Source organism: Brachycentrus maculatus, unplaced genomic scaffold, assembly GCF_059751285.1.
Source record: "Brachycentrus maculatus isolate JH-2025_06_01 unplaced genomic scaffold, ASM5975128v1 h1tg000180l, whole genome shotgun sequence".
NCBI lineage: Eukaryota > Metazoa > Arthropoda > Insecta > Trichoptera > Brachycentridae > Brachycentrus > Brachycentrus maculatus.
Genome location: NW_028280931.1, coordinates 820,708 through 1,109,065, shown reverse-complemented (window position 1 = coordinate 1,109,065; position 288,358 = coordinate 820,708). Strand labels below are relative to the sequence as shown.

General features: G+C 30.3%; 4 protein-coding genes and 1 non-coding gene across 21 annotated transcripts in view; 3 read left to right on the top strand and 2 right to left on the bottom strand.

The window, feature by feature from the left end:
* Window positions 1-14,423, bottom strand: part of tay (tay bridge kinase) — a 340,896-nt gene extending 326,473 nt beyond the window's left edge. For all 13 annotated transcript variants that reach the window (XM_088262457.1, XM_088262460.1, XM_088262462.1 and 10 more), the window contains exon 1: window positions 13,757-14,423. In XM_088262457.1, the coding sequence (XP_088118583.1) occupies window positions 13,757-13,996 (240 nt within the window). In that variant the 5' untranslated portion in view covers window positions 13,997-14,423. The remainder of the gene's footprint in view (window positions 1-13,756) is intronic.
* A 4,089-nt stretch (window positions 14,424-18,512) lies between these two features.
* Window positions 18,513-18,583, top strand: TRNAG-GCC (transfer RNA glycine (anticodon GCC)). The gene has a single exon. It is a non-coding gene; the product is annotated as a tRNA-Gly (tRNA).
* Window positions 18,584-19,093: 510 nt separating this feature from the next.
* LOC148307976 (vitamin K epoxide reductase complex subunit 1-like protein 1) lies at window positions 19,094-22,817 on the top strand. The gene is made up of 4 exons (XM_088262478.1): window positions 19,094-19,146; window positions 19,392-19,607; window positions 21,054-21,163; window positions 22,451-22,817. The coding sequence occupies exons 2-4, from the start codon at window positions 19,402-19,404 to the stop codon at window positions 22,666-22,668; spliced, it is 534 nt and encodes a 177-aa protein (XP_088118604.1). The 5' UTR covers window positions 19,094-19,146; window positions 19,392-19,401; the 3' UTR covers window positions 22,669-22,817.
* Window positions 22,818-46,221: 23,404 nt separating this feature from the next.
* On the top strand, window positions 46,222-279,173 carry chas (chascon). 5 transcript variants are annotated; one of them, XR_015837748.1, is made up of 12 exons: window positions 135,653-135,886; window positions 158,262-158,676; window positions 159,025-159,061; window positions 164,918-165,087; window positions 166,187-166,429; window positions 233,353-233,508; window positions 235,857-235,958; window positions 254,628-254,775; window positions 255,565-255,678; window positions 259,912-261,238; window positions 264,833-264,895; window positions 277,225-277,283. XR_015837748.1 is itself a non-coding variant. In XM_088262432.1 (12 exons), exons 2-11 carry the CDS (start codon window positions 158,566-158,568, stop codon window positions 269,746-269,748), a joined length of 2,412 nt encoding a protein of 803 aa, XP_088118558.1. In that variant the 5' UTR covers window positions 135,653-135,886; window positions 158,262-158,565; the 3' UTR covers window positions 269,749-269,794; window positions 277,225-277,312. The 5 variants fall into 5 exon arrangements, 4 of the variants coding, with proteins under 4 accessions (XP_088118557.1, XP_088118558.1, XP_088118556.1 ...); XM_088262432.1 differs by lacking the exon at window positions 264,833-264,895 and adding an exon at window positions 269,745-269,794 and having other exon boundaries at window positions 277,225-277,312; XM_088262431.1 differs by lacking the exons at window positions 135,653-135,886; window positions 158,262-158,676; window positions 264,833-264,895 and adding exons at window positions 46,222-46,641; window positions 121,910-122,054 and having other exon boundaries at window positions 277,225-279,173.
* Window positions 279,174-283,745: 4,572 nt separating this feature from the next.
* lwr (ubiquitin conjugating enzyme lesswright) overlaps window positions 283,746-288,358 on the bottom strand; it is a 12,301-nt gene continuing 7,688 nt past the window's right edge. The window contains exon 4 of the mRNA XM_088262473.1: window positions 283,746-285,598. Coding sequence (XP_088118599.1) covers window positions 285,532-285,598 — 67 coding nt within the window. The 3' untranslated portion in view covers window positions 283,746-285,531. The remainder of the gene's footprint in view (window positions 285,599-288,358) is intronic.

Here is a 288,358-nt window from a genome sequence, read left to right as displayed (position 1 = left end):
GTATTTACCCGCTGCATTATTATTGAGGTCAAGGTGTTAAATTGATATCGTTTATTAAATATATCTACGTATTATAAAGAAATGGATATCAGGTTTTCGACGGACATATTTTCTTATGATCTCGATTTATATAATATATTGTAGTGAAACGATTAAACTACGAAGCCTTAAGGCAGATCAGAGTGCATTAAAAGTCATTTAATGATATGATTATTTTTTACAAACGACAGTAATGGCTACAACATTTACAGAATGAGTTTCATAATTTTTTTTTTTACATTCTTAAATCGTGTAGATTGAAACGTTATCGAGTGAACAAACATTTCAATTATTATTTCACAAAGTTGAGAATGAAGAACAGAATATTAATAACGGACACCGAATTGAGCGAAGAAACAATAAAGCCATTAAAAGTCACAACGAAAACTTGTAGGAAAGCGATAAATCAAATAATAGGATGAGTATAATTCTTAAGCAAGCAACTCAACCCGTCGGCAAGAGAAAAAGGAAACCATTATTGGAAATTAAAGTAGACAAGATCACGAATAAGTATTTGTAAGATTTCATAGCGCAAAACTAAATTACAAATATTTCAATAATAATATTTTCTTGCTATCAAAAAGTATGAATTATCTAAATTGAAGCAGTTGATAATTCATTTACCTACATTAAATTGCGATTATTAATTATGGTTTTAGCTTAAACGTATTACTATATTCGAGTTTAAAGATTTGAATTATCTGTTGATGAGAGAACTCCTCTTCCGAAACTAATTGGTTGATTAAATCATTATCATTATCATATCATTATTATCAAAAGTAATTACGAAACGAAACAAATAGAATGCCGACACATTATTGAGATGGTTCATTTACTTTTAACAGATTCTTTCCCCTATATCATGTCCTTGCGGCACAAAATCAACTGTTTTTTTAACCAATTTATCTAAGTATACAATTAAACAGATTCAAACAAGGAAACATTTTCAAAGCAGAGTTCCAAGTGACAAATGATGAATAATAAACAATAATTTAATACAAATTTAGGATCGATTTTTCTAACAATTGTTAATAATTCCAACTTTTCCTGTTGCCGTCAGCGATATATCATTGAATTAAAAAAATGCAACTTGTATGACTTTTTTTCCGGACTTGATACAAATGCCCTTACTACGTAGTGTGGATAAATAAAATTTTACTTTTGGACTTTTATTAAAAAAGGTTTTTGCATTCAAAAACCAATTTGGGCTTTAACTTAAGTAAAAGCACGTACGATTGCTATGTAATCGCAATTCTTAGGTGAAATATATTATACTAGAATGGTTATTTAGAGAATGCACAATATAATCTGAGAAGGCATTCAAATTACATACATTATCACATTTCACAGTGGGAATCGCGCAATTATTTGTCATACTTGTTAATGTTACAACATCCAAGAAGAGCTGTACGCGCGTGTGAAAAGAAGGTCGGTAATAATAATATACACTTAATAACAAAGCCAAGGATCTCTAAATAAATTATGCTCGTTGTGCATACGAGAAAATGATATAATACAAAGTATAATCTTATACGTCATCTTATTATACAGAAAATAATACAACTGTGGAACTTCATTGACTTCTAATAAGAGGTAAATAACCTTTGCGTGGTTGTTAGGTGAATTAAATTTGCAACCTTTTAGTATCAAAGAGTAGAGTAATTATTTTTTAACGTATTATTATATTTTTAACGGGCCTTTTTACAAAATGTAAAATCCGTCGACAACAAAACCTAAATCATCTCGTAGTATGCTAGTAAAAAGTGCCGGATTTACTTATGTGTTTTAAGTTCTCTGGCTTATCAAATAAAAACTCCACGTAAGTATTTGTAACATATTTATCATCAAATAAAACAATGGTTTTAAGTGTTAAGCATTTCAGGTAAAACAAAAAATAATGAATATATAAAATATTATATAAAGTAAAAACAATATGAAATAATTATATCTCAGAAAAAAGTAACAGCCCGCTCTGGGACTCGAACCCGGGACCTTCGGACGTCGCGTCCGGTGCTCTACCGGTAGACCTTATAATTTTATACTATTGGAATCATTTCCTCAATTAATAATTTGTTCCCTTTATTAGCCTCATTTCCTTGCACAAGAAATATGAGATACTAATTTTAAGTAAGGTAAGGTAAGAGAAATCAATTGTATTTATTACACAGACGGATTCAATTTTCGGAGACACAAAAATTTGTCTTGTAGTAATTTCAGTATGCTAATTAAGAATCTAAAATATTCATTTTCAGAAATTCGCTAATTTAAAGTTTATGATCGATCGACAAGAGGTTTCAGTTCGTTAGAAAAAAAATATATTACTAACAGAGAATTAAAAAGTAAACGGTCACAACACCCAAACATCAACATTGTTTATTTGCACTTCAAACTAAATCAAAATAAAATATAAACATCTAAAATAATTTTATCTGACTTGGAAGATATGATAAGATTGTATTAATAATAAATTAATAAATGTATTGATTCAAATCTAATGCCGATTAGGTACGTATACGTTTAGTCTATAGCACCGATGATCTTAGTTTTGGTATTTTAACAAGTCCCCATCTCCGTTTAAACCTTCAAAGCGAATATCAAATTTATAATAATTATCGCGATACCTCTCGAGGTGGAAAATTACACGATGCCCGCTCGTTAATAAAACGTTTCGTGTCGAGGAGAATCACGTAGAATTCTACCGCAAAACCTCGCCAACTTGCCATCTCAGTCTGTAGTGACACGCCATAAACCACCCCGCGCCATCTCTTCTTTATAATATAAATACGACGAGCTTTAATAGGGCGCTATAAAACCACCCCTACTCCAGCGCGCGCGGCAATGAGAAATTGGCACGCGTGCCTGGGAGCATAATCAAACCAGTTCCTATAAAAGTCGAGAGAAAGGGTACGTAACCGCAGGGCAAAGAATGAATTGTACCGAGCTATGTAAACTGGAAAACCCAGTTGTAAATTTATGTTTATTATGGAGGTAAATAGAGTAAACTTTTTTTTATTAAAATTATGTTTAAAAGTGAATAACAAAAAAAAATCCAGAGAGCGGTTGAAAGCGGACAATTTAATTCACGGATTCACCGCTTGCCATACAAATTTTCATTGCGATAAATTATTCAAACACTTTAGCACGATTCGGAAAGGTTACGGACAACTGCCGTAGACTGCGGGGGATACCATGAAATTTACATTGGGCTGGACGGCGGGACAACTTTTCTTGCTGCCTTTTGTGTGTGCTTAGTTATAAGCACGGAAATTATACCACAGTGAAACCGACGTTACAGCGAGCGGTCCAATTACCTTTTTGCCTTATTTCCACGAAACGGCTCGGCTTACTTAAACCTTAAATGAAAGGATTTACTACCGCGATAAGACGGTTCAACTCATATTTCTGGTAAGCCCTTTGTTTCGTTAAACCCTCGCTAAATTTGCCGAACATATTTTGGTTCGTATTCAAGATTGTGAAATTGCTACCATAGCTGAGAGAGGGCAAACATTGAAAGGTTGCGTGACATCATCAATAAATAGTACAAGAGTTCAAACTAACTATTAAAGTTACATTAACTAATAAATTAATTACCACATATCAAATACCTAGTGGGCAATTATAATTCGAGTTAACGTAAATGACAACAAACTATGGGAAACAACATAACTCGAGAGATATTTTTGTCCTTAATGCAGAGTTCTATTTTTAAGAAATACGAAAAAAGGTATAATGGGATTTCACTTCCGAAATTAGCAGTGTAAATTTAAAAACCAAAAATAACATAACAAAGTTAACAAAATAATGAAAAAAAATATTTTTACTTAACAAAAAAAATTGTTACAAAATGCCCCAAAACGGCCGGCATATGTTTTTAAACTCTGCTTGCATTTTATTTTACAAAAACGTAAAGATTAATTAATTATATACCTACGATGAAATAATTTGACAGAATATTAACTAATTTTATTAAAAAATACGATACAAAGCTTGAAATACATAAAAAAGGTAAATAAAAAAATGCATATGTATATCATATTTTGTATGTAATACACAAATGCGAAAATTTCTATATTCAACGTCCACGGAGCAATCTTTACTACAAGCAAGGAAGTGTACAGGAAGTATGAGATTATCTTAACGCGGTTTAAATAAAACATGCAAGTAGCCCCTGAGAGACATATTAGCCCCAACCTTCCCTTATCCTGTGAAGGCTAATCTCCTTCCCCACTTTAATAATTAATCACACAGGTAAGTCGAGTGCGCAAAGGCGGCAAATTACGCAATCTCCATCGGGGTAAATCACTTGCTGTAAAATAAACGTAAATGGGTAGATATGGCCAAATCGGACGTATCATTAAAAGGCTAGCACGTTTGCTAACTCGGAATGTCGATATTATATGGCGTTAAATTCTAATTCAAAAATGCGCCATTATTTAATAATACTGGAAGATCCGGGTTCGATTCCAAGTGGCGGGTTAAATAAATATAATTGATTTTTCATTCTAATATTTATTCAATATTACCCTGGACTGGTGCCTGAAGCAGAAGGGTGATCACCTTTCCTTCGTGTGTTAACGATCAAGATAACACTGCGTTTATATGACGCAGTGCCCTATGCACCATCGGGAGCGGATGTGGGGGTTTGAAGATTAAATAAGAATATAACGCCATTATTAAAATGCACTGGTAGGCAGGTGGTATAGGCAGTTACTGGATAAAATACTGTTTTTTAATAATCATTTTTTAACTGACTAAACTTGAACGAAATTGACCCTGAGCATGGTAATTAATTGTAATAACACGGAAACATAAAAACGTATTTAATATTCACTATAATACCTACTTTACAAAAATAATAATGTTATCGAAATAATTAAATGGGCAGTATTATTGGTGAAAACAACACAATGAAACAGAATATGTATAATGTAATAAAATGCTTCGCCAGATTAGTTCCCACGCTATAAAAAAACATACACAAAAGAACGACAATAGCGGACCGATTGATTCGTTCCCCTAACCTAAAGAATCGCTCGGATTGGAGTACGTAGGTACTAGGAAATCAATTCCTTAAGAAATTGAACAAAATCAATCTATCAAAATCCCCAAAGGATAAAGGAACCGCTTTTTATTGTAAACCTCACCCCAATCGATGATATTTTTATTTTCGCATTAAAGAGCACATTTAAGAAAAATATAATAATCACTTAATAAATTGTAATTATAATAGCGTGTATTTAAAGCCCAATATTTTACCAAACAACTGGGCAGAAAACGTATACATAATATAGGTACAATGGAATACTTATTCGGTTAATTGCATTTTCGCATGACAGATGTTCTCTACGAGTCAAGTGGTTCATAACAATATTTGTATGGAAATGAATAAAATAAAGCACGAGGAGAGAATATTACAAGAGCGTTAAATAAACCATACGGTGGGATGTTATTATGCAGTCAAACCGATTGTTATAAATAAAAAAACAGATTAGTCAAGTGGCTCTCAAGAACTTGCAAATGTATATACTTATAGTTTATTTTTTTCATATTATGTGACGGTAACATAACCAATAAAAAACCGAGTATTACTATTATTTGTATTTTTTACTGCGACATAAGATTTTTATACCGAGTGCATTTTTTAAATTTAACTTTAGTTTAGTAGCCCTACTTGTATTTTTGTAATTTATGATTAATTTTATACCTACAACCGATTATCATGTTCACCTTCTTTTACTGATTTAGCAGATAAAATATTATTTCTTTTCTAGTTTTACCTTTTTTTAAAGTTCAACAATAGTTATTATTCATGTTTACCAATTTACTTTTTATTCCTTTTCTTAAATAAAACTATTCTTCTTCTAACCATTTATCCGTACCCAACAGGGCATAGGGCACTGCGTAGCATTGACGCAGTGTTATCTTGATCGTTACTTAGATAAAGGCAAGGTGATCGTTCCTGCGCTTTGGGGACCAGTCCAGGGTAATATTGAATAAATATTGGAGTATGAAATCACTAATATTTATTTTGATACTCCCTCCCTGGGAATCAAACCCGGGACCTCCAGCACGGTAGCTAAACACACTAACCATTACACCACGGAGGCGGATTAAAATTAAACAGCACGGACTATTTTGGAAACAATAAACAAATAAAATTTAAAAAAGCAGTACTTGCCTAGTGCTGCACATGAAATGTCAGGAGACGACAGTATGTTGGATTTAATATAAATGATCACACAATAGACGTTCACAATAGATATCGACAAGTCTGGCGGAGTCACTAGGAGGCTGCAGTCAATTAAACGCGAAGTTGGACGCACAGAGGCGAGGAAACTTTTCCGGCTAGTCGGAAGCCGGACACGGCGATACGGAATACGGACAAACGGGACAAACAAGCGGTAATCCCTCTCCGTCAGAGCGCTTGTGCACTACACGGATTTTTACTGTCCAGCAGTCCAGTTAGCATGTAAAAACGGAAGATTGGCTTGTGCACTTGTTCTTCTTTCTCCGGATCGGTGCGCTCAATCGGTGGGCGATCGCGGTGCGCGTGAACTTGATCACGCTAAACTGTCGTAGTCGCTTTTATTTTAATAAGCCGGACTGCCGGACAGTAAAATTCCGTGTAGTGCACAAGCGCCCAAACGGGACAAATAAGCAGTAATCCCTCTCCGTCTGAGCTCACACGGCTCACGTGTCTGCGCTGCGTTCCCGGTACAGGATATGATAGCAAGACAGGATATTATAAGTACTGGATACTTCCTCGTCGGACGTCTGCCTCGGTGGTCACATAATATTTGCGCATTCGCTCGACAGCTGTCCGTTAATAACGAAAGTTTCGTCGATAACATACATTTTAAATATCCACAAGTTCATATGTAAAATTTATGTTCCCTACCGGCACTTATTTATTTAAACATACCATAATTCTTACAATGCTTAAAGTATGAATAAAAACATCAAAAACGTTATATTACCCATGAAATTAATGTTGAGCATGTTCAAGGAAGATAAATGCACACAACCCTTGAATTTTAAGGGGTGGGTACAAATTCGGTTACATGAGCTTGTACTAGTATAAGATGCAACCTTACTGCCGTAACCATTGCTGCTGCTCTCATTTTCCTCATCTTGATCAATAGGACCAACATTTTCTCTTCCATTTATTTTTACAAATGACGATAATGATAATGATAATGTTAATGTTGATAAGAGAGAGAAGACGTTTCTGGAGAAATCATGTGGGAAAAGCAAGTTCGGACAGCAGCAACAGTAACAACAGTAAAAGGTAACAGACCCCCAGGAAGACCACCTAAACGATGGAAAGACAGCTGGTCTTCAACCTCTCAGGAGCGGACCGGAGAATAACAGGACATAGTCCTAAATAAAGAAAAATATAATGTTATTCACCGTGAGCGTATTTACCACTTCTTCATCATTATCTTATCAAATATATTCCACACCTAGACCCATGAATCTGAAGCGCTTGACTGATCACCTTGCCTTTATATAATTAGCGATCAAGATCAGTTGCGATGCCCTGTGCACCATTGGGTACAGATAGGGGTCAGAACATTACATAGTACACAAAATAGTTAACAATCTAAGTTTATTTAATTACATGTGAATAGAATCTCCCAAAAGAGAATTAGAAGAGAGTAATCTTGCCTAAGCCTGCCGATAACACGAATAACATTTGACCATAATCCGATTGACCCGACACCGGAATGACCAGAGTGAGAAACGTGTGTTGTACAGCCACGGGCTGTGTGATGTATGACAGTGTCCAGCACTCACATGTAGGTCAGTGCACATTAACTAAACACAAAACTTATATCTAGGCAGCCGATACGAGAGTCGTTGCGCAAAAGTAAGCTGGAAGTATTTAAGTGATAAATTATGCTACAAATTTGAAAGCCGACAGGCACAAACAAATGTATGGCAACTAGACTTGTACATTTTGAAGGCATATTGAGAGACGCTAATGAACCAGAACTGTAAGTCACGTGTTAACCAAAACTGGTCTACTTTCAACAGGAACGTAGTAACACCAATAAGTAATAACGTACGGATAAACTGAAATATAAATAATTCACTATTCCTTATCGTTAGATTAGTTCATTCGTTATTTCGGAACAATAAAATATTGCATGTATAAAAACAACCTGTTTATACAAATATTTAAAACGACCACGCATCTTAAATCAGTTACTTTAGAGTTACGCCATGTTTTATATGAAGGCGGGTACTATGAAGACCTTATCTTTAGACCTGATGCAGTCCCAAACATGACGAAACGGGAGAAAAAGTACACCAACAAACAGAAGAAAGCGCCCTTGAGGTAATATTTTACGAAAATGGCGCTATATAAATTATTCAAATTTATTATCATTTAAGAAATAAAGATTCAGTCAGTAACACTATTGAAATTTACAAATAATTATCAAAAAATGGTATTCTCTTATAATTTGTGCAAGGAAATACATCTTGCAAAAATTATAAGAGAACAGACTTCTCGTTATTAAGGACAAATTTTAACAGCAATTCTGAAAAAAACTGTACATTTATGGGTACTTCTGGTAAGTTAAATAACTAATGGGGTCGAAATAAATAATTTTCACCGCTATGATGACATTTAAAGACTATATTTTTTCAACGAAATAAAGACGTTAATATTCTTATGATAATAAATATTTCAATTGAATATTATTTTCAGCTATTATGCGGCTTGCGTTTGAACATAGCTTGAGAATAGGGTCGAACCACCACACTAACCGCAGGACAGGAACCGTTTTCATTATTAAAAAATACAGGCCAACCTATTCGTATCTCCATTTGATTTTTAATATATCTACCGATTTACAACATTGTTTTAATGTAAGACGGAACAAGGTATAATTGAAAAGATTAAGAAGAGTTCTTTAAGGTGGCGTGGACATGCGGAGCGAATGGATAACGAGAGAATGACTAAGAAAATATGTGTGGCAAATGTGAGCGGGAGAACAGGACGAGGACGGCCGAAAAAGACTTGGCACGATCGTAATCGGAGGGCATGTATGACTAAATTTATGGATGTGAAGGAAGCGAGGATTGTGTGGCGTTCCATCCTCTCTGCCTACCCCTTCGGAGAAATGACGTGATGGTAGTAGTAGTACTAGTAGTATATAATAAAATCACAAGTAAGTATGTATTTCTTTCTAAATGAATTTTATGTGACCAGCAACCGGGTTTCGTCATAACCGACATCATCAGACTGGTCCAGACCACATACGGTGTTTGAAAATGATGCGGAATGCATCGAAACACGTGTCACAGTACATTTTAAGAAATAGTGGTATTTACTACGTAAAACGTTAATTAAGAATGGTCCAGACCAGTCCGATGATGTCGGTTACGACGAAACCCGGTTGCTGGTCAAATAAAATTTATGTAGAAGTAGTAGTGTTCTTTGTGTAACCTTATTCAATGTATACTATATATTACGGCCAGGATCCGGAATGCCACAAAGGCTTCGGGCGATAAGCGAAGAGACTTCAGAATGAAGTCGCGATTCCTGTTCGGGAGATCTAGGTGGTAGGTGTTACAAAGGGAAGTTTTGCCATATGTTCAGCCGAAGCCTCTCCGGCAGACAGCGACTAAACACACACTGGGAGACGTACACACATACACACACACACATCCGCATCCACGCAAGACGGGGTACAGAGTACAGCGCTCGAGCACAAAGTACAAGAGAGAGTTCGCTCACTAAACTCAAAAAGTTGGGCACGACTCGGTCTCACTTCTGCGATTACTTTAACTTGGCCAGACAGCGGTCTCTATTTAAACGAAATATGTTAATAGTTCAAGTTGTGAAAACAAAGCGTTAAGATTGTTTACTTTAATGGCATAGGTAGATAAACACCCTGTCGGCTCCTTACAAATAACCAAAGTCGGGTGAATAATACGCGAGATGTACTTTCTCGGCGACTTTGAGGGCAAGGTGCGCGACGATGCTATTACAAATCGTCGAAACACGTTTCATTAATTACTTGGGACGATAAGATAAACAAAGATTTGTGTTTAAACATATATGTATATGATCCGCATTTAAAAGTTACATTTAAGGTAACAATATATTTTACTGACCACATTTTGAATCAACGTAGATCGAATAATTTATTTAAAATTTTCTGAATTTCGGTTAGTTATTTTCATCGTTTTTTTTTTCTTTCTGTATATCCTCTTATATTTTTTTTATTATTATAACAATGTATTTTGTTAGTAAGAGCCAAACTCACCGCAACCGAGTAGAGGTTTACAAAGAAAAAGATAAATCTGTAAGAGTGTGGAAAGTTTTTAGAAGAACGAAAATATTATGAGGCTATTTTTATTCAAATTTTATTGATAACTTGAGGTGTATAGTATAATTCAATCCGTTTCAAACACAAAAAATCTCCCTTTTGTAGAAAAAAAAATTAAAACTTATCTCTCTTTTTAATAGAAGAATAGTATAAATAGTTTAATTTTTAGAGAAAATTTGAGTAAATTGAGTAGGCGTATATTAAAAATACTGGCATAAGAATGAACCAAGTGTCAACATTTGGGAGCTAAATATTATATTTCAAGGGATTCTTACACATTAGCTTACACAAGCTGTGCGAGTATGGTTATGCAATCTCAAGTGCTCCAGCCAGACAGAATTATCCTTTGTACCCTTCTTTTCCTCTTCCATCACTTTTCTCTTGTAACAGTTATATTCTTCACCCGGAGATCCTTCACGTATGTCTATAATTCGACAATTTGTCTATCCGACAACTCGAATCAAAATATAATAAAAAGCTTATTATAAGATAGATTATTACTTTGAAATGTTTAATATTCCTTTTTCATTTCTTTCGCATATTTGCAATTTTTAAAAGAACGATCCATGCTTAAATAAATTGATTTTAGTGAATATCTTATACCATTGTTGCGCAAAGTGTGTGTCGCGGCACACTGGTGTAACGTGGTGATTAGTTGGTGTGCCGCGGAAAAAAATCTAGTTTTGTGAAAATAACACGCTTGTTCCAAATTTTGATTGGCTGTGCTCAGTAAAGTAGGCTTACATTTCGCATTAAATATAATATGTTAAATATGTTACCATAATATTGTAAATATGCTCCTCTGAAAATTCTAAATATGGTAGGTGTACCTTGAATAGAAAAAGATTGCGGAACAGTGTCTTATACCAGGTCAAATAGAACTGTTACACCTGAAATTAATGTTTACGCTTTAAAAAAATATATATTTAATAAGGTCATTATAAGGTGAGTTTTTGTTAGTAATTATTATTAGTAATTACACACATCTCTACGCTAAGGCCTGTCAACAGAAAACAGAGTTATAAGTGAAGTAGCGTAATTTCCTCGTTAAAAAATATATAACTGAAGAGAATCAAACCCAATAAACAAATGCAGCTGTGTATCCTGATTACGACAGCTGATTACGACTTACTTGCCTTTTAGAATTGTTTGAAATCGTATGGATAAAAATCCACAGCATATATTAATGAACAGTACATGCATATGATAAATAAAATAAAAACTTTGTATAATTGATTAAACGAGTCTTAAATCTCATCAGATGTAATGTTTTAATAACAAACTGAAGCAAAACAACTTAGTAGATATTATGTTTCGTGATGTATAAATAATACAAATATTCATGATCGTAACTCAGTAAAGTATACAATATTTATGTTTCCTAATTTGCACGTAGTTAGCATATATTGAAGAATTATTTAAATCATAAATTCGTTTACATATTCAATTATAATAACTGCCAAGATATGAGCCGTGATTAAAAATATATATCATTAAAATAATGATAAAAAATGTTAATTTATATCGAACCATTTTAATAGAATAGTAGGATTTAAGATAACATTAAATTGTAAATTTACATATTAAAATTTTGTGTTGTTAATACGTTTTATACGAGTAACCGAAACCACGTAAATAATAATAATAAAAATGTCACGTGCAGGTATGTTGAAAGGATCAATCAGCAGAATATTTCATATTGAGCATTATAAATAAATTTAAGAAAGGTGTGTTGAGATAGATGCTTTGAAAGAAATGAGTGAGAAAAAAATGGCAAAACAAATCTATGAGGCGAATGTAGTTGGAAAAATGAGCATAGGAAAACCGAGGAAAACTTGGCATCATCATGTATGTCAATTACTTGAAATCGGCACGGCCAGGAGTCGAAATAATTGGCGGGTATGTATGTGGAGATGCATGAATGTGGAAGAGGTGAAGAATGTTTTCAAAGTCAGAGAGGTATGGCGTTCTATTCTCTCTGCCTACCCTTGCGGAAAAGCGGCGTGATTAATTTATATTTCATATTAATTTGAATATAATGATGAAGTGAAGTTAATTTATATTTCGTATTAATTTGAATATAGATTATCTTTTTCGTTTAATTCTTATTTGGATTTTAATCCCACTAAAAAGTGTTGAATGAAACACGTCATATTGGTTATGTTATTATACCGGGAGTCATTGGCACTTATTGCCAACGTTTCGGACCCCTTTCCAACATCTGTCATCAGGAGGATTAGATCAATAAAATCACATTAAATTCATTTTAGTGTTCCGATATCGAGACGAAGATAAATTCTTAAATTAACACGTTTTATAAACTAGTGAAAAAAGTTTTAATTTTATTCAAAGTGTCGTAAATTTAAACCTGTAATAAAAATATATTGGCCCTAACATTGAATGAATTAAGAACAATAATAATTTATAAAATTTATATTTTATTATATTTTAGTAACCATGCCACTAAAAATTTATTTTTTTCACATAATTTGGAAATTGTTCGATAAAGCAGTGAAATCGTTAATTTATTTGACAGATTTTAACACGTTCATTCATGACTGCATCATGAATATAAAGAATATCAATGAATCTTTATAATTGGTTTATGTATTGCTCAAGATAAAAATCAATTGAAAAGCAGATTCCTGTCTACAAAACCGTTATCAAATTCAATGAAGCCAAATACATTTGACAACTTGATAACGTGTAATAATCTAAGATACGAAGATATAATTCAACGATTATTGTCTAAATAAATTACACGAACACGCACGGTAGTGACAAGTCAAAACATTATCCGGTGTGGAACCTCCTGTCAAAATATAACGGACTATTATCATCGAAATTGATATAGCCAAGGTGACAGGCGCTCCTTCCCGACGGAGAGTCTGGTTACTAGGTACTGCTACTATCGTGGATATATTATACGCATAGATATACACCAATCTGCACTTCATTACAACGTTCGATAAATATCCCATTTTTATGGATTTTTGAGTTATCATTTCAAAAAATATATCGAGCCTGTGAAAGAACCTCAAGATCATTACAACACCGAATACAGGCGGAACAATTTTATAAAAAGGTCTCAGATATCGAAGAACTAAATTAGGGAGAACAAAGGATATCACGTAAAAATTACATATTTTACGCAAAATTAACCGGTAGATTTTGGTAATTATTTCATTCAACAACACGTAGAATTGCGCAAGCAGAATAGCCGACGGGAATGTAAATAAGAATGCTCGAAATGTTTACATAAACAAGAAACAAAGAATTGTATGAATGGTGGTTGACAGATGGGGCACTGGCGCTTCGGTGACGGGACGGAGGAGCGCACGTTGGGGGCCGCACGAGAAGGGGTACCGACTTACCTCGAGGTCTTCATATGTGCGGAAGGACATTATGGCGAATCCGTCGATGATATCCTCTTCGCCCATGGGCTCCTTTGACTTTTTTCTTCTGACGGGTGGTCTGGGGGGCTTCTCTCGGGCTGGGGACTCGTCTTCCGCGCTGTCCCCATCCTTCGCCTTGCTTTCTCGCTGTGCTTGCATGCGCTGGGCCCTCTCCCGTCTCCTGTTCCTTTGATTGCGCTGCTTCACTTCGTTTTCCATCGTTCACACATTATCTATCGCACTTATCCACTCTTTCGTCACTACACACGGGTCCGCACTGCACTTTTGAAGTCACGCATTATTGTTAAATCGAGTTACCACCGCGATATTTGACAAAATACGTAAACTTGCACCTGGAGAAAGACACTGATTGTTTCCAATGGCGGAACATACACGGTTGCCGCATTGCAAGTAAAATGGCCGCGTATCTCTCTGTCGGCTGTTTTGTAGCCTTCACACTTATATATTCACGACATTTCACCGAAGCACTTATCACTACACATTTTATTGAAACTCACATCTCGCGATTTTGTCTTTAAAAACATTTAAAGCATTATTCCTGGCATTCACGACCAGTCAATACAATGAAAGATGTCGCGTAACGCGCGCGCCGCGTAGCGGTCGCGATGCCGAACTAATGCAGTACTGCCAGTCTGCTAAAATATTTTTCCATGCGACGGGCGTAGCCGAGAGTCAAAATCAACCTTTTTGCATAAAGATTATAATTTGTTTTTTGAATAAAATTTAAAATTGTTATTATAAAACAGCATTGGATTGTCAATCGTTAAAAATATTACGTTTTATTTGTTTTAAGCGGATTTTTCGTAAGCCAACATAAAATGTGGAATCTATGTTTTTTCGTACATGTAACATTTTTCGTCTGATTTTGTTTATATGACGGACATGCCTTGTTGATGTTCGCTTACTTCGTCTGTCAGGAGGTACTTTTGAAATAATTATAGGTAGAAACTTTGTGCGGAAAAAATGTTATGCGTTAATTAAATTCTAAGCGTATTTATTTTTATATGGCTTAGAAATTGACTTAATTTTAATTAGTATTTGCATATTCTAACTTTTAAATTATATTTTTGTTACATTTATTATTAGATTAAAATTATTATAATTATTATTATTTATTATTAATCGAAAAATAACTTGACTTTTACAAATTAATAATAAAAAAGTTTTTGTCATAGAAGGTATATTGTTTGTAAAAATACGTAGGTTACTAGTGCCAGATATGTTTTTTTTTCTCGTGATGATATTTTTAATTTCATTCACTCACATAAATGTAGATGTAGGTACATAAATATGTATATGCATATATATGCATATATATGTATATATATATATATATGTATATATATATATATATATATATATATATATATATATATATATATATATATATATATATATATATATATATATATATATATATATATATATATATATATACATTTTTTCAGGTTTCAAAAAGGTAGACCTCTAGGTTAACACAAGATAGTCATTGAAACCTTCAATCCTTCATCCTTATGTGCGTATGTATAATATATTGCGTTTGTATGAAATAATTAACTTAAATTAATTCTAAATAATCAATAAAAAAATATTGGTACTATTACTACTACTACTACTACTACCACCACCACGCCGTTTCTCCGCAGGGTTAGGCAGAGAGAATGGAACGCCACACTCCTTTATCCCAACACACTTCTCCCGTCCTTTCACATCCATACAGCTAGCCATACATGCCCTCCGGTTACGCAGACTTTTGACACCACCAGGTTTTAGGTCCTTATTGATCTGATCGTGCCAAGTCTTTTTCGGCCGTCCTCGTTCTGTTCTCCCGCTCACATTCGCCACATATACTTTTTTAGTCATTCTCTCGTTATCCATTCGCTCCATATGTCTATACTACCTTAAAGAATCGTGGTTTTATTCTTCGCTTGTACCTAATCCTGCCTATATGATGTCACGTATCTTGCACCGAGTAACGAGGACCCAAACTGAGAAATTTATTGAGAAAATAAAATGGATTCCCTCAAACTTGTTTTTTTTTTACCATTTTGACTATATATAAATAAACGTAGTTAAACAAAGACTGGTAATTATTTTTTTTTCGATACAAAAGGAATAATTTTTAATTATATTTTTTGATTTAACAAAAATATTATTTGTAACTAAAACCGTTAATAATTTCGCAGATTGCACACAGTGATTACAAATCTGGGGGGGAGCAACGTATTTCTCCCGCTTGTGAAAGGCGAATTTAGGGGAAGTTCCCCTCCCCTAGATCTCCTGTTATAGTGCCTACTCGGCCAGTGCTGTTGTTGTCCTGAACAAATGTGTTTAGCATAACAATCACCTTTTTACTAATAATTCCAAGTCTAGTGTTTATAGGTATATTCTGCACACCACATGCCCGGTTTTCAATAACTACATAAGATGTATGACAAATTAATATGTACCAAGGCAGTACATATCGCTCACTCCTTTCAAGAACGTCATAAATAAAAAAATCTTAAATTTTCAGTTGTGCATGTTTGAGGAATGCCCAGAAAATGTACTATATACCAGCAAAAGAAGAATATTTTAAACTTAATATTTACCCGCTACAGGGCAGAAAGTGTTATTTTTGCATTTTGAAGAAAAGGTATTGTTTAATTATTTTTTTTAAATATACTAAATATTTTTCAAATGGAGAAAAAACCTTCAGGTTTTACCTAAAAAGATCTGTTGCACAGTAAAAAGTTCAATAAGTGGCTTGATATTTATTTTTAATTCATTGTATTATATTTTTAAACATCAAAAACGTTCTCCTGAAAAATCATGTTTTTTTTTATTTATAAAGTTCTTGAAAGGAGTGAGCGATATATGTACAGACTTAAATTCACATAAAATTGGTTTGGTCGTTTATTTGTCTAAGGGTTTTGACAATTTATAGCAACTAGTTTCTAGTTTCTATTTTCTTATTTATAATTTTAGCAACTAGAATCCACTAGAATGCGAATGGTTAGATGGTCAGCGGGAGTGTCCCTTACAGACATAATAAAGAGTTCACACATCCGCGGAAGCCCCGGCGTAACAGATATAAATAGGAAGGTAGAGGAAAGATAATTGGGATGGTATGGGCATATAGGACGCAGAGAACCCGAGCATGTCGTAAACCAGGCAATAGCAATGGATCTTCTTCAAAAGATACCTAGAGAAAGACCAAAAAATTCATGGATTCTGCAAAGAGGTGAACGGTTCGAAGACAATGGCCTAAGGAAACGTTGTCCATGACAGAAGGACCTACAACCTGAGGATGAGGAGAACAGACCCCAGCAGTCTACAAAGACGATAAGTTGGGATGTAGCCAGGAAGAACGTTTTGACAATTTCGAAATTCAAAATTTCAAATGTTTTACCTTCCCGTCCTTTCTAGAACAGGTAAGGAGATAAAAATAAATAAAAAGATTTTTTTGTAAACATATACTCTATAAAACAAAAAAAATCCAATTCACATTTTTCAACAAAAAAAAATCGGACCTCGAAAGACGTGTGACCTCTCTGATGGTCGGCCGTTGATTGAATTTTGTATTTGCGAGTAAGACCCTAATTCGTAGGTCTCACGTAGGTCTTGGCAGTGAGGTGTAATACAGAGGGAGGTCACAATAGACCTAATATGGTCGCAGTGACATAAGGGATGCAAGATCCCTTGACCTAAAAAAAAAGCCTTGTTGGCGCTGAAGTAGAAATAGTTACTATTTCTTCAAATCTACTAACTGTGACACGTGTTTCGATGCATTTGATATACTTACGGTGTTTGAAAATTATGTGGAATGAATCGAACACGTCGTCGTGTCACAGTAGATTTTAAGAAATATTGGTATTTACTAACTAAAACTTAAATAAAAACGCAAAATGTTACCTGGGTTTAGAGAAAATTAAGTTGCGACTTTGACTGGGCCTTAAAGATTTGTCAAAATAAAATGAATTATCAATTCGAAAATAGGGGTATACGAGTATATTCACAACGACTTTCGTCAAAGTCAAACGTGATTTGAAAGTATTATACAAAAAAACGAATAAGTAAGTAGATTTTCTTCCCTATATCCTACCTTAGGCATGGATTCCATTCGGAAGTTTTGACTTATTATGTTATGTAGTTTACATTAAATATACATCAGGACTTTTATTTTCAATGACTGACATGTTTTAATTGGTTTTCGTTTGGTCTTGTAAAATATTCAAATCATTGCATTTTTTCGTGAATTAAGTTTTTTTACCGAACAAAAAAGTATTGCAATAGTTATCTTCACAAGTGTTAACTTTTACATGTAGGTAATTAATGTCTTGGACTTATATAATATTTCTAACGTCTTTGGCCTTTTTGGCGCGTTTTCATAGTTGTCTTCAAAATTTTACCTTGTACCAAAAAAAGACGGTTGCACCGTCCTCATCCCATGTATCTCAACCTCAAAAAGCTAAAATCTTAAATTGAATTCAAACATTATTACTTTTTACAACCTAGGAATGAGATTTCACATAATTATTATCATTTTAATATTTTGATATTACTTTCAACATAATGAATTGAGTTACCTACTTATAAAGAATAAGGATACATTATATTTAGTAAGCTAGAAAATTTGTATATGCAATAATTTTTTTCTTCATTTCATTAATTTGTACAATATCAAGAAAAGTTTAATGTAGTGATATATTGTTATTTTGCCGATAACAAGTAGGCATCGGTGGTTCAGTGGTAGAATGCTCGCCTGCCACGCGGGCGGCCCGGGTTCGATTCCCGGCCGATGCAATCCTTTTTGTTTTTTTTTAAGCAAAACATTATTTTTATTTTTAAATAATCTAATGAAAAAAAAGAAAAATAATTTAAACACAAACAGCACATGTCTCTCATCTTTAATATCCGATAGGTATGTAAAGATGAGAGGAATGAATTTGGGGACAGGCGCTTGGGATGTTTTATTCTCTGCCTATATAAGCGGGAAAATTGATAGTGGTAGTGCTAGTAGAATTTATTAAAAAATAAATTATAAAAACGTTTATTTTATTTAACTTTACTAAATTTATCACGTACTTTCATCTTAGTTTCTTATTAATTATATTGTTCCCCTGCCTTCTTTGATACTCGAGATCTACTATATTATAATATACAGCTTGAGAAAATAGATTTATGTAAATGATGAAGGAAATTAATGTTAATCTAAGTCCAACGTCCGATCAGATTAGTTCCAGGAGTGAACAATAGGTGTGCCTACTGCGCAAGATCAGAACGAGTCTTCGTTTTTCGATTTTAATATTTTTCATTGTGCCGCGTCGCGTTATCAGGTCGGCCGCTGTGCTACGTTTCGCATTTCGGTAAATGTCAATGTGTTTTTTTTTACACTTTGTAATACAATTATTATGTGAAGGGATGTTAAAACGACAAATACCTACTATTTAAGCCTAAAATGCAATCTAGTTAGCTGTGTTCAAGTGCATTTTTACTCGTCTTATAACAGAAAAACAAAACATATGTTATTGTATTCAACATGCCCGATAGATTCTTGGTCTTTCTTAATATGTAATATATATTTTTAATTGTGTTTTTTTTTCAATTATAGATTATCAACCATGCCGAAGAATAACGCTGAAAAAAGCGCCGATTTTCAATCTACTGTTTGTTTTTACAACAGAGCTTTACTAATCACCTGTTTTACCGGCGTAGTTGTGTCAGCTTACGCCTATCATGTAGAGATGTCAGCCGAGTTGGATTCTAATTATCAGGCTATGTGCGACATCTCTGAACACATGAAGTGCACTAAAGTTTTTTTGTCTGAGTAAGTACTTATCTATTTAAAAAAAAAAACTTTATTGATCCTTCCTGAGTCCCTTTATTCAACATTGATTGAATTTTTTGCCCTAATCTGCTGGTTCACAGCTCGCCGCATTAACCCTTTGGCTGAGTTTACATGAATATTTTATTTGGAAAAAGGGTAGGTGTTTTTGTTGGCAATTTCTGATAATTAAATAATTCATTATTGCAAAGCAGTTAAATTAATTTGCATTTTTTTTTAATGTTCAAAAAGATAATTTTTAACCACTCTAAAACTGATCTCAGATACACAAAGATTTTCCGTCTAGTATTTGGGTGTCATTATCAAATATTTTCTTGAAAATGGTTTTATTATTATTAATTAAGTCCACTAAAGCTCAACACATAGACCCGCTCCCTGAAAATAATTCAACTACCTCATAAAATAATACGGTTAACTCAGCTTCAGCTATTTTCTTGCCCAGAGTGTCCGTATCAGGTACGGGCAAATCACCAAGGTCCATTTTTTGCTCTTATGTGGTACAGGGAAAGGGTTAAACCTTATACCTGAGAGGCTTAATCTACCCAGTGGTAGCTTGATCATTAATTGGTTAAAGCAATGTGCCATACTTCAGTGTAATAATACACAGAAAAATCCCTTGAAAAATCACAAAGTTGTTTTAACCACCCTGCGAATCTAACCCTTAACTTTCAGCACGGTAGTGAATGACACAATGATTTTAAGGATCTTTAAATTTCGTATCTCAATATGCAGTAACAGCTAGCAGTAAATATAAGTGTTGTTTAAAATATTTGTTCCTTTTTTCCAAGAACCCTTTCTATCTACTAGCTTTACATGAAAATATTATATGTTTTCTTCTTCTTTTTACTGTTCGTATTCTTCATGACCGAGGATCGTGACTTTCCAGAAACCTCAGCTTTCTTATCTTCCTCCATTCTTTCCTGTCCTCAGCTAAGGATAGAGGTGAAAAGCGAGCCTCCAGTCAGATCCATTATCTGGTAGTATCTTGGTATCCCCCCTGTGGTCTTCGTCTGTTAATTTCTAAAAATAACTAGACATTATTGTTAAGATTTAAGATTCTGTTATGATCCTCTCTAGATTGCCATCTTATGTGAGGTGAATGAAATTTACAAAATATTAAAGAATTTGCCGAGAATAAATGGTGTGTGTATAAATGATATCCAACTCTTCCAAAATGGTAGAATGGACACATTCTTTGCCATCCATGGAATTGGAAACAAGCCTTATTGTACATTGCAGATTAGCCAGTTAGTATTTCTTCTTCTGCTTGGTGTAGACCTTGTGGCCTGTTTTCGAGAGGCATTAGCCTCCTGCGATGTCGATTCTTAGCTGTCGATCCATCTCTTTGGTGTTCTGCCCGGGAGTCGTCTACTTCGGGGTTAGTTAGTATTTAAGTATGTATAAAAACACATGTAATTTTGATTTCAGATATGGCAAAGGATTTGGAGTCTTAGGAAAAATGTTTGGTGAAGAGTCCCCGGTACATGTACCAAATGGATTGCTTGGAGTCCTTTTCTATTCTTTCATGGGATTATTGTGTAAGTTATTTTTTTGAATGTTAATAAATTATGTTAGCCGACAAACTAGGGTAAGTCCTCATTCCAAGATAGGTTTTTATATTATTTCCGATATCCAATTACTTCTGTTTTTCTCTTATTAAAAATATGAATCCAATTAAGGCAATGTTGGGTCTAACCAAGGACCTCATAATGAAACTGCGCAACCCTACCACAAGACAATAACCCAACTCTTTGCTTAGCATTTTGAGATTTCCTTTGCTTGGTACATCTAGTAAACAGTTACGACTGAAGCTTATTACCCTTGGAAACAATTGCAGTATCCATATTCATGAAAGAAAAACACATGTTAATACATTATTTAATGATTAGGCATATTTTTTGAAAATAACATGATGATTTAAATATTAAGATACACTTGCATTAGACCACTTTTTGAGTTCATTATTGTTACTAGGTTCGTAACTGTGACTAGTTTCGAGAACTAAAGATGTTTTCACTCTTTGTATTTTCACCTGTTGAGAAGTTCTTGAAATTAGTCATGTTTACAATAATAAATCCAAGAAACTGTTTTAGAAAAATGTGTTGATATAATTATATATAATTATATTTGTAATTAATTGTACATCACTCTGAACTAAACACATTTCGGACCGCCTGCGGACCCCTGGCAACAAGATTTGATAATTATGTACATATAGTTAAGGCCTTAACAAAGAGATTCGTAAATAATATTCATATATATAAATAACATTGGATAGTTCGTTCCTTTCTGCCTTTGAAATGCGGTCGGCGCAGATGGTAAAAATATCCCTCCCGGCATCAGTCGATCTAACGGGTAGAAATAATTTTCCCATCTATCCTAATAGGCCTTTTTCAGTGTGCTAAAACAGCTTATTTAGGATGGATCAATTTAAATGTTTGACATTACATTAGCATGTATTCATATATATAAAACTTGGTGCTCGTTTTTGGTCATCGTAAATTGCACTTCAGCTGTCGCGCTTGTCATCGGCTTGTAAGTCATGCTTGTACACATTTTTAATCCACATTTAGTGTTTTTATCTTTCGACTGGTTATATTAAGGGATTGAACTGTATCAACAGTTTATTTTATTTTATTATTATTTAGTTTTAAACTGCAGAACATTTATTTTATTATAATGCTATTTATTACTATCATGGTACATTTCCAGTCAATATTAGTTACTTCTTGATTGGGAAGTTACTATTAAATGTGTCTTATATTTTTTGTTTTATTTTTTTTAAATTTTCTTTTACACAACTGACTAAAATGATTTTTTTGCAGGTTTGTCTAATGGCATATTCATTGCGATGGTGCAGTTTGGACACTCCGTTGCATCTATTTTGGGATCCATATATCTTGCGTTCATTTTGTACTTCGTTTTGTATGATTTCTGCATTGTTTGTGTTACCACATACATTCTCAATTTTATAATTGGATATTTTTCATATAAAAAAGTGAATTTGATCAAAAATAGCCCGGACAAATTAAAGAACTGTTAATTTTACTGTCTTGCATCGGTGCCAGTATATTTCAAATTATTATAAATATTTTTGGGCCTTACTATATTTATTTATTTATTTAAACTTCATGTACAGAAAATCAATAAGTACATTGGTAGGCTTATTGCTAAAATTATAATATTCCTCATTATTTAATTATTCTTAGTTTTTCTTGTGTTTCTTTCCAATTCCTTTTTAATGTATTTCGCTTTCTTTCATGCAATCATCCATAAATAATGGGAAGCAAAGATATTCATATACTTTTTGTAAAACACTTCATTAAACAAGATGATTTACACCATTTCTGAAAGTTTCTTTATATGTATCGTAAATAAACAATGTTATGGGCGATTGTCCTCTACCCGGAATTTCACCGTCCGGCAGTCCGGTTTTGAAAAATGTAAGCTACTACGACAGTTTAGCGTGATTGAATTTACGCGCAACGTGTTCACGCACCGATTAAGAGCACCGATCCGAAAAAAAGATGGACAAAAGCATAAGCCAATCGTCGTTTTAAAACGCTAACTGACGTGCCGGACGGTAAAATTCCGTGTAATTCCGGGTAGTGGACAAGAGCCTTTTGTCTCCTACCTATTGCTGCCATATTCCTTTTCCTACCTACTACCATATTACTTTTGCATTTGCTAATAAATTTTCCGCACAATTATTGTTATTTTTTTTTATTTGTTGTCATTTTAAAGGTTTTTGTTTCATCAAAATAATTTTTCAAATGTTTCTTTCAACACATAAGTAAACATACAAAATATAATAAACAAAATTTAATATTTTATGTATATGTATTTTTTATCTAGGGCTTTCTTATTATCATGTTAATTATGTTTTTTTAATCAGCTCATTGGATTATTGTATAAATATTTGAAAAAAAATATTAATTAAATAGATCTCATTAAATGTAGCATTTAGTATTATGAAAACGTATTTTTTCATGTATTTGTATATACATATTATATAATTGTATACTAAATTTATTTTATTAAATATAAACATGCAAACATTATATATTGTTTTATTACTGTAAGACATTTAATTCATTTTATTAATAAATTGATAATAAAAAGTATTGCAATAATTAAATTTTATTGTTAAGTTTCAATATTTTCAATTTAATTTTAGGTATTAGTTTTATGAATATCTTTTAAATTTTGTATTTTTTTTTTCCGTCACAAGAAATATGTAATTTAAGGTTTTAGAACTTGTTCCTACAAATAAATTAAGAATGTTGAGTAATTTGGGACTGCTTTTTCCATTTGGCAATAATTTGTATTAATTATTGAGTAATTTAATGCAAATACATAAAAGGATAAATACATAATGATTTGTACTATAATATAATTCTAGTATGGTTAGACATCTATTGATTTTATTAAAAAGTACTTTGAACGATACATTACATCGACAGATGGCAGTACACATCTACACAAATTAAAACCCATAAAGGGGGAAAAAAAGATAAAATAATATTTGGCTACTGAAAAATCAACTGATTTTTTTTGTTGCTAAATCTCCCTCGTAAAAAAAGGAACCTGAGAATACAATCAGGAGCTTATAGTGAAGGATTAGTCAATAAGTGGGAAAGGAAATGGAGGAGTACCATAGGCGTGGAAAAGGAAAAAATAAGCATTGGCAAGGGCACTCTTGATTTCATACCTGTACTCGTAATAACATTCGTAAGTTGTACATTGGTAATATGTACGAGTGTCTTGATAATTTGTATAATATCAATATCAAATTAAAAACAAATGGATATGGACTTACCTCACCTTAAGGAAACCTTTTACACTCATAGCATCATTTTTCTTGCACGTTTTCAATTTTTATTTTAATAATACCTTACTATAATTCAAATAATTTTTTCTCTGTTATACCAAAAAAAAAAAACAAAAATACTTGTATTTTATTTATGTTCAAATTGTGCATGTTTGTATTTCGTTTGAACACAGGCTATGTCTAATGAGCCAAAATACACATATCGCTCACTCCTTTCAAGAACGGCATAAACTTATAAATATACATAAAATAAACATCAAGACTCTTATTGAACTTTTTACTATGCAACAGATCTTTTTAGGTAAAACCTGAATGTTTTTTCTCCATTTGAAAAATATTTAATACTTATATTTTAAAAAAATTATTAAACAATACATTTTCTTCAAAATGCAAAAACACTTTCTGCCCTGTAACGGGTAAATATGAAGTTAAAAATATGCCGATTTTGCTGGGATATAGTAAATTTTCTGGGCATTCCGCATCATGCATGCATAACTGAAAATTGACGATTTTTAGTTTATGCCGTTCTTGAAAGGAGTGTCACAAATATATATTTCATCATAAATAATACTCAAATTTTAAAAAGGTTTACAATCACAAAAAAAGTAGAGATATTTGAAAAGTGAATACGTGACATGTTGAATTTTATAGAAAGAATGAACAACCGAAAATTTACGATTTTTGATATATGACGTTGTTGAAAGGAGTAAACGTTTTGTCATGAAAGGTTAGTGCGTTATTTTCCTCCTTACTACTAGCTACTATACAAGGTACAAGATATAAGTGAGATCCCATTAAGCTGAGGCTATGATTTCGGGGCTTTGTATGGTGAGGAACAAAACGTACGCATCATTAAAGTGTGGGAAGGAATGTCACACAGGTCCATAATGGCGAGAGCGCGGATCCACTGCCTCCGCACGAATAGCAACCGACAACGGCGACGCAAAATACTGACGTCATTATATTTATGGTGCGATTTTCAAAAATGTTTTTAAAGTGATTTTTATTATTTTATTTTTCAATATTACCCTGGACTGATCACATTTAATTCATGTGTTATTGATCAAAATAATACTGCGTTTATATAATGCAGTGCCCTATGCACCATCGGATGCTGATAAGGGTTTACTACTACTACTAAGTTTTGTACTGACCGTTCATGGTGGAACTGCATTTTATATAATAAAATAATAACTATATATTTTATTTGGCCTGCGATCGGGTTTCGTCGTTACCGACATCACCAGTCACCAGTCTGATGATGTCGGTAACGACAACACCCGGTCAGTGGTCAAATGAAACAAATGTGGAAAAAACTATATACTTAGTTGTTATTTTATTATAGTAGTTAAATTTTATTTTAGTAGAAAGAATTTTTGTGCTTACGTAATTACAATATATATTTATATAATTCGTCAAAATGATAAAATATGGTATTGAAATGAATATTTAAATTATATTTGAATACATATTTTTTTTGGTAAAAAACTTGACATGAAGTGAGTTCTGGGACGTTTTAGTTAAAAAAAAGCCCTGATGATATGTATATAAAGTACGTGTATATTTCTGTTTGCAATAAAATAAATAAATTCTTAAATGAGTATGGGCAAATATATAAATTTATTACTTAATATTGGCTTTATTTGAAAAATATTTTCATATTTTGGTTTGTTCGCCCCGCGATCCGAATTGCCTCGTTCTTCTACATCTTTGTTAGTACATATATTTGATTGGAAGTTGGTAATAACAGAAAGTTACCCCGCAATCTGAAAAGTTGTATTTCCAAAAACGAATCGATCAGCTTTCGCGATCTTGGTTGGGATACTATTATGTAATCCATTCCACTCCAGTTAACTCATTTCACTCGCAGATTGATATTTTTTAAAATATTATAAATAAAACATTAATAGTAATAATAACAAAAATATACATAATAACAATACATAAAGCATCTCCTAAAAGGTGAAAATTAAATCGGAAGACTTCTCATAATACGAAAGCGGTTCTTAAATTACTCCATTTTTACAGCTTCCAAGAAGGTAAAATATATGTATGTCAAATAACCATTTTTTTTATTTAACAAACAACAACTTACTACTATTTTTTTTCCATTTTTATTTCAATTACCAGTGACCGGGTTTCGTTGTTACCGACATCATCAAACTGGTAGATGTCTGATGTCTGTTGTTGTTTTATTGCATAATTTATGTTCCACCAAAAAATGTCAATACTAAATTTAAATTTAATAAAATCAGATTCTTTACTCTTTACGCATATCTTATTTAATTTTAAAACGATTTTATACATTCATTATTTTGATTTCCAAATTAAATTAATTCATTATGGTATTGACGTCATCGTGTATATAAGTATTCAACAAGAATTGTATAAGTAGTTAGTATTTTTGTCTTATTTTATTGTATTTTCATGTACATATTTTAACAACTGATAATCTAATTCTGAGAGCACTTCTATTTTCAGTGCTTTTAATTAAAATTTCAACCCCAAGGATTTACGTCATAAACTTCGTATTAATAGTTCCCCTTGACTTTCAAGGGAGTAAATACATTTAAAGTCTTTGGAGTTAGGTTCGCTAGTCGTCTGAAGGAAGTCACTCGGAAAATGAGAACTGATTGCTGTAGATATAGATTCCAACGGATGCGGATGCGTTTGACCTTTGTGTTATATTTAGGCTGTGTCAAGATGATACACGATTCGGGCCCCGCAAGGCTGTGAAAATTAATATTCATTGTGCAAATCTACGTTATACGTGTATATTTTTTTAAAAGATATTTTGTAATATAAACAAAAAAACCAACATTTACTAATGTGTGACCAAAAAAACTGAATACAAAATCGAATACTTTTTAAATGTTATATTTTTCTACAAAATCGTTTATCACAATAAAAAAATGTTCATTTGTTTAAAAATTTTAACCTCTCAAAGTAATTCGCCGATTGCTTTGAAATTTAATATTTAAAAAAAAATTAAAATGTTCGTTTGTTCAGAATCTTTAATCTCCTAAAAGTATTCATTTGGTCCTATGACATTTTCATATTAACGTTTAATTTAAATACGCGTCTTTTTATATTAACAGTTATTTTTATTATGTAATTTTACCATACATCCTTTTGTACATATATCCTGTTTTGTTTCCATACTTTTCGTTTTTATTTAGTTTTTTAAAAACACTTTATACCGTAATGGCAGCGCCATATGTTGAATGTAAGAGCAACACACGCTGGACTAAACATTGCTCGTGGCGGGTAGTAAGGAACTTCACTAATTGGAATATCCAACTTTAAGCTTTTTAGCATCAATATAGCTAAGAAATAAATTTGTTTTTGTGGCATTATTTTATGTATTATAAATAATTTATTATAATTGTGTTCACATACATTAAGTAAACTTATTAATAATAAAGCACATTGATAGATCAACAGAGATGAATAAGTTATTGACGCGGGAATATTGGTTGACTAACTGTTAAGATATCAATAAAAAAGTATATTATACGAATTGATTTTTAAATCAAACACATATTTTTTGAGTATACTAAGTTGTATTTTATTAAAAACACATACGAATTAATATTGTGACAATTGTGTCGCATAGTTATGTCCTTATGTAACTATAAAATTCTTGGTACTTAAATGATAGTTTTAACATGAGCAGCAATAATTTATAAAAGACAAGAATAGTCAATGGGGGATGTAGGTTCATAATGTAGTTAATTCAAAAATTCGTATTCGGGTTTGGATGTAGGTTGATTTAAAAATTAATTCGTAAATTAAAATGGAGTACTACAAATTAAACGCCAAATCAAGAAATAAAAAAGTATAACTTCAGTGTATCCAGTATTTTTGTACGAAAATTTGAACACACTTTTGAGTATGTTAAATTTTCGATATTAATTTGATTCATATACGTGTTGTGCGTGTCACACGTAAGTGTCGTAATATTATGACATATCAAGTAACCTATCAAATAATTTATGTTCTAGGAAACTGGCAAAGGCAAACGAGAATATAAACATAAATTGATATAAAATGAAAGAATGAATTATTATTTTAGCATTGTTTATTCAGATAGATACATACGAGTATATAAAACAGGAAATGATTTATTTACAAATTATATTTATTGTATAGTATTTACAGCAAGCAGCACGTACGAGGAATCAATTAAGACCGATGTTATTATTTATTAAGACAGGCATTTTTTGTGTTCGATAATATCCGCACGCTAAGCCATGTTTTAATTGATAATTTTGACTGTCATTTTAATTGATAAGTTTGAAATACAAACGCCTTTTAACACCTCCTATAGAATTTGTAAATATATATAAGTAAATGTATTTAGTATATTAAAAGCATTGATAACTTTGTGGTATGGTAATAAAACACCAACCTCTCCTTACCATCCATTGTTTACTTTGTGTAATAACAATTTTTTTAAATACTTATTTGTGACTACCGGTTTCGGAAAATTATTCCATCATAAGGTCATTTAAATTGAAATAAAATTATTACATTAATGTAATATTATTTGAATTTTAATGACCTGATGATGAAATCATTTTCCGAAACCGGTAGTCACAAATAAGTGTTTTGAAAAAGTGGTACTACACAATGCATACAATGGATGATAAGGAGTGTTTTATATAGAAATGTATTCATCTACACCAAATTCTTTGCTTCAAATAACTATAAATATATTTTTATATGATTTGTTATAAATCGAAAGCTCACAGGCAAACAAATCGACGCTAGACTCCAAAATTGGCGTCACGTTGTGGTGTTCAGTGTTTGTAAAAACAAATATATGAGATCGATTTTCATATTGTGTATTTTTCGTACCTTCCTTCCTTATGTTGTATTTCTTAATGAGTGTAAATCAATTGTTCACGGTTCATGCGAGATTAATCAGTATATCAACAATATACCTATGTATAAAATATATAAAATAAACATATTTGTAACATTTGATTAGTAAAATACTGTTCTTTGGTAGCATTTATTAATCTCGTTTAAAACTGTTAATGGTTTTAAATTAGTTAACTTATGCTCATAAATCAATTCATAAAAAAAACTAACGTTAGGTATCGAATAACTGAAAATGTAATTTATTTTCACATTTTACGCAATTATTTACTAGAATGAACAAAGACAAAACTAACAGGATGAAGTTTGTTGAATATCCACCTTGACTCAATATTTATGTATCTACAAAGTGTATACTTGAACTCAGACAAGATAAAAATATACTTCCATAAACGGTAATAATAATATACTCGTATTCGTAAAAAGTTTACGAGTACCCAGATTTTGTAACAGTATTGAATATGGGCATAAGCTTTTGTACTCGAATGATTGTATTACCTTTTATTTTTTCATTTCGATATTTACCATCTAAAATCTAGGGGAATTAACAATAACTGCTTCATAAAGAAGAATAACCCTAAAAAATAAATTCATGCACCCTACTTATAAAAGAAAATGTTGGAATTAAACCCATTCAGGAAACCATAGCCAGTGCAGTTCTTGAAGTAATGGTGTTGCTTCAAGATGGTTGAAGCTGCTTGTCACGTACCGGAACGTGTAGAATAATGATTCGTACCCATTTATTGCTTCTAGTCATTTGACGAGTACATTTATACATTACACGTATCTAGAATTATGTGAGTAGGAAAATGATACATTAATGTATAAATGTATGTTTGCACTATATATATATATATATATATATATATATATATATATATATATATATATATATATATATATATATATATATATATATATAGATCTATATATATATATATATATATATATATATATATATATATATATATATATATATATATATATATATATATATATATATATATATATATATATATCTAGATTTTTCAGGAGAACGTTTTTAAAGTTCAAAAATATAATACAATGTATTAAAAATAAATATCAAGCCACTTATTGAAACTTTTACTGTGCAACAGATCTTTTAAGGTAAAACCTGAAGGTTTTTCTCCATTTGAAAAATATTTAGTATTTTTAAAAAAATAATTAAACGATACCTTTTCTTCAAATGCAAAAATAACACTTTCTGCTCTGTAGCGGGTAAATATTAAGTAAAAATATGCCTTTTCCTGGGATATAGTAGGTACATTTTCTGGGCATTCCGCAAACATCCACAACTAAAAATTGACGATTTTTGATTTATGACGTTCTTGAAAGTAGTGAGCGACATGTATACCGCTCTTCTTCTTTGTCCCCATTTCCATCAATGTTAGTGCCTATCATATGATAATAAATAGACTGGATATCGAAAAGGTAAAATGAAATGCAACCGATTTTTCTAAAATATGTTGGAAACTAGAAAATAGAATAAGAAGTATCTACCAAATTCTAGTAACGAGTAATTGTTGAACAGCAATGTCATCTGAATCTTTAATTACGCGAAGAAAAGGTGTTTAGTTTTGCGCTTTAGATTAAAAATAATTATACATTATATTATTTTTTTGACATCTCAACATAGATGAAGAACAATATGAAAGTCTGGGCATTTACGGGGCTAACGACCGTTACACACTCAAAATGTTGATTATATATTGAATAACAAGTGTCTCTAAATACATTATGGACAAATTTCAAATTTGTTTAATTTCACAAGCTTGTTGTTCTACTATTCTATAGCGACTGTCAAGAAGTACGCTATACTTTATGAGATGTGTCTAGTATTGTGTATATTGCTGTTACGTTTAACGGATGGCGTTGCCACTACGGTCAAAAAATATTTTTACCTATCACAGAAATACACAAACATTCGCGTATTTGAATGCAATATTGTGTCAACATTTCAAAGTAATCCGTATATAACCTAAGGAGATTTAGCATTTTGAACAAACGAACAATTACATTTTTAAATAATTGATTCGGCAGTCTCTTTGGGGTAAAATCTCTCCATTTTAAATTAAAATCTTACTTAGCAAGTGCCATTATTTCTTAAAATATATTTTCACATGTGTTTCGATGCATTCCGCATCATTTTCTTTTGCGGTGTTAGAAAATGATGCGAAATGCATCAAAACACGTGTTACAATAGATTTGAATAAATAGTGGTATGTAGTAAGTAAAACTAAATATTAAAAAAAAATTATATATATATATATATATATATATATATATATATATATATATATATATATATATATATATATATATATATATATATATATATATATTATTTTTCTCTTTCCAAGATAAGAAGTTAATGCGCTTCGTAAATAATAACTAAAAAAATAAAAGTCGTGATATACCAGGATAACATGTTCATGATAAGATGTTCATGAATTGAGGCGTGATTGGATTTATCCTGAGCACAAATACCATGATTTATTTTATGATAGTACATTATCCATAAGTGCGGAGTGTTAAAGGTAGGTATACAAAAGAATTTATGATGGTTCATCCGGTAATTAGCCGCAATAAATACATACCTATGTATGTGATGCATCGGAAACAAATCAACTTCATTTTATAATAAAGAAATCGAAAAAAACTGTTTGCTTGGGAGAAATTATATGTAGAACATTGCCTACTTGCTGCATGCTACTTGCAGGTAACGTGACCTAGACTCGTATCAAATATTTATTTTGATTTGATTTCTATCACACAAACATTGAATGCACAAAATACCATAATTGACACATTAAGTTATATATATATATATATATATATATATATATATATATATATATATATATATATATATATATATATATATATATATATATATATATATATATATATATATATATATATATATATATATATATATAGATATATAGATACGTATATATATGTACATATATACATATATATATATATATATATATATATATATATATATATATATATATATATATATATATATATATATATATATATATATATATATATATATATATACGTATTCGATTCCTGCAAATTGAAAAATAAATTCAAGAAAGACTTATTTTCAAATGGTCTAGGTATTCGTGATGTATTTTTCACAATTCCTTTCCCTATCCTTAATATCCTACCTCCAGATAAGCCTCTTAAAGTAGAGCTTTTGCAGATAATTGCTTTTAAAAAATATGGAAATATTGATGTTCAATAATAGGTAGAATGGTAGAACGTTACACAAGTGTATAAAGTGATCATTCAAACCAACTTTTGATAGGCCGTAAGTCCTGTGAATACTCACAGTTCCATTTTCTTCATCATCCATGTTGAGATATTAATATAAATAGCTCCTAAATGGACAAACCCAGATTCGTAAACAAAGGTTTGAACACACTCAAAATATTTTGAAACGATAAATATATCGATCAATTCTTTTTTGACGCCAACAGAATTTTTATATCACCCGTGATGGATATTTTGAAGTGGTCAAATTAAATGTAAATAGTATGTTTTTTTTTGACAGCTTGAATCATAGATCATCACCAGTTCCAGGTATCTTCCAGTATACTCGGTTATATTACAGGCCAGTTCAGTGGCATGACGCATCACCTGTAGGCTATTGGGTAGCCCAGTGGTTCCCAATTAGTGTTTGCTGACACCACTTCATGAAAGACCTCCAACTCGCTTACCTCTTTTTTGCAGTAATGATAAAAATATATGAAATCTGTTTTATTTAACATTTATTATCACCAAAATATGTATTACTGATTAACTTATTTTGGTCAGAGATTGCCGGGTGTACTTGTTGAAACTTCTTGTATCCCTGGGGGTAAGCGTACCACTAATTGGGAAACACCGGGTGAGCCGCTACCTTCGTATCTCACTGTACGATGAGTCGGGTGTTAGCGGAAGTGAGAAATTCATCATCCTGCTCATATTCGAGATAACTCTATTCATTAAATCCTTATTCATGTTCATATTTGAGTACTGTTTGACAGAAATTAAGTTTGTTAAACAACTAACATAACCTTAATAAACGAATACGCATTAACAAATGGGGATTATCAGTTATTTTTGCGGGTGCGATATTTCTATTTGAATGAAATATTAAACGAGAGGCAAGGCAAAACGAGTGTATGGTAATTTAAAAATTATCTTGAGAAAGACATCTCGTATATTCTTAATTTCAAAAAGACAATTGTAAAGATTTATATTATTTTCCCATATTTATTGTAACATCATCAGAATCGTAAAAATACCTTGTGAATATTCAAAACGGTATTCCAGGTTTATGAAAATACCCTTCACCTTATTTATGTGGAAAAAATCGCTTGGAAACAACAGTGATTAAGATAGTTTGAAAATTTACTCTAAACCAGTGATTCCCAAAGTGGTCTATATCGACCCCCAGGGGTCTATGACAACTTGCAAGGGGTCTATGTTTTAATTTGAATTAAAAATATAAATGTATAAAACCTAACATGTGTGGTTCAAAGTGAGTAACACTACATACACCGGCTGTCAAAAATACATTTGAAGTTAATGAATTTGATAAAAATCAATATCAGGTAAGGCAAGGGGTCTACGAGATAAAAGAGTTTGGGAACCTCTGCTCTAAACAATAGGGATATTCAAATCTTAGTACAATATATACAAATACAGGATTCAACTCCCAATGGATTGTCATTAAGTTCGTCGTCAAAAGTTTCGAAAATCGAAGTAAATATGATTTTCAATCATGAATAGGATAGTGACTTTTATTCGTTAAAAAAACGGTCACTTAAACGAACCAATTCGTAAGTCCTGTAAATGTCCAGACCTCATTTTACCCCTTTCGATAAAATGACAAAAAAAAGGTTAAGGTAATCGTTAAATGTGACTCTTTATTATAATAGTTCTTTCGATACCCAGTAGAGTAATAATAGTGAAATGGCAAGCACGTAATGTATCGTAGGTGTGATACATGAGAAGAAAATTGAGTGATGAAACAAGTATTCGATAAGAAAACGTGGCATTATGTAGTCGTCTTAGTTCAAACATGCAGATTTTTCCATTCCTCCACACTTCACACCGCAATGACGTAAGGCCACAGCGCCGCGATGGGCGCGCAACACTTGTGTTACATATATTGAACTGAAAAATGTTCGTTTATTGTTGATTGTATACTGTGTACTCTAATGGCGAACTAATTAGATTGTAATGTATGTATCGGGAGTGTGCGAGTTGTTGTGAGAGACTTGAGACAACACGCGTGGGACACATCGTCGTAAAACAAAGATTTCATCAGCCCACACTACTGCCAAAAGGAATCTAGACCTCAACTTAAAGTTAATACATAAAAGGAAATGAAACCAAAGGATTCATACCAGCAAAAACTTGTACTTGAAATTGAAATGGTTCGTTGATTACGTCATCATAAAATAATATACGATAGAAGACAAAACAAGTGTACAAAAACACAGATTTCCAAAAAAATAAATATACTTAAACAATATTTGAATGTTTCACTGTTTATTTTCTCTGAACTCCTTACCTAATGTTTATCAGTTTTAATGTGTAGCAGTCTTCAATAGATGGCTTATTTTTACTTTTCTATATGTGGTTTTAAGGACTACAGAAAAGAAAATATTATTGCATTTTTGCACCAAACCATTGTTTTTTTTTACCATTTGAGCTCTACAATTTCCACAACAAATGGTACACAGGGCACTGCATCGTACATAAGCAAAGTTATCTTAACTAACTAACCAACCATCACGCAACTTCCCCGCAGGGGTAGGCAGAGATAATAGAACGCCACACCACTCGGTCCTTGCAAACATTCTTCGCCTCTTCCACGTTCATGCATCTCCTCATACATACCCGCCGATTGTTTCAGCTCCTAACCTGACTACTTTCAAGTTTTGGCATACTTGATCGTGTCAAGTTTTTCTCTTCAACGTTATCTTGATCGTTAAATATTACATTTTAAGTAAAGGTTATCAATCTCGCGCTTCAAGTACTTTCGGGGGTAATATTAAATGAATACTACAGTGAAAAATAACATATACATCAATGATCAATGGGATCAAACATCCCCCTGTCAATTAAATCCGGGTCTTTTAGCACGGTAGCCAAATGCACTGATCACTAATCTGCGGAGGCGGATAATACATACCAATGTATTAAAAATGATATTACAGTATAGTACATATGCAAATGAAAAGAGTGTTTTGATTTATAAGAAATAAATCCTTTTAATTGTTTTGTCGTCATTTCCATTCCATTAGTCTACTCGCCTCGATTCCTTGCAGCTAGTAGCCAGTGGTAGAGCAGTGTGACCAATTACCGGGAGAAGATAATATATCTATCAGGAATAGCAGCTTTATTGCGGCGGCTTCGCTGCCGACTGATACGATTCTTTGATAAATGACAACCGAGATGTACACCTGCATTCTGGTGGAAGAGATATTACCGAAGAAGTTTACGCGGACTCCGATCTGCTTGGAGATAAGACAGATATTTCATCATCGTAGATAAGGCGTGCATTGACAAAATGAAAAGAAAACAATTTATATTATACAAAGTATACAAGCTATGTAACACGGGTATGTTAAACGTGGGCTGAGGAAATAATAATTACCTTTTTTCATTTATTTTATAAATTTTCCATGTATGTATATTATTTTAAATTTATTTTGTTCATTTATATTATAGATATTTTTTTTGTTCATTTGCTAGATGCTTTTTTTTAACAATCGTAAAATAAGTTACGCTGTTCTTCCCAATAAAGCGAACTTTGTGCTTGGAGAAGGACTTACACTCATTGTTTATTGTTTATGCTTATGAGTGATACAATAGTTTTTTTTTAGTTTTTTTTTATTATTATTATTTTATTATTTTGTGGGTGTTTTTTTTTCCGAGTCACATGTATACAAGGCAGTCAATTAAAAAAAATTAAATAACTTATTTTTTTATCTGTAGGAAGGTTTCATTAATTGATTCGGCAGTCACTTTGTGGTAAAATCTATCCATTTTTAATAAATGTTTTACTAAGTAAATACCACTATTTCTTAAAATGATTGTAGGAAGGTTGTTGAAGTATTTGGTTCCCAAAATTTGTAAAGTTTAATGTAAAGTCATTTTGGTATCTCGAAGATGAACACTGCTTTAGATTCAAGTATTTTTCACCCTTTGATAGTTGAGGAATTGCCGTTTTTTTAATGGTTTCGATTAAATTTTATATAATGTGTAATTACAATTGATTCATACTGTTTTAAATCCATCGTATAAACCAGTGACTGGGTTTAGTCGTTACCTACATTATCTAACCGGTGGGAGGCTAGACAAAAATGAGAAGGGGTTGAAAACCATGATTTTTTAAATATAATTTTTCTCACAAAATATGGTGAAAAAAGAATAAGTACGAGTGTTTCCTTAAAAAATACAGTATGGTACTGTTTGCTTAATAATTCAACGGATAATAAAGTGCCTAAATACTCATACACAAAGGCTGCCTTTATTTCATGAAAATAATAATTTTTATTTATTTTTCAAAACATATTACATACATAAGTCATATATATATATATATATATAAATATGTATATATATAAATATATATATATATATATATATATATATATATATATATATATATATATATATATATATATATATATATATATATATATATATATATATATATATATATATATATATATATATATATATATATATATATATATATATATATATATATATTTATATAATATATATATATATATATATATATATATAATATATATATATATATATATATATATATATATATATATATATATATATATATATATATATATATATATATATATATATATATATATATATATATATATATATATATATATATATATATATATATATATATATATATATATATATATATATATATATATATATATATATATATATATATATTATATTCCCGATAAGCATTTTCTATTTCTCATTTCGGGACATGGGATTAAGGTTAACCAGACTGTAATACAAATAATAAAGTAACAAAAAAGATGCTTAAAAAATAACCAAAACTAATACATGGCAAAATATAAAAACAATAAACAGGTATAATAAATATGCATTAAAAGCATATTTAATAATAAAAATGATAAAACCCTTATCCCCATCCCAATGGTGCATAGGGCACTGCTTCATATAAACGCAGTGTTACCTTGATCGTTTACACATGAAGGAAAGGTGATCAGCCCTCCGCTTCAGGTACCAGTCAAGGGTAATATTGAATAAATATTACAGTGAAAAAATCACTGATATTTATTTGACCCCCCTGGGAATCGAACCGGGACTTCCAGAACGGTAGCCGAGCGTGCTGACCATTACAGTACGGAGGCGGACAAAAGCATATTTAAAAGAAATAAATGAGAAAAACATAATGTAAGAAGCATATTTTAAATAAACTAATGAGAAAATATAAAAAAAAATGAGAAAATATAACAAATGAGAAAATATATAAAAACATAGTTAATGAATACAAAAAGTACAGTAATTTATCTGATAAGACAGACCTCATAACAATGCTTTATGAAGGCATAAAGCTGTCTTCACAGAAAATTAACTAGCTGATTTTGAAAAAGAAATGCGTATGACCGGTTGTTTTCCGCGCTGCACAATACCTTTTTCATTGAACCACACCAGGATAACTGGATAACTCGCAAGGTGTGATCGAGTTCTCCGGATTGCCTGGTTATCGAGTACCGAGTTTTCGGGATTCTACTGTATTGGTACGAAGACACCTTCAAGGAGATATTAGTCGTCAGATAAGGTGTGCGTTGAGTGGATGGTAGTTGAACGAATAGAGATGTGTACATACACCTACCGACCGGTGCGGTGTCATATAAACTGTAATCAAGTAGGGATTTGCTTTTATGATAAATAAATTCCGCTCCCGCTCAATTGTCGGCGTGAAGAGTAAATTTATGGTAGATACCTTTATATATGCTTAATTATTAGCCTGTCGATTCCGGAACTAATTTGTATCCAATTGAAGCAATGGAATACAGTCATTAGGGCGGTGGGCGTCCAGATTTAGGACCAATAAATTAAAATTACAAGTGTCTACTAGTATTAAGTATTCATATGGAGGAATGGGTACAAAGGAGCCAAACGCTTACATATTCAAATAAATTTATATAAAATATCTAACGTGCCTTTTTTAAAACAGAATATAAGTTATTGTTACAACTCGTATTATTGGTTGTAATAAAAAAATAGACGGTGGTAAAATATTATTTAATAAATTTATATTGTAAAGTTTTATAGATCTGTTTATACTTACGATGGCTGAGAGTAACGTGGATCATTAAATAAAGCACAAAAATACTATGGTGGATCTATCACATGATATAATCTTTGATTTATCAATCAATACCGTGCAATAATTGCATAATGACCCTCATCACACAGTCCATTGCGTTACTCTAGTAAAATTCTGTTTCGTAATAACGATTTAAAATCCCGATAGCGTAATTTTAATTAAGAATATGATGAGAATTATAAACAATATTTTGAACTAATTTCATCTTAAAATATCTATTGTATTATCGATTCACATAGATCATATGGTGGTCCTTACCGCAGAAATATGTCCAGAGGATAAAGGATTTAAGTGTTTTTATGCTTTATGTGTTGCGCGCTTTTGATCTTGGACCTTTTTATCAATTCAAAATTGCAAATTAAAATTCATACGGTCAAAATTTGAACATTTATACTGAATATACATCTGCAATGCATTTGATTACAACATTTTGAGTGGGTCCTAATCTCTATTATCTCCAATTATAGGAGTTATTTACATATATGAAGAATATGGAAGTCTGGGCATTTTCATCTCACCAATAGATGTCTCTAGTGAAGTTCTAGTGATTCAAGAACAATGTTTCGAAATTGGTTCATATATATATATATATATATATATATATATATATATATATATATATATATATATATATATATATATATATATATATATATATATATATATATATATATATATATATATATATATATATATATATATATATATATATATATATATATATATATATATATATATATATATATATATATATATATATATATATATATATATATATATATATATATATATATATATATATATATATATATATATATAGACTTCCATATTCTTCTTCATATTTGATGAGATGTCAAAAATAATATGCATTTATTTGTTAATCATTAATTTAATTAATTAATTTTCCATCACGCCGCTTACTCGCAAGGGTAGGCAGAGATAATAGACCGCCACAACACTCTGTCTTTGCAAACATTCTGACTCTAATACATATCCGTCGATTATTCTGACTCCTGATCTGTCCACTTTCAAGAATTTCAAGTATTTGATCATGCCAATGTTACTAGATTACTTAGGTACGCTAAGATGGCAGGTGTCCTCGTCAATATCTATATTCAATCACTTGATTGATAATGGCGACGAAGGAGTAAATAAAATGGCAGCTCGTCCATTGTTCTTGAATTAATTAATCGATTGGAATGTTGAACACTTCATTAATATTACAGTGCGTTGGTGTCTTCCAGTCAGATCACCTCCATTTGTCCTATCAAGTGTATGCATCTCCGTCGTCTGTAATTTCAGACTTTTATCATATCTATCGTAGTGAGTAGTGATGAAGATTCTAATATGCATTCTTAGTAATATGACTTATTCGAATCATTTTTCTTTTTCGTTGCTTAACTACAAATAGCCGTGGGGATAAAGATGAATGAAGTACCCACGTGAACCTTTTCCCAACAATTTACATAGTTATTACATATGATTGTACTTCATAGATTTTTCATGACATAATTAATGTATGATGATAGCAGATCGTGAAAGCGGGCCAAAAAGTTTGACATGTATGGTTAAATTAAAAATAACAACATGACGCCATCATTAGAGTTACAGATAAATATTTTTTAATGAAATCAACAAAAGAAATAAAACGTATTGTAAAGAATACAATGTATTTAAGATGCTTAAAGTTATTTTTATTTAATGTTACTCTCATTGGAAATATAGTATGTATATTTTTGTGATTTATTATATCGGAAAATTCACTTAAAAATGTAAAAATTAATCGTCATCAGATTTTTTTCTATTACGTAACAGGATACATTTATCTGTACGAATAATATATATATATATATATATATATATATATATATATATATATATATATATATATATATATATATATATATATATATATATATATATATATATATATATATATATATATATATATATATATATATATATATACATAAATATATATATATATATATATATATATATATATATATATATATATATATATATATATATATATATATATATATATATATTTATATATAAATAAACTTATATAAATATTATTCTTTTGTTTTAACAAATCTACATAATTCGTTGTATTTTTATCGGAAATAGTATGGGCATTTATTCTGAAAAAAGGTTTATCCTGCCGAAAACTCAGTCTCAGAGTGGGTTCGAACCCAGAGTCCACCCCACTTCAACTTCATCAAGGAATCACAACTCAACCATAGAACTGATTGAATTTAGATTATTCATAATATAAAACAGATTACGATTTATAATTCTACGGAATTTATTTATATTCTAGGAATAGCTGTTTCACCTTCAGTTGAGATTATCAAAACGTATGTAAAATGGACGTGTATAAATTCAAATTATCAGTATAAATAAAATAGTATTAAGTTGATATTAGTAATTAATGTGACACGTTTCGTGACGTGTTTCGGTGCACTATACGAAGACTATTATAAAACACATTTTCTTACACGGGTTTATTTTTCTGAGATGACCTCAGATGTTGCCACTAAATTCACTATTTACTAAATTATAGAAAAGAACGTGACCAGAAATTAGAATTTTCTATGCATCGTTTAAAAAGCGTGCATCGTGGGTTAGGAATCCTGGATATACTTTTATCACCTATCCGATTTGTCAATTGGCAGTTATTATTATTATATAGCGACGATACACATTACTTTGTGATAAACCAATCAATCTATAAAAGGAAATACCTCTTTCGTCCATTAAATTGTCATTTTTAAATAGTTTGAATATTGAAGTCAAGGAGACACCGCATGAATAAATGTCCCAAAAGATTGTGTCACAGCGGCCGCGGCCTTTGGAGGTCCAATTTACCAACAATAACCATCTTTAGTTCCGAATATCGAGTAGGCTTCACTCCCACTATGACAGTTAAAACACAATAAAATTTGCCTTTTGCATCCGAGGAAAAATACATATTCTTTCCTAATATTTATTCAATGAAATGAAAGAAATAAATTGAGCAAGGTATAATATTATGTAAATATTATATGACGAGAATGCCGACTGATGTGGATGACTTAAGGAAAAAATAGTTAACAAAATAATATAGTTTCAATTTCTAGTTAACATCTCAAATCGTGAAAAACAAGACAATTTTCGCAGTAATTAACGTGATATACAGCCATTATTTGTTTATTCAAATCGTTATTAAATCTTAATTAAGAAATAAAATACTTATGTGTATAGGTATTGGTCTTAAAATTGCGTTTTTTAATGATTGAAATTGACAGTTGACATTTTTTATATTATCAATATATTGACTTTTTTATTTTTAATGTCATGTGGTAGTTCTTTACGGTGGTATGGACATATGGAGAGAATGGATAACGAGAGAATGACTAAGAAAATATATGTGGCGAATGTGAGAGGAAAAACAGAACGAGGACGACCGAAAAAGACTTGGCACGATCAGATCAATCAGAACCTAAAATCGGTGTCAAAAGTCTGCGTAATCGGAGGGCATGTATGAATAGATGTATGGATGTGAAGGACGCGAGAAGTGTATGTCAGGAAAGAAGAGTGTGGCGTTCCATACTTTCTGGCTATCCCTGCGGGGAAACGGTGTGATGGTAGTAGTAGTAGTAGTATATCATGTGATTTATAGAACTGTTGTTGAAGTACTCTAGATAGGAGAAGATTAATTATTTGATGTTATTTTTCACTATCTATTGGTCATTGTTTGGGAAAGATCCGCTTCCACTATCATCTTTATTTTACGTTATTGGGCTTAAGCACTGTCTACCCAAAAATTTGACCAATAATGATATTTGATATTCAACGTATTTATATATGTATAATACCTAGCTATAAACTATAAATACTAAGTAATTGTTTTTAATATCAAAGAATATTTGATCCTTAAAATCATAATTTATCCTTTATTTAAAAAATCATGAATTTATTAAATTCTATATTGCAAGTGTAGACATCGATACCAATTGAGTATTTTTTTCGCTATAATTTATTTATGACCGTCCATTTTGGTAAATTTGTGTCGGTCTTTAAACTATTAGATTTATCTTTTATTGAATGAATAATTGAAAATGCCATAAAGCACTTTTATTTTCGATTAGTGGCCGTACTGCTCGTAGCTACGCGCCAAGGCTATTATCAAAATTATTACACATCAATGGTCATAATCAATATATAATTGAATTTGGTTTACTAGAAGTTATTATTGTTAGACAAAGAGGAATTATCAAAAAAGGATTAAGGATAAATAGATTTAAAAAATGTTTTTCACACCCGAAGGTCCCGTTTCGAGTCAACGAACAGAAAGTTACTTATTTCTGAGATACAATTATTTCGTATAGCTGTGATCATTTCCTCAATTGATAATTTGTTCAACGTAAAATTTTAAGCGTTATATACATTTCTTTATTCGTAGATAAATTTGTAAAAAATACTACCTACTCGTCTAGGATATGGAGACCACAAACTATCTCCAGGCTCTTCTGTTATTTGCTCGATCCCTTGTATCCTCTCAAGTCAGGTCTGAGTCCCAAAATTCGGTCGAAAAATACCGATGGATAGTCATCAGTGGATTTTTTAAAAATAAAAAAATTAATTTGTAATAATACTGACAGAAAAAATTTCCCTAAATTTTAAGTAAATTACACAAAGTGAAAGATAAATCATAAGAATAGTGTTAATTCGCCATGATTTTAATGTATTTTTTTTTACAAATTATAATTCACTAGCAATATTAAAATGAGTTTGACAATGAAAATAATTAATATTTTAATTTTGAAAACACATAAATTAAAAAAATCTTAACATTCAATACTATATATTCTTAGATCTGTTAGATATTTCAAGGTTAATAAAATATAATAATAATAATAATAAAACCATTATCCGCACCCCAATGGTGCATAGGGCACTGCGTCATATAAACGCAGTGTTATCTTGATGGTTTACACATGAAGGAAAGGTGATCAGCCCTCCGCTTCAGGTACCAGTCCAGGGTAATATTGAATAAATATGACAGTGAAAAAATCACTTATATTTATTTTACCCCCTTGGGAATCGAACCCGGGACCTCCAGAACGGTAGCCGAGCGTGCTGACCATTACACTACGGAGGCGGACATAAAGGTTTTATTTTGAGTTATCTTAAATAAATTAGTAAATTTATCGTTCTACTATGTTCGAGTCATGGTCAACAAAATGTTAAATATCGTAGTCATACAGGAGAAAGTGACCAAGTGCATTGTTTTTCAAAAACGTGATCCTTGACTATTTGATATCTTACTAGCTAAATATTGCCCTGAAAAAATCTTTTGAGGATTTTAAACTTGGAAGTATAATATATTGATTAGTTAAAAATGACTAACTGCATTGGTGTTTATTTTCTTGCCAAGCAAAAGTGACCTAAATGGCCCTCCTGAGCATTTTACGTTTTGGTAGTTGGTCACTTTCTCCTGTACGACTACGATATGTATTAAAATATTGCGACGTGAACCATATCATTATAAATAATTTACTTGTTTGTTTACTATTCGAGAGTCAAGTGGTATAATTACAAATTAATTTGTACATAAAGAAAAAGCATATGGTAAAATCTACATACGTTAGTGGAAAAATTATCATACTAAGATGATGAATACAAAAACGCATCACGATCTTGCAACAATCAAACAATGTGATATTTCAAACAATAACCATATTTTTCATTATCAGTAGTGTTTTCATAACCTAGTTATATAAGTTGAACATGCATATCGGTGGACTTATTGATATTAAGCAATATCTTTTAACCCACCAAAAAAAACGGCTAAACGTAGTCAAAGTATATATTATTTTGTATATGAAAAGTATTGATTACTTTATGGTATGGTAATAAAACACTCTCCTTACCATCCATTGTTTTATTTGTGTAATAACACTTTTTTTAAACACTTATTTGTAGTCACAAATAAGTGTTTAAAAATAGTGGTATTACACAATGTAAACAATGGATGGTAAGTGGAGTGTTTTTATTTTATTTTTAAGTATATGTATTTTTAACAATTATTTTAAACAAGTGGAGAGATAGTGTCTTTATATGTACTTGTAAAAAAACCCTGTGTTTATTTAAGAATTACTGAAAACATTAACTCTTTTGTATTAAAAGTGAGTTTGGTGGATGTGCAGATCTTTATAAAAGAAACTAAAAACGCATTTCTTTGATAAATTATTTCCACAATCTTCTTTTCCCCAATTCAATCATAGTAAAGTCCCCCTGAAGTAGTAATTTACGAAAATGGCGCTGTATAAATTATCAAAAATTATTATTATAATGGAAGATGAGAAAAAATTAGGTATTTACAGAATAAATATAACTACCATATTGTATATCGATTATTCGTTCAACAGATAAGACCAATGAAGGCACGGGGTTTAGGATCATATAAGAAGGTGAGGAGAATTATATATTTTTTTTCATATTTTAAATGCTGTTTTACCTTTACTGTCGTTTAGCCACTTAAGCTCAGTAACTAACTAACTAACAAACCATCACACCGCTTCCCCGCAGAAGTAGACAGAGAGAATCGAACGCCACACCACTCTGTCTTTGCAAACATTATTCGCCTCTTCTACATTCATGCATCTCCTTATACATACCCGGCGATTATTGCGACTCCTGACCCGGCCATTTTTAAGTATTTGAGATACCTGATTGTGCCTAGTTTTCATCGATCTGGCCTAGTAAGCGTATGTTAAAAGGTATTTAGGAGAGACAGCCAATGATCTCGAAAAACAAATAAAATATAGCGATGATATTGAATTAATATTAATGGTACCTACTGCATTTTAGTCGTTGCACTGCAATATGCAGGTATGTGCAAGTAATTAGACTAATTTATAGGTAAATAAATGACGCGGAATACATCAAAACACGTGTCACAATAGATTTTAGGAATATACGTATTTAATAAATAAAACTTATTTACTTAGTTGATACCTATAAATTATTATTATTCTAAGTAAAATTATGAATGTAAAATGGTAAATGTTAAGAAATATGGTATTTACTATGTAAAATTTTAAAATAATTTATAGGTACGATTTACATATCTTGCAGCCATTTGTTATTTGGAGCAGTCGTTTCTCGATGGAAGATACTTTTAATAATGAAAATTCAAAATATACATTTCTAGTTTTACGAGTCGAAAGCCTCGCGGGCGTAGGCACACATACAAGGCCGCCGTAATAGACTCGCTAATTTCCACAGCAGAAACGCTCGTTTATCAAAAGTCGCGGATAATCTCGCCTATGCAGGATCGAGTTTTGGCCACAGGTACCCACGCTTCTAGATCGAATATCGAACGGATCGACTTTGTTTTGAATCCAATCCGAAAACCGGGTGGGCGGGAATCGGTCCAGGCCGTGCGCAGTGCGCCGTTTCCTTGGCGGGCGGCGCGGCGCGCAGGTAGCGGCGTTCCTTTACCGATTTTGGCCGCATCTGTCAGGCGCGTTCTCGTTCTTCGCTAGTGATAATCGAACCTCCGATCCGGCGCGCGCTTCTGCGCACTTCGATCTGTAGCTCTATCGCGCACGTCAGTTTCCAACAGTTTTCCTCGTAATTCGCAACAATAACAAAAGGAAGTCGAACACGCTTGTGTGTCTTTGACGTAAATAAACAAGACGAGTGCACAAATAATAAATAAAAAAACTTAAAAAACGTTACATCAAGTGAATAGTTTTTAAATTGTTTCAAGTGCTTTGTGAAAATTTTGTTTGTTTTTTTTTCAGTTTTGTGCATAGTTTTGTGAAATAATAAAGTTGCTGTCTTCTTCTTTTATCAAACTGTTCATGGTAAGTAGATAACAATAAATTATGTCTTGTACCTGTATACATGTACCTATAAATAAAAATAGATCGATATATACATATATATATATATATATATATATATATATATATATATATACACACACATATATATATATATATATATATATATATATATATAATATATATATATATATATATATATATATATATATATATATATATATATATAATATATATATATATATATATATATATATATATATATATATATATATATATATATATATATATATACATATTGAGGTATTTTACGTAAATTGCACTTCATATATTATCCAAAATGTTATTATTATCATTATTATTATCTACCTACGTAATAACTCGACATATATTGAAAAACGTATTTACGTATGTAAGATAGATTGATACACAAGTAAAGTAGGTATTTTATTATAATATTATGTAAATATCCTTGTGAATGGATTTATTTAATTCAACACCTAATTAATATTTATAATATGTAACAATTATTAAAATGAAGCAATCGCACCCAGGTATATATATTATATTATTAATAAACCATGTAGTTTTTTAATGATAAATTCTTCATATTTTGCCTGTAATTCACAATTTGTTACCAATACGTATTGTAATATAAGTACGATTATTTTTAAATACTTAAAACGCCATTCAAATAAATATTTGTTCAATGTAATTTGTCTCCATAGTGTAGTGGTTGGGACGTGATATTTTTATGATTATGTTCTGAGTTTAATAAGGCAGGTTTACGATGTGCAAGTAAAACGATAACAGGGTATACAACTTTGCAGTCATGAACTTTTCAGTATTATTAAAATATAATTAATTTATGAACGTATAATATACAGGGTGTATTGCAGATGAGTAGGCAGAATAATACAAAGCTCTGTGTGATTAATCACAGGACTAAGATTTTATTTTAGAAAATCTGGATTTAATAATTATGTAGGTACCTACACACAAACACACAAACACACACACACACACACACACACACACACAAACACACACACACACACACATATATATATATATATATATATATATATATATATATATATATATATATATATATATAAAATACTTAAATATGTTGATATGCAAGAATTTCTTCTATCATTGCTATTTTTAGTGAATCCTTATATTCTGTTGATAGAGTTATACCTTATAACAATACATATATATGTATACGTACATAATGACATATAGGTCTATTCTATAAATGTTATCAACCATTATTTTTAACACATCAAAAAACGCAACCATGAAATATCTTTCAAGTTGATGCAAACTAAAACAATTTTAGTTGCGCTTAACCTTTCCAAACAGACTGAGCTCTTGTTTTTGGAGCGGGACTTTTTTCTTCTATGTCAATGGTATTTCTGAATACTGGTAATAGAATGAATACTTGTTAACTTAATTCTATAGATTTGAGTTAAATCATGGAAAATAAGTTTATTTAGTATGTGCAAACATCCCATATTTATTTACATGCATAATTATTTTGATTGTGTCATGAAGTCGAAGTAGTGATGACACCATACTTACCGTTTATTTCATAAATCTTCACGAATACGTAAGTATTACAGAAACCGGTTGGCCGTATCGATGGCCAACGCATCTACCTATAAACTTTATCATATTATTATTGGTTTATAATCTTCATAATCGTGAAACTCATACCGATATATGTACGGACATATCGCTCACTCCTTTCAAGAACGTCATAAATCAAAAAACTTGATTTTTCAGGAGAACGTTTTCAAAGTTTAAAAATAAATAACAATGTATTAAAAATAAATATCAAGCCACTATTAAACTTTTTACTGTGCAACAGATCTTTTTAGGTAAAACCTGAAGGTTTTTTCTCCATTTGAAAAATATTAAGTTTTTAAAAAAAAATTAATTAAACAATACCTTTTCTTCAAAATGCAAAAACAACACTTTCTGCCCTGTAGCGGGTAAATATTAAGTTAAAAATATACCGCTTTTGCTGGGATATAGTACATTTTCTGGGCATTCCGAAAATAGGCACAACTGAAAATTGTCGATTTTTGATTTATGACGTTCTTGAGAGGAGTGAGCGATACATTATGTACGCATAATATTTTGCGGACTACACGATCTAAAGGATTATTTCAAATCAAGTTTCATAAAAAGGATCATTTCCCATCCAATTTGTTACGTAAATGTGATAAAATGAAGTGATTTATAAAAAAAAATAAAATAAGGGAATAATTTATGAATAAAAATGCTAGATTGTACTGGTGTAGATACTTACTTGGTGTAGTGACTTAATGATAATTGTTAAGGATTATATTAAAATTTTCTGAACTCCTATTTAAAGTAAAAATACAATGATTGTACTGAGATAGCTTTTGATCAAATAGAGGAAAAACCTTAAAAAGGTAAAAAATATGGAAAATAAAAACCGTTCAGCACTAGCGAAAATGTCATATCTATTATAATCAGCAACAATGCATACTTACATATTTAAAAAATTAATGCAATATGGATGTTCAACAATGGTCAGAAAGGTGAACAGTGAACAATTGTATAAAGTAATCACTTGAGTCAGCCCAGTGCCAGGTCGTAAGCCTTGGAATGCACAGACTTTCATATTTTTACGTATGAAAACTAATCATTCATCTCAAGTTGAGACACTTATTAATAAATATATATAAAATAAAAACCACCTAATATTACGTACTACACTGTATCCTTCATTTGTATAAGCGTACATATTCTTGTAATTTTATATTAAGTGTTGTGTTTTTAACTAAAAAGTAAATGAGTACTTTGTTAAATTTATTTGATGACGTTTGAAACTTGGCGCGTAGTATGAATAAAAAATCTGTATGCAGGTCTGACGTTGCGTGTCTATAGATATGTGAAGATCGAGTCCGAAATATATTAACGACTTCAGACGGACGAGCTCAGGAGAACAGAACAGGTAGAGGCAGGCATTAGTGACCTTGACCAAATGGCCCCTACCACAAATGACCCCTCAGAGGACACCTGAGATCTCAATTTTCATTACAATTTTATACGGCTTGTACGGTATGCAAAAAATAATGTAAGCAACATTTTACGACTGTTGGTCACATTAATGTCAACATTTTATCGTCCCATTAATGTGTTGTATAATGTAAAGATAGAAAAGTTAGGAGTACATTTTATGAGAATTCTTGTGAATTTATCCGTGGATTCCATCGTCTTCCGACAGTGAGAAATATAAAATATGTATTAAATGATTCTGTACTTTTACGTAAATTTACAGAAAAAAAATTAAATGCTATATTACACAACGAAACTTTACATTTTAGATATACACACTCACACACATACATATTTTTGTTTAAACCCTTACCCCACCCCAATGGTGCATAGGGCACTGTTTCATATAAACGCAGTGTTATCTCGATCGTTTACACATGAAGGAAAGGTGATAAGCCCTCCACTTCAGGTACCAGTCCAGTGTAATATTAAATAAATACAATAGTGAAAAAATCACTTATATTTATTAAACCCCCCTGGGAATCGAACCCGGGACCTCCAGAAGGTAGCCGAGCATGCTAACCAATACGGAGGCGGACAACACATACATATACATACCTTCATATATATATACATATATATATATATATACATATATATATATATATATATATATATATATATATATATATATATATATATATATATATATATATATATATATATATATATATATATATATATATATATATATATATATATATATATATATATATATATATATATATATATATATATATATATATATATATATATATATATATATATATATATATATATATATATACTCGTATGTATAAGTTGTTTTGTACTGACATTTCTGGGTGGAATTTCATTGTATATAATAAAACAACAACTACAATATACTATATACTCGTCATTTTATTATACCGTCACACTTTTGGCTAACGTGATTTTTTTGCATTCATTGAGGCAACTTGAATACTTTATTATCGGCCAAAATTTAGGGACAGGTCTCCAGATTTATGACATGGTCTACTATGACGATAATTTGAATACTGGGTGAAGCGAAGTGGTGTCTGTTTATCGGTAGCCATACATTTGAACCGGTAGCCATACATCTTGGTAGGCAGATAGATTGAGGGACATACAAACATTCATTTTTTCTTCAAGTATTGCTTTAATAAATAATTTTATAATAAGTAAACATGTTCGGACTTTTTATGTTTACTGTATAGCAGTAAATTATTTCAAAATATGTTTAATCCATACGATGATGGACTATGAAATATTTAATACTTGGCTTTGCTTATGATTTTAAATATTTATGAAATATTCATGTATAGCTACGTTATATATGAGTATTTATCATCGATTCTCAAATTTGAATAATTAATTATTTATTTTTAAAAATATTTTGCTTAAATTGTGCACAATTTAAGTTTTATAACAGTCAGTAAGATTATTTAAATGAATTTGAAGTAGGTAAAACAAGAGCTTCAATTTTCACACGGGAATCCAAATTTCGGCTGTAAACAAAATCTTTTAATTATAAACGCCTAATAACAGTTATTTCAGAAACAAAAGAAATCATAAAACTAAGTTTCTAAACAACTCAAATATATCTTCCCATTCTTATACACAATTTTACGCAAACTTTATTTCCAGCTCTCGTCCAATGAAAGTGTTGATTATGAACAATTAGGTTTAAAGGCAATCATTGTTTCGTATGTATGTTTATCTAGAATATTGAAAAATTTCTTTCGTCTATAAATCAGCGGCTCCCAAACATTAACCCATCTCTCCTTTGTATCTAAAACTTTTTTTAATTGATGTGTGCTCTGTAGTATAGCCAATGGTTATGTTTCTGCTTTTTTTAAAAAAAAAATATTAATAATATTAGTATATAACCACTCACCGAGATTTTTATGTCTACCGGTTTCGAGACGTACCCGTCTCTTCGTCAGAACAATCACTACCACAGCATGCAAACTAATACCACCCTTCACCACCATAGCACCATTTACACATTCAAAACTACACAAAATGTCTAACACATGCGATTCTTGGTCGACCCGAAGACCAACATGCACTATAGGTTTCAGCACAGACATGCGTTACGAGCCAAGGTTAAAACATGCACTATGGTTATGTTTAGTTTATACTTTCTTTTGAGTTCTATACCAATGATAACTTTTATCGTCAAGAATCAGGCAGAAATTATTAAAAAGTTAGATATATCTTTGTTTAGTGATGGTAAAAGCTCAGGTTAACTTTGATGGATTTGCAGCAAACTTGCGAACAAGTTCTCGAAACGAAACTCGTTTATATCTAGAGAACTTACCGGAGTGTAATTCTAAAACAAACCGAGAGATTTAATTGAACCGATAAGTACAAGACACTAAATAAAGTTGCTATGTAGGTAATTGTGCAGACTGGTGGCCAAATATGGCCACGGTTTCATTTCAAGTTTTAAATTATTTCACATACCCGGGATCCATGACATACAACCACTATTCTACCGTCTCAAAGTGATTGAAATGAATCTCTGTTGAGAAAATATCACCAATAAACTATTTTGAAGTATAATCTGAAAAGAGAAAAGTGAGTCATTTTTTACGACGTAAGTTAAGCTGGGGATTTCAGAATTCCTACTTACTAATAAACGTAGTATCTAAGTCATCAATATTACATAATGACGTATTAAGTAACTGAAATTAAGAAGCAAAATAAACATTGGAAAATATTTAGAATTCAATTTAAACGATTATCAATCATTTCCGCGTGTTTGAATAATTTTTTGAATAAAATAATATAAATGCTTCATCTTCATAAACAAATAGTAAGTAAATTCTCAATAAACCCCTTATTTAAACGGTTGCGTTGTAAAATAAGTCATCAGCTAGACTATAATAATATTATAACGGATAATCCATGGATTGGAAGTGTCTGTAGGTTGAATAATTTTGAGGTGATATTAGGTGATAATATTGTCAATAATATTGCAAACAATAAAATTCTAAAATTATCACATGGAAATATTTGATGAGATATCAATTGTATTTCTTTTTAAACTGCGAATTTGATCTGCAAAATTTATATCAAGGATTAATAATAGATGTAGGAAATAGGGCAAAGCGTATAATTAAAAATAATTGTAAAATACTCGTCTAATTGTAGTGCGCTGGGCCATTGACTCTATTCGACAAGTATTAAAGGTTTAATTTTAAAAATAACCACTGTTATGCCAGTTGCCTATAAACTATAATTGATATAAAATCGCATTGATATCGCATGTATTTTAAATTTTTATAAAGCAAAATCTCATTTATTTCCTTTGATATTGGCCAAGAATCGAAAGAGGGTAAATGACTAGCAATCATTGTGACCAAGAACTCAACAAACTGTCATATTTTGAATGAACAGAAGCATAGAGAAAGTGAAGAACTCAAAGAGTATTACAAATTTCTACTTATCGTTGTTCAAAATTTCAATATTTCAATTATTTTAAAATTCAACTTTCGGCCTTTAGCTAATGGGTCTTATTTATTTGCAAAAATGACGATATATGGATGATACAAGAGGGATAAGAATTCGTTTAATATCTCTTGTCGTATAGACTTTTCTTTAAAATGGTCAACTTTTAGCAGTCTTCAGAATACACCCATATGTCTGTTATTTTAATATCCAGAATGTTCAAACAGGAATTCAACGCATGGATAAGACGCATAAATCGGAGTCTAAATTAATATCATTCATTTAATATTTGTTCCTCTGTAGCATGGTTATTTGTGTATCAAATATATCGGTAGCTGTGAAGTAAAAACACAACCACTTCACTCTACTTTGAAATATTTCAGATAATTACAGATAACAGGGCAATAAAGTTATATTAATATCTCGATTAAATACCTAACATGGCTAACTGGCACAAAACAGTGACCGCACTTAGTATCTAATGGCAAGTCATTTATACATAAAAAATGTAGAAACTTAAAAAAATAGGACGATATTCAGGAGTCAATAAAAAGGATAAATATTCCGATATTTATAAAAGCTGGTAAAAAAATTTAAATTTTTTTTCCGACCTCTTATATATTTTTTTCCTTTCCGGTAATGGGAATTCACTATTTCTGTAGTTTGAATATACTGGAATTTCAAAATAAATTTACTGGATTTTCCTCATGCATAAACTGGTACCTAATTGCTTTTATTTCAATACATGTCTAATAGAAGGTCAACATTTTCAAAAGAACTTAAAAACTTAGTCACTTGAATATTTACGTACCTAGAAAATTCTTTAAAAATTATGATATAAAAATGAGGTTTAGTTGCTTTTCCACAAAATTTCGAATTCAAAGAAATTTTCTAAATTCACACCGGATCAAGTACCTGGATGTTGTAAGTAGAGGTATTTTTGTGAACGATTCTCGATTTGTTTGCATCCTAACGATAAGTGTTGTAAAGGGAACTGAAATATATTAATGATTTTTTTTTAAATATGTCCAAACCTTTGTTCACAAATCTGGGCTTCGAAAAACTTGGCGCCATGTAAAATGGCGCAGTATGAAATGTTCAAAATATAATAGATTACATGGTTTAAAAAAATTATTCAAAAGTATCTCTTGGAAATTTTATGCCTTTGAAATTGTTAGGATTATTTTGATGTTACGGGCCTGGTTTCATACGAATATATACAAAATAAGTGACACATGGTTCTGCAATACATTTCAATAATTGTAGGGAGGTAGGTACATATTTGTGCCAAAAATGATTGGCGAGTGGGCGGTTTTATGACTAAGCTTTTTATTCATCGGATGTAATGAAATAATTCTAACAACAGAAAAAAGTAGGCACTGTTTTGTTGTTATTAATCTATGATAAATTCTGCGGTTCATTGTACCATATCCATGATCCATGATTTGGAAATGAGCACCATATTTTATAAAAAAAAAGAAAAATAATGTGTGTGTATATTATAGGTGTCTTAACTAAGATTAAAATCTATCGTTTTTAAAGATCGATGCTTCATCTCAGGTTGAAACACCTACAATAAATGTTGATATATCATCCGTAGGGTGAAAAATACAGTCAATGATAAAAAAACAGAGATTAAGAAAAAAAAGGTTGTTTTTAACAATGGCTTTTTCTAGTTAGGTCATTTTAAACTGGTTAAGAGGTAGATAAAAATGAAAATGTTTGATAACGACTTGTCATTTAAAACATTTTTGATAAATTCCAGTATTATAACTGTGATCATAATTTTTAGATTTAAGCTTAGACCTCTATTTATCTCGATAACCATTCGAAATCTTTTACAGTTATGAAACTGTCAACAAAACTAATCGGATCACTGTACAGATATGATAAATATAAATGTAATTTTTAATTTACAACATTTTGAGTGTGTCCAAATACTTGTTCACAAAATCTGGATTATCTCCAATTACAGGAGTTATTTTCATATAATTTTTTGACATCTCATCAAAGATGAAGAAGAATATGGAAGTCTGGGCATTTACGGGGCTGACGACCGTCATAGGCTGGTTTAAGTGATCACTTTACACACGTGTAACATTCACCAGGGTTCTAGTGATTCAAGAACAAGGTTTCTAAATTGGTTCATATACATAGAGCTTCCAAGAATTTGAGTAGTGTGGTTGTCAATAATGGGTAGAATTGGTGAATGTTACACGTGTGTAAAGTGATCACTTAAACCAGCCTATGACGGTCGTCAGCCCCGTAAATGCCCAGACTTCCATATTCTTCTTCATCTTTGATGAGATGTCAAAAAATTATATGTAACTTTTAATACTGTTTCCCACACTGCTTAGGTATATGTATAATTCCGTAAAATATTTTTATTTTAATTAATAATTTACAAACTCTAGATTTAACCCCCGAGGGTCTTAACATATATATAGATATATTTTGTATATTACAAGCATTGTAAACTTTGTAGTATGGCAATATGTATAGTATATCCAGATAAATTAAATCTCACAATTGAGGCAAACCATATTTTTAGAAGAAGGTAATATTATTAATTGAAGAAGGTAATATTAACAATATTAAATTCTGGCTTAAGCGCTTTCCGAAAAAAAAAATCTCACTGGTTCTGGACCAATGAGAATGATATCACAAAGTTCTCTAAAGATGGCAGTTCGAATTGAGATATAAAAGCCATTGTTAAAATTCTCCACATATACAACTTCTGAGAATTTAGACCAAATGGATTTTCAGTAATGGGCAGAATGGTAAATGTAACATAGTGATTAGGTCCACATTCCCTTCGTCTAAAAAGATGTTTTGTCTCTGTTAGACATCTTATGTCTTTATCAATTATTTTTCGAAACACGTAATATCTACTCTTATTTATTTTATGAATGTTTGATTCTCACCATGTTTGTCTGTGTCAATCAAATTAATTAAACCCTAGTTGCTTACATTTCGTTAGAAATGAATAAAACACTGCGTATTAGAAACATAAAGTTTTATTTGAAACATTATTATATTGAATTGTTAATGTCTTGGATTTGTTGATTGAAATATTTTACCAATACGCAAAAATCAATAACAGGTGATAGTCGACCAAAACGTTGATTAAAATTATTCTTGTGAGTTTTTGCTGGTAAGTATATTGAATTTATTAGTTTGTAGCTCGTTGGAAGGAAAATATAAAATTTTCATGTGTGTATTATATACATGAACATACATACATTTACGAATATCGTGTCGAGTCACTTTTGAAAGAAATATCTCTTCATTTCAAAGTCATAAACACTACGTAATATTTGTCGTTATAATGAGAATAGGTAGACCTTGACAGACATGTCTAGTTTCGTGAGTTTTACCTTGTTCAACAAATTAATACCTTTGACCATCTCGATTCGTCTTTGATCCATTACGTATTCGCGTGAACCTTGCAAAACATGTGTTAATTACTAGCAAAAAAGTGAAAACGTAACTTTTTTCTTCCGTTTTCGTTTTCACTAGAACGTATATTCTGACAAATACGTATAATTTTATTATTTATAAAATATCAATTTACATATTGTGATTTAAAAAAATCCTCGATGGAATCTTCAATTAAAACAGGATCATCTGCGTACTCTAGGTCACAGAGTTTCCGGAATGGGGAGATGGTTATACCTCGGTCAGATGGTAATGACTTTCGAAGAATGAAATCCATAATGATGATGAAGAGAAATGGCGCAAGGACGCAGCCTTGTCTGACTCCGGTAGAGCCCCCAAACCAATCCGTGACATCGTCAACTCTCATAGGGCACTCGCTATCGCGGGACTTTATAAGCGAGTATATATATATATATATATATATATATATATATATATATATATATATATATATATATATATATATATATATATATATATATATATATATATATATATATATATATATATATATATATATATATATATATATATATATATATATATATATGTATACATATATATATATATATATATATATATATATATATATATATATATATATATATATATATATATATATATATATATATATATATATATATATATATATATATATATATATATATATATATATATATATATATATGTATACATATATATATATATATATATATATATATATATATATATATATATATATATATATATATATATATATATATATATATATATATATATATATATATATATATATATATATATATATATATATATATATATGTGTGTGTGTGTGTGTGTGTGTGTGTGTGTGTGTGTGTGTGTGTGTGTGTTTTTAAATAATTATTTTTTACAACATTATGAGTGTGTCCAAATACTTGTTCTTAAACTAGCCTATGGCGGTCGTCAGCCCCGTAAATGCCCAGTCTTCCATATTCTTCTTCATATTTGATGAGATGTCAAAAAATAATTTTTGTTTCTTAATTTTTATTTTTTCTTCTTCATAACATTAGTGTTGTCACACAAATATTGTCTTTTGCTCGATTTAAGTAATAAATGCTTTTTCCTTTACGACTGCTGAATTCTCATTTGTCGGTGTATTAACAATATAACGTAGTTAATTTTATTATAATGGAATAATAATAAGATGACTTACATGAATAAGAATGATGACGAGCACCCTCTAAACTCTTAAAGAGACTTTAAGACACCACACCTCTAAAAGAGTTTATAAAAAAACAACTTTTTTTTTCTTCTTTTTTTTTTTTTTTTTTTTTGGTACGACTTTTTTAACTTAGCTACCTTTACTCAACTTGGAATCGCTTGACTTTATCTTACTTATCGTACCTTCACATAACTAATTCTAAGAAGATACCAAGTCTAAAAGAGACTGTAAGAGAGGATACCTTTGAAAGAGTTCATTGAAACTTTTCTATGTTTTTTTGAAATATTCTATTTGGTACGACTTTTATTACCTAAACTACCTTAACCTAACTTCGACTTGCTTAACTTAATCGAACTTTACGTTACTTCACATGACTGATTCTAAGTAAGTACTAACTCTTAAAGAGACTGTAAGAGAGGATACCTATGAAAGAGTTCATTAAAAATTAGCCTCTTTCTTTTGTGTTCTTTTTATTTTTTTATGGTACGACTTTTTAACCTAAAATACCTTAACTCAACTTAGACTTACAAAACTTTACCTAACATGGCGTTCACATTACTAATTCTAAGTAGGCACCTGAGTCCACAAATATATCCTCACATGACTTAATCAAACATAATAGAGTACTGAGTTTTAAAAATTAACCTTACCTATCCTAACCTAACCCATCCTTAACTTACTAACCTGACCTATGTTTGATTTAAGTAGGTACTATGTGTTTTTAATAGCCTTTCGATTATTAAAATCATCTATTATGTTCTGAGGAAAAGTATTGAATAGAAATTTATAATATATAAATTTTAAAATCTGTTAAGTGTGTTAAAAAAATAAATCAGAACTGTTCAGGTATGTATATATTTTTTGTTCGGTGCAACGTCTATTAAGTGTGTAAAAAAATCAATCTGAACAAAACATTTTTTTCGAAAATCCCCTGATAATTACTTAAATCGTGGCTTATGCATCACCACTTATTATTTATTTAAATAAAAATCAGTAATATTTCTAATTAAATTATAAGTAATTTTACGTAAGTACCTAAGTATCTAATATTTTTTTAAATTCATTATCAAGTCTGTTAATCATGTTAAAAAATCAATCAGAATTAAGTCTGTTTAAATAAAATAGCAAAATTTTAAGTAAGTACCCAGGTAGGTATATATATTTTTAATTCGATGCAACGTTTACTATGTGTATAAAAAAGTATATAAAAAAAATCATTGTCAAGTCTGTTAATTATGTTAAAAATAAATCAGAATTAAGTCTGTTCAAAAGTAAGTACCTAAATAAAAATAAAAATCAATTCGCTATCTAAATCTATATAAGTTCAATTAAATATGCAAATCGGTACTTGTACTGCCATCTATCGGAAATGTTCTGAACTTGCATTTTTGAAAATTGTTTATGTGTATGTATATTTATCAATCACTAAAATATATTGGTTCTCATAAGTTCATCCATTGGGTTGTCTACCGTTTAAATAATATTGGAATTAGTTTTACTCTTATCCGAGAAAGTACCTACTGCAGGTACTCTGTGTTAAGCAGAATATCGAAATCGCGAAGAAAATGTTTAAATATTTAATTTTTATTAACTATTGAGTAAAATTTTAAAATGAGTATTAAGATGGTTTAACACGTGCAACGCATGAGTGAGGAAAGAACTGTAAAACCAATTTATGATGTGAATGTAGTTGGAAAAAGAAGCAGAGCAAGGCGGAAAAAAACTTGGTACGATCGGGTATTCTATTCAATTCTCTCTGTTTACCCCTGCGGAGAAGCGTCATGATGTTAAGTCAGCAAAACATCTAAATCAACCTAGTTATATGAACGGTTTCGGTAAAAATCTACCAGGAGTACATCAAAGGCGAGGAGGTACTTGATTTTTCTAATTTATATATAATCCAGTACTACGTCTAAACTCGCACATGAAAAATATAACGCAAATGAAAATTGAATTAAATTTGCAAATTGGTGCGCCTGCTGACATCTATCGAAAAAAAATGGAATTATTAATACTTTTCTTACTTGAGTAGGTACTCGGGAATTGTTCCAATTATTATTTGATAGGTACTTCATCCGGGTAAGTAGGCACCTACTGGCAGGTACTTGACAAAAAATCGATATCGCGGCGAAAATCTATTGAATATTAAATTTGGTAGCATGCGGAAAGAATGGTAAAAAAAAATATTAGGCGAATGTAGTAGGAAAAAGAAGCAGATGAAGACCGAGGAGAACCTGGCACAATCAAGTATGTCAAATACTTGAAAGTGGCTGGGTTAGAATTGGAAATAAAAGGCGGGTTTGTATATAAATAGATTTATAAATGAGGAAGAGGCGAAATTGATTGCCAAAAATATAGCGGTTTGGCGTTCTATTCTCTCTGCCCACCCCTGCGGAGAAGCGTCATAATGTTAAGTCAGCCACAACATCCAAATCAATCTACTTTATTGAATGGTATCGATATAATTCTACCAGGATTGCAGAAGATACAGAAGGTATTTGGAACTAAAAGATGAATTAAAACTCTAATTTATATAAAATTCATAATGAAAAATTCAGCAGAAGTAAATTTTCAACAAATATGCAAAACGGTACTGATACTGCCATCTATCGGAAAGTGTTCGAAATTTTCCCATACTAACTAATACTGGAAAACTTTCGGCAAATGAATGTGGAAAAGGCGAAGATTGTTTGCAAAACAGAGTGTTGTGGCGTTCTATCCTCTCTGCCCACCCCTACGGAGAAGCGTCATGATAAGTCGGCTAAAACGTTCAGAACAACCTTTTTTATGTATAATTTAAGTACGACGTACCAGGAGCAAATGAAGACGAAAGAGGTCTTATATGGAAAACTTGATATACTAAATTCGGTACACGTGTACTTGAAAATTAAAAAAATTGGCGAATTATTATTAGTAGCACCATCAAACGGCAAATGCTTGAATCATCCAAAAGTAGGTACTTACGGTAGGTACTCGTAGATAAAATAATATGAAAAGTCAGTTGAGATGGTTCAACACATAAGAAAGAAGGGTAGAACAAAAATAATAGGCGAATGTATATAGTTGGAAAAAGAAGCACAGCAAGGCCGAGGAGAACTTGGCATGATCAGGTATGTCAAATACTCGAAGGCGGCTGGGTTGGAATTGGAAATAATCGGTGGGTTTGTATAGATTTAGAGATGTATGAATGTGGAAGAGGCGAAAAATGTTTGTAAAAATAGAGATCATCTCTCTGCCTACCCCTACGGAAAAGTGTCATAGTGATAAGCCGGCTAAAACGTTCAGAACAACCTCGTTTGAAGCATGAAGTTCATATAAAATACCAGGAGTTTATGACTTTGCAGAGATATTTGGTACTAAAAAACGAATAGATGTACAAAAATGTATCGATTATTATATTTAATAACTGACCCCGTTTATTTCCAAAGGTAGGTCCCCTCTAAAGGAAAATGTTGAAATATAATTTTCAAAACGTTCCATGAAAACCAAAACAATCGATTCCATTCTCTTGCTTAAAGCGGGAACTATACCCGATACAGACATCTCTCTCTTACTTATGCATTGGACATGTTGCCTTCTCGCACTCGCTGAAGCCCCGCTTGGATTGTCTCGCTTCAAGCGGTACCTCATACCCGTATTGCCGTCTCTCTCTGGCTAACGGGTCGCCCCTACCGAAGTAAGGCATACTGCTCCCACAGGGCCCTGAATTTTTCTCTCGAATTCTCCCATACAAAATGTATGGAGAAATGAAAATTGCAAATTTGTGCACTAAAATTGCTCAGAACTGGATAATTTTACATGAATCGACGGCTGTCATGAATCTGAACACGTTATTGGTGAAATCTCGTGGCGGGCAGAGAAAAAAACCGGTCAATTTTGTCTATCAAAAACGGACAATTTTTAGTATGGAGATTTTTCATCTTGCAAATTGTACCCGAAAAAACTATTTTCGACATAAAATTTCACCGCCTAAAGTTGAGCATCCTTGTAAAGATGAAGTTTGTGTAAAAACATTGAGGCGAAAGGCTTTATTCGCTTTATAATATTAAAAAATGTTTACTATGAAAAACCGTATTCGGCGACTTTAAACGCGCGCGGTTAATTAAAAACGGAATAAAACCTGGTCAAAATTTAATAGAATATGCAAAAATCTATTGAAAATCGTTTGTTCACCTCACTTTTTCGATTTTCGTCGCGATATTTTAGCATTTAGCTAATGTTCGAGTCGCTGGCGAAAAATTAAAATTAAAGTCAGTTTGACGTTTGAAATGGCCGCCGCGATCACGTGATCGTGAACAACGGCACATGTATGGAGATGAAATTAAAAATGAAAAAGATGAATGAAAAAGTAAATTAAACGGAAAAATAAGTATAGAATGTGAAAGAGGAGAGAATTCTGCGCGATAAAGACTTCTCGCTACGCTCGAAGGAAAGAGAATGTTGGAGAAATCTTGAATTGAAAATTTTTGGCGCCAAAATGTTTTTTTCGCGCAAAAAACGTTAGCTAAATAATAAGGATGGATGTATGGAGAAATGAAAATTGCAAATTTGTGCACTAAAATTGCGCAGAACTGGATAATTTTGCATGAATCGACGGCGGCTATAAATTTGAACACGTTTATGGTGAAATCTCGTGGCGGGCAGTGAAAAAAACCGGTCAATTTTGTCTATGAAAAACGGACAATTTTTAGTATGGAGATTTTTCATCTCGCAAATTGTACCCGAAAAAACTATTTTTGACCTAAAATTTCACCGCCTAAAGTTGAGCATCCTCGTAAAGATGAAGTTTATGTAAAAACATGTAGGCGAAAGGCGTTTTTAGCTTCGAAATGTTAAAAAATGATTACTATGAAAAACCGTATTCGGCGACTTTGAACGCGCGCTGTAAATTGAAAACTGAATGAAACCTTGTCAAAATTAAATAGAATATGCAAAAATCAATTTAGAATCGTTTGTACACCTCACTTTTTCGATTTTCGTCGCGATATTTTAGCATTTAGCTAAAATTCGAATCCATATAGAAAAATTAAAACGGCCGTCAGTTTGACATTTAAAATGGCCGCCCCGATCACGTGGTCGTGAACAACCACGCAAGTATGGAGATGAAATTAAAAATGAAAAAGATGAATGAAAAAGTAAATTAAACGGAAAAATAAGTATAGAATGTGAAAGAGGAGAGGATTCCGCGCGATACAGACTTCTCGCTTCGCTCGAAGGAAAGAGAATGTTGGAGAATTTTCAAGTTGAAATTTTTTTTGGCGCGAATTTTTTTTTTCGCGCAAAAAACGTTAGCTAAATAATAAGGATAGATGGATGAATCGATTAAGTTGATTACCCGAGTGTTGTGTAAATAGTTTTCCACCTACGCCCATGGACAAAATAATTGAATGATAAAAATCTTTTTATCTTGATGTATTATTACGAGTCAGGAAGTGATTGTGGTTATTTGAGACCATACTTTCGTCGATATGAGCCCAATTTGAGGAGACTACCATGTGATTAGTGATTAGCAACCTTCATCTGGCGCCCATCGTCCCACGGTGGCAATCCATCCTCATGATATCCATTAATTTAATCTACCCATTGCTCTTTCCACGTATAGATAGATTACCAAGGTCTCACATCCCACCATCAGGGCGAATATTTTTTGATCTTACGATGATCTCTATAATATAATTTTCAGGCATAATGTTATTTGTTCATACGATATTAAAAAAATAGTTTAAAAAAATTGTAGAGTATGATTTGAATTTATTTTATTTATTTTATTATTATATATAGTTACAAAAGTATTTTTTAATAATTTTAATTAATTTTCTAAACATTTCTACTTACAATCTTAAAATTAAAAACGCTGTTCTCTCCAATACAGAGAACGAGCTCTTGAATATTTGATTTTCCATTTGATATTAAAATAACTTTGTTTCAATTATAAATTGTATAGTAATATCTAAAACGACTTTTTTTAAATTCGTAATATACGAGTATATAAATGCGTCCGAATTTCAACTCTCAAATTCTAGGTTTTTTTTGCCAGGGCACCCAAAATTGAGTGATATATGAAATTCTGGGTTAGCTCAACCATTGAGCTACTCATGTGACGCTTTTATTGATATATCAAAAAATGGAGAAGAATATAGAAATATTGGCATCTAAGGGCTTCTGACATATCGTTGTCTGGTTACTTTCTTTATACACTTATAATATTCACCATTTTAAACATGATACACAATGTCATATTTATTTGTATCATTGCTTAAATATTTTTTTTTGGGTTTGAGATAATCCCAAATGATAGTAAACTTGTTAAAATGCTCTGTATTAATACAGTTATAGTATGAATTGTGATTGAATTAAATAATTTGTACACCAAAAGCAAAAACAAAAAAAGGTTTTGCTTTCCGAATGAGCGCATATAAAAGTAGGTAATAATATAAATGATTCTTTTCTTAATTTTTTGTGGATCAATTTGATATATCGCTCACTCCTTTCAAGAACGTCATAAATCAAAAATCGTCAATTTTCATTTGTGCATGTTTTCGGAATGCCTAGAAAATGTACTATATCCCAGCAAAAGAGGCATATTTGTAACTTAATATTTATCTGCTACAGGGCAGAAAGTGTTGTTTTTGCATTTTGAAGAAAAGTATTGTTTGATTATTTTTTTTAAATATACTAAATATTTTTCAAATGCAAGAAAAACAATTAGGTTTTACCTAAAAAGATCTGTTGCACAGTAAAAAGTTCAATAAGTGGCTTGTTATTTATTTTGAATACATTGTATTATATTTTTGAACTTTAAAAACGTTCTCCTGAATAATCAAGTTTTTTAATTTATGACGTTCTTGAAAGGAGTGAGCGATATGTACTATATAACTCTATTTAACATATTATTGTATAACGTACAATGCAAGACAAATAAGATGTCACTAAAATAAATTTTAATAGAATCATAAATGGTGTTTCGACTTCTACCTAATACATAATGCTATTTTTGAAAGCTTTTGTGGGAAATATACGCAACATTTTTCCGGTCAAATATTTTGTAACTTCCTCTATTTACAGGATGAATAAAAAAGTGGTTTGGAATCGATGTTACACATTCAACGAAAATCTGAATATGGGTATTGATCACGATAGTTATTATTTGGATAGGTGGACTTATATAATTATGTGGTTGTGATTACAAAATGTGTAATTTGTCCTACTGTGTATACCGGGCATTTTTTTCTATGAATCAATAATAAAATACTTTTATATTACATATGTTTATTATTAACTACCAAATAATATACATATGTATTATATTAAGTAAGTATATACAAAATGTTCTTGAATCTGTTTGTCTCATATAAATAATAAGTTTGAAGGGTTAGGTATATTTAAGATGGGCAATATACAATAACAAAGAACAAGGAACACCAGGATAAGAGAAATATGCGAGATCCAAGGCGTCGTTAGGTGGGGAAGAAAACGAAGAAGACAATTCTTTGCGCATGTTAGGAGAATGGAACCATCCAGACTCCCTCACATTGCACTGCACGGCCAATTCCAAGATAGACGAATCCCAGGCAGACCACCAAAGAGATGTATTGACAGCTGGGAATCAACATTACAGGAGACTTATCCTTCTTACTAAACAGGCCAAAAGGCCTAGACCAAGAAGATGAAGAAAAAATAAATTTGGAAGCGAAGAGCTTGTATGACTTTTCTCACATTCTTTGTATGACAATTAGGCCATAAGGCTTACACCAAGCAAAAGAAGAAGAAGAAGAAGAAGAAGAAGAAGAAGAAGAAGCAGAAGAAGAAGCAGAAGAAGAAGCAGAAGAAGAAGAAGAAAAAGAATACGACAAAAATATCCAAAGATGTTTACATAAATATAAAATTAAGATGATTATTTCGTTGATTTCATACGGCGAACCAATTATTCCCAGAATATTGATGATTTCCTGTGGTAAGCTACAAAAAGCTTAATCGATCCAACACACGTTTAATGTTTCTTCATAAACTATGAAATCAGAAAAAAGTAAATGTTTAACTTCCTCTCTCGTCTGTTCGGACATGTATTATTTCGTTAACTCGCTAAAACAAGATATTTAAGCTGTCGTAAGGTGCTTGACCCGACAATCAATCAAAGCATAGAAAAAAGGTAATTTGGATGTTAAATCGAGACATAACCGAGTGCCTTGAGGTAGGAACACCGTGTTTAGTGTCATCTGTCCTGCCGTACTAAGCACACAGGGTCAATGCGGGGAAATTAATCATTTATTTAAATTCATTAATAATTAAACATTATTTCATAAGTATAATAAAATAATGATTTAAATAATTAACTGTACTTTTGGGAGCGTAATGTCCGCCTTTTGTCCGCCTCCGTAGTGTAATGGTCAGCACGCTCGGCTACCGTTCTGGAGGTCCCGGGTTCGATTCCCAAGGGGGGTAAAATAAATATAAGTGATTTTTTCACTGTAATATTTATTCAATATTACCATGGACTGGTACCTGAAGCGGAGGGCTGATCACCTTTCCTTCATGTGTACACGATTAAGATAACACTACGTTAATATGACACAGTGCCCTATGCACCATTGGGGTGCGGATAAGGGCTTTATTATTTTATTATTATTTTGGGAGTGTAGTTATCCCAACGTCATTTATTTTTAATCACAGTTACAACGTTTACACTATACATTATTGAAATTATTAAATACTTTACTTTTTACTAAAAGAAATACGTATGATCAGTTCTTATTAAAATAAAATATTTTTTTTTACATATAATCATAGAAAGGATGAAGAAGAATTGTGAATGAAAATTTGAGCACACTCAAAAACAGGATTATGATTTTTAAACTTATATTACTTTGGCATTTACACTATCTTCAGTCATCTTAACAAAATATTAGTCATTTTAGTAAAATACTATACTCACTAGGATTATAGTATATTGGTTTCAAAGTGAATCCTTTTCTTCTTCAGGACAAGTATTACACCAGTACCACACTAATATGCACTAATTTACGAGTTTTTGATGCATATTTTTGTAGGCATAAGTGCGTCAATACTGATATGGTAATGGTGGATAGTATTTGCATGCTGGTGTAGTCCTGACGAAGAGACGGGTACATGCTGAAACCAGTTAACTTAAATCTCAGTGAGGTGTTATTTATAAACTTATTTCATTTTAAAAACTAATCTTTTGCCGTAGTACCCGAGATTATTATTCTAAAATATCTGTTACTTCCTTCGTGTTGAGTGTTTTCAGTTGAATGTTATCAGAATACTGTGAATACAACGAGTCAACGTGCGTGCCATGTATCTTTTCAAACATTCGACAAATTTCAACACTTCAAATAGAACACATGGCTGGACGTATTTTAAGATCGAGTGAGTAATATTCCAATAAGATGAACAAATACTAGGTAATGATTAATTTATTCAGCTGTACTGATTACTCCACTTGCGGCCTTCGGCACCTGTCTACTACATACTATAATAACACGTTACTCCGGTAACGTGAACTATGCGGATAGATATCTACCTACCACGTAATGTACGTTTCAGGGTCGGCCTATTATTTTACGTTGACATCTGTTACACTTTAGGTCCAGAACACTAGAAACAGGTTGTGTTATGGGTATGAATTATGAAACTCAGCGCGACGACTCCTCACACATTTGTAAAATGATTAAGATAAAACTGTTTCCAACACTTGATTAACCATTTTTTTAACCGGTGTCATTTTGAAGCTTGAACTTCGTAATGTTTTTAAGTATGTGAACAAGTTTTTTTGTCTGTTGCGTAATGGACCTTGTCTACAAAACGATTTTTTGCTGATGTAACTATGTTAGTTTAAAGATAAACTCCTCGGATGTTCATGTTTGACTACGATGTTGTTTTATTGTTATTTTAAAATGTCGTGATAATATCGGGATATGTTTGATTTGTACATGCCTTAAAATATATTCGTCTTTGCCACATTTTGTTATCTATCTTTTAAAACGTCGTGCGGATCTCAAATTTGCTAGGAATCATTAATTATAATAAAAAAATATGCATCTTAATTAGTTTTTCCCTATTTCGCAAAAATACACAAGATAAATCGTAGGCAAAATAGACGTATATGAGTTTTTATAAAAGTATTTTATAAAAAAAGTCTCGTTCGAGTTGACACACAGTGACTGCCTAATCAATAAATGAAAATATATAAAACATTTGCCTACAATTTTATTGGATAAAAACTTTCCAAAATACTTTTATGATATGAATATGAATATAAGAAAGAGGAGGTCATTTATATATCTTTTATTTTATTTATTGTTTCGGCATTAACTTTGTGGTAAGACATGTTACAATAATTAAAGAAAACACTTCGTTTTTTACCACTTGAGTTTAATTATAGACTACATGTTTCAGAAGCTAAACTTCCATCATTCAGGTCTGTATAATAACTAAAATATAAAATATAAAATTGTTCTATAAATAAGGATAGGGGGAAAGTAAGGGGAAGGGGTTAGTCAAGGAACGGAGTTTGAAAACAAAGGAAAAATTGAAAGCAATGGCGAAGAATTTTGAAACAATATATTATTTAATAAATTATTATTAGAATTCAGGTTTTTTTGTATTTCTAAATTTTCAAGATAATTCATAATTTGGCCTTTATATGGAACAAGGTGTAATAATTTTAATTTATGGGAGTGAAATGAGTGATTAGTATCTATTATATGATTTGCAAATTCCGAAAAATAATTACTAACAAGACCGCTTTGATGTTCTTTAATTCTAATCTTTAAATTTCTCGCAGTTTGGCCAATATATTTTCTATCACAATCTCCACACGAAATTTCATAAACACCACTTTTTTGTAATAAATCAATTTTAGATTTTGAGTTATCGAGGATTTTATGTAAATTATTATTTGTATAATATGCAGGTTGGATATGGGAGGGTAAGATTTTCGAAATATTTTTAGTTATTGAACCCGTATATAAAATTTTTCGCCAAGATTTATTTTTTATTGAATCATTATTAGGTGCTGAATATATGTATTTTTTGGTAAAATTATTTTTAATTTTATTTTTTAACATTTTATCTATTAGCGCGCTATTATACCCGTTGTTTTTTGCTATTAGTTTAATTGTGTTTAATTCACGATTATAATTTGAGTTACTGAGGGGGATATTAATTAGTCTATTTAATAATGAATGGAAACTGGCCATTTTATGTGAAATGGGATGAATGGAATCAGCTGGAATGACTGTGTCAGTGTGTGTTGGTTTACGATATATATTAAAATCTAATTTATTATTTATAACTTTAATCGATAAATCAAGAAAATTTAGGGTATTATCGTCATTTTTTTCCATGGTAAATTTAATATTATTATGTAAAGTGTTGATGTGGGTAAGGAATGAATCTAATTGTCTATCAGTACCAATAAAAATACAAAAAATGTCATCAACGTACCTAAACCATCTAAAAATACATGTTTTTACAATAGGATGATTAGAATTTAATAATTCTGTCTCAAAATCATTAAGGAACATATCAGCTAATACTGGCGAAAGAGGAGAACCCATTGGGAGTCCGTCTCGTTGTTCATAAATTAAGCTATTAAATTCAAAATAATTTTGAGATGTACAAATATCATAAATTCTAGTCATTTCTTTTACATACAAATCATCTAAATCTGAATCACATAATAGTTTCATAAAAACACTTTTGGCATCATCTATTGGGACGTTTGTGAATAAATTTACAATATCAAATGAAATAATTTTAGCATTAGAAGGAATATTTAAATATTTAGTTTTCTCAATAAATTCCAAAGTATTCTTTATGCTATATGTTGGTGAAAAATTTTTATGACATATAATTAAATGATTTAGTAATTTACAAAGTTTATAATTTGGCGCACTCACGTATGATACAACTGGTCTAATTGGAACATTTATTTTGTGTAATTTAGGTAACCCGTATAATCTTGGAATTTGGGGATTTTTATTAATAATAAAATCTTTAATATTATCAACAATGATAGTAGGGCAACGTTTAAGTACTTCTTTTAATTTCGTTTGATATTTAATCGTTGGGTCTTTTTTCAAAATTTCAAATTTTTCACTATCCAAAAACTCTTTACATTTGTTTATGTAATCAGTTTGATTTAAAATGACAATGCTATTTCCTTTATCTGATCTAGTAAAAATAAGTTCTTTATCATTTAAAGTCTGTTTTATATTGTTAACCAAAACACTTTCATTGTTCACATTCTTCTTTACTTTCGGTATGTTCTTAAATAAATCAGCACATCGATGTTTTAGAGATGGAGATTCTTTCCAAAGAGCAGCCTCTGTATCCACTGCTAATTGAATTAAGGGTTTTTCACTTGCATTTTGAATATTGTATTTCAAACCTTTTCTCAAAAGGTTCATTTCGTTATCAGGAAAATTATGTTGCGAAAGATTTACTACACGATCACTAAATTTATGGTTCGATGAATTTACACAGTCAAATTTAGTTTGGGTGGATTGATTTTCAATAAGTAATTTCAGTTTTTTATCTAATTTAATCTTCTTTTGAAATGCTGCAATACTTGCGAAATATCGTACCTTATCATCAAAGATATCCCATTCAATAGGGTGTAATATATGGGTTAATTCACAATGCAGATATTTTAAAAGAATTTTTATATTATTTCGTACAATAAAACAGGATTTCAGTTCTTATAATAGATACTAATCACTCATTTCACTCCCATAAATTAAAATTATTACACCTTGTTCCATATAAAGGCCAAATTATGAATTATCTTGAAAATTTAGAAATACAAAAAAACCTGAATTCTAATAATAATTTATTAAATAATATATTGTTTCAAAATTCTTCGCCATTGCTTTCAATTTTTCCTTTGTTTTCAAACTCCGTTCCTTGACTAACCCCTTCCCCTTACTTTCCCCCTATCCTTATTTATAGAACAATTTTATATTTTATATTTTAGTTATTATACAGACCTGAATGATGGAAGTTTAGCTTCTGAAACATGTAGTCTATAATTAAACTCAAGTGGTAAAAAACGAAGTGTTTTCTTTAATTATTATATATCTTTTAATTAACACCAAGGTTTTTAAGCCTATTCACTTTGGGATAAACCAATCAGTAAAAAAAATTAATTATTAAAAAAAACTTTGTCCATGATTACACACAACTGTAGAAAGATAATGCTAACAAAGATGTTAGGATTTTACTATCCTCTGTAAAAATATAATTTTATGACATGTGTCATTTTTTTTCAAAGGTCTTCATTTGAAATAGCCAGCGTCTCGGTAGCAATTTAACTAGCACTGTAGAACAGACTAAAGCAAAAATATTTAGTCTTAAATATTTCATGTACTGCATTGCCAATGTGATGTTAGTCTCCAGTTGATGAGTTAGTTGCTAAATCTACATAATAGTTTGTTATACCTACTACGTATTATACGAAGATCTCGTTCTCAACGAATATTTGAATTGATTAATTAATTATACCTGTCAGCTTAATTTTTTTCATCTCGATGAAGTCATTTCGCTTCAGAAGTTTTAATCCATTACATGAAAAACTAATAGGTTTTAATGTGAAAAATAGTTTATCGTCATCTTGAATAGAGGTCTTTAATTGGTTGGAATACCAATATGAAGATACCAACATATTTATTTTATATATTATACATGTAAGTATACCTACGTTTAAATAATCTCATACAAACAAATACGTATATTCTTTATTGCACAAATAAGTAAAAGTAAATAATATTTTTTGCGTATGAAAAACATTATATAAGTGTTAATAATATGAAAAACATTAAATGTTATTTTTAAATGAAATATATAAAAGATTTATTATTATTCTCAGAATAAAGTAAAAATATTTTTTTTTGCTTTAAAAAAAAATTGTGTTCTTATTAAAGTAAATGTATTATTCTTCACTAGTTCTTTTTAAATGTGTGTATTATTGAGCATAGTTTATAATTAACTTGGACGTTAGATAATTAAAAAAAAGTGTGATGTGGTTAAAAAAAACGATGTTTCTTCTACTTGAAAAGTGATGGAAAAAAGTTTTTGGGCATTAAAGGAAGATCTTTTGAATGATTACAAAAATATAGCCATCTTTATAACGGGCGTATATAATGCTGATTTATTTTCACAGTTGGAGAAATAAAATGAAAAAGTATAGGAAATTTGAAAAGACATTTTTCCTTTTATGACGGGGCAGCAATTTACAAGCTTCGAATTAAAATAATGTGAGAAACACCATAAATTTATACCATACAATCTAGAATTTGTATCTAGTAACTACCATCTATTTAATATTAAAAAAAAACAACTGATAAGTCATGTGGTGTTTATTTTTCAATATCATAATAACTTCATATTGTTGCTATTATTTCCTTCAATGATAATTACTTTGGGTCCGATTTTATCATACCCATGCACATTTCAATTTTTCAAACGGAGACTTATCCTATTCAAATCACCGTTGAATATATGATTTAGTACCTGTATGTGATAAAATCTTTTTAAAAGTGAAATCGATTAACGAAGTGTCGTTCATAATATTATATTATACGCTAGCAGGACTTTCCAATAAAGTAATTTATTGATGTTATATAACTTGCTAAAGGAATCCAAAGTGGCCAACCAAACCTGATGACGATGACTTATTTTCAGGTGGTGATTACATCAAGTCGTTAGGCAACTGCTATGAAAATCACATAAATAATATCGGCAAATAAAAATGCAACGCGTGTCATAACTTTCTCCAAAGATTATGTGCATGAACCGATCGATGAGGACGGTTGTGGATCGGTAAGGTCCCAATTACCGTGCTAAAACAGGTTAAAATCGAAACGAATTTTAAATTAACAAAAATTTGTAAATTATTTGTAAAACTTCAAATATTTGGCAATCAAACATTTCAATAGACTCCCTAAAGAAAAAAAAAATGATATAAAACTACTTAAGAAAAAAATTAAAGCTCTATACAGTTAAATCTTGAAAAAATATTAAAAAAAAAAACAGTTATATCTTTTATTATATAACATTAAACCACGAGTGTAAGTCCCTCTCCAAGCACAAGAGCGCAGTCTCTTTTATGGAGAGATACAGCGAATCGAAATATAAAAGTTCTCCATATGTATAAATGATTCAAATGTATTATGTTATAAATAAAAATGTAAATATATTAAATGACTAAAAAAAATTCAACGCACACGTATATCGTATAAATACCGTGTAAAGTGAGTAAGTTATATAATGTATTTTTGACATACGTTAAATTGAATGATTAAAAATGCCTCGAGTTTGATTTATTTATTGGGCAGTCACTTTGTGGAAATATCTATCCATTTTTAATTTAAGTTTTACTTAAAAATACTACTATTTCATGAAATCTATTGTGACATCATTTTCAAACACCATAAGTGACTTAAAAATATTGTTATCTAGACTTCTAGCTTCCCACACGGTGTTTGAAAATGGTGCGGAATGCATCGAAACACGTAAAAATATATTCAAAGATATTAAAAAAAACTGCAAGTTTGGTAATATCGTTATTCAATTTTAATTACATCTAATCTTGCTCTTACATGCTAGTTTAAGGTTAAAAATATTTTTTATAGTACTGTGTAAATCTGATCGTTAAAGGCGAGTTTTTGCACTCCAGATTCATTGGTATAAGAGTGAAATTGTGTTTATAAAAGAATACAGTTGCCGAGTGTTTAGGTGAAGGATATTACTGCTATATTGGAAAGGAATTGGAGGAAAGGGAGAATCGTAGCATCAACCAGTGCATTCTCGCTCAACCTTGTGCATGATTCTCTTGAATTCATGTATTTAGTAAAAAATTATGTCCTTAAGAGTCTCGGTACATATTACTTAATCCTAGAATATATGACGGACATCTGATCTATGGCGAGCACCGAGTTAATAATGTAATGACTAGTAGAATGTATTTAAATTTTTTACCTATATTTTATGTTCGTATTTAATATATAGTTCTCAAATAACATTTTGTACTGATTTTGGAAAAATATTTTTAGTGAACACTTTCGGTAAAATGTGAGTATTTTTACCGTCGTACATTTTACGATAGTCCCGTAATAAGGTACATTAAAACAAGTCCCGTGGTCCAGGGATTAAGATATATCTTTAGGCGAAGTTTGCATTGCTTGTTCGCTGTACATCTAAAATAAGGCATTTCATAGAAGGCTCTCGAACTTGACGCTGATCATGTTGACAACTGCTGGCCAAATTATTTGATATTTTTCAATTTTCTATGACTGTTAGAATCTTCATGGAATTTTGCTGGACATGTGTGATGATCACTTTTATCGTGTACTTACGTTATGTAAATATTATAATATCCAGCTGTGTGAATATCATTATTATTTTTATAGACAGTTTTGTATTTTTTTTCGAAGATATACATTTGAATAATGTAAAAAGTATTATACATGTTACGAAAATTAAACAAAAAATCTTCGTAAAGTGGGTGTTATTATATATATATATGATATTTAAATACACATACTCAATGTTTTGTGTATAACGCTTCTTATATGTTATAAATTATTTATTAAGAATTAAAAGTTAAAATAACCCTTTCTCATGTTTTTGACATTGATCGTTTATTTATTTGTTGATCCCATAGATAATAACTCAAAATTCATGAATGAAACTCAAACGTAATAACTCAATGAAGGCGGAAAAACTACGGTTATACTAATACATTTATTGTTTTAAAGATTTTATATTGTAGAAATCTCATAAGATACAAAGAACTTTGTGAGAAGGGAATAAGAAAGTCTAGGCATTTAAAGTTCTCGCGATCTGTCATCGTTTGGTTTAAATGATTATTTTATACAATATATAATATTCACGATTTAACCACTCATATTTTTTGTACCTTTCGAGATACCTTTCGAAAGAGAGAAGTCGGGAGTCAAAATCGATATTGACGAACAAAGTTATGGACTTTATTTTTACATATTGAAATACTCATCTCGATCATAGGAACAAATACGCTTTATAACGATTTTGTATTGATGTGAGATAACATGTGGACAGTTCAAAGTAACATCTCGAAATCCTCTTTATTGTGTAATCGTCAGCTTCCTACTTCTTCAAGATGTGATGCCATAACAAAAATATAACTCTCGAGTCTTCACATTGAACAAATATTTACTCTAGCTGTCCATTTCATTATGAACCTCGTTTGTATGTTGGTATAGTATAGCAGCGTAGCTATCGTATAATATTAGACCCAATATACGATAAATCGCAATATTATTTTCTCTAAACTCAGATGACATTTGACGTAATAGATTTTTTTTCATAAAACATCGATTTTGTAGAACAAAAAAGTTCTTGAAAAGAAAATAGTTATTGAAAGGTAAGGAGATATATTTTTTTCAATACACATATGTTTTCTGAAAATTCGAATTCCAATGTATATTCTAAAAAAAAGAACGCCTGAGACCTTGGCCTTAATTTATGGTCAAACCTGAATTCAGAACTAAATTAACTGTATCTTAGCATAATTATTAAAATTTGTTTTAGTATATTTTACTTTATTTATTTTCTCGTGTATGTATTAAAACAGATAAAAGTTTGAAAAAAAAAACTCCGTCAAGACACATAAGGTGGCTTGATGGGTTTCCGCATTTTTGATGTCGTTGATATATATATATATATATATATATATATATATATATATATATATATATATATATATATATATATATATATATATATATATATATATATATATATATATATATATATATATATATATATATATATATATATATATATACATATATAAATATGTATATGTATATATATATATATATATATATATATATATATATATATATATATATTTTTTTTTTTTTTTTTTTTAACAAATAAATGAAATTTAGAAGTAAAAAAATCTGCAGAGCAGTATTGAGTAAATTTTGTTTGTGTTATATATGTGTGTGTGCGTGTGCACGTGTTTGGGTATATATGGTGTACACACAAATACACACATATATTTTATATGAATTTAAAAAAAGATTACACTTTTAAGAATACAAAAATATCTGAATATCTGAATACAAAAATACTTGAGTGTTCTTTGTAATATAAATACAAAGCATACGTGATTATAAAATTTTGGAAAATAATGTATGTACTTTACATTATAAGATTAATTTTTGCCTGTCCATGTTTATAGAATGAAAGATTGAAAGAAAAGTATTTAAAAAATCGTTTTTTTCTCTTATTAAATAACCACAAGGTTGTTTGAATATTTTTGAGCTAGCAGATCTGTAACATTAACTCGGTTTTGGCCTTAGCCATGATTTATTTAACAAAAGTCAAGGCGTGGGAGTCGTCTTGTAAATGAAAAAAATATTATCAATGTTTTCCATTCACAGCTATGTAACCTTCCATGATAACACTTATTGATTTTAGTCTAAACAGTGATTTATGAAGTATGCCTCCACGTTTGTTTTAAAACCTTTTACATTACGTAACATATGAATGTAAATGATTCTTGAACGTGAATGATTGTTGGAAGCAATATAACTAGCATTTAGAAATCATTTAAGATATTTTTATGAATGGCGAGATATCTTCTAGATACCAACACAATATCAAGCTTCTGTGTTTCCGTCATAATACGAATATTACAACATTTTGAGTGTGTCCAAATACTTGTTCGCACATCTGGATTATCTCCAATTAAAGGAGTTATTTTTCAATTATTTTTTGACATCTCATCAAAAATGAAGAGAATATGGATGTCTGAGCATTTACGGGGCTGATGACCGTTAAAGGCTGGTTTAAGTGATCACTTTACACACGTGTAACATTTACCAATTCTACCAATTATTGACAACCACGCTACTCAAATTCTTGGAAGTTCTACATATATGAACCAATTTCGAAACATTGTTCTTGAATCACTAGAACTTCACTAGAGACATCTATTGGTGAGATGAGAATGAATCCGTAAATGCACAGACTTTCATATTCTTCTTCATCATTGATGAGATGTCAAAAATAATATACGAATATTATATTAAAATTTAGTAATAATAGTTCACAAATTCTCGCTTTCACTCACCTCAGGAGTAATTTATATCAAGATTCTTATTGATATGTCAACATAGATGATGAAGAATGTAGAAGACTGCGTATTAACAGGGTTTGATGGGTAGACTAGTGAATATTACACATATATACACATATATACAGTAATCATTCAAAATAGCATTTGACAAGCCTTGTGAATGCCCAGACTTCCATATCGTTCTTAATCTATGTTGAAATATGAATAAAAAATATTAATTATATTAAAAAGTCATATTATTAATAGCTTATATCGAGTTTAACAATTGGTCATCGACCTGTGGTCCAAAATGTTCGCAATTTTGATACACTTCCTTTAGAAACATCGTAAAAAAATCGATTTAAAAATTCTATACAGTAAACTGGGTCATCAGTTTGTATTTTCACTTGTTGATGAGAACATCTTAGTTCTAGAAACTAGTCGTGTTTAAATTAATAAACTCAAAAGGTGGTCTTATACGAGAGTTTTATTTTTATATTGACGCTCATTTTGAACTACTATTCTTTGAGCACCTGAATACAAGGCAACTGACTATGAAATAATGGACAAAAAGTGGAATAACCAGTCACCCCCAAAACTTGAAATGCTCTTCAGCGACATGTTTGGCGATGCAGACGTAATAATATTATAGAAATATTGTGTATGTTGTATTATACATATATATATAAAAACGAGGATACTTGCCGGATTCGGAGAACAACTTTTCACATTGCTGTAAGATACTCTGTCTGAAACTCTTATCGGAGTGAGCGACCCATGAAGTCGATTAATGTAAACTCTACTTTAATTTTCGAATGAAGATGTAAGGACACGTAAAATTGGTAATTAATTGAGAGTTGGGTAACAAGTTTTTTTTTACTGTCTTCTCATCTGTTGCGCAAACTGAGGTGATAAATCATTATTAGTTGTATGTCCATTCTTCATACGTGTTTTTAAATTTTGAATTCATTTATATAACTTTTTTCATCAAACTCTTATCCCCATCTGTTGGTACTGCATAGTATAGTGTTATTTTTCGTTACATAATTAAGAAAAGGTTAGTGGCCCTACGTTTCAAACACCTGTCGAGGGTAATATTAACTAAATATTTTAGTCAAAAATCACTCACTATTTATTTATATATTAATCTTCTGGGATTCGAACCCGGAACCTCAATTGCGGTAGAAACATGTTTGAACCCCTACACTATGGAGATAGACAACAATATTATTATTTTTAATTATTACTATACTACATATATTATTAAATAAATTACTGTAGATGTTTTAATCAGAATACAAAAACTGGTTATTTTCATTGATAAATTTGATCAAATATCGATTACGTAAAAAATGTCGCTTACGAACACATACATCTGTTGTGATATATGCAAAAATATATACATATTATGAATTCTTCTTCCTGCCTCCATCCCAACTTATTATCTTTGTAGACTGTTGGAGTCAGCACTCCACATCCTAAGGTTATAGATCCTTCTGTCATAGGTAACGTCACCTAGGCCATGACTTCAAATCATGTTTTCTCTCTGCAGCATCCATTATTTTTTTGGCCTTGATATATTATGAATGGCAGGAAAAAAATATAAATTTGAAACATCCAAACGACTTCAAATATTTCCTTCTCTGGACCCTCGGAATTCACAAGAGAATAAAGCTACATTATATTCTCTTTAAATGATAAAACTGTTTATAATTCGTCGCGGCTTGTATTGTAGAGGTTGTCTGAAAGTCTTCACGTATTTTCGGCATTGTTTCCTTTTTGGTCATTGTCATTGTATGACACATTGCATAGTTTCATTTTGGAAATATTATAGAAATGGCCGTGAATTTGAATAATCCGTGTCTCGTGAATGTGGAGAAACTCCTAATGATCTTTAATATAACATTTCGTTAGTCTTGACATGAAAATATAAATGTACCTATTCATAGTTGTGTTACATACTCGTGAAACGACGAACTGAGCACTTTTGAGAACTGAGAACTGAGCAGTGTTGTAATTTCAGTAATAATTTGTTACTGTATGTTGAATGACCATGTAAAATTCGCGTGTAATTGCTTGGTCAGCTGTTTTGTAAATGAATTCCACAGGTAAATACAAGGTACATCACACAACCTGTCCCACCCCTCGTTCCTTGAAAATGTTACCACTAACATCTCATTGTCATATGGGTTGAGTTTAATGTCGTTGGAAATAAAGCTACAGTTTTTTTAATACATTAAGTTTATTTGAAAAAAATAAACATAATTTGAAGATTTTGTTCCTTTTGCTGGCGGTGAACAAAACTGGTAGATTAAAAATAAACTAACGCTTGACTAACGTCCTTATTAATTAAGGATAATATTGTTTCTTTTCACATGGGGCTAGATTTTTACATTACAAGTAACAAACATAATCCTCTGAAACGTCCAGTGCAAATTTAACCTTAACTTAACTTAAATTTAACTGACACGTGCAAAATTTTTATTAAAGCAAGTCATTGATTTTATGTATATTTTTTTGTTTCCAGATATTTCTAGGTAAAATTGCATTAGCATAAGAGTAATCGTTTTATTAGGTATATCGTCGTCGTACAGGAGGAAGTGACCAACTTACAAAACGTAAAATGTTCTGGAGGGCCATTTAAGTCACTTTTGCTTAGCAAGAAAATAAACATCAATGCGGTTAGTCATTTTCAACAAGTCAATATATTATACTTCCAAGTTAAAAATCCTTTGGGATTTTTTCAGGGCAATATTAAGCTAGTAAGATATCAAATAGTCAATGATCACGTTTTTGTAAACAAATGCACTTGGTCACTTTCTCCTGTATGACTGCGATATATAGGAATAAAACAACAACAAAATTTGTTTTTCTTTGGTGGTCTGCCCGGTAGTCGACTACCTTGGGGTTGAAAAGGACAGGCCACAAGGCCTACACCAAGCAGAAGAAGAAGAAAATAGTTTTTTCTTTCCATTTTTAATTATTTTGTTTTGTTTGAAAAACGATTGGGTTTCGTCGTATCCGGTACTTCACTAGTCAGAGGATGTCGATAACGAAGAAACACAGTTGCTCATCAAATAAAAGTAAATAAACCTATCGTTGTTATTTTATTACTTAATATAAAGTACTTATGTACAATATTTATATTATATTTCCATGTACGAGCACCTATTTTTATGCGTTTTGAAATAACTTAATTTTACAGTTATGAAATCTTACTTAACCAATATCATTAAATTTTAATGACCGGTATCCACCACGTAATCGAAATATTCCAATATTTAAATGACACGAATTAAATATTCAATAGCCGACAATTAAGCGACGTTTTTGGTGTAAATTCATTAGCGTTTAATATGACGCCAATAAGCGAATCGGTGGCAAGGTTAGGGATTGAAAATATTGACTTCTGAATATCATAATACTGTTTAAATAAGCTTGTATTGGTGTATGTTAGTTTAAATAGAAATAAATCCCAACTAACTGTGGGTATTGAATCGTGATCAAAACTATTCGCGCATTATGCATTTGCTCATTGATGTGAGAATTATAGGGATCGAAAACCAGTGATTATTTGGGACTTTAAAATTTTCTGTAGCTTGGATTATTTATAGTAATTTAGAAATCAATATCTTACTCTGTTACCTAAAAATATTTAAATAATAAATATTTACAAAAAATTATTCAGTACTAATGTTTCAGAATCACTGAATCAGGTTCATATTTCTCTTCGATATTTTATGATGAATATTATTAGTAAGGGATGTTGTGTGAGTTTAGCCTGATCTATTTAAGCATTTTTATTTATAATACAGTCGATTTCAACGTACTGTTAAATAAATATTAATTATTTATTTGATTTGTTCATTTCATTTCATCCTTAAGAAAATCTAAAATGTTATATACATACATTAATTAAAAGTATTCGTTTCTTTTTCAATTTATTAATTTTATTAATAAGGTTTATCTCAGCCTTGCATTTTGTCCTTATTTTACTATTCGAATATCTATCGAACATCGTTTTGCTGCACATGCGTCACGTTTCGACTGCATTTTTAAAATAGTGTAAGTTCTTTAAAAAGGCAATAAATGGTTGTCGATTTCTGCGCATAAGGAACCCAATATATAGTGCCAAGGTCACGCGACAGATGGCGCTTGTAACCTACAAAGCCCTCACGCCTTCTGAACTTATAAGGGCAGTCAAGGAGGGCCACGCCGCCGGTACCCAGTATCCAGTGCCTACTATAGCACAATAATACTCTACAATTCTCACCATCTGACCAACTGCCACTCAACATTCGTGTTGCTATGCCTGATGAAAGAGGTACAGCGGACCTCAACTTTCGCACATGATCGGTTCCTGAAAATTTGTGCAAAAGTTAAATGTTCAAAAGCAGAAATATAAAATATTTTTTTATATTTACGATATTTTCTTAATAAACTTGTCAAGAGTTGTATTTTTCTATTTTTTTTATTTTCTTAGAGAGTTATGTAACGCCCTACGCACTTGAGATATCAGTTCTCCATTGGGATCACATTCAATTCAGTACATACATAACACTTTTCACAGTACGTACCTGGTTCATATGCATTTCATAGTGTGAAAGGAAAACAACTGTATGGAAACAAATCATTTTTGCATTATTGGCAAAATAAAGTTTTTTTTTAATGTGCAAAATATCAAATTGTGCGAAAGTCGAATGTGCGAAAGATGAGGTCCGCCTGTACTTAATTTTATATAACTCGATGTCTTCCCGACTGTGTCACGCTCCGACACCTCAAGTACTACGTTTGTATGTGAAAATTGCTCTAATCCTATTGTGTTAGCTTCGTAATTTGATAATAAACAACAGAATCAACATTCCGATTTAAATTAGACGACGACAGTACGTAACCACAAAACTTATGATTTTCCTTTGTATAAATCGCATCCTTGCCTGGTATAAATTTTTCCATATCTCGTTTCTAAATACACCTGTAATATGATAATAATTTGGTCCTTAACATCTTCCTGGTATACCTGATTCAATTGCAGATTGTTTTCTATATAGAATGCTATATAATGTATCGTATATAAATAGTACATCTTTTTTAAATCTCGTACTTTAAATTTTGAATATTGAAGATAATTTTACAGGAAAAATGACAATGTGTTGAGTTGTTTTTAAAAAAATAAATTTTCTTGTTGTGTTATCAGAGAACATTTATAAAATATTAAATCATTTATAAAAACACTCTCAATCACATATTGACCGTCAAGAATACGTGATTAAAAATATATATTGTATATTCAAGATATAATTACAATATTGGTTTTCCATTGATTTCACGTAAATTCAAAAAGAAGTGAAAGAGTATAACTGTCATACTCGTAATTCTAGAATCATATTGTAATACGCAGAATTACTTACTAATTAAAATATAAGTATGCGTCTTATTTTAGAGGAACTGTCCACTCAGGAAATTTCTCAGAAAAATGTGAACAGCAATGGGATTTTTTTGTATCATTAAATATTAACTGTACTGTTATGCAATAAATATATATTTTTTGATATGTGTGTGACTATAGCTTGATCCAAATAACGAGGTACTGAGAATGAACACAATTCTATGTAGTCTCATATAAAAACACAGCTAAAAAAGGTGGACTCGTTATAAACAATACCTACATTCATTAGCCACTCTTGCGTTCTGCGAATTAAAATAACGATAATTATTTAAGCATTCGAACGCCTACCATTTGACGTCAGAGCAGCTCTTGAGCCTGAGAATGTCAATGTTTTTGACATTTTTACATACATTTTAGCAATGCCTTTTTTCTTCCCACTCGTTCTGCAAATCACTTCAAATGTGTAAAAAAATCTCATACATGTATACATAAGTAAATTTAGTATAAGAATCAAACAACCACAAAATAGGTTTTGCCAATGCCAATTTAACTTTTAATTTTTTATATATCTGACACGTGTTATATTTTATTGAAAAAAGTCTAACTAAAAAAAAGTCTACCTAAAAAATCTACCTAAAAAAGTAGAACTGCATTTAATAAATGAATAAGTGTGAAACATAATTATTTATTAATTATGTATAAGAATAAAACAACAACAAAATAGGTTTTTTTTGTACATATTTTTAAATTTTATTTTGATCGATAAGTGATTGAGTTTTATCATAATCGACACACAATATTACCATAATATTTCCATGTACGAGTACTTATTTTAATGGGTTTTTATATAACTTTATTTTAAAATCATGAAATCTTTCTTTACCATTATCATAAAATGTTTAAACCTGGTATTCACCCCGTATCTGAGATTTTCCAATATTTAAATGACACTAATTAAATATTGAATAGCCCAAAGTTAATCGACATTTTTGGTGTATATTCATCAGTATGTAATATGACGCCAATAGTTAGTGATTGAAAATATTGACTTGAGAATATAATCATACTGTTTAAATAGTCATGTATGTATAAGTTACAAAAATATATTCACGTTCAAATAAAATCTGATATAGAAATAAAGATTTTACATGAGATCGCCGTTAATATTATTCGTTGGAGCGCAAATATTATTGACCATTGTTAAGTCAAATTAGGTTAAAACTATTCGTGGATTGTACTCACAACAAAACAATTAAAACTATAACAATGTTCCTATATATTTTGTGTTTCTTTTACGATTGTTCACAATTTGCCTAACGGACCATAATACTTAATTGATTAATGATGTTTTTACCGGCGAAGTTTGAAGTTTCAACTTTCTCGAGTGAGGCGTTAAGCGACTTAATAACCTTTTTAGGATACTTTTTGCAACATCTTGTAATGTAACGAGGTAATTTAAAGTAACGTATGTATTTTAACATTTCCCTTTTACTCAGGATATGTTTAAATGTATCGAATGAGTCAAATGTATCGAATTGTTTGTTGAATAACCCATTTATTTAAAAAAGATCTGTTTAAAATTTTGATTTATAATATTTTACTCACATCAATGCTGGTTTCACTGGGTATAAAATAATGTATCTCGTTAGTGGCCAGCATTAATACACTGTATTAATACATTGAAAGCGGTCAGGCCAGGAGGCGAAATATCAGTGGGTATGCATGAGGATATGCATGAATGTGGAAGATGTGAAGATTGTTTGCAAAGACGGATTGGTGTGGCATTCTATTCTCTCTATCTACTCTAACTGTTTGTTAGTTATTATAGTTAGTTATACTACTTTGAATGAAGTTAATATATCAATTATGGACATTTGGTTTATCTACTTTTCATAAAAAATATATTGAATATTGGTCTTCTTGTCTCAATCCCAACTTATCTGTAGACTGTAGAGGTCAGCTCTTTTTGTTCTCAGGTTGAAACTCCTTCTATGTCGGCAATATTACCCAGTCCATGCCTTCAAATCATGTTTTCTTTCTGCAGCATCCAAAAGTTCTTTAGTCTTCCTCTGGATGTTATTCGATGAAGATCCACGGCTACTGCCTGGTTCACAATAAGATAAAGTTCTCTGCCTCCTATGTATCCATACCATCTCAATTACCTTTCTTAGTAATAAATATGTAAGCATAAATTCATATGTTATTTAATTAGGTTGTGAAAACTATGATAAGTATACTGTAATTTCATTACTTGTGTGATTTCATTACTATAAAGTAGTAATTACAAAGTTGCCTTCTACAAAGAAGGCATTAGAACTCCATAACGTGCCAGAATGCGAACAGTTCCTTGTTTGGGTATAAGTAAATAGTAGGTGCTGTAGGAAAACTTTCCATTTCAAAGAATCCATGCGTCAGTCAAATGGGCACTATTGAAATATAATAAAATATATACAATGTTGATGAATGATTTGTGGGATTTTTTGCCGACAATCGTTCATTCATACGAAACAATAAGATTCCGCAAGTCTAACGTCATTTCTGCACATAAGGTGTATGGTGTATGACATACCATATTAGAAAACCATGCATTGAATAATAATTTTGAATACGCACATTGAATAAGAAGCGTCTGCACAATGATGCTGGGCTGTGAATACATATTATATTCAAATTTAATTTATTGAGAAAAAAATCGTATCTGTCTACTATGATACCTATCTGTGTATCTACCATATTGTACTAGATAATTATTTATTTTATACTGACGTGGTGAGTGTGTCCAGTTACCATGTCTAGGTTTTGGGTTCTATTCCAGGTAGGGTGTATATAATAGAGCCTTAGATGGCTCTGACCCTCGAGTTTACATAAAAAAGCATGTATTAAAAAATATTGTTTTCTCAGAAGAGAAAGAAAAGCATAAGAATGATCACATTTCGAAATTTCAATAGAAAATGCATGGATGATAATAGATTTCTATTTTTTTAAATACTAAGCCTCCACTCGTTACGAGTGATTTTAAATAATAATAGGTTTGGATAAAAGGTTAAGATATTTAAAAAAACATATGTGAATAAACATTGATAAAATTTTCTAAGAATATACTGCGAGTTTTGTGTTTGTATTGGTTATAGTTTAATGTACCATACATACAAGGTACGAAATTTATTTATGATAGTGTATGCAATAACCGTTAAACATCATTATATTAGAAGCCACCGTGTTATTTCGTCGCAAATAAAATGTTAGTACGCGCTGATCCTTGTACGGGTAAGGAGATCTCGCGTAGGACGACTCGGACAAAGGAGAAAACGGCTCGTGTAGGCGAGTCCGCAACAGCCAGCCCGCTCGTGGAATGGGAACGGTGACCAACGACGTAGTTTGCAGTTTGCCAACGACGCACTGCCCATTGTAGGATTCTCTCATCACTTCAACGTAACTATACCGCATTGACGGCTGGCCCGCTCGAGTCTCTTTGGTTAACGACTTGCTGCTAGAATAGAAAGCTCGATCTTGTGTTTTACATTGTGCTCAGTAGCGTTAGACAACGGACACATCAAGCTTTATGTTAAATAAATTATTTTGGACGTGATTTCTAGTCATGGAGTGTTTCTTATGGTACCCCCCACAAGAAAAACAGATTTTTCATTTAACTGTGCGTACCTCTAATAAGGGTCATGTAAAATACACTTACGCACACACATACACACACACAAACTATATATATATATATATATATATATATATATATATATATATATATATATATATATATATATATATATATATATGTAAATAAATATATATATATATATATATATATATATATATATATATATATATATATATATATATATATATATATATATATATATATATATATATATATATATATATATATATATATATATATATTTATTTTATTTTATTTTATTGGAAGAAAGAACAACAGTTACGATATATGATACATACAGAATACAAAAAATAAAATCATGAGTACCAATTATAGTTCTTCACAACTATACATAAGAGAGGCCTATATAAAGGAAGAGACATGAGACAAGGATGGGATAAAGAGAAAAGGAGATGGCAGTGATAGGAAAAGAAGAAAAGGAAAGGACAGGGAATAGAATTACTTTTTTAGGTTTATAAGATTTCGAACAGTTTAGCTTTAAATTTTGAAAGATTGGGGTAGAACATATCAAGGTGTGTACAACATTCATTAAATTTCCCACAACTTCGATAAATAAAGGAATTTTTCGAATAGTTCTTTGTTGGTGCTGGATTATAAAAGGTATGACTATGCCTATTGATTCTAATTGGACAGTGAAAAGGTATCTCCGCAAGAAGATAGGGGCTCTCAGTCATATTATTTATAACTTTATACAAAAAACATAAATCTGATATATTCCTACGTTTACTAAGTGAAGATAATTTATGGAAGGCTAAAGATTCTTCGTAAGAGTTGAATCTTAAATGAAGCTTACCATCCAACATTTTTAGAAATTTATTTTGAATACGATCAAGTTGAGCTATATATATAGCGTACTGAGGGTTCCAAACGACTGAGGCGAATTCTAGGTGACTACGAACATAAGCGTTATATAAAGTTACAAGAGATGATGTATTTTTAAATGGTTTAGTGGTTCGAAAAATAAAACCTAAGTTTCTGTAGGCCTTATTAACGCAGGCTTCAATATGTGAAGAAAACAAAAGTTTCTCGTCCATTATGACGCCAAGGTCTCTTAATTCAGTTTTCCTGGTCAGCCGACTATTGTTAATTTCATAATCAAACATAATTTTATTTTTTTTTCTTGTGAACGTAATGCTAAAACATTTATTGACATTTAGAAAAAGCTGATTAAGATTACAATAAGACACTAGATTATCGAGATCGTTTTGCAACATGGAACAATCGTCTATAGACTTGACTCGTATAAATAACTTGGTATCGTCAGCAAACATGAGAAAATTTTGATTGATATATTTGTTAATATCGTTTATGTATATTAAAAATAATAATGGGCCCAGGTGGGATCCTTGGGGAACCCCAGAAGGAATCATAATGTAATTAGAAGTAAATCCTAGAACCGCTACCGCTTGGCTTCTATTTTCAACATAAGAAATATATATATATATATATATATATATATATATATATATATATATATATATATATATATATATATATATATATATATATATATATATATATATATATATATATATATATATATATATATATATATATATATATATATATATATATATATATATATATATATATATATATATATATAAATATATGTATGTTATAATAATAAATATATCGTCCTAAAAAAGGTTGATGATTTTTTTTTAAATGAGGTAATACGTTTTTAGATTATTTTTCTTATCTAAGTTAAAGATAAATTAATTAAATTTTTTAGTACTAAATTTATGGGTACAAAAAACAGATTTCAATCGCTTCTTGTTTTAATAAACGGCATGAACTTTTTATTATTTTAATTTAATTTTTATTGAAAAATATTTGTGATCTCAATATTTAGCACATATCAATTTATTTTCAATATCTGTCCTTTCATCTGGCATTTATTCAAACTTGAATTAAAATGCATACCCGCACACGTGTCATGCCATTTTTGCATCATGGTATATTTTGTATAAGAAACATGTTGAAAATACATATCTTAATATGCAATAAGTGTCCAATTAATGTATAAAATTCCATCATTTCATGGAAGAAAAATTCTTGGACACGACTTCATATATTTGAATGACAAAACGTCTATACGAAGTTATACACTAAGAGCGTCTTAAATTGCCCGACGATTAATAAGGATTTAAGGAGAATTCTTGGAAGCCGTATAATGAATAACGAGACACAATATTTAATAATGTCCAGATAACAATCGGATGAAAGTGTTTAATACGATTACATATCTTAAATCCGAGATTAATGTTGTCGGGAAACTGGTATTACTATCAGTTCGTGACAAGATGATATACGAAGTATTCCGAATTTATTATAACGTGAAGCATATACAAAACCAGTTTTGAAACTTTTTGAAGAAATTAATTATGTTTTTAGTCATTTGGATTTGTTGGTTTAAACTATAAATAATTTATATAGATTAAATAAATTTGAAATTGCTTTCATGATTTGATTATTATCTTCAATCAGTAATTAATGCTGTAAATCAAGAATTTATCGAAATAAATTTAATAAGGTGTGATAAAAATAAACATGCCACATTATACTGACATGCCACATTTTTTACTGTCAAAGCACGTTTAAATCCAACAATCCAACTATATCTAACAACCAACGAATAAAAAAATTAAAAAAAAACTTTCAAACATTAACTGATTCACTACAATTATGAAACGTGGAATTCTGTTTTTACATAACGATCCTGACCTTTCTCTTAACATTTTTTATCACGAAGTATTGAATAAACACAATTGAGAATAGTAGCCAACTAATACCAATACCAAAAAGTAAACACAAGAAAAATTACAGCATTTTGAGTGTGTCCAAATACTTATTCATAAATCACAAATGATTTGTGAACAAGTATTTGGATACGCTCATAATGTTGTAAATAAATTAACTGATCAAATTATAAGCTAAAATAATAAAAATGAAAATGATATTCTGACGTTTCTCATGTATGTGATTATAATCCAGGATTCGGACCTCACATACTAATATAAAAGTTTCGTTCAATAAAAAGCTTATTTCATCTCACCAATAGATGTCTCTAGTGAAGTTCTAGTGATTTAAGAACAAGGTTTTATAATTGGTTCATATATATAGAACTTACAGGAATTTGAGTTATGTGGTTGTCAATAATGGGTATGTAAAGTGATCACTTAAAGTAGCGTATAACGGTCGTCAACCCCGTAAATGTTTCTTCTTCTTCATCGTTGATGAAATGTTAAAAAATAATTCAAAAAAATTAATCCATGGATAAAACGTGGACTAATAATTTCTATTCAACAAAGAAATAAACTTTATAAAATGTATACTTTCACACAGGCCATGCCTTTGTGGGATCTTCTTTTGTACTATATTATATATTTTTTGTACTTGTGTTTATTTTTATAATATTGTTTAATACCAAATAATATATATATATTTTTTTAATATTTATAAGTCTTTAAACATTTTTATTATTGTTGTTTGTTTTCTTTGCAAATGGGTGTAATTTTTTTTTCATGACAAAGCTACGACATGATTTTTATTTTACATGAGTGCCATATATAATTTCTTTAAAAACATTTTTATTTTATTTTTATAATGGTGTTAAATTTTACATGCTAAATATTTGATCAGAAAAGCTCAGGAAATATAATTATTTACTTAATAATTATAAATTTTGAGTATTTGTTCAATCACAGTTCTAAAATCTATACAACACAGTGAAAATTTGTTTTTGAAATCTGAATGTCCTCGAATGTAAAGATGTTGGTTTACTTCAATAATTAAATCTGTCAACTAATGACAAAGTCAATATGTTCAACAAAACAAGTTCATTTAAGGAAACACAGCTTGAATGAGGATGCGGCTTTGGCACTTAAATAAACAGCCAATGTTTCCTTCAAACACATTTTTTAATCTCACAAATTAAGTAGGTATCGATTTTTGAAATCTTAAGCAAGAAAAACGTGATTCTTTATTCTGACTAAGCAAACCATTGTGTCGTGTGTATTAATAATGATAAATAAATAATAATAATGAAAAATATTCATTTCCACAATGCAATAAAAAATTGTAAATATGTGTGTTGAGGTGATGTTTATTTTACAAAACTTTAGTATTAATTACAATAATAAGCGTAAAAATGTTTTGTGTGTAAGTTTTACCAATGAGATTGAAAATATCTCTACAAGGCAAAAAATTAGTTCGTGTAAATTTAATAAGATTCGTGTAAATTTAATAAGATGATAAATAAAGCTTTTCTAAATAAATAATAACAGCTAAGATTTATTGAATATTTTTTTTTAGATGGAAAAACTTAGTTTAATCCCTTATTTTAATGTTCTTTTAAAATATATTTTGTACCAAAAATTAGATAGATTTTTGATTGCTTAAATTTTTTCATTAGATAGATTTCATAATAATATTCGTTGAAAAACACGATTTATGAATAATAATTTATTGAAATTAAATACGACATCAGGGCTTGCAAATGTCTGTATTTTATGGTGCTCACTGTATTGACTGACATATCATGGTGCTCACTACATGAGACTGATGTGTCTGACGCAGATTATGACTAGGACTGACAGTATATCGCGCTGCTCCCCTACTACATTTTACCTCATATGCCCTCAAACGATTTTAGTTACTTACAATCGAGTCTAAATTCTTAAAATATATTTTTCCATAAATGTCATAAAATGTCGCTGAAATATACCTGCGGGGAAAATATTACTGTTTGAACCTATATATTTTATGTGTTAATCTTGATTTTTTGAAAAAACATAATTTTAAATTGCTAATTCAAAACTGCTCTCAATTATATGTGATACGAGTAAAAAAAAAGGGTGATTTGTTTATGATTTATTCATGGATATAATTGAAGTGAACTTTTCATTTTTTCTAAACCATATTTTATCATTCTCTGCGATCAGACAATGGTCGTTGATAACAGACTTTTACCTATTAATGTGTTAAATTACTCAGCGGTTTGTGCATATTTTAACCTAAAAAAGTTGTATTTGTGATATTATCAAGTTTAATGCAATCGATAACTTATTAAGTACATGCAGATTATTATTGGTGCACTATCCATTAATTAAACCGAAACTAATCTAACCGTTACGTGAACCGCATAGTTTAGCCACAGGTCATAGAAATAAATGTTACTATAGACCTGTATTATTACTTTGTGTGTGTGCAATACAATACATTACAAACCATATTTATTAACTATATATGGTTGATAGCATTTTAGTTTTATTGGCATTTATTTACACCATGGATAAAAGATTGCGAAATGATACTTGCATGTCAGCAGATGGTTCTATTATTTTAAAAACAATGAAAATTAATTTTACTTGTAGAAAAATAACACTTCAAAATCAACAAACGATGCTGTCTCAGTTTACATTGTATTATCTTATTACTAACTGTACCCGGGCATGCTTTGCTGTCGCTCAGGCTGGTTAAATGAAAAATAAAAAAGACATATCACACACACGCTTCTAACATGTTTGATTACACAATGTTTGTGTGTATACAATATTTTGGAAGCTGTCAAGAAACACACTGTCCGTCATGAGCAATGTTTAGATTAGCGATGTATTCAAGATACTAACCGGATTATCTTACATACTAGGAAACCACTGAAAACATGATTTTTTATTTGATGCAGCTTAAAAATTGACCAGATTCACAACATTTTGAGTGTGTCCAAATACTTGTTTTCAAATCTGGGTTTTCTTCATTTAGGAGTTCGTTTAAAATATTTTTAAAAAATATTTGTTAATACCGAGACTTCCATATTCTTCTTCATCTATGTTGAGATGTGAAAAAAGTTTATAATTTATTATTTCAAATCTTATTTTACTTATCAATTAATAACACCTGTGGCTTTATTTACAAGATTGCCGAGTACTCTATTTACGTATATATTATACCTGAACACCGAACACTCCCACTCGGACTACGATATGTACAAGGCAATAGTAAATATGTATGTTTGTTCGTATAATCGGCACATACATTTCTGGTTTGTACACGTTCTGTGTCATTCCCTCCCATATGTGTTTTGCTGATGTCAGAAACATCACACGTCGTATTTAATGTTGGTTCAAACCTACGTAACGTTTCATCGCCGTACTAATTTTAATAATAATTGATTGAAGAATGACTTTAATGATTCTGGAGTAGGTATCGATGTAAATTTAATAACTTAAAAGATTTCTAGGTGCAATCCTAAAATGGACCGTTATGGAGTGAAGAGTCTCAGTAGTATAATATGTAGTTATATTAAATACTAGCTAAACCCAACCACAAGTTAATGTGGCTCAGTCTAGTTAAATGGACAAGAAAGAAAAAACATGTACTTTCTAATATACGATTTATTGATTATACATTAACTTTGTAGAATTACAAAAGATTATTTTAAAATATTAAACTCTTGTAATCAACAGTTTTTGTAATCAACTGTTGATGAAAGCATCTGTGGTTTTCGAAACTAGTCGTGTGTAATGAAATAAAACTCAATAAGTGGTATTATACAAGTGTTTAATTTTTAAAATACTACTATGTTTTATTTTAAAATGCCATCGAAAGCTTTTAAAATTATTTGAAATTATTCATAGTTATATTACTATTAACAATTTGGTATAAAGATGAACTCTGTTTAGGTTAAAACGTCGAGTGGAAAATTACGTGAGTTAACCCAATGGTTTAATCCTCTGAAAATATGGATGTTTCTAACATACAATGAAAAAAAAACATATGTAAGAAATCGCAAACCAGAAAACAAAATATTAAATATTAAATGATGTACGTTTTTCTTGAATATTCTATATGTTGTTTTTTTCCTATCAACTTTCCATACACTCATCGTAAAAAAATCTTTTATGGGCCCGTAATCGTATCTGACTAAAAGAAAATCCGTGTTTTATGCTATTATCGCCGAACAATGCAACTTCTTTCCCGCGTTACATTATCCCAGTAACACCAAGTATGTAACATTGTCTCGTATTTTCAAGTGAACACTTTCTTGTTACATGTGGGACTATTAGAATCCGCTCGGTTGGCAGTATGTAAACATGCCAGTTCTTTATAAAAGCCGCCAAATAGATATCGCTAACGACAGAGCGCCAATAGCCATGCGGCGACCCGGGCAACTATGTTATACTAGAGAAATCTCGATCTAAGATTGAGAGAAACGATTAAATGCAAACGAGAATAATAAACTAACTAATTAAAATCACGCGTCGTTGCCATAAATAATATTAAAATATTCAAGGGATAGTCATAGGAATGCGTCTTTCTTTACATACATACAACGATAAAGATTCTTAATCTTTTTCTTTTAACCCTTATCTGCACCCAATGCTGGCACCCATAGGGCACTGCGATATATGTACTGAATTGTTTTATGTAATATTCATGTTACCTTGATATTAAATACATGTAGGCAAGGTGATTAGTCCCGCGTTTAAGGTAAAATATAATAAATGTTAGAGTGAACGGTTGTTTTGTCCGCCTCCGTAGTGTAATGGTCAGCACGCTCGGCTACCGTACAGAAGGTCCCGGGTTCGATTCCCGGGGAGGGTCGAATAAATATAAGTGATTTTTTCACTGTAATATTTATTCAATATTACCCTGGACTGGTACCTGAAGCGGAGGGCTGATCATCTTTCCTTCATGTGTTAATGATCAAGATAACACTGCGTTTATATGATGCAGTGCCCTATGCACCATCGGGGTGCGGATAAGGGTTTGAATGAAAAGAGTTAACGGATACTTATGGTATATTTATTTAAACCTACTGGGAATCGAATCATAGATCTCCAGCAAGGTAGTCGAATGATCTACACGTCATTACGGAGGTGAACAATGGAGATGGAGATTACTTGGAGTTAAATGAGTAAATAATGGAATATTATTGTGAAAAAGCTGTTACGAAATTAAATACTGCTAACAAAACCTTGCATTATTTTTAAAACGAATTATTGAAATGTGATATGAAAAATTTTGGGTACCTACCATTTTTTTTGTCATTATATCATAACTTTTTTTCTTACATGTAAATAGTTAAATTTTAATTTTACTCGAAAGAATTAATTTTACCCAAAGAAGTACTTACACAAAACTTCAAAATTTAAATTAGCATCTGAAATGTTTGGCGAAAAAGTTTGGTATTAAGTGATGAAAACAAACACATTTTCCTCTCTTTATGCATGTGCGTTGTGTGGATTTTAAATTAACAAACTTAAAAGCCAAAACAAATGGAAAACATAAATGTTCCGAAAATACTTAGTGACATATATTTCGTTGAATAATAAGATAAAACATTTTACCCGTACATTCAATTGCGCTATAAAATACTAATTTATAATTTTCGAAGTGCATGGCATTTTATAATCCAATTTATTTATTGACATTTGTAATTAAATAGTTCTATTATGTTTTGAAACAGATAACTATTTGTAATTTTGAAAATATTTTAAAAATATTTTGTTAAATAAGAGTTAGATTTAGTTTTTGGTAGTTGCGAATTTTAGTTAATTTTATATATGTAAATACGTTTATAGAATTTTATTTAAATTCATGTCTAAGCACAGTACAAGGATAAACAAAATAATTAACAAAATTAAAATTTTCATTTATAGTGCGATTATTTCAAAATTAATTGCTGTTGCTTTCTTAATCCTTAAACAACTTATAATCAATTAAAATAAAGGCACATTTAACATATATTATTATCGAGAGATAAATTTAATTTGTATTTCAAACTAAAATATACAAAACTTGATGGTAAAGTTGAACTAAGTAAAATTTTTATTTGAATTTACAAAATATTCGCAATTCTCTGAATATTCTGTTAAGAAATGTATAAGTATTATCAAAAAGTTAAATTTACGAAGTAAACATTGCAATTATTTGGAATAATATAAAAAAAATAATTACATAACTGCGCTTATTAAAATTCTCGAATAAATGTAAATATTTATTCAGCAATTACGCAAGTCTTTGCAAATGAATAACCGATAATGTATAATATTTATTGAAGTTTAGTTTTAATGAACTTTAAATTTATAGTCAGTTTTCAAAAGTTTGCACACTTTACCTCAAGGTTTGGTAGAAATATAAATAAATTAAAGGATCACTTGACATCAGACTGGTGATGTCGGTAACGACGAAACCCGGTCGCTGGTCAAATTAAAATAAAGTGGAAAAGCTAAAAATATTGGTTTTAATCTAATAATATATTAAAAATGCAATTCCATCACGAAGTGTCAGTGGATAATATAAATCTATTATATTTTAGTTACAAATAATGAGAAGAAAATTAGTAGAATCAACGTAAGTCAAATAGAATAGTTTAAGTGTGAAAATTGCCATTTCCGTCATTGATATTTAAACAAAACTGAACAATTTTTCATCTGAACATTATTTGACATACTCATATTCATATTTTAATTTATGAAGTTCTGTATCCTTCACGTCACTCAAATATTTTTCCGTTTTGAGTACCGTAAAATATGCCCACATTTATTATATATTCTGTCCGTGTGAAAATCTTTACCAAACCATGAACTTTATTAACTTTTGTCATATTCGCATTATTTTAGATTTTTAAACGTATCTTTCTTAGTATTTTGTATAATGACAAAATATATTACTGGAACAACCGTCACACCTTTAAATAAAACGCAGATATTGATGTAAGAATATAATACCCCAAGGCCAGAAATCAACTGGTGATCGTCTGAATACACTAATAAGCTAGAAAAATTACACCTAAAACCTCATTAGAGGATATAAAGTCAACGAGTTAGGGTATGTAATATTACCGGATAATGGGCTCACAGGTTAATCGGTGAAAATATGTAATATGAAGTTACGTTTACCGAAAATTTATTTACAGGGTGTCCCAAAATCCGATGTTTTCCTTTAAAAGGATGTTAGGCCAGCTTTTGACTCACCAAAAAATAAAAATATAACCTTCGTATAGTTTTCTAGATATTTTCACTTTTATGAATTTTCCGAAGACCTACGCCTTAGATCAGTTTTTTGACAAAATAAATATATATATATATATATATATATATATATATATATATATATATATATATATATATATATATATATATATATATATATGTATAAATATATATATATATATATATATATATATATATATATATATATATATATATATATATATATATATATATATATATATAAATAAATATATATATTTATATATATATATATATATATATATATATATATATATATATATATATATATATACATATGTATATATATATATATATATATATATATATATATATATATATATATATATAAATATATACATATGTATATACACGCACAATCTTTGGAAATACATATTGATATTATGTATTAGCAAACGAGAGCAAAGTATTATTTTGCAATCGAAATTCAAGCGATTTAAGTGTACCGTATACAGATTGCTGATAGCAGTAGTTAGTTTGTCCATTATATAAATTAGAAGTATTTATAATGCATAGCATTAAGTAATGTCAACATGTCCTGATGTCCTTATAAGCCCTTATTGCGATATGCTTATGCAGTTATGGCAACATCACTGTGCTCTGATTAAATGGCGGAAATTGACAAATACTATATATACGTAATAATAAGTATTTGAGTCCGATGTCTGCGTAACGGACACCATTATCCGATGTCTATAACTTGATTCCTCATCCTGTGGCAAAAAAGGTTTAAATAATAATATAATAATGATTTGTGAACGAAGATTTGGACGAACTCAAAATATTGTAGATGAAAACCTCATTACTAACAGAAGAGGCGGGGAGGAGGAAGAAAAGGTGGCAAATGACTAAGAGGATTTTTCTAGCTGTTTAAATATCCGATAACTAGTTACATATCTTTACATATAGTCTAGTATAGTATATGTCTATACATATAGTCTACTTTCATAGTGTAGTGTTCATCGTGTTTGGCTACCATGCTGGAGGTCCCGGGTGCGACTCCCAGAGGGGTCAATGTATGTAAAATAAATATGGGTAATTTTTACTTTCATTTGTATTAAATATCACCTGGACTGGTACAATAAGCGAAGGGCTGATCACCTTGTCTTCATACAATTAACGATCAAGATGAACTGCCCTATGCACCATTGGGTGAGGGTAAGGGATACAAGAAAATGTTGCAAATCTACTTTATTGTAATAAGTAAAAAAACAATACATAAAAAGTATAAATGTTTATTAGTTTAAAAAAAATTGACTAACGTTTAACGATTTGACGACAACGTAAGTTTGAATGCTATTCGAATCAATTTGTCTTTTAAGTTTTGTATATTGTAGTCATACAGGAGAAAGTGACCAAGTGCATTTTTTACAAAAACGTGATTATTGAGTATTTGATATCGTACTATCTTAATATTGCCCTGAAAAAATCCCAAAGCAATTTTAAACTTGAAAGTATAATATCTTCATTTGTAAAAATTACTAACTGCATTGATGTTTATTTTCTTGCCAAGCAAAAGTGACTTAAATGGCCCTCCTTAATATTTCACGTTTTGGTAGTTGGTCACTTTCTCCTGTACGACTACGATATATTTGTTTACTCTATTATCGACATGTCCTGTTTTGTCACTCAAACGTATAATATTTCCTTATCAGATGCACGAGAATCTTTTTACACAGTTACTTTCGCTGATAATCATTGTAACACAGATGGCCATGAAACCCCAGAACAAAAGCCACGTTACCACGGTGTGACTTGCACTTTTGTCGGTTATTAGGTAACTTAGTTCATGCAATGGGTTACTGTGCCCTTTCCCGGGTGTGGTCAGGTGCCTTATTCTGCGCCGTGCTTAGTTTTACATCACGTGTATTACCTCGGCTGTACAAAGAAACTGGGCTAACAATGCAGGTGTATGATGGTAATGAGGACGTCGGAATGGGAAAACATAAGTGGTGCGTGAGAGGGATTGGCTGACCTTTAATTAAACCATTATATTTGTACCGGATTTAATTTCGGGAAGGTAGGACTGAAAATATTGAACTAATCATAATATGATACATATTAAATATAACAACAAACGTATGATACCTTTAAAAATAATAACAAACGTATGATACATATTAAAAATAACACCAAACATATAACACATATTAAATATAGCAAAAAACGTATGATTATTATTAAATATGACAAAAAACGTATCATACATATTGAATATAACACCAAACGTATGATACATATTATATTACATATAACAACAAACGTATGATACACATGAAATATAACACCAAAAATATGATATATATTAAATATAACAAAAAACGTATGATACATATTAAAAATAACAACAAACGTATGATAGATATTTATAACAACAAACTTTTGCGTACAATTTAGGGAATTCATTCAATATACTGTCTCTTTAATTTTTTTACTAACCATTATGAGTACTTTCATTCTGTGAAATAAGTAAAAAGATACGTATTAATTTAAATATTTTAAAATTATTTTATTTATGTACATATATATAAAACGTACTCGTATATCGTATAAACACTGAAATTGACTATAAAATGAGAGTAGTTTTTATTACTCAATACTAGCTGTAGCCGGCCATCCGTTGCTGTGGCTCAGTCTGAATACATGGAAAAGAAAGAAAAGAGAGAGCACATTTTTGAAATATATTCGCAATAATTGTGGGCATACAATATTTTGGCAACTGTCAAGAATCACCCTGTCCATCATGAGGAATGTTAAGTATTGCGAATGTTGTTGCTAAGTTCAACAGATGGCACTGCCATCGCGTTTAAAAGTTCAGTATGTATATAAAAACATATGCGTATTCGAATCTAACGTTGTATCGAAATTTTAAAGCAATCGGTGAATAAATTGAAAACATGTGGATTTTGAACCCACGAATTTTTATATTTTAATTTACACAGATTTATTGCTTTGGAAATTGAATTAATATTTTTATCTTCGATTTTGCAATATCAGTCTTCTCGATAACAATGAAATCTTTAGATATTATTTTGATTACTATATCGCTCACTCCTTTCAAGAACGTCATAAATCAAAAAACTTGATTTTTCAGGAGAGCGTTTTTAATGTTTAAAAATATAATACAATGTATTAAAAATAAATATCAAGCCACTTATTGAACTTTTTACTGTGCAACAGATCTTTTTAGGTAAAACCTGAAGGTTTTTTCTCCATTTGAAAAATATTTAGTATGTTTAAAAAAATAATTAAACAATACCTTTTCTTCAAAATGCAAAAACAACAGTTTCTGCCCTGTAGCGGGTAAATATTAAGTTAAAAATATGCCACTTTTGCTGGGATACAGTACATTTTCTGGGCATTCCGAAAACATGCACAACAAAAAATTGACAATTTTTGATTTATGACGTTTTTGAAAAGAGTGAGCGATGTGTTAAATAGATTCGTGATTCGTGAGTGAGTGGGTGCCAAGTTGCCTACCGAAAGGTCGATGGTTATGTCTTTTTACCGTATAGAACCTGTAGTAATTTATTTCAATGTATTGTTTTATAAGCGTCTACTTAAAAGAAGCTTCTCGACTCAGACCCTCCTACTGAGCATTCAAATTTAACGACAGCAATAGCCCAACAAGAAATTATTAAATATTCTTACATTCCTTCAGTAACAGATTTGCTTAATTTTCGTTGTTTATTTACTTCATATTTAATTAATGGAAACAATAATATTTGTTTGTTTTATACATTACAACAATGTAATTTTCTTCTTCTTCTTCTTCTTCTTCTTCTTCTTCTTGGTGTAGGCCTTGTGGCCTGTTTTTAAGAGGGATTAAACTCCTGCGATCCATCTCTTTGTTGGTCTGCCCGGGAGTTGTCTACCACGGGGTTGGTCGTACAGTGCGATGTGGGGGAGTCTGGATGGTTCCATTCTCCTCACATGCGCATACCATTGTCTCCTTCGTTGCCTTCCCCACCTAACGACATCTTCCATCTCGCATATTTCCCTGATCCTGGCGTTTCTTATTCTATCTCGTAGATTCTTGCCGGATATGCTTCTTAGAGTCTTCATTTTAAAGGATTAAATTAATATAAATGAAATGAACGTGCATGTATAATAATAAACCCGTTTAAAAAAAAAAATATTTATTAATAAATTTATGAGACAGCATATACACATATCACTAAATACCTTTGTTTCATATCGTTAGGTACTTTAAAGAATCTAAAATCACTCATTACAAAAATTAGGTGTTTATAACATGTAAATAATGTAAGTTTTATGTATAATAAGTGCAACGAAGAGATTTGCAGATAAATGTCGATAAATCTAAAGTTATACTTCTAGAAATAACAATGATTATAATTGAATCATAGCTTAATTATTATTAATATTTCTTCACTCTAATATTTGTTTCATATTACCCCGGACTGGTACCTGAAGCGGAGGGGTGATTACCTTTATTGCATGTGTTAACGATCAATATAACACTGCGTTTATATGATGCAGTGCCCTGTGCACCATTGAGGTTTGGATATTTGGTTGGTCGGAAGATATTGCTTTTTAGCAATAAGCCTGCCAAATGTACTTATTTCTTTTCTGTACAAGATTTTAAATAAACAAATAAATAAGGTATAATTAAGATGTAACTTTGTTTTAAAATCACTATAAATATATTATTATAACTTAATTACAATGTCTAAAAAAGCTAACCGCTTCATTATCAACACTGATTAATACTTAGTATTGATCAGTCTCGATAAAGAAGCGGTTGGCTTCGAAACCAGTAGACATTATAATTAAGTAATAATAAAATATTTATGGTGATAGAAAACAAAGTTACATTTTAATTATGAAATGGAAAATTACAAAGTTAGTGCTTCAAATATAAATTATATATAAATAAGGGTTTGAAGAAGAAGAATATATTTTTATGAATTTCTTTTGTTTTAAATTTTGCACTTTATGATTTTTCGTATTATTATTTTTTTGGATTTCTACGTTATTGTTGTTGGAATATTCCTTGTAATAAAATAATATGAAAATCTATTTTATATTAAATAATAATTAAGTAGATAATAATATCAATTCTGGTATAACATTACAATCTAAAGTTCCCTTAGCAAGTGGCGATACCAATCTGAAATAATGTTCTGAATTATATATTTAAACCGTAATCGACGTTATTATTCTAAAATCTAACCGATTTTCTTATCTCGCAATAACGAAAAACTACAAGTACGACCTATTTATTTGTGTAATTCGATGATAATTCAACGTAGCGTGTCAGAAGGCAATAGTTTTAGAAGCTCATTTACTCAGCGCCTTGGGCCAACGAGTGGTCGTATTTTCGTACTATTATGACTATAAATTATTACCATCATTGTTCGAGTCTGACCAATGAGTCACTTAAAACGCATTACTAGCGAAAATCGTTCGATAGGAGAGCCCAATCTCCAAGTTCATCTGCAGATGTAATAATCATTTACAAATAACTTAATCTAAGTACAATATTCAGCGGAAGAAATCACGGAAATATCGTGACTTTTTTTGTACTGTGAGAGCGTAACGGCTTTATACGATATATTATACATTTACTTTTAAACCTATGTATTTATATAATGACTTCATATTGTCTTCTGTCTTCAAACCCTTATCCGCATCCCAATGGTGCATAGGACACTGCATCATACAAACGCAGTGTAATCCTGATCGTCAACACATGAAGAAAAGGTGATCAGCCCTCTGCTTCAGGTACCAGTTCAGGGTAATATTAAATAAATATTAGAGTAAAAAAAATATTACAAAAAATAATCCTACTATCACATTGATACATTTTTAAAAAAATCGATGAAAAAACTTTTATTTCAAAGTAATGAGAAATCGAGCTCAAAATATGGTATAATTTTTAATTGTGTATAACTCTCATTGTTTTGGTTTAGTAATAAAACGAAAACGTAAAATTAAAATGATTTATAGGTGATTGGTTCATTACTGCGAAATGCGAAACACAATGAGATGCGTTCCTGCGGTTTTAGAATTTATATTTATATTATCTTTATTGGAAAGAATAATTAACTAATATAAAGATTGTCGAAAGAGAAAATTAATTAAATTATAAAAAAATATTGTCAGTATGTATATTATGTGTAATGGTCAGCGTGTTTAGCTACCGTGCTGGAGGTCCCGGGTTCGATTCCCAGGGGGGGGTAAAAATAAATATTAGTGATTTTACACTGTAATATTTATTTAATATTACCCTGGACTGGTTCCTGAGGCTCATGAGTGATCACCTTGCCTTCATGTAAGTAATGATCAAAATAACACCGCGTCAATTCAATGCACTGCCCTATGCACCATTGGGTGCGGATAAGGGTTATAAGTAAGTAAGTAAGTAAATTACATAAATAAATAAAAAGACGTCACAATGAATATTGACTATTTTTAAGGCAGTAAGATATTGACTGTTGATAAGTGAACTTATAACTATGTTTATGAAATCTCTGAATTTATCACGTTAAGTCCTAATTATTTTATATCCCGACAGTTTACATGCACAATGACCCGAATTACATTAGCAAAGTGCTGCATTATTTCAGTATTGCGTAACCCAAACATCTCCGTTGTATTGTTGGAGCGAATTCCTCTCACTGAACAATAATCTCACGGGTTTGTACTTTATTCCGATCCTTTGTTGTACTCGTACCTACCCATCTACCGTTGTGAGCCATAAATGTATCAAATGGTGTAATGAACACAATAAAGTGATTCGGCGATGGGAGTCGAACACGGATCTGTGTTCTATGTGTAATGTGTTCGAGAAGTTCTCTCAGTTATAAAAAAGCCACGACTGTTTTTAAGTGTGGATTTATTTTACTCACTTACCAAAATGTTATCATTAATTCTTTTCCATTCCCTATACAAGAAGCGTGTTATTTATAAAATGCGACTATGCCTTATTGACTACGTCAGCATACTGTCATGAAAAAGAAGAAAGCATGAATGTTTCAAAAAAATAATTCAAAATATAAAATACATAGTAAAAACTAACACACGCAATTTTAAACATAAACAAAAAATCGTTCATCAGCATAGACTGTGCGTGGGTAAACAATGTTAAATACCCAAGATTGTTTTAAATTAAATGCAACAAACTTAAAATATGAAATAAGGTAGAAAAAAATAGCAAAATACATTACACGATTTAGCCAATTGAATTCTCTTTTCGTAGTTAGAATGGAAACACAATAATTAAAATTTTGGGTTTTAGAAATGATACGTCAGAACACCTTCTAAGTTTCAAATTGTCAGGATTTTTTTGTATGTGTTACATAAAATTCGTTAAAACTGAGCATATATAATACTTCTTGTACATAGTTTCTAGTCAATAAAACAGGCCTAAAATGCATAGTTTAGATCGATGCTCTAATTTAGATTTAAGAACGAAACGTGACTTTTAAAATATACATAAGAAAACAGGAATACACTTTAATATTACTGAAATTCAATACGTTTAGAAAAAGCACGAATAAAAGTTGTAAAAAATTAGTGGCGTAGATATCTCAACAATATTTCAAACATAGAGACTTTTTCAAACTATTACATGCTGTCTGAAAAGCCTGAGAATGAAGCCATTTTAAACGATTAATATTTTTTTAAAAGAAACTGACATGTCACGGGCATGAATAAACTGGTACAACTGCACAATGTACTGACCCTTGTAGACGCTGTTCGTGATTACCGGAACGGGGAATACTTGCCTCAAGTGGTATATCTTTATTCAATTACACCTGAAACAAATTGAACATAAAGCACTCTGCAAATAGACTAATTCAAAACACAAGGAAGTGAAAATTATTGTGTTACTCATATGTACCGTAATGTTCCAGGTGCTTTTAGAGGGTGGAAATAAGTAAAGGACTGAGCGGTGTTCCATAAGCCGTAGCAATGTTTTAGTCACTTTAGAGGTTAAAGGTAATTTATTGCAGAAGACATGGCGAAAACATCCAAGAAATATTTGATAAAAAATTGGAATCAATCGGAGATTACAAAATAATTATAAAATTACACTTTTTAGCAAACATACTTTTACTTTTTAATTCCATGTAAGTAATACATTTTAGAGAAATGAATATATCTTTATCATAAATAGCTGGACGTAATCCAAAAATAGAATGCAAAAGACGTAGATAAGTGTGAAAAATTGGTTCCTAAAAATACATTTTATATAGCTTATCATAAGCTTATATATATTATACATTTTTAATCACTAAAATATATGAAATTTTTATTTTGTTTTCATATATTTTCTGTAATGCAAAATAAATTTTAAAAAGACTTTATATGAAATGAAAAATTATACAATATCAATAAAATGTAAATGTTAGTTAGTTGAAGATCTTAAATGTTTTAAGCTTATTTATTGATTGCTTTGAAATTTTGACACAACGTTACACACAAATAGATGTGTGTTTTGATTATACCTGTGATAGTTAAAAACACGACTTGATAATTTATACATTTTTAATCGTATATACTTTATTTTTAAATAAAAGATAAATTTATGCTATATCACATTTTAATAAAATATTTCATAAGCAGCGCCATCTGTTGAACGTAACAGTAAGATATGCAATATTTAATATTTCTTTTGGCGTACAGCGTGCTTTTTTCATACAATTTTCGATGTTTTCGATAGGGTCGTTGTTTTTTTTAATATTCGATTTTTAATATTTACATAACGTCACAAGCACTGTGAAATAAAATAAATAAAAGAAATGTATGCTTTCTATATTCTTTATTCCCCATTTAATCAGACCGAGCCACAGCAAAGCGTGGTCGGGTACAGCCAGTACAAAATAAATAATCTAAATTAAATTAATTTAGCAAGTCTTTAGATTTTTTCTGTGAACTGGCTGCTAACCCTATGTTATGGGTCACAAGGGTTAGGTTACTTAATACAAAAAAATCGTGTTTGTAACATTAGTTTATTTCTCACACAAATGCTGACAGGACATGGAGCCTTTAGAGTCTATTTAAACCGTTTCGGCCTTCGTCCTGATCCATGCTGCCCGTGTGATGGCACCACTGCTCAGTCTGTGGAACACGTACTGAGATCTTGCCCAATGTTTGAGCGGAACAGGTGGATTCTCCAAATGGAGTGTGATGCTCACAACATCGACTCCCTGAACCCGCAGGATATGCTAAAAAGCGGAGCCGTCACCAAGTTGTACTTGGACTACCTGGAAAGTTTAGTTGTGGAGATGAAAAACTACAATGAAGGAGGATAAACGTCGGAGCCGGATAATACTTACGGAGCTCAATGCAGTGGAGTGAAGCGGCTGAACGCTGCTCTAACCTCTTTTTTTTCTCTCCCAAATAATGCATACCCGAAAGCACTAAAGCAAAAGTGCAAGAATCCCGTACCCGTAACATGACCTTGCATATATTATTAATTTTTTGGCAAAGCACCCAATTTTGGGTGATACCTGACCTTGCATATATAAGCAGGGTGCAAAAAAAATGTGAGAGGGGGGAAAAAAAACATAAGTTTCAATTTGTATTATTATACCTATGTATGTACGAGTATGCGTGAAATACTTATCCGTGTTATTAAGTTCTGCAGGTAAACCTTCTGACATTTCTGCAAGTGTTTTGTTCTCATACATTTAGCAACAGCACATATTGTTATTTAACGGGAGATTACAATCAGAGCAATTGATTTGAAATTGATACGCAAATCCTCATTTAAACGAGAGTTTTGCATTTCAACTTAACAATAGGCCTTTCGTAACTCAACGAGGCGGTAAAATATGAACGAAATCATTCTTTGTCAGATTACTTACGCAAATATTAAAATCTAGATCAAAGAGAAGTTAAAACGCTACGGATAAACATTGAATTTAACATATATGTAGACACACACTTAAGATCATGTATCATCAAAATGAATAAATTCCTAAATATTATAGGTGTCTTAATTTGAGACGAAGGATCTATAGCTTTTATAAGGAAGATGGAATCCAGGGAACCGATCGTGTGGACACCGACGCAATTGTTTCCGAACCATTTTTCAGGTATACGACGTACTAATCATCGTGCTATCTCTTTAAATGAATACATGACGGATATCTTTTCCTTTTTTTCGTACAAAGTTCATTCCTTTAGTGGTCTTATTGAGAAAAAAAGACTATAAGCCCTGAGGAGTTTTAGGAGCAATTTACTCAAACCATTTTACAGGGTTTTGTGTATTTAGGTTAGTAATGGTATAACACAACCCACACTAATAGAAAATAAATATTCCTGAATCAATTTTACAATTGGCATGAATAGAACCCGCGTCGCCAGTTTACAATTAGAGCGTCTACCTGACTATGCCACGGCGCCTACCTTATTTGTTTGTTAAATTAACATTTTGCGTACAGAGATTTGGACATACTCAACATATCACAGAAAGGGTTTAAATTTTTATTTTATTTTATGCTTCTGCTCATTGAGTATCAAATCCACCAAGATGTACAAAATATTTTTTTTCTCAAATTCAGTTTTTTTATTATTATGATACACATTTTTTAAGCTGTAAAAGATTTATGTGCATTATAAATAACTGTTATATATAAGTTTATAAACAAAAGTTCAACATGCCTATAAATCCTCGTAAGTGGGGGTGTTACATTTCTGGTAGCTTAAACATATTCTGTCCTGCCTTATTTATTTTACTATTATTAATCTTGATTTAATATCCATTTTCAATCTAAATCCTATCACAACCGATTGCAAATAAGATAAATCTTAGATAACCTATTTAATTTTGCTTTATGAAATTCTGTGGGAAGATTTGATGATATTTGTGTTTGTGCACCCAACGTGGGTGCGTATTCTGCCACCAATAATCCTTTCAAGCCTTTCTCTCGAGTATTTATGTACTTGTATTGTTTTTGTGGGAGTGAATAAGATAAGAATATGTTCCGGATTTGGTTCCACTAAACTTGTCCGCGTCTTTAGTGCAACGGACAGTATTCTCGGCTACCGTACTGGAGGTCCCGGGTTCGATTCCTAGGGGGAGGGGGAGGAGGATCAAATAAATAAAAGTGATTTTTTCACTCAAATATTTATTAAATACCCTACAATATTACAATATTACCTGAAGCGGAGGGTTGATCACATTTCATTAATTTATTGACGATCAAGGTAACGTTGCGTTTATATGATGAAGTGCCCTATGCACCATCGGGGTGGATAAGGATTGATAAAACTTAATTAATAAAGGCAAAACGTAAAGGATTAATCCAATTAGGAAAGTACTTGTAATTTGGCAGATCCTTGATATTACATCATTAATCTTTTGTCCGATAGACATTCATAGGTATCTTTCAATTTATCGTGCGAGTAGAGTTTTTTGTTTTACTACCGTCCGTCGAAACCTTTTAAAAGCTATCAATATTTTAGTAAATCAATCAATAATGTGATTGATAATTGGTGGGATTTTCCTCTTCATAACTAACAAAAAACTTTATTGAAAAATCACTACATACCTTATTCTTCTTTTCTTCCTGGCTCCATTCCAACTTATCGTCTTTGTAGACTGTTGATGTTAGCTCCCCTTATCTTCAGGTTGTAGGCAGTGATGGGATTCACCCGGTTCGCTAGAACCGGTGTCAATTTTTTTTAGAGTTTGCCGAACCGGTCCTTAATACTTTGTTACATTACTGTAAATTGACTTTTAAATCTGAACCTACTACTATAATTGGAGCATTCTCAGTTGTTATGTGAATGATATTTTTATGTGCAGAATAAAAAACAAATAAATTGTAACATGTAAAAACATTTTTTATAGGAGGGGTAGGGGTAGTTTTTATAGGGCGAACCGGTTCTTAAAAATTTTGAATCCCTTCACTGGTTGTAGGTCCTTCTGGCATAGGTAACGTCACCTAAGCCATTCCTACGAATTATGTTTTTTTTCTGCGGTATCCATGAATTCTGTAATCTTCCTCTAGATGTCTAGAGTTCTAAGACTTCTTAGAGGAAGAACCATGGCGATGGCCTGGTTCACAGTATGATTTTTATTCAATATATATCTTATTACAATTTAATTAACTTTAACTGTTTTCGAAACAAAAGGTTCTTACTCAAAACAAATTATTATCTAAGACTTTCTACAAAAACAAACATAACTAACAAAAAATCAAATATATTGAGGTATGGATGGATCGTGTTAATCACTTACTTGAAAATAATCAGACATTTGATAAAAAATCAAACAACTGATCTAAATACAAGCGATACAGAATTTTAATTAGTATATTTAGAAATATTAGATACAAAAATATCTTTTGATGAAAGATACATTTTACAATAAATACATGAACTGTTATTTATTTAAATATTTATTCAATTTATTTTCCGTAATTATTATTCATCGTTTTGTTTCTGACAGCTTGTTTTACATTAAATATAACAGTTCTATTTTCTATGTACGGAAGTATTGTAGCCCGACTTTACCATATAAAGGTGTTACAATGAAATCTACACTTTACAAACACATGTAATATTCACTTATGGAAAAACTGCGCCTGACTCACTCTCTGCAAATAGATCTGTTGAATAATTCATTCATTTACTCTCTTGACTGCGCACTGCAGTTGCCGTGATTCACCAAAAATGGATTTGTAACACTGCGAAAATCGCTTGTAACAAGCCCCGAGCATTCAATTCAATTTCATTAATCCATTACTTGCAATAAAATTCTTGATTTGATTGAATTGAACAAGTATTTTAAATATTACTGCAGGAGTAACATTTATTAAAGCATAAGTAATCATTAACTATGTAAAATAGTGACTTAATTGATGACGTTGGCAAATACTTAGACATCTTCTGAAGGAAACATATATATTTATACATATGTATAGTACCTACCTACCTAGAATTTACAAGTGCATAAAGTGATAACATAATTTAGCTTTTTTTTAAGTCCTTATTTATATTTTTTCATTGTTTTTTATAAAATGTATTTGCCACACGAATCTTAGAGGCTTGCAAACGTAATCTTAGGGTTTTGAATAAATATAAATTGAATAAATATTTATTTTCATAAAATAAGGGTTGGTATATCAGTTTTTTAATCGATTAGGTTTATCACTTCGATGTCATCACAATGTAATTTTTTTTATTTCCATAGGTTTTTTAAATTTATAATGTATGTAACCTGGTCAACATGTATCAGTTTCTGTCAACGTCAAATCCGTTTGTTCGTTTTCTGATTGTAATTCGCATCCAGTCAGAAGGATGAATATTTAACTTCATCGTTAATTTAAGCGGATTATTCCTGCGCTTCAAATATTTAAAATATTTATTATAATAATATTTATATTGTGTGTAAGTGAAAAAGCTCTGAAAGAGAATACTGCTGTATATGAAAGGGAACGAAGGAGAAATATAAAAAGAGTGGAAAAGAAATGGAGAATAGTAGTAAGTGCAAGTATAAATTGATGTATTATATTAGATATTGCTAATGTTTACAAGTCTCTAGAGCTGTTTTGATCGTATTTGGGTTCCATTATTTTACTCTAAAAAATACACTATGACATTGTTCTGCCGACAATAGTTGACAGGAAAAATGTTATGTTATATTACACTTCATTTCAATGGTATTACGTGTTCCTGTTTGAGTATTCGCACATGTTATAATACCCTGGTAACTGAACATTTGCTTAGCATTTCAAAACAATAGATTTCGCCTATTATGCGAATTCGGTATATTCATAACATCGTTTGTTCAAGTATTGCGACGTTTTGTTAACTTTTTAAATGCGAATGCACTTGTTCCTGACGAAAATCATGTAAACATATTTTCTAATTTTCTTAGAGACCTTTTTACTGCACATAAATTTTGTTAAAACATGCTTTCACTCATATTCCATAGGGGGCTTTTGTTTTTCATATTTATTTTGGTAAGTTTATAAACGAAATTTTTAAATAATGTTAAATAAAGTAATTTAACAATGAAGTTAAATAAATACTTGTAATATAAATCATTGATTTGATATTTATTTTGTTTAAATATAACAAAAACATGATACACATAAATGTTAAAATGACTTGTTTTGAGAACTACAAATGTTCTCGTAAAAATATGAAACTGTAAATATTTATTTTATTAATTTAATGAACGTATGTTTGTAAGAAGTATTTCAAATCAATATTTTTTCAGAAAATCTTAAGCAGTTTGTGTTTGAAAATAGAAATCACGATTGGACACAGTGGGTGTCGAGTGTCAAACCTAAAGCCTTTGACTCAAAGTCCGCGACACGACCCACGGGATCACAACCCGACTCGAATATTTATTCTAATTTATTGATATATAGGCATCAATTATGTCATTATTATAGCTTATTGAAAAAAGGTTTCGGGAAGGTACCCAGTAAAATAATATTTTATCATTGATTGCAAACAACAAGGTATGTAATTGAACCCAGTAAACTTAATAATTTATTTCATAATTTGTTTATTACAAAAACAGGATGTCTTGACCTGCTTGCAATCACGGTATAAATCTTTGATCAAAAGGAATGTAAAAAAAAAACAAATAAATTTAATGCTTAATTGAATATTGACCAAATCAATAAAATCAGATACATCCTTGTCCGGCACAAAGGCTCCCATGATACTAACCAAATAATATATAATGATCGGTTGTTATACAGAAATGCCTTAAATAATTTTGAAATCCGTGTAAAATATGATAATTATGATTTCCGTGTATTTTTATTATTTTTTATTTATGGAAAAAGTTAGTTACCATAGTCTAGGTGTTAATTTTTTTTCATGGGTCCTAAGTATTTGGATTATTTTTTTGTACTGGTCAACATCGATAAAATGTTTCCTCAGGTTATACTCTGAAAAATTCCTTCAGAAAACATTTATTTATGATTTAAAAACAATAAAAAACATGTAACATGAAATAAAATGCAGTGCAATATAAATCGTTTAAATATTTTTCATCGATTAGATGAGAACACAGCAAACTTACAGAAACAAACAAAAGCACAGGTTAAATACATATATAAAGAAAGAATAGAAATTTGGTCGTAATAAAATGTAAAAATAATAAAAATTAATGAAATAATAATAAATAACAAACAAAAATGAATAGCAAAATTAATTAACATTACCATTAATGAGAATAACAGGAATATTTAAATACATTTTTAGAGATTTTTGTGGAAGAAAGAAAGAAAAGAAATAAAAGAGCATTATCACTATAAAAAAATGCTTTTATGGTATTTAATAGATGTTTTGATGTTGATGATTTTTACATTTGTATGAGGCATTATCTAAACTCTAAACCGTCAACATTTGAGGTACCTACGTACTATATCTAGTCGCGTGATCGTGCGAACGTTATGTAGGTACTTACGTACTATAAAAGAGTACGAAAATGCCCAAACAAGATTTTCTGAATTTCGCAGCCTGCGTGGAACAAGTCGAGATATTTATTTCTAAACCGGTTTATCTAGAAAAACAGTGTTTGCAGTAGCATCTCTGAATATTCGGAACGGCATGAAGAGTCCAGACATAGACAAAGCAAGGTCGCGTAATACCATATTGTACCGATTCTCTATCGGCTCTGATGCCAAATTTGATTGGGAACATCCTGCGTGCGGAATCGAAATACCGGATACAACTGGCATTTTCGATTCTAACAATGAATGGAATTCTCATTCTGTCTAGAATATTAATGATAATTAATAGTTTCATTCTCGTGGAACGTACAACAGTTACCAAATATGATACATTGGAACTTTCAATAAAAAGAAATTTGATTAGAATCCGATGAAATATTGGCAGGAACTAATATTTATAGGCTTGCATCATATATTTATGAGAAAGTACTTCTGGAAAATAAAAATAAATTTCATCTTATACACGATACAAAACATAATTCAAGACAAAAAATCAATATTCGAATAAAGCATAAGACATGAAATAAACATATTATTTTTCTCGTTCTATTGTTTTTTTTTAAACTAAAAATTCATGTGTAAAATTTAAAGTACTGATTTATTTGTTATAAATTATTATTGATAATATGACAATATTAAGGATATACTTCAAGAAATTCATATATGATAGTGCAATACGATTTTAAACATTGAATATCGTTAGAGATAACCAATTCATACATTTTCCTTTTAACACCTATCTTTGATAATAACGGTAGGTGCAAAGAAACAACCGCCCAGACCTTAAATATTCTAGAAAGACAATGATTAAAAAAAGCTTTATAAAATAATGTTATAAACATAAAATAATTATGTTCAATAACTTTAGGTTTACTTTTTAATAATTGGCAGTGAATTTAAAACAATGTGATGTCAGTGATCTCATATAGCGTCGTCCAAAACTTATAGACGAGATTAACCTCGCATGTAGGTATTTACAACTGTAATTTATTCTCTTGAAAGCAAAATATTAATTTATATTTCATCCTCCATATTTTTGGCCAACAGCAAAGCCAAAATTAACATAAAGCTAACAGTAACTAATTATTACGGCTAATGGCTGAATACTGATTACATGATAGAACCATGCTATTACTATCCGCGAGCTTTGTATTACATCATATTAATGTTTACATCAAAGCTTTTGTTCGGTGTTCAAATTCTTTTTGAATTATCGATGGTCTTAGTGACTCTATGTAGATGCGGAGGAATACAGCTTATCAGAGCTTAACTTTAAAAAAAGTGTTTTTTCCTTTGTATTTTTAAAATTACTATAATTTCAAGTAAATTATGAGTGAAAATCTAGGAAAAAAAACACTTGCTATGTCGTTGAAGGTATTTAAAAAAATCTTTGATTTTACTTGAAAGTTGATATAGGATATTAGTTAAATTATGTACTAGGTATATACTAGGATACCTAGCACTTATGAACCTATCTATCACTACAAAGTTCTTATAACTTATGTTTAAGTCAACATTCATGTCATCTTACATTCATTGACAATTCGTTTATGCTTGTTATAACATACGAGTACATATAGAAGCTAAATATCCAAAAATCTTTTGAACATTTAAATAAATCAATGTATTGATATTATCATTATTTTTTTCTAATGTATTGAAACTAGCGCAAATTTAATTTTTTTTATTTTTACAATTGAAAATTTTCACAGAATTAGATTAATTTAAACGTTGTTGTCTTAAGTATAGCTATTCAGATTATGTTGGTATATGAAATGTTATTTAATAATAAAATTGTTAGATATGATTAGTTGTAAGACAATCTTTTATAATAGGTAATTAGATTGAGAATGTATGTAGGTTCTTGGTAAACGTTTAAAAAGGTTAAAAAAGAGTTTAAAGAAAATATAACATGTTAAATTGGCTACACGATATAATAATAAATTAAAAAAAAAACTATTCCTTGTATCATGACATCTCTTGAGGTAAGGTGGCAAACTTGAAAACGTTTCGCTTGTGAAGGCTGTGTTCGATTTCCACACTGCGTACGCATATATTTATTTTATTGATCGCTAGATGGCGTTGTCGTAAAGAAAAGGGAAATCGATGAAAAAATTCAGGTAATTTATTATTGAAATGGTATTAAAATACTTTTTTTAACTATCCCATTTTCCTTTTATTCAGTTAACCAAATGAAAAATAGGAGAAATAAGACTTTATATTCGTTTATTTTATATGAAAGGTTAAACGTTTAAATTTGAAATTCACGACGGAGAGGAAATTTAACTCTTACAAACATTAAAAATAATAAGTGATTTAAGAACTTTCTAAGAAGTTAATATTAAAAGCTATTCAAATGTAGTAATATACCTAATCATAAAAGGTAAAATAGATGGTCGATGAGGTGTGGGCAGAAGACAGATCTCTTGGCTCCGGAATATACGAGATTGGACGGAGATGGGAGACAGGGTGGTCGCATTCATTCCAACGGAGGCCTCCGGACAGGTCACATGTCTCTTCACGTCCGATGTTTTTTAAAATAATGTATATCGGATATTTTTGTTGTTTTTTAAAATATCCATATAAATAATATTTTAAAATAATTTTAACTCTTTTCTTTTCAAAAGCATATAATTATTTCGAAGAAACTTATTTTTTCATTGGTTAAAACGGTAATTCTTTAAAAAAAATATATTATGAAAAATATTACCTGGATTTTAGAAAATTAGTTGCGACTTAAACAATGCTGGGCCTTAAGAACATATATTAGTGGGAAGAATGTGTTTTCGTGGATGTGTATGATAAATAATCGGCTTAAATATTCCGTGAAAAACTTGTGTACTTGATTTATGTCATTAAACAAAATGATAATTATTATTAGTAATTTCACAAATGAAATTGAACAATTTTATATTTATGAACATTTTAATATATTTTTATCTGGCTGGACATTGAATCTCATTCGAATTAATATCCGCTTAGTTAAACATTCGACCTCGTTGCTGCACCTTTATCCATAGGAGCACATATAATCATATAATCATGAACCGATAAAATATACCATAATATGAAGGCACAGCTCAAGATTCCACTTAATTCTTAAACTATAATAAATCAAGCATTTGTATAGATGAAAAATTATAACATCGTTGAATGGTCTTTTACATATCCGGTAAAGAACAATAAAATATTTAAGTAAATGAATCTATTTTGTTTAAACAGGAATGAATTGGATGCGGTAGAAAGAAAAATTGTTGCTCTCAGGTATGTATATATATATATATATATATATATATATATATATATATATATATATATATATATATATATATATATATATATTATATATATATATATATATATATATATATGTTTATATATATATATTTATATATATATATATATATATATATATATATATATATATATATATATATATATATATATATATATATATATATATGTGTATTTTCTAATATAAACCTCTACATCCAGTTCATATTACAAAATCAAGTCTCAATCAATATTTTTAAAATTGGGCCTAAAAATTGCAAATATATATTCTATGGAAGTCTGGGCATTTACGGGGCTGACGTCCGTAATGCTCAGACTTCTGTATTCTTCTTCATCTTTGATGAGATGTCAAAAAATAATATGAAAAATAACTTATACTCGCATATTCTACATACATATAAATGGCTTATGTAAATTTAAGTAATATCTGGATGATCGATTATTTCATTCATAATTTTAGTTTGCGAAATTCACTCATGAATGAATAACATTTTAGGAAGTTATCTAACAGTTGACCAGATATCGTAAGACTTCCGGTGAGGCTCGTAATGACGTCAGGTGTGAAGTTACTGTACTATTATATGTACTGGTTTAACGTTTATTTGAATTGCTAGAGTTAAATCTTTAACTTTTTACAGCTTTTTATAAAATTAGTACCGTTTGCTTTGTGATTCTGAACGGATTATTCAAATAAGTAATGTAATTTATTTTACAATAAAATAATTTTTAAAAAATCACTCCACCCTATTCTTTACAAAGGAGCATATAACGAGTTTGATACTTGTAGACATGCATTATTTTTCAAAAACTTTCGCCTTAATAAATATTCACAGATTCACTCAACTTTTGAAGAGAGACATAAAAATCTCGGTGAGTGGTTATATACTAATGTTATTAACATTTTTGTTAAAAAAAAAGTTAAAATGACTAACTGCAAAGTAAATGTTTTAAATATTAATTATATTCAGAATTTAATATTTTTTTAGGCTCATTAACCAAACTTGACTTTAAATGCACATTATCGCAATAATTACAAAAGCTTTAAGAAACATAAGCAATGTATTAAGGAAAATGTAAAATGAATTGATTGAAAAATATGTGCCCTTTTGGAAAATTAAAATTCGATAGCCGTATAAACTGTTTCGCCTCTGGATATGGTAATATTTACGACAAGATAATATACCCAAGGTTACATAGTCCAGTAAGAGCATTGTTTTCTTAAATAATTCCAATATTAATTTCCACGAATAAGGCGCTAGCCACGATTACAGAGTAATATACTTTTGATTTGTAGCTAATCAATTCAGTAAAGTTGTAGGGTATTGCCAACAGCTAGCCGTTTATCGTAGAAATATTTTGATTTGGTTCCAAACATAAATTAAGAATTATAATAATGGCTGAAGAAATATTAGGTAACCAAGTTTAAAAAAATATGCACAGAATTGCGTGGTAGAGCATTGAGGTAAAGATCTCAAGAAGAAGACATTATAATAAAACAACAATTTTGAAGGGTTTAAACATTTTTATTTTATCTGGCCAGTAAAGTGAAGTGAGGATTAGAAAAAACAAGAAAAATTTCAGTCAATTAAATCTTTTCGTGTTTCTACACTATATTTTTACGGAAATAAAATAAGATTTAAAATTTGATGCTCTTTTGCGAATTTCAATATCATTGCATATTTTTTACTACATATTTTCTGTTACAGAGTTAATTTTATTTATTTAGTTTTTGTTGTTGTTGTTATAAGTATATCGGAGTTTCAGTTGTATACAATAATACATATTTGTTAAAGAAAACGTATTTATGTTATAAACAGAAAACTATTGTATGAAGATCGGATAGGATGGTCATTTGTGGTCTGTTCATGAGAACTTCTTCACGGCTGCCTTCGTGATGAATATAAAACAGAAAAAAAATCCCTCAGAAGAAAACGGACTCACAACGCAAAGATAGACCTTTTTTTCCACTTCTTAGGTGTTTACTCAACATTTTGTGCCCTATGTTTATTTAAATTTTACTATGACGAATGCTACCACCTTTTGCAATAAGTTTGACTCGTTTTAAATTAGATATCAATGAAATCCTTTTTCACATTTTGCTCTACGCCTCGAGCTGTTGTATTTATTGCTGAAAATATGTCAATTTAGCAACAAATAAGGGTCGAAAAATAAAGGATGAATCTCAAGGTGTTGCAATGTCACTTGTACAGATTTGTGATGATAAGTCTGTGGTTTATTTAAATGTAGCCAACATTACGAATGTATTTCATATTTAGTTTTTTTTTGTAATAAGCATGTGTTTTTATACGACTAAATGTTTGAAAGGGTGGAGTAATGTTCTCATACATATGTTATATAACGATCATCTAATATCGAATATAATAATAATAATAATAAAACCCTTATCCGCACCCAATGGTGCATAGGGCACTGCATCATATAAACGTAGTGTTATCTTGATCGTTTACACATGAAGGAAAGGTTATTAGCCCTCCGCTTCAGGTACCAGTCCAGGGTAATATTGAATAAATATTACAGTGAAAAAAATCACTTGTATTTATTTTACCCTCCTTGGGAATCGAACCCGGGACCTCCAGAACGGTGGCCGAGCGTGCTGACCATTACACTACGGAGGCGGACATAATATACTATACTATAGATACTATAGAATATACTATAGATATAAGTACCTTTAATTTGTAAAGTGAAACATTTCATCATTGCCGACAAATTAATTCAAATTACACTGGAAAGGAATTCGATTACATCGAAGCGATGATCTCTCATGTTTAATATCTAATTAAATACTCCCGATATAATGTTCATCTCTTTATTATTAGCCAGCGAGAAATCAACATGTCGGATCGTGATCCGATGGCCCTTGAAAATTACGAAATTTTTATATCACGACGTTGAAATTGTTAAAAAAATTAACACACCCACATTATTACGTCAAGTTTAGTTCTTGTAATCTCAATTTAAGAAGGGAGTAAAGCTTTTAAAAAAGCGTTTATTAAGCTTCACTTCTTAGTTCGTTAACAGAAGTTTTGTGATTTAATTTTAAACTTCTTTTATATTTTCTATCAATGTCAAACTACATGCTTTGAAATGATAAAACAGTTCTATTAATATTAACATTATTTTTATGTGTTAATATAATGCTTTCGACGTAAAACATCAAACGAATAACGACAGAGTGTGGGAATTAAAAAAAAAGAGGTCATGAAAATGGAAATTCAATAGGTTTATTGTCCAAAATATCGGTTAAAAGTAGAACAAACAGCCTTTATTAGTTAGCAGTAGAGCAAGTACATGGCCTCTACCGAGATATCAGTTAAAAGTAGAAAGGTTACACGGCTTTTACCAAAATATTTTATAATTATGAAAATATATTTAGGATAAGATCACTAAAAAAGTAAATAACAAAGATCAAATTAAGTTTTTTTTTTCATTTCTATTACATATGTATTATGAATGAATTTGAATAAATAATTTGTTCAATATACCCTCTTAATTTGCAGAGGTTTCTGAATAATATTTTTAAATGATATTTGAAACACGTATTATGATGACAAATGATTCACACGAAGTCTTGCCAAAATAGGTAATTAAGATAATATATTATAAATATCTTGCAAATATCATATCAACGTATTGGTAAAATATGTATTTTAATCCAATTATTGATTTGAGAGATAAAAGCTTTTTATTTAAATATTTTAAAATATTATATAAATGATTTTTTAAGCAAAGGAGGCACTTTCTTTCATACATGTTAGTTTTCTATCTCCTATACTATTATTCTAGCTATATAATTGCTGTATCTAAACAAGTATCCTTAGCATTATGTACATAGAAAGTGGTCTCAATATTGAATTAAAAGTGTTTATTTCAAAGGCTAAGTATCGACTATCAGAGCTTTAATTGTCAGTGCGTGATGGAAATTGTTCAAAAGAAAGATAGATGTTTTTAGAAAACAGTAAATTATAAACGATTGTGGAATCATCAATATGATTTCAGCATTACACAACTAAATTAACTTGTAATTTTGTACATAGTAACAAATATGTGATAAATCGGGTCGAATGTATTAATTTTACTGTATGTGTTTCAAGACGCTTGGAAAACATCATATTTAGTAAAAAAAGATAAATTAAAAATGAACAAGAAGTAAATAAATTATTAAGATATATTACTTATTTATTTTTTTACAAAAATGTTAATAAAATTAGTATATAACCACTCACCGAGATTTTTACGTCTACCGGTTTCGAGACGTACCCGTCTCTTCGTCAGGACTATTACTAACACAGCATGCAAACAATACTACCCTTCACCACCATAGCACCATTTACACACTCAAAACTACACAAAATATCTAATACATGCGATTTTTGGTCGACCCGAAGACCAACATGCACTATAGTTTTCAATACAGACACGCGTTACGAGCCGAGGTTAAACGTGCATTAAAAAAAAATCGTAAAAATCTCGGTGAGTGGTTATATACTAATTTTATTAACATTTTTGTAAAAAGATAAGTAAGTAAAAATGACTAACCACAAAGTAAATGCTTAAAATATTAATAATATTGAGAATAAGATATATTGTTTGAATATCTATAGCAAACAATATTTTATTTATTGATTAGTTGCAAATCATGATGATTTAAATACAAAAACAAAACACTTGTGTGATAAAACTATTGAGTATAAACATGACTACTTTCGAGAACTATAAATATTCTCAACAGGTAAAAATACAAACTAGGTTGTCGTTTTATTTATTGATTTGGCGTTTAATTTGTAGAACTCCATTTTAATTTATGTATTAATTTTACGTACCTACATCCCCCATTATCTACTGTTGTCTCCCATAAATTATTGCTGCACGTGTTAAAACTGTCACTTAGAATCGTATAGCTACATAAGGACCGTAGTCCATTTGATCTTCACATTCGTTTGATAATGCCCTAACAAGGTGAAACAATTGTCACAATATAAATTTATGTGTTTTTGTTAATGAAATACAACTTAGTAGACTCAAAAAATCTTTGTTTGATTTAAAATTAATTCATAAATTGTCGTTTTTACATTAATAATCTCAAAAGTGGTCTAGAAATATATTATTTTTTATTATTAAATAAAAATATTTTCCGCTTATTGAAAATGTTGATTATTAATTATGCATGTATTATTATCAATCATAAATATTTTTATTAACGGATATAGAAAAACATTATATTTAAGTTTTCTTTGATTAATATTTGTGCTAATATCACTAGCACTATCATCATTTCTTTAAATGCTTAGGAAAAGAGAGAAATAGAATAAAAAAAGAAAATTAATTATATTTAATGATACGAAAAAATCGTCAGTTTGTTTGAAAATCATTCGGAATGAAATTTCTTTTGAGATTAATGTACATTCTTAGTAAATGAAATAATTACTTTTTATATGCGAGATAATCACCGTTGGATTGAAGTAACTTTAATAAAGCCATTAAGTGAAAACGTCGTAAAATAAAGCGAAAATAATGTTCGAATAAAAGAAACTGCTTTCAATAATGACTTGAAAATAAAATCACTATTATAGAGCTACATTTACACACATACAATTTACTACATATATCTCTTCTACCATGCCATCGTCATATGTAACGGTAACTGTCGATGAAATCACTTTCCAGATTTTTTTTATAGAACTATCTGACCAACTAACCATTACGCCGCAAGGCAGAGAGAATAGAACGCCATACCACACTGTCTTTGTAAAATATTCCTCTCCTTATACATATCAGCTAGTAATGTCGATTCCTGACCTGCCCTCTTTGTATTCGAAATACTTGATCATGCCTAGTTTTCGTCATTCTTCTTCTACTTCAATTTCCAACGACACTGGCCTCACAAATTTTTCTCACCATTATTTTCTCAATCATTAGTTCCACATGTCTAAACCATCTTTACGCACCTTGCTTAAATTCGTCTATAATTCTTGTCTCACTGTCTTGCATTCATTCATTTCATCATTCAAACAAATAATATCGTTTTGGCGCACATTCTTCTGATTTCGACTGCATTCAGCCTACTTCCATCTACTTTCACCAACTTCATGCTTCACTTTCATAGAGAGGGTTGGTATCAGGATACATAAAATAAAGCGAAAATATTGTACAAATGATGGAAATTGCTTTCAAATATGACTTGAAAATAAAATAACTGTTACCATGAAATATTTAAATAGACAACAAACGTAGTTGAAATGTCAAAAAAATATATGAAAAATAACTCATATAATTGGAGATAATCCAGATTTGTAAACAAGTATTTGGACACACTCAAAATGTTGTAAAAAACAATATACTATATCTACTATGTACAATATATCGTGATATACGACGGTAACTATATCGGTAGTGTAAAGGCAAAGGGGTATATCTGTCTCAGACCAAATTTTAAAGGAGAGCAAAAACAAACTTGTGAAATTAAAAAACTCATTTATTTTAAGTATTGTACATATCTTAATAAAACTAAATAAGTATTGCAACTACATCTAAATCCTTTTGCCAAATTATGGAACACGCTTTTTTAGACATTTTGTGGAACAAACTTAGAAAATGAAAAAATTGACTGATATACCCATTTGCCATTACACTACCGATATACATATATCATTGAATTTTCAATTTACAAACGAAATCAAGCTACGGCATAAGCAACATCGCTTAAAATAGCCCTACTTAGGATTCGATTTTACAATATTTTTTTTTTAAAAGTATTCTTCTATCCGCCTTCGTAGTGTAATGGTCAGCACGCTCGGCTACAGTTCTGGAGGTCCCGGGTTCGATTCCCAAGGGGGGTAAAATAAATATAAGTGATTTTTTCACTGTAATATTTATTCAATATTACCCTGGACTGGTACCTGAAGCGGAGGGCTGATCACCTTTCCTTCATGTGTAAACGATCAAGATAACACTGCGTTTATATGACGTAGTGCCCTATGCACCGTTGGGGTGCGTGTAAGGGTTTTAATTAAATTTAATAAAAAAAATTCTGATAATTGAAAAATATTTTTTGAATTCTTATAATTAATTAGTGTTTATATCATTTTCAGTAATGAAGCGTGCCTAGTCCTGTATACAGGAAGTGAGATGCCTGCCGCTCCGCGACCCCCCGCTCCGCCGCCGCTACCCCCAGTAGAGAATAAAGTGGTGGCACTCAAGCGCTATGAAGCAGGACCTCCTTTAGACGTGGAACTGGTAAGAACTTGAGTTTTGATGTTTTATCTTAAACTGAACTGATGTAAATTATTGTCCTACTTTCCTTTGAAAATATTCATGTCTATAAAAAACGCAGTAATCAACACAAAGGCAATATTAATACAGTAGAACATCGATTATTCGGATTATTGGGGATGAAGGCAGTCTGGGCAAAGAAAAACTAGTTTTTTCAATTTGAGTTTTACTTGATAAACACTACTTTTTCTTAAAATCTATTGTGGCACATTCCGCATAATTTTCAAACACACGTACGGTGTTTGAAAATAATGCGGAATGCATCGAAACATGTATCACAATGGATTTATGGATTTATATTTTTAGTTGAAATTTTACTTTGTAAATAACACTGTTTGTATTTGTGATACGGTGTTTGTAAATGGTCCGAAATGCATCGAAACACGTGGTATAATTGATTTCAAGAAATAATGGTATTTACCGAATTAAAAATGGAAAGATATTACCAATGTGACTGCTGAATCAATCAATGAAAAATTCTGATAATTGAAATAATATCATGATTGATAGGGTAAAATACAATTGATAGGATACAAGTACTAAAAAACAAATATACATACAAACACTTATTAATTGTTTTATTTGGCAGTTTTCTAGTGGAATGATGTAGTGAAAATGAAAGTTTTATTTTCATTTACAGACAAAAAAATATAATAAAAAAATGGATCGATTAAAACCACAATTATTTGATGACGGTGTATATTACCATGTACTAGGTAACATTATAATAATATATAAAATACAATTTGCATAAAATCATTTTTTCGCGATTCATCGTGAATTATGCAAGATTTCAAGCATGTGTCGTAATATTCTTCACTTTCTTCTCGAGTTATCATCAATTAGCTGCAACATTCGTCGCTGTGGGTCAGTCCCAGTTCCTAGTTGGCATTATTCTCGCCAAACAATGGCCTCCGTCACGGGACATAAAATGGCCGCCACATCTCTCGTGTGAAATGCAAGTGTTGGCAGTGTGGAAAATCACTATCAATCTTCTTTAGTCGGCGCCTACTACGGTTAGGAAATAATTGCATAACAAATCACAAAGAAGCGGCAACCTTGTCTTGGATACTTATTACATATTCAATATTCAGCCAGTGTCGTGTCTAATTTTAAACACAGGCTTACTTGTTGATTTTTCTTTTTTTTCTTCTTCATGAGCCCTCCGTCCTTCTGCTGGATATAGGCCTCCTCCGTATTTTTCCATTTCCCTCAGTCGGTTGCTGCTTGCAGCTAGTTTTTACCCTCCACAGCTACTATGTCGTCGAACCATCTCTTTTGGGGTCTTCTGACGTCTCTTTTGTTCTCCCAAGGTCTCCATCGTGAATTTTATTTTTTATTTTTGACGTAACGAAATTATTTCAAATGCACTTTAATGCTAGTCAGCTGATATTTTCATTTTTCATGTCACGCCTGATGGCTTTAAATTTTCGATGTATTGAGAGAATAAGATAATATTTTATGATTAATATTGGCCAGATAACTTAAAAAAATGTTGGTAATACTAGCATATACTCACTTCCTGAAAATTTAGTCAACCGGTATAAAAAATAGCCATCTTTTCTACAGGTCTAGAGAGCAAACAACAATATACACCACTACCAAACTATATACCACTATTTAGGAACTTATACTTTTAACAATTATTAATCACCTTCATATTAGTCTCTCCAAAGACCAATGTGCATATTGGTCTTCGTCTTAAATGTGTTTTTAATAAATGCAACAATGGGTTTAACAAAAATTTTTTTTAAAAAATCTTTAAGAACTATTAGTTACTATAAGTATCTACTTAAGAGTACATCGGTATGCACTATAAAGTGAGTATAGAAAATCTATTATGGAAAATATCATAAAATATGTAAAAACGTAATAACTTATAATAGCATGTTTATTGGTTACCTTGGTTACGATATTACAATTTTTTTTCGTATCAAACGTAACGCCGGTTTTTACTTATAGTTTATCTACAATATACGTTTAGAAAATACTGCATAAATATGTGAATGTTTCCTGCGGGTATAAATAACGGCTATGTTTATTATTATTATTCTTTCTATTGAGAACAACAAATCTAAATTTGATATCATTGTATTTTTGATTATTTTTAATAAATGATATGGTAATGTTTTTTGTTGATATAAATAATATAAAACGTGTATAATATATTCAAAGTGTAAAGCCATGTAAGCACAAAAATGGCTTTAGTTTTTTTTTATAAACTGTTGAACTAAATTTTCATCAGTACTTTAAATATTCTGTCAGGTACAACAAAAAAAACAAACTGAACGCTTGTTTTATTTTAAATTCTTAGTCAGTATAATGATAAAAGTGCATCTTCTAAAAAGTGCATCATAAGAGCATATTTAGAGAAATACATCATAAGGGGTATCTTTTAATTCGAGGATCTCTCATACAATCCAGAGTGTCCTTCTAGCCATTGTTTCTATTTTTATCCTACCAATTAATCATCTTTATTTCATTTATTTATAGATTTGGCGTTTAATTTAAATAACTCCAATTTAATTTATGTATTAAATGTTAAATCGAAAACATAGTTTTTGAGTCTACAAAGTTGTATTTTATTGTTTCAAAATACATAAAAATCAATTGCAATTGAGAATGCCATAACTAGGCGAAGAAATTGTCACAAAATTGATTTTTTTGCATTTTTCTAACAATAAAATACAACTAATTAGACTAAAAAAATCTGTGTTTTATTCAATATTTAATACATAAATCTTTTATTTCCATTCTCACGTAGCAGTTATGTTCTTCGCGTATTTTTTCTTTTACATGATTATATTTCGAATTTGACCTGAATGGGGGTTCAATTAAATTATTGCGCTATCGAGGAAATTAATAATTGCTGTATATAATTAATGTAATGCTAAATAACATATCGATTGGTCTATGTGGTCGTCTCTGTGTTTATTTAATTGATGAATTCAGGCCCAACATAATAATTATATCCGCAGTTAAGTTTCTTCACGTAGAACAATTTATTTTACAATCCATAGGTCTCTAAACTAAATGATATTTACTTTCCAATGACCGCATTCTATGATAAATACAAACACTAACTTATGCGGGTACTACGTTTGTACTTTTACTTATGTGTGTACATACATGCTTTGTATACAAAACAATGAAGTTACTCTATTTTTAGTCGACAAAATAGGCGTCTACATAGTAAGAATACAGTCAGAAATTTTAATTGTTCAGTACCTGTAATTTAAAATAAATAAATTTTGAACCAATCATTTGGTTAACCATTTGGCGCTTTTCAGTATTCCTGTAAAAAGTTTGACCTTATAACGAAAAGTTCATGTAAAAATAGACTGGATCTTCACCCCATGTATCCTACTTTCATGTAGCTAAAGTATTTTATTTCGAGTAACTTACTGTCGTTCTGTACCACATGTATTTAAAATTCAGAAACAAAATATTCATTTCCTTATGCTCTCTGAAATTTCCCAGGAAAAAAGTGGATATTTGGAATAACTCTAATTTTTATTAAATCATATTTTCTGTATGGTTTCGTTGATTTTTGTTTTTACTGAAAATATTTACTACTAAATTTACTTTTTTCCTAATAAATTGACCCTCAACTCTTAGAAAAAACACGAACACAAGTAAAATAAAGTAATTAAAACCAAAAAGTGATTATATTATATATTGTTCAATGACAGTTCGAAGACGTGTGATAAGTTTTGAAAAATCTCATTAATTGATTTGGAATTCACTGCATGGTAATATCTATCCAATTTTAACGTAAGTTTAATTGAAATATTGGTAATCACCCAATAAAAATAAAATTAAAAATAAGAAAAAATCCACTTACTAAAGATAATCAATTTTTGTACCCATTTTATCATAGAAAAATGGTAAGTACAAAAAATACAAATAAAGGCATTTTCATTCCCGGCTGTAGATATTCAATTGGCCAATATCCAAGTATCAATTGCAAATGACCATTTTGATGGTAATATTTGATTACAATCTACACTGTTTGGAATGTATATCAGTCGACTTTAGCTTCTATTGGTATTCTTATTGATCGTGTTTTGTTTCTCTTTGATAGCTATCGTCGGTATGTAGGTAATGACATTGTAATTTCATTCAACTTTACGTTATATTATAAACCATTGATTTCTTAAGGAGAATTTAGTTTGGGTCAGGGCCGAGTATAAGATGTTGATCTTTCAAAATACGAAAACAATGCGTCGTTTTCTTTCAGTGCTTACTAAAAATGAAAAAAAATCAAGGATTTTCACAGTCCAAAATTAAATTGGTAAAGATCTTGATATCACTAATGAAGACTTTATTTAATTCAGTAGTTATCAGCTCAGTTTGTGATTTTTGAGCACTAACGAAGAAACGCAATAGATTACCTTTTTACTACCATTAATTTATCACCATACCATATCTCTCACACCATACCATATCGCTTTCAAGAACGTCATATATCAAAAAACTTGATTTTTCAGGAGAACGTTTTTAAAGTTTAAAAATATAATACAATATATTAAAAATAAATATCAAGCCACTTATTGAACTTTATACTGTGCAAAAGATCTTTTTAGGTAAAACCTGAAGGTTTTTTCTCCATTCGAAAAATATTTAGTATATTTACAAAAATATTTAAACAATACCTTTTCTTCAAAATGCAAAAACAACACTTTCTGCCCTGTAGCGGGTAAATATTAAGTTAAAATATGCCGCTTTTGCTGGGATATAGTACATTTTCTAGGCATTCCGAAAACAAGAACTATTGAAAATTGACGATTTTTGATTTATGACGTTCTTGAAAGGAGTGAGCGATATGTTAGTAAATTTGTTTGATAGCGGTATTAAGATTGTGATTTATTATTCTACCAGTTCTTCATTTCTAACTAGTTTCTGAAGGCACAGATATCGTTATTCGGTTTAAATATAAACTGTAGTATATTTAAAAATAAAAGAAGATGGTAGCGTCTGTAGCTTCCAAAAATAGTCGTAACAATTGTGTTAAAGGATTAACCTACAAAGCCTCTACGTTTAAAGGCTTGTCTGCAAGTAAGATACTTAGGATAGGGCAGATAAATATGAAAAAAACATCACAAACACTCGAATCGAAATCGAAATCGAAACATCAATTGGCATAAATCGAACCCACAACGTCAGTTTTACAGTCGATCAGTCGATCTACTTAACTACTAATTGATTAAAAAGCTAATTTAAAATTATTTTTTGCGTGCTAAAAAAGGAATAACATTGAAAATCCAGCCCCTGGAATCTGTTGAGAACCTTCGCGCACAAACCTGTGTGTTATTAGTGCGAACCGGTTCTAGTGAAAAAGCGTTATTAGATTTAGCATTTGGTTGCACAGCGACGTGTAAATGCAATGACTTTCACACGGTTCAGTCAAGTGCTCGCATTTCGTGATCCTTATCTCCTCGGCGCTGACTCGGTATTCAAACGGAGCACACGGTAGTTGCCCGCTGACTGGCAAACGCGGGAAACTCGTGTATTTTGTCGTTGTTGTAAAACAGGTAATGCAATCCAAAACATCAGAGGAAGACCGAGAAAAACTTGGAACGATGTCATGTACTTGAAAACAGTCAGGTTAGGGGTTGGAATAATCGGCGGATACGTATGAGTTGAACCCTTACCATTAATTAACCTTTTACTCTCACCCTCACACACACATACACACATTCACCCACACCCACCCACCCTCTTTTCTCTTTCCTCTTTTAATATACAACAGTATTCATAAAAAAATATTCGGAATTATTTAATTGGCTTTATCATTGTCAATCTAATTATTTTTTATATTTTTTATGTGTAAGTTGTAAAATTTTTCATTTTTCATTTCATTCATTTGAACCTTTATCCGCACCCCAATGGTGCATAGGGCACTGCATCATATAAACGCAGTATTATCTTGATCGCTAACACACGAAGGAAAGGTGATCAGACTTCCGCTTCAGGTACCAGTCCAGGGTAATATTGAATAAATATTAGAGTGAAATAAATCACTTATATTTATTAGACCCCCCTCTGGGAATCGAACCCGGGACCTCCAGAACGGTAGCCGAGCGTGCTGACCATTACACTACGGAGGCGTAAAATACCCAAACAAATTGAAAAATATAGTAAATAAATGAATATGTAAGACGCGAAGAACGTTTGCAAAGACAGAGTGATGAGGCGTGGCAAACTATTCTCTCTGCCAATCCCTATGGGGAAGTGGCGTGATGGATAGTTATTTAAACTTCATAAAATTAAACAACTTTGTTTTAACCCCTTTTTTTATTAGTACACTTTAAGCTACGGGTTTCGACAAGTACTTTGTCATCGTCAGGGTTTATTAAGTTATAAAACATTAAACACATTAAAATACTCATAATCAATAACATTCCCTAGCCAAAAACAATGTATTTAATGTTTTAGAATTTAATAAACACAGATGATGACAAGGTTCTTGTCGAAACCGGTAGGTAAAAGTGTACTAATATTAAAAAAAAGTGGTTTAAACAAAGTTGTTTAATTTTATAAAGTTTGTAAAATGTGCCACAAAGTATCTGCAAAAAAACATTCAAGAAATCATAGTCAGTTAGTTTTAAAAATAATTATTAGGTCATTAATTGATTCGGCAGTCACTTTATAGTTATATCTATCCATTTTAATTTAAGTTTTAATTAGTAAATATTCCACATTATGTGCGAAATGCATCGAAACATGTGCCACGATAGATTTCAAGAAATAGTGGTATTTACCAAGTAAAACTTAAATTAAAAACGGATAGAATTATTTTGGTCTGCCTTAGCCTGCATTGTCTCGCCAATGGATTTTATTACGCCCTGTCAGCGTACGTACTACCGACCGTAATAAATACTCCATAATAGTGGCACTAAACAAAACAAATAATCCACGGTATCGTGCGTACTGGGCAATGCAATTTATCTTCATTCTTCATTCAGTTATAGTGTATGATGTTTCGCAGTTCACAGCGAAAATCAATTAATCAATATTATTCCGTAATGAGAGGTCTTGGCAGGCTTGCGTTATAAACAATGCTTTATTTTGTTGCATTTACGATGCTTTAACGAAGATTCTTATTAATATAGCATAACATATCGCAGAACCTCGTTTTATATTAACGAAGCGATGTTGCATAATTCGCTCACTACTTTCAACGCCATATATAAAAAATGATTTTTCAGGAGATCGTTTTTAAAGTAAAAAATATAATAAAATGTAGTAAAAATAAATATGAAGCCGCGTTTTGAACTTTTTACTGTACAATAGATCTTTTTAGATTAAACCTGAATGTTTTTTCTCCATTTGAAAAATATATAGTACATTTAAAAAAATAATTAAACAATACCTCTTCTTCAAAATGTAAAAACAACACTTTCTGCCCTATAGCGGGTAAATATTAAGTTAAAAATATGCCGCTTTTGCTGGGATAAAGTACATTTGCTGGGCATTCCGAAAACATGCACAACTAAAAATTGTCGATTTTTGATAATATAACGTTGTTGAAAGGAGTGAGCGAATTGTGAACAGTAACCTTTTGATGTTAAATAACGTTGAAATATAGCATCGTCTAATTGAATTAATTAATTTCATTATTGATTCGGCAGTAACCGTGTGGTAAAATCTATCAATTTGGAATGTATATTTTAATTAATGGTATATACTAAGAAACACAAAACTTGAAATTAATTACATAAATTTAAACTCTGGTTAAGTGGTCGAATGTCGTTTGTAAATGCAAATGTTTTTGCCTAGAATTACATGAAATTGAAGTAACTTTAATCATAAAGAGTAAATCCACAAGTAAGTAAAGGCTTAAAAATGTATAAAATTATTTATTTATTATATGTTGTGAATATATGTATATAAATAATTTAGAGAGTAAAAATTTGTTAAATAAATAAATATGAATATATGTTAAGTTCCATTGCGATATTTGATCAACCACTAACTTGATTTAAATTTTAATTCAAAATTAATATAACGAACCAAAATTTTGGTTAATTCATATGTAATAGGCATAATATTTCATGATAATGATTGATTATCGATATAAATTTATTAAGTAATTATAATAATTTCCTAGTCTTATTATGACTGCAAGAATTATAAGATCTAGGTCGAACAGGTAAAGATTTTATTACGTGAAGGTATTCAATGAGCTTGGTAATATCGTTTCAGAATTTCTAAGCCAGGACATAACTCAAATGTACAAAACGTAGATTATTAAAAAAAAATATATATATATATATATTTATATTTATATATCCTTCTTCCGAGTTTTCGGCCACCATAATTATATGATATATATACAAAACTCTATGGTACTGAAATAAAGTTACCTAAAAAAGTTTTCAAAAAAATTACTCAAATATCATCTCCATGGGTTTAATCCATAAGCGTCTAAATCCATCTTAACTTACTATGTAATTACTGCTTACTGGGATTTAGCGATTTTAAATAAACATTTATTATATTTCTAGATATATTTGTTTATATACATGTGTACTAGTACATATGTGTGGTCCATATGTGACCACAATTAATAATATTATTAATTGATTCGGCCTTAACTTTGTGGAATGCCATATTGATTATTTAAAAAATTAAACAATTGTAACATTAAAAAAATTAATTGTAATCACCTGTTGATGAAAACATCTGCAGTTTTCGGAACAAGTCGTGTGTAATGAAATAAAATTCAAAAAGTAGTACATATTATACAAGTGTTTTTTTTTAATAATCAGCATTAAAATTTACTTATTAAATCGACAAAATATATTTCAGAAAATGTGTTTTATGTTATGGTATTACTTTTCTTTATTCAGTAATTCCAGATGAAATAAGACACTTTTTGGATTAAGCAGACGATGTGTCAATGTCATCAAAATTATTTATTATTATTTTTATATAAATTCTAATACAACAAATTTATTTATCTCCCATCATCCTGTTTCATTGATGGTTGTCATTAATAGCTATACTTACTAATTATATATTTTATCTTTCACATGGAATATACGCCGTGTTATCGTTGATGAAAAATCGCTCTCTAAGCAAAACTATGTAGTCTATCTCTGACCGTAAAATTCTACGTTCATATACAACATTTTTAATTTCTATTTTTTTAATGATACCTTTCATACACTAAAAATATTATTGCAACATTTTTATTCGTATTTAAAATGTACATACTTGCGTGATATTTACATGTTACTCTAACACATCATTATTGTGTGCAGTATCAATCATAGAAATACAATAATATTTAGCGCATCACAAGGCATAGCAACAATCAACATATTTAACCGTCTGACCCAATACAAACGTGATGGTATTATAATTATAGCGTTTAATGTAATAAACCATAAATACGCGTAGTACTAAAATACCCAGCGATAGAAAATGCGACATTTAATTGCAATTTAATAAGACTAACCTACTTATCTTAAGCTAAATCACGCCTATCTTAATTACGCACGGATTCTTGGGAATGAAAAAGTAATCAAGTTAATATTTTTTTTAATTTAAAAAAAAAATGTGCCTTTAAAAAAAAAGTATTAAAGTTGTTATACTATTTTTGTTTTCATTTGAATCTATGGTTTAATTGAATGTTGCACAGGTTTTATAAATATTCCAATACTCGTTGGAAGTATCACTAGTTTATTTTTTTTGTAGACCGTAGGAGTATACATTGACTAGTCTTAATACTGTATATTGACTTTTCTTAGTTGTAAACATTGACTATTCTTAAAGTCAATATTGATTCTTCTTAGTCGTAAACATTAACCATTCATAGTACCATATATAGACTATTCTTAGTAGTAAATATTGGCTTAGTAGTAAACATTGATCATTTTTAGTAGTAAACCATTCCTAGCAGCATAAAGACACTATTTTTAGTATTAAATATTAGCTTTTCTTTGTAATAAACAATAACTTTTCATAGTTGTAAACATCGATTATTCTTCGAAGTAAATATTGATTGATCTTAGTACATTGACCATTCTTCGTAGCAAATATTGACAATTTCTAGCACATATAGATTATTATTAGCAGTAAATATTGACTCTTCTTAGTAGTAAATAATGACTATTCTTAGTTAAACATTGACTTAAATCTAATAATAAGCAAATCATAAGAGTATGTAGGTTTTCTCAATTTAGTTGCATTTTCACATAGATTTAGTCATAGGTAACGTAATAAAAATACATTAATTTTTATTAGGTTTAAAAAAAATAATTGCGCTTACAGTCTTCACCTCTCTTCAAAAATAAGAAGAAAAAATCTAATCACACCTCTACACGATTTTTTAATGCGGGTAATTTAATACATCATTAAAATGTGGAGCTTGTTACAGCTTTAGACAGCGATTATAATAATGGTTATTTTTTGCTTGGTTATGGTCTAATTATCCAGAGAGAAAATAAAACTAATTTGATATCTTTAATTTGTTGGAGTGAAATGTGAAATTAAATTTTAGATTCAATGATGAAGCAAAAATGTGATGGGTCTACAGCTGATTATTTTGTCGACAAAATTTCGTTGAATAAACTAAAACACAAAAGGAAATGTAACGCTTATAAAAAGAATAACATAATAAGTGTTTATTTAATAATTGTCGATTGTGCGTTATTCTGTTTTTTCGTAGATTCAGTATTTTTAATAAACTACTCTTTTTAATACTACTATTTAGATATTTAAAACTAAATAAACGGCAAACAGACAGTATGATTTCTATTGCTGATGCCCATATTACTTGATTTTTACCTACACAATGAAAGTTATCAAAAACTGGGGCGTTTTGAATGATGTGCTGCCGGTATATCTGCACAGGGTGTCGCGCCTGTGAGGCTCACTCAGAAATAATTTTGAAAATATTTCGACAATTTTTAAAATACTCAATCGTCTCTTAAACACATTCCAACGAAATTGTGTTTGTATCTACCGATTTTTTTATTTAGATATTTATTTAAAAGTTTTTTAATATGATTTTTTATTGAAACCGGTTGATTATTTCTATTATTGTTAGTGGTTAATACAATACATAACTACTTATTATTGCATTAAATAAAAATATTAAACCACAAAATAAGACCTCAGTCATAATTTATACAACCAAAACTTTGGTTGTTTATCGATTATTGTGGTATTTTGTACGCACTTGCGTTTGCTGAAATTCAAATACTTTTTACAATATATATATTAAATGTAATATGCCAGTTTTATTTTTTATTTTATTTTTATTTTTATATAAGACAACTTGTATATCTTGTAAATGTTTTATAATTTAATCTTTAATAGCTTGCAATTATTTGTTCAAATATTTTTATCAACCAAATTATTTCTGTAGCAATTAATCAACATAACAATTACCACCGCGCTTGTGTTAATAATAATCATACACCAATCTTGTAATATTAATGGTAAATGTATATGTATGTAAATAATGTATAACCAACATTTATTACCATTTAAGTATTTATTTTGATAAAGTTATATATTTACTCGTAATCATATGATTTAAAAAGATCCAACAAATAACTTTAAAAATACATTTTTCTGTAAAGAATAAAATGTAAACATTTTTATATTTTATTTCTGTTATAATTTGGTTTCACAAATTTATAATGTCTAGATTAACAATATTATTAATCCACAAGCGTTATGTCGTGATGCAAAAATGAAACCAAAGATTTTAAAGTTATTTCGTGATCTCTGTATTGATTTTGTTACCCTTTTACTCTTTCAAATTGCAAATTTAAAAATATTTTTTTTCGCCGTCAAAATAGTATTAGTTAAAAAAGGATTGAAATTTTAACGACAAATTTCACGCAAACAATTATTTGGCTTGTTTCAGTACATTGCTATACGCCGTGGTCGATTGTTTTTAAGAACGGTTTTTCAGAAAACAATGACTAGCATTTATATTCGATAGTGCCTTTTTAGTATGATTGATTTCTTCCGACGTTTTATTCGTACAGTTACAATTTCTAGAGCACCGATATATGCCAATTAACTGTAATTAAATTGAATTATATCATAAATATATTTTAACAGTAATTTTATTAATAACGTTGCAGCACATAAGTATTTTTTAAGTTATAAAATTAATTGAATTGTGAAATTAAGCATCAATACAAATTAAGAATCAATTAAGTCAGAATTTTAAAATTTAAATCAAGCAATGAAAATTCATATATCATGAGTCCTGTTAACTTTCATATTCCGTAAAATAAATTGTTTTGTGTCTGTCGAAAATAATACATTTATTTTAATAGTATCAACAACAAACAAAAGTAAACGTTATGTTCTTTAAAAAGTGTTGTTTTAAAATACTTCAAGGAATCGAATTAAAATGATTTAAAAAGATGCTTAACGGTTTTAGTATGTTTTAAAGTTATACTTTCAAAATATTTATTTATTGAAATTTACCTGACATTCATTTTGTAAGTATTATAACAGCTGGATTAATGAGTGTAAGGTCGAGAAGACAAAAAAAGAAAAGAAAATATTTGTACTTTTGATTATCAACCACATTTGTTTTGTTACAATAAAATATGAGAATCCCGCATTTGAATATTGTCAAATACAGGTCACCATATCGACAATGAAAATGTACAACTACCATGTATATTTGTATGCTTACGCATTTCTACGTTACCCGCATCCTAATGAAGATTTCTCTACTCGTTTAGAAATTACGAACATCCAAATAAAACCGTCCAACGTTTTACGCATACTATGTATATTAAACAACTTCTTAAAGAATGATCAAAAGGACCTTTAAAGAGCGATAGTGAATCCGTTCCTCAGTTTTTTCTTACGGTGAAAATAAAAGATTTTTAGATAAGCAAATAGCAACTTCATGTTATGTTCATTTCGACGAAAAAAACACCATCAATCTGATTCATGTTTTCGTTAAATGTTTTGAAAATATTTAATTTTTTATTCTTACATTTATATTCACATTAAAGCAACTCCAAATGTAAGAAATATAACAGCACTTAATTATTATATTTAAATTTTTAGATAAACGAGTATTTAATAAATAATAATAGTCATTTTATTTCAGACTGAATATGTCGTAAATAATTTTAAGTTAATCTTATCGCAAAAAGAATTTTCTCATTAACTAAATAAAGTCTTTGAATATAAGAAAGTAAAAGAATGTAAAAATCTAGAATTGAGAGAAAAGTGAAAAATATTAAAGAGTTTTATGTATCAAATGTTAAAATCAAAGCTGTCACAATTTTTTTGTTGTTTTTTAACAACAAAATACAACTTAGTAGACCCAAAAAATCAGTGACTGATTAAAATTAAAATGGAGTTCTACAAATTAAACGCCAAATCTAATAACATTAAACAGAATATCTTACCTACTTAGTAGGTATCTTATACTATTTTACGTGCGTGATATAGACCGGTAATGTTTAAATATCCATACGCGAAGACGCGTGATCGACGACTTCCCTCTTAAACAGCCTAAAATATTTTGTTAGGCTCAGTCCGTATAGCGGCGAGCCGGAGAATTCGCGTCAGCTGCTGCTCCCGCCATATTGGCCAGATATTCGAAAGAGACTGATCCATTCAACAGTTTTACTCCCCGGTATGGCAGAGTAGTCAACGGGTGTAGTTTTTGCCGACCGAGCGGTGGAATAGGTTATATTCTAACGGTGCGCGATTGTCAATCACTTTTCATTTCATTCGTTACCGGAAAATCCGTCCGTCCGGCCGCTCCTCGCGGGAAACTAAATTCAACCGCTGCCGTAAATACACAATATACACGTATCTAGTATATTTGCTTTGTGATGTTCATATTCTGTGTCAAGTGATTAGTGCTATACGCAAATTGTGTGTGTTTTACTAGTGAATATTTAGTCCAGTGAACATTTAAATAAACAAGCTATTTTTTTATTTATCTTGAAAATAAATAGAGAAAAAATCTCAGTCGATCGTTAATCAACCTATTACTTTTGCAAAGCATAAACACTTTAATTTGAATAAATATTCGTGCTCAAACATGATGAATTTATTACGTTTTTTGCTGCTAGCGGATTATATTAACGGAGTGCTTGTTAAATTTCCAGTTCAATTTTATATACGCATAATCAAATAATTACTACCCCGCGTTTTAATACGAAAAAATATTAAAACTCAAGTTAAAATGAATTATTTTGTTATAAAATTTAATTCATGTTAAATTAGAATTTGTTCTAAGAACCATCTCTGCGGACGATAAAGATCCGGTAATAATTAGTTGGCCCAGTACAGGATGTTGAATAAACATGAAAATGTTGGATTTCTGTGCTAATTTGAAACCCGACGTGTTCCGTGGTGCATGTCAACAGTTAATGTATGAGTTGTGAAGAAATGAATCTTTCAAGTTACTATCAACAGTACTCATCGTGCTAAATGTTTGGTATTGCGCAAATTAAACCCATTGATACTGGAAACTATACTCAGATTACGACAGATATTGAATACAATGCACGAGATCATGAATTCATTACAGATCTCCATTAAATCCCTTAACTGAAATTAATATTTGTTTTAAATTTAATACTGTTTTCATATTTATACTCGTTTTTAATGAGACACTTTAACGATCAAAATACAATCAGTATATAAAATCTGTATTATTTATTGATTCGGCATTAATTTTGTGGATTGGCATATTGATTATTAAAATAAATAAATACTTGAAAAAGAGGGTTTGTTGAGTTTCATCACATGACACACGACTAGTTTTTTTTTATTTATTTTTTAAATAACTTTTGAAATCACCTGTTGATGATAAAAACTGTAGTTTTTTTAAACTAGTTGTGTGTAATAAAATAAAACTAAATAAGTGGTATTAAAAATGTGTTTTTTTTTTAAATCAACATAATATCCGGTTTATACATGTGCGTTAATCAATACATTATACATATTTTGAGGCAGTATTTCCCTTATCAGAATCCACTCTGGGTCACAAGATATTGTATAATAAATAATTTATATATCACATAAATTTGGAAGGACAATCAATTCAGGATATAGATCTTACATAGTTATTCATGTACACTATTTATTTTTGAATCTCCTTTTTCTTAAAGCTGACGGTAATAAAGTAAACGATTCATTATTTTACTGAAAGTAACATCTGTATCGCCTTGAGCGTTATAAAGGCCATTTATTTAAGAACTACCTTCGAATATTAGCAACAAAATTATACTTTATCTAGAGGTTTTCAAACCAAACTAAAGCAGTAAACGACGAAACAAAAAAAAATATGATATTTTATAAATAAAAAATATTTTACAACATTTTTAGTGTGATCAAATACTTGCCACAAATCTGGACTATTTCCAATTATAGGAGTATTTTTCATATTATTTTTTGACGTCTCATCAAAGATGAAGAAGAATATGGAAGTCTGGGCATTTACGGGGCTGACGACCGTCATAGGCTGGTTTAAGTGATCACTTTACACAAGTGTAACATTCACCGATTCTATCACACTGGTAGAATTGGTGAATCAACTACAAGTAGTGTGGTTGTCAATAATGGGTAGAATTAGTGAATGTAACACGTGTGTAAAGTGATCACTTGAACCAGCCTGTGACGGTCGTCAGCCCCATAAATGCCCAGACTTCCATATTCTTCTTCATCTTTGATGAGATGTCAAAAAATAATATAAAAAAATATATTTTGGCTAATAGCATTTATTACGGTACCAATGGTTTTATATTATTTGTTATCTATTTATCTGATACGACAACATTCTTTCTTGTTTTGATCTGTGCGCAGTGTGACGAAAGTATTTGAAAAAAATCCTTCGGTAATCAGATTCTTAACCTGGGTGCGGACAACTATTTAAATTCTTTGTTGATTTCGTCTAATTTTAGCAAGGTTATTGTTAGAAGGTTAAATACTTTATATCGCGAGTAGTAATTCATTCTGATGGGAAAATAAATCATGCGTAAGCTTAATTGCGATCATTAATCGTTAAACTATTTACAAATAATTATTATGTATTGGTAAATTAAGGGACAGGATTTTCAATCGTTGCTGAAAAAAATTAATAGTTTCTAAAACATCTGATTTGGGAAATAAATAAATAAATACTTAGAAGTCATAATATAAATATTATGACTTTTCTATAACGGAATGTTGACTGTACATTATTGATTGATTTGGCATTAACTTTGTGGAATAATGTGATTATTAAAATGATGAAAAACACTTGTATAAGACCACTCATTTGAGTTTATTAATGTGGGCACGAGAACTAAATAAGTTCTCAATAACATGTCAAAAAACAACAAACATATTTGTATTTACGCATATTAATGAGAACATCTTAAGTTCTCGAAACTAGTCGTGATTAGATTAATATATTTAAAAAAAAGTTGTGCACATGTGTTTTATTTTTTATATATTTAATTTATCAAAGCATTGCATATTTTCAATTTATAATAAATTCTCCTACAGTAAAATTTACATACTTTTAAATTTATTAGACAAAACGTATGTAATTAAGTATTAATTTAAGTGTTTTGCTTCATTGTGTGACTGTGGGAAATAAAGTATATTGAAAATATAAATACGATTCAAATCATTGGAATACGGATTGTCATATTCCGAATGAGACTATTATGAGCGGTACAGAGTTACACAATAGCATTAAGCCGTCCAGTCTGAATGCGAGTGTTGCGTTTGATCTAACATGCGGTAAATGTTTCTATGAATTTTCACGTTAGAATTATACAAGTCCGTCGTGCGAATAAACGTGCATTACTCGAGGAGGTAATTTAAATGTTTCCTTAATGTAGCCGAGTGCACAAGCCGGCCACTAATGCACGCAGTTCCTCCCGGCGCCGGGGAGACGGGGCTCTCGCCGGACTGGGTCCATAAATCCCGGTTATTTATCGTGTTCCTTCCTTTCGGCTCCAGGCTGGAGTGCTGGTCCTCCTCGGATGCGGCTTAATGAGACGCGGCGTGAGTCAGATTCCTATCTCCGGCGAGTGGAAGTGCAGAACACCTGTTGAATAGCAAAAACTTTATTACTCCATGCAAAAATATCACAATGGCGATGGCAGAATGTTCCCACGGCATAGAAACGAGCTCTCGATCCATACCCGCCTCTTGCTGCAACGATATTACGAGATATTTCTCCTCCACTCTCCATGTCCGACGCTCCAACCCCTTCGCCTCCGCTGGGTGCGTTCGTACGCCGCATATCTTGCTCCCAACCTGCGAACTATTGTTCTACTAGCCTTACGAAACGCCAACACGTTTCATTGTCAAAATTCACACGATTGTTTTGCAAGATTCTACAATACTTACGTTCCGTTTTCTCAATGACGTGTGTGCGCAAGTACTGAAAACGTGAGTTTTATTTGTGTGAATCTAACATTGTGATTTATCAAGATTAATTACAGAACTTACGTAAAATTACAATAACGCATTAAGGCATTACTTTGTATTGTTGCGGTTTCCGAGTGAGACTATTAGGTACGTAAATCGATGGTTCGTTGCTAAATGTACGTTTTACGAATCCCGATTAAGAACGTTACCGATGAGCTGGCGCTCCAAAACGAAGGTCTATCCCTACGTGAGCAGATTGATAATTAGTTACGAATTGGTGGATCATTTTAGAATTCCTACTAAGGCACTATGCCTTCCGCGATAGGTGCGTGACAGGAAGACACGACTATATCTTATTTCGAATAATATTCGCCAACCGATCATGAAATATTCATACAATCAGCCGATAAAAAAACGCACATATTATAGGTGAGAAAATTGCAACAAGTGTTTTCTCAAGTATTTTTTTTGCCTCTAATATGCCTTATTGTTAACATGTTTTGAATTGTGATATATGAGTATTTACCGCCTTGGGCGTTGTGTGGTTTGTTACGAAATAGAATCGAACAAATCGAAGTCGCAAGCAAATCAAGCTTAAAAGGTCTGAGAGATAAAAATGAACAACAATGATATCAAGAGGAAAGTTTATTAATATTGTATTATTGTCTGTCTGCAGGTATTTTGGCGCCATAGAGTTGATTCTAGAATGTATCTGTAACACTATGACATTACGAGTTTTACGCACGTTGCGTAAAAAGTATATCCTAGTACATAGATATTACAAAATTCCAACGTAATAAAACTTCAAACATTTACCGCTTTATGATTTTACACAGAGATAAAAGCGCAGAATTACTTTCTTTTAGTCAAGTATTTATATAAAAAAGAACATTCCATCTCTTATTGTTCCGTAAACATCTTGACCTCTGAACCCAATCTTCTCTTACAATACCATTGAGCCACTTGTTTGGCTTCTATTTTCCTCTAATGGGCAGAAAAGCACTTATCTAGTTCACTTCCGTTGATCGATATTTTAAATTAAAGCTCTTATAGAGATATAATACTTTTTTATCAGAAACTTTTTTCATTTTTTATCAGGACTAATTTCAAAAGGGAATTAAAAATCTCTTGTTTAAGTGATCAATTTGTACTCTGTGTACCACTCAATATTTTATCCGTAATTAAACATTTTTTTATGACAAAAAAACACCTTTGTTACAAAATTATTTTACGTCTTATCACAACGTTATTACATTTTTTAAGTGAAAATATACTCAATTATAAAGCTATCAAACTAATCAATTTACCACTTATGATTCCTACCCACTCACTCCAACTGCCATTTTTATTTTTTATTTTTTTATAAAGTGATTTTATAAGAAAGTTAGTTTTCAACTTATAAAATAAGAATCATAAAGTAAATGCCTCGAATAAAATGTTTAACTAAATGTGATCACAAATAAAGCGTAAAAAAATATATTTTTCATTAATTGTTTCGGCAGTCATTTTGTGGTAATATCTATCCATTTTTAATTCGGTAAAAAGCATTATTTCTTCAAATCAATTATACCACGTGTTTCGGTGCATTTCTGAACATTTTCAAACACCGTATCACAAATACAAATAGTGTTATTCACCAAGTAAAATTTAAATTAAAAATATACCTTTCATTGAGTCGGTGCAAGAACGAGCTCGGTTTAGCGGTCTGACCTATGGTATTGCATAACACACAACAGCACACGGTGTAAGGCGGATTAAGGCTAGTTTAGATTAGAAAACAAATACTTGTATGGCCGAACATCGAACTGATCCGAGCCACTTTGAGATACAATCGAGCGGACCTAAAGCGGTCTCATTGTAGTGTAAATTTTAATTAATACAAAACCGTGAAATCGAAAATGTGCTTATAGGCTTTTGCTTTATACGCCTAGAGATTAATACAATATTAAAATCTTTGTTAGGATTTTTAAGCGATTCATAAATATTCGACCAGATGGAAGATATAGTTTTTATATTCATGGTTTGGGTTTTTCCGAGAGACGAAAAATGTGACAAAATTATGCTTTAAATTTTCTTTTGATTTAAATGCCATTAAAATTTGTCGATATTATTTATTTATTAATGGCTCAAAAATAATAAAAATAAACTCTTAACCAAGAAATAAAATGCAAATGAATGAAAATATTATTAATCGTGATTAAACTAAACTTGTTTATTTTACTGAAGGACCAGTATTCGTTAAGTCGCAACTTAATTTTCTCTAAATCCAGGTAATATTTAACGTAATTGATTTTTTCTTAAACCAACGTTTTTGAATTGATTTTTTTTTTAATTATATGGTTTTGAAAATAAAAGAGTTATTGAAAGGTAAGGAGTTAATTTACAAAAAAATATTTTTTCTAAAAGCATATATTCTTAAGAACATAAAAATATTCAAGACATGTATTCTTAAAAAAAATCGGACGTGAAGAGACATGTGATCTATCCGGTGGTCGGCCGGTGATTGTATCCTGCGTTTGCGAATATCCCCTTTATAGATTTACAACCCTTGGCACACCTTTATTTCTTAATTATGTTTTTTTACTATCAATTTTTTGTAAATCAATTACTTGAATGATTTATAAAATATATTTAAAAAAGGATCTCACATTGAAGAGAACATTGATTATATTATTCTGGAAATTGTGCTACATTAAGTCGAGCCAATGTCGACATCGATGTTGAGCCACACTCGACACAGGAGTGCTAAGGGTTAAAATTAAGAAGTAATTAATATTTAGCGATAAATACGTACTTTCTAAGAGTGGGGTACAATAACCAGTTTTGTATTCATTGTTAGTTCAACTACAGTTATTCCAATATGACCAAAGCTTAAAAAGGTGAAATAATTAACGATTCGCTAAATACTACGCTCATACACTCGCATCCGTAGATTGCCGTTTATGTAAAATTGGGAACGAGAAGTCCATACAAAGCGATGAATGCTAATTCAAACTGAGGAAATGCAGTATTTTGCCTAGTCCAATACTGGGGCCAGATAAAACGGTAATGCTGAAAAAGGCGGTGAGAAAATTAGTATTCTCACATACCAATTTGTGATAGAATTTATTAGATATTATATTGCGGAGGCCGCAGAGGAGTTCTAGGTAGGATTGTGTACATTCTTGAAGGTGATTAATTATCGCATAGTCTCTCTTGCCTCTTCCCAAATAATGGGACATTCTGGCTCGGAACATAGTAACAAAACACTTGAACATTACAGCCTATTGGCACAGGTGAATTATTGCTTATTTAGCAGTAAATATACACGAATTTGGCAGATGCTGCTGGTGTTTTTTAATTCAGGCAAATATAAAGAAGAAATTTAACCTTGATTGTCAAAGAGTACTATTTTGAGAGTGTTCGTTAAAGTAACTTAATTATGCCTCGCCTCAGAATAAAAACAACGGGGGAATGATCTGTGAAATATTTACCCGTTCAATTAAACAACTTAAGGTATTCCAAACAAATTAACTTTAAATAAATAAACACTAATAGACAAAAGGTGGCCTAGAATTTGTTAACTTATAACGATTATTTACATATACCATATAGCCATATTGTGACTGCTTTTAACAGAATTAATATTTATTTGTAAAAAAAAATAACACACTTGTATAAGACCTTTTGAGTTTAAAAGAAAAATATAAACACGACTAGTTTAGAGGACTATAGATGTTTTCGAAACTAGTTGTATTTACATAAATAAATTCAAGTGTTTTATTATTTTTTTAAAATATTTAAATCATTATGTTATTCCGCAAAGTGAATATAGTGTAGTGTAGTGTTACAGTTCTATTACTTTATAAATATATTCAAAATAAAATATAAATTCACTGTTATTATTAAATTTGACAGAGAGAAAACCCGTTTAAAATTTATCCTTTCAATATCACACGTCTTCTTATATGTAATTGGTGTGTTTAAGTAAAGTAAAAGGATATATTTTGGATTGGTCAGGAAATATATTTTTTTAAATAAATTATTTGTACTTTAACAAATTCCAATTTTTGTAATGACGTTTTCTGAATAAACAAAAGCATGGCGAAGTTGTAAATATTACATAATTTTTCACGATTTGAACATATTGTCGTTGGAAATTTCGAAACGGGTTGCATTTATGTTGATTTTGTACATGGGTTTGTACATGGCAATTTTCTAGAAGAAAGGGAATAGGTATAAATAAGAGTAGGATATTGAGTATGAGGATCAAATTATTTAAACAGAATTTTTGTTATAAGGTTAAACTTTTGACAGGAACGCCTAATACTATTATATACTCTTATAACAGTTTACGGTATTCATGGAACGAAAAAATAACAGTGTCTTGGATCTTGTTTAAGAAATAACTAATTTACGTATCAAAACTACTAATATTACTGCCAATGTTTTAAAAAATGTATTGATTCATATTTGATTATCAATAATTAACCGTAAACATTTCTAAATTAGCTTGAGAAAAGACACGAAAAAATTAACATCACAAAGTAGCGTGAAATTTGTATTTATTTATGTTACAAGGAGAACTGGGTATGGGAATAGTTATTAATAATTTGAATTACGCGTTTTACATTTTAGTTAAATTTTTTTATAGTAGCATTTAAAATTGTCTAAAAATTCTTTAAAAAATTAACAAATATATAAAATATTTTTGCTGATACTTTGTGGCACAATTTTGAACTATAAAATAAAACTCTAACTTAGTTTTTAACCACATTATCTTTTTCCAATCGGTTTTGTCAATCACCTTGTCATCATTAGGGATGGATATCATCTTGTCATCTTAAAGATGACCTATCGATCCCCGAAGATGAAGGTGCTTATCGAAAGCGGTTGGAAAAAAGTACCTAAAATACAAACGACTAAAATCAAAGTTTGAGTTTAATTCTGTTAATGTATTTTTACTTTTTATTCATTAAAATGTTATAATTTATATTATAACATTTTAATGAATAAAAATATTAGTTTATGTAAGTAATATAAGTTCGCTAACACTTAGAGATTTTTTTGTATACCGGTTTCGAGACGTACCCGTCTCTTCGTCAGGACAATCACTAAAACAGCGTGTAAAAAATACTACACAAAAAATACGTCACTATCATAGCACTAGTTAATCACTTATAACTACATAAAATATTCATCATAAATTTTGGTCGACCCGAGGATTAACATGCACTAGGGATTTCAGAACAAAACATGAACTGAGGGCCGAGGTCTGACATGCACTAAATGTATTGTATTTACCCTATTATTTGATTCATTACAAACAGTTAAGTTATTTATCTTGGCCATTTTTAGTACACAGTTTATAAGTTGGTTGGAAGATATTGCTTTTAAACCTTTAACAGTCACTCACTAATACTGTATTTATTTTGAAATATATGAATATGTGTACCTATGTAATTAAATACGAACATGCAGGTACACTATGATGACGGAACAGTTATAATCGTGATTATGTGCCCGTTAGTTCGATTCTAAACTTAGCAGACTTGAACATATTTCTACTTAAGTTATTTTAAAAAAATATATTTTTTTTACCTGTCACAGAGTATGGAAGAACCTTGTCAATTGAATATTAATTAAAAAGAGCGTGGTGAAAAATTGGAAGAGACTTATCTAAATACAAGTTTCTCAATATAATTTTTTACCAAAATAACAATTAGTTTTGTATTTGGTTTAAACAGTAGTGACACTTGCACTATTGAATATGTGAGTATCAAATATTACTTTAAAAAAAATAATATATATATATATATTTTTTATATTTATTCAGTAAATTAACGATTTAGTTAAGAAAACAAATTAAAAATAATGTTTGAAAAAAGTATTCCGTACTGTTTAATTTGCAAGAAATCACTAGACCAATTATAAAAATAATAATCTATGTATAACATATATAAAAATATAACTGTTCATTTATTTAAAATCTTAAATCTCCTAAAGTTATTCTGTGATTGCCTTGAAGTTTTTGGACAATGTCACATAGAAATTTAATTTAATAGAAGACAGGTAAAAATGAAAATTTGAAAAAAAGTTTTTTCGACTGCAATGTGAGCGACGTCTGTTGAATATATCAGCAATACACGATAAACTAAACATTACTCATGGTAGACAGCGTGCTTCTTGACACCTGTGTCACTTAGCATTTTCAATGATTTCGATCGGTCGAATGATTCAATGGCTTCACAAGCATTGTGAAATCGAACCAAAATACAAATATGTACTTTACATTTTATTTCTTTTCCATTTAAATAGACAAAGCTACGCCAACGCATGGCTTAATACAGATGGCAATAAATAAGAGTTGAAATCGTAATTATAATTTAATTTTGAATATCATTTTCCATAGCTTTCTATTACCGTATTAGAAATATTTTTATTATTGAATATTAAAATCATACGTTGAACTTTGTATGTGCGTCAAGATATGCTGTGGGATGTGAATGGGCAAAGCCTTATTGAATACCGAGGTGTTTATTGTTGTTTAAATAAGGGTATGTTTGGAATTAATTACAGTCTTTATTGCGCGTTTGGAAAACGGAATACGTATTGTTTTTGTGATTTAAGTCGACTTGATTTGCTCGTAATGGCGTATTAGGAATGTGCAGTAGGAGGATACTTAAATTGACAATGAACTGAAATAAGAATTAATATAACGTGTAATGCGTCATATTAAAATAACTTGAAGAATAGTAATGCGGATATTGTAAATAAAAAATTATAAATGATTGAATATTTATGTTATTGATGAAGACTTACTTCCTGATACAGGGTTCAATTGTTATTGTGAAAATATATTTATTCATATTTTAATTTTTAATGTTTTTATACACTCAATAAAATTATAGTAACATGCCGATACGAAATCCTTCGTTTTAAACATCAATTTACTGATTTCATGAATAATCCTTTTTTTTTAAATAATTGTTTTACTTAGTAAATACCACTATTAAACAAGTATAAACTAATAAAACATCAATTAAAAATGGATAGATTTTACCACAAAGTGACTGCCGAATCAATTAATGAAATAATCTTCTTCTCTTAAGAAACAGCGTGTGTTGTCTTGTTCGTTTAATACATGGATCAAAGGTTATCAGCTCTGCGATTCGGGTACTAGTTCTGGGGAATAATAAATGAATATTGATTTGAAAAATCATTTAACTTACTCACTCAAGAAAAGAAAGGTGTTTTGATATGGTTTGGGCATGTGGAACGAATGAGTGAGGAAAGAACGGTAAAACAAATAAATGATGCGAATGTGGTAAAAATTTAGGAGTAGACGATAAGCGAGAAAAACTTGACATGATAAAGTAGGTAAAATACTTGAAAGTCGGAATAATCACGGATTTATATGAAGACATTGCATGGATGTGGCATGAGGCGAAAAATGTTTGCGGAGACGGAGTGGTGTGGCGTTATATTATCTCTTCCTACTCCTGCGGGTAAGCTGCGTGATGGCTAGTTGGCTGGTTGTAGTAAAAAATCACATACATTTATTTTTATCCCCCTGGAAATTGAACCCGGGGTTTCCAGCTAGCTATTCAAACGTGTTGACCACTACAATATGGATGAACTAAAAAAAATAGAAAGCGTACCTGAAAGTATTATACTACAATACTAGAAAATTCTTTTTCTTCTTCATCTTTTTGTAGATCCTAAGGATCTGTTTGGACCTCCTAAGAAAATAAAATCAATAAAATAGCAGCAGAATTACATAAAAGTTGTAGAAACGTCTTCAGTAATGACAAAATATAATTTGTTATTTGAGAAGTTTCATCACTTTTTAAAATAATTCATAGAATATTATTCATTTCATAAAGGTAGTTTTACTAAGACCGCATGAACTTTTTTTAGAGAGGATTCTGCCTTTCTCTATTTCTTAAACGGAAATCGAAAAATGAAGAAAAATTGACAGAAAAAATCTCATTAGTCATAATAGCCTTAAAATAGGAACGAAATAAAACAAAAAATATAGGTTGAATACAGCTTACTAGCTATAGTTACTACTCATCTACTTTCGTCATCAGTTGCGGTTTGTAACACGAAAAATAGGCAACAATTTGAAATGATGAATTAATGGAAAATATTTTTTATTAATTAAATAATAAAATTTTCAAAACAGCTAAGAATATGAAGTTTGTTAAGCTAGTGGAAAGAACCAACTCATAAGCGTCACTTTGTGGCAAAAACTAACCATTTTTTTAAGTTTTACTTAGTAAATACCACTATTTCTTAGAATCATTGAAATATGTGTTTGAAAATGGTATCTTGAATATGATGCGATATGCATGAAAACACGTGTCACAATAGATTTTAAGAAAAAGTAGTATTTACTAGGTAAGACATTAATTGAAAATTAAGATATCATTGACTACGTGACCATTTCTTTTATTAAAAAAAAAAACTAATTTATAATTTAAATTTTTGACGTCACTGTAATTTTGTGATTCATTTTTACTCGAATAAATGTACGAACGAAAATTTAAATAATATGTATGGTTACGAAAAATTATTTAATATGACAATTTTATTTATCACGTAATGCAAGCTTCCACGTTGTTAATGTAGAAATGTATTGTATTATTTCACAAGTGATTAGATTTGCAAGAACAAAATCTGCACATTTGTACAATACAAAATATAATGTTATACTGTGTTCTCATCCTATTACAAAACAATGTTCACAATACAGAAACAATGATTTGTAGAAAAAACTGTACTTACGTTTACAGTTCAGGTACATTGACATGGTTGGGTACACAGATAAAACTATAAACAATAAAACCAGGGTTGCATCTCAATTATTAAAAAAAGTATTGTTTTTAATCCAAGCGATAAAATTCAATAACTCTCATACAATTCGGACATCTTTTAGGTACTTCGTTGAATATTCCGTAAAAAGCTGTTGTACAATAAATACATTATCTGTTTAGTGCAATACATTTTCTATTGAAATATTACATCTAGAAGAGCGATTACACTAAAACGGCACTAAAACGCAGCACTAAAACGGTTATATTATATAAAGGAAAAAGAATACAAAATAAATATTATATTACATAAACGTACTCTAATTTTTTGTTACATTAATTGACATTTGATTCAAGAAAACAGTTTTCGTTATTGTAGTTATTATAGTAAAAAAAGTTGTCATTTATATATCATTAATTTATTGTGCGCATAAATATTATTATTTCGAACAAGATTCTACAATATATACTAGTATTTAAGTCAATATTCAAAACACTAACATTGTGATTAAATTTTTTCCACTTAATTACTTTGTTATAAAATCACTTTATACAAGATATAAAGTGATTTTAAAACAAACTTATTTTGTACGTTATATCATAATTTGTTTTTTTTTTTTTGTTTGAAGATTTAAACAGACAAATATAATGTAACCTTGTTACTTATATTGAAAATTTTATAGGAATTATGTTCATTAGCGTTTGTTGATTTCTCACATTTATATTTAAAACAGTGGATATCCACTGGAAAGTACATATATTTATTTATTTAATTGATTTATTTCACGGATTTCTTAAGGAATCATTATTTTTCTTAAGATAGAAAATTTGCTTACCGCTATGAAGTATTTAACTATATTCCAGTCAAAAACAATATTTTTTAAACGGTTGAGGTGTCTATGATTTCAGCCGTTTCAGTTATATTTCAATTATCGTTAGTACCTATTATAATTTTTCAACGTGGGTGGTAGCCCTACACATATGTAGCTGCCTTGCGCCTATGGTAAAGTGTTCTTCTTCAGTACACCTAAAGTGAAAGCGTGTTGACAGCCCAGTGCAGGTGATTCATTATTCTTGATAATTCCGTAACCAGCACGTGCGAATTTTCATTCAAACTCACCTTCCTATATTGTGCACTGCGTTTGGTTTACTTCTCATACTACAATTATCGCATTTTTCTTGTAAGGATCTGCAAAATCATTCTGCTTCTACTTTTTTGTGCATAAATCTTATGTAATAAAATGGATACTTAATTAAATCCAGTATTAAGAGTTATAGACTTTTCGCATGTTTACAGTCGTTAGATATATTGATTCAGAATAACAACAATAAGTTTATTTATTATTTTTCATAGTGTTCATAACCAAAAATGCAGAAAATTCGTTTATTTAAAAGGACTTTCTATGAATTCGGAAGGTAATAGAAGAGATTTTTGGTCGGTTCATCAATCTTACTAATATAATGAAAACTTGAAATAGGAAGAACTAAAGTTTTTTGTTGTTGGTGAATTAATTTTTAAATGAAAATTTCTGAAAAATGAATGAAATCGTTTTCAAAAAATACTGTAAAATGAAACTTTTAAATTTCAATTTATTTCCAAAATATTTATGAAGTAAAGCTTGAAAAGTGTTTTTGAATTTAACCATTAATGAATTTGAGTATCTATAAGGATTGAAGAGTAAATTTGAATTAAAACGTCAATAATTTTGAGTAAATCAAAACACTTAACCCATCACAAAAAAGACGATGTTTAGTTTAAAAAATCGTTGCAATTATGAGATATGAAATATATAGAAATCGTTTAGGATTAATACTTTTATTTCGTTTAAATGCTTCGAGTTTTAAGTAAATGGCTGTGAATATTAGCCTTCTTTGTGATTCGATAAACTATAATACTAAATTTAAAACATTGCGAAAAAATCGGCATTGCAGTGAAATTATGTAAAACATAAATTGCATACAGTTTACGTTAATACAAACATATTTCGTTGCGAATCTCATAAACAAAATTGTGAAATTTATCATGAATATTAAACCCAGTAATTTAGTACTTTGAAACAATTTTGTCATCATTGATTAGAATTCATGCTAAGAGAAATCCATAAAAATATGAAATATGGTTTCTACTCGTGACGGCGTAATTTGGCGTATTATATTTCGTGTACATAGAAATACTCTATTTGAGATTAAACAATGTTATTATACTAATTCTTTGATCACTTGCCTGTTACATGACCCCGTTAGATATCAGGTGCTTTACTATTACCAATATTCGTAATATTATCGATCCATTGATCCCAGGTAATTGCGTATCGATTAATACTGAAAAAAATGTTGCTTCATTCGTGAAAGTGACAGAAAACTATCATTACATTGCAAAAACTAGTTTCATAATGGCTGCTCATTAAAACTATTCAAATTAGAAGGCAGTATGTATTAAATTATACTTATAAAAAATATATATCAAATACTAGGCATATCGTAAAGTGATAGTTCATTTAAAATCATTATCATTGAAAATATGGAGAAAGTAAAATATATTAATTAAATTATCAATTTCAATATGTATTATTGAATTGCTGAAAGATAATAAATTAACTTCATAAGAATATTTGCATTATCAAGACAGCATGTTTTCATTAAAACGTCAATCGTATGGTAATTTAAGCGGGTTTATTTATTTATATTTTTTTATTTTTACAGATAAGTTAATTATTGTACACAAAAAAAGATGAACACAAAAACATTATTTTAGGTTTTGTTAAGGTTTTTTTATACGTAAAACTTTTTCGTTGCATTTCCTGACTAACAGGGGAAGTCCACTTATAAGTTTAGATGTTTAATACAAGTAAGCATTTTATATGAAAAAAAAATAGTTAATTGAAATGTAAAACATTCTTGGATTGCATACAGTTAATAAAAAAAGAAAATATATTTATCGTCTTTCAGTATTTAACGAATCCTCAGCATTCCCATTATTTTATTGAATAGTTTGTACTAAAATATAAATGCAAGACTATGATTGAAAAAAATGTGTTTACTAGACCATTTTTGGTATGTATTTTACACCTTCTGCATGTTCATTTTAAAAAGCTCGCAAAATCTGAAATAATCATTTCGAAAAAATAAGGTATTTAAATTATGAAGTTACTTATTTACTACATGTTTCATACAATTTGTATATGTATATATATATATATATATATATATATATATATATATATATATATATATATATATATATATATATATATATATATATATATATATATATATATATATATATATATATATATATATATTTATATTTATATATATATATATATATATATATATATATATATATATATATATATATATATATATTTATAAATATATATATATATATATATATATATATATATATATATATATATATATATATATATATATATATATATTACCCCAGTTTAAAAGGAATAAATTTTAGGGGGTTACTATAAAGTATTACTGTGGTGGTTATTGCTTTTGGCTACCATCCTAAAAGTCGTGAACTGCATTTCTAAGGGAGTGAAAATAAATATGATTGCTTTTAATATATATATTTATTATTTGATACTACCCTGGACTTGCACCTGAGCGTCAGACTGATCAGCTTGCCTTCATACAACTAGCGATCAACTTAACAATGCATCAATTTGATGCAATAACCTATGCACCACTGAAGAAGAATAATTATCCCGTACATTGGTAGTATATGAAAATTAGTGCATACGATACACAGGATAATAAAATAGATGAAAAACGCTACAACATCGAAGAATATTAAATAACAATAATTTTCGACGTAAAACGTTTTTTCAGGTAAATCATATTTTGACTTGCTAAGAGTTCGACCTGAATACATATTATAACATAATACTTTATATTATACTTGACATCTGTTTAAAATACTGAATCACCAAGGTGATGATTCAAACCCGATGATAAAAATAAGTTAAACAGATTATTTATGAAATTAGACTGAAAACCAGCTGTAAATCGCTAATGCATATCAAGTCGTGTACAATTTAACGCGAGGTGCTATTGTTAAATGCAAATATTATGCAAAACACTTATGCCTTACTGCATCGTAAAATATTTTTATCAGATAAGCAAGGTAACTTTTTATCGACATCGGAAAGCGAAACGGCTTGAAGCTACTTTTAAGCGTAAAACGAATTATTTGTACAGATTTATAGGTGATTTCTATATAAGTACTATCGATAAGATTAAGAAAGGTGTTGAGATGGTTTGGACATGTGGAACGAATGAGTGAGGAAAGAACGGTAAAATAAATTTGTGAGGCGAATGAAGTTTGAAAAAAAGCAGAGGAAGACCAAGGAAAACTTGTCACGATCAGGTATGTCAAATACTTGAAAGCGGTTAGGTCAGGAGTCGAAATAATCGGCGGGTATGTATGAATGTGGAAAAGGCGAGAAATGTTGTGGCGTTCGATTCTCTCTACCTATCTCTGCGAATTAATCAGTTAATTTTCTACCAGGAAATATATTAATTTTAGCAAAAGTAAAATCTGAATTCTACTTGGAATTGCCGAAACCTGATTTTGATTTTTCTTTTAACGACATAAAATGCGATATTATAAAATAAGTCTTAATTTTAAATGCCAAACATTTGTTTAATTATTGAAATAATTTATTTTCTGTCTGACTATCTGACAAAATTTTCAATTGTTTTATGATCACAATCTTTAGTTAAGATCGCTCTGGTGTAAAAAATCCCTTAAAACTTTATAAGGTAAAACAACTTTGTTTTAACCACTTTTTATTGGTACACTTTTTCCAACCGGTTGGGAAAAGTGTACCAATAAAAAGTAGTTACAACAAAGTTGTTTTATTTTACAAAGCTTATAAAATGTGCCACAACGTAGTATATGCGAAAAAAAAATCAAGAAAAAATCCTTTAAAGGTTTTTCGAGTTTCAGCATCGATATTGTGACGATATATAATTACGAGTTTTTTTTCAATTGTTTCTTTTGAATGAAATAAAGAATGCATTAATTCTAGTTCGTGTGCACGAAATAGTTAGTAACAGGTGTATATGTAATATTTTGTGCGGATGGATTCAGGCGCGTGTAAGTTTTTTTTTGGTTTCTATGCCGTATATCGTTTACACTTTTTATAAACAATTCGACTCGTAAAATATCGTTTTTCATTAAGATGTCAATAATCTTAAATTTCGTGATCCTCTCAAGTTTTATCCTAAACTGCATTTCTACATTTTCATATTAATTAATAATCTTAGTACTTAACAGTCTGAGAAATTTAATTAAACAAGCTTAAGAGGTAATAATATATTTTCACGAGATTTAATGATGTACATAGATTATAATGAAAACATTTTTATGCCATAGAACAATGCAAGTTTAAGCTAAAGAAAGGCAATTTAGTACAACCATATAAAATAAAATAAGATTTATGAATTTATTTTTCTAAAGCTCTTAATTACTTTCGAGTTGATTTTCTACGGGCATAAATTTAAAAAAGAAAAGTCTTTAAAATATTTATTGCAACATGTATATTAATAAACCACATACAAATTAGAAAAAATGTAGGTTTACGTACTTTATGCATTTTTGTGCAAGGGGCTGGGCAAAAACCTCACTAATTTACCCTAGTCTTCCTCTTTTTTATTGTCTATTTTTTTTATTGTTTTACTTGATTACATGTTGCTGCATCATATAAAAATAGCATTATTATTATAATAAGATTCATACTTAATCCATTTCAACTCATTGGTAAGCACGAAACCTTAAATGAAATTTATTTAAATTTTGTAGATACGAGTATATGTAAATTTCTTACAAAGCTTAAAAATTATTAAGACAAAACCCTTAATAAATTTCATGTAAAGTTTCCTCATTACCAACGAATTGAAAATAATTACGTGTGAATTCTTATTATTATAAAAATGTTAATTTTTTTTAAGTATGCAGAAAAATGTAATAAAAAAAATAAAAAAGAGTCAGTAAAAAGAACTAAGACTAAGGTAAATTAGTGATGTGTTTGCCCCGTTACACCAAAAATGCGCCAAAGTCAAACACATTTTTCATAATTTGTATGGGTCCTATTGTTAATGATTTTTTTAATACGCATAACAATGTAATAAAAGTAAAATACAAATTAAGTAAAATATAAGTCAATAAAAAGGAGTAAGACTAGGATAAAGTAAAAATAAAATTATTTGTAATGTACCAACAAATTTATTTTTTATTTATTTGTAAAACTCGATTTTCATTTATGTATTAAATCAACACTGATTTTTCCTAAATTATTACCTGATATCCCGTAAATTATTGCTGCACGTGTTAACTATTACTTAATACCTAGAATTATTAAGCTATATAAGGACCGTCAGTCCATGTAATCTTCACATTCGTTTGAAAATGCCATAACTAGGCTAAACGGTTTACACAAAATTAATTTTTTATGTGTTTTTTAACAAATAAAATACAACTTAGTATTTCTTTAATGTTTTTCGCAGATACTTTGTGACACATTTTATAAACTTTATAAAATTAAACAACTTAGTTTTAACCACTTTTTTTAACCCTGGTGATGACAAGGTTCTTGTCGAATCCGGTAGGTTAAAGTGTACTAATAATCATAAGTTTTTAAACCAAAGTTGTTTAATTTTATAAAGTTTACAACTTAGTAAACTCAAAAAATTTAAAATTTAATACTTAATCGCAATTTTAATTTTTATCAACCAAATCTTGAAACATAGTTTTTTTCCACCCCGCGATTTGAAATACGATAAAAATAGATCAGCTGATAGGTTGTGGTTACAACTGAATAAATGTCAGTGTGGAGTACGTACGCCGACATGACATAATACCAGCGTTAATGTTGATTCTCGTTACAGTCATGATTGGGTACTTGGTAATACAATACATTGTGCGAGGCAAGGTCGCTCGGGCCTCGCGTCATTGTGAGTACACCAGCACACATACCGGCGTGCATGGCTATCGTGACGGTTGCAATCATGTCAGTTCTCAATTTTGAGAAAAAACTCATTAAATGCATATGGTTGAGAATAATGAGAGGATGGAGTGCAAATTCTAATTAAATTAAATTAAAAAGATTTTTTCATGTATTTGGATGTGAATCGAATGAGTAAAGAAGGAATAGAAAAATAAATATACAGGCGAATTAGGTTGGTTATAGAAACAGAGGAAGGCCGAGGAAAACTAAGCATGATCAACATTTCAAATACTTGAAAGTGTCAGGTAAGGAGTCTGAATAATCGGCGGGTGTGTATGAAAAGATCCATGAATGTGGAGGCGAAGATTGTTTGCAAAGACAGATTGGTGTGGCGTTCTATTCTCTCTGCCTATCCCTGCATAGAAGCGGTGTAATGGTTAATTGGTTAGTATGGTATGATTTGAACAATTTTCTCACCAATTTAAACAGTCGAAAACATTAAAAAACAAAGAGGCGTTGGACAATTATTGTACTCATTTATTTGTAATTTTGTAAACTGTGGATAAAGAAAGACGTTTAAATAAAAAAAGTACTTTATATTTAATGTTTTATGTATATTTTTATGGTTAATTTATTACATTTGCGATGCATTACTCTACTAAAATTTATTAAGTATTACATATTATTATGTATGTATGTCCATAGTTCTGTTCAGTTCAATGTCGAAGATCATTTATTACAAAAAATAAAATAAGTTCTGTTTGCAACAGTGAAAAACAAAACTAATATAATTAAGTGAAATTAAATTAAAGTATTACGTAAAAATATAAGACCCTGTCTATTCTCATTAAGTTTCTTTAAATGTACATGTCTGAGGTACATGTCTGAGGCAGGCAGCATTACTTTTTTAATTTTTTTAAAATACGACATATTTACTGAATAAACCATCCACTTAAACTGACATTATAATTGAATAAACCAAAAGTTATGTTTATGCGTGTAACCTTATCATAATTTTTTATCCAAATTGTTTATTTAAAAAAAAAAATATGTTGCCTTGACACGAGTAAATTCATAGAAAAAAATATGGCATTAAAATCAGTAAAATGATACTTTTTGTCATTATGTTGAAGAAAACATTTTATTCAAATGGCCGTTTATATAATTGAGATAGTAAGATACTATTCATTATGTTTAATTTATATCTATACTATAAACGATATATCGCATGCTATTTGAAGACTTTAAAAAAAATCTTGTTTGACAAATCCGAATTATGATTTATAAAGGTCAAATTCAAACATTGATAAAGATATGTGAAAGACATATGATGTTAAATAAAAAAAGAAAGCAAGGCTGAGATAAGCATTATCGATAAAATTTATAAAGGTGTGTTGAAATGGTTTGGACATGTGGAACGAGTGAGCGAGAAACAATAGTAAATCAAATTTATGAGGCAAATGTAGCTGGAAATAGGAGCGGAGGAAGACCGAGGAAAACATAGCATAAACAAGTATTTCTAATACTTGAAAGTGGTCGGATCAGGAGTCGAAATAATCGGCGGGTATGTAAGAATGTGGAAAAGCCGAAAACTCTTTGCAAATACAGGGTGTTTTGGCGTTAGTGAAGCGGCGTGATATTTAGTTAGTTTTTGTTGCTGTTTATTCATATGTAGGTATATAACTATTTTAATTTATTTCATAAAAGTGAGTAAAGATATTATTTTGGATGTTATTTTAATTTATTTCTCATCTTCATTCATGATGACCCAACACATTGGATACAGAGATACGGCACGTAAAATGCGACCATCAATTTGCATTCAAGAAGTCAACAAGGTTCTATCTTGTACATACACATAAATCCATAATTACGTCATATAACCAAGATTTAAGCATTGTTTACAGATTATTCTGCTAGAGTGATCAACCAGAAAGTGTTAATTGAAAGGATTATTTTAATTAAAAAAACTTTAACTCACATTTTAATTGTATAATCGCGAAAAAGTATACAATTTATAAATGTAATCCTAAAAAATTAACAAAACAGCGTCCTCATTGAAAAAAAATCAGTAACAGGGTCGACAAATTTATCAGATAAGAAGGTATAATTTTTATGTTGAATAAAAAAAGTAGATTACTATTATCGTTAGTTAAGTTGTTGATCTTAAAACGAATAAGATCAGGTATGTAAAATACTTGAAAGCGGTCAGGTTGGGAGTCGAAATACTCGGCGGGTATGTATGAGGAGATGTATGAATGTGGAAGAGGAAAATAATGTTTGCAAAGACAGAGTGGTGTGGCGTTCTATTATCTCTGCGTATTCCTGCAGAGAAGCGGATGTGATGGTTAGTTAGTTAGTTTTAAATAGAATAAAATACATGTATTTTAAAAATTATATGATTAAAAAAACACATTATTTCTCACTACTCGAAAACGTTTATTATAAACATTTGGATGGTCTTCTTATATGGTAAATGCCACTATTTCGGGGAAAAAAAAAGGAACACGTGTTTCGATACATCCCGCATCCTTTTCAAACACCAACACTAAATCTTGCGAAATGTATCGAAACACGTATCACAAAAGATTTTATGAAATAGTTGTAACTACCAACTGAAATTTAAAATAAAAATGGATGGAGTGACTTCCGAATCAATTCATGAAAAAAATAACGTAATCATGTTTCTTTCGGATAAGATGAGTTATTTGTAACGCGGAAAAGCGCGTAATTGCACTTACGTTTAAAACAATAAAATAAATAGTCACATTAATAAATAATAAAATAAAATAAAATGAATAATAAACACGAAGAAGTTATTGATATACCGTTATCTCTATAAATACTCAGATTATTCATTTATGTTGGGATATAAATAAAAATGTTTATATCGCTCCCTAAAGGTATGATCCAGCATTTTGAAGCACTCAAAATATCGCTTCATAAGGTTTTAGTAAAAAATATATGGATTTGGGGAATGGGGCTGTTGATATTTTATATTATCAATGATATAATAAAAAGTGCTTTTCTTGCAGACAAACAATTATTTTCTAAAATCCCCGTATAATTACTTCATTGACTTTTGTTTAAAAAAAGTGTAATAAGTGATTCGCATAAAATAACGTTTCGTTCAATTTGACACCCAAAAGTGATTCGATGAATAAATTAACTTGACTAAATGCCTGCTGGTTGATTTGCATTAAAATGAAGAAGAGGCACAAAATACCCCAAATATTCGCCAAGCACGAGGAATGAGTAGATACATATCGAAGAACGGAATACATTAGTGATGGTATTCAAGAGCATTTTCACGAACCAAATAGCGAATTGGCCATTTTCATGGTCGTCTTGGTGTTGTTAGGGGACGACAGCGCCACCAAGCGGACACCGCGAGTACTTCTGCGGTTCGTGTCTCGGGTGTCGATAGAGAAGAGCCCAAACTTTCCGGAGGTGCGTTAATGCTTTGTAAATATCTCAACAGATGGCTGTAATTTCCTTGTTTTCATTTGGCGGTCTTTACACCCCTGCTAATGCCTTAACGCGGAAAACTTACCGCACCGTGTGTTTACATGAAATCAAGGTCTAGTATATCCAAAGTTCCAATATTGTTTTTGGTGACCCTGGATTTCGTTATACTGTAAACTTTGAAAAAAAAATCGTATTTAACATCATAGGCAGCAAACGTTTGAAAGTTTTAAAAATGTTATTCATTAATTAATAAAATTATCTTGCCTAAACTTAACATGATTAAAAAAAAATATTATTTGATAAATAATTTTTATTTTTATTTCTTTACAGACAGAGCCTGGAGAGACATTCGCGACAACAAAAGAAGGTAAATAATATAAATTCAATATTTTAAATAATATATATTTTTTTTAATAAAAATATTTATTTCCGTGAAAAACCATTGAGGATGGTTCGATCAAAAATGTTTTTGTTGAGTACAATATAATAATTGAAAAAAATGAGATTAAGGTTCGGGATAAATAAAATATGTTTATATGAATAAATGAAAAACTCATTCTTAAAATGGAAGTTTATAGGTATTTACAGTACGAGATATATACATGGAATCATCTTGGAATATAATGGTTTTTAATTATAGATTATAATTTATATTCTAAGAATGGACGTATAATTATTGGTTACAAAAACTACGTAGGGGCCGATATAGAAATTGCAAAAGAAATTATGAAATTGATAAAGTGCTTTTGTTCCATTCTTATAATTTTTTTAAAATTGTAAATCTCTTCATTTTTTATAACGATAGTGTCTAATCGTATAAATTATTCAATAATTTATACGATTAGCCAATCAAGAGTTTTCAATCAAATAAACATACGTATGTATATCTAATCTTTACGTTCTTATCCAATTGCTAATAAAGATCTGTGTGAGAATTTTCCCATATGTACTTGTATCAACTTTCTTGTGAAATTATTAATTTGCCAGTAAATAAAAGTAAATTAATTTGCTTTATTTGATCAAACTAATTAGAAAATTTAAATAATTATAAGTTGATGAATCACAATTCAATTAAAGTATAATTATATTTTGGATGTTTTTGTTAATGTTTTCTTTGAACTCTATTTTTTATTAGTGGAGTTATTTACAAAAGAAAAATAAAATATCATAAATAATTTCATTTCAATTCATTTTATTAAAAGGTATATTGTATCCAGTGGCGAGCGTTCCATCGAGGCACAAAAGCAGTGCCTTCCCCTCACATGAAAAATGTAGAAAAAATGAGTAGTTTTATCACACTACTCTGGAAATTTCACTCTTCATCGAGAATGAATTTTTTACCACCAAAATTTGAATGAGGGTAGTCGTTCAAGGCAAGTTTTTTTCACATGAATTAATTCGCTGTTTTCCGTACAGATTCTACCCTAATTAAAAAACTGTGTGCATTCTACTGTTTGTATCAAAATCATTTTTTTAAATAATGGTACCAAATTAAATGCAGTGGAGATTTGAATAAAATATTCAATAAAATATATTATAACTTTTATGATAACAAATTATATCAAATTTTTTAAATAAAAAAAAATACGTGTAAAAACCTACAAACATTATATTACCAGTGAAAAATGAATTAAAGGTCAACATAAGTGGAAAAAGATATAAAGGTTTATTTAATTTCACCTGAAAAAACTTTTTTTAATGTTGGTACTAGAAACAAGAATAACGAACTTCTTTATTTCATGAAAATAAAAACATAAAGAAAATCATTAAAATTGAATAGATAAAATAAAAAAATAAGACTAATTCAATACTTAAAATATTAAACATAAATATTAAAAATAAATAAAAATAAATTTGTGATTGGGTAGAGCCAGACTAACCTCACTCAATATTGGTATATGTATAAAGTATTTAATCATTCTTTTATTACGTATAAATAAATAAATAAAATATATTACGCATTCAATAGATAATTTAGTGATAGGGTGATTGTTTATTATTTTTTGCACGAATAAATGTTAGTGTAATAAAGTTAAAATACAATTTAGTTTTGCATATCAACAGTAAATTTTAAATATTTTAAATTGAATATTTTTTGTTATACTCTATTTTATTGGAGGTGCGATGTAATCTTTATAGGCTGTTGTGTACTTTTCCCCAGTAAATGCCAAGATCATGTGTGCCCCAAGCAAGGAGAGCTACCATTGTTTCATATTAACCTTAGACCGGTCTCATTTTTACAATTATTTATCTGAGACTTATTTTATAATACAAATAGCATGTTACCTATAAGTTAAGCATAACTCGTTTTTTTCTTGTTCGTTAAATATTTAAAAAAACACTATTGGAGAAAATGCAAGTAAATTGTAATATCAAACTGATCTTATAAGGAATTTCATTTTAATATTTTAAAGATGTTGGAATTTCAAAATTATTTTTTGAATATATTATCCCCTCATACGAATTATATCGTCAGCTAGAAAATCCAATTTTACAGACGAAGAATTGAAACATATTTTGTCTGGTAAATTCGTAGTGAATTTTGTTAGATTTGTGTCAAGATTTTTTTTCATTTCATTACATTTTTTGTTGTTATTGAATGAAACTTTACTTATCATGCGATCGATATATTTACTTAAAAACTAAATTTTACACTTCAAATTTTTATATTTTATTTTATTATGTTACCATTCATCGATCTATAAAATCAAAGATATTGAAACATATTTTTAAACATTAAAAAGTTGTTTTTAATATTTCTAATATATTGAATAAAATACTGTTGTAGATGAACACCTTTAATACTCTATTTCATTTTTTAACATATTTACCGTCATTTTTCATCATCTGGTATAAATAGAGGATAGCCGTATGGTGTAAATTCTCTAAAACTAGTTGTAAAATGGTAATATTTAAAAATAAAATAAAATAAAATAACGTCATAAAAAACAACCAAATAACTTCTAAAACATACAACTTCAATGCAGAACGTAATAACGGATACATATAAAAATAGCATTAATAATAAAGGTGAAGGACGTCAATAGTAAATATCTCACATTTTTTCGTTTAAAAAACCACGTTTTAAACATAGGAACTAAAATTAAAGACACAGATAAGATTTATTTCTAAAAAGAGCGAGAAGAAAAGTTTTTTCTGATCATTCTTGAAGAAAACAATGACTGGTAACATAAATAATTTCACTTTCAAGCCAGCCACTCTGACGGTAACAAAGCGCAATATTTCCTGCTAAATTTTTCCGTACCTACCCATCCGATTAATTGCCCGAATGTCGAGTGTCTACTGCCATGTAATTATTTATTTTCTCACTATGGTAGCATTGTCGATCGTTTGGCGCTACAATGACGATTTAATTACACTTGGTTCCACCTGTGTGCGTAAAAGGATCCAAGTGAGAACGTTTCGATAAGACTAAAAAGATATGCTCATTTCAACCAAAAACTGATTGATATTTATTATTATGGTTGGTTGAAAAAAAAGTGCAAAACTTATTACTGATTTACTATCAAATTAAAAATAAATAATGATAAAACTTTATTTATTTATTGAAGTTATTTAAAGAAAATTACTTGGTATTTACCACTATTTACCAAATAAAACATATTTAACTCCCGAATTAATTAACAAGGTTGTATTTTTGTCAAGATTTTTTTATTGATATTTTAACACAGTTGAAAAATAATGCAGATGTTTGAGCATTTTCAGGGTTTACGACCTATTTTAGGTTGGTTTAAGTGATCATTGTATATACGCTTAACATTTACAATTCGACTCATGCTTGACAACCATACTTGAATTGAAACATTAATATCCCTTAATATGCTTTGTAAATCTCAGACTCCCGTACATATTTCTTTCTATGTTGAAATATATTTGAAAAATCAACACCTAAGTGGATTTTTGAACGTAAATTGAAATATTAAAGTTAATTTTAAAACACACATTTATTATTGGAAAACGCTATAAAGTTAAAAAAATTTATACAACAAAGTGATAAAATCAACATTGTGCTTCAGAAAAGGACGTATTAGTCACATCATTTTAAAAGTACAAGCATATTTGTGTTTACCAACTAAGAAAAATGTATAACAAAAAAGTAAAAAAAAAAAAGTAATTTTTTATTTATTTAACCCCTATCAAATATTGATTTTTTGGCTTTTTTAGTCATATTTGTGTGATATTATTTTTTTTTTAGGAAGAAATATGCTCTCATACATGCTATTATCATAAATAATTTAATACCATAATATGTCAAAAAATTGGTTAGTTAACATTTCAAAAAATGTGGTATGATTATTTCATATAATACTAATAATCCAATGTTTTACGTTCCTGTTTTTCAAAACACACCACAGCACGATAAAAACCGTTTACTACTTATTGAGTACCTACGCACAATTCTCAAAATTGCTAATTTTATGTATTCTGTGTGGTACTTAAACAAATTATAAGGCGCGACTGTATGATTAGGAATTTTACATTTTCATTGCATATTGAACCGTTTGGAAATTTAAAAAGGTACATCTTTTAAATAATCGTTTTGAAACTAAACGATATTTCAACGGGAGTCACCCCGTTTTAAAAAACCGGTGGAATATTTAATGATTCTTTTAAGTACTGTGATTTGGTATTTTTATGGTATTAAATGTATTCAATTTGTATTTTTTCAACTAACACACTATTAGTAAATGTATGAATAGTATATATTTATATGAATTTAGAATATTAAGTTCTATACATACATAATCACGGATTAAAATGGAATAATATTCATATATTGCCGAAGACATCGCGTTGCAATTCGTTTCACGGTCCATTCTGAATTTCATGAGTAATACTGGCGGATTAGTAGCGGAAGATTTTAATACTTCATTCTGTATAATCACGAATATACGCCCGATGCCGACATATTTATAGTTAACATGTTTTGTGTTCTACTTTGATGTAAATAACCTATCAACAGAAGTTAAGAGTTAAGAATATCACTCTTCATATATATATACATATATATATATATATATATATATATATATATATATATATATATATATATATATATATATATATATATATATATATATATATATATATATATATATATTATATATTTATATATTTATATATATATTTATATATTATATATATATATATATATATATATATATATATATATATATATATATATATATATATATATATATATATATATATATATATATATATATATATATATATATATATATATATATATATATATATATATATATATATATATATATATATATATATATATATATATATATATGTGTGTATACATATTTACTAGCGGATATTGAGCCCATGGCTCTGTTGCCATTCAGCATATACCCATCTACGCTACTGCTGATTTTTTTTAAAAATGAAGTTTTTGAAGCATTAACGTAAAAATAATAAATGTCTTTGATTAGATTGATTCAAGTGCGTTTTACGAAACTTAAGTCGATTATTATCAATTACTGAAGTGTAAAGCTTTAAAACAAACAATTATATCTTTTTTTAGGCCCAACATACTATAAATCCCAACATCTCATATTTTAATTAAACTCGGGTAAAATTTGACATGATTGAATTTTTCCTACAGGGGGATATACGCAAAAACACAGAATGCATTCCACCGGAGACCACCGAAGAGGTCACATATCTGTTCATGCCTGATTTTTTTAAATAATGGATATTTTTTTAGAAAATTATACTAAGAAAAAATGTTTCATATATTTTTTTAACTCCTTAACTTTCAATAACTCTTTTCTTTTCAAAACCATATTACTATTTCGAGGAAAACCAAAAACTTATTTTTTCAATGCAAAAAGGGTGTTTAAAAAAATCAATTAAGTAAAATGTTACCTGGATTTACAGAAAATCAAGTAGCAAATTGACGAATGTTAGGCATTAAATGACCGTTTTAGTATTAAAAAATTAAGTTTTTCTTCGAAATAAATATATAGTTTTGAAAAGAAAAATAAGAAGGTTAAAAAATAAAAAGTTTTTTTCAATATATACTCTTTAAAAAAATGAGAATTTCCAATATAAATTCTAAAAAAAAAAATCCCGCGGAAACAAGACTGAGCGCAGCCGTTCGCGCTCAGAATTTAACCGTCTGACACTCGGTCTTAAAAACAGAGAATATTTATGCGTATTTTTAAAAAATGTTACCTTCTTGTAGAAGAATGGGTGACGAAGAAGACGAAGGAGCTGACGACGACCCGGCAGATAGCCACGCGCGTGCAGCGCCAGGTGCTGCTGGAGGACGGGCGCGTGCTGCAGGACTCGGGCCCGCTGGTCTCCACCACCACCAACGAGGACACGGAGACCACGGAGCATGAGCACACGGAGGTAATCATCTTCCCAGAAACTCTCAGCTCTTGGCATAACCCCCAATCGTCTCATACCTTCTTGGGATGTTTATCTCTAGTCTAGAGCACTTGGTTAGTCTCTGAGTATAATGGCAAATCGTCTCAAATCAAATGGTCTATTTCTGTTCACTGTCCTTCTGCAATCTTTACACATTCTTTATGGAGCACATATAAAACTCCTTGGATCGTATCATAATGGCTAATCGTCTCAGATCAAATGGTCTCTTTCTGTTTTCTTTCCTTGCATGATATTTATATATCCAAATGGACCACATGAAACTCCTTGTGGCTTGAGCACAATAGAAAATCGTCGCAGATCAAATTGTCTATTTCATACAATTTTCCTTTTTTAAACATTTATTTTTCCGATAGACTATGGACCACTCAGGAAAGTTTATTAAGATGAGGCGTACTCTTGCATCACACTGCCTCTTCCACTATGCTCATCAATTGCCCTCCAGTAAAAAAAAACTTTGAAGTCTTATATTCCTCCTGTTGCCTATCTGTTGTTCTGTCTATCATCAAATTATCATAAATATACACTTCCTACTCATTTTGAAATTAAAATGGATGAAATTAGAACCATCTCATGGTTTTTTATTTACACCATTGCTTTTTCTTAAATAGTAGATTTAAATAATTAAAAAAAAATGACAGGCGCCATGGCGTAGTTAGGTAGACGCTCGACTGCGAAACTGGCATCGCAGGTTCGATTCCCGCCAATTGCAAAATAAATTCAAGAAAGATTTATTTTCAACTGTTCTGGGTGTTTGTGATGTATTTTTCACATAAATATTCCCTTTCCTTGCTATCCTACCTGCTGACAAGCATCTAAAATAGACGCTTTGCGGGTTATTCCTTTAAAAATAATAGTAAAAATCAACAGCATCTTTTTTTAATTAATGTTTTACTTCACCGTAATACGGTGTTTGAAAATAATGCGGAATGCACTGAAAGACGTGTCACAGTATATTTTAAGAAATAGTGGTATTTACTAAGTATATCATTAATTAAAAATGGATAGATTTTACCACCAAGTGACTGCCGAATCAATTAATGAAATCTTTTTTCAATCCTAGCATCGGAAGTTGGATGACCCTCCAGGATCTGACGTGGAGGATTCCGTGGATGGAGCTCGTGCTCCCATAGAGGGGGCCCCATCCGGAGACCTCGTGTCTTCTTCAGCCCCCAAGTGGGTGGCGGTGGCCAACCCCGACGGGAAGGTGCGGGAGATCAAGGAGAAGAGGGTCCTGGAACATCAGGTCACGGACGAGAGGAAGGAGACCGAGGAACGGCAGCATTATGGAGATATTACCGACGAGGTAAGTGGCTTTAAGATTGATGAAGACAGTATTTCTTTTACTTAACTAACATTTAATCAGAAACTTATTTTTCCTCATGTGCTATTATCTCCTCTATAGGGTAAACCTACAATATGGCGATTTTCATCTTGCTTCACTAAAGAGTTATTTATATCAAGATTGTTTTTGGATATACCAAAAACAAAATAAGTTGGCTTTGATTAAGACAGTTTTTCTTTTACTTAGTGAATATTTAATCAGAAACTTATTTCTACTCATGTGATATCTCCTGTCTAGGGTTAACCTACAATATGGCGGTTTTAATCTTGCTTCTCTTGAGAGTTATTTATATCAAGATTGTTTTTGGATTTACCAAAAACAAAATAAGTCGGCTTTTTGAATACACTAATATAAATAATATAAAATAAACAATTATAACGATATATTTATTAAATAATTAATTGCAGGATCTCTTGAATTCAAGGAAACTGTATTTTATTGCTCTTTACGCGGAAGCGATCATTTTATTTTCAAGAGAAAAAAAACATGGCTGTTACTACAGGTACTCTACTTGAGAAACGTAACGCAATATGTATATTATAATTCGTTTAAAAATGTCATAACTAGGCGAAAAAACTGTCACAATTTAAAAAAAATGTGTTTTGTTTAAAAATAAAATACAACTTAGTAGACTCTAAAAATCAGTGTTTGATTTTAACATTTAATATATAAATTAAAATGGAGTTCTACAAATCAAATGCCAAATCTATAAATAACGCAATATATTCAATGTAGGTTTAAACGAAAATTTTAAATGTTCACCGGAGACAAACGCTCCAGAATTGTGACAAGTTAACTTTCTGATCAGTTGAAATTAATTATTTAGTTTTTTTAAACATGCCAGTTAAAACTCACTCTGGTCTACAGAATATAAAATTTTGACTGGATTAATGGTCTTAGAATAAGCGTACGTATTTGTAAAATATGTATGAATGTTTGTACACGTATGGATGTTTGTAATACAAAATGAGTGAGTCAAGCTTCTTGATAAATTAATGTTGGTTTTTTTGCTGATTGTTTAATAACATAGATTATAGGAATGCCTGTTTTTTTATCAATATATAAAAAAACAAACATACATATAAGTATTAATTTAGTAAGAACAACATTTTTTTAAAATTGGAAAACACGCATGACAAGATATGTTTAAAAAAAAATATAATGAACAATATATGTATCTACTTATAGTTATAGATATTAAATAAACAAAATTCAAGCAAAAAAACCTTTTTTATATTTGATTCATAAATAATTTTGTGTAATCTTCGCCCGATAAAGACAATTCTTTAAATATAAGTTGTTCTTTTAATTTAGTGATTTTAAAAGTTTATTAAATTACATATGTGTATGTAACATGCACATTCCTTATTGAGGACTTTAAAGAAATAAACGGATGTGTGAACTGCACTAGCTCATCTTCATATTTTTAATATAAAAATAAAACAAATGCATAAAACCACTTTTGAGTTTATTAATATAATCATGACTAGTTTCGAGAACTACAGATGTTCCCGAAACTAGCCGAGTTTACAAGTCTTTAATTTTAAAAAAACATTTTTAAATTTGTAAATCTTCGATAAAACGGAAAACTGCGCGACAATAAAGGCTATATACATAAATATAATTCCCATAAACATGAAAGTATAAAAAGGAATGGAATTATTTATCTCTTATATTTTGATGAATCATGACGGAAATCGTGGTAGTAAAAATGTAAGTTATTAAAAATATATGTAAACGTTTTTCGTGCGCCATTAATTCATTAATAGGCAATCAAAAAATTAGCAAGTTTTAGCCAAATGCCAAGCCTATCAATATCATTAGTCTCGCTGTAATAAAAATAATGCAAACATCCCGCTGCTTTGATTTGTAAAAACGATCTTTCTGGTTTTTTGAAATTTATCCAAAAGGAGGTTATGAATTTATTATTACACTGAAATTTTCGTCTGTTATATTTATTATCCATTATTAATATATAATTATATCCAAGACCAGTTAAATAAATAAAAAACAAATATTTAAGAAATGATGTCACGACAGTTGAAGATAGTAAGTTGTTCGCTCAAAATAACAAAAAATCGGCGCATTTTTAAAAATGATTTGATAAATATTTGTGTTTTATTATTTAAAAAACAATGCTCAATTTTATACTACTTTTGTAAGCCTAAGCGGTTCATTATTAAAAATAGGTCTCAAATTGTGGTAGAGTGGATTCGAACCGAGAAAATCTGACTCAAGACAATGCGACACTAACCACGGGACCACAACCCGACATATTTAAAATTAAATAACGCTTTAATAAAATAATAGTATTTAATAATATTGTATTTATGGTATTTACATCATATCAGAAAATTAAATCCTCTTGTATGTTAGAATCTAGTAGTTTAAAAAAATATACAGGGATTTCTCACAACTTTTGTCTATATAATGCTATTATTTTTTTGAAAATCGATTAAAAAAAGTTTAAAAAAAAAATAACGCACATAAAAATTTCAATAAGGAGTTAACTACTTTTTAATTAATTTTATTCATATTTATATATTAAACATAAATTTATTTCATTTGTATATACATTTTTTAACAAATCGATTTATTGATAAAGTTTTATTTTATTGAACATTAGTATTTTATTAACTCAAGCTAAAAGTTGAATAAAAAGGCAAACGAAGCTTTATCTAATACCATACAGTATTCTACAATTTAGCAAGATAAAAGGTCATACTTCTGATATTAATTTATTCTTGCACGCTTTTATTTCGCCCATACAAAAATAATTTTATACAATATTCTTCTACGGTTTAATATGCATTCAAAACGGTAACTAAAATAACACGCCATCATTCAATCTCTCTCCATTTTTTTCTATGGAGATTTATGGCGAATTGTAAATCTATGTATCGTTTTCGCTTAAGTAAAGTTTACGACAAATTACTGCGATTATTCTTTAACTCTGACATTAGAAAGATTGTGACTGACACGTGAAATTAATCACAAAGCGAGAGATTATAATACTAATAAACTATGACTATAAAAATGTGTATTTTAGCAATAAATAAAGGTGTAATAAAAAGTATGGTACATGAAATAAAAAATATTTCGGGGAAACGAAAACATAGATTAACAAGTATTTTTATTTACAAGAAATAATAAATTCGTTACATTACAAATTTACCCACATTTTAAGAAATGGTTTTCATAATTATTACATATTGTTTTCAAGTGGAAACTGTTAATCCGTATAAATTACAAAAAAACTTTATTAAGGACAAAACAAACACCGTATGAAAATGATGCGGAATGCATCGAAACACGTGTCACAATAGATTTTAAGGAATAGTGGTATTTACTAAGTAAAACATTAATTAAAAATGGATAGATTTTACCCAAAAGTGACTGCCGAATCAATTAATGAAACGATAAATATTTATTTACAACGTTATTTTCACATTTATCCGTTATTTTTTGTGAATTCAGTATCTCGTGTCACTTAATTAACAAAACAAAAAAATGTTTTTTTTTACAGTGCAAAACCTTTTTTCAATTATTCGGTTTGTCTCTCTCTATTCCTCGATTTTCGCCGTCTAGTCTCTTAGCAGCTTACTCTACTTATAACACCGCAAATTAATATCAATATTTGAAACGCTTAATTAAAATTTCGCTTAATATCTGTTGATATTAGTGAAAGTATAACACCGAGTGTATGATTGATTGACTATTGCAATATCGCTAATATCCACTGACACAAAGTAGCGAAAAAATCGATACTTACTTGAAATCGTTTTGTTTTCTACCAGCTCTGCCACGTTTTTGGTTGAGGCCGCGGAACAGGTTGGCTTTCTCAACCGGTGGACTGTCTGGTTCGTATTGCGAATGGAGTACATGCTGTGCATTGTACGTACATGTACAATGTATATTGATTGAGTGCTGGCATTACGAATTGTTCCCGGTACTATGTACAAGTTTCTGATATGGGCCCACTTGATATACAAGTAATTTTGTCAATTCTACCAATTCATGTTACTTGGAGCGTTGTTAAATATCCGCTATAATTTAATGTAATATGGTGAAATTGTATCAAAGCATATCTATAATACAAATTAATATACAAACCATATCCCCGTTTTTAGAAATCAGGGTTTTTTTTAGATGGGAATTGCATTTATTATTTACCTTGCTTATTATGTACAAGGTTTTTAGATCATTTAGTGGATTTTTGTTTCTTCTAGCTAATTAAATTTGTTTTATTTTAATCTGTGTTGGGAACAGGAGGGATAATCTAGTGTGGGCCAAACAGGAACTTCTCAGCATTTGCTCATTGCTGGGAGGGAACCACGTAAAACTCCTCAGGAGAAGGCGAACTGTTGACTGTCATCAGCAGACCTTCCGTTCCACTAGCAATCAGGTTAATGTGATGACATTGTAATGAAAAGTACATAGAAAAAATTGTTAAGCCAATTTTACCCTCCTATCCAGTGGGACCTCTCTTATATCCAGTAACAAACAGTTTTGATTTTCACTACATTTTGAGTGTGTCCATTTGGACAAGTATTTACTTGTTCACGAAATCTGGATTATCTCCAATTACAGGAGTTATTTTCATATTATTTTATTTTTATTTTTTCCCTTCATCTCACCAATATATGTCTCTAGTGAAGTTCCAGTGATTCAAGAACAACGTTTCCAAATTGGTTCATATATATAGAACTTCCAAGAATTTGAGTAGTGTGGTTGTCAATAATGGGTAGAATTGGTGAATGTTACACGTGTGTAAAATGATCACTTAAACCAGCCTATGACGGTCGTCAGCCTCGTAAATACCCAGACTTATTATTCTTCATCTTTGATGAGATGTCAAAAAAAATTATAAGAATTTTGATTTTCACTACAGTTTTCAGTGTAACGCATCAAGTTCATGTAATGTTGATTTGATATTAAAGTAAACAAAAAAACACTTTGATTTATTTTGCCTTCCTGGAATTCGAATCGGGGACCTTAAGCATGATAGTCAAATATGCTGCCCATTACATTATGTAGGCGGACTAAATTGCTGATACCGGACTTTTGGTACATACTTTTGCTGAATTGTCAAATTACAATAAGAAGACAAATATTTAAGTACGTAAAGCAAGAATGTACGTTTTTCATAATCGTATTCAAACTATTATTAAATAATATATAATTTGTATAAAACAATTACAAAAAATTAACAGATAAATATGAAAATATCATGATTAATATATGTGTTGCCATAAAGATATAAAATAAAACCACATAAATATTTATAATGTTACAGTTAGCAATTGATGAATGAATCTTGATTAAACCGAGCATTAAACAAACATCAGTCGTTAGTTCTGCAGAAAGGGTCATTTCCGCATCCTGTCTGGCCAGAGCACCTGCATTGTGACGTCACGACCGGAGGCTGTTGCTACCAGGAAGGCAGAAAGCTCAAAAGGTTTAGTGCAGCACAGTGATGAGCTTAGGGGAAAAGGAGATATTCGCGTAATAGGAAATCTTACGGTTGTTTGTCAGAAATAATTTAACTGCGAATGAACAACAATGAATTGAAGAAAAAGAAATGTCTGAATTTTTTTTTGTCTATTTTATTTGAGGCCAAGTACATTTTTAAAATATGAAATTTTACCGTTAATTTATTGTTTACTTTATTATAAAACGCATTTAATCCAAACGAAAAATATTATTCAAATTATTAATTGTAGTAAACGGGTATGAACACCAAGTGTCGTGCTAATTTTATCCACTCTTCTTTCTTCATTTTCTTTCCATATAACCTTGAAATATATTACACATATCGCTCACTCCTTTCAAGAACGTCATAAATCAAAAATCGACAATTTTCAGTTGTGCATGTTTTCGGAATGCCCAGAAAATGTACTAAATCCCAGCAAAAGAGGCATATTTTTAACTTAATATTTACCCGCTACAGGTCACAAAATGTTGTTTTTGCATTTTGGAGAAAATGTATTGTTTAATTTTTTAATTTTTTAAACTGAATATTTTTCAAATGGAGAAAAAACCGTCAGGTCTTACTTAAAAAGATCTGTTGCACAGTAAAAATTTCAGTAAGTGGCTTGATATTTATTTTTAATACATTGTATTATATTTCTGTTATGTCGCGCAAGGCAAAAATTTGATCCGTACATCCTCTCCCATTCATAAATCCACTCTGAACATCCCACACTTTATCCTTAGTTATGGTTCTTACCCTTTCTATGAGGATTCGTCCATACATTTTACCAACAGCACTCGATAGACTGATTGCTCTATAGTTTCCACATTCCACCCTAGATCCTTTTCCCTTGTAAGGAAAACTTGGCACAATCAGGTGTGTCAAATACTTGAAAGCGGCCGGGTCAGGAGTCGTAATAATCGTCGGGTATGTATGAGGAGATGCATGAATGTAGAAGAGGCAAATAATGTTTGCAAAGACAGAGTGGTGTGGCGTTCGATTCTCTCTGCCTACCCCTGCGGGGAAGCGGCGTGCTGGTTAGTTAGTTAGTTAGTTTTTTGTTTTATATTTTTTAACTTTAAAAACGTTCTCCTGAAAAATCAAGTTTTTCTATTTTTGACGTTCTTGAAAGGAGTGAGCGATATGTGTACACTTCATTTCATGCGGTTTTCTCCAAATGGGTCAAAATCTAGGATTTTTAATAAATTACGTAGATTTATAATTACTTACGAAGACAAAAACACTTCATTTCTAAACAATGCACATATAATAATAAATAAATTAATTGAACACCAACAAATTTAATCTGATAAATTCACAAATATTAAACAAGTTCTCGTTTAATTTCGTACATTAATTTATTAATGAATTGAAAATACAATAGTCTATAAACATTAATCTTTGATGGTAATTATTATTCTCGTGTTTCGATTTTATGAGCGCACGTGTCAACAGGCTAACAAAGAAAGCCGTATAGCTTTGAGCGAATTTGTCATAATTTATAAGATTGTCTATAGCAATCAATAGCAATGTAGAAGAAAGTTTTACCTCGTAAATTAATACATTTCGTAATATAATGGGTGGAAACAGACAGCCCTCACTTATGGTCAAACAATCATAATTCATTTGTCAAAATTTCATTTTAATTTTTAAAATTTAGCTTACACTTTTAAACAATTTCTAAACATTTCTTCTTGATACAATCTTAAAATTTTATTGCGCTGAGCCTCTCTAAAGAGACTGAGCTTTTGTGCTTTGAGGGGAACATATACTCATTATTAAAAAAACGTATTTTATTTTTTGTAAAATATTCATTTTTTCAATAAAATGCACTTTGTATATCTATATGTCTCTGATCCTCATAAAATTAGGATCAAACGTATTAAAATAAATAAATGGTTTATTTAATTTATTTATTGAGTAGAGTTTTGCCTATTGTAAAAATCTTTCTTTTTTTTAAATAAACTTGTACGTGGCGTTAATTTATGATAGTATAATAACACAATTTCAGAAATCAAATATAGATTTGATAAATTTCTGAAACAATTTTAATTAAGAAATTTCTCCTTCTGAGTGATGATGTAGCGAATGAGGTATAATTGCTAATAGCAGTTACTGAATACATACGAGTATGTGTATCATTATCAAATAAGTTTATAATTATCGAGAAACAATATCAATTACAATGCTTGAGAAGCTACCTCTGTGATGCTCTCTGCAGTTAAATTAATTTATTCATTTATACTGTCGAGGAATAAAATCTTACTTTCATTATAGAATGTATGACGAACTGTAAATTAATTGGTTGAAGTAAAACCCACGTGGGAAAACGTGTCGGTGGGTCAGATTTTGACATTGAATAGTGCTAGGGTCACACGCAAACATGAATTTACTACTAAATAAACTCAAAATTCACGCAAAGTAACAATATTGGCTGTCTTCGTATATAAATAACTGAAAAATGTGTCTGTTGACATTTCAACGTAGATGAAGAAGAATATGGAAGTCGGGGTATTTAGAGAGGTTACGCCTGTCATAGGTTGGTTTTAGTGATCACTTTAAATACGTGTAATATTAAGCATTCTACCCTTGATTGAACGCCATACGACTCAAATTTTGGAACTCATAAATATACATCTTAAATGTTAATTGAAACGTTCTTTCATAAACGATTTCTCAGCAGCACCTATGGTTGAGGTGAGTAAGCTTTTTATTTAGAAGGGACCTTTGTGAACAAGGATTTAAATTTTTTGGAGTCTTTAAAGAAAACAATTAATTTCGGGTTTACAAACGATTTAGTGTACTTTAAAAAAGAAAATGACTACAACAAATTAAGAAAGGGAAAATTGAAGGAAGTCGGGAAATATTATGTAAGATGGCGTTTGGTCGGATCACCTAGAGATGGGGTGAAATGATATATATTTTCAGTGTAATTAAAATAATATATTATAAACCATATTAATTTTTGAGGTTTGTACTAGTAGCCTCAAGCTTTGGAATTAAGATAATTAAATTTCATAATAAAACAAAAAAACTTTATTAAATCAAATGCACACCGTATTATATGGTATTTCCCCTAGAGCAAAGTTGTAAGCTAATTCTTTAAACATGCTTATGTTTATAATATATATGATATGGCATTTATATTATTTGATACAGGAACCCTAAATATCAATATATGGCTTAATCATATCAAGATCATTAGCATATAATTATAAAATCTAAAGTGTTTTCTTTTAAATGTTGGAAGTAAAGTTTGAATCTTTGTTACACTGGTATTTCAATGGCGATTACTTATTGCATATTATTACATAAAAAAGAATCAATATAAATGTTTTGTTTCTATTGTTTGTCGATGTAAACATGTTTGGGTAGACCAGTCAATCATCCACGAAATGTAATAATTGCTAACCATGACCTAAACTTGTTTTCTTGGTTAGATAGACAAAACTGATTTGTATTTCATGGCCACGAACACAATAACTTGATTTAAACGTACTTTACAACGCATTTAGAAATAAATAACATATTATACATATATTTTATAACTATTGCATTTTTACGCGAAATGCCACATGCTCTTCACAACACAATATAACAATATATTTTGTATAACTTATACAGAACGTTATAATTTATTATTATATAAATAATCAGCTATATCTGGCTATGTGTTGCTATTATTATACAGCTCTGCCTTGTAAAATGGTGTTGATAAAAATAAAAACACACTTTTCTAAAATGTTTGGTATCAAAATACTTTTAAAAATTTAAAATGTATGAAACAACAATGCAATCGAAAAGGTTTTAAACGCTAAGTGTTAAGAAATACATCGTCCATCTTGAGTGATATTAAGCGATGCGTGTATTGCTGTTATATTCAATAGATGGCGCTGCCATTATGATCAAAATAGCTGTTAAAAAAAAAACTATTTTTACCCGTCATATTTATGCAAAAACACCCACATTTTCGAATGCAACGTTGTGTCAAACATGTTCAAAGCAATCAGTGAATAATTTTAGGAGATTTAAAATTTTTAATAAACAATCTGTCATATTATTATTTATATAGATAATGAGTTTGAAATGCGTGACTGAATTCCGTTCTTTTTTTCTTTTAATACTCTCTAGTATTTGCTGGAATGAATTCGCATGGACGTCATTTCATCTACAATTTGACTTCAATTAAACTTAATAAAACCTCTCGTTAATTTGGAATACCTAAAACATTATGTAAAATACAACAAAGATAGGGAAATTCTTACGCGATATTTATTTCACAAGATACCAATCCATTATATTAACTGGTCTTGTAGTGGTTGAATTAAACCTGAGAAATAACCTATTGTTCATGATTAAATCTCTTTTTGTGCCAATGAATTTTGCCAACTGTAAACATATTTTATTGCCAAGTTTTAGTATTCAGCCGGTGTTGGCGAGTGTACACTTTACCATACTCGATTCAATAAAAATGAAACAGTATCTCCAAGGAAAATTATTTAGAAAAATCATAACCGTAACGAAAATACTGAAAAATATTGAGCCATCAAAAATTATTTAAAAAAAATCTCGGTTACTAAGACACTTGTCTTTTTACTAGATAACTTAGTTGATTTAATGGTATCTAGATATCTTGAATACATAATTTATTTAGTTTCCAATTTAAGTTATTTTTTGGTTAATATTGTGTGATAAATTTTTGAAATAGTGATATTTTCCAAGTAACATGTATCTTAAAATAAAAAAAGATTGATATTACCACAAAATGACTGCCGAATCGATTAATTTGTCGGGTTGTGGTCCCGTGGTTAGTGTCGTGGACTCTTAAGACAGAGTTTCTCGGTTTGAACCTACTCTACCACAATTTGATACCTATTTCCAATGATGAGCCGCTTAGGCTCACAGAAATAGTATGAAATTGAAATATTTGTGTTAATAATAAAAACACAAATATTTTTTAACCTATTTTTTTTAGTTCCGATATTTTATTTCACTGACAAAAAGAATACTAAACAAAAGTTTTCTGTGAATATTTATTTACTTAAGAGTTTTTCCCGTGCCGAGGGTACATTTTACATTACTTATTTATAAAACTACTCAAAAGAAAAGTGTTTATGATATGCAATCAAATACGATAAATTATACGAGGTGGCAAACTTTTTTGTATTTCATATGAAAAAACATTATACAATACATTATTTAAAAAAAATTCTCAATTTAAACATATTTCTATGCGTATATATTTTTTTGTTAAAGAAACTTGTTTTTTTGTTTTTTTCCAACCCTTATGTATGGAAGCGAAGCATGGAGTTGGCAAAAGAAGGATGAAAGCAGACTGAATGCAGTCGAAATGCGATCCCTCAGACGAATGTGTGGCAAAACGATGTTTGATAGATGTTCGAATGATGAAATAAGGAAAGAATGTAAGGCATTATCGATAAAATTAAGAAAGGTGTGTTGAGATGGTTTGGACATGTGGAGCGTATGAGTGAGGAAAGAACGGTTAAACAAATTTATGAGGCGAATGTAGTTGGAAAAAGAAGCAGAGGACGACCGAGGAAAACTTGGCACAATCAGGTATGTCAAATACTTGAAAGCGACCGGGTCAGGAGTCGTAATAATCGTCGGGTATGTATAAGGAGATGCATGAATGTAGAAGAGGCAAAGAATGTTTGCAAGGACAGAGTGGTGTGGCGTTCGATTCTCTCTGCCTACCCCTGCGGGGAAGCGGCATTATGGTTAGTTAGTTTTTTTTAATTTTGTTTTTATGGAAGCCAAGTGATCAAATTTTAAATAATTTTTATTTGAAAGTATTAAGTTGTAATAATAAAATAAAATAATAATTTCATTATCCATTATTTAATTTAAGTGAATCAAGTATAACAACAATAGTTTTAATTTCCCTCTCCATAAGCTAAGATTTTCGATTAGAACTTATTGTGTATGTGATTTCTCTCTTGGGAGACTTTTTGCAAGAAGCAAATTACAATTGCGATAGGTTAAGGTTACGTCCGATGGTGTAGTCAATTCATTCTTTACCATTGTTATACGATCACGTAATGTATTATATGAGAGAGTCGTGAAATTAAATTTCTCGATTATCAGAATAAAATAAGACTTAGAGAGATAATAATGTACAAAAAATAATTTATTTTTAAAAATTCTGCCTCATTAGTGTTTAAAAAAATATTATTTTAAACACTCTCCTTACCATCCATTGTTGTCTTTGTGTAATACCACTTTTATAACCACTTATTTGTGACTACCGGTTTCGGAAAATTGTTCCATCATCAGGCTGTTGAAATAAAAGTATTACGATTAGACATTTGTACAAAAATAAAACTTTTGAAAGAGAGAAAGACGACAAATGAATCACAATGGGAATATTTTCAAAAGTAGACTCGAAGTTAAATTAGAAATAAGTAAAGTAATCAAAAAAGACTTACCTATAGTAAATAACCAAATAAATTTAACTTCGAGTCCACTTTTGAAAATATTCCCATTGTGATTCATTTGTCGTCTTTCTTTCATTCAAAAATATTATTTTTATATAAGTACAAATGTTAAATTGTAATAATTTAAATTTAATGAACTGATGATGGAATAATTGATTCGCAAATAAGGGTTTGAAAAAGTGGTATTACGCAAAATAAACAATGGATGGTAAGGTTTTATTACCAAACCAAAAAGATATCAATGCTTTTAATATACAAAATAAAATATATTATTATTAATTGATTTTGCATTAACGCTGTGGAATGACACGATCATTTAAAAGTAAAATAAGGATGTATAATACCCATAACACTTTTGAGTTAATTAATGTCATCATCATCTTCTAAAGGCAGCGCCTTGTAGTGTCAGCCACTTGTCTCTGTCAGTCGCCATCCTCTTGAGCTGCGAATAGGAGGAGACGTCCATGAGCCGCTTCAAATCCTGGAAGTATGAAGTTCTTGGGCGGCCTCTTGTTCGTTTTCCCAAGATTCTTCCTTCGAAGATGTTGCTAAGAAAGGTGCTATTTCTAATTGAGTGCCCTATTAGCTTGGCCTTCCTCTTCAAAATATGATTTAAAAGCTCTCTTCTTTCTTTTACGTCCTGCAACACCTTTTCGTTGGACTTCCTTACAACCCATGATGTCTTGGTCATCTTCCTCCAAACCCACATCTCAAATGCTTCAAGCCGGTCTTTTTCGTACTTTTGGATGGTCCAGGTTTCACACCCATACAACAAAACACTCCAAACAAAAGCCTTTATGAATCCTTTTCTTACTTCAATTTTTAAATGTTTGTTTGATAGGAGGCTGTATTTTTTCATAAAAGTTTGCTTGGCTAGCGTTATCCTCTTTTTTATGTCTAGGGTACATTTATTGTTATATGTTAGCGTGCTACCCAGATAACAGAATTGATCCAACTGTTGAATTACTCTATTTCCGAGAAGTATTGTTGGATGGAGGTCAGATTGCTCTTTTTCAACGATCATTGATTTTGTTTTGGCGGCATTAATTTTCAAATGGAACTTATCCAGAGCATTAGAGAGAGTGTTTAACATGTGGTTCATGTCACTCTCGTCCTCTGCTATCAGGGCGATGTCATCAGCGAATCTTATACAATGTATTTGTTGACCGTTTATTTTTACTCCATTTGTTTTTTCCTTCAACTCTTCAATGGCCTCCTCTATGAACAAATTGAATAGATAGGGTGACAGCGGACAACCCTGTCTCACACCTTTTCTTATCTTGGCTTCTTTTGAGGAACCATTAATATCTATGAGAGTGGATTGGTCCTTGTACAATTTGAGGATGATTCTTCTGTCCTTCCAATCAATTCCTCTTTTCTTCATGACTTTAAACAAGAGGTACCAATCCACTCTATCAAAAGCCTTCTCTAAGTCTATAAAGGTCGTGTATGTTATAAGATTCACATCCAGTCGTCTTTCCAGTATCTGTCTCAGTGCCAAAATTGCCTCTCGTGTTCCCACTCCACTTCTAAAACCAAACTGATCCTCTCCAAGCTGTTCCTCCACTTTCTTTTTCAACCTGCCCTTTATAGTGTTCAGGAGCACTTTGGATGCGTGGGATAGAAGTGTTATGGTTCTATAGTTGTTGCAGTCTGCTGCATTTCCCTTTTTAGGTATTGTTATAGACTTACTTTTTACGAAGTCGTTGGGCAATTTTCCCTTTTCGTAGCACTCACTTATGATGTTATATAGTGCTGTCTTCGTCCGTTCGTCTACATTCTTTAAAACCTCAGCAGGTATATCATCTATCCCAGTTGTTTTTCTATCCGTTAAGGCCTTCACTGCAAAATCGAATTCAGCCCTTGTCAAGGGTGGTCCTTTGCAATCGGGATCTACTTCTTCTTCTGGTTCCAAATAAATCCTTTCGTCTTCGATATCATTTCCACAGTACAGATCTTCTAGATATTCCTTCCATCGCTCAGCTACCTTTTCATTTTCAAATAATAGGTTTCCGTTTTTGTCTTTAACAATATTGCTCTTTGTTTTAGGTGTATATTCTAGGCTTTTAACTCTGTTATATGCTTTATTGATATTATTTTTGTGTAATAGGCTTTCGATTTCTTTACAGTTTTCACGTAACCATTCATTTTTTGCATTGCGACATTGGTCTGTAATTTGATTTTTGATCCGTTTGTATTTGACATAATCTTTACTCCTTAGTTTGTTTCTCTCCTTGATTAATTCTAGTATTTGTTGATTCATCCATGGTTTCCTGGGTTCTAGGACGTTTTTCCCAATACTTTCGTCACATGCTGCATTGATGTTTTTTTTCATTGTCTCCCAAGAAGTTGGTTCTGTCTCATTATTAATCTTTACTAGAGTTGATTGGAAGTCTTTTACTAATTTTATATCTTTTAATTTTTCCAAACACCAGTGCTTTTTCTTGGCCATGATTATTTTCTTAAATCTAATATTGCATACCGCTTTGACTAGAGTGTGATCACTATCTATTTGATTTCCAGGGTATGAGTGACTAGATCGTATTTGATTTCTATATTTTTTCTTTACTAGAATGTAATCAATTTGATATCTCCTCGTGTCTCCGGGGGCCTTCCACGTGTACCTCCTTCTCTCGGGGACTTCGTACATTGTGTTGGTGACGATCATCTCAGACTGCTTGCAAAATTCTATCATTTTTTAAGTAATTAATGTAAACAATACTAATTTCAAGAAGTACAGAAGTGTTCAAAACTAGTAGTATTTACATTGATAAACTTTAAAAAAGTAGCCTTGTACACGTGTTTCATTTTGAATCGTATTTTTATTTGTTGATCACGTTATTGACTCCCTATCTGTATCGTGTTTAATATTATAATATTTTAGCTTTACGGCCACGCGTTACTGTGGCTTCATTTGGTAAAATAGAAGAGAAAGCACTCATTTCTAACACATAAAATTTCTCAATGGTTAATTAATGAAAATGAAAATATCACAAATACATATATGAAACAACAATGCATTCGAAATCATTGAAAATTCTAAGCTACAGCAGCTGTCATGACGCTGTCCATCATAAGCAATATTTTATGTTGCCTGTGTTGATGTTACGTTTAACAAATGGCGCTGCCATCGCGGTCAAAGAAGCTGTCAAGCATACACTGTTTTTCCTGTCACATGTAAAAAATACCTATCACAGCAATAGGTGAATATTTTTTTTAAGGATTCGAGATTTTGAACAAACTAAAATTTTTATAATTATTTTTATTTATTGTAGATTATATTTTTGTAAACATATAAATAACAATTTGTTTATTTAAATAAGCGTTGAATATTCAGCTCTGAGTAATATTACATTACACGGATTTTATTGGACTAACTTCTCCTAGATTGCATAGAAGCTTTTATTTAGTAGGTTTTCTAAGAAATGTTCTACACAGCCTTATCCCGCCTGGTATTATACATCTTTTACAAAAGGATAGCCGCTAGTCCAGTTTATTGAGTAATTCAGTAAACTACCCTAAAATTTATTAAATTGTTTTAGTGAAAATTCAACGAAACAAATAAGCTTTATGCTTTTTTTGTAATTACGTATTATCAAATAAGTTGTTTTGCTAATTTTATTCCAACTTAAATTGTACAAAAACATATTCATTTACTATTTATTGAATTTGTAATATGTGTGTAATCACTATCGACTAATTGCAAACAGTTGTACAAAGTTTATACCCTTTACAGTGGGTTTGTGGTTGGTTGGAACATATTGCTAAATTCTGTTCAATATTCTGGCCACGATTGAAGATACATATTGCATTAATTTTTCAAAGATGTATCCATATCGCTCACTCCTTTCAATAACGTCGAAAATCAAAAATCGTCAATTTCCGGTTGTGCATGTTTTCGGAATGCCCAGAAAATGTACTATATCCCAGCAAAAGAGGCATATTTTTAATTTAATATTTACCCGCTGCAAGGCAGATAGTATTGTTTTTGCATTTTGAAGAAAAGGTATTGTTTAAATTTTTTTTAAAATATACTCTATTTTCAAATGGAGAAAAAACCTTCAGGTTTTACCTTAAAAAATCTGTTTCACAGTAAAACATTCAGTAAGTGGCTTGATATTTATTTTTTAATTGATTATAATTTATTGTATTATGTTTTTAAATTTAAAAACGTTGTCCTGAAAAACCTAGTTTTTTTTTTATTAATGACGTTCTTAAAAGAAGTGAGCGAAATATACAATTTTGATGGATTTCTTTTTACATGCTAGTTATTTTTAAAAGATTTTGATGTAGAGTTTGATGAGATAGAAGTGTGGCTGATAGTGCTGCCATCAATTGAGATATTTGTGAAGTAAGTAGAATTTCGAGTAAGTTATTGGAGGAGACTAAACTAGACGTTATATATATTTAAAAAAAACAAGGCAGAGGCTTCTTCTTCTTCTGTGCGTATCATACCAGGTTCCCTTGAGAGTCCTTATCTTGGGCAGCTTTAAACAGCGCCTCAATGGTCTTGGTCACCGTCCAATTTCGTATATTCCGGAGCCAGGAGATCTGTCTTCTATCCACGCCTTATAGTGATTTTAAACCACATTTTTATTGATTTTTTCTATAATTTTGATAATGTATTATAATAGTAGTCACATTTTGAATATGGTAATAGTTTGATCTGTTTTTTTTTATTATTGAAACAAATTATTACATCATATTTCACATATCGCTCACTCCTTTCAAGAACGTCATAAATCAAAAAACTTGATTTTTCAGGAGAACGGTTTTAAAGTTTAAAAATATAATACTATGTATTAAAAATAAATATCAAGCCACTTTTTGAACTTTTTCCTTTGTAACAGATCTTTTTAGGTAAAACCTGAAGGTTTTTTCTCCATTTGAAAAATATTAAAAAAAAATAATTAAACAATACCTTTTCTTCAAAATGCAAAAACAACACTTTTTGCCCTGTAGCGGGTAAATATTAAGTTGAAAATATGCCTCTTTTGCTGCTTATAGTACATTTTCTGGATATTCTGAAAACACGCACAACTGAAAATTGACGATTTTTGATTTATGACGTTCTTGAAAGTAGTGAGCGATATATGTTGTAATTATGTCATAATCAATAGAAAAATTGTATGGATTTGTTGAGGTAGACCACTCGACGGAGTAACTCTAAAGATGGACCCATGCTATAATTGCCGTTTCCTGAGGCTTTCTTGCAATAGATGGACGGAGGAAATGCGGCGTGAGGGGGAGGGGGTTGCCTTCCCTACCATCGGCGGACGAGCTTTCTGCTTCGTGAGTCTCATCAAGGAGCTTACATGCAATGCTTTCGGATTGCGTTTACTGAAACACTTTGTTTTAATTAGCACCTGTGTGATATGCACAAGTATATTAAACTGTATAAAAGGCACATTTTTTTTAAATTGTAAGGTGCATAACAATTAAAAATCATGTGAATATATGGGTCTTTGCTAAATAAAAGCTTTCTCAAACCAACCGTTTTAATTAAAACGATAAAATACACACGAAATTAAACTTTATTTTATATTATCTACAATTATAGGTGTAATTTTTATATTATTTTTTTCCTTTCGTACCTCGCACACAAATATAAGAGTTTCTGCTCAATCTAGTCATATTTACAATATATATACAAAGAACTTCTAAGAATTTGAGTAGTGTGATTGTCGATCATGGGTAGAATCGGTGTATGTTACACGTGTTCACTTAAACCAGCCTGTGACGGTCGTAAGCCCCGTAAATGCTCAGACTTCCATCTATGTTGAGATGTCATAAAATAATATATTTCTTATTTTCCTACGCAAGGCGGTGCCATTCACTGTGCACCATTTCGAACACCCACTGGCTAATGTGTAAGTGCACTGCCAATAACCGGAGTCCGGCGCAGTCGGCTAGTCGGCAGGGTCCCCCAGCGCTCCCCTTGTAGTGCCCGGCCGCGGCCTCATCTCGGCGAGATAACCCCATCGCCCACATGCTGCAGCGAACATTGGTTCCAGCATACATCTTATTCTTATTATTATTCGCAATGCAGGGTTTCAATTGATTTCCTGCAATTGAAAATTACCTACAAAAAAGCCTACAGTGTGACATCACAAGGGATTGTTTCTGATACTAGAGCTTCAACAATTATAATATATATATATATATATATATATATATATATATATATATATATATATATATATATATATATATATATATATATATATATATATATATATATATATATATATATATATATATATATATATCTATATATATATATATACGTGAATATATCAGCGGGTCCTTGGAGAGAAAAGGATGGAAGTAGACTGAATTCAGTCGAATTGCAGACTCTCAGTCGAATGTGCGTTAAAACGATGCACAATATATGTTCGAATGATGATAAAAGGAAATAATGCATGGCTGATAAATATTAGCGTAAAAATTAAGAAAGATGTGTTGAGATTAATCAAATGGGTGAAGGAAAAATGGTGCAAATGTCGTTGGAAATAGAAGCAGAGGAAAAATTGGTCTTGACTTCTACCTTTTTATTTCTATGAAACAACGCCTTGTGGATATCCGTATTATCAGGAAGTAAAAGTTTCGAAAAAAATTTAAATAGTTTTTTTACATAAAAGAGGTTAAAATTATGTTTAGTACTGAGCTAATACATCAACTTCCGTATAACATCCCATCCATCAATAAGTAATTTGTTGAATAAGACTTAAAACAATCAATTGCAAAGTGTTTCTATGTTTTTTTTTTAAATTTCAAAACCATTGAAAAACATGTTTTACTTACACTTAGTAATTATGAGTTTGTGAAGAGATGCGGTAGTTACTTTATTATTTATTATATAACTGTTTCATGGTTGAATAATAAACAATACTACTTTACAAATACATATCGTAAAGAGTAAAACATTGTTCACTGAAATGCTTAAGTACCAAACAGCTTTTATTTCATTTCCTGGTTTTTGTTTTTCATCGTTCATTGACTAAATGCTACTAATTTCCGTCTCCAAAATACAATTATTGCTATTTTATCGCATTAATTATGACAATAGATTCTTAAATATAAATATTTGTTTTTTTTTCTTCTCATTTTTGATATTTATGATTTATTGTAATATTTCTAAAGGTTGATCGATTTTATCATTTAAATCACGACTCCTATTTTTTTACTATATCAATTTGCTCTTTATGATGTCATCGCGTCCGTTTGTTAATTATGAATGGGATAATTGAAGGTTTTATTAAACCATTTAAAGGGTAGGGCAGATTTATTATATTTAAAAGAGAAAATGTTCACAACTTTGTTTTTAAGGTCCTCCACCCTCTTCTTAGGGGAAAATTATGGAAAGATATTTGATCTTACATTGTTATTAAAATTAATTGATTAAAATTGTGCATTTTTTGTGCTAAATGAATGTATCAGCCATTGTTTTGCAATGATTTAAATGTATATTGGCTTTGAATTTTTAAACAAGTATGTAAAACTTAAGAAAATATGTATGTATAAGTTGGACTTTTTTATCGATTGATTTATGCTCTACGTATTTAGATCAAATTAAGTACAACTTAAAAATTGTAGTGCATCATGCAAGTCTGCTGATAATCGTTATAGTATCCACCACGTAAAGCGCATGAATCAAAGTAAGCTTAACAGAAGGAGTGTGAGTCCATCTGAAAGAAAATACTTTACACCGGTCGTTTTTCTCTTAAGCAGTGTAGATTTGATAAATGCTCTGGATGTAACATCTGAAGCAGCCTGAAACATTTCTCACTGCAATGGGCGGAGAGGAAGAAGGCGTGTACTGGAGATTTGTAACGTTGCAAAATATGTATCATGTTTTGCGGAATGGCTTTATAGCCGTGATGAAATTAAAGCTTTATTTATAGAAATTACGTCCAGTTTCAAGGCTTCGTGGAGATGAAAATATAAGATTTTTAGTAATAATTATTGATTTTGTGTGAATAATAATTCGTCAAATTAAAACGAATTTGTAATTATTGTTTAAAGTTATTCTAAAGATTAAATTACTTCCTTGAAATAAAATAATCTTGAGATGAAATTCATTTATTGCGTGCAATCACGGTTTCTCTATTTTTTTATTATTTGACGTATATTATTATGCAATCTAATGTAACTATTACCGTCGATGGTATCATCTTTTCCTTGGTTCCTCTTTTTATCCTTCTTGACTCCTTACCTGATCCTAATTCCTTTGCATTCCTTATTTTCATTAATTTACTCTTGATAAAAAATATAATTAATAGTTTTTTTAAACTACAATAAATTTATATTAGTTTTTTTCTTTCCGTTTTTACTCTTATAGAAGCACTATTTAACTTCTTATTTCATACGGCTTTAAACAGCACTACTAGTCAGTTTTTTTTATTTGTTTGAAGATATAGCTTCTTAGCAATAAGCCTACAAATAAATGAGTTTTCAGTAAAATGAGTTAAACAAGTATATCAATACGATTTTTATAATATTTCACATAAGTTTGAAATAAAATATTTCTAAAAGCGATGTATGATACGTGTAGGTATCTGATATTATGATTTTATGAAGCTGTTATCTAGTTTTTCGTTGAGTATAATTAAAAATGTTCGAACAAATTATATGAAAAGTTTGAATGTACTCTAATTATTTTTGTTAGTGATTTGATAAAATATTTAAATGCATATTTTATAGTAACATTTTGTTTTTCATAAAATAATTATTATATATTTTGCCACTGAAACAAAACAAAGAAGAAAAAATAATTAATTTTACAGTCGAATTTTGTGTTTTTAAAACAATTATATTTATTTTCACACTAAAACAAAACAAATAAACAAAAAAAAACACAAGTAATGTTGAAAAAGTATCAAGAATCTCGTTGAGCAACGAACCCATTATAATTGATAAACGATTTTTGTGTTATCAGCTCGATTCTACGCGGTGCACTTGTTCCTTCAGATGACCATTTATAGCAGGCGATACAGTGCAGATTAAAGAAAATAAAAACAAACAAAACACCTTCTTGCTCTGAGCCCCACCTCTTACTTCACTGACCGTCCTTCGCGAAGGCCGCACACACCCAAAAAAATGTAGCAGCAAAATCGAGCACACTTAAAGCGAAAACGCAATGCCTAGCGGCCGATTCGACGGCGAATGAATGCTTTTACTTTTTTGACTATAACCCTTTTAATGACTTTCTAGACAAGTAATTTCTCTTCGGCCGGTGGATCGACTTTGGCAAAAGGTGATTTGTTTCCAAAAGGCGATTTTAGTACTGTGGCGCATGCGCTTGGTGGAACAAGCAATCAGGTTTCCGTCTTGATCGCGCGTTCATATAATCTCGGTACATTTTCACCAGCAATCGGAGCTGCAGAAAGCTCTTCGTGTTTGACAAATTGTACTTATAATTTTGTGATAACGACATTTCGCCGTGTGAAATAAAAATTGTTTAATGAGTGTCTTGTAGTTATAATTAATTTCGGGTTTGAAAATAAATCGTGAGGATTATCAATCAGCTAACAGTCGAGGAATGACTGTGAATTTTCATGAAATTGTTTATTGCAAACTTTCTTAATACTGACATTAAGTGACAAGACAATAAGAGTGTATTTTCAATTTATAAGGAATGTGCTTCTCGGATAAGTTAAAAAACAGGTGAGATATTGTCGATTTTAAACAAACGTTTTGTGTGTCCAAATATTTGTTCATAAATCTGGGTTTCTCCACTTGTATAAAAATGAAGTTATTTTTACATTTTAGACATCTCAACACAGATGAAGAAGAATATGAAAATTAAGGTACTTACTCGGCTTATGACCTGTCATAGACTGGTTAAGTGATCACTTGTTCACACACATTCTACTCATGATTGATAACCACACTACTAATTTTTTTCCGACTGCAGTGTCATAAAATTAATGTTAAATGTAGAAGTTTTAAAAATTGAGTAGTGTAGTCGTTAATCATAAGTACAAAAGTGCATATTAAACATGTATTTAGTGACCACTTAACCAGACTACGACAGGTCATAAGCCCTGTAAATACCCAGATTTCCATATTTCCTTCATCCATTTTGAGATGTCGAAAATGTAAACATCATACTAACCAACACAGCATTTAATGTAGATATTCAAAATATAACTTGCGGTATCGAACGGCATATGTAGGTTAGAATAATTATGTACAATATGTTGTATGTATTTACCCACTTAACAAGAGAACACTAATATATGTAATTAATATTGACCGACTCCAAATGTTACCTAAGGCAAGTTAATAATTGCTTTAAATGTTACAGTGATCATTTATTTATCGATACTGGTATGAAGTGTGATTAAGGAGTATTGCAGAATATATTGCCTTCGTTTCGCATATTAAACATGTATTTAGTGACCACTTAACCAGACTATGACAGGTCATAAGCCCTGTAAATACCCAGATTTCCATATTTCCTTCATCCATGTTAAGATATCGAAAATGTAAACATCATTCTAACCAACACAGCATTTAATGTAGATATTCAAAATATAACTTGCGGTATCGAACGGCATATGTAGGTTAGAATAATTATGTACAATATGTTGTATGTATTTACCCACTTAACAAGAGAACACTAATATATGTAATTAATATTGACCGACTCCAAATGTTACCTAAGGCAAGTTAATAATTGCTTTAAATGTTACAGTGATCATTTATTTATCGATACTGGTATGAAGTGTGATTAAGGAGTATTGCAGAATATATTGCCTTCGTTTCGCATATTAAACATGTATTTAGTGACCACTTAACCAGACTATGACAGGTCATAAGCCCTGTAAATACCCAGATTTCCATATTTCCTTCATCCATGTTAAGATATCGAAAATGTAAACATCATTCTAACCAACACAGCATTTAATGTAGATATTCAAAATATAACTTGCGGTATCGAACGGCATATGTAGGTTAGAATAATTATGTACAATATGTTGTATGTATTTACCCACTTAACAAGAGAACACTAATATATGTAATTAATATTGACCGACTCCAAATGTTACCTAAGGCAAGTTAATAATTGCTTTAAATGTTACAGTGATCATTTATTTATCGATACTGGTATGAAGTGTGATTAAGGAGTATTGCAGAATATATTGCCTTCGTTTCGCATATTAAACATGTATTTAGTGACCACTTAACCAGACTATGACAGGTCATAAGCCCTGTAAATACCCAGATTTCCATATTTCCTTCATCCATGTTAAGATATCGAAAATGTAAACATCATTCTAACCAACACAGCATTTAATGTAGATATTCAAAATATAACTTGCGGTATCGAACGGCATATGTAGGTTAGAATAATTATGTACAATATGTTGTATGTATTTACCCACTTAACAAGAGAACACTAATATATGTAATTAATATTGACCGACTCCAAATGTTACCTAAGGCAAGTTAATAATTGCTTTAAATGTTACAGTGATCATTTATTTATCGATACTGGTATGAAGTGTGATTAAGGAGTATTGCAGAATATATTGCCTTCGTTTCGCATATTAAACATGTATTTAGTGACCACTTAACCAGACTATGACAGGTCATAAGCCCTGTAAATACCCAGATTTCCATATTTCCTTCATCCATGTTAAGATATCGAAAATGTAAACATCATTCTAACCAACACAGCATTTAATGTAGATATTCAAAATATAACTTGCGGTATCGAACGGCATATGTAGGTTAGAATAATTATGTACAATATGTTGTATGTATTTACCCACTTAACAAGAGAACACTAATATATGTAATTAATATTGACCGACTCCAAATGTTACCTAAGGCAAGTTAATAATTGCTTTAAATGTTACAGTGATCATTTATTTATCGATACTGGTATGAAGTGTGATTAAGGAGTATTGCAGAATATATTGCCTTCGTTTCGCATATTAAACATGTATTTAGTGACCACTTAACCAGACTATGACAGGTCATAAGCCCTGTAAATACCCAGATTTCCATATTTCCTTCATCCATGTTAAGATATCGAAAATGTAAACATCATTCTAACCAACACAGCATTTAATGTAGATATTCAAAATATAACTTGCGGTATCGAACGGCATATGTAGGTTAGAATAATTATGTACAATATGTTGTATGTATTTACCCACTTAACAAGAGAACACTAATATATGTAATTAATATTGACCGACTCCAAATGTTACCTAAGGCAAGTTAATAATTGCTTTAAATGTTACAGTGATCATTTATTTATCGATACTGGTATGAAGTGTGATTAAGGAGTATTGCAGAATATATTGCCAACGTTTCTATTTTCTAGATCCCATAATACTCAATTATTGTGACATTCTAAAAAGTAAAATGCAAGAATGCCTTTATGATTTTTCAGTTCTGTAACATATCACAGCTCTTGAATGCAAAACTAGTTATAGATCATGTATTAACAACATTTTGAGTGAGTCCAAATACTTGTTCACAAATCTGGATTATCTCCAATTATAGTAGTATTTTTCATATTATTTTTTGACATCTCATCAAAGATGAAGAAAGATGTTACACGTGGGTAAAGTGATCACTTAGTTGTCGTCAGCCCCGTAAGTGCCCACTCTTCCATATTCTTCTTCATCTTTGATGAGATGTCAAAAAACTTAATGTTTTAAAATCATCAAAAATATGTTTAACTTTCCAATTATTATAAGTGATATTGATAAGGATGAAACTCAATCGTTATTCAAATTACATAAAAGATGAAAAGCTATTTATACGTTTCATTTCTACATTAAATATTCTACCAAAAAATTACGTTTATGGTATATTTTTAACAGATAAACACTTCAATAATACATTGCATGGAAAATAAAAGTACTGTTTTTATTTTTTATGCTATATGATAACTACTATCATGCCGTTTTCCTTCTTGGGTAGGCAGAGACAATATATATAAATATAAATATATATATATATATATATATATATATATGTATATATATATATATATATATATATATATATATATATATATATATATATATATATATATATATATACAGTATCACTATTTTTTGGCGGTATACCATGTACCTAATTGCATTTCTATACAGCAATATTATAAATGAATAATTCATAATTTGATAACTGATTCTACATTTTTATAACAATAGCAAATATTGGAATAAGATCATTTTATTATTTTGTTTTCCACTCATTCGAAAAAATTGTATTCATTATTTTTTTATATTTATGTAATTATTTTAAAAAAACACAGATTTTTTTTAAATTTACTAAGTTGTATTTTATAAAAAAAAACCATAAAAACGCCACAACTAGGCGAAACAATTGTCACAGTAATAATTTTGTATTTAAAAAAAATACAACTTAGTAGACTCCAAAAATCTATGTTTGATTTAAAAACTAATACATAAATCAATAAGGAGTTCTACAAATTAAACGCCAAATCAATAAATAAATTACTATAAGATTTTTTATTTTTTATTATTCTTCTTTTTTAATGCTAAACGTTGAATAACTTCCACCTATCTATTGTATCGATGATGTTTTAAAGCAATTAATCACGTCATGCCCCTTATTCATAAGGCTATCATCAAGCTCATACCATTCGCAAAATCGTGATAGAAATAATTATAATACAAAACATTCGCAAAAGCATTCTATAGGGTGCACAATTGTTTTGCTGTTTTATATACTGGTATAGTAGACTCTTGATTCGACTGGATAGATTATGAATTATTTTTCAGAATAATAAATTTTTCAGGCGTGATATGTATTGTGTTCTGTTCAGAAAACAAAAAGATTTACAATATATTTTCAGACAGCTATGATCTGCACATGTTTGTTTTACTTCATATTATTTAATTTCTACTAATTAATACCACATTTTGAGTGTGTCCAAATACATGTTTACAAATCTGGATTATCTCCAAATTCTGACATATTTTTTTTTGTTAACTCAACATAGATAAAAAAGATTTTTAAAGTATGGGCATTTACGGGGCTTACGACCGTCATATACTGGTTTAAGTGATCACTTTACACACGTGTAACATTCTCTAATACTAATTGTTTAAAATTTTTGTTGTAAGCCCCGTAAATGCCGTGACTTACATATTATTGTTCATCTATGTTGGGATGTCAACTAAAAAATGTAACTAGTTTTTTAATGGGACAAACCCGGATACGAATCATCCCTATTACGATACAAAAAAACTAAATACAGGTAAAAAGTATAAATTTAGAAACGGACCATTATTACAGTTGATGTACTTAATCAAAAAATTTACTTAAATAATGTAGTAATGTAATAACCATCTACTCCGCATGCCTCCTGAGAGCCTTAATCAAGCTTGCCTCTTTTACAAGGCATCAGGTTCGCACCATCCAGGACAACCACTGCTGACAATTCGTCGGCAGTTCTCGTCAGAACTTCGGGACGCGGATCTGACTTGGCAAGATGCAAAGAAGCTGGCAGCCGACAGTAAAGCCTGTAGAAAGTTTGTGAACTCCATATGCTCCACCTAGGGAGCGGATATGGTTAAATTAATTAATGTATGAAGTTGCGGGTTTTTAGTTATTATTGAAATACGACACATTCGGGATGATATGTTGTACATATATGCACACACATATCCAATAATTTCAGTTTGATCCGATCCTGGTAAATAGAGAGATTGTAGTATTATACGTTACTTATTTTAAAAATATTCCGTTGACTTTTTTTTATGTCCGTATCGTTTTTTAGTTGAGGTATTAGATTTTTAGTAGTTGGATTTTTTATGAGGCAAAGCTGTGAGAAAAAGGTCAGACGCATGCAAAAAACGTGGCACTTATACACATAATATTCTTCATGGATCTAAATAGTCAATCATAATACTCAAAAAGAGCCTGAAGCCATGAAAGGTTAGGTTTAGCATGTCATGCCATGCTTATTGAAATTTTAATGCCTGATATTAAAGACGTTTTTATTTTTAAAAAATGCACTCTCATTCTTTGTTCGGTCATTAAGTTTTAAAATAAACTCAAATACTAAATACTTTAATTTATAAAGTAACAAAAATCTAACAATAAAGTGAATCAATATCTTCAACGGTTTATTTCAAAGACAGAAAAAACTAAATAAAGTCAATATGAAATAAAATGGAATAAATATTTATTTTTTAATGATTTGTCGAAATGGGAAATTGCAAAAGTGTGCATTTGAAATTGACTCCTATTTTTAAGTTACTTTAAATTTTTTGCGTGATAAAAAACGCAGCAGTTCTATCTTTTTTCATTGCGTATCTTGTACATTTTTAATCCTTGTAATAAATTATATCGTCAAAATTGTCTAATTTCGTACTTGTTACATTAAATTTCAGCATAATTTTTAGGAGCTAAGTTTGAGAATCACATAAATTTTTATTTAAAGATCCTATTAAAAATTCGTTAATATCTTGTTGCACTTAAACATAAATAGTAAATCACATGTTTTAAATATATATAAAATAATTATTTTATCAGGTATCGTAAATTTTTCACTTTTATAAAGATATACGTTTCTGTTCAAAGAAACTGTGCATATATAAAGTTGTTTAAATTTTATTTATAACATAATTACCTACTCCATAATTTTGCACTCAGCTGCACTTAAGCAAACTACTTTATTTTGAACGTTTTGCAGATGGAATCACCTCTCACATTCCTTTGAATAATCCTAACACCTTGAACTGTCGGTCTTGCAATGAAAGAAGTCTGTAGCAGATCTCACATAGTGATATTTATCTCTCTCAGTTATAAAACTCTGCTGAAGTGAGATCACCAAATTGCTTTATTCTAACTACTTATAGAAGTCATTCGTTTGTACATTGAAAAATAACTGATGCCCTAAATAGTTGAAAGAAATATACATACAAATTATCCGTACTTAAAAATGAAAAAGTTTTTAATTTTTAATTTATTATTACAGTTTAACGATGTTTTTTTAAAGAGTAAATAATAAAATATATTCCTTTGAAGCAGTCTTTTATTATATATTCATGTATAGGGTTATAGATACATTAGTTAAATAAATGATCAAAAGGTAGTATTATTTTCATATTTATCTACATTTTTTAGTCCAGTCTAGATATATTCAACTTGTTATAGAGCGATGTATGTAAAAATGAACGAAAAATACTAAAATTTGTTTAATATGTAATTGTAAATATTTTTAATAGATACACCTTTTCGAAATTCGGTGATTTATACAGCTACTTGATTACGCAGATCGGTTAATTTTTTTGTGATGGTGTCTCTATGTAACATAAGATGAACATTAATTATCCACAACTTCTTGGTGATCTACAATCTAATCTCATGTCATAAAAATCACTTAAAATAAGCTAAAGCTTGCACCTATGCTAGATGTGGTTATTTTCTGATTATATTTTTACATACATTTTAATACTACAAATAGATTTTGTTAATAAAAGATAACAGTAGCAAATTTTTATGCTGTTTGATTACTGTAGCAAGGTGAAACAGCTGTCAAAAAATAAATCAATTACTATTACAGAATCACAGATGGTGTTTTATATTTATGGTGATAATAAAATGGAGAGATATTTTAAATACCACGATGATTTTTCTCGTTAATGGTATATTATCATATTTTTCAATTGCCGAAACGTGACTTCAAGTGTTATAAAACATAGATATTCACAGTGTAAGAACCGACTACATAATTAGTTTACGTCGACTTCTTTTTCCAACTAAGAAATTTCCTTTCGGTGACCTTTCGATGTTTTCCATTTTAAGGGTCACTCTCTTGCTCTTTATTGTTTTCTAGAAAGGTCAAAGCTCTTTATCATTGAAGCATTGTTCAACAAGGCGATGAAAGAAGAGCAGATTAGCTCTGATTATGTGAACCACGCAATATCTCTGAATAATCGCTACTACTAATCTATTTTATTTATAAATTTGTTTATAAAATATAAATTTATTTATTTATAAATATAAACATACAAAAAATATATATAACCGGTTTCAAGGGTTAGAATATTTATATTTTTTAATTCAAAATAATGCAATATCATTAGGAGATGCATGAACGTGAAAGAGACGAAGAATGTTTGCAAAGACAGAGTGGTGTGGCGTTCTTTTTTCTCTGCCTACCCTTGCGGTGAACGGCGTCATGATTAGTTAACTAGTTAGAAGTAACGTCTTTATTACGTATAGTTTTTAATGTATTTTTTTAAAATCTGTGTAATCAGTTATTTATCTGCATATGTTCACATCTATGGTATTTTTATATTTATATGATTTATTTTGAGATGAGGTACACCAATAATTTAAAAGATAGGTAAGCGGAATATTTAAATGAAAATAATGTAAAAATCTTTTGTATGTGTAACTTTTAATCAATTTTATATATCTCGCAGAATCTGTTTGTGCACTTTAATAACGTCTATTTTAAAATATTTAAAATAAAATGATTGAATTAGTACAAGTAACTATATTTTGTTTAACACCAGATTATAACATTCAAAAATCAAACCAAGTAATTTAGGTTAAAAATTCGTTCATTGGTTATATTTTTCGTTCGTATCAGTTTTAAAATCACATGAACAATTAAAGCAGTCTTAAAAAGTGAATATTTTAAAATAAACATTTTTTGTTACCTATAAACATAGAAAACGTTCTCTATGCAATTTATCGCAAAAAACAATAATTCAATATACTATGTTTTTATTTAGGGTTCATTTATTGATAAGTCCACCAATACACCTAAGCGAGTAATTCCTTCTCGGCATTCTGTATGACCTAGATTAAAGGGTAGGTAGGCCTGTTTAAGTGGAAAGTTGATTAAGTCAATCAGTCTCGTCTCACAATGCATACAAGTACTCGCACTAACCGGTCATGGTAATAATGAAAGGTGAACTGGATGGCAACAAAAAGTGGAAATGATTAGAAGAATATCTAATGCCGGCTGCTTTTCCGATTTATTTACTGCCTCTGTACAAGGGTGTGATCAACCGGTATAGTGCGTCGGATCGAAGAAAGCGAATTTCTCCGTTGAAAACTATCGCAAGCCCATATATTCAAGAACTTACTACTCCTACTTCTACTACCGTCACGCTTTTCTCTGCAGGAGTAGTCTGAGAGGATGGGCCGCCACACTCCTGACATACACTTTAAGCTTCCGTTACATCCACACATCTGCTCACACATGACCTCCGATTACTTTGGACACCAACACTACGTCATTACGATATACATATATATATATATATATATATATATATATATATATATATATATATATATATATATATATGTATATATGTATATATATATATTTATATATATATATTTATATATATATATATATATATATATATATAAATAAATATATGTATATATATATATATATATATATATATATATATATATGTATATATATATATATATATATATATATATATATATATATATATATCCATATATATATATGTGTATGTGTGTGTGTAAACAATATCAAGTGATAGCGGCTGTCCGCCGTAAGCAACGTTTAGATTACGTGTGTTGCTGTTACGTTTAGCAGATAGCGCTTCCACTGAGGTCGAAAACGCTGAGTTACAAAAATACAAAAAAAAAATTCATGTCGCAAGTATATGAAAATACGCAGGTTACTGAATCCACGTTGTATAACATTTTAAAACAATTAGTACCATTGGTACATAAAATAATACCTTTAAAAATTTTGATTTTTGAATAAACTAAGATTGATTTTATTTATTTATATTAATTGAATAGTGGAAATTAACGTATTTCTTTATTTTTAAAAATATATCCCTAAAATATTTAATTATTTTTTTTGTGACTCAATATACATATTTGAGAAATTATTTCAGTTAAATATTGGGTTTAAGTTCAAAGAACTGTGATTAAGCGGTAAGCTAACCTACCCAATATGCGACAAGCACAATAATTCAAATAAAACGTGTTTGGAATTGTATTACAGATTAGGATTTCTTCATGAGAAATAACAAGTAATTCATTTTTTTCCCATGTGAAGTTTATGCTATAATTTACAATAATTTAATGTAGTATCTACTTAACTTCATTCATTACCGAGACTTAATTTTATAATCATTCATGTTGTCAGTATATGAACTGTATTTTACAAGTATATAATATATCATATTTAATTAGCAAGGAAAAATGTTGAGGCATTTAAATAATAAAATATCTAAATTAATTAAGGAATAACATTTGAAGGATATAGGTAAACAAAAAATATTCATTGAAAAAAAGATATGGCATCAATAAAGATGAATGTAGTGGGGTTTTTAAATTATTTGATGATAATATAAAATATGTTTAGTAAATTTCAAAAGTATACAAAATATATCGATCCGAAAAAATATCGCAAACTACAGTTACGTAGAGATCAATTTGTTTTAGTACATTTGTTGAAAATAAATATGCCAACCAACAAAATAACTCGTCCGATATCAAGCAATCCCTGGAGTGTCTTTGTAAAGCTCCAATGAGTACAATTATTTGTATTTAGCAGGTTTGGTCAAATATTTTACAATAGTTACCTTGTGTATAAATGTTCAGTTTATTTATTACCGGTATTTTTGTTCGTGTGAAAGAGACATTACTTTTTGTAAGTGCTATTACATAAAGATGGTATTGCGAAACAAAATTGCATTCGTTGCTTTGAATGAGAATTGATGTGCTGCCAAATTCACAACAAAACATTTATAAATTAGTGTTTCAAATGAAAATCACAGTACAAACCGTAGCAAAAGTTCAAAATGTGGTGCTCGTATATCACTGAGAATTACATTTAGGCTTCGAAATTCAACTTTATTCTCATGTCACCTTCTTTAGTATCCAAAAGTATGTATTTGTTCATACTTTTTCATCTACGTTACATTTCAACATTTTGAGTATCACCAAATCCTTGTTCACAAATCTAGGTTTCTCTAATCAGGAGTTTAATTTAAAATGGACATTAATCAATTAAAACCTGTCATACTTTTGTTAAAATGATCACTTTATACACGTGTAATATTCATCATTCACCTTTTAAATACTTACACTTCTATATTCCTCTTCACCTACGTTGAGATGTCAATATATTTTTTTCTGTGGAGAAACCCATATTTAATGAAACTCAGATTTGTTTTTCAGTTGAACAAGGATTCAAACACACTCAAATTGCAATGAATAAAATAACTGGTAAAATTACAAGCTTGATAATAGTTAGCCTGGAAATATTAAAAATACATTATTACAATAATATTACTGAAAATACATTTTCAGGCCCCTTCCAGTTTGTAAAATAATGCATACATAAGGGCTTCTGCTAAATAAAAACACCAATAAAAAAAAACATTTTCAAAATTTGGATAGTATTGTTGCCAATCATGAGTAGACTGAAAAATGTTACATGTGTATAAAGCGATTATTTGAACCAGGCTATGAAAAGTCCAAAGTTCTGTGATTGTATTTGAAGAAAATATTCGAACGTCTGTAAATACTCCTCCGTATTCATTATAATATATTTATACATGCAACCACAAAATATAAAGATACACACATACGTTATACGAGTATTTATATGAGACATTCGTATGAGTAAATTTACACTATTGGTTGTGAAAGATTAGATATTATTATACGAAGCGAAGCAACATTTATGGAGTAACACCTTTAAATCAAGTTAAGGTACTTCCTTATTACGCTTATTATACAATTTACTGTGATTACAGTTAGAGGATGAGTTATGGAGAATTTTCTACAGAAACCAGCTTGAAATCAGGCAGATCTTTTCTCTTTTTGCCACTAACACACATACAGCACGGTTTTACAAGACCATATTTTAATGATAATGCATTTCAATATATACAGGTATATAAAGTTGATGCGATTTTCTTAATAATTTTTCTTTTTACGGTTTATTGTATCTCTTTATGATGACATCTTATTGTTTTTAATTTTTGTAAATTTGTTTGTTTCGTTATTTAAATTTTGATAAGAATGTGTTGATAAAATTAAGGAAGATGTGCTTAGATGGTTTGGACTTATATAACAAATGAATGAGGAGTGAACAATAAAACAAATTTATGAGGCGAACGTAGTTGAAAATAGGAACAGAGAAAGACTGAGGAAAACAGGCATGATTAAGCAAAATAATTAAAGAAATAAAAACGTACATAATGTTATACGTATGTATGTTTTATTTATTTTGTATCATAACCGAAAAGTTTTTGATTGATATATTAAAGTCATTTTAACGTTAAAAATAATTATAATACAAGTAATTTGTTTTTTGAGGGCCCGGTCAATATTTTTCGATACTAGAAACACCAATAATTATCTCATCTTTGTTTCAATTCATTCGATTAGATTATTCGTTTTAATCCTAATACATAATAAATATGTTTGCGTCAGCAAATAAATATCCAATATATGAAATATATGAATGGTAAGTTAACAATATAAAAATTAAGCCTTTGTACCTGTTTTCTCACTCATGCCTTTTTAGTAATACGTCTCTAAAAATGACAACATCTAAATGTCGGTAGTTAATTTGACATTCAAATACTAATTTATTCATTATATCTTATTAAAAATATAAAGCTGACATCATAACAAAATGTTTTTTTTTTATCAAAAGTGATAATAAATTTGGATGTTCTTTCGATTTATGTTTTTTTTAGTAACGATGACGATATAATAATATGTTAGTAATACATGAATATCACTTAGCTACATATGTTAATTATATATGAATTCCGTTTTATATGTGAATGAATTTATTTTGATGTGTTCGTCTTTTGTTGGAATGAACGAAATTTGATCCTTTGGGTTGAATTACTAAATTTATAAAAAAATGCATTCTTACAATTTCTGCATTTCTATTGATTGGAAATGATAGTGAAAGGAAAGTTATAACATCTACCTAATTTTTTGCAAAGTATATTTTATTTTCGATATCATAAATAGGTATTTCACTTATAATAAATAATGTATTGGTACTGTAATTTTGGAATGTATAATTTTTATTGTTGTTGATAAAGATTTTTTTCTTCGTTAAATTGGCCTATTGGATACAATTATTAACAAATACTTATTGATAATAAAGCCAATTATTTTTTGACATCTCATCAAAGATGAAGAAGAATATGGAAGTCTGGGCATTTACGGGGCTGACGACCGTCATCGGCTGGTTTAAGTGGCCACTTTACACACGTGTAACATTCACCAATTCTACCCATTGTTGACAACCACACTACTCAAATTCTTGGAAGTTCTATATATATGAACCAATTTAGAAACCTTGTTCTTGAATCACTAGAACTTCACTAGAGACATCTATTGGTGAGATGTAAAGAAGCTTTTTTACTAAGCAGAAACTCTTATATTAGTATGTGAGGTCCGAATCTTATATATCTTGATGGATTATAATCACACACATGAGAAACGCCAGAAAATACCATTTTCATTTTTAAAGCCAATTAAATAAATTCATATTTATGTTATGAATACTGTGAACATTAAGAGAGAAAATAGAGAATTGTAAAAGGGTAAGGGTATGGTATAAAATGGTATATGCAGAAAAGAAATGGAAAGGAGAGGAATTAACGACAGAGTGGTTTTAGGATTTTTTCTTAGTAACAAGATTATGATAATTAGAGTGTGTATTTATTTATTATTTTAAGTATTAATTTTTGTAAAGAACTTTGTGTTTTTTTTAAGCATGAATTTGAATACAAAAAAACTTTGATTTTTATTGTTATCAAAAACTAAAATAATGTTTGTTGGTTTCACATATTAAAATGAAAATTGCTCAGAATTCACCTGTTTTGACACCTATATATTAAGTCGAATACAATGATTTATTGTAAGTGATAATTATCATCTAATTTCCGTAGACAATTTGATGTCAGCGAAGATGATTAATAACAATAATAATTGTCGATTACGGTTGCAAGGTCAACGCTCTGCGATGGACTTGAGAGTAAGTTGGAACCTACCAACTGTTGGTACCTACGTATAAAAGTTTACGCTAGTACCAGCTGGCAAGTAGCTGACGGTCTAGCGATTAGGCTGTATGACTCTATTGATAAACTACGTGATGCTTACTTATATAAAACAAAATATTGGATTTGAAAAAGCAATAATGAAAAAAAGTCCCGATTTTAACGTTACGCATTGTCAATAATTGATTTTTTTAAAAGGGTTTGCATTTATTATTTCCCTTCTTATTATGCACAAGGTTTATAGATCATAAAAAGGATTTTTGTTTCTTCTAACTAAAAAGAGATATTTTATTTTAATCTGTGTTGAGAACAGGAGGTTATTTTAATTTTAATCTAGTGTGGCCCAATCAGGAACTTAATCATGTTCATTGCTTGGAGGAAACCACGCGAAACATAGGAGAAGACGGACTGTTGACTATCGTCAACAGACCTTCCGTTCCACTAGAAGAGGGTTCCGCATTTTGTGTCAATACTACTTAGTTTTGCAAGAAACTAAGAATAATATGACATCTTAGCACAGATGAAGAAAATTTTAAGTATTTACAGGGCTGACAACCTACGATAAGATGCTATAAGTAATCATCTTCATACACAACATTGTATAAAATTAACCATTCTACTCATGATTGACAACCACACGACTCAAATTTCGGATTATATATATCTTTTAACTGACACTTTCTTTCACATGCGAGTGCACACTCTTTGTTAGGTCGTAAGCCTTGTAAATATCCAGACGTTCATATTCTTCTTTATCTATGTTGAGATGTCAATGCGATAACTACTAAATGAATAAATCCAGATTTGTAAACATGCATTCAAAACATTGTGAATTTTATTTCAAACTGTTTAATATGTGTACAAGGAAAATATATTATAGGTAGCAGATGTTTTTTTTCAAACGTTACTAAAAAGTACAAAATCGTAAATAATTTTAATTAAATTATGATTTTTTTAAGGAAATTAAACAAAGGTTTGTTTTTTTTTCAATTTTGTTTAATAATACTAAGTACCTATATGGAGTAATTTTGAAGTATTTGGATATTAAAAAGATATTCATGTTTTTAAATTCTATTGCATTTTTGTGGTACAAACGAACAGTGCAGTTATTTATGGTTTTACGGTATTTGTTTTGAAATTTTCATGTCCAATTTTGTCGGTAATTGTTGCTTTTGGCCATACGAGTATGCACGTAAATATTGTATGTGTGCTGGAGGCATCCACGTAATTTTACGGTTAATATAGCCGAATTTGATTGACGCATGTTTTTTATGAAGCACACTTTAAGTGCTGGTCTCACAAAAAATAGTGCTATATAAATTATACCATCAGTTTTCTATCAAAGGAATTTCGTCAGAGTGTGTTGCATTATTTCTTGGAACATGTTTATGTTTCTATGTATTTATGAGATGATTTAACCAACGGAATGTATTGTAGTTTATTGACTATTGTTGGAAACGTTTGATTACTTTATTTTCATCTGGCCATAATGAGTATTAAATCACGAACTGAGGTTCAAATAACAAAATAATATTTATTTATATTTTGTTGTGTTTCTTAAAGAAATAAAATATATTTTATGATTTTTTTTATTGACATCTCAACTTAGTTGAAGAAAAACATAGACCTCTGGGTTTACGAACTGTCATAGGACAGTTTAACTGATTTCTTTAAATATGTATAATATTCACCATTCTACCCATTAATGATAACCACACTACTCAAAATTAAATTAAAGATGTAACAACACATGCAAGATTTTTTCAATTGAAGCATACATATGTTATAATTTCCAATATTTTAGTAGTATTATTGTCAATCATGGGTAAAATGGTTTATGATCACTTAAACCAGCCTAAAATTGGTCGTTAGCCCGTAAATAAATACCCAGGCCTTCATGTTTTACTTATTGTTTATATCAAAAATATAATTTTGTCTAAATAACTTCTAAGTAGAGTAAAATTCAGAATTTATATTATAGTATCAAAAGAAAAGATAAAACAATTAGATGAATAAATATAGTGTATATAATAATAATATACCCCCAATATTGTTTTCTTATTACTAATTACATTTTGTTGTACATAATATATTTTTTGGGCTGCTTTGTAGTGTAGTGGTTAGAGCATTTGGCTACCATGCCAGAGGTTTCAACTCTATTCGATTCCTTGGGGGTCAAAATAAATAAGTTTTTTGTCCCCTCTAATATTTATTTTATATAACACCGAACAGTTTAACATTGCATCAATTTAATGCATCTCTTTGCACCAGTGCAGAAAAGAGTAATTAGTAAAAGTATTCTTTTAATTAAATTAAATTTTACCAAACTATGTTTTTCTTAACAAAATAAAACTAAGTATTACACCCACAGGTTAGTCAAGCTAGAATAATATATTATTATAATTTTGTGTCAACGTTTTTTCAACATAAAAAATCACTTACATTTTAAAATTATGTAAGTATTTTTTAATGAGCACAGTTTTTATACACGTATTTTTTATGTTTAAAAAATCACTGCATTCGTTTTCTTTCTTGGTGTATATTCGTATGACGTTTTTTTTTATTTATATTCAAATCAAATGAAATATTTTCAAAATGGCATTGAATCAGATATCTGGTTCTAGTTTAAATTTCCTAATTGAAACAACTTTACATAATATGTAAGGTTTATCCAGTTTCAGAACTGGATCTCCCACAGTCTCTTCCAGACCAGATTGGTAACTTGAAGAATTTGTCAGCATATTTAATGCTGGTGATGTCATCCAAATTGTAGCAGAATCTCTTTTCAACATATACAGATAAAAAGGCGGTTTTACCCATTTCATTGTTTTTATACTCGTAATACCGAAAGAGTATTTTATGAGGAAGAAAAATTGATAAAAAGAAGACATTTTGGAAGATATTTAATCAGTGTATATAATTTATTATATGTTAAGGGTGAAACGGATCTTTGGAAAAATGCATTTTTTTCTTCAGAAACATGGCGTATCGTTAAGCTGAAAAGAGGGATATTTATTGAAATCATTAGTTAAGGAAGGTTGAATTTGTTATTTTGTTTTTAACAAATTAAAAACAAGTTTTTGACAAATAGCTTTTTTGAGACAGTAGCTGTATCATTTATTGAATATGACAGTAATATACGCAATACTAAGCATTGCTCACTGGCGGACAAGTGCTTTTTGACAGCTGCTGTCCATGATTTGATACTGTGCTTTATACTTTCATGAGTATGTATATATATTTTGGTGTCATATCTATCTGACATGTCAATTAACAGTGTATCTTGTTATCTGATAAAACAATACATGTCAGTGTAATAATGAAGATGATAACACAATTTATAACTCATTGTACTCTGCTTTATTTAATCTTTATGAAATTAAAAGAAATTAGAAACTGCAACATGTATAATAAATAAGCCAATATAAGCCGAGTACAGCTAGATTGCAATGTAATGCAGTTTCGAAAAATTGTTAAGACTAAAAGTCCATAGATAGACAATTGAACGGATGCAATACCATTTTCGCATCAATAGTCGGACGGAAGTGGTTGGGTGCATCGTAGTTTGATTTATATTTGCCGTATTTTCGATAGATTATACATTGAAATGCATCAATATTGCATCACGTCCTGTAAGATCATACAACCGCATCACGTTTCGTAGCAAGCACAATGGGAAGGCATTCAATGCACAGAAGCTGTCTTGTTTGCGCTGGGAATAATATTGTTTGAAGCTCAAACCACTGGCTGGAGCGAACCAAAGTAAATGGTTTCTTGAAAAACTGTTATTCTGTACGTTAAAATGACCACAACTCATCGGCTTATTGTTCAGAACGAATCGTCACGTGCTGGAAATGAATTATTTTCCATGTAAATTGCTCTTTGTTTTATGAAAAAAATAATTATTTATTTAAATCGAAGTAACCGAAGAACATAAATAAAATTTTGAGTATGTCCAAATCCTTGTTCTCAAATCCATTTTTTTTTAAATTTTATATTTGACATCTTAACATAAAAGAAGTAGAATGTAGAGGTCGGGGTATTTACCAGGCTTGAGCATACTTAGATTTCTTTGTTCTTCATCAGCTATGTTGAAATGTCGATATAAATAACCTCTAATCGGAGAAACCCAGATTTGTTTACAAAAAAATGAGTGCACTCAAAATATTGTAAATGAAATTATTGGTAAAATTATTCATCACGCGTCTCTTAGTATGTACAATAGTTTTGAGAGAATCTAACATATATTTTATTAGGATCTCTAAGGGTATCTGCTAATTAAAAAAGCTTTCCCACCTTAGATGCTGCCGAGAGCTCACATATGAAAGACCGTGTCGATTACTGGATAAATAAATTAATGTTATTTTTTTATATAGTGTGATTGTCAATCATGGGTAGGATGTTACACAAGTTTAAAGTGATTACTTAAACCTACATATAAATGTCAGGCCGTAAGGCCTATATATGCACAGACTTTCATATATTTTTTTTTATGCATCGAGTTAATTTTTATTGTTGTCTGTGAGGGTTAACAGTTAGCATAAAAATATTTACTGTCGATTTGTTTGCATATTCGTCATATAATGCGAAGAAATTGACTTCATCCATGCACAATAAAACATTGTTCAAAATTACATTTCATTTCACCAGCTTCGTTTTTTTTGTTTATCACACAATATAAAAATATCAGAAATGCTACAAATTTTACGTTTCTATCACACAATATTGAAATATCAAAAATGCCACAAATTCTACGTTTCTAAGAAAATCGAAAGCATATCAAACGCAACATTTTCATTCAGATTGAATTACATGGAGCGATTGAGATGTACAAAAAAGCTTAAATGCATTCTTGCGAAACGCCACTTGCTATAATATTACTCACGATTGTCTATGACGAATGGAAAATGTACTGACGTGTCTATCCAATTTAAAGCTCTATCCATGTTTAAACTTTATCTATTTTGAATGTGCAATTTAAGAAATAATTCAGTTGTGTTTTGAATATGTTTTTGGGGAATTAATATATTTGCAGGCATGTTTTTAAACAAAATTACTAACAAATGAGCGTATTATATTTTTCATTTGAAGAATGTTATGACAAAATAACAAAAACATTATTGTAATAAGACCTGGGCCTTAGTTACTAGTCCATATAAATATTAAATACATATTTAAGTGAATTTTAACTAATATTTATTTTGTCCTCTCTGCAAATCGAACCCGTGTGTTCCAGCGTGGTAGCCAAACGTAGAAACCAGTACACTATGTAGGTGGAGAAAAAATATAGTTACGGAAATACTGATAAATTTAGTACGTGAATTATCTTATCGAACATAAATAGGATATTTTCACTATATACATTAAATTCTATTTTTTGTTATGTCATACTGCAGATAAGTCGCGAATGAATCACATCGAGAAGGATGTGGGATATGGATTATTTTGGTTTAACGTTTTAAGCTTGAAAGAGTAACCTTGTCTATAATATTTGAACGATATCCTGAAAAACCGATTCGCTTCATTGATCTTACATGGGTATATTTTTAGACGGGCAAACCACAGTTTTTTTGGATTATTTAAAGACAATGCTCAATTTTCGGCTCCTTGTGAAAAGGCGAATTAACTCTTATAATAAAAGATTAAATTTGCGGTTGATGTAAGTGATCGCTCGAGATTGATATTGGAGAAAATTATTGCGAACCTTTTTCTCGGCCACGTACTCGTTTGGCCTATAGATTATTTAGAAAATATACAATTTTAGTATTTTCAAGGCATCATAAAAATAAAATATTTAAATATTAAAAAAATGGTCGAATATTGTATTTGAGCAAGAAGGGTAAATGTTTAGTTACAACCCCCATTACAGTTTCTGGCTAGTTCGATTTTTCTCGTGCAGTTTTTAAAGAATCTGATTTTTTTGTCGTTTTACATCTTTTGTTTTTTTGTTTTTTTTTCATGACGTGTTGGAACATTATCATTGATTGGTCAAGTTGTTGTAGCTTTAGTGGTATTTTTCAAATCTACAAATAATTTTTATTTATATTTTCTTTAAGTAAGAATTTTGTCATATTTATAAAAAAAAACTCTTCTCATAATTTTTATTTGGTTTTGGTTTGCGTTTTTTTTCAATATCTTTTATTTTTATAAATTTTTGTATACTAATGGATATATACCTTTTTCTAACAGTATATGTACTAAATATTCCAGTTAATATATTTTTTACCATTTCAAATTTAAGAATACGTTTAAAATAATTTGAAAAAATAACTTAATTACCATCACGCTGCTTCCTCGCAGTGGTAGGCAGAGAGAATAGAACGCCATGCCACTCTGGATTTGCAGAAATTCTTCCCTTCTTCCACCTGTATGCATCTCCTCATATATACTCACTGATTAGTACTGCTTCTAACAACAAAAATGTTTTATTGTTATATGATTTGCTAATAGTTGAATCTGCATAGATTCAACTATTAGGAATCTGAATAGATTTCCTCTGCTTACAATGTACTGTGTTGAGTTAAAATTATTTTAATGTAAAACCATTAAAAATCATAAGAATACAATGATTGTAATAAAATAATGTGTTTTCATATATGTGTCGTCTACTTTCAAAATCCGCCAGATCCATGTGAGTCGATTTAAAAAAAAATACAAATTCTCCGGGTAACATTTATGTTTCTAAGATTTGTGAAATTTTCCCATTTTTTGTTTTTTTTTTCAGTATTTAAAAAATAACATGAGACACAAAACGATAATGACGTCATCTTAATTTTAGACTTATCCCCGCTATCTGATTGGCCGATATGGGTCAGAAGGCAAGTTTCATGAAAAAAGCGGAGTTTGAAATACAATGCTTTTTTTTAAGTATTTCTTCAAGTATTTCAATATTTTAAATAATAAAACCCACAATTGGCATTCGGATAGAGTATTTATTTTAAAATATTATAAAATTGGATCTGGCGGATTTTGAAAGTAGACGACACATATGTATGTTTTTTTATGTGTATTTATTATCATCAAAATAATTCTGGGCTATTAAAGCTACTCATATTTATGACCTACAGCTAAGAATTACTTGCAACATTCCACTGAAAACGCATGCGCAGTCCTGTCCGGACGGAGTAAGAAGTAACTTTCGAATATCAAATATAATGGTCAGGTGACCATTATTCAGAAATCTACCAGCATACCATACCACATACGTGGTTACCCTACTTGGGACAGAGTCGTGTTGTATTTCCTGTATCCTTAATGTGACGGTTTCAAACGAACTTGCTACTATTGAATTAATTTTAAATCTTGTATTAGCTAGTATATTTATGAATAAAAAATAGGTAGGTACTTTAATCAAAACAATCATTAGTATTAAAACTTTTTTTAATGATATATGTACACCATAACCTCACTTCTGGCAGATTTATAACAGATAAATTAAAAGAATATTTGATATTAATAGAATATTTAATAGTTTATACTCTAGATACAGATATAAGGTAGGTACTGACATTTCTCAATGCGATAATTCCCAATATTTTGTGTGTGTTAAAATTTTGCTTACAAATTCTGGATTTACTCCACTTAAAACATTTTGTATTGATATTTCAACATTGATATTGAAGAATATGGAAGACTAGGCATTTACAGGGCTAACGACCTGTAATAAGCTTGTTTAAGCGATCGCTTTATAAACGTGTAACATTCACCATTCTGCCCATGATCGACAATCACATTACTCAAATTTCACACAACTCAAAGTTATGTTTATGTTTCAATTCAAAAGATTTTATGTATACTACTTGTTCGGCGACATCGGTGAAATAAAATCCATAAACATCCACAAAATTCAATAATTTTAACCATACACCTATAGACTAGACTTCCGTACTCTTCTCTTTCTTCTTGATGTTGAAATATCAATTAAAAAAAACAATGACGGTTTTAAATGAACTTATTATTTTTATACTCCATTTCTATTTATCATGATAAAAATGTTATCGAATCAAATAATTTACAAATGTTGAATTTCAAAAGCAGTTTTACACAAACAAATTTGATTAAATTATCAAGTAGGAAAAAAAAGTATGGTTTTATCTTTATTTCGTCAATAGTAAAACCTGGGAGCATGGTAACAAATCGTGCAAATTGAAATATAAAAAAATAATATCTAGTTGCTACTAATGCACAAGTACTTACCTCACTATTTTTTAGAAATATCTATAAGATCATTGAAACGAGAGAAAGTTTGGCGTAAAGATGACATGGAAAGGTTAAATGTGCTATTTTTGTAACACAGTACCCGTGTTGTTATATTTTAAACATTCACTGGATTATAATATGCCGTTTATAGTTTTTTTATCGCTCTCATCGATTGTTTATTTCTAAATGCGATATAAGACTCGATATAAATACTTTCTCTCTTGTTGCGGTGTCATTATCGTAATTGTAAGTACCGTCATTACGGCATTTTCACCAAGGACGCTTAAATCTGGGTTACGATACAATTATTTGGCAAGGAAGAGAAGAAAGTAGTTTATGTTCGTGAATTAACAATAACTATTTAATTTCGATGAAAGTATAAGTAGGTATCTGCATGTATGGATAATAATTGAATAATTACGCTCTTTATCTAGAAATGAATTTATATTAAAATATAAAATCAAGTTACATTTTGTGACATCAGTGTAAAGTAATCCAACCGATCACCTAATTAATCCTGTAATTTACAGGGTTTTATCCCAGACTTTTTTTTTATATCAAAACATAAAATAAAAAGCTTGTGTAAGACAATTTTCTTTTAAATTTATCAATGTGAAAACGACTAGTTTTGATAACTACAGAGTTTTCATGAACAGGTCAAGATACAAATATTTAATAATAATTAATAAATATTTTTTGTATTTTCAACTGTTAATAAGAATATCTGTAGTTCTCGAAACAAGTTGTGTTTACTTTAATATATACAAAACAGTATTTTTTTATTATATTTAAATCATAATGCTATTCCACAATGTCAATACCCACTCGATAAATTATATATTATTAGAAATATTAAATGCAATGTTCACTAAAGATTATGTAAACCAGATCGAAAGTAAAATTATTTTTTGAATAATTTTTTATTTCTTAATAGAGATAAAATACAATTAGTTCGATCAAAAAATAAATAAAAGTACGGATGGATCCAGTACCAAGATTTGAGTTAATGTTTGAACTAAACAGCGCCAATGTAACAACTTTTATCGGTCCATAAATACCAATTGATTGATAATATTCATTATCCCATTTTTATGTCCGTACCTCGAATGCACTGAATATTCCGAGACAAAAATCACCCACATAGTGTACTTAATGCACGTGTTACCTCCGCCAAGACATGGTATTTTAACGAGGTCATTTGAAGGTTATTTAAGGTTACCCGCAAGGTCGTGTGAGGCTTCAACAGCCTTTCTTGGGGCTGCGAACAACGCGAGATAATCTAGCGACCAAATTGTCGTAATATTCGATGGATATCAACGTACACTAGTGGTCAGATATCTGGATACATATCGAAAATAAATATATAATATTAATTGGACGAATATTTTATTAATAGGGTAAAAAAGACTAATAAATTAGATTAAATTTGACTTATGCAACGTGAAAACAAATCTTTATTATTTATTTCTGTTTATATATATTATTAAGATCTAATTATTTTTATATGTGTATTTTTTAAACGTTTAACTTTTGTACATTTAATTTATTGTAGCAATATGTTTTTACTTATCTACCTTTGCAGTTGTAAATTTTTATTATTTGTTTCATAGAATAAAGTATCATTAGCGGTAAATAAAGCGTAGCAAAAAAATATATTTGATCCCATAAGAATGGAAAGGTACTATTTTTAATAGAAGATGCAGAGATTATTTTTTAATAACTAATAATGTTAATTCAAACTTCCTTGAATTTGGCCAGTACTGTACAATTTTTGTAACATATACAAACAACATCATAAATAGCCTATCGTTACTTGAAATGTACGCAATCTTGTACATTTGTATTCCATACTCATTAAAAATAGATCATTAACAATTATTTTTCGGTTTTTAAAATCACTTTTGCGATCGGAGGATTAATAATGAGAAGTATACCTGGGCTAAAGATAACTGATTTGTGCACTGTTTATGATGACATTCATGAATAGTGCACAATAAGTTCCATTATGAGTACATTAATTCATACGCACATACTCGTATGTAAACGTATTGCTCAGACGATGCCCTACATATTTGTATGGAAAAGCGTGCCCCTACATTCCTACCCCCGATTATTTCGGGTTCATTAAAACTCGTCGTGGCATTTTTTGGTATGAGTTATCACCATTTTGTCGAAGAGGTCATTATACCCAAAACAAGATTGGAAATTAAAATCCAAAAGTGTGTCGCAGAGACCGGGCCTGCCCGAGGCTCTCCGACGCTCGGACAACTGATCCCAGAGACACTAGAACTGTGTTTCGTAAAAAATATTATTCTATGCTTTGACAGTTTTTTTTAAATAAGAGATACATTTATTATAAATAACTGACTAACCGTCATGCCACTTCTCCGCAGGGGTAAGCAGAGAGAATAGAACGCCACACCACTCTGTCTTTGCAAAAACATTCTTCGCCTCTTATTTTACATACCTGGTGCCAAGTTTTGGTGCATTTATTATTTACCTTACCTTTAATGTACAAGGTTTATCATCAATTTCTTTGAAGTATATTGTGGATTTTTGTTTCTTCTAGCTTATATCATATTTTATTTTAATCTATGATGGGAATGGAAGGAAAAAACTATTATGGACCAATCAGGAACTTTTAGCATTTCCTCATTTGCTCGTTACATATTCCAATGAGTGAAAATATAACTGAGCCCAAATATTACCATGCAAAAATTACTATAATATTTAAACAGCAATCAAATTTGCCATATGTTTGAAAAGTTGATAGATTGCGCCTGAAGTGTGACGATATATTAAATAAAATTAAAAAAAACTTATAAACGATGTTTTGCTATTTCTAAATGATGTTTAATTAAAAAAAAGTAAACTCGTTTTGTTAAATAAAAATATGCAAAATTAAGTCGTAATAATTATGTCTTAATAAACACCACAAATCCTCTTACTTAAATAGAGGCCAGTAATCAATCGTAATGATGCTATATTAAAAAATGACTTACATCATTATGAACTGCAGCCTTGGAGTTGATCTAGGAATTAATAAAATCTAGCAAATTAATCTTTAAAATAGTTTTCACGTCATTAGTCCTACATTCCATATTAGCAATTCATGGAAATAAATTGATTTGTTCACGGTCATATGGACCGATTCCTTTTATCTAATATTTTTTTCAACAAAAGGAAAAGTGACACTATCAAATTTAAGCCATTTAATGACGAACGTCATTATACTCGTATTACGTTTTGTATTGTATCATTTTTAAATATATATTGGTTAAATTACGAAAACAACGTTCATGAATAGATAAAACTGTACGATGGAACCTGCATTTTTTACTTTCTTATTTCTATTTACTTTCTTATTCTTGTTCGAATTTGGTGGAACGCAGTTTTCTCAGTGAAATCTCCATAGCTAATAATTTAGATGAAATTTTAATAAAAATTTAGATTAATTCTTTATATATTCAATTCTTTCAACAACGTCATATATCTGAAATCTTAATTCTTCAGGAGATCGTTTTTAAAGTTTGAAAATACAATGAAATGTATTAATTACTTAAGCCACTTATCGAACTTTTTACTGTGCAACAGATCTTTTTAGAATGTTTTTTTACCATTTGAAAAATATGAGGTGTATTTAAAAAAAAATTAAATGAAGCCTTATTTATTGATTTGGCGTTTGATTTGTAGAACTCCATTTTAATTTATGTATTAATTTTAAATCAAACACAGATTTTTTGAGTCTACTAAGTTGTATTTTATTAAGAAAAACACATAAAAAATGTGTTTTTGTTAATAAAGTACAACTTAGTAGACTCAAAAAATCTGTGTTTGATTTAAAATTAATACATAAATTAAACGATGCCTTTTCTTCAAAATGCAAAAACAACACTTTCTGCCCTGTAGTGGGTAAATGTTAAGTTAAAAATATGCCGCTTTTGCTGGGATATAGTACACTTTCTGGGCATTCCAAAAATATGCACAACCAAAAATTTACGATTTTTGATATATGACGTTGTTAAAAGGAGTGAACGATATGTATTATTTATTTGATTTGCTAAATACATTGTTGGCAATAATAACAATGCGCTAGTACGAAATGACGCAACTTTCATATCGTGTGAACGGTATTGGGTCATCGTAGACCTGATCGCAGAAAAGGTTATTCACGAACTCTTCTTCGTGTCGGGTGCAGCCTTTCTAAAATGCATCGTCTCTTGTTTCGTACAATTTTAAAACATCGCCAAAGTATGGCGATGTCCGCTACGGAATTTTATGAAATCGATAAAGTTTATTGGAAGAGATGAACGTAAATAATTTAATAATAGTTTTTATACTGCGTTTGTGGTAACATCACGATTTTGTTATTTGTTTTGCGAATGAATTGGAAATTTTGGGCGAACGAATTACTTCTTATTTTAGTAGATAAATAACAATAAAAATTGACTGTTTACATTTTTCATATCATCTGTGAAATTTGTAAAATGTATCGGCTGTTAAAAAGTCATTCAATAAAAATATCGAAAATTCTTCATATACTTTCGTAATAACATGATTTTACTATTTTATAAAATATTAAAAAATAGATCGTGTATTCTTATTTACTAAAATTTATTAATGTATTAAAAAGGAAAATTCACTGACACGTTAAAAGGTTTGGATGTTTTCTTTAGGTACATATGTATATTGTACATTAGGGGTGGATTCAAAGGTTATGGAATGTTGAATAAAACCCGATACTCAGAACTAAGTTTGTAATATATAAATGTTTACTGAGCAAAGACTTAATATTTTTTAATGAACAAATCGATCGTTTTGCAAACTTTGTATACCGTTCTAACCTAGCACCCGTTCTTTCACACTTCACAATCTTCATAATCGTGCCAGTAATATACGTGAAAACCTGAAAAAGCTGCTTAGTAAAAAAAAAGATAGTGAATGCTGAACAAGATGCTGTGAATGTTTTTACCTATTCAAATTCCGTTTCGGAGATATTAGCCTAGTAATATATATGTATATGTATATATATATGTATATACATATATATATATATATATATATATATATATATATATATATATATATATATATATATATATATATATATATATATATATATATATATATATATATATATATATATATATATATATATATTATATATATATATATATAAATATATATATATATATATATATATATATATATATATATATATATATATATATATATATATATATATATATATATATATATATATATATATATATAAATATATATATATATATATATATATATACATATATATGTATATATATATATACATATATATATATATATATATATACATATATATATATAGATATATATATATATATATATATATATATATATATATATATATATATATATATATATATATATATATATATATATATATATATATATATTTATATATATATATATATATATATGTATATATTTATATATATATATATATATATATATATATATATATATATATATATAAATATATTTATATATATATATATATATATATATATATATATATATATTTAAACCCTTATCCGCATCCAATGGTGCATAGGGCACTGCGTCATATAAACGCAGTGTTATCTCGATCGTTTACACATAAAGGAAAGGTGATCAGCCCTCCGCTTCAGGTACCAGTCCAGGGTAATATTGAATAAATATTACAGTGAAAAAATCACTTGTATTTATTTTACCCCCCTTGGGAATCGAACCCGGGACCTCCAGAACGGTAGCCGAGCGTGCTGACCATTAAAATATAATACGATGATAAAATGACACGTAACGTGTTATATTTAATACGATGATAAAATGTCGCAGATTAGTAATATAATACGATGATAAAATGACACATAACGAATAGTCAGAACTTGCCCAATTTTTTATTTGTTAATGCATCAATGTTTTCGTCTGAGCTTACTCGTTGTTTTGTCCAATAAGGATCCAGATTCACAAACCCGCTTCATAAATTGATAAAACTTTGTGTTTACGAAGTTACTTTGTTTTTGCCAATATTTTTATTCATCAATTTCTTACAGTTTAGGTGATAGAACCCACTTAAGGAGCAAGTTTTCAATATTTTCTAATTTCGTTCAAGCATAAAACGTTCAAAGATTAGATAAAAAGCTCACGCATTTGTGGTAACATGGGTGTGTGTCACAATAGATTTTAAGAAATAGTGGTATTAACAAAGTCAAACTTAAAAACGGAAAGATATTACCAAAAATTGACTGCAGAATCAATTAATTAAATTTAAAATAATTGAAATAACATGGAACTGGCAAAGGAAGGATGAAATGCAGAGTGAATGCTGTTGAAATGCGCTCCCTCAGACAAATGTGTGGAAAATCATTGAATGACAGAATTAAAAACGAAGACATAAGAAAGGAATGTAAGGCTGAACGAGGAATAATTGAAAAGATTAGGAAGAGTTCTTTACGGTGGTATGGACATGTGGAGCGAATGGATAGCGAGAGAATGACTAAGAAAATATATGCGGCGAATGTGAGAGGGAAATCAGAACAAGGACAACCGAAAAAGACTCTGCACGATCAGATCAATCAGAACCTCAAATCTGGCGGTGTCAAAAGTCTGCGTAATCGGAGGGCATGTATGACAAGATGTATGGATGTGAAGCAGGCGAGGACTGTATGTCAGGACAGAAGAGTTTGGCATTCCATCCTCTCTGCCTACCCCTGCGGGGAAACGGCGTGATGTTATTAGTAGTGGTAGTAGTAGTAGTTTAAATAATTGGTACTTCATTCGCAATGTTAGATGACCCACCTTTTAACACTACAATGTGAATATATTGTACCATATATGTACATTAGAATGCCTATTAATGTGGTCAGCACCTGCCTGGAATGTTAGTCCATTGTCTCGCGGAAGTGCTGGTAGTGCGAATGACTCCACATGTTGTGTGGAAGCAAATGGGGACAAGGTATCTCGATGGACCGCTCGAGGCCGCTTGTCAGCTGAAAACGTTGAGATAAAAATGTAACAGGACCATGTCATTGTCTGCCTATAGCGATACTGTGAACTCTCGTCTCAAATTTCTTCAAAAACTTGTTTGTAAGTACCTACTTACATACGTATATGCGCAGAAATGGAATTCTTCACGCATCTTAAAAAAACTCTATAGTACAGAGATAATGGGGAATTACGAAGGTATTATTAGCATAGATATATTTTTTGTAAGCTATAAAAAAACTCAGCAAGTAAAACGTAATTAAATGTTTTTTTAAAGTTGCGTACCATAAAATATAAAAAAAACAGCGAATGCATCTTATATATAATTTTCGTTAATGGTCAATTTTTTCAACATGAATAATGTCAATATATAAAAATTAATTAATGTTAACAAAATCAAACACAAAAAATACCACAGTCGTACCTACGTAAAAAAAAGATATATCACAATTTGTTTTGTATTATTACAATGTATTTTTTAACGAACACCACATTATATCAGAATTTTAATATGTTTTACTTAAAAGCCTTTAATATCACTTAAACCACCTTATTTTTGAAAAATATTTATAATTATTGAAATGTGGATACCATATATAAACGTTTATAATTTAATAAATAAATAACTGTTTATTTACTTATATACATAAATAACTGTTTATTTACTTATATACATATTTATAGTATGTATTAAGGTTTATGGTGTATAGACATATTCGCATCTACTAGAGTTAGCTTAATGAAATTAACATGTGAAAAAAATATTCGACAATTTATATATATATAAATATTAATGTTCTTTTGTGCAAAACCTTTAATCTCCTTAAGTTATTGACGGATTACTTTGAAATTTTTACATAGCCCTGTATAACCTGTGTGCTGTTATATGGTTTCTTTATTTCCATTTTATCAGACTGAGCCACAACAGCGCGTGGCCATGTACAGCTGGTAATTTATAAAATGACATTGATTAATTTTTAGTAATTAGTATTAATCTTAAATGCATTATTTATTTCATTTAATCGTAATAGGATAGAAATATGGGTACAGTGAGCATAGTTCGCACGATTTTATTTGTACTTGAACACCGCGAATCTAAAATATACTTAAGTTGAATAATGAGTATAACAAATCAACCGAATCTATTGAAGAGAACAAATAAGAGCCGTGAATATCAAAAATAATCCTGAGTCATATTTACTTGACACACTTCTTAGGAGTGAATGGATCGTGGAAACACAAAGCACAAAATATCTAATAACGTAATATTATTTATGTGGTGAAGGTGTTGAACACCGGGATATTTTTAACCAATTAGCTCCTCAAATCAAGTCAATTTAAACTGTAATTAGGGATAATTTTTTTATGGCACTTTTCGTAAAATACTACCTCAAAGGCGCTTATAAACGTATACCTGTACGTATATGCAGGGGCGTGCATTCCTCATAGGCAGAAAAACAGTGCCTACCATATATTACTAAGTACTAGCTTACATTACTACTTACCACTACAGCCTACCCTAATTAATTATCTGTGCACGCCACTGCGTATATTCACCGGCATACAAAAGAAGTGTCCGATGAAAATACATGAAATCAACTCAATTTTTAATTTTTATGACATCCCTGCAAAATACCAATTTTTAATGTTCAAATACTAATATAATTTAAATGAATTGCCGGTACATTAATTCAGTATTATGTTGTGGTTGTACACTGGAAATCTATTAATCATGTTGATATTATTCATACATTCAATTTAACACTTGATTCTTCTAACCGCTACTTTTTGCTCAACTTTCTAATATAACAAAAATGAAAACGGTTTTTGCTCTGCTAATAATTTCCGCACTACATCTACTCTAAAATGATACTAAGAATGAAGAGAAAATCCAAGTATTTTGTGGTTTTTCTGATGGTAGTTTTCTCTGAAAAATGATTATGAAAATGGAACATTCATACATTTATGAGTACAAAAGGAATGCAACTCTTGGCATTATTAAAGATTGTCGACGAAAACAATTTGATGATTTGGTGTTTATGAGTCTACTTCAGTACTGGGAGATGTTAGTCCACCATTCCAAAAAAAAGTTCGGAAAAACCTTTAATAATAATTTGCCTTAGAGTATGATTAAATTACGAAACCCTTAAAAAAGGTTAACATAAATCAAAACCCTAAATGTAATATAAAATAAAGTTTTTTTTGTAAATGTAATATAAAATAAAGTTTTTTTTAAGATCCTTAATATGCTATTTATTGTTTCGGCATTAACTTTGTGGTAAGACATGTTACAATAATTAAAGAAAACACTTCGTTTTTTACCACTTGAGTTTAATTATAGACTACATGTTTCAGAAGCTAAACTTCCATCATTCAGGTCTGTATAATAACTAAAATATAAAATATAAAATTGTTCTATAAATAAGGATAGGGGGAAAGTAAGGGGAAGGGGTTAGTCAAGGAACGGAGTTTGAAAACAAAGGAAAAATTGAAAGCAATGGCGAAGAATTTTGAAACAATATATTATTTAATAAATTATTATTAGAATTCAGGTTTTTTTGTATTTCTAAATTTTCAAGATAATTCATAATTTGGCCTTTATATGGAACAAGGTGTAATAATTTTAATTTATGGGAGTGAAATGAGTGATTAGTATCTATTATATGATTTGCAAATTCCGAAAAATAATTACTAACAAGACCGCTTTGATGTTCTTTAATTCTAATCTTTAAATTTCTCGCAGTTTGGCCAATATATTTTCTATCACAATCTCCACACGAAATTTCATAAACACCACTTTTTTGTAATAAATCAATTTTAGATTTTGAGTTATCGAGGATTTTATGTAAATTATTATTTGTATAATATGCAGGTTGGATATGGGAGGGTAAGATTTTCGAAATATTTTTAGTTATTGAACCCGTATATAAAATTTTTCGCCAAGATTTATTTTTTATTGAATCATTATTAGGTGCTGAATATATGTATTTTTTGGTAAAATTATTTTTAATTTTATTTTTTAACATTTTATCTATTAGCGCGCTATTATACCCGTTGTTTTTTGCTATTAGTTTAATTGTGTTTAATTCATGATTATAATTTGAGTTACTGAGGGGGATATTAATTAGTCTATTTAATAATGAATGGAAACTGGCCATTTTATGTGAAATGGGATGAATGGAATCAGCTGGAATGACTGTGTCAGTGTGTGTTGGTTTACGATATATATTAAAATCTAATTTATTATTTATAACTTTAATCGATAAATCAAGAAAATTTAGGGTATTATCGTCATTTTTTTCCATGGTAAATTTAATATTATTATGTAAAGTGTTGATGTGGGTAAGGAATGAATCTAATTGTCTATCAGTCCCAATAAAAATACAAAAAATGTCATCAACGTACCTAAACCATCTAAAAATACATGTTTTTACAATAGGATGATTAGAATTTAATAATTCTGTCTCAAAATCATTAAGGAACATATCAGCTAATACTGGCGAAAGAGGAGAACCCATTGGGAGTCCGTCTCGTTGTTCATAAATTAAGCTATTAAATTCAAAATAATTTTGAGATGTACAAATATCATAAATTCTAGTCATTTCTTTTACATACAAATCATCTAAATCTGAATCACATAATAGTTTCATAAAAACACTTTTGGCATCATCTATTGGGACGTTTGTGAATAAATTTACAATATCAAATGAAATAATTTTAGCATTAGAAGGAATATTTAAATATTTAGTTTTCTCAATAAATTCCAAAGTATTCTTTATGCTATATGTTGGTGAAAAAATTTTATGACATATAATTAAATGATTTAGTAATTTACAAAGTTTATAATTTGGCGCACTCACGTATGATACAACTGGTCTAATTGGAACATTTATTTTGTGTAATTTAGGTAACCCGTATAATCTTGGAATTTGGGGATTTTTATTAATAATAAAATCTTTAATATTATCAACAATGATAGTAGGGCAACGTTTAAGTACTTCTTTTAATTTCGTTTGATATTTAATCGTTGGGTCTTTTTTCAAAATTTCAAATTTTTCACTATCCAAAAACTCTTTACATTTGTTTATGTAATCAGTTTGATTTAAAATGACAATGCTATTTCCTTTATCTGATCTAGTAAAAATAAGTTCTTTATCATTTAAAGTCCGTTTTATATTGTTAACCAAAACACTTTCATTGTTCACATTCTTCTTTACTTTCGGTATGTTCTTAAATAAATCAGCACATCGATGTTTTAGAGATGGAGATTCTTTCCAAAGAGCAGCCTCTGTATCCACTGCTAATTGAATTAAGGGTTTTTCACTTGCATTTTGAATATTGTATTTCAAACCTTTTCTCAAAAGGTTCATTTCGTTATCAGGAAAATTATGTTGCGAAAGATTTACTACACGATCACTAAATTTATGGTTCGATGAATTTACACAGTCAAATTTAGTTTGGGTGGATTGATTTTCAATAAGTAATTTCAGTTTTTTATCTAATTTAATCTTCTTTTGAAATGCTGCAATACTTGCGAAATATCGTACCTTATCATCAAAGATATCCCATTCAATAGGGTGTAATATATGGGTTAATTCACAATGCAGATATTTTAAAAGAATTTTTATATTATTTCGTACAATAAAACAGGATTTCAGTTCTTCTTTTAGCCATGTTTTTTGGGCACTTTTTATTGCTTTTTTAGCAGATACACTATTATTTTTGATATTTACACACACATAATTTGGTATAACATTATTTTTAAGACACTTTTGGTTGAAATATATATTTAAAGAAACAATTCTATATTTAACACTAAGCTTTTTATATTTATTTGCCTTATATGCCGTACTGGCCACTGATATTTTATTTATTGTTTCGGCATTAACTTAATATGCACTAAAAATGCTAAATTTTACCAAGTATTTTGATTTTTGACTGTATTCTGTCGCCAAATTGCATGCTTTTTGGATGGGCATAATTATTCTCTATAGTTCTTGACTTTTAACTGCCCAAGTATCTATGATAAATTGTTATTTTACCACACAGCACTTTTAAAAGTTACAGCAAGAAGTTTAAAAAATACATATATTTCGTGAAGTGAGGTATAAACAACCAAATGGCGCCAAAACGAGACATGAAAAATAAAATGGTTGGTAATGACAACTCTTCATATACCCCACAATCACTATTCTCTACAAATTTAGATATGGGAAATGCAATAACAGGCCTCCAAGTACAGATTAAAAGGATTGCATACTGCTATGATGAACTATGTCCGCCTCCGTAGTGTAATGGTCAGCACGCTCGGCTACCGTTCTGGAGGACCCGGGTTCGAGGGTTCCCAGGGGGGGTAAGAATAAATATGAGAAATTTTTCACTGTAATATTTATTCAATATTACCCTGGACTGGTAGTTGAAGCGGAGGGCTGATCACCTTTCCTTCATGTGTAAACGATCAAGATAACGCTGCGTTTATGTGACGCAGTGCCCTATGCACCATTGCGGTGCGGATAAGGGTTTTATTATTATATAATGAACTAAAAACCAGTCTAGCAATGGAAAACGATCGATGGATGAAAATATAAGAAAAATTATAGGTAGCTGAAAATGCCATTACTAAACTGACTAACAACAACGTTATGTTAGAAGCAAGAATCATTTACCTTGAAAAAAGGAAGAAAATCAAAAGAGAGACGAAAAAATGTGTAACGTAGAAATTAGAATTACTTGATTATTTAGTGTTTTTTACCGCAAATTTGTAACAGTATTCTTTATAGGGCATAAAGAAGTTTATTGAAAAATTTGCGACCCGTAGCTAATCGACCGCTAGCTATTAGATCAAGGTGTCATAAGTTCAATAAACATATTTTCACGGTTCTAGTACCAAATTTAAGATGCTTTAACGGAACATTGCCATGTTAAGATGTGTGTGCGGAAAAACGAAAGTTGAAAACAATATTAAACCGTATGAATATTAAGATTTTCTTTTGATATTTCAACATAAATGATGAATGTGTTAGTTTGGGTATTCATGAGGCAAACGACCTATTAAACGGCTGGTTTAAGTAATCACTTTATAAATTATAACATTCACCGTTCTATGATTTACAACAGCACCACTCGATTTTCGGAAGTTATATTTATGGTTAACTTGAAAAGATCCCACATGTGCTACTTCTTTTAATTAATAAAAATTACTCTCAAAATATTTTAAATTAATATTTTTTATTGATTTGGCAATAATTTTTTGGAATACCATAATTATTAAAAATGCATATATTTTCCTCATCTTATAAAATACCATATTTGAGTTTATTAATGTAAACACGACTAGTTTTACAGGCGCGAAACGACAGTTTGTATTCAAAGAACATTTCAATTGTAAGAATATCTTTAGTTTTCAAAACTTAACGTTAATAAATATTAAAGTGGTATTTCAAAAGTGTTTTATTTTAATATCATAAAAAAAGACAAAAGTAATCTGAACCCTTGATCATAAAAAGCATTAAATAAGTTTATTACAGGTTTCGATATCAATATTTTATCTTTTTTATCAGTTCGAATAATCAATCAAATCGTTCAATATCTTCTTTTAATATCGTGGTAACTTTCCGTTTAGAAATTTAATAACTAACGCGTGATTCTATTAAATACGAAAGTATCCTGAAGCTAAAAAGATTACACCAATGAATATTTTATTAGGTCTATTAATTTTCTTTTAGTTAGTAACGCTTTTGAGGTCTGGCTGACATTTATATAAGAACCTAAAATTATATCTGTGAAATGTAATAATGATACCATAAAGATGGACCGATGATATTTATTGATTTTGCATAAGATACTATGCCGCATGTGTTCGAATTTGCTTCCGTTATATAATGGTAAGCACGTTTGACTACCAAGCATGAGATCTCGAGTTCGATTTTTTCTAAATTCTATTTTAAACATTTTAAAGAAAATTGCGCATTATCGCAACATAATTAAACTCAGATCTGATAAAATTACCCTTTATGTAATATGTGTCTAAAATAACATTACATTTATTACGTGTATCGTCAATTATAAAATTAGGCGATAATAGATTTAAAAAAAAAAGATGTTTACTGTTTTATATTTGCATTTCGTAAATATTACTTCATATTTAGGTTGTACTCAACCAGGAGTAGAGAACATGGGGCTTCTTGGCTATTTTGATAAGACCTTTTGTCTTCTGCTATTAAAAAAAAGAGAGTGGAATTTCTTAAAATAAAATATGCTAATAATCGTGTCCGCAAAAATCAAAAGTAGTCGATTAATTACTTAAGTAGCCTTAAGTTGAATAAAACAAATTAATGTCGCCTTTAAAAAGGTAAAGGTTCCTAACTCTTGTACTTAAACTATACGCAAGACAAGAACAATAAATTTATTAATTGATTCGGAAGTCACTTTGTGTAATATTTTATGACATGAAATTTCAATTTTACTTAGTAAACTCCACTATTGTGGCACGTATTTCGATGCATTCGGTGTTTGATAATGATACTGAATGCATCAAAACACATGTCACAACTGATTTTAAGAAGTAGTGGTATTTTCCAGTAAGTATAATTTATCCATTTCAATATAGTAAGTATAATTTATCCATTTCATCAAATAATAAAAAAAAAACTAAAATTAAGTTGTGGTGGAGAGGAAAAGAAACGTTTTAGATTTCCCAGATTACCTATGAACAAAAACTGACTAAGTAATAAAAATAAAAATTTGAACATTAATTTTAAATTTTAAACGATTATATCGATTGTTTTCTGTTAAAAAAAGTGACATTGAAGTGTTCATGATTTCTATATGGAATTATAATCCAGAAGTGTGTATGTTTAGTGTATGCGTTGGGTTTGAACAATTTATTTCGTTTAACCAATTAGACTGGAATACATAAAATTTTAGTTGTTAAGGTTACTTATTTTACATTATAATAACTACGGGTAATACAAATTAACGAGTTTCTCAAAAAATTATATTACTACTTCCATATTGAACGAAAAACGATAAATTTTATGAAACCTTTAAATAATGTCTTAAATATCGAAATTGCATTTCAGGTTGATCTTGGACTATACAATGTGAGTGCCAAACCAGGAACCAACGCTGTTAAATTTCCGATAAACTTCTGTGTATATTAGATAAAAGCTATCAATTTCATGCTGGTTTTTAAGACTGCTTGTTAGTTGGAATAACGACGTTTTTATTATTTATCATTGTTTGGAAATCAAAATTCATGACTGAAGAAACGGACTCTATTATTTAATCTTGTTATGCTTAATCCGTTGTATCCCACAATCAAATGGCAGTCTTTTAGAAAAAGGGAAATTTTAGTATTATTTCTCGGTCTGCTAAAACAGTCAATAGTAAAGATATTTTGAGAAGTTGGCGAAAGTCATTATATCACTGATATATTTCAGTGTGATACTTTGCTTACAAGGTATGATTTAATGGGCGAACAATAATATTCACATGCTGTTTAGATTAAGAGGTTCTGGGAAAAGGTACAGTTAGGGCGCTTGCGCAAGATACAATATAATTATTATACAATACGAGACAATGTAAGCACTCCATTAACAAATACTAATAAAGTGATGTAAATAAATTATTTCGCATTCAAGCAAATACATGTATTCAAATTAGTTGCTTTAATATAACAGTTTCATTCCCTATTGTTCAAATTAATTACTATTAAAATATGATATAATTGAAGAAGTTTTTCATTGTTGGTTTGTGAACAATTTATAATTGAATATAAATGTATGAAAACTGTATTGTATTGATTAGGGTATTAGTATATGTATATATATATATATATATATATATATATATATATATATATATATATATATATATATATATATATATATATATATATATATATATATATATATATATATATATATATATATATATATATATATATATATATATATATATATAGTATTTTTGATATTATTTATTGGAGTATAAAAACTAGATAAATGTTTAAACCCAATGGTAATAAAATCATTAATATAAAATATAATACTTAGTAATTAAACAATTATTTTTGAACATCTTATCACAAAATCTACACTTAGCAATCGTTGAAATTCATTTAGTTGAAGAAGGGTAAAATACGTAAAATGATGCTGTTTCAATTATGATATTTAGTAATCGGATGAATAGAAATCCATCAGAATTACATAGTTCCAGTTTATCTTCTGGCAGATTGTTACGCAAGACGAGAATTCACTTAAACGTTAAAAATCTGGACTTGAAATTACATTGTTCAAGTCATTGTACCAAAACTTACGTGTATTGTTATGTATACAATGAAGTACACTGAAATGCTAATTTTCTCAAACCAAATCATATCTCATAAATCAGAATGTGAAAAATTAATCCATTCTCATTCGAATAATTCATACTGAGAAAAAAAAATCTTCGTTACTCTTTTAAGGTCCATCAGTATTTAAAAAAATAGCTAAGGAGAAAAAAAACCTAATTTAGTTGACGTCTTTACATTTCTCACAAATTTTTCAAGATTTTATATTTCTTTAAATGAAATTATCTTAAAGTGTCCGAAAATATAACTATTAATTTGGTATTTTTTTACCTCGAGAGACGATGTGAACAGTACAGTAATGGCTTTTAGATGAATATTTGGGTGAATATAAGTATTCATGTTAACAGTTATATAATAATAAATTAATTTCAAGAGCCAATGTTTATCGTTCATTTGTTTTAGAGAAATTATGTCAACACACATCGTAATATTCGTCGGGTATGTATGAGGAGATGCATGAATGTAGAAGAGACGAAGAATGTTTGCAAATACAGAGTGGTGTGGCGTTCGATTCTCTCTGCCTGCGGGGAAGCGGCATGATGATTAGTTTAGTTTAGTTCATATTATGTCAATATCACGTTAAAACTATAATATCCAAATATAATGAAATAGAAAATTTATGAATCAAAGACAAAAAAAACTATTAAAACGAATTTCTCCCGCATTTTTTAAAGTGATATATTTATTTTTCAATTTAAAATGAACTCTATTTAAAGTTTGATGAAGTATTAAAAATAACACTGTCTAGTTTTCCTTCGTAATGACTTTTTTAATGTCATTTTTTTTTACAAAAAAACAATAAAAACCTCCTCATTGTTTTTTGTGACCCTGGTATATTTTGAGTATATGGGATAATATATAGAAGAATTTGCTCTTGCGGTATCTATGTGAAAATAAATAATTTTGGAATGTGTTTTAGGTTTGAGGATGTATCAAGTAAACCTGCTTTCAATTTACACTGAATGTACATCGTATTGTATTGTATTGTATGTGTATCTTAATGAAAACTGAAGCAAGCACAATAAAATAGATAAACGTTTTACCGTGTATTTCTTTTTACGTGTGAAATCTTGTTTTAAAGATAAACTTAATTACTGCAGTAGTAAAAAAATTACGCGCTTTAATTACTCTATAAAAATATACGACATTGTTTTTTTTATTAGCGAGACATCCATGAACATCCGGTAAATCTTTATTTGGACCTTAATTTTTTGTAAAGTGAAATAGATGATATACGTCAAGTGGCTGCCGTCAGTACTGATACATATTTTTGCCTGTTTTATCACTTCGTTTGTATACTGCGGCTGTCTAGTTCACAAATGTCAAATATGATTGACGTACGACGCCATTTGAAAAAATTATAACATCTTCCGATGGGGAGATTCATTTTGTGCCAACCTGTATAATAAAATATTTATAAGAAAGTAAGATTCTGATTTTTTCATATTTTCAAGCATTTTTTAAGTGATAATAATATGAGTAGTAAAAACATTTAAAAAAAACTGTGTTAAGTACCTTATATAATATTTAAATTTATCATCAAGGAAATTCACCAAACAATGCTTACATAAATCACAAAATGAAACGGTGTACCAATCATTCAATTTCCTAATACAACCAACGACGTGTCTAACAAAAGACTTCTATTAACAAGAAATTATAGAGTCAACATTGAATTACAAGCAAAAAATAAACAATAAAAAATATAAACGGACACTGTCACGAACATAGAACATTACTTAAACGTGACCGAGTATCAATTGTTTACTGTCAGCTTCCTTATATCACATAATAATGTATTTATAGATAGAAATTGACTAAAATTGCTTGTGAACCCGCCAAAAAATCTTATTTATTAAAAAATATTAAATTCAAGCTAACTGGTAAAATATTATTATTTTAATTTAAAAATTATATTGATCACAATTTTCAAAGAAAGAACATTTAGCGTGGTATTTTTATGAATTTTTCGTTTTCATTTTATTTTTATTTTCCTATTTTTCGAATACATTACAAATATGAACTTTATTTTACTGTCAATATTATTAATAATTAAAGCATAAATTTTGTGGTTAGTCATTTTTATTTACAAAAATGTTAATAATATTACATTGGTTGTATACTAATATTAATCACATTTTTGTAAAAATATAAAAGTGAACTATATTTCATATTTTATTTGTCTGTTTTTGAACGGGGACTCTCCTAGTTTATCAGAAAATGAGATAAAAAACTTACTTGCATAAAATATAAAATAGTTGACCTATTTTTCATACATTCAATTAAAAATCCATAAGGTCATATTAAGGGAATATTTCCCATAGAACCAAATCCATACTGGAACTATTTGAAGCTTCAATTTTAGAGATATGAATATTGATACTCATTTTTTCATATAATATTTTATTTTTAAACGTTGGGAGTAGTAATTTTATATATTTTCATGAGGTTTATTTCGAATGCTTAAATATACATTTCCATAAATCAATTTTTTTAGGGTCGTAGTCAGCATGTTTGTATTTTGTCCTGCGGGAGGTTTCGGGTTTGATTCCTAGGGGGAAAAAATAAATATTTGTGATTTTGAACCTCAATATTTATTCAATATTACATTTGACTGGTACCTGAAGTGCACAGCTGATCACCTGTCCTTCGTATTTTTAACGGTCAAGTTAATATTGCTTCTATACGATGCACTGTCTTATGCAACTTTGGGTGCAAATATGGATTAATAGTAGATGATGAAGATTTGCATAAGTAGGTAGGTACCTGTATTCGGACTGTATTTGGAAAATCGTGTGCAATTTGAAACTTTTATTGATGGCTTTAAAGTAACTTCAGCTTGACTCTTTATTGTGGAACATTATATTATCTTGATAAAGTGATTCGTCGTATTTGGAGTTGGACATTTTCACGACATATTTATTTGCTTAGGAGAAAACGCAGAGACGTTTGTAGAATCACGAGGAGAAAGTGGAAAATAACATCTCTGGACCCCTTTAATGTCGAGTCAAAAAGTCAAAACGACCGTCAAACATCTAACCACTCGAGACATCAGAGGATTCAAGAATACAGGATGTTTCTTTAAAAAAATGTCCCACATATAACTATTTAAAAAAAGAGTATAGTTTGTTAACTATTTTCACCGTTTTTTTATAAAACAAATCATAAATGGTAGTTTTTTAAAAAAAAATGTAGAACGATATGACATAATACGATTTCATTAAAATATAGGAGGGTTTTTCAAAAAACCTTTATTCTCGAGAAAAAAAAATCATTACTTTAGCTCAAGGATTCATATTTTAGAATAAATTACTTTATATATTTCCATCTAGTATAAATATTGTAAGTTATAAAATGTCCAATCTTGAATATTATTTTTTATCAATATCAAAAATTATTCAGCACAAATTATTTATAAAAAAAAAAACACATTTATAATACCAATTTTTGAGTTCATTAATTTAATCACGACTAGTTTCGCGAACTATAGATGGTCTCATCTATAGGTGAAAATACAAACTGTTGATTTTTTTCTCCACTGCTGGATGTAAGTCTCTTCTTACTACTTCTAAAATTCTCTATTTTGGCTCTACCCATTTATGATCAAAAAGTGGTCAAACATGTATTTTATTTTTATATTTAAATCATCATGTCATTCCACAAAGTTTATTTGAAATCAATAAAAAACCAATTATTAATATTCCCAAACAACACTATGTATACAAATATTTCAAAAGCGAGAAACCTAGAGAAGTTAGAATATTGTAACCGTAGTATAATGATCCGTGGTAGGTCGTTTAGTACTCGTTTGTTAGGTATCCGCACTACGTATATTACCTACACAATGGCCGCAGAGTTGCTAATATCATTTGTGTATATCATCTAAGTATGCCAATGGACGTGGTTTAGTTGCACCATTGTTCATAACCACTTATTATTCCCCATAGGGCTCGGATCTTCCTTATTTTCGGTTCGAATCTGGGAATTCACCGGCATGTACTTATATTGAATGTTAGTTCTAAAGAACTGATAAATAAAATTACAAATCATTGTACAACTTTATGATCGAGTATAAAAAAAGCATGATCGTATTACATCATAATATATCAAGACGAATTTGAATACAAAATTAAAGTTACAATATTTGGGGTGTGTCTAAGTTTCTGTGTAAAATTTTTAGATCTCCTTCATTTCGTTCATGTAAAGATTTTTATTGATGTCTCAAGGTAGATACAAATGTTTACTGATATGCAAGTATGGAAGTCTGATTATTAACAGAGATAAAAACTCATCATTGGCTAGTAAAAATAGTTACTTTATGTTCAAACCCATATCCGCACCCCAATGGTGCATAGGGCACTGCATCATATAAACGCAGTGTTATCTTGATCGTTAACACACGAAGGAAAGGTGATCAGCCCTCCACTTCAGGTACCAGTACAGGGTAATGTTGAATAAATATTAAAATGATCAAATCAGTTATATTTATTAGACCCACCTCTGGGAATCGAACCCGGGACCTCCAGAACGGTAGCCGAGCGTGCTGACCATTACACTACGGAGGCGGACAAGTTACTTTATACACGGTGTAAAATTAACCATTCTACAATGACTGGCAGTGATATTACTAAAATTTAAGAAAGTGGTGCGACTTCATTTGAACAGATCAAACGTGAATTTGAATAAAACTTCGTCTGCTATATCTATAGTCGAAATTAGCAAGTAAAAAGAAATCCTTCATAAATAAATGTTCACAGTATATAGTCATCATTTAAACCACCTAATGTCAAGTCTTGTAAATGCCTCATCTTTCTTATTCATATCTCAAAAGACCTCTGTATCGGGTTATGGTCCCGTGGTTAGTGTCGCGGACTCTTAAGTCAAGAGTTTATCGGTTCGAACCCACTCCACCACAATTTGATACCTATTTCTAATAATGAGCCGCTTAGGCTCACAGAAGTAGTATGAAATTGAAATATTTGTGTAAATAATAAAAACACAAATATTTCTCTCTACAAAAAAATTTAAATATTAATAATAGGTTATCGCTGAAAATATTAAAAAAAAAATAATTATGTTAAAAAACTACGTCAAATTATGTAGCTAAATAATATTATTTGCATTTATAAATAGAAATATAATAACCTCATTCCAATATTGTGGCTGTTGTGAAGTCACACGTACTGTGTGACGAAATTGATCACAAAAGTTCCAAAAAATTGAGTAGTTTGGTTGTCAATCATGGGTAGAATTGGTAAATGTTTCACGTGTGTAAAGGTATCATTTAACCAAAGCAATGACGGTCGTAAGCTCTGTAAATGCTCAGACTTCCATATTCTTCCTCATCTATGTTAAGATGATAAAATTTAAAAAATAACGCCTTATTGTAGATAAAAAAAAACACCAGATTTGTGAACAAGTATTTGAACACTCAAAATGTTGTAAATAATAAACTAACATACTCGTAAATGGTTTTTAAAAAATGCAAATCACGGGTGAATTCGGGTAAAAACATTAGTTTGATATAAAAATATATACATTTGGAGCAAAATCGTTTCTGAGTTTTCAGATTAATTTATGCTGCGTAGGAAAGTTTATGTCGTAAAGTAAGTAAGTTGTTTCAAAACGTGAAAATGAATTTAACCTAGTTTAAGTGTTTTTGCCTTCATCAAGAATTCGTGGATATAAAGTTGTGGAATGTCAGCCAGTCGTGGTTGCGTTTCACTAATATCCCCCACAGTGCAAAACGTTCCGCGTTATTTGATCACCGACCCGAGCACCTACTTGGATCTCGGAGAGCCATTATAAATGCCTTTCCTGCGAGTGTGTCTTTGTGTTTTGTATTTTTGTTTGTGGTGTAATCTAACATTAGTGAAGAGAGACTAGTCACGTAATTTCCAAGGTTATCGCATTATGCTTTTTGTGTGGAGAATACGCTCTTCAAAATCTAATTGGCACCGCTGCATGATGATATAATGAGGTTCTGAATCGTTCCATTAACGTCGAGATCGTTAAGTATCCGAGTACCTACGCGAAGGAAACAAAAAAATATGGGTACTGGACGTATTCAGAGAGTTCATTGGTTCACTACCACAGGTGGAACGAGGGTTTTGTGAATATAATATATTTTTTTAAAGAAGTAAATGTATATATTGATTGATAAAATTGATAAATTTGTACTTGATCGTGGTCAATTATGCAATTTAACAAAGAATTGTAAAGTGTTTTTGTAAAAAATAAATATTTTAAATTAGAGTGAAACTGGCTATTAAGTTTGCTTATTTTTTATTTTTTCTGACAAATATGTTAAAAATGCACTTGATTTGGGATCATATAATATAACCATAAAGTATTATTTGATTACAAAAATGCGAATTAATCTCTGATAGTGTGAATTCCAACCACGAACTTTGAGAAGGGAGTGATATTTACTATACGCAAATGCTGATAAAGAAAGGAAAGTTAAGGGTGAAGATCCGAAATGAAATTGAGGTGAAATAGTAGGTAGAAAATGAGAAAACATTTTTGGGTGTATATCTGTTTTCGCGAACGTTGCGTAAGTTATTTTATGTTCGGAATTTTACTTCATCTTGTTCTTGGTGTAGGCCTTGTGACCTGCATTAAGAGGGATTAGCCTTCTGTGACGTCAATCCATCTCTTTGGTGGTCTACCCGGGAGTTTTCTGGCTTGGGGTTGACCGTGAATGCAATGTAAAGGAGTCTGGATGGTTCCATTCTCATCACACGCGCATACCATTATCTTCTTAATTGCCTTGCCCATCTAACGACATCTTCGATCTCTCATATTTTTCTTATCCTGGTGTCCCTTACTCTATCTCATAAACCCTTCCCAGTTATGCTCCTTTATTTAAAATTCACGACACTTTAAGTTTGTATAGGTTCTATTTAGACTAAACTTTTTGAGCATTAAAAACTAATTTAGGCTATGTTGACGAAATGTGGGATTAGGTAATCGAAAAATTTACTTTGCTATCAATCCGATCGAAGTGCACCTGTTCTTTAAGTCAAAACTTACTTAACTGGACAATACCACATTAAACATGACAAGATATATTAATTTCTACTTACCTGTTTGTGTGAATGAGATCACAAGTACAGCTGCCAGAGTGATTTGTTGATTTAAATTCAAGTCGCATTGGTACATATTATATAATACCAAATTACACGCATCATACTAGAACTTACATTTAATCTTCATGTTACTTTGACAATGCCATCACAAGGCGGATTTTTTTTGACAATTGACAGAAATTTTATTTTTATGTGTCTTTAATAGTAAAATTCATTCATGTCTATTTTCCTTATTTCTAGGCCTATCTGAAGGCTGTGTCCAGTGGTGGTGAGGACATCAGAGAGGCCCTCCGGGCCTGCACAGAGGAAGAGCTATCCAAGGCCCTGGTGGCAAAGGGGCCACGTCTGGTACACGAGTCTACTAAGACAAAGAAAACAATCGATACTGAGGATAAGGTACGCATTTTATCTTCAAACTTTTCGCAACTAGAACAAAAGTCCAGACTTCGATCGTATTATATATCTTGATAATTTTTTTTTGTCCGCCTCCGTAGTGTAATGGTCAGCACTCTCGGCTACCGTACTAGAGGTCCCAGGTTCGATTCCCAGGGAGGGTCAAAGAAAATAAGTAAAAATTTTAACTAAAATATTCATTCAATATTACCCTAGACTGGTACATGAAGCGGAGGGCTGATCACTTTTCCTTCATGTGTTAACGACAACGATAACACTATTTTATATGATACAGTACTCTATGCACCACGAAAAAGGGTTTGAGAATGTGTATTTGATTACGCATTTTTATCGATTGTTGCGTGGTATGGTCGATAATCCTTAAATTATCCGGAGCATTGGTCTGTATGTTCCCGATAGTAACCTAAGACAGTGTCGGCATAGATTGTTTCACATTCCTATAAACAGGACCTACCTGCAGATGGTTATGCCTGTAGGAATAGCTACCGCTATTTTGAACAATATCACATTGGATATTGATCTGTTCCATGTGTCTGAAGGAGTTTTCCGAAGCGGGATTCTTCAACATCTTTGAGTCTTCTTGCTTACTTTTTAATATAAGAGTATACGTCTTAAATATATTGTTTTTCATAGATATATTAATTTTGAATGAATTGTAATTGAAAATTCAAATCGAAAATTTAAATTTAAATTGAAATTGAAGAAGAAGAAGAATTTTCATAAAGAAAATTCATTCTTTTAACAACACATCTCGAAAAATTATGGTACTCATGGTACCTACGGCCAAATTATTTTAATATCTTCCTTTTAGATAAATCATTTCACTATTTATATAAAGTTGTTTTAAAGTATTAATAATTCTTGAAAAATAGACTGTTTGCTTCTATAAAAGTCGACACAATATTTAAGCTATAATAAGATTTAGCGTTTTAAAAGCATTGTTAACTTATGGTTTAGTAATATGACACCCACCTTATAGTTCGTTTGCGTTATCACACAAAATGAAATATGAATGAAAAGGAGATTTTTATGTAATACGATTTTAAATATAGTAAGTCATATTATAATTACGTTCAACAGAACGCCAGGAATGTAATTTTACATTTCCACATCAAAAGTTATATATTTTAATACTTTAACGTTATAAACAAGTTGACAGGCTATAAATAATAAATTGATGACATTATATACATGCATACTATGCTTATGGAATGTGTCCGATGGCTACATTTAGCAGTTAATGGAACATCCATCATCACTCATCGCGGGAACATTTACTCGCAACGTCAACAAAAAAGTAAAAAAAGGCTTGATTATATTATTTTTCTTTTGAACGAACTTAAGGGCTGTTTCTCATGAATTCATTAAACGTACACATTTGTATGCATCGTTTTTTTTTTTGTTTTTGTTTTGTTAAATGTATTAAAATAAATATGCCTCGTTTTTCGATTAGTTTGTTAATTTTTTTTTGCATACCAAAATGTATTTATGGATTGAATAAAAAGTAGTTTGAGTTATTGCATAAAAATGTTGGTATTTTATTTCAAGTTAGTACAAATTTATAGCTGCAGTAAAGTAAAAAATGTGATATAATATACCTTTTTATACTTATACTTTTTATTGCTAATTACGTTTTTCTGCATCACTTTATTCATATTTTTAGTTTAAATTAGTATCTCAAAATAATGAAAATATAAAGATCTGTGTATTTTTAATAATAAAGACTTGTATTATAATTTACTGATTTGAAAGATCTCTTCCTACTCCGTGTAACATTCACCATCCTACCCATCATTCAAAATCATATAATTGATTGAATTAGCAAATACTTTAAAGTTTTCCATAATTTATCGCTGATAATATAATTAAAAACACAATTTACGATTTTACTCAAGTAATTTGTATTTGTATCACCTGTTTCACCTTTTTAGAGCATTGTCAAAGCCTTACAATGCCCTTGCGTCATAAAATATGAGAATTGAAATAATTCTGTTGAATCGTAAATCTTAATTTGATGGATATTGATAATAAACAATTTCATTAATTGTTTAGGCAACCATTTTGTGTAGATACCTATTTTTTATAATAAATTTTTACTTGCTAAATGGTATTTCTTCAAAACTATTGTGATATGCGTTTCGATGCAATCAGCATCTTATTTGAAAATTACCCTGAATGCATCGAAACGCGTGTGACAATAGTTTTAAAGCAACTGTGGTATTTACCAGGAAAATAAAAATATGCTTTATGATGAAAATTTATATTGGCGTACATTTTTTTAAATATAAACTTTGATACTCGTATTTAAATATTTGATAAATTGATTGCAGGAAGAATCGCGGGCGGTTCAGCCGGACGGACGAATTCTCACTGAATCCAAAGTAACAACCGAACACGAAGAACTCAACGACGAAGATTTGCCGGATGAAGAAGTAAGTTTTCATACACATTATACAAAACTATTTAATAGGACGCTAAGAGCTCTAAAGATAAGGTCCCATCATACAAGTAACCTGCTGTACCCGGCCACGGGTAATAAAAAAATAATTGGAGTAATACTTCACAAATTTCTCAACTGATAGTGCCACTATCAAACGTATTTCCAAATCTTTCAAATAAATACTCAAATTGAATTGTATTAAATAAAATAAAATAAAAACTGCTTTATGGATGGTCAATTACGGTCAGAATGGTGAATTTTACACAAGTGTATAAAGTGATCACTTGAGCCAGCCAAGTGCCAGGTCATAGCTTTAGAATGCTCAGATTTTTATCTTGTTTCTGATGAGAGCGATAGATGTTTTATCTCAAGTTGAGACATCTAAAATATTTAATAAAAAATTAGAAAACACTGATTTTGTAAAATGTTTCACTTCACAATAGTTGAGAATCAACGAAATGTTAAAATTAAATCAATGAAACATAAATGAAGTCGAACACATTGAAAATGCTCAGACTTTTGTCTAAGGGGTTGCATTTCGACTGCATTCAGCCTACTTTCATCCTTTCTTGAATGTTTTTCGCAGATACTTTGTGGTACATTTTATAAACTTTATAAAATAAAACATTTTGATTTTAACCACTTTTTTATTGGTACGCTTTATCCAATCGGTTTCGACAAGAACCTTGTCATCATCAGGGTTTATGTACAAAATTCTAAAACATTGAAATACTCATAGTTAATTACCCTTCCCTTACCAAACACTTCCACGCACTCCGTACACCAAATTAAAATATGATTAAAAAAATATGATTTAAAAACTTCTCAGTGTTGTTTTTATTGTGTATTGCGTAGCAAAAGATTCGTACTTTCATCCTTATTCTGCATGCTTAACTTCTATAAATTAATGGTAGTATCAAGACTTCGTTTTGGACTACCAGTTTCCCTTTAGTTACGATCGACCTTAAGAATTTCTGGTTCGAATACACCTTTCATTTCAGTCATACTCGTACAAAGGTGTTAGTTCGATAGGAAAACACTACCTCGCTCCGTCAGTCGCGCACAATAGATATGTGAAGTAATAAATTACGGGTCCAGAACTTTCGGTTTCATTGCCAGCTCTTGCGGTGTAGCTGTGCGCCATTGTCTGCAGCAGCCGACAATTACCAACGAAAACCGAGTCCCACAAGGAAAGTTTCTCTCCAGTAACGAATGTGAGAAGAAAACGCGAACAAAACAGGCAATTTGACTTGCCAATTTGGCTGTGAGAAAATGGATATCCGAGTCGTAAGTAATGGACCCCTATCTCGTTACGCGATTAGTCTATTAACTCTTTAATATCGCGTGTTAATTGTTGATATATTATATACACATGTATCTTCTTCTTCTTCCTAGCTCCATTCCAATAAATCGTCTTTGGAGAGTGTTGTGGTCAGCTCTTCTCGTCCTCAGGTTGTAGGTCCTTCTATCATAGACTACGTCACTTAGGCCATACTTCGAATCACGTTATCTTTCTGTAGATTCCGTGAATTATTTGATCTTCCTCTAGTTGTCTTTCGAGAATGGTCCATGGTGACTGTCTGGTTCACCATATGATCAGGTTCTTTGCGTCCTATGTGCCCATACATTCTTAGTCCGTAACTGCAATATCATTTAATTCAAAATTGAATAAATCATGGGTGGAATGATGAATGTAACACGTGTGTAAAGTAATCACTTAAACCAGCCTATGATAGATCGTAATCCTTGTAAATACCCAGTCTTCTATTTATTTCTTTATCTGTGTTTAGATATCAAGAAAACTTACAAATAAAACTTAAAAATACATAAATATAAATTATCTATCCACATCTGTAGTGAAGTGGTTAGCTCTTTTAGCTACTACGCTGGAGGTCTCGAGTTTGATTCTCAGGGGGGTCAAAATAAATGTTAGGTAGTATTGAATTAATACAGGAGTGAATTTTGAATATTGTATTTATTTAATATTACTCTTGACTGGTACCCGAATCGCAGAGCTGATCACCTTCCCATCATGTATTTAACGATTAAGATAACTCTATTTTTATATGACCCAGTGCCCTATACACCATTGTGTGCTTAAAGAAGGTTAGATAGAGAAATTCCTTTTGATTATCTATGCCCAACTAAACTTTTTTTTGTGTTCATCCACCATTCTTTCTTTTTTACTATTTGGTGGAAAAAAAGTTAAAGAGGAATGTGATAGAATTCGTTTAATAGTTTTTTTTGTTTATTTATTTTTTTAACGAAAACTAACATATATGCCTCAGAGGGTTAACAAGTCTCTGCTTAATTTACTTTGATGATACAGATTAATGAACAAAGTCGACTCTAGGTGCTATTATATAATCAACGTCAAAATAGTTTCGGAAATTGAATACTTTGTAATGACGTGAATCTGAGAAAAACTGATATTCTCTTTGTATTTACAGGTCAATAATTACTTTCTAACAAGACTCATACTAAGTTTTGAGTATTTTATTTCGTACTATGGCTACTAGGTATATTTTAAAATTGTCGTTATAATACACAGAACATAAAACAAATTATACGACAACATCAATGTTTTTAATAGTTTTTTTACAACTATACAATAAATTCCAATCACGGTGAAATAATATTAAAGATTTAACAAACACACGACCTACAAGTAAACGACCTACATATTTCTTTATATATATTTTTAACTTAAAATAACAAGAATGTTCATCAAAATGGATTTCCTTTTTATCTAAAGAGAAACAAACTTTGGGATCAAATTTTACTTTTAAAATAAAAACAAAACTTTTTACAACGCTACTTTTGAGTTTATTACTGTAAACATAACTTGTTTCGTGAACTACGGATGTTCTCATGAATAGGTCTCAGAAAGTAGTCTTTCAAAAGTGTTTTATAATTTTATATTAAAATAATCATGATATTCCAAAAATTCTGATCAATAAATAATTGTGTCTGGTTGTGGTCCCGTGGTTAGAGTTTTCGACTCATAGTCAAAGTTTCTAGGTTCGAACTAACTCTACCAGGATTTGATTCTTATTTTTTAATTATGATTCGCTTAGGCCCATGAAAAAATAATGAAGTTTGAATATTTTTGTAAATTTTAAAAACACTAAAAAACTTTAATTAAAATAGTGAAATATGCAAATATTTGCCAACGGTCTTTTGACAGACGATACGCCCTAACCAATTTAGTACCAAAAAGTGTGCACTGTTCAGTTTTATGCGATATATATTGTAAATTTAATGAGAAATGATTTAAGACTTTAATATTTATTTAAAATCAGGACTGGTCCCTGAAGCGCAGGAGTGATCACGTTGCCTTCATATAAGATCAAGATAAAACTCTACCAAAACGATGCAGTGTCCTATGCACTATCGGGCTAGAATATAATATATGATTTGTTAATTTGAAAAATTAACTGTGGTATGTTTTTTATTATATTTTTGTAATGATTTCTGAAAAACAGTTTTCATTCAAGTAAAAGTTGTGAACGTATACCATATACTTATATACATATCGCGAAAGGGTCATTTAATGATAGTCGATGTTATGTAACATCAATTTCCGGTTTCAAAAAGTCGCTTGACTTTAGCGACATTAGCTGCATTGTTTCGCAAATGAACCTATTAACTATTCAGCGAGTGAAAAAATGCGATAACCGTTTGTAGGCAAGCCGCTTAGAACAGGTTTGTCAATTCTGTTCAACTAGTTATCAAGAATATACTTAACTGTTTTATTATGTAACTCGGTGCAGTAATTGGAAAGCAAATGCTTGTTAATTTGAATGAACGATATGTTTCGTAAACTAAATATGTTGGAATTCCAATATTAGTTCAAATATCAAAGCCATTAACGTATTGATAAAATTTCTCCCCAAAAATGCAAAATTACATGTTAACGTCCAAAATTATTCATTTTTAAGCATTGATGTATCTATATTTTTATGGCTAATAATGTTTGCAATGACATACGTACATTTATGATATTTAAAAATGTGTACAAAAATGATAAGGGTAAGGCGTTTCGTAAGTGATATTTTACCGGAAAAAAATTACAATTTTACTTAAGAATGATAACAAAATATATGGTGAATGAAAAGGATTACTAATAAATAGTAGGCGTAGAATAGCTCATATAAAATATGTACAAAAATAGATTGTATAGTTTAAAAAAAACATGTATACCGACGAATATACTGAATTTTGTTTTTTATTTTTATTTTATTGATTATATGTTATTTAATTTGTTTGTTGTTTAGTTCAAGGAAAGGAAAAAGATTCGTAGCACAAATTCTATAAATAATAACTGTTTATGATAATTTCGTTTGTCTTCTAAGCAGGGGCGTGCATTCTACCATATAGGCAGAAAACCATTGAAAGCTCTCACCTCGTTCCTGGATCTGATACAGAAGCTCAAGGCATCCTTGTAGACCATTCTTGCAAAAGCAAACCTTTCAAACCAAGTTGCGAAAACTTAAAAAAAATGTGTTCCGATTTTACTGTGAATTTACAGAAAAGAAACATCGACTCTATCTTCTTAGTAGTATCTAACTTACCTCGCTACCTACCTCCACTGCCTAACCTGATTATAAACTCTTTGACGCGCCACTGCTTCTAAGGTATGGTTTATGGATAATTTACGGCGATCGAGCGAACTTTTCTAGTTTTGAAAAGAAACTATTCAAAAACGTATCCCGATTTTACAGTGAATTTACAAATAAGAGTGCTTCTTACCCCTCCTCATTTAGTAGTACCTAACTTACCTTGTTACCTACAAATCTCTACTGCCTATCCTGATTATAAATTACAAAATCTATGCACGCTACTGATTCTAAAGTGTATTACTCTTAGACTGTAAGGAGTCGCAAAAAAGTCCTAAAAAGTTTTCTATTCTGTTTTATTTAGTAAGTTCCTTCGCCGTTCCCTTCATTTCCTGTTCGACAAGAATATCTCTCCAAACTGGTTCATTTTCGTTCGGACCCGTTTGCTTGCCTCTGCTTTGTGTATCCACTCACCGCCGCCATTGGTATTCTGCGCAACTCCGTCTTGCTTGCGCAAGTACACTATTGTATTTATTTTATATCACTCTTCAATAGTCCACGCAACGGTTAACATGGCCAATATATCAACGGGTCATCCACCTACCGTTTGGCCCGAGTGCCAGGTCTCCGTTTTGGCGACACATCAAACCTGTTGCTCCTTTCAGAGTTGCCATGCCGCGTTTTTCCGAGTAGTGAAATGCATCCAAAGCAACTTGGCAGTTGTGGCCCGTTTTTATTTATATTAAACAAAAAACTTGCTAAATTTTATTTTAAACTTTCTCTAGGATATTTTAAAATGGTACAATGCTGTTATTTATATATATTTTTGATTCGTCATTAACTTTGCGGAATGACATGATGATTATTTAAAAAAAATCAGCACTTTTATATATTACCACTTATTGCGTTTAATTTCATTACACACGACTAGTAAAACTTATTAATCACCTTTCGATGAAAACAACTGCTATTTTCGAAACTAGTCGTGTGTAATGAAATAAAACTCAAAATGTGGAATTATTTTAGTGTTTTTTTTTAGTAATCTGTTATTTATGTATCAATGATTTTCGTACTCTTTTGGGTACGGTTTTGTATTTATTGAAATTCATTATCTTGCACTACTTGCATAAAATAAAACGTTTAGCTTACCTGATTTTATCAGATTATAATAAGATTATATTATAAAAAGATATTATAAACAAATAAATGATGGATTTTACATCCTAATTGGGTTTTGGGGTTTTTTGGGGTAACAGGCTGGTTTGTCACATTTTTTTTATCACCATTTTAAAATTGAATAAAAAAGAATAATACGTGTTGTCTTCTAATTTAGTTCTATGGAAACAGGGACATCATTTGTGAAACAGGGACTTTATTGTGATATATGGTGTTATACGATATTCCGATTGTCACTCTATAAATCAGACTGGACATGTGTGTACAATAGGTGTTTCCACGAGCGAGCGAATATGTAAGTGCATTTAAATATAATATTATATGTTGTAACGATGGATAGTTACAACTTACAATGCACGATGTATTTGTCCTTGTTACATAATATACATTTAAAATATAAACATAGCAAATACCTGTATACTCGAATATTAAAGTTAGATCGAAAATTTTATTAGTTGTATTGAATGACATGGTTACGTATTCACAAATCCTGTTAAAATTTGACTTTGTAACAAAAACTTCGTATAAAAAGGTAATCAGTAACCAGTCTTTGTATCCTACCTTCATCTTTTTTTAAAATTGGCTTTTGAACATTATTAGGGTTTTAATTAATTTCTTTATTAAAAAAGAAAATTTAAATAAAATGCTTAGTGCATTCTGCGCATGTTTGAACAGTGGATTTTACAAAAATGTATAAAGTGATCACTTAAGCTGGCCGATGATAGATTGAAAGCCCTTAAACGACAAATATTTGCTTCTCACAAATTGCTTCAAGTATGTGAGACATTTATACGAGTATCTTGATAAAAATCCCCCTTGAATTCCATTCGTTTGAAGATTTGGACATATTCAAATTATTGATAATAAAAGGGTTAATTAAATTTTTGCTTTTTTATTATCCTTTGTAAGATTCTGGACGGTGGTCTCTCCAATTTACTTGTACGGAAGGAATAAAGATTATCTAGAAAATAATCTCTCTTGCGGAATACGTCACTTAATACGAGAGATCCAACAACGCACGTCTCCCTATATATCATTTCAATTATCCGTATAATTGCACTCTACCAAGAAGATGTGAAATATTTCTAAGGTTGCCCTTACTCTGGTGAGTTCTAGGAACACAATTTTTTCGAGATCTTACGTCAAAAGGGAAACACAGTTAATAGGGCCGCAATTATAATTCATGATCAATTTCCACGCCTTTTAGCGTGCAGCCTTTTGTAATTGCGACTTCCCGCGTAATGAGAGGCGATCACTTGCCAGCTAACGCATCCGAGCTTTTGAGTTATGCCGATATTTTATCAGAATGACGCGGATCTAAGCCTTAATTGGAATACGAAATCACGAAAACGTATAATTACGTAGGAGGCTGAGAATAATTATGTGATATCTTTGTCGATGTTTATTGATCAATTAGTTTGTTGTGACAAAAACTATTTTTATTGCTATTTCAGATAAATTATTAGGTGTTTTAGAATTGAGTTTACTATTTCAATTACATTATATATTAGTACAAATGTGTGATACTAATCTTAAAAAAATACAGTTCATGATTATATCTTTTAGAAACTTATTTTATTTTAAATTGATTACATTTAGATTATCTATGGCAGCTGTTCTCAATCTTTTTTGGGGGGCAACTATTTTTAAACCCGAATTATTTTGAGGAGCCCCATACTAAGCAAAATCTGATTTTATATTCATTATTTAATTACAATCATTTAATGAAAATCATACAAAAATACGTTTATTATATACACTACTAACTTCTACAATTATATATAAAACATCATACAATAATACCGACGTGCCCTACGTAAAGTGCTCTAACTACGTCAATTTTGATGTATTTGGTGTATGTTATCAACTGACCGTTTTCTACAAATATAAACAAACAAAAATAAATATAAAATAAATTACGCCCTGTTTTTTATTATTTATTTATTTACGGTTCACAAACAATGAAAAACATGTTACAATAAACGAAATACAGTGCAATACAAATAGTTTTGATGTTTTACATCAATTACATGGGAACACAACAAGCTTACAGAAACAATAAAGGTGCAGGTTAAACACATATTTAAAGAATAGTAATTTGGTTGTAAAAAAAGGCATATAATACGATATCTACATCGAAATTTCGAAATAAACCAAACTCCTACCTAATTTTGACAAAGCATAAAGTTTTTAAACGATTTAATACAATATTTTATCGTGCATTTGAATGTATAATACTAGTTTAGAATTTCAGATGAAATCGTTAATTAATAAAAAAATATATATATTGAAAAAATCTTCTAAGCTCTCTCCTATAAAGTAACAGATTTGCAGATAGAGTACTTTACGTAGGGGCCGTCGATACAATACCTACTAGTACAAGCTAAATAGTTTTCTTTGCAGTTTTGAATTATTGTATTGTAGATTTGTGATGCTGCTTGTTGCGTAGAGATTCCGGGAATCCTCATTGCTCCTCGAAGACCATTTTGAGAACCACCGTTCAAGGGTTAATTGTTAATTCTCGAATAAAATCTCGGTTCATCTACAGATTCAAGAAATACTTATTTTAAAATACATTGGAACATATCAATTTTAGTATTTGCATTGATACTGACAATATAACATATTTTTAAGTGTATTCAAGCCAGTTTGTTTATAATTTTCAGCATTCATTTACGTCTGAATTAGTTTAAAAAAAATGTTGTTTGATGTTCATATAAGCTATTAGCGTAGTAAAAATAATGATGTGTAAAATAGTACGTGCGTGTATCAAATGTCAGCCACCGCACTTCGCCATCTCTATTCATCTAGCAGTTAAACCTGGCGACACGAATAATCTTGAATCTGGGATATCCCATTACAGGGGATATGAAATTTTCACAATCTCACCATCTCGCCTCGAAACATGGATGCGTTGCTAACGAGTGCTTAGTGCCAGGAGGTCATGAAGAAAAATGTGTGAGATGAGGTTAATTTATTATCATGAAGCGACGCAGCAATTAAAAAACAAACCATAGACAGCCTTTAAAAAAACAATAAAAATTGTTATAATAATTGAGAAAATTTCAGAAATATACACATTCATAGTAAACTCCTTAGGTAATTGGATATTTAACCATTTTATAGAATGAATGTTACAATATGCATGATAAATAATGATTATAATAATTATGGATACTTAATAATTGCACCATATAAACGAAGTGTTATCTTGATCATGAGCACATGAAGGAATGATTATCAGCCCACCGCTTCAGGCACCAGTTTCGGGTAATATTGAATAAATATCTGAGAAATATCTGAAAGGAGTGAGCGACATGAGAAACGCCAGAAAATATCATTTAAATTTTTATTATTTAAGCTTTTTGAGTGTACCCCGTAAATGCCCAGACTTCCATATTCTTCTTCAACTTTGATGAGATGTCAAAAAATAATATGAAAATAACTCCTGTAAATGGAGATAATCCAGATTTTGTGAACAAGTATGTGGACACACTCAAAATGTTTTATTTATACTCGCTTAATACTTCTCTTTATACACAGTAGGTGTTTTGAGAAAAATGAGAAAAACAATTGATATTCCGGTTTATAAAATTCCTTTTTATATTACATTATTTTATTTTATTTGGGTACTGGGGTCACTTTTGCACGATGAAATGATCTTTATTTATATACACACATACATATTTACACACCAGCAAACTTATTGATTGATTGATTTTTAGTTATTATATAAAATCTTAATTATTTCAACTGCAACTCATTACATATATATTTTTTCTTTCTACAAATACAAGCTCTATTTCCCCCCTTATTTTCAAACAGCTGTATAAGGTATAAACTTTGACCTGTATTAGTCTGTTTTCGTTGGTTAAAATGTATTAGCTCGACAAGTATTTTGTAAAATACATTCAGTAAATTTAATTTAGAATACGTCTACTTGTTGACGTGTAGCGAAAACTAGCCAATTTGAATTAATATTCATATAAATACTTTTCGTATGCAGATGTCCACGAGTGATTTGTTTTCCTTTAGTTATTCAGTATGCGACTTTAGCATATGGGCCTTGACGGATACTCACAGTCGTGTGATCTGCATCTTAATATTGTAAAATATCCATTTTGACCTCTCTTGAACTCCAAATGTAAACTGGCCTGTTCTAGAGGAATGCATTTTGCATTTGGACAATAATTAACATAACTTATATTAATAATAAATATGTTTAACTATGCATATTATAAAGGAATGCTTTCTACAACTTTTTAAACCATTTATTTTTACAAATATTTTATGCAAGCTGAATATTTGACTCCGTATTTGAAATAATGAATATAATCTTATTTCTGTTTACAAAAAATATACAAAGTAAAAAAAAATACAAAAAGTATATATTTTTGATTTTTTATTTTGCTTTTCTCCAGAAGTCTCAAACTCAGTACTGCATCTCTTGTACCCGTTCCTCTCCTAAAGCCAAATTCATATTCCGAGAGCATTCTATTAATATTTCTTTCAGCCCTTTTCATTTGGGATATTTATCAGCATTTTAGATGCAATATATATTAAGCAATGTATCTTATATTGATCAAATTTTGTTATTCAAAGTAACGTTTTCTGGACAATAAATGGATAAATCTGTTGATCGTCTCCAGCGCATTTTATTTATATTTCTCATCAGTGGTTTATCCGATTATTAAGTATATAATACTCAGTGAATATGGTATTTATCTTCCATACATAATACAAACTAAGATTCTCTTTTGTTCTATGTACATTTTAATAATTAGTATTCCTACATCCCTATTTGCCATGAAATTAACTTATGACCTTTGTATCAGCAAGCACGTTTGCACCCACTCGGCTGCAAACCATACAACATATTCATAGAGGATCCTATTACATTATAAATGCTTTCAGGAAATCCTTTTGCAGAAGTCAATTACCATTTCCCTGTAAGGATATTATAAGTGTTCAGAAAATGTAAACACACAAACTAAGTATAAAAATTAAATTTTATACTCAGAATTATTACACTTTTGTATCAATTTATTTACTTAATTTTTCAATTATAAATAAAACACTTGTTTTATTGATACTTAATTTTTATACGTTTTTTAAATCAATAAAAGAAATTTTTGAAGCCTGTACGGATGAAAAATTACAAAATGTTTGGGCAATAATGACCAAATATAGACTTCGCTTCACATACGTTGTTTAAAAATGATGCGAAATGGATATATATTACTACAAAGTGACTGCCGACTCAATTAATGAAATCAAATTAAATGAGATTAGAAAAATTATATTAGAATCAATATTTTGAGTGTCAATTTTTTTTACTCAGAAACTCTACTTACTTACTTTGATTATGGCGAATTAACCCTACTTTTTGTAATCCAAAGAATTTATGAACCAAAATTTGTGCAAGCTCAATATATTGCAAACGGTCTAAAAAATGAGTTTAAAAAAAAATGGCGTCTTTTAGTATGTTAAATAATTCAGGAAAAACTTACATTTCATGGTAACTGCTAACATGAATAGTAATTTCAACTTAGGATGTAGCCAACGAAATAACATGTAGTAGATCTTTCAATTAAAGGATAAATATAACTTACGAAAATTTGACAATATAAGTAGTGTGGCAAACATGGGTAGAATGGTGAATGTCAAACCAGACAATGACAGGTCTTATGCCCTATAAACGCTCAAACATCCGTTTTCTTCTCCATCTACTCGTATATTGAGTTATTATAAGAGAACTTTAAATTAGATTCTATCTTTATCATGAGAAATAAATAGAACAATGGGCTTCTTGCACTTAAAAATGTTAACAATGTGATTTCGTAATTGAAACAAAATCGAAGAACCTCGATATTTTTATTTTTATTTTTATTTTTTAACTTTTCAATTGGCAAATTGCGATATAATTCAATTGAAATTTTTTATTTATAAAAATGTTTTACTATCAAAATATTCGTGAAAAAGGCCCCATATATTTGTATATATATGTTTTCATAGACAAATTGCTGCTTTGTCGTTAGTAAATATTCTTTGTATTTTGTGGTATGGTAATATAACACTCTCCTTATCATTCATCGTTCCCTTTGTGTAATACCACTTTAATAAGTACTTATTCGCGACAACGTGTTTTTGAATAATAATTCCATCATCAAGTCATTAAAATAAAATTATTACAGTCTGATATTTGTCAAAAGTTTATTTTTGTATAGACTTCACACCTACACAGTTAGTTCAACCACTTTTTCCATTCTTTGATACAAGACATAATGAAAGTAATTTAATTTCGTATAAAGATACAAGGTTCAATCTTACCACCAATTTGTATCGACTCTCAATTTTAACCACAAAACATAAATATAACGTTCACTTGTCCCATAAATTACATTAGACCACGTTTTAATTTCACTTCTGTTTTTTATTAACAAATTAAATACGAAAGGAAATCCTACATTAACAAGATACGAAAGGTGTTTTGTAAAAAAGTTGTACATAAAAAATATGCATATTTCAGTTCAAGAAATTTTGTAGTTTTGGCTGAGATTTGGGTACTTTTTACTAAAAAATTGTATTTATATTTACGAGTATATTGAACCACTTGGGAATTGAACTAGTGACCTCTGTGAACCGTGCCCAAATTTAGAAATAACTATGTTTCAAGGAGGAAAAATATGAAAGTAAATGAATAAAGGATAAGATGCAGGAGGCGGTATTCTGCCTATTTTTTTCTTTTTTTTTAGGTATCAGAAAAGAGTAATAATAAATAAATATTAAAGTTATAAAACAAAATATTAAAAAAGAATGTAAAAAGAAAATATTAGAAAGGAATGTAAGGCTAAACTAGGGAAAGTTGAAAAGATTACGAAGAGTTATTTTGTGAAATATGGACATGAGGAGCGAATGGATGGCAAGAGAAATGACTAAGAAAGTATATTTGGCAAATGAGAAAAACAGAACGAGGACGGCCGAAAAAGATTATGAATGACAAGTTCAATCAGAACCTAAAATGTCGTGATACCAAAAGTCTGCGCAATGGGAGGGCATGTATGACTAGTGGTATATTATGTCAGGACAGAAGAGTGTGGCATTCCATCCTCTCTACCTTCCCCTGCGGTGAGACGACGTGGTGGTAGCAGTAGTAGTAGAAGTAGTAGTAAACAAAACTATAAATGACCAATATTTTTGGTCATTTATAGTTTTGTAACTTGTAAATTTTGAATATTTTTGTTATAAAGTCATATCTGTTGTTATTTTAAAAAATAAAATAAAATTTTATACGTAGAGACGTTTGGTTGTAGAAGTTAGTAATTATTAGCATAATATGATATATTATGCATGTATATACGGATACATTCTTGTTTCGCAGTAACGAGGACAGTTTCTTCACGATTCATCTTTGCATTTATGGCGTTTACTTTAACGGGAGCACTTTGCAAATATATCGTTCCTCATAATTGCTTATTCGAACGGAACCATTATTTTGCAATTTAAAGGTAACACGGCATACTCTCATAGTTCTTTAGGGCTAGGTAAAGACATATTTTACTTTAGAAATTAACTTTTAAATGCTATTAATTGCATGTTTCTAAATTCGTTTTAAAGTTTTCAAGTTTCCTTGAAAATCGTACTTACTTTCCACGATTATTTTAATGTTTTTTGTTGTTGATAACGCATAATTATATTAAAAAAAAGTATAATGTTTTGATAAGTTGGTTTTGAATACCTTTATACTATTTATTGATTTGACATTTACTTTGTAAAATAACAATTATTTGAATATTAAAAAAAACTTCTTTCAGATCACTTTTGAGTTTATTAATGTAAACACGACTAGTTTCGAGAACTTAGCATGTTCTCATCAAACGGTGAAAATAGTAACAGTTTGTAATTTCACCTGTAGATGAGAACATATAGTATGTTGTTCTCGAAACTAGTCGTGTTAATATTTATAAACTCAAAAACGGTTTTAAACAAGTATTTTATTTATATATTTCATAGTCTTTGCCACACTTATTATTAACAAGTTATTTCAGTATTCAGATCAAGATGCAAAGGGCGTATTTCTTACTGCACTTCAAAATCGACTCTTTTAACGTCGTTTTTAAGTTATGTCCCGCCCGAGATTTTTTATGAGTTTGTTTGCAGGTGAATAGTTAAGTAGAAGCGAGTGTTTTTGCCTAGAATTTTCACTCATGAATTACATTAAATTAACTACAATTTAACTTAAAACATAAAGAGTAAATCCACTCACGAGTAGGCATAGGCTATAAAACTAAAAAAAATGAAGATTGAGTAGAGTGATCTAGATTTCAGAGTCACTTGGTCGTTAGATAATTTAAAAAAAAGTTAAGTAGATGTTTTATAGAAAAGACAATTACGGAATACTTTAATCATGATTTTTTTAAATTGAATTTATCGACATATTATATTTTAAAAATAAACTTTAAATATCATGCGCTTCCAAATCAGTTATGGAAATATAGTATGTATAATATGTACCCTTATTATAAAAGCCTTTAAAGTCTTTTCAGTCGCGGGTAGATATTAAGTTGAATTCGAAAAATAAATTATAGAGTCTCTCATCGTTCTATGTGATCCCCGTAATTAAATTATCCACGGCCCTTACCAACCTACCCATCTCAGATAATGTTTGATACTTAATAATGATATGTATGTGACCGGATATAGAATAGTTAGTATAAAATTCCTCATTAATTTAAAACATATTTACCTTTGAAAAAATGTAAAGATGAAAACTGTGAGTAATTTTTTTTAAGTACTTATACTGGGAACTTGATCAGTGTATATCATAGATTGATACATAAAATTCGTTTTTGAAAATGTATAAATAAAATCGAGTATTATTTAGTCTGTCGTATGCGCGAATTCACATTTTCCAATAAACTTCAACCTTGCAGCGATAAGTTCATTTAAAATGAAAAACAGTTAGTACCTTTCATATTCTTCCTTCATCTGGTTAAAACCATCATATTCATTAGTAAATTACTATTGCTCATGGCCAATGTATCAAAATCAATCGTCTTGGAACGGAGTCTACGCTGGTAAGTCAGATAATGTAAGATTTGTTAAATTAATTTATTTTATTTTAAAGTTTTTGTATAATTATTAATAACGCTTACAAACTAATAATTTCACTCGAATTATACAATATACACCCCATTATAGGAAGAATCATTTTATAAGAATTTTTGTTTTTATTTTAATGTTATTCCTGAACGAAAAATTAATGATATTAAAAATAACAACACAATACAGAGGGTTTAACGTTAAAGTTTTCGTCATGAAATACATGTAAATTATTTAAAATTTGTAAATAAATTTCAAAATCGGTATTATCCATATTAAATTTCAGTTTCTTTATTGTAAAAAATGTGTTTTTTAAATTTAGTAGTATTTTTTCATCCTGCTTTTGTTGCGAAATAGTTTTATTACTTTTTTCAAGGTCGTTTGAAAAGATCGTATTACAAAATATGCCGATGCGAAGGAGTTTAATGTCCCGCCCATTTTTGTTTCAATACACAATGCAGATTGTATTTCGAGACGATCATCTTTTGGAACAAACCGCCTACTCGAATATTTGTCTCGTATTACAACTTCAAAACGATTATTTGTTACGTCCAAATCAGTGGGCCATAAATTTATTAAAATTACCAAATATTTATGTACGGTGGTATGCCATAAAATCATTGTGTGATAAAGTGTTTTATTATTGAAATTTAAATATTAAGTACCATCGTTTATGGCGATGTTGATTTAGCGAAAAATAATATTTATATGCTTTAAATACACTTAATTTGAAATTCCACGACATAGCGAAAGGATTGTCGTTAATTATTATACTAACCATAGATTTCGTACGAAATATGCAAACATTAAAAAACAAAAAAAAACTGATATATGATTTGAATAACACTCGCCTCTTTTTATTAGTTGCATAATTTGTACTAAAGTATTATAACACGCGTTTTCACGCGTTTGTATACACATATGGAGACACTACTTGTATATATACATAGCTTTTGCATCAAGGAATATTCAATTTGTTTACAAAGTATGAAACAGATTTTGAGTGCGTTAAATTTTGTTCACTAATTCTGGATTTGCTGGAAGACTTAGAGGACTCAGGCGTTTTCATATTAATATTTTTATTGATATCTCAACATAGATGAAAAAATCTATTGAGATAGGAAAATGGAATTTATGTTTTCAATTGAAGCGTGCATTAAACTTTCTGAAATTCAAGTATGTAGTATGGATGTTAATCATGCGTAGAATGAATTAAGCAGTGTATAAAAGTGATAATTTAAGCCAGCTTATGACGGATCGTTCGCCCTACCGTCTGGGTTTACATCTTTATTCCCATCTCAATAGACTTTTTCACGTATTTTTAGAAATTAATAAAAAAAATCATTTGCATAGCTTTTAGATACATAATAAGATCAACACTAGATCAAAAACACATAACAAAAATCAAATACACACTTCGTTTTGATATTTTTGAATATTTGGACCTTTGAATATTACTCAATAAAGCTGTTTACCGTGCTTCCATTGTCCATAAATAACGAAACTATGTATCATTCGGCCAAGTCATACATGATTATATGACTCACAATAAACAAAGTAGCTTTTAAAAATATTTTATTAAAAAAAGTGTATAATTTGTTAATATAAGTGTGAAAAATAAATAATTAAATAAATACATATAGCAGGTTAGGTCAGGTTAGATTAATAGTAAATGCAAATAACGTAATTCATGAATGCAAACAATTAAAAAATTTGGTATTCCATCACAAAACTTTCATATAACGTACTATACATATGATACATTTCGGGATATTGGGTATATCAACGTATCGATGTGAGGAAATGATTATTGAATTTAAAAAATGTAGGCTTAACGTTCTGACCTTACCTACATACATTAATATATACGTGATGTACGTACCTCATTGATTACTTTTTCGTGAGGAAATCATTTTAAATGTCGGTGATTTTTTTACATACCTTCTACATGCCATATCCCGCTGGGCATTATATTTGCTTACATAGGTTTACTACTCTTTTATTTAACTTTCTTTTTAAATTGATTCGTCAGTATGTACGTACGTTAATCAAATTTATATACTCGTATGTGCGAGTACATCGATGCCACAGTAACGTAGAACGACTATCACAAGTACAAAAAATGTATGATGTGTTGTATTCATCATTATATTCGAATATCGCTCTTATATCAATTCTACAAAGGAAAACCATACTTATTTATTTTTTTACAAAAATGTTAGTAATATTATCACCAAGTGAGTGAGGTGAGTGGTTATATACTAATATTACTAAGTTTTTGTAAAAAAAAGTTAAAATGGCTTACCACAAACTAAATGCTACAAATATTAATAATATTGAGAATAATATACCGCTCACTCCTTTCAACAACGTCATATATCAAAAACTGTCAATTTTCAGTTGTGCATGTTTTCGGAATGCCCAGAAAATGTACTTTATCCCAGCAAAAGAGGCATATTTTTAACTTAATATTTACCCGCTACAGGGCAAAGTGTTGTTTTTGCATTTTGAAGAAAAGGTATTTTTTTTTAATATTCTAAATAATTTTTAAATGGAGAAAAAACATTCAGATATTACCTAAAAAGATCTGATGCACAGTAAACAGTTTAAAAAGTGGCTTGATTTTTTTTTAATACATTTTAATATATTTTAACTTTAAAAACGATATTTTGAAAAATCAAGTTTTTTGGTAGATGACGTTGTTGAAAGGAGTGAACGATATTTAAACTTGCTCATAGATTCTCTTCAGATATTTATTTCCATTGAGAAATTGATATACATATACAATTTCCAATTATTATAGGTATCTTAACTTGAGATAAAGCTTCTATTGTTTTTATAAGAAAGAATATAGAAGTCTAAGTTGCCTAGGCAACTTGGTATTTGGTAGCTTAAGTAATCATTTTATACACTTTTGTAACGTTCACCATTCTACTCTTTATTGAACATCCATTTTGATTTTTTTTTAAAAAGAGATGTATGTATTTGCAAGGCAAGGTGAAATCTTTTCATATGTGAGTAGTTATTTGATAAATTTGGAAGTTGAGAAATTTGTGAAGTATAAAGCTTCAACTGAACATAGATGAAATGTGTTCTAAATTAGTTCACATATTTTTCCTTAGAAGAGAGTGTGAAATAGCATTTAACCAATACGGGTAATTCAATTTAAAAAAAAATAGCATTGTAAAATTTTAAGTTTTTGAGGTATCACTAACGCCATCTAGCGGTGAAAATCTAAACTATTCTTGGAGCTTTAAGGCTGTATATCTCTTCTTACTGGTGCGGTTCTCTGCTAAGTTTATACTTTCAGAATTTAATAACGTTCATTCTAAAGTGACATAGTTATTTTATCACACCATATACTTATATATCCAATGTTAAAAGCAAAATATCCCCAATAAAACTTAAGAAATCTGATCAAGAATATTTGATTTTATTTCAAAGAGATATCTCTTCAAATACAGTTATATGATTAATTCATAAATGAATATAAATAATTTTGAAAAAAAATCAGCATAGTATAGAAATACTTATAAGATTATTCCATATTGTGTGTTATTTTTGTATTATAGTATAAAAGTGAATTGGGATGAAAATATTATTACGAATGATGACAAAATTTCACAATTGTGTCTTTCTTTATATTCTTTTTCATCTACGTGGAGATATCAATAAATATATTGAACCTACCTTACCTAACAAATCCAAATATCGTAAACAAATTTAACACGCTCTTTAAACACCTACCTGGCTCCAGTTTTTTTTTTATTTGATATTTGATATTAGACTATTCGATCCTTGCTAATGAATGATTTTTCTTTCAGGGCAAATCTTTGAGTAGCGGGTCTGTGGAGAGGAAACGCGAGAGCGGGCAGCGCTGGCGGCGCACGCGCGATCAGGAGTTTGTGGATCACATGGCAGGGGGCGCTAGGATCGCGCGGGAAATGAGATATAACGCCGATACAGAAGAAGGTGATTATCGCATTTTAACGCAATTCATACTTTATAAATGTTTTAATCAAAATTAAAAAAATAAATACTTCCAGTAGTAAAAGTTCCTGGGTAGTAAGAAAAATAAACATAATGAATTTTTCATATAAATGAAGACATTAATTCACTTGTTTTCAGAAATATCAATTTGGTGACATATTGCTCACTCCTTGCAAGAACGTTATAATAAAAAAAACTTGATTTTTCAGAACATTTTTAAAGTTTAAAAATATAACACAATGTATTAAAAATAAATATCAAGCCACTTGTTGAACTTTTTACTCTGGAACAGATCTTTTTAGGTAAAACCTGAAGGTTTTTTCTTTATTTAAAAAATATTTAGTAAATTTAAAAAAATAATTAAACAATACCTTTTCTTCAAAATGCACAAACAACATTTTCTGCCCTGAGGTGGGTAAATATTAAGTTAAAATATGCCTCTTTTGCTGGGATTTAGTACATTTTCTAGGCATTCCGAAAACATGAACAACTGAAAATTGACGATTTTTTATTTATGACGTTCTTGAAAGGAGTGAACGATATGAGTTCAAAACATGTTGGATTTAAAAAAAAGCGTTTTTATAACAGAGACCCTTTTATTTGGATGTATGGAAGATCCGAATCCCAGATTATTTTTACACTGGAAAACACCTGAAAACATGACTTTCCATTTTTAATACAGCTTTTAATTTGAGCAATATCTTTGACTTTTTTATCTTTGTTATTTTACTAACATCATGTTTTATATTATATTTAATTTTTTGTTGACAGGCGAGAAGTTTGGAGATCCTGGCATGGAGGACCCTCACGATTGGGACAGTTTGTCCGCCAGGGTGCGCAGGCAAAGGAGGCTCCAGGCTAGGACGCTTATGCAGAGACAGAAGGGTGTGTATCTAGCAGATCTAGATCTAGGGGCTGATTCTGGTCAAAGCTAATCAAATCTGGTTGTATGCCAAAATATTTGACCAAAATCTACCCCTGTAATATGGACACATTTTATGAGTTGATCCAAATCAAACGTGGTGTAGATTTTTTTTTGAAAAAAAACACAATCTTTTCTTCTTCATCTTGGTGTGGGCCTTGTGGCCTGTTTCGAAGAGAGATAAGCCTATTCCGATGTCGATTCCAAGCTGTCAATTCATCTCTTGGGTGGTTTGTCCAAGAGTCTTCTACCTTGGGGTTAGCCATGAATTGCTAGGTGGGTGAGTCTAGATGGTTCCAGAAAAAACCTAAGGCTCCTCAAGCCTTTTCCCATCCTAGACTACTTTCACAGCTTATAAAAAGCGATTCAATATAATAGTTTTTTTAACAACTATGTTTTTGGACCGTTGTTAAATAAAATAAAAATATGTTCTGTTTTTATTCAGACTTTTATTGAAAAGACGAAAAATGCTATCATAAATTTAGATTTTGAATTGAAAAATCCTTTGCAGAATACCAAAATATTTCTTATTCTGAAAAATACTATTGATTGAAATGGGGTATAAGTAAATTCCCATTTAAAATGGACCACTATTTTTTCTCGCTAATAAAGATAAATAAATAGGAAGTTCAAATCGATTATACATTTTTAAAAAGCAAGTAAAATAAAGATTATATTTTTTGTACTTTTTGCAGCCTCATTAGCAAATATCAAAATCTTCTAAAATAATATTCTTGAATATTCACGAAATAAATCGCAATTGAAAGTACATACAATTAATTTAACTTAAGCCATTAAAAAATAATGCACTTGTGTTACTATGGCCATCATGTATAATAGTGTATATGTACATATGTACGTAGCACTAAAAATAAATATGACGCGGGCTCAGCTGTGCATATTACGATGACGAATAAAAAATATTTAATGATCAAATTAAAAATTAAAATTAATCAACCTCCCACACCTCTTCTACAATATTAGTTAAGTCCTGTACAGTCTTCGAATAAAAAGTAGTCAGATTTTAAAATGGTCAATTAGTATTATCGGACACTTCTTATAAAATGTCTTCTCATAAATTATCTGCTTCTGTAGTATAGTAGTTATCACATTTGGCTACCATCCTGGAGGTCCTAGATTCGATTTCCTGGGGGGTATAAATAAATAAAAGGTTTTTTCAATCAAATATTTGTTCAATATTAACCTGAATCAATCCCCAAAGCGCAGGATTGACATTTTTGCCTACATATAATTCATTTAAACCGTCATCCGCACCCAATGATGCATAGAGCACTACATCATATAAACTCAGTATTATCTTGATTGTTAACACATGAACGAAAGATGATCAGTCCTCCGCTTCAGGTACCAGTCCATGGTAAAATTGAATAAATATTGGAGTGAAAAAAATCACTTTTATTTATTTGACTTCCCCCCCTGAGAATCGATCCCGAGACCTCCAGTACGGTTGCCGAGCATGCTGACCATTACAACAACATTCATTTAATAAACAATCAAATTAACATTGCAATGTTAGTGCCCTATGCGCCATTTTGTGCAGATAAGGGTCAGTAGTAGTCTCATTAAATAACAGTAATGCATTTTTCGTATAGTTACTAAATTTGGAAGTCATATCCTGCAATGTCCACCAAGTTTCTGTAAAGTATTTGCCTGTACTTATATTTTAAAAGTAATTGTCAGACGTGGGAACAGTGTTAATTAGTATTGTCTTTGTGTGATGTCATTTTGTGTGCAGTGCATCGGAAAATTAATGATCATTTCAATTTACAAGTCGCTGGGTTTGGTATTAAATTAATAAAAACGTAATCCGTATTGTCTTTAACGGAATCGGGTTGGGTTACTATAATGATCCCAGTATCTAAGATGGATGTATCCGCGAAGATCATTGTGTAATAAAATGCATTGCCTTTGTGATCAAATCAAATTAGAGCCAACCCACGTGCGTTCCGATAATTCTAGTATTACAATGGTAGCAATCCTAATAGATAGTCCTACATGTGTTTCAGAACGTTGTGTTTTTTTAGATTAAAACTTTAATTTTATTCAGAGATCAGTTGAAAAATGTTTGAGGAGAATATTAAACGACGCCCCGTTTTGGAAGATTACAATCGTTGAATGCGGATATTAAAACGCGAATTTTTATGTAGGTTGAATTTATAAGAACTTCGTGTTTATTCTAGCATTGTTGTAAAGGAAAACGTAAACATCTGACTTATTATTTTTAGTATTAAACATGTTAAGTGCGCATGTTAGAAACTAAAATAAAAATATGACAAATGGGGGAAATACCCGTAACGTCTGGTCGAAAATTCGAATAAAAAGCATCACGTATAAATATAATGGCAGAAATTGTATGGATATAGGCTACATTATCAAATATTTAATAAGTAACCATTATTCATTATGTTGTATCCTATTTATTGTTTCGGCATTAACTTTGTGGTAAGACATGTTACAATAATTAAAGAAAACACTTCGTTTTTTACCACTTGAGTTTTATTATAGACTACATGTTTCAGAAGTTAAACTTCCATCATTCAGGTCTGTATAGTAACTAAAATATAAAATATAAAATTGTTCTATAAATAAGGAGAGGGGAAAGTAAGGGGAAGGGGTTAGTCAAGGAACAGAGTTTGAAAACAAAGGAAAAATTGAAAGCAATGGCGAAGAATTTTGAAGCAATATATTATTTAATAATATTATATTTTATATTTTAGTTATTATACAGACCTGAATGATGGAAGTTTAACTTCTGAAACATGTAGTCTATAATAAAACTCAAGTGGTTAAAAAACGAAGTGTTTTCTTTAATTAATGTTATATCCTTGTTTATATTGGGAAAAATATTTTCTTTTTATCGTTTTTGTACGACATTGTTAAACTTCATTCGATTAACGATTTTAGAATAAACTTATGGTATATAAACTTCTTGAAAAAGAATAGTTTTTGTTCTTTTATAAATTAATGAAATCAACAGGTTTTTTAATGTCATTAAAGTACTACGCGCTTAATAATAGTGGCCTCTTATTAAATAATACAACACGTTTTCATTCCGAGGTGGATAATGTTTCGATATGAGCAATGTGTGCGGATATATTTTTTGTGTATGTTTAGCAATTAATATCTACGTTTATTTACACGCAATTATAATCAATATTGCATAATGGATTTTTATAATATAGTCGTGAATACGCGCGTTACCGTTGTACTTAATATACATACGTGTACGTGAATAGAAGATATTCATTAATTTCCCTTTTGCTTATTCCTGGCTAAGCGATATTTTATGTATGTAATAGATTTTCCACTTTCTCAAGGTAAAGCGAGACAAGTGAGCTCGTTCAGTTTGAACAGGTGTCATTCCGTTTTTACACAATCCTCCATATAGATTGTGACGCGTAAATCCAATATTTTTTTCTATTGCAAACTAATTGGCTGACATTTAAAAATCTACGAATGCTAAATATCGAGCATTGCGTAAGCGAAATACAATACGGGCTTAATCCGATCATTTAAGAAAATCAATATTGATTTAGATAACACTATTCAGCGAATATACATTTTTCTAAAATTTATGTAATTAATTTTATGAAAGTAATTAGGACAAAAAGTATAGTACATATTTGTACACTTTTTTACAATATGTGGGTGTGTACAGAACGTAGTCAAAAATATACTTGATACTATATATGAATAGTTACTTAAAAGAGTATAGATAATAATACTTAGAGACAAATACGTGAAAATAATCAGAGGTTTTAAGATTTATTATTTTTAAAGACTTGGTTAGCTTTAACGGAATCTTGAAGTTATATTTCTGAGAATAATAGAAAATAGAACAAAAATCAGATTATCGCTTCACTTTTTAGGATATCCGTGACGGTTTTAATATTTGAGAAGGAACAAATTTTTCAAATTGCACTTAGTCTTCATTAAATACGGATTATTTATTTTTTGTTGTCGGTATCCAACGTGTTGTGCGGTTTTAATATGCAAACAATTTGACGAGCAACTCCGGCGATGTTCTTTCGTAGGAGGAGACTCATCAGTCATAGCGATCCGCGACGCGAGCAGGTTGTTCTGTACACGCTCATTGCGCGAGCTGCTAACTCCGCGCGAGATAATATAGCGATACTTAGGGACGTCGTTCAGTTCTAACGTGATTTCGTTTGCAGAAGCTGATTCGCTGCTAGAAAGGAAAGACGCTCTCACTAAAAAGCCGCTGGATTTCGATCTCGAGGAAGAGACTAGAAAGAAGGAAACTACCAAGTGGCTGGAGCATCACTTCGGAAGCGATTCACGCTCCTCTCGCGACTCCATCGGAGATGAGATAGAAGAAGCCCCCGGGACGAGTTACTTCAACGTGACCATCAAGTCTCAACCGGAGGCTCCCAACTCCAGGGTGCGCGAGCCGCCGAGGGTCATCAGTCCGCCCAAGGCTCGCGCGCCTCCCGCGCCCTCACCCGAGGCCCTGCCCACCCCCACCCGCACCAAGGGATACTTCCAGGGCGTGAGCGAGTGGAGCCAGCGCCGGGCCGAGGAGGCCAGACTCCGCGAGGAGATGTCTCCCAAGCCCGCGGACTCCCCGTCTCCCGACCGTGGCCGTCCTCTGCGCTCTCCGGCTCTGCAGAGAGACGACTCGGCTTACGTGTCCTCGTCCACGGTGAACGCTCCGTACCGCCGGCCGAGCCCCGAGAGGGCTTCGCCGTTTCAGAGCCTCGAGAGGCGAAAGAGCCCCGAGCGGGCCTACTCGCCGTACGGGCCACGCTATAGGCAAGGTCCCCAAACAAGGTACAAGACCCCGGAGGAAGACATCCACTACGAGCGCGGTCCGGCGCCGCCCGAGCGCAAGAGGGCCGCGGAGAGGAAGCAGAGGACTTCCGACGACAGCAATCGCTACGACAGCGGGTACCGGAGTCACTCCAGAAACGAGACGTCCTACCGCGAAGAGGTGGTCCAAGAGCCGCCGCCCGACTACTCGCCGCCGCGGGGCGCGCGGCCCGCCACGCGCTCTCGCTCGCCCTCGCCCTCGCCGTCCCCGCAGCCAGCGCGGTCCAGCAGGAAGCCGCCGCAGCGGACGCGCTTCGCGGCCGAGGAGCCGAAGGCGGCCGAGCGGCGCTCGGTGGGCGCCGCCATCGGCCAGTCCATCCGCAAGCTGGTGGGCAAGATCCGGTCGGCCAGCCAGGAGCGGCGCGGGCGCAAGGGCGCGCGCGCGTCGCGCTCCCCCTCCCCGCGGCGGGACCTCAGCAGCACGTACCGCCAGTACGGCAGCGTGGACAGCGACCCGCCGCGGCCGGAGCGCGAGAGGGACAGTAGCTCGCGAACCATGGACCGGCGCGGTCGGGCCGAGCCTCTGCAGAGGTATTATCTGGGCGAGGACCCCTTCGGCGGCAGTATCTACGGTCGCGAAAATAAGTACGACGGCGCGCGCCCTCAGCGGACGCCCAATAGGAAAACCTACATCAATGGACACAACGGTTCGAGTGACGTAGAAGATCACAGGTAGGATTTCCTTTTTTGTATTGTTAAAATTCAAAACATTTAATTTAAAAAAAACAATTGAACAAAGATATTGAAATATTTATTAAGGAGTTTGCATATTAAACTTATTAATATTAATTAAAGGCAATTGCTTTAAAATATTAAATAGAAACTAAACATATTAAAATTAGTTGAGTATAAGTATACGAATATTTATAATTATTTTTAATAATATTTTTTACAAAATACTGCTTTATTTTATAAAATTGTAGAATCTTCATGTAGATGCTTTAAAAACGTTAATATTTTAATATTTATGTGTTGTAAATAATTAGAAAAATAATTTTCCACCACGTTGTTTTACTGACGCTAAATAAAAGCTTATCGTTTCCTAACAGCTCTGATTTGTGAATTTTTTTGTTTACATAATATAGTATGATCGATGTTTTTTAATTTGTTCCTAAAAACCTGTTAATCTATATAAAAAATGTTCGCTTTTACAAAATGTTGTATTTAAATGTTCTAAAAATATTCACCAATTGCTTACTTTTTTTTAATATATAACGTAGCATTCGAATAGTCGCGTGTTTTTTCATATACCTGTGACAAGTAAAAACATTTTTACCGCAATCACAGCGCCATCTATTGAAAGTAAAAACAATACACGCAATGCTTAAAATTGCTGATGGTGGATAGCGTGCTTCTTGACAGCTGCCATCAATTAGTTTTTACGGTGTTTTCAATTACATTGCGGGTTAATAATTTTTTTAATATTTTTATTGCTTCAAAGCATTTTGAAATGAAATACAATTATGTGCTTTCATGTTCTTTATTATTCATTCTACCAAACTAAGCCACATCAACGCGTGGCTGGGTACATAGCTAGTATGTAATGTAATACAGTGAAATTTTACCCTATTTGATTTTTTTTGGAACTGTAAAAAAAAATGAGGGAAAATGTAAATATTGATAAAAAAAATAGCTACGCTACTCATTATCAAGCTCAGATATTTTAAATATTCTCGACGTAAATTGCGGAACAAAAAACGTAAAAGCTGGTCATACATCGCTCACTCCTTTCAAGAACGTAATAAATCAAAATAAACTTGATTTTTCAGGAGAACGTTTTTAAAGTTTAAAAATAAAATACAATGCACAATATTAAAAATAAATATCAAGCCACTTATTGAACTTTTTACTGTGCAACAGATTTTTTTAGGTAAAACCTGAACGTTTTTTCGTACGTATATTTAAAAAAATAATTAAACAATACCTTTTTTTATCAAAATGCAAAAACCAACACTTTCTGCCCTGTAGCGGGGTAAATATTAAGTTAAAAATATGCCGCTTTTGCTGGGATATAGTACATTTTCTGGGCATTCCGAAAACAAGCACAACTGAAATATGACGATTTTTGATTTATGACGTTCTTGAAAGGAGTGAGCAACATGTACTAAAATATATTGGGACTATATTGAAAGCTGTCCCACCGCATGCCCAGATCTGATACAGAAGCATCTAGGCTTCCTGACAGATCTGCTCTTGCTAAGCATTTTTTTTCAAACTAAGTTGCGAATTTTTTTAAATGTATCGGGACTGAAATAATTACACGCAATTGGCGGGGAAACGTTGAATCCGGGGACGTAAAATCCGGGATTCTCGCTATACGTGATATTATGAAACGCCAGTCTTGACCACAGTGGACTTTTAACAATCTACGAGATGGCGGAATGACGCAGAGCTGATATTATTGATATGACCAAAGAAGGCGGTCACAGTGGTAACATACCAACACAATTGTTCCGTGTTACAACTCGAGGATCAATAATATATTCTACGTATCAGGTTTGCCGTTCGCCCTACCCACGCGATCAATCAGGAGTTTTGCACTATGTTTTATACTTGTTCGGTTTTTATAAGAGAAAACAAAAAACAAAAACAAAAAAACGATTCAGCGATTTCTGCCCACGTGGAAGCCAGCCCGTGTGACAACGATTTGTTTGTTTATTTTTGCTTAACTTAACCTCACTAATGTGAAGGAGAACGGGTTCAATTAAAATTTTAATCATAATAATATCTTACGGAGTAATGACCAAATATATTGATATTGTATTATATTTATCCGCCTCCATAGTTAGTTAGGTGGTTACCGCGTTCGGAAACATTGCTGGAGATCCCAAGTTCGACTCGCATGGGTTCAAATACATATAAATGATTTTTACTGTAATATTTATTGAAAATTACTCTAATATGTGTCGGGTTGTGGTCCCGTGGTTAGTGTCGCGGACTCTTGAGTAAGAGTTTCTTGGTTCAAACCCACTCTACCACAATTAGGCCGCTTAGGCTCACAGAAACAGTCTGAAATTGAAGTATTTTTGTAAATAATAAAAAAACACAAATACTTATTAAAAATAATATTATTTATCGAGGCTGTCTGCTTCTATGGTGTAGTGGTTAGCGCTCCAGGGGACCATGATGGAGGTCCCGGGTTCGATTCCCAAAAGGGTCGAAATAAATATCAGTGATTTTTCAGCCTAATATTTATTTTATATGACCCTGGACGGGTACCTTAAGCGGAAGGTTGAGCACCTTTCCTTAGTGTATTTAACGATCAAGATAACACTGCTTGTATCCGATGCAGTGCCCTATGCATTGGATGCGGATAGGGGTTAGAAGAAATATTTATTGAATATTAACCTGAAGCGCAGGATTAATCACCTTGCCTTCATATAATTAAGGATCAACTAAACGTTACATCAATTTGATACAGTGCCCTATGCACCATTGAGTAGGGATAAGGGTCAGTGGCAGTAGTATTCCTTAGACATGACTAAGAAAGTATGGTGAATCTATTTGTTTACAATCGTAAAATGTTTTGCCATATACATATCATACATATATGTCACCAAATTGATATTTCTGAAGTGAATTAATTTCTTCATTTATTAATTTCTTCATTTATATGAAAAATTCAAAATGCTTATTTTTCCCACAAATATTTTTTTGGAGCTGTTATGGCGAATTGATTTCTTCATTTATATGAAAAATTCATAATTTTTATTTTTCCTACATATAGTTTTTGGAGCTGTTATGGTGAATTAATTTCATCATTTATATGAAAAATTCATAATACTTATTTTTCCTACAAATATTTTTTTGGAGCTGTTATAGTCATTGTTGTATAATTTCAATGTTTGTATGATTGATTGAGAGTTTAACAAACGTGTTTTCCGATATTAGATACACAAGCTCTACGAGTATGTAATTTATGGACAACTTTTCTTGCTAAGAATTATCTCATCGCAAGGCAAAGATGATTGCTAACAAAACAAATATTGACTTTAAACACGAATTTTGAACGTTAATTACTTTGTGTTCTATTCAACGTTGTAATTTGAAAACCTTGGGACGGATGTTACACGGTTTTTGTCATCTATTTGTGACTGAGATAATAATATTAAAAACTTGTACATTTTTTATTGCTAATACCTGTAGTATTTAAGGAACACGTCCTGTCGAAATTACGATCGTATATTTTTTACGCGACGTAAATAATAAATTAGCAGAATAGAATCGCTGCACCTCAAAATGGGTTTTAATGATTGAACTTTATAGGTAGGGGAGAACGGGGGAATGGCGGTCATCGGGTAATGTCGGTCACCGCAAATTTCGCAGAAAGTATGTATGCTACAATGATTTTTCACTCATCTGCTTGACACGCTTGACACCAGTAACAGTGCAAACGCACTTGTGCTTAGCTACGTTTGTTAAAGTGACTAAAATTTTAATTTGTCCAAGAAAAAAATTAATCTTACTGTCAGTAATTATTGTATGCATTATAAATCGTAAAAATTTTTTTTAGATTAAATCAACGGTTCATCATTTAAAATTTATATTCAATAATATCTATCAGCATTTAAGATCACCTTGCCTTCACGCAATGAGCGATCAAGAAAACACTGCATCAATATGATGATCTATGCACCATTGGGTGTGGATAAAAATTAATAAAAAAATATAAAAACAATTTATTTCTGTCAAATAATTTCATATTAATGCATAATTTGGGAATATCTGTAAATTCTTTAATTTAAAAAGAATTAAAAATAAACATATTTTAGGTGGCCTAGATATGAAAAACACGCTAATATTTTATGCATCTCCATATTAAAGTAGTCTGCACGTTTATCTACCATGCTGGAGGTACCGGGATCGATTCACAGGGTATTTTAATAAATATAAGTGGTTTTCACTCAAATATTTAATATTACCCTGGACTGGTACTTGAAGCGCAGGGTTTGCTCTATAATCACCTCTTATTCACGTATTTATCGATCAAGATCACACTTCTCATATATTGTATTATCACCATTGGGTACGGATAAGGGTTATATTTTTTTTTCAAGGCTTTACTTATATTTGAAATATGGAAATCATGATTAGATCTAATGTTTTACATAAAAAAATAAAATACTTTTAAAATACCATTTTTAAGTTTACCAATGTAAACACGACTAGTTTCGAGAACTACACATAATCTCATCAATGGGTATAAATACAAGATGTGATGTTATTTCACTTTCAGCATAACTGAGTAGTCCCCTTGCAAACCATGTTATGTTAAAAATTATGTTTTTTTGGAAAATAGCTCCATATTTAACATAATCTGCGAAAACTCGTTAAGTTAGGAATAAAATGGAATAGAAAAATCAATGCTCTTACAAAACTCGCTATGCCGATCGACAGTTCACGTTCTAAAATCTCTCGAAAAAGCTTTAATCGGTAGAAGTTTTAATATTCTACCGGTTGCTGCCATTGGCTAAAAAAACCTTAATGTTTTAAATGAAGTGTTTTTAATTTTTTTTTAAGGAATAACCCACAAAGTGTCTATTTTAGATGCTTGTCTGCAGGTAGTATAGGAAGGATAGGGAAGGTAAATGTGAAAAATACATCACAAACACCCAGACCTATTGAAAATAAATCTTTCTTGAATTAATTTTGCAATCAGCGGAAATCGAACCCGCGACGCCAGTTTCGCAGTCGAGCGTCTACCCAACTACGCCACGGCGCCTGTTTGCAATTGGACTACTCAAGTGACCGTCATTACCCTGTTGTCATCTATCTATTACGTCGTTTTGTGCGCGTGTTCAAGCGAGTTAATAAATATGCCGTAAAATCAAGGCGACGAAGGCAATAATAAAGATCTGGTGATATAAATCTCGTGCTCAAAAAGCAGATCACAAAGTGTTACTGCGTCAGGCGTCCCACCTGCAGCCGTGGGCAGTATAAAGGTTGTCGTGTATGGAACCTTCACCTTCGCATACCTAATAGGGATTCGCCAATGGCTCCATTGCACATTCCGTCTCATATGCTGTAATATCAGTCAATCAGCAAAAAATAATGACTAAGAAAACTGACAACCCTAGTCATTTGCGGAAATTGCAAATAGAGTCTCCGGTATCGTTACGTTAGACGATCACAACGGAAAGATAACGAACGCATCAACGACTTTTTTTTTAAATTACCTAACGTACAAGTGACTCTGAAATCTAGCTACGGCTTATACAATACAGTTTATCATGGCCCTACTTCGGCTTTATATATTTTATAGCCCATACCTAGTTGTTTCAAGTTACTATAATTTCTTGTAATTCATGACTGAAAATTCTAATTCGCTATCTCTCTAAAGGCGTGAATTTATACAGCTTAAATCAATGACGTAATGTATATATCTTTTACTAAACTTTTAGACATTTTTTATAACTTCGGAACCTAATGTATGGTCAAAATATTAAAGAGATGGGAAAAATATTTTTGGTACCGAATAAACGTAAAATTAAAATTATTAACACTTACATATGTAACTCGTAAAGTTCTTTTTGGAATCGATTCCATACGGAAGTTAACATCTTAAGTACGCAGTGTGGACTTTACTTCTAAACTTTTATTTCTAACGACTTTTGCGTTTGAAAAACGGTTATCGATCATTATTGTCAGGAAGTTTTTGTCAGCATGAGCTTAAATATTTTTTTTTGGTATTTGTTTGAAATATACGGAGGTTTCTGCTTACAACAAAGCTTAAGTACTTATTTCAAGCATAGAAGTCCCCGACGAAGCATAAATACAACTTCCGAAAATTTGGGTGATGTAGTTGTCAATCATGGGTAGAATGGTGAATGTCGCACTGTGTATAAAGTGTTACATTTAAACTAGCCAATGACAGGATTATCTCCAATTACAGGAGGTATTTTCATATAATTTTTTGACATCTCATCAAAGATGAAGAAGAATATGGAAGTCTGGGCATTTACGGGGTACACTCAAAATGTTGTAAATAAATTATCTGGTCAAATTATAAGCTTAAATAATAAAAATTAAATGATTTTTTCTGGCGTTTCTCATGTGTCCGATTATAATCCAGGATTCGGACCTCACATACTAATAAAAGAGTTTCTGCTCAATAAAAAGCTTCTTTTCATCTCACCAATAGATGTCTCTAGTGAAGTTCTAGTGATTCAAGTATTATGTTTCAAAATTGGTTCATATATATATAGAACTTCCAAGAATTTGAGTAGTGCGGTTGTCAATGATGGGTACAATTGATGAATGTTACACGTGTGTAAATTGATCACTTAAATCAGCCTTTGATGGTCCTCAGCCCCGTAAATGCCCAGATCTCCATATTCTTATTAATATTTATTGAGATATCAATAAAAAAATATCAGTTACACATAAATATTTTGGTTAAATATTTAGTTAGCAGATGAACGAAAGATTTTATTTCGATGTTTGAACTTCATTTGAGGAATGATTACGGTATTAAGAGTACTGGAAATAAACGTGTGATGAATATAAAGTGAATTAACTGTTTGTTTTAAAAAGGAGTGTTCAGGATGTAAAACGAATAAGACTCACGTTAAAAATATATACATGAACTCTTTGACCCAATTATTTTAAAATGTAATTTATTATAAATAAAAAACGTGCGTATAACTTGGAAAGTTGTAAGGAAACGTACAACTTTCCAAGTACATACTTATATAAAAATACTAGACGGTTTATATTCGAATCTCGCCATTTGCAAAATGAATTCAAGAAAGATTTATTTTCAATTAGTCTGGGTGTTTGTGACGTATTTAAATCTTTTTGTGTGTACATAAAGCAGCTAATACTCTGGTTGAAAGAAATATGGTTTAACAAGGAAACGTATCGATTTCAAACCATGTAATAAATATTCCAAAGGAATGCTCGTGTATTAATATATGCGATATTGTATGTAAACAATCGCAACCTTGAGTGACCTAGACATGGGGCTACAAGTGTATTATACTATAATACAAACAGTTGTAGGACGCAAAGATGTTTCTACGTAACCGATAGGGTGTTTCAAATCAATCGTGACTCGATAGACTACCACATTTTCAATACATAGCACCGTTTTTTTTTAAAACAATTGTTATAACATCCAACAACTTTATAACATCATAATATAATAAGATCGACTGTGATAAGACATCTTCCCACTCGCAATAAATTAAAATTCATTCATGAACTGCATTTTTCATCATCTTTTGTTTGGAGTTTGTAACTTATTTGGTGGGTATTTTAGTACCTTGGTTTGGAATATTATATCTTTATATATTTTTGTCTTTGCAAAATGTATGATTTGTGTAGGTTTTTATTAATGTCCTTTTAAGACGGAGTATTCGTGTATAACAAACTTTGAATGATTGTTTCTGAGACCTCAAAATTTGTCCACTGTTCTCGATGTAATAAGTGTGAAAGAAAATGACAGCCATAGGGAGAGTCACTTAAAGAAAACAAAGGATATAATTTATTGCATCATCCTACGTTGGATTTTTCATAGAGTCCGCCTATTTGTCACTAGAACTATGTTGCTAATACAAGTTCCAGGACTTGAATGTTTTAAATACGAGTATTTCTTCTTTCTACAATTTGGCCGACACTCCGTGGATGATCAGTGCATATTAAAAAGTATAAACTGGTTTTCGAGAACTGCTATTTGGTTATTTGTATAGGCACGTACAAAGTGACCTCTGACTTGAAACGACTAGTTTTTCCAATCGCAAATTGATTTTATCTCAAAATGATTTCTAAGTTACTTAGTCAATTCGCCGTGGGATACGGAGATTTAAAACTAGATTGAATGATTAATGGGGAGGCTGTTTAGAAAATAAACTGCGATAATTTTATATTCTCTTCTATATCCTATAGAACTCTTAAGATTTTTTTACTGTCAATAAATCGCTTCCGCTGTGTTTTTTCAATATTTTTTGTCTAACATGTTGTTCATTCTGCTTTTTAAGTGTATAAATAAAAGCGGCGGCGCATATGAAACAAATAATTTACAGTCATAGCTTTACTAAAAAGTCATCAATAAATCAAGCTTTTTCAACGAAAAATAACGCTTTTAGGATAAAAACGCTTATTAACTAAACATAGTCTTAAAATATATGAAAGATAATAAAATGAACGATGAAAAAAAATAACTGAAAGATTTTTGCAGCTAACAAATCGGAAAATCTGAGTGCCACATTGCTACATGGCTAAGTGCAGGTAAAAACTTTTTTTAATGAATTTTACACACAGATAAAGAAAAAAACAAGCAAGAACACTCGAAAAACAAAACATGTAATCAAAAGTGAGAAATCGTAGAACGTTTACTCTTTCCTTTAACTGTAATACGTAATATAATACATGATTGTATTTTTTTTCGTTTTTACTTATGTATACGCTCAAATTCTCTCTAATTTCAAACGGCTGTATAAAGTTCAAACTTTAACTAGTTTAACTGGTCTGTTTTCGGTTGGTTGGAAGATATTGCTTCCTTGCCATTGAACGTTTAATAAATAAATAAATAAAATTGAGCTCGAAGCTTGCTTAGTACAAAAAAATATCAACCTCAACCTAGTTATAATAAAACATGAGCAATATTGCGTGATCCATGCCTATAAATATTTTTTTATAAAGTATAATAAAGCTTTCAGTGATTTATTCGGATATTTATTTCTAATTATACCTATCTATTTTAGTAAGGATTTATAATTAGTACGTAGAAAAACATGAAACAAATTAGTTCTATAATTAGTAGTATTATTTTACCGAGTAAATGTTAAATTCAATTTTAAATAAAATAATTGGAATTCATATTTTATTAAATGATAATGAGCATGAGCATGTTGAATTTGTTGTTAAATTTTACTTTTTTCTTCTCATTCTACGAGAAACAATAGACTTAAGACACACATAGTAGATTTGGGAGTGAATTGATAAAGGGTATAACTATGTACAAGGGTCATTAATAATTAACAATAAAATTATATTTTTAAATATCCATCTTAAATGTTTTCCTTAGAATTATACTCGTACATCATTTTAAAGCTTAAAACTAATTATTTTTTTCTACATAATCGTTGTCTCTGTCTAAACACTTTTGAAGTCGATGTTTCGAACTCAAGAAAGAGGTTATTCGATTTCTTAAAGGAATGGCGGTAGAATTTTATGACTTGGGTATACATAAGTTGGAACATCGTCTGCAAAAGTGTTTAGACAGAAATAGCGATTATGTAGAAAAATAGAATAAGCTTTTTAAGCTTAATAAAATGTATAATGCTGAGGAAAACATCAAAGATTCATATTTAAAAAAAAACATGGGAACGTCATTTTATGAATGAACTCGTATGTGCGATAATTCTTTTGACGGTTTTGAAATAAGATACATTTTATCGTAGAATACCTAATCCTAAAGGAAGATAAGATTAAGAAGAAAAAATACCTTTATCCATAAGTAAGATAAATCTTTGAAATATGTATAGTAGAAAAAATGAAGCTATTAAATAAATGTTTTTATTCATGGAAAGTACTCGTACATTGTTTCGTTGTGGCTGCGCGAAATCTACGCCTATTAATTCCAATGACCCGCACTTTTTACACACCTCCTGATGTGTTTATTATTGAACATTTCTCCTTTCTCATTCCTCGTCAGACGTCATTTCCCCTGGAGCTACGTGCTGAGGCTGAGGAATGGCCAGATACCAAATTTCTCTCGGTTTGGACCACTTTTGAGTGGTTTATCAAACGTGTTTAGTGTTTAGACAACGCGACGCCGGCGTAATCCTGGTCAATGATCCAAATTTTACAAGACAAACTCAAAATAGCCTTAATTTTCAAAATAACCTTTTTAACTCTAGGCCACGGGACTTATTTTAAACTATCGTAAAATATACGACCATAAGAAAAACTCACATTTCACCCAAAATGTTTTCTGAAAAGATTTAAATAAGTGTAACATGTTTCTTGAGAACTTTTTATACATTCTTCTTCAAACCCTTACCCGCATCCCAATAGGGCACTGCATCATATGAACGCAGTGTTATCTTGATCATTAACACTTGAAGAAAAGGTGATCAGCCCTTTGCTTCAGGTACCAGTCCAGGGTAATATTGAATCAATAAAGTGAAAAAATCACTTATATTTATTGAGACACCCCTGGGAATCGAATCCGGGACCTACAGTACGGTAAACGAGCGTGCTGACCATTACTCTACGGAGGCGGACACTGTTTATAAATTACGATTATAAAATATAAATTACTTTACACATAATTGTATATATTTTTATATGTGCCTTTTACCGCATGTTTTTTTTCGAAGAAAAGCGTAATTTTTGGTCTTTAATAAAAATATATAACCCTCAAATACGTTTTATAAATCATAAACTGTATTAGCTTTTTAGCCTTAATGGCAGTTATATATATATACATATATACATATATATATATATATATATATATATATATATATATATATATATATATATATATATATATATATATATATATATATATATATATATATATATATATATATATATATATATATATATAAATATATATAAATATATAAACATATATATATATATATATATATATATATATATATATATATATATATATATATATATATATATATATAATAATAATAATAAAACCCTTATCCGCACCCCAATGGTGCATAGGGCACTGCGTCATATAAACGCAGTGTTATCTTGATCGTTTACACATGAAGGAAAGGTGATCAGCCCTCCGCTTCAAGTACCAGTCCAGGGTAATATTGAATAAATATTACAGTGAAAAAAATCACTCATATTTATTCTTACCCCCCCTGGGAATCGAACCCGGGTCCTCCAGAACGGTAGCCGAGCGTGCTGACCATTACACTACGGAGGCGGACAAATACCTAACTTAGAAACATACTATTATCAGTATTTTGCACTAATGTTTGCGTTCAGAATTGAATTCATTAGAAAAATGTTCATTTACTAAAATGAATACTAGGAATCTTTGATCCAAGGAAACGAAAACTGATAAACTAGGCTTTACTATCACATGTCGTATCTAGGTACGTACGAGTATATATTAATGATATTTTGTGAAGGCCTACTTTCCTTGTAGGAATTCCACAAGAGGCAGGTCATAGAACACATCGTGTGCACTCACATGTACATCCACCCGCCAGTACCTACATTTGAGAGTAGAGACTTATGTAGATAAATTTTCATAGGTCAGGTTGTCTTTAACCTTTAATTTGATTTACCAACAAGATTCGAGAATATCGAATCGATTAATTAGTGACAAGCCCTCCGGGATTAGAAAATCAATAAAAATAGATGGTGTATTTAGTCAAAGTTTAGAAATTTGTTAAAAGAGAAATCACTCGTGCAATTTGATGTCATGTTTTGGTCGAGATAGTGTTAACTTTGAACTTTTTTTAATTTATTTTTTTTAAATTTAATACTTATTAGAAAATACATATACATAATCGAGGATATGTACTCGTTTATATATACTACAAGTAAAAGATTTTTTTAACCTTTATATATTTAGGTATTTATTTATACATAAATAAATAAAGGTAAATTTATTTATTTATACATATACTGATATTCATTCAAAACTGGTGAAATTAGAAGTATCATTTTAAAAAAATGTTATTTTGAGCTTTCTATTAAAAAAAATATATGTGAACTAATTCTGAATATATCTCAAATATTTTTAATTGGAAAAGACTATTTACTCCCTAAATTCTCAATTAATGGTAACACCATCTGCTAAAATTTTACGTCTATCAAAATTACAACTAACTTACGAAGGGAATCTTACAACAGTGGATATTCGCATCTCTAAAAATTAATGCATTGTAGATATTAAATAATAAATTTGCAGAATGATGAACTTTACACAGATGTATAAAGTGATCATTTTAGGCAGCCAAATGGCAGTTCGTAAGCCCTGGAATGATCAGACTTCCATCTCTCTTCGTGTAAAAACAATATATGCTTCATTTCGGTTCATACATCTTCAATATAACAAAGTGTTTATTACGTTGCAAGTAATTAACAATTTATTTATTATTAGTTTCAGTCTGAGTGTAAAATAACTTAAACTATTACATGTTACAAACATATATAGAATTAAGTTCTTAGAAATTTGCATCGGAAAATGTAGTGCGTCCGATGTTAGCGTTTCCAAAAGAATCATCCAAGGTTTACCACTTTATTTTATAACGCGAACACGAACCATTTGTGGTAATCAAAGAGAATTCTATTAATAAAATGACGCTATCGTTATGTAATTCCGAGAACTTTATGACAATAATTCCAAACCGCTTACACAAAGATTCATAGAATTTTAAATGCTGATATTTTCATATAATATTTGCATTCAAACGATGTTATTGTTCTGAGATTTGCTGACAGTTAAAGCGAAAAGAAGACAAAAAAATATGCGATGAATATATCGTGTGTATACTGGCGAAAAACGTAAACTAGATAATATCGGGTTGTGGACCCGTGGTTAGTGTCGCGGACTCTTAAGTCAGAGTTACTCGGTTCGCACCCACTCTACCACAATTTGATGTCTATATCTCTAGTAATGAGTCGCTTAGGCTCACAGAAATAGTATGAAATTGAAGTATTTGTGCAAATAATAAAAACACAAATATTTGTCTTTACAAATAAAATATGAAATTTTGACTTAATGATGGAAATTATAACGTTTTCATCGTTCAATAAACTGACAAAATACACTAAGAAGTTTGAAATATCATATTAATGTGGTTTCAAAAGAAAATTAAACTTTAAGTTTTAATAGCGGGTATTTTATTCAAGCTAAAAGCTTTAAATAACAGGGATTATTCAAACAAGGATTTTAGCTCTGATTTTTTTTTCATGTTTTAAGGACAACCACACAAAGAAGTTGGTCCTTATTATTATCTACTAGCTATTCAAAATATGTAAATTAATTTGTTATGGCACATAAAACCATTATAAATAAATATTGATATTGTAAACGAAATACTAGATGGAACTTTTAAAAAATCCATTTTCTTCGCACTTTATAACGTCAAGAATTGTTGCTTTTTCCTTGCAATGGATCTTTGTCAGACGGGAGGAATATCTGATTTAACATACTCAACCTATAAAGGATTGTATTGGACTCGTTTTGTGTTTATAACAGCCGATATAATTAATATTTTCTTTAGGAAAATTCGCTTTTGAAAAAACGTTATTTTCGTAAGTTGGCAATGAATGAGATCCTGTGACGTCATTCATTGCTGTCACGTGTTTCTGTAAACGATGGAATTATTTAATGTTAGTATCGTTGCTAAATTATTGGCGGCTCTATTTGTTGATGTCCATAGACAACCCTTTCACCCCCCCTCTCCCCTCATATTTGTATAACACAAATGGTAGTGTAGTGGTAAACAAACAATCCATACTACTACTATAACTGCTCTATAAACCATAGACAATAAACCAGATGACGTCATAAAACGTTCGATGTCGGAAATTTGATGACGTATGCCAACGCACGTTTTTCTTTTTATTCAAATATGTAAAGTTTAAACATAAATATCTCCCTATTGATAGTCTTGTGATTTTTCATATTAATTTATTCGCCAATAATCCAACATCTTGACAAAGGCCTATTACAACATAGACATTTTAATCATTTATAACTCTGTTATTTCTTTACAGAAGAAAAGAAAAGTACCTACCGATTGTCATTTGTTTTTTGTATAAAATGAATTTATGTTCCAATTAAAAAAAAAAAAAAAAAATAGCCAAACGAGATTCGAATGAATTCAGACGAACAGGTACCTCCGTAGGTAGGAACCGATTGTATGTGGGTAAATGCGAAATTAAAAGTACATGCCTACATACTTGCCGCTAAATCGATGCCGCGAAATTGTTTCACAAAACCCGTTTCTTCTCTCCCACATAGGTGGACCGGCTCGATTCAATCCCTAAGAAAGTAAAAGCAATTACCCAATTTTTAAGACACCAGCAATGTGCTCTTTATTTTCTCTTTTGATTTGCAAACGAATTCGCGAGGCGCACTTGTCCGTAAATATTTAGTACTGTGCACACGTTTGCTCGTAAATATTTAGCACTCGCATGCGGAGAAAACAAAATGCCACACCTTCTCAAAAGTGTTACAGGTTGACGGAGTTTGACAATTACTTTGTTAAAGTAACTGTTTTAGAGAAATTTAAATGAGATTAAGAGGCATGGAGAGTCGCCATTATTTGGAGAATAAAAATAATTTGTTAATCGAATAAAAGTCAATCATTAAAAAATAGAAACAATGCAATATGGAGCGAAGGCAAAATAAAGGAATTTGTAAGCACAATATTTTGAGTGTGTCCAAATCATTGTTTGCAAACCTGGGTTTGTCCACTTAGGGATTATTTAAATTGATATCTCAACAAAGATGTCAACATGCACCATTCTACCCATGATTGATAACCACACTAATCAAATTTCAATTCAAGTTTTATTTATCCTTCAATTTATGGCACCTTCTTTTACGTACGACTTCTCGGCACCCTCTATGGTTTAGTTGAGTAGGTCTCTGCTAAATACAAAAAAACTTACCCCAGAATTCCTGAATTTTGCTACACTTTTGAGCTATTTATATCAAGATTTTACTACACACTTTACATAAACGATGTTTTTTTAGACAGTAATATGGAAATCTGGACATGCACAAGCGATACAATTTATCATTGCCTGGTTTAATAAATTTTGCTGTCACTTGTAACATGTACACAATTTATCGAAATTTGAGTAATGTGGTTGACAATCATGGGTGGAATGGTGAATGTTACAGTGTATAAAGTGATCCCCCACAATCTCTATAAAGTTCTTCATTTATGTTCCGATATCAATAAAATGTAGATAATTCATTAAAATGAAAAACAACAAACACATTTGATTAAAAAATACAAATTGCATACTTGATATTATACAGGCGCATAGGACGAACATTCGAAGACATCCTAACCGTTAACTAAAATAAAAGATTATTCTTATTATAGTTTGTAAAAACTCGATCTGTAAATGAGAAAACACTCGTAAAAAAACTCACAAATCATATATGTTTATCCCAATTAAATTTAAATTTTTTTACGGTCAACTTTTTTTGATTTTGAACTATCTTTTTTTTTAATATTTACTATAGTATATATTCACTCATTTACAAATAATTTAAATGTACTTTCTTGATGGTTGAATCTTACAGGCTTCTTATCTGTAATTGTCGATTTTTTTATTTAATTTTTATGATCTCTCTTGGGCAAATAGGCTAACATTTTTTTCTCTACAGCATAGATATTAAGATTATCTTCCCTCCTACACGTACATGCCTCTTGCAAAAATAATAGCTATTCTAATTGTAATCCGATCGTGGAGGCGGATAATGAAGCATTTTGAATAAAAAAATATTTGCGTAGTTGCAAGTAACGAATGATTAAACCAAACTTTGAAGCATATAAATAATAACTCTATTATTAAGCCAAATAAATCATCTATCATAAATCCACATATTATAATAATTCTTAACGTAAATTTTAAGTTGATTTTCCTAGTTTATTTGGTTTATTTTTGGTGAAAATTGCAAATAAAAATGTAATTTTTTGTTCCAGGACAAACAATTACACAACCACCCTTGGAAGATTCAGCAAGTCCACTAGCCGCCTGGTGAACGGCAACGGTACCGACGATTACTTACGAAACTCCCAGACCCTCCCGCGCAAACTGCACGATGAACAAATCCAGAAGAAATCCAACTATCAGCAGTCATCTTCCCCGGCGAGGCAGTGGGAGAACGATCGTCTCACCAACAACAAAAGGTCCTCTAGCACCATCAACGTATCCATCGTAAATGTGACCCCTCCCTCTTCCACCCTGGGAGTCAGCAGACCTACAACTAACGGCAACGGCATTCAAGGACCTATCAAACCCGCCAGGACATACAAAGCTTTGAACAGAAGTAAGAGTTTCAACGTTCACGCTATGGAACCTTTGAATGACACGCACAAAACAAGTTACTTCAACAACTCCGGTCGCCTCAACAGCTCTAATATTTACAAGTCCAATCCGCATTTGACTCGTTTGGACGAAACACCGGAACAACTGAAAAGTCCAGGAATCGTTTCGATCATCAGCAGAAGCCAGAGAGATCTGTCTAATGCCCTACAAGAGGAGGAAGAGGAACGCAAGGAAAATCTATACAGCAACAGATTCACCAAAAAAACATCTTACACCAATGGCCTTTCCAAACCCGCTGAGAATGGTAATGTTAACGATAAGAAGAAAATCTTCATGAAGGGATTACTAGAAAGGTCTCCGGAACTATTCCAAGCTTTACACGGAGATGATGAGATTGACGGGATCAACGGTAGAAGCAAATCCCCCACACCGATCTATAACAGCACTCCGCTGAAAAATGGTTTCAACAAACAGACCCATTACAAAGAAGATTTATCTTACAAGACTTCGGACCCTTATCGAAGGGATACTAGTTCTCCGTACCGGCCTTTGAATAATGTAGACAAGTTTAAATCGGCCGAAGGTTACATCAGTCCCGGATACAATGTCGTAAGGAGAGGCAGTGCCAATAGTGATAATTTCTCGGAGACATATCGTACTTCGTCTAGATCCGACGATCCCAGAAGACCCAGCGTGACAAATACTGTTCAAACGGTATCTAAGAAAACCATTCCTTCGAAGGACGGAAGAACAAAAGAGACCATCGAGTCCACGGAAACAACGACAGTAACGAAGAGTCGTTATATCGGCGATCCCATGTCCAATCTAAAGTACGTCGAAAACGGTGGACGGTTAAACGGACTAGATCATAGAAGAGGTAGTGGACAATCCAACGAGAGGCGCGGAAGTAACGGAGTTGTGATAGAAGTAAGGGATTACAGAAAATAAGGATTTAGCGCTAAATAATTCTCCCAGTCTTAACCCGTATTAACAATTCATCAATAGTGAATCGAACAAAGTATATGTGTCAGGTAACTGGATAAAGTTTAAGATGTGGATAAGATATAGTAAATTAACAAAAGTGCAAACAGTTTATCAAAAACTTACATAACGTACACACGATACATAATTTAATCTTAAATTAAATAAAAACTTTTCTAATACATAAGATAGTTTATAATAATAATGGCCATAAAATTTCACAATGTATTTAAGATACATAAATTATGAATGTTACATTATTAATAAATTTATTTAATCGGTAAAATAATACTTAATGTACACAAGTTGTATGGTATGTACTCATACAAATAATACATTGATAGCTACTGTGAAATGGACTGAAAATGGTAGAAGACCGTCAATCTTAAAGAAAAAGTGTTTGAAAAGTTTAAATATTCACGAATAACTGAATAATCACATAAAACACGAGATATTTTAAATAAAATCAGTATTTTAACATTTATCGTTCACTTAACCGATTTAATATCATGTTCATTGAGATATATTAATCAAAAGAAAAAGATACCTTGGTCTTGTATAAGTGCCAAAAATAATGTGAATATATATATGAGAAAATAAAGTATCCATCATGTGTACCATTCATTTTGGTTTCATTTTTCATAAAATGGTTACCCAAAATAAATACCAATTAAATCCTTCAGTGTCATTCAATTCATATTTTTATTAAATTTGAAATTTTTATGTATTTTACTATTATTTGTTATTATTGATACGAGTCATAATATTATATTCTAAATAAATAAATATATAAAATTTGTGTGTTTAAATTTCATTTTTAAATACTTTGGATTCATTCAGTATGCGTATGTCCTAATTTACATACGTATGCATCAACCCATTCAGCAAATATAGTTCAGGTCAGAAGAATACTCCTTAGAGTAGAATCATTTAAAAATTCAATTTGTTTGCTTAAATACTTAAAATTAAGGATGATGCCTACAATTTTAAATAACATATTGGGTGCAATACTTACCAATATTTTGTTTATAACTACAATAAAGTATTATTAAAAAACAATAAAAAAACACAAAATGATAAAAATATGAGTCTCGTAAATAACATAACGTAATTCTGGAGAGATGATGTGAGATCAGTTCACTGGCAATCGTAACACAGCACTCCAGTGTTGCCAAATGTCTAGCCCCCATCTGCGTTTCACAAGCAGTTTTATAATGAGGTTGGAGCTCTTCATCAGCCTCTCCCGGAAGCCTGCCAATCTATATCTGATCAGCCTATCCCATTGTGGTATGTGTGCTGAATCAATCGTTTCACTCGCGCCACAGTGCCGGGGTAACTTCATGAGGGCCCTGTATCCATTTTTGTATCATCTTTTTATATCTTTTGCTCTTTTCTGGGTGCCTACACCACAATTCACTGGCATACTGCTGCGTACACACGACAGAAATGTGGTTGTCAAACATGGATAGAATGGTAAGTATGACGCAGTCTACGAAGTGATTACTTAAACCAGCCAATGAATGGTCATAAGACTGTTAATATCCTCATATAAATTAAATAATTAAATCTAAGATTTAATTTAAAAGTTATAAATTAAATCTTCATAAAATAAAAATAAAATATACATAAATATCAATACTGATTTCAAAGTCATAATATTATGTTCCATTTTTTATTATTAATAAGCAGTTAGTATCAATATCTCATTTTCAACATCATGTGCTGATTGAACATTCTGAAGAAAATATATAAATATATATATATATATATATATATATATATATATATATATATATATATATATATATATATATATATATATATATATATATATATATATATATATATATATATATATATATATATATATATATATATATATATATTAGCTTTTATAAAATGAGAAAAATTATATTCTTTGACTTCTAAAAGAATGCATTGAAATGATTAGGGAAAGTATAGTATGTATAACCAAATGAGCATCCGAAATCGCATGCGCAGAGATGTATTTTGGTAAAGGGCAAGATCAAATGGAATATCTGCACATGTAAGTATAATAGGAGTGTATAATAAGTCAGGTTGTGGTCTTATGGTTAGTGTCGCTGACTATGAGTTAGATTTTCTAGGTTCAAGCCAACTCTACAAATAAAATTATTTGAAATTTAAATTTATAATAATAAAGAGCACAAATATTTCTCTTTCAATAAAAAAAATGCTTTTATTCAGTAAGTTTCAGTCTAAACATTCATCAATTTTCAAATTTCAAGGAAGAACTTAATTTTACATGGTACTTCAGTACTAGGTATTTTACCGCATCCGTGGTGTTATGGTTAGCCTGTTTAGCAACCTTCCTGCAGATCCCGGGTTCGATTCCCAGGGGAGGGTGAAAAAAAAAAACATATTTGTGATTTTACACTGTAATATTTATTTAATATTCCCCTGGACAATCAAGATAATACTGCATCAAAGCACTATACACCACTGGGTGCAGATAAGGATTAGAAGCTACATATAGGTGAGACTAATGGTATACTTTTTCGGTTACTTAATTGGGATGTATTCGGTATTTTTTCTCAGTTTATAATTATTTCCAACTTTAGTGTTTGATGTCAAATTGTCAAATATATTAGGGGTTATATATATGTGTATGTTCGCCTCCGTAGTGTAATGGTCAGCACGCTCGGCTACCGTTCTGGAGGTCCCGGGTTCGATTCCCAGGGAAGGGTTAAATAAATATTAGTGATTTTTTAATTCTAATATTTATTCAATATTATCCTGGACTGGTAACTGAAGCGGAGGGCTGATCACCTTTCCTTCATGTGTTAACGATCAAGATAACACTGCGTTTATATGATGCAGTGCCCTATGCACCATTGGGGTGCGGATAAGGGTTTGATTGATTGATAAATATGTAGCACGCAATTGCACTTATTGGCATGATTAGCTTTAAATAATCCCAAAACTGAATTAATTAACGACATCTATTAACACATTGCTTGCGGGAAACGCTTGAAAGCGTCTTTTATTTACTATTGGTAGAGAGCGGGAGACGCTTATAAGCGTTCCATTTGATAGAGCACGAGAGATGCCAAAAAACATTGTACAAATGGGAATTGAGTTTGCGGTAAATTGTGATTAGTGTATTGAGGGATAGGCGGCATACTCTCTAAGTATAATTAGGATCAGAGTTGACGAAAAAACCGCCCGACAATAATGTGTTAAAAGTTATTACATACATATTTAATTGGGTTTTCTAACTCTAATTCGGGGAATCTAATGATATATTTTTTAGTATATAAAATATGTAGGTTACCTGTTTAGGGCTATTGTGTTGAATAATGTAAAAACGTACAATGACGTATATCGTAGAACGGGGCTACTTGAACTTTGATGTGTTACTTCAAAGCCCAGCACAAAATGCCCAGTACAAAAAAAATATTTACATTGTGGTATCGATCGAAGTATCGTGGCAATAAGTGTCACCTGTCAGGGAAACAATGAAGCATGTCAATACGTTTATTATTGTAGACCAAATGCAGATTTAATTTTTTTTTGTACTTTTTTTGCTCAAGTAACACATCAAAGTTCAAGTAGCCCCGTTCTATGGCATTTTCTTACATTCAGAATTTAAAATGTATGGCGTCGGTCTGGCTGTGGAACAAATTACCCGTCAAAGTGAAAAAAGTACCCTGCGACTACCTTATTATCATTTCTTGGAACCCTACCTGTCCAATCATATCACTTTCCTCGGAATCCTCTGTCTCTCCCTGAACTCTTCATATTTTTTGCTACTTCCAATATCCTCTCTTATTTCCATCTTTTATCTCTTAACTGCAGTCATGTAGTTACGTTGAAATTCGTAGAAACATCCGGCCACTTATTTCAAAAGACCTAAATAAAGATTAAAAAACCTGACAAGCCTTACTAGCTTGCTTTTAATTGTTTAGAACAGGGGTTCCCAATCTATTTCAGCCCGCGGCGCACTTACGATTTTAGTATTTTGTCACGGCGCCCTACTTTAGTAAGCTATTTAGAATAGATATAAATAGATAATGACTATATATAAATATTACAGTCGAAAGAAATAGGTGTCTATAATTATAGTAGTCGGATAGAAAGATGCAAGCGCTCAAAATAAAATTTGTGCTTTATAGGTACCCGAGATTATTTGTGGTTTCGGATAATGATAGAGGATCGACTCACGGCACCCCTCTTTACTTTCTACGGCGCACACTTTGGGAACCCCTGGTCTAGAAGATATCGCTAAATAGCAATCTGCCTATGTACACATCCTTCCTACAAAAAAAAAATAAATACTTGTGGCTAGTTCTTTTAAGAATCTCTCCCTAATAGATAACAACTCCACATTCGTCAGAGTTGGGATTTTGTAAGCAAGGCGTAGTGAGCTAGCGGATCCTGGAGTCAGATGAAGAAAGCTATGACCCGGCCTCCTTTGTCAAGACCATTTAGCTCTACAGTGCATTTGAAACAATGAGATCATTTGGATACCATCTGGCATTTGTGCCAAGTATAGGGTTTTTCGATAGCAATGATACAATTTTAAATGGTGATCATGGCAACACTGTTAATTATTTTTTGAAGATTTAAGTCATTTGTGTTTGGTAGATTGTGCCATTTAATCATGGAAAGATACACGCTTGAACAACGTTCAGAAATTTTTAAATTGTTTCATCAAAATTAGTACTCATTTGCTAATACTGTGAGAAATTTAAGAATAATTCATGGATGACATTATTCAGTTAATGGACTCACTATCCAAATGGCCCAGTCAATTATCCGCCGAAATCTTGTGATTTAACACCTTGTGATTTCTTTAATTGAGGTTATGTTAAGTCACAAGTGTACGTTAATAATCTAACATTTGAGCAATTAAAGGACAACATTGAACGCGCTATTGCTTGAAATACAGCCAAATTTATATGAAAAAGTGATGGAAAATTGGGACGATAGGATGCTGTATGTCCAAAGAAGTTGTGGTGCTCACAGGAACAATGTTATTTTTCATACATAATGGCATAATATAACCTTTAAAATAAAACAAAATCTGTGATTTACTGAATTATTAAGATGTTTTTTAAATTGCATCACTCTGAATGGAAAACCCTATCCAATGATAATACAAGATACGAAAAAAATGGTGTCAAATACAAAAGTGAGAAATAAAACATGAGTGTAGAAAATTTTAAATTATAATTTATTTTATTGAATTACTTAAATAATTACATTTTATAAAAATAACCTTACCCTAAATTTAAATTTGATAAAACAAATCCGCCGGCTGTGCAGAAACATCCAGAAAATTTCTGGGAGTTATGTTGATTAGATGTCCTGGCAGAGTTGTTTTACAAAGTTAAATGTATTATGAAGTTATTGAACTCCCATACAGCCTTCCATATGAGAAATCATTTTACATTCAATGTAGCCAACGTTCCGATATTTGAGCATTGAATATATTCAAGCTGAGGGGTAGCAAATTGCAGAATGTAAAGGAGAAACAGCTATAATACATACATGAAAGAATAATACATTTAAATGACGAAAAAAAAACTTTTGTAAAAGTAGTAATGTTTGTTGTAATAAGACTTCTAAAATTTCATTCGTGCACATCAATCAATTTATAATAAAGACATTACAAAAAAAAAACAAAACTATTTGGTGATACTGATTGGTGTCAAAGTAAAAACTAATTTTTAATAACTGACATCTATGGTCAAAATTTTTAAGCTAAACAAAAAAAAAAGTTTATTAGATACTAACACCATCCTCATCACGATTGTCTGTTTAAAAATGTCAAAATTTTGATTAAAATGTTTTGAATGAATGTCATATTTTGATTATTAAAAGTTGAAAAAGAATCAATTCACACAAAACATTAGATAGGTTACAGATTTGTAAGCACTAAATAATTCAATGATTCTTCACAGTAACAATTCAAACCTAAAAATTAGAAAATGCGTGAAACTATTTACTCTCTTGCATCACAGTAGAAACCAGCTATAATTTACTATAGAAATTACTTATGCTACAATTTCGAGAGTAAACAGCCGATAAAATATGAAAACTTGAAAAATTGAAAGTTATGTAGACTGCGTCGCTTCAATGAAAATGTAATATGATTGGTCAAAGAGGAGAAGTATTCTGCAGAGATGGAATAACATTTAAGGATGGGGCATAATACAAAGCCTGTGAAGTGTTTAGTTCTACTACTATAATATATCATCATAAAAAAAAAAAATACACAGGAAATGACAGTCAGAATCACAGAAAAATCATGTTTCGATAGATAGCTAAAAACGAGGTACAATATTTATTACAGGTAAGCATAATTTACAACAAAATAAGTAAAACTAGAAAGATACAAGCGTAATCTCTGTCAAAACTACAATGGTGTAAATTTTGGGTTTAGTTGTAGGCATCAAAATTAAAATGTTCCATATTTATTGTAACAGCAGACAGTTGGTAGAATTCCATATTGAATTGTTGGGAACTCTAATTGTCTAAGTGTTTGATAATGTCTGAATAAGACGAAACGCGTCACGTATTAACATATACATAAATAAATGTAGAATTCAATCCATTAAACCTTGTTTAATTTTGGATATATTACCCAACATTTTAAATGTTCCATACGAAATATAGGATGAAATTCTCAACATACAAAATTTAAACACGGATACCTTTGTAACTAACCCATTTAGAGTATCTCTGATCGCCATTCCTGTGTACTCTTCAAATAAGTGTAAAATAATGCCATAATTTGCTACACAGAATCGTTACAATTTGATTAGTAAAATTTGTTTATGTTGAAGTCATTACACCACATCAAATTTGAATAAAATACCTGAATAATTCGCACATCGTCCGCCATTTTTGAATATTTCAAAGCTCCGCTATTTCAAGTATAGAACTAAGTAAGTTCACTTGCCCACAAATATGAGAGTTTTATTATGCAGTTCCTACTATTCGGTTGCAGCCATCGCCCTTGCTTGCGCGCGCACACGCTTGTCGTATTCCAGTCTGTTTTGGCTGAAAAATAAACAAAAGAAAAATAAGCTAACATGCAAACAGAAGATTTTAAATACTTCAGTGTATGTAACGTTGTATTATAAGGAATGAATTATAGCATGTTGATACAATATTGTAGATTTTAGGTTCACACATTTGTGGAAGCCTGGGTGTAACCGACATTAATTGTGAGGTAGAGGAAAGGAAATTGACATTTAAAAAAAAATACTGTTCACATTATATTGATCAATGTCAAAGTAAAAACTAAATTGTAATAACTGACATCTACTGTGGAAAATTTGAAACTGGATAATAACTATTTAACCGTTTTAGTGCTAGAGATTTTTAATTATATGTGTGCTAAAATTGATGGAAGCCTTTTTTGAAAAAATGATCTTTTTTATTAAGTGTGCAAAAAATCAATAATTTGTGGAAGCGTGGGTGTAACTGACATGGATAGTAAGAACCTGAACACATTGTAATACCAGGCAATCGCCGTGGATCTTCCTCGAAAGACATCTAGAGAAAGATCAAAAAATTCATGGATGCAACAGGAAGATAACATGATTCGAAGACATGGCCTAGGTGATATTGTATATGATAGAAGAACCTTCAACATGAGTACGAGAAGTGATCCCAACAGCTTACAAAGACGATAAATTGGGATGGAGCTAGGAAGAAGATGTTTTCCAATACTTCCAGCTAAAGTTTTTTCCAGTTGATGAGATCTAAATGGAACAAATACAGCATTGTGAGAATATGTCAACAGAGTGTTTAACAATATTTTTAAAGCAATGAAGTTTGTAATCATCGATAAAACGTGAGCCAATTACTTCATATCTGAGATGAAGTAACATATCAAATGGTGGATAAATGGTGGAGAATCGGCTCCAAAGATGGCGAGGGCTGTTCCATCTGTTGGGAAGGTTAGGGTGTCCATTTTTTCGGACAATTATTGTTGATTACTTTAAAAAAGAAACAACAAACAATGTGGTGTATAATAAGAAATCTTATTGCCCCATTTCGCCATAAAGAAAGTGTTATTTCATGAAGATGATTTACTAGTTCATGCATACTTTATCCTAATGGCTAAAATCACCGAGTTGGTGTTTGAATAGCTTCCTCACGCAGGCTATTCGTCAGATTAGGTCACCTCAGACAAGCTTTCAAAGGTAACAGCTGAAGGCGCGTTGCAGTAGCCTGGGTGAGGACCTATCCAATATCGGATCCGTGTTAGTTCAAAAGGAACTCTCACGAGAGGTGGTATTATACACGATAAAACTAGTGAAAGACATTGGTACTATAAACCAAGCTAGGACGCAAAATGCCGAACCCTCTTCTAGTGGAACGGAAGGTCTGTTCGCGATAGCCTGGCTTTTCCTGAGGAGTTTTAGGGTGGTTTTCTTCTAGCAATGAGCAAATGCTGAGAAAAATTCACCTCAGACATTTTCTCTTTCCTCAACTTAACACCTTAATGACCGCATGTATGACCGTATGAGATATACGCCTATAGCCGCACGTATCGGCAATTTTGTCCAAAAATTCATTTGTAATAAACATAGAGGGAAAACTATTTCCATTTTCAGTTTTCTGGATTTTAAAAAATTGTTTCATGATGTGTCAGTGTCTACCCAGTCCATACCATCAACGTCGCCATCAGAATCATATTATCATTATCTTGTAGCTAATTATTTCAGAACCACTATCGGAATCACTATCGACTTCACTGTTACCTCTCTCAATATCACTAGAATCTTCTGAAAAAATATCTAATCAAATTCAGTCGGACCATAAAAATACCACAGACACTCAAGATAAGATTTGAAAAGGGCTGAATCCAGGTAAAATTAGTCACAAAATTTTAGAAATGAGATACAAACGTTCATAAAATCAAATTGTAGCCATGACATCAACCCTTTTTAAGTAGTGTAAATTTATTTTCGAATGAACAAATCGCTCACTCCTTTCAAGAACGTCATAAATAAAAAATCGTCAATTTTCAGTTGTGCATGTTTTCAGAATGCCCAGAAAATGTACTAAATCCCAGCAAAAGAGGCATATTTTTAATTTAATATTTACCCGCTACAGGGCAGAAAGTGTTGTTTTTGCATTTTGAAGAAAAGGTATTGTTTAATTATTTTTTTAAAATAAACTAGTTATTAATGGAGAAAAAAACCTTCAGGTTTAACCTAAAAAGATCCGTTACACAGTAAAAAGTTCAAGAAGTGGCTTGATATTTATTTTTAATACATTGTACAGTATCTACTCAATGAATTAGGGCCACGCAGAATTTCGCGCAATTTCTCAATTCAAACAGGAATAACTCAGAGAAAACCTTGAATAAAACAACATTGAATTTTATTTACACATAAACACTTTATTACGCTTAAATTATGCATATATTTTCATATAAATATAGTTAGTATTTAGTATTTCCACCTTTGGCAGAAATAACTGCCTCAATTCTTTTTGGCATACTTAAAATGCACTGTTTTATCATGTTTTTATTTCTTCGTCTTCTGACCAAATTTTTTGAATATTTTTTTTTTGACAGTCTACTGTTGGATTTGAAAATGAGTATACCTTATTTTTTAACATGCTCCATACGTTTTCTATAGGAGTAAGGTCCGTAGAATTTCCAGGCCAGGGGAGCAAAGGCAGATTTTTGTTAGACAAAAAATTTATTATTAATTTAGCCCGGTGGCAAGGTGCCCCATCCTGCATGAAGGTGTATGGACCTTCTGTTGGGTCGAGTGTATGGTAGAAGGGCAATAAAATTCG

Bases quoted from the DNA above. Each gene is read 5' to 3' on its own strand.
- LOC148307976 (XM_088262478.1), top strand. From the start codon at position 19,402: ATGCCGAAGAATAACGCTGAAAAAAGCGCCGATTTTCAATCTACTGTT. The intron at 19,608-21,053 runs GTAAGTACTTAT...TTTTGATTTCAG, and splicing joins ACTAAAGTTTTTTTGTCTGA to ATATGGCAAAGGATTTGGAG. The intron at 21,164-22,450 runs GTAAGTTATTTT...ATTTTTTTGCAG, and splicing joins TTCTTTCATGGGATTATTGT to GTTTGTCTAATGGCATATTC.
- chas (XM_088262430.1), top strand. From the start codon at position 158,566: ATGGTCGTCTTGGTGTTGTTAGGGGACGACAGCGCCACCAAGCGGACA. The intron at 158,677-159,024 runs GTGCGTTAATGC...ATTTCTTTACAG, and splicing joins AGAGCCCAAACTTTCCGGAG to ACAGAGCCTGGAGAGACATT. The intron at 233,509-235,856 runs GTACGCATTTTA...AATTGATTGCAG, and splicing joins CAATCGATACTGAGGATAAG to GAAGAATCGCGGGCGGTTCA.